The 211,379-nt window shown below is 37.4% G+C and overlaps 7 protein-coding genes and 1 long non-coding RNA gene across 9 annotated transcripts; 6 read left to right on the forward strand and 2 right to left on the reverse strand.

The window, feature by feature from the left end:
* Positions 1-15,301: 15,301 nt before the first annotated feature.
* On the forward strand, positions 15,302-16,253 carry nkx2.9 (NK2 transcription factor related, locus 9 (Drosophila)). Its single transcript, XM_067454580.1, has 2 exons — positions 15,302-15,467; positions 15,684-16,253. The coding sequence occupies exons 1-2, from the start codon at positions 15,317-15,319 to the stop codon at positions 16,205-16,207; spliced, it is 675 nt and encodes a 224-aa protein (XP_067310681.1). The 5' UTR covers positions 15,302-15,316; the 3' UTR covers positions 16,208-16,253.
* Positions 16,254-26,339: 10,086 nt separating this feature from the next.
* On the forward strand, positions 26,340-29,965 carry nkx2.1 (NK2 homeobox 1). Its single transcript, XM_067454581.1, has 2 exons — positions 26,340-27,077; positions 27,596-29,965. The coding sequence occupies exons 1-2, from the start codon at positions 26,711-26,713 to the stop codon at positions 28,267-28,269; spliced, it is 1,041 nt and encodes a 346-aa protein (XP_067310682.1). The 5' UTR covers positions 26,340-26,710; the 3' UTR covers positions 28,270-29,965.
* A 19,021-nt stretch (positions 29,966-48,986) lies between these two features.
* On the forward strand, positions 48,987-58,324 carry mbip (MAP3K12 binding inhibitory protein 1). 2 transcript variants are annotated; one of them, XM_067455410.1, is made up of 9 exons: positions 48,987-49,170; positions 49,504-49,614; positions 49,800-50,009; positions 51,986-52,082; positions 53,734-53,799; positions 54,146-54,298; positions 55,997-56,094; positions 57,850-57,888; positions 58,004-58,324. In XM_067455410.1, the coding sequence occupies exons 1-9, from the start codon at positions 49,021-49,023 to the stop codon at positions 58,109-58,111; spliced, it is 1,032 nt and encodes a 343-aa protein (XP_067311511.1). In that variant the 5' UTR covers positions 48,987-49,020; the 3' UTR covers positions 58,112-58,324. The 2 variants fall into 2 exon arrangements, with proteins under 2 accessions (XP_067311511.1, XP_067311512.1); XM_067455411.1 differs by having other exon boundaries at positions 56,000-56,094.
* A 6,982-nt stretch (positions 58,325-65,306) lies between these two features.
* Positions 65,307-92,711, reverse strand: LOC137090630 (uncharacterized). Its single transcript, XR_010907926.1, has 5 exons — positions 92,587-92,711; positions 92,113-92,265; positions 91,681-91,781; positions 65,680-65,718; positions 65,307-65,570 (listed from the first exon to the last, which is right to left on the reverse strand). It is a non-coding gene; the product is annotated as an uncharacterized lncRNA (long non-coding RNA).
* A 9,489-nt stretch (positions 92,712-102,200) lies between these two features.
* On the reverse strand, positions 102,201-143,261 carry rps6ka5 (ribosomal protein S6 kinase, polypeptide 5). Its single transcript, XM_067455412.1, has 17 exons — positions 142,976-143,261; positions 138,371-138,442; positions 138,066-138,284; positions 136,595-136,710; positions 135,887-135,988; positions 131,231-131,314; positions 130,928-131,031; positions 130,033-130,183; positions 129,716-129,877; positions 127,778-127,903; positions 125,508-125,641; positions 123,777-123,870; positions 116,052-116,222; positions 115,511-115,702; positions 110,046-110,205; positions 109,792-109,955; positions 102,201-109,438 (listed from the first exon to the last, which is right to left on the reverse strand). Exons 1-17 carry the CDS (start codon positions 143,043-143,045, stop codon positions 109,163-109,165), a joined length of 2,397 nt encoding a protein of 798 aa, XP_067311513.1. The 5' UTR covers positions 143,046-143,261; the 3' UTR covers positions 102,201-109,162.
* A 2,169-nt stretch (positions 143,262-145,430) lies between these two features.
* Positions 145,431-167,460, forward strand: cdan1 (codanin 1). The gene is made up of 28 exons (XM_067454582.1): positions 145,431-145,556; positions 146,664-147,334; positions 150,112-150,312; positions 150,393-150,583; positions 152,439-152,558; positions 153,115-153,193; positions 153,278-153,398; positions 153,473-153,582; positions 153,883-153,972; positions 154,140-154,215; positions 154,298-154,503; positions 155,771-155,903; positions 155,994-156,137; positions 162,485-162,651; positions 162,734-162,815; positions 163,412-163,501; positions 163,635-163,689; positions 163,765-163,898; positions 163,982-164,085; positions 164,200-164,349; positions 164,428-164,491; positions 164,701-164,779; positions 164,898-165,106; positions 165,823-165,930; positions 166,067-166,130; positions 166,232-166,392; positions 166,656-166,763; positions 166,880-167,460. Exons 1-28 carry the CDS (start codon positions 145,479-145,481, stop codon positions 166,973-166,975), a joined length of 3,891 nt encoding a protein of 1,296 aa, XP_067310683.1. The 5' UTR covers positions 145,431-145,478; the 3' UTR covers positions 166,976-167,460.
* An 824-nt stretch (positions 167,461-168,284) lies between these two features.
* Positions 168,285-200,410, forward strand: LOC137090838 (stAR-related lipid transfer protein 9-like). The gene is made up of 23 exons (XM_067454785.1): positions 168,285-168,534; positions 174,060-174,129; positions 177,975-178,103; positions 188,547-188,663; positions 188,744-188,776; positions 189,131-189,189; positions 189,307-189,419; positions 190,635-190,777; positions 191,691-191,758; positions 192,172-192,269; positions 192,344-192,544; positions 192,621-192,718; positions 192,810-192,887; positions 193,309-193,386; positions 194,343-194,522; positions 195,141-195,195; positions 195,676-195,801; positions 195,923-196,005; positions 196,482-196,543; positions 196,817-196,989; positions 197,367-197,838; positions 198,341-200,364; positions 200,400-200,410. The coding sequence occupies exons 1-23, from the start codon at positions 168,488-168,490 to the stop codon at positions 200,408-200,410; spliced, it is 4,518 nt and encodes a 1,505-aa protein (XP_067310886.1). The 5' UTR covers positions 168,285-168,487.
* Positions 200,323-210,793, forward strand: stard9 (StAR-related lipid transfer (START) domain containing 9). The gene is made up of 11 exons (XM_067455413.1): positions 200,323-205,525; positions 205,864-206,064; positions 206,153-206,336; positions 206,438-206,578; positions 206,662-206,755; positions 206,840-206,994; positions 207,077-207,141; positions 207,216-207,418; positions 208,775-208,854; positions 208,946-209,104; positions 210,269-210,793. Exons 1-11 carry the CDS (start codon positions 200,433-200,435, stop codon positions 210,368-210,370), a joined length of 6,477 nt encoding a protein of 2,158 aa, XP_067311514.1. The 5' UTR covers positions 200,323-200,432; the 3' UTR covers positions 210,371-210,793.
* The last annotated feature ends 586 nt before the right edge of the window (positions 210,794-211,379 follow it).

The following is a 211,379-nucleotide window of genomic DNA, read 5'->3' on the forward strand; positions in this document are numbered from 1 at the left end:
GTTGGGGGGGGGGGGGGGGGGTGTAAAGAAAATAAATAGCCTATAATTATATACATGTTTCGGTGTGTTTTTAGTAGATTTCGGTGACGTTAAATGTTGATTAAAACGATTTTAATTTTGGGTTAAATAATGGGTCGTTTATATTTCTCTGACACACCCCAAAATATCATAATTTCGTTTCAGACCACATTTTCGTGCTCGTTTTCGTTTGGAAATGTGCATGACATTACAAGTGCAGCTTACTATTTTCTTATAAATCGCAAGATAAATCCATCACCCTGTCATAATTGGAGAAACACATTTGTTTTATTATTGTTTTTTCAATTTATTTAATTAATATTCTAATTAAATGTTATTGTACATTGTACTATAGCCTAAACCGTAAATAAACTATTGCATATAAAAATCGCTTATAGACGACAGAAAACAGCTGTATAATTTCAAACACTTCAATATAATAATAATAATAATAATAATAATAATAATAATAATAATAATAATAATAATAATTATTATTATTATTATTATTATTATTATTATTATTATTATTATAAGACATTGTTTAGCTGGTGAGACTGAGGTTACACAAAAAAAGAAGTAAAGTCCAATACGCTTCATCTTAAGAGGGGTCGCACATGACACATGGCCCGAGAGGGTGGAAGTCAAACGTTTATTTTGATTCATTACACACATCTCAGCTTGCCATGCGCTCATTACTCTTGAAAGCATCTGACCCTCTGATAGTAATGACTTTGTACATTAAGAGTTGTTAATCACGATTTAAGAAGCACGCTCAAAGAATTTCAAGACTAGAAATTAGGAGAGTAGGCTGAATGTGTGAATGATTTCAATCATCCCTCTTCTGTGTTCTTTAGAGCCGATGCCATCAGTAAATATACAGCCGACTGTGGGGGGCCATGATCAGCAGATATTCCTTAAACGTTACGGATGAACACAAAAGAAAATAGGTCTACGACGAACATGCACAGTGGTGCTTAGTACTTGCATTAGCTGATAAAATGATAGCAAAGATCCATTGTTTTGAGCTTAGGCACGAGGGGCTACGACAGTGTTTTGCTACGGTCTTGGAAATTTATGCTTTGGCATGGGCCGAATTCATAAACATACGGAACGGAAAGTGTGTTTCGAATCAGTATCATCCACTCTTTAGATCAATGTAGCCTTGTTATCAAGATACCAATTGAGACTCAAAAGTGTTTTCCCACACCTCTAGAAACATTCACAGCGATCCTGAACAGGCTATCTTTATTTATACTCGTCTCGGTTGTGTCTGTCTGGAACATTAGTTTGGGTGTGTGATGGAAAATATATTTCAAATACAGTCCAGAAATATTATATAGCCTGCTATTTCACTAAGGGAAAATAGGACATGGTTTTGCATGGTCATTTGACAAAAGCAATTGTTATAGAGCTGCTTGGCCTTCTGAAGTCTGTGCTTGCATGTAGTTTCTATTAAACATTCGAATGTGAGAATGCACAAAAACAACCAAACATTGCTGAAATAATCAATGCGTTGCAATCTTCAAAACGATCAAAAAAGAAGGGAAAAAAAGAAAGAAACAATTTTAGAGCCAACAATAACGTATATAATTCACAAAAGTATGAATTATTATTCAAATCACACATATTTCTTACGTCATTGCGAGAATCATATTAAAACTACAATGCATTTTGTTGCAGTGTCTACGTGAGATCATGATTGGGCCGATAGATGAGTCTGTTCGGTTGACTCAATGGCAAGTGAAGAGATCCGTCAAGTATGAATTCCGCTAAGAATTTCCAAACGTCTTAATATTTCATGAAGGTAAAGAGTTAAAGAAAGAAAATATTGTATAAAGAAGCTCTGTCGCTTTAAACAATAGACGAATGAGATTTTGACACGACAATAGGCTACATTTTAATTAGGGCAAATTAAATTATTTGGGTATTTAGCCCATTCCAGTGTTTAGTCATTCCAGCTTAGCTCGTATGAATGTCATGCAATAACATAGCCTATTCCCCGAAAAATCAAATTGTCTGCTGTTAGAGAGAATGATTGCTATCTTCATAGCCTACGTTCCTGTTTATCATTATGAATAACATTTTAGTGACGCTGTACATCAATCAAATGTCATTCATAACTCATCTCAATAATTATATGGTAGCCTATAATTAGGCTATATGTAAATGTATAATGTTAACTGTTAATTCTGGTGTCAATCATTGTTATTGCTTACATCAAAATAAGCGGGGGGTCTACCACGAAAAAAAAAAAAAAAAAAAACGAATTATCGCAGGAGAAAAACAGAGTTCGAGTTATCTGTTAGGCCAACCGTGGTTGGACTTTCCAGATGAGTCTCAGTGAACACTGTGAAAACTGGGCCCAGTTTTTCTATGGTCACTTTCTGATCAGTGATAGCATGTCACGAGTACTATACCGCGATTTTTAATAAGCTTTTTAAAAAGTGCTAAATTACATTAGTCGCATGAATTAATATAATTATATATGCTAATAATAATAACAACAATAATAATAATTAAAAAAAAATTAAACCAATCAATTATCTAAGCGACCGATAGTGTATAAAATGTAGCCTCCAGGCTATAATAGCCTATAGTTTTATTATTAGCCTATGTCTGCCATAATGAATAGAGAACAGCTGATTACGTTGTCGTTGTTGCATAAATTATCCGTTTGACCATTTTTACAAATGTTTGGATTAGCCTACATTAGGCTACTCAATTAACAGTTCTCATTTAGCCTACCGTTTAAAAGGATCAACTGATAACCATAAATTTTATCAACCAAGTGGAAATGACACCATTAAACTGCTTTGCATGTTTACACCTCTGAAAGGTTGACTGCTCCTGTAACTTTACTAAATCTGCCAGTAATGAGGACTTTCGCAGGTGAACGGTTTGTGTTTTGGGGTCAATTCGGGATTTAGAGGGACACACCAACAATATTTACGATGGGTTTAAGCGTCTATCACATCGACAGCTTTTAGTTTGTTCACCTGTTTTTGATTAGCATTAACATTAGGCTACATCTCGGTCTAGTTCACATTTTCTTTATCCGAAACGAACACTAAAGTTTAAATTTCATATTCCAGAAGAATTTTTAGTAACCACAAATTGTACACGAGTATGGAAAACTGTTAAATTCAACTGCTAAAATTATGTAGCTTAAATTGAAACAGTCACAGTCAAAGTCAAATTTAAAATGCTTTACTTTTTTGTCTCTTCTTGTTTGTGGCATTGTAGAAAAAATACAGCCTATCAATTATGATTTTTTTCCCCTCAAAGGAATTATAGTGTAATTTTGTCATTCTTTAAAAAACCTTTAAAAAAAAAACTAGATGTCATGCATCAGATTCTACTCTATTCGACCTCTTTGTCGCATAGAAAACTTTCCAATGCAATCCTCATCCAGGGTGAGACAATGATGGGAAAGCAGCTCCACCTGCTGTTTACTTTCTGCTGGTGCATGGATGAGGAAAAGAGGATGCGCACACGGAGAGATACGTTTAACTTGTACCTCTACGTTGTTTACCATTGACTACAAAAATGTACATCCATCGTGTATTGAGATATTCATCAAATCCACATATAGAGGAAGTAATCTAAACTAAAATTGTGTTTATTTAAGTAGGTCTACAAAAGACTGTCAAAAAGACCACTTTTATAGGTCAGGGTTTTTCAATTTTTTAGATGCCATTGGACCCCAAATATGACATCCTTGTGTGACCCTTCCTGAAATTTAAAAGACCTCTGTCTTTTATAAACACCCAATTAATATTCACCTTTATATGGCCTATATATATATATATATATATATATATATATATATATATATATATATATATATATATATATATATATATATATATATATATATATATATATATATAATACTGTAATGTACTGTTAAATTTATAATTTATTTAAATCAAATTTCTATTAATCAAAGTTGTTTTCCTTAATTTTAATCCAATTTATTGATTTCAATTTTATTACTTAAAATTCATTTTAAAATTGTATGTTAAATTAAAATGTATCAATTTATTATATTATTATTATTATTAATAATAATAATAATAATAATAATAATAATAATAATAATAAGATTGTGGTTAGTTTATTTAAGCTAATTTATTTACTTTATTATTATTATTATTATTATTATTATTATTATTATTATTATTATTATTATTATTATTATATTCACATGAATGTAATAATAATAATAATAATAATAATAATAATAATAATAATAATAAAATAAGTAAGTAAATTAGCTTACGTAAACATACAAATGTTTGAGAAATACCACAATCTTATTATTATTATTATTATTATTATTATTATTATTATTATTATTATATTCACCTTTTTACAGTTTTGCTTTACAGTGTAAAAAAAATTCTGCCCCCAACTGAAAATTTTCTAGTGACTGATCACATCTAAATTTTTCAGTTGGCCGAATTGAATTTTCAAAATTAAATTGCATCAATTCACAGAAATTAAATTTGACCAACTGAAAAATTTAGATGTGATCAGTCACTAGAAAATTTTCAGTTGGAGACATGATTTTTTTTTTTTTTTTTTTACAGTGTAGGCTTTTCCACATATATTTATTTTAATCAAATGTTTTTATTTTTTATTCTATTTAAAAAAATTGTAAAATGGTAATTTAACATTCAATCATTTGTTTTTAATCTAATATATTTGTTTACTTAATTTTTTATTAGATTTTTTTTTCTCTAGTTCTCTAGACTTTTAAGCAAATATATAAATTATACATAATTACATTTATAATAAAGCAAATGTATTCTTTTTTTTTTTTTTTTACATGTTTTATATGTTAATTTAATAATTTATCTATTTATCTCAAATGCATATATCATGCTTATGGTTTTTCTCTAGAATTTTCCACTACCATCTCTATTTTGTGGCCCCCTGGGAGTACCTGGACCCCTGCACTAGGTTACTACTTTGGAGGCAGTAACCACAAGGTTAATACCACACAGTGGCACAATTTACCCAAATATCCCTTACACGTGGTCATTATTATAAAAATAATAATAATAAAAAATAAAAATAAAAACAGGTCTTAGCACAGGGTTAAGAACATCTCTGACCATCATATTTGTTTTGATCTACAGTAGTCCAGAAGATCAGAAGATCCCTTTACTTTCAGATACAATTTTTCCCAATCCTGATCCTGGAGCACCCCCAACAGGTGATTTGTGTTACAAAAAACTGTAAAAGTAGCCTACATGTTAAAAATGATAGGGTAACATTCCTGCTGGTGGTGCTCCAACAGGTACTTAAAGAACAATGTGCATTTACTTTTTAATTGTAACATATTTAGATATAGGTTAAGCATGTGCATGATGATGATGCATCAGACAATGTGTTATTAGTAAATTATTAGAAATATTTGCTAATTTAGCTCTCATCTTACCCTAAGTGTCTAATTTAATTTTCTACTTTAAAATTAAAACTGTAAATTTTACTCCACAAAAACATTTTAAAACATTAATGTGTCCACAAATATCTCATTAGTTTTTCACAGTGTGCTAATTTACTAGTTTTACGTGTTGGTAGGGTTTGGAAATGTAATAGGACTACAATTGACCCAAAATGTAATAAGTAGTGAGTGTAACTGTTTCAATTAGGCTACTTTATTAATGTAACTGATTACATTTGATTACTGTTTAATTACTTTTCTAATTTCCAGCGCTGAAACGCCTTTTTATCACTTTGTTTTATCAGACAAGTTGTAGCAAATAGAGCTCGTCCTCATATTAAGTGCATTTCCGGGGAAAATGAACGAAAGTTCTTAACTTCGGAAGAACTCACTTAAAAACTGAGATCGGCCAAAACATCCCAACTGGTGTAGACTGTGTAGCCTTGATGTGCTCTGAGTGTACATATCGGCTGGGTCATATTTTTATTGGTCCATGTAAATTTTAATAGTAAATTCTTCAACTGATATTTCTTGGATGTTTAACCATTTAGCCAGACAAAGGGGTTCGTAAATTATTTATAAAATTAGGCCTATTTGTTTTATACATTATTTGATCCTGTTTTATTGTGAAACGTTTTGGAAGACATAGCCTAGCCTATCCTATCCTATTACTTTTTTTATTTATTAAGTAACTCGGTTTTTGTCACAGACAGCCATAAACTATGATTTATTTGCCAGTTAAAGGTTAGTTAGTTCAACCAAAAATGTTGTCATTAATTACTCACCTTCATGCGGTCCAGACCCATAAGACCTCTGTGCATCTTCGGAACACAAATTAAGATATTTTTGTTAAAATCCAATTTCTCAGAAAGGCCTTCATTGGCCACAATGTCATTTCCTCTCTCAAGACCCATAAAAGGTAAAGACGTCACAAAGCTCATCTCACTACAGTGGTTCTACAGGAATTTTATGAAGCAACAAGAATAGTTTTTTTGAGCAAAAAAACAAAAACAACAACAACACAAACTAAATAAGGACTTTTAAGGTGATCGCTTCCTGAAGCGGCTTCAGGAGCCTCGGAGCTTAATGAATCAGCGTTTTGACTCATCAAGATTCGGATCGCCCAACCGCCAATCGGCTAAAATCACGTGACTTTGGCGAACCGAACCGCTGATTTGATACACTGTCAAGGGTTAAGGGTTCGAAGCTTCACAAAGCGTTGTTTTGAAATCCGCCTACATAAGTCGTTCACTAGGCCTACTTAAGTATTTTTGCTCGTCGATACATATAATTATTGTAGAACCACCACTGTAGTGAGATGAGCGTTGTCTTTTGACTTTAGTTTAGTAGCCTAACTTTTATGGGTCTTGAGAGAGGAAATGACATTGTGGCCAGTGGAGGCCTCTCTGAGCCAACGGTTTTCAACACAAATCTTTTCATTTGTGTTCTGAACAAAGTTCTTAGGTGTGTCGAACAACATGAGGGTAAGTAATTAATGACATGATTGTCATTTTTTGGGTGAACTAACGTTAACCCTTTAATGCCAAACTCAGACTACACGCACATGGACCGCTGCCCTCTGTCTGTTAACTGTCCACATCATGGTGCTCAGCTCTGAAGCAAGAGTAGCTAGTTGTTGCTGATCTGCTGTTGTTGAAACTTGATTAGCCTATTTAAAATATTCACAATAGGCCTAAGTCTTAGTAAAGCTGTTGAAGTAGGCCTGCGAGATGTAGCCTAGCCTATAACAATCAAATATTTAAAGCGAGTCTTGGGAATATCTGCTTGTAGATAGTTATCTGTGCCATTAAAATGTATTTACATATTAGAAACCTTAAATAACCTATTGTGCACCTCAGTTTAGTACTTTGAAAATCCACAATTATTAATCATGTAAATGTGAATCTAGTTGTAAAGCAGAGGGAATAAGGAGAGAAGAACAAGAAGTTGTAAGTGTACTGGACTTATAACATCAGTACATTGCAATCAACACTACAGAAGATGAATAGGATGCAACCGTGCATTCCATTAAACCTATGTGACTTGGTAGTGAACCAAAAGCTCAACATATCCACAAAAGATAATGTCTGAAAGAAAATTTTGAGGAAACTTGAATTCAGATTCTCGGTCAAAATCACAATTCATAATACCAGATCATTTACTTCAAGGGGTCTGCTTTAAAGTTCTGCGGGGAATAAGAGGCACAAGTCCACACTGCGCAGCCAATATCACAGAATGTCCTGCTATGTATTTTTTATTAAGTAATGTGGCTATTATATTGAAGACTATTGAGTGTATATAAATAAAAGGACTGCAAATTGAATTTGTCCCCTGTTCAATCAGCTTCTGATAAGATTCAATATAGTAGAACTTTATCTTAGTCATCTTATAGACTTGAAATATTGTTGCCAAAATGAAATATATGGCATTGATTGTTCATGTAAGGAAACCTGTGCAAATTAGAAAGGGTGACGTTAATAATACAATTTATCACTGTATAGCCTGTATAGATCTTTTATGTCAAATCACCACAAAAAATAAATAAAAATAAAGCCAAAAACGGTCACTGATAATTAGGAAGGTCCTTTAGGAGGAGGGACTCAATCTAGATAAGTATTTGATTGGACAAAAGTCTGTGTACTTCAGGATGAGTCCTCAACATTTTTGGTCTTTCTTCACTGAAGAGCAAGAAATATACCCAAGCCATAATTGCTTCCTCTGTATAATTCAGGAATGTTTAATAACTTTTAATCTATGCTCAGGTTGGGAGGACAAACTTCAGGAAATATCAAAGAAAGATTGCTTCTGACAGCTCCAGTAGCGATGGTCTTGATAACAAGCCTGCTGCTATTGTGTCTATATCCACATTAATTCTCGAACACACACAATGTAGAGCAGGGCTTGATGTTGTCCATCGGGAATTGATAGAATCATTGTGGTTTGTTATTGTCTCATGTGATTGTTGTCCCACCCTTGAACTAGTCTGTTGTGTTCATGAGTGAATTATATGTTTGACTCCTATTTTGAAAAGGAAGTCTGAACTGTTGGGTTCAGACATAATGTGCATGAGAACTAAATTGATGACTGAGTAAAGAAGTTAAATGAAGTCCGGCACTCCTGTATTGTATGCTTTTTTATTGCTGTTTAAAAACTCCTGATAGATCCCAATAATTGGTAACAAGGATTAGACTGGTCACGAAGATGGCTGTTGTTAATGTGCCTTTCCCAGATATGTTCCTGCCTTGCCCTGGTGAGCCTGCTATACTGTTCAGCACATGGTTTTGGATATTGGAAAATTATATATGATTTATTGATGCTACTGGGAATGCTTGGCCTGACAAAAGACTGTTCCATTTTGGTCGTATTCCATTTCTTACGGGATTGGCTTCAGCACCTGCAGCATTTCAGAAGATGATAACCTTCATCCTGACTGGCTTTGAAAATCACCTTGACAACATTATCATCCATGAACGTGACGTGTCTATGCATGACAAAACTGTTACAGCATCTAGCAGCTGCTGGCTTTTACAGCTCAATAAAGACAAGTGTTGCTTCCAGCAAACCAGCCTGATTTTCTTAGGTCATACTGTTTAAGCTGAGGGTCTTACTTCTGATGAATCGTGTACAGGAAATTCTCAATGCCCCTGCACTTTGGACTTATTTCGTGGTACAGTAAGTTTTTCCTTATTTTGCCATGGTTGTAGCACCAATGGCTACAAGATTCAAATGGATTCATCTGATCAAAAGAGGCTAAACATAAGCCATGTTTCCACCAGAGGAACTTTCCCCAGAAACTACATGGACTATTGTTGAGGGTATAATTTCGCTGAAAACGGGACTATAGTTTGACTAAAGTAAAATGACTGCTAGCAAACGGCCCTGTTTTGGCATTATTCATACAATTGTCTCCACAGATGCTTCTGACTGCACATATACTGTCTACTGCTGAGCATAAATATGCCACGGTGGAAAAGGAAGCACTAGCATGCATGTGGGCGGCCATTGAGATGTGATGTACATGCACTATATTGCCAAGTATTGGGAAAACCTTCAAAATCATTGAATTCAGGTGTTCCAATCACTTCTATGGCCACAGGTGTATAAAAGCATCAATTACCTGTATCAAGCACCTAGGCATGCAGACTGCTTGATTGGGTCTCTCTCAGGAGCTCAGTGAATTCAAGCCATCTGTGCAATAAGTCCACCATTCGTAAATGTCTTCACTACTAAGTTTTCCACGGTCAACTGTTAGTGGTATTGTAACGAAGTGGAAGCATTTGGGAACAACAGAAACTTGTAAAAAGTAGGCCATGTAAAATCACAGAGCGAGAAGTCACCAACTTTCTGCAGAGTCAATAGCTACAGACCTCCAAACTTTGTGTGGCTTTCAGATAAGCTCAAGAACTGTGTAGATATCTTCATGGAATGGGTTTCCATGGCAATTACATCGTAGCAGTGGAGATGTGTTCTCTGGAGTGACGAATCTTGCTTCTCTGTCTGGCAATCTGATAGACAAGTCTGGGTTTGGCGGTTGCCAGAAGAACGATACTTGCCTGACTGCATTGTGTCAGGTGTAAAGTTTAGTGGAGAGGGGTTATGGTGTGGGCTTTTTTTTCAGGGGTTGGGCTTGACCCTTAGTTCCAGTGAAAGAAACTCTTAAGCTTTAGCATACCAATACATTTTGGACATTTTCATGCTCCCAACTTTGTGGGAACAGTTTGTGGATTGTGCCTTCCTGTTCCAACATGACTGTGCACCAATGCACAAAGCAAGGTCGATAAAGACATGCATGAGTGTTTCACTTTACATACAGATCATCAGTCACTGACATCCATACCACTAAAGGTGTCGCCCATACTGGACTTTGTGTAGCAAGGTGGTCTGCATGTCTTATATCATTTTATTTTGATGTAGTACCGCCCAGTTTCTCAAAATGTTCCTGCTGATTATCTGTCTCTTTTGCCCATTACCTGCTTCTCCTGCTAATGCTGTTGACGCCTATAATCTTCATACATATATTTCTAATAGTTAGCCTCCTTCACCCAGGGACTGGGCGTTGAGTTGTTGCTGTACTAAAAACTGTGACTGGAACTGTCTGTCAACTTTGTCTTTTTGGGCTCACGGCTGATTGTACCTGCTTCTGTTCAATCTGTGCTGGTCTCTATAGTGCATGAAGGACATGAGGGAAAGGTAAAAACCAAACAATGCCATCTAGATTTCTATTGGTGGCCAGGGATGAATGCTTAGGTTCTTGATGCTGTCCGCCTGCTACGTGTGTCAGCTCAACGACAACTGTCAAGTCATGTCCTGCTCCTCTCCAACTGGTGTTGCTGCCAGATTGACCATGGCAGAAAGTGGCTGTTTATATAGTCAGGCCTGGGTTCTCCTTTACTCACACTGTCACTACAGATTCTGCGGTAAAGGTGTCTGTCATCAGTCTTTATCCGCCATGGAAATATATTGAGGATAGTTACTGATTATGGTGTTCCATTTACGTTTGCTGCTTTCACTGCTTTTCTGGAAGGAAGGAATATTTGTCACCATTGTTCCTCTCCTTACCCGGCAGCTAATGGGACTTCAGAAAGGTTCAACCATGTGCTCATGTAATGAACATAGGTAAGAGTAGGTAAGTAAGAGCTGTGTTTGTAAACCTTATACTTCCCTGGCTTCAAGCAACTGATGCTAGCGACTGCGGTCTTTAGTGTCCTTGTTAGCATGTCCATCACCCACGCTGGAGTCCCCATTTCAAATACCGATTGGAGCAGGTCTAGTACACTGTAAAAAAAAAAACACAACAACAAGCATGGAACATACTTTTACAGGTAATTGTCTGTATTTTTTACAGAATTTCCCGTTTTTTTTTTTTCATTATACAGTGAAATGTCAGTTGTTTTACAGATGACTAAGATATACTAACAGATATACTAAGCTTGTATTTCCTATAAGTAACTTGACATATGTGTTAATAATATGTACAATGACTAGTACTGTAAATGTGCAGATTCTGTGCTATATTTTGTAAATTCAACAAATGCTGTAATGTTTGCTATTTATGTATTTTAAGTAATTTAGAGGTTGTTTGTGGTTCTGTAAAAATAAAGATTAATACTGTAAATATGCAAACATTTGATTTTTAATTTATGCTTACTGCATTTTTATAAATAATATCTTAGTTATTGTACATGGAAAACCTGTATTTTAAAAGTAAATTACTGTAAATAGACAGAGCAGATTTATAAAAAATAACTCAGAAAAACCTTCAATTTGCCTCGATTAACCTAAAAATGAGGGGGTTTTTTGCGTAATTTGACTCTAAAATGTTCTATGTATTTTTATGGTTTATTGCACATAATTTTATGAATTTGTTGAGTCTGGATTTTAAAATAATTGTATGAGTCTGGAAACTTTGCTGCCAGAGATTTACCGTTTTTGTTTTTTTTTTGTTTGTTTTTTTGTTTGTTTTTTTACAGTGTACACTCAAACACGCTGTCCAAATGGTCATCCAGTAACTAGCCATGGAAACCTATGGTAACTGAATTATTGCGGGTGTACCATGCCACTCCACATGATGTAACTGGTACTTACTGTCTATTTTGCCATCTGCTCCTGTGCACTCCCCAACACGGCTGTTCTCTGAAGGGTTAGATGGCTGCCTGCAACATAAAATGGAAAAGTACTGATGCTAAAAAAAAAAAGTACACAGGGTACTCCCACTACTTGTTTCCAGGAGGGGGATAAAATGAGGGGAACCCCTTTGTTGACTTTTGTTGATTTTGAAAATGAAGTCTGAATTATTGAGGTGTTTTGTTCTGACATAATGTGTGTGTGAGTGATGATTCCAGGAGATGGATGAAATTGCTAAATAATCTATAAACATTACTGCTGTTTAATCATTTCTGACAAATACCACACCAACCATCATCAAAGAAGGGAAGTTATTTTGATTACAGATTGCAGATAAATCATGTATAACAAATATTGCAATATACCATATAAAAATAAGAATGACTATGTAAAAGTATAGGCTAATGACTATGAATGAGAAGGGAATACATTTTACAATTTAATTTTTATGTGATTTTAAAGTTCTTAATGTTTTATGTCTTTATAACTTTAAATATAATATTTTTTTTCTGTGGGTTTTTAATGTTTTTTTACCAGTGTTGAAAATGTTAGGTGGGTCTTTCTGGTTTCTGGCTCTTGAGTTTGTAGTACTATAGTTTTATATGCATCTGTAACTTTATATAATTTATGAAAGTGTTAGATTAATAGATATTCTGTGAGGTGACACTTGATCCATAGTTTTTTTTTTTTTTTTTATAAATCAAATATTTAATATTAATTTATTGAATATAGCTATTTTTATTTTTGTTCCGCTCCAAAGGGAATTTTGTGTGTGTGTGCTCTATATGAAGTCCGTTACAGTCATTGTCACAAGTTCTGTTTTGTCTTATGTAATGATGTTCATACATTTAAAAAAAAAAAAAAATCTTAAAGGGATAGTTCACCCCCCCCCCCCCCCAAAAAAAAAATCTGTAGTGATTTACATTTTCTTTTTACACATAAGACAAGTATCTGTTATAATCAAAGCAACCTGAGCAAACAAACAATTGAAAATATTAAGATATGCTGAAATTCAGCGCACAATCCCTGTTTGCTTAATAGTGTGTAAAGTGTTGCTGATGTTACCTACAGAGTTACAGAGTTTTAACTTGCAGAAAAAGATTATAAATAAGGTCTGATGAGAGTCTAATGTGTTTACCCCCAAGCTTTATTTAAATCCAATGAAACAATCTTTTATTATAATTATTATTGCACATTTAAATAATAATAATAAAATACCCATTGGTTGCTCTTCACGCGGAAATGTTTATTTCTGTAGATGATTCTTTCATTCCCGTTGCCTGACTCCTTGGGTTTGAGAAGTCAAACAAAAAGAGTAAATATTTGACTCTGAAGAGCTCTTGGGTGTTTGAGAGTGCACACTTTTCCTGAAGCATACTTCTATCTGTGGGTGTCTAATAGATTAAGGAGAAACGAGAGGTCATTAGAAACTAAACTGTGTGCCTACACGGGTCTTTATTGATTCTTTGAGAGCGTGCGCCTAAATGTAAAGAGCTTGGCAAACATTTTAATTTACGTTATACATCTAGGATGCAGCATTTCGCAGTTACTAACCGGCTAACACTGTTTAGAATTAAACATGATAATAAAAGTTGGCTAATCAATAGCGTAAAGCCTTTTTTTTTTACTGAAAGTGTTCGTCTCGTCCGTATTTTTCGACCATCGGAAGATTTAGGAGGAAAAAATATATACTTTTTTTTCAATTAATTGTTTTTTTTTTAAATACTTTGATTAATCAGCAGACTAGTTTAACGGAAACGTAAAGTCTTTTTTAATTCCGTTTGGAAACGCATAACTAATAATTCAGTATAGACATAAGCAGCTAGACGTGTAGCAGTAGATAGTTGCCCAGATCCCGTTCATCCCTATTCAAAACCATGACAACAAGAAACAAGCACGGATTTATTCGAGAAAGTTAAAGGACATTGTGCGGGGGCGTCAATCAAGCATTATTTCAGGACTGAACAAATGCAAAATCTTGACTGGAACAAATGCTTCCAACGGGTCTCGGACGCGGGGCTACATTTCCCTCTTTTGTTCCTGGTCGCTGGTTGGCATGTATTTGTGTTCCTTTTTTCGGCCGACCACCCAGGACGACTAGACGAGAACGGATACCCACTCTGTTTGGGAGGGTCTATGCAGTCATCCAGAGCGCGCTCTAAGACTAGGCAGTTTCAGGAATCATCCGAACCCAATGATATAGGCTATGCCTCGTGCACTTACTGGTGAGGTGCAGGAGTAAGCAATAGCCCATAACGATATATTGCTGTCTCCTTGATATCGGAATCTTTTCTAAAAAATAATAATAATTTAATTTAAAAAAATGTTTTACGGTCTTTATTCTATTTATCTCGGATTTTTATCGGAGGAAATACCTGAAGAAAATGGAACTTATATAAATTCATAAATAGGAATATTTTGTAACTTTGGATGTGATTTAGATACAAGTTTTAAACATAAAGTTTTAAATTCACATCTCAAAAATGTATTTGCTGGTTCTTTATCTTTTTTTTACAGTAGTATAGCTAAGAGCAGGGTACTTTTCCATGAGCCCACCTATATATATATATATATATATATATATATATATATATATATATATATATATATATATATATATATATATATATATATATATATATATATAGGCTATATTTCATGAATTGCCATGAAATATCACCCTACATTTAACCCGTTGTTTGTGTAATAACACCTGCAATAAACGGCATTACCCCAATAAACGAATTAGGAAAACCAACTCTGGGACGCTAATGGATCACTTTGTATGCAAATATCCGATATGTTATTTGAGAGGGGGGAAAGAAGGGAGGGCTCTTGTTGTCACTTGCCACCCAAGACGTGATTCAGCCTCAACAATTACCATTATCTGTTTCCCACTTTTCACGAATTCGGACGAATCAGTAATGATGAAGAGTGTTACCCTCCATCATTGTGAAAGTAACGGGCTATTCTTTGCCGAGTTCACACCTACCATTACAGGGATTTAAGTACACGAGTCATTGAGGTACTTAGAATCCATAAGGAGGAGAGGCCTCAAAGCAGCCACCAAGTGCTGTTTATATAAACACCGCGACATCAGTGTACACATTGTCACTTGGATGTGCATCTTGAAAACGCACACATCACTTCAGCACTACGCGACTGAGGATAGCTCTTCAAGACCGAGAACCACCAGTCCTGGAACTAACAGCACTCCAGATGGCTATTTCTAACAAGTTCAGTTTCACTGTGAGAAGTATTTTGGATTTGCCAGAAAATGACTCCGAAAGCATCGCGCACCATTCTCCAGTGGACACGTTTTCCGTCTCACCCTACTCGTCTTGGACTGAAAACGACAGAGGACATACATGTAAGTTCCTGAAAAAAAATTAAACAAATTTACAATTAATTTTAAGAAAATGTTTAAAATGCCCATCCTATGTATCATATCAGCATTAAAGTATATTTGTATTTTGATTACCATGTTACCATTTGGTAACTGTACAGTCCAGGCCTACACGTTTTTTCGTTTTGTTTTTTCAGATAGGCCTATACATCTAATCATAGCATCTCATTTTTTCTTTAGCGTCAGACGAGAGCAACCTTGAGGCTTCACCGGACTCCACCGGGCCAGATGAGCTCTCAGTGGATACAGAGCATGAAAAGAGGAAGAAGCGACGCGTGTTATTCTCCAAGGCTCAGACTTACGAACTGGAGAGACGCTTTCGTCAGCAGCGGTACCTGTCCGCTCCGGAACGAGAGCAGCTGGCGCACCTGCTACGTCTCACGCCCACGCAGATCAAGATCTGGTTCCAAAACCACAGATACAAAATGAAGAGAGCGCGGATAGAGTACGCCCAGGATCTCAATCAGCCACCGGTTTTGCGCAGGGTCGTGGTGCCCATTTTGGTCCGAGATGGTAAACCGTATCAGAACTGCACTCTCGATGCAGAAAAGGGAAGCTGCATCGTTCCCCCAACAGTCCCATCATCACCTTTCAGCGTTCAAGGTTTCCATTCTTTACAGCAGCAGACGCCTTTTGCGCTTTTCCCGACATATCAGCACTTTACCAACACAGCGGCCTCCCATCAGCACTTTTGTGTTTGGTGAGACTCGCTTGACCACACGAACTATTTCGAGACTTAGGCTACCCCAGGACAGCGCATGGATTCATCTTGATTCAATTTGTTTTTAATTACATAAAGTCTTAGGTATATTAAAGTCTTTCAGCGTTGATAAGATAAAAATAAATAAATAAATGCTGTTTGCACATATTATGTGGTCTATTTAGTTTTGTTTTTGGCTGTTGCGCTTTGCAAATTGTTTGTGTATTAATTAATTATGTGTATTATGGTCTAGATAGTGCATTTTTTCAAGTTTTTTTTCTCAAACAAAAGATTATATATAATTGAACAAAATAAATGTTTTATGCTTTATATAGTGAATAATGTAGTCATGATTTGGATGAAACTGCATCATCTTAAAATGTTAGCCTATGTTTTCGTTCTTTATTCTTCTATGTATTAGCCTACAAAAAATCTGAGAATAAAAAAAAATATTTTAGCAATGTATGTTTGAATTGACCATACATATTATGTTTATACATTATATTAAATATTTTTAAGCATGAAATCACTCATTTTAATAATAACATTTTTAAAAGACTTTATTCCTTCTTTGGTTTTAGTAATTTTTGTCATTTGATTAGTATAATTATTTCATCTTTCTGTTAATCCCCGCAATTGTTACATAGTGTTTGTATAAAAGATCTCAGATTGAACAGAAAAGAGTATGAGAATTAGCGCACAGCAAGAGGTGAGTGGCTTTTGTAATGTTAAGACGTCCACTTTCACCCAACAGAGCAAATAACCATCTTAAAGAAAGAACCCTTATTTAAGACTCAACAGTGAACACTGAGGAAGAAATGTTAGATGCACAATGGATGTTGATTCTTTCTTGTTTGATTCAGGAACTTCTGGCTTTTATGGTCTTTTTACTGTAGGCTTTACGAAATATGTAGGCCTATGGCGCGTTACAAGCGTTTCTGTTTGTTTAAAGCGTTTGATTTGAGAGGTGATTAAAGATTAGGTGACTAAATTAGAAAGACCTAAGTTGTTAATTGTTCTTAAACATGTTTTCCAACACACCAAAACAATTAGCCTTACAGCATCGGTTTGTGACAAACTGCACTGTGACTAGAAAGTTCATGCAACTCACGGCCTCCTCCATATTTTAAAAGAAGGTGATCATTGTAACATTGATGAAAGAGGCGTGTTTTCTCGTGCTTTCTCAATCCTGAGCTTGTCCCAATTAATTCAGCAAGCCATTTAGTATCATCCTTGTCACCTGGTCTTTTGTCCCCTCTCTCAGGCCACCTTGTACTACATATGGAGGGGACTGACCGTTGCGCTCTCCTCGCTACATCTTCCCCGAAACACTTTTTTGTGTCGTCCTCTGAATGGACCATTGTGTGGCTCCCAAAAGGACCTAGACAAAATCCGCAGTGTCTCAATTCTCGTGATGTTTAATCAGTCCCGGGTGACAAATTTATGGGCTTTAACAAGACAATGGAGTTTTAAAAGTCGTTGGGTTTGGGGAGTGACAAAGACAGGCTTTTAGTGGTCTCCCCTTGGTTTATGGCGAGAGTTGGCCACACCAACTTGGTAGTAACACAGTAAAACCCAACAATTGCGCTTATGAAGCTGGGTTTTCTCCTAAGTACTTGATCCTTGATTTAAAATAAATCGTGTGATTCGACGAAACATTTAGGCAACCTTTTGTAAAGTAAAATAAGTAAATTAAATAAATAAATAAAAATATATTATTAAAAAATATATAACAAAAATGGCTTATTTGAACACACCAGATGGCTGAAAATAAAGTTTTTGTTTTGTTTTGTTGATATTTTTAGTTATCACAAAGAATCGCAGAGACAATTTTGTACCTTAAATAATAAATAAATGTCATGTGCAACATGTGTCATTATAAATGCGTTTTTATACCTCCAGTTGGTCTGTCAGACATCAAGTTAACATTAAAGTGAAACAAGGGGGTGAAAAAATTACGTCCCCCGTTTTGGTTGCCTGGCTAAACGGTGTCACTCTGCCACCTTGAGGTTAACAGCGTATGGTGGGCCAGGGTGCGTTTCCCAAAAGCATCATTAGCCAAAGCGCAAGTTCCGTCATTTTCAGCATAGTTTAACGAAACCATAGTTCCAAAGAACATTAGCAGACAACAAAGTTGTGGGGTTGGATCTACATCTCTCGACCTTTGGTTACATTGTAAAACGTTCTCCAATTGAAAATGTTATAGTGACTGATCACATCTACATTTTTTTCAGTTGGCCGAATTGAATTTCAGTGAATTAAATTACATAAATTCACAAAATTTCAATTCGGCCAAATTAAAAAAAAAAAAATCAATTAACAGAATTTCAAATCGGGCAAATGAAAAATTTAGATGTGATCATTCACAAAAAAATTTAAAATTGGAGACGTGTTTTTTACATTTCCTGTTTGAAATGGAATAACGAGAACACATAAATCGTCTCGTTTATTCGTTTTTTTGTTTAGTTTAAAAACGAAAAATGAGATTTTGGCTCGATTTTTCATATTTCGTTTGCGGTTTATAAAACGGTTTATGGGTTTGATATTTCGTTTCCACACGTGGGCGGCGCCGAAACGCCTCTTTCATCTGATTGGTCAAACAGCTCCGCCTTCAGCGCGAGCTCTTCATTCTGTCAGGCAGAATACAAGTGCGGGACTGACAAATGCAATTTAATTAAAATACATGTCCGAAAACACCACACACTGCTAACTACACACAATATTTAAAGCAGAAATATGTTGCTATATGAAAGATGTTGTCACGTAATTCGTGCTGTTGCGATTTGCAAGCGACCTCCATTAATGTGAGCCATAGGCTATTATTTGAGGATGATAGCCTGTTTCTCATTGATAAATACGGTGCAAATAGTCCCGTCTCTTTGGATAAAAGGGAAATGGAAATAAAAATAAATAACAGGCTGAACTGTACATGATAATATGTCTGTGATATTTGCCACTCTCGTCTTTTATTTACATCAAAAGGCAGGTAGGCATGTGTGACATTTCAATAATCAAGAAAATTGAATAGAAATACAGTTTATATTTGTGAATGTGTCTATTCTGTTCACGTGAAAAGAAAGAGACAGAAAAGTGAGAAGTATCAGTAAACATACATTAATTGATACTGACAAAATTAGCAGTTTGGGTTTAATTAAAATCATGTCGGTTGAAGAGCACGACATAGGCCTACCTTTAAAATCGTATTATTTTTATTATAAAACAGATAATAAATAATGAATTGGGTGATGTTTCTCTGAGTTGTCTTTATTAAGTTTGCTTGAGAGCTCCAGCATATAGTCCTATTTAAATATTATTTATTATTAATATTATGAGAACTATAATGCTTCACCAAACTCAGCTCAGACCTTCAGACTGGTCTGACTCACTTATATCTTTTCTAACGGGTCAGACTTACTTTCCCAAAAAATCCCATTGACTTGCGTTATCTGAGCAATGATGGCCGTAATGATTAAAGCTGTCCACTAGAGGGGGCGACAGGATAAGTCTTTTCTACTCACTTTCCCTGTTTGCAACAGTTTAAATGACAAATTAATTTCATTCATAAATAGGCCATATCTGTCTATGAGAACAAGCTTTACACTTCAAGCTGTACAACTTATTAAAACTTGAACACTGCTTGAGAGTTTGCCACTCTTTAGTTTCTTTTAAGATATTCACACTTTTGCATTTAGGGCCTAATGTTTGTCCATCTGGAACTTGCATTTGTAATGAGCGTTATATTTTAAGCCCTACTTGCTGTTGATAAATTTTATTCATGTAAAGAGCTAATGTCAGGGCAAATGTCCTGCAAAGTTTAGCTCGACTATTTATATAGGCCAATGTACACTAAATGTCAGTAATGTACACTTGTAATTAAAAAATACTGTAAAGTATTACATTTAGCAAATCACTACATCACAAGTAATATAACAATATTTTTTTTAAAAAAAAATTTGATTGAGTAAACAAGATATTTGTATTTGTAAATATGTTTTTATATTTTGAATTTGTCACTAGGCTTAACTCAACATTGGCAGCCATTGATAAATTAGAGAATACGATTTCAAGGCCGTATTCATTCATTATAAAATAGTATCTAAGTATTTTTTGGTGATGATGATCTTGTTTTATATTATATATATATATTTAAGGAGGGATAAGTCAAAGTAATTTATGTGGTAACCTTTTTCTTTTTTTAAATTGTCACAGAGATGCTGAAAAAGCTGCCCTTCACTACCTTAGCAAATCGAGTAGCGGTTGGAGGCCTCTCAGGTTTTGGAGAATGTATCCAGACAGATTCAAGACATGGTTTCCAGTACATAGGGAGCAGCACAAAGGGCAAACCTAGCAAGTTCCAGATGGACAAACATTAGGCCCTAAATGCAAAAGTGTGAATATCTTAAAAGAAACTAAAGAGTGGCAAACTCTCAAGCAGTGTTCAAGTTTTAATAAGTTGTACAGCTTGAAGTGTAAAGCTTGTTCTCATAGACAGATATGGCCTATTTATGAATGAAATTAATTTGTCATTTAAACTGTTGCAAACAGGGAAAGTGAGTAGAAAAGACTTATCCTGTCGCCCCCTCTAGTGGACAGCTTTAATCATTACGGCCATCATTGCTCAGATAACGCAAGTCAATGGGATTTTTTGGGAAAGTAAGTCTGACCCGTTAGAAAAGATATAAGTGAGTCAGACCAGTCTGAAGGTCTGAGCTGAGTTTGGTGAAGCATTATAGTTCTCATAATATTAATAATAAATAATATTTAAATAGGACTATATGCTGGAGCTCTCAAGCAAACTTAATAAAGACAACTCAGAGAAACATCACCCAATTCATTATTTATTATCTGTTTTATAATAAAAATAATACGATTTTAAAGGTAGGCCTATGTCGTGCTCTTCAACCGACATGATTTTAATTAAACCCAAACTGCTAATTTTGTCAGTATCAATTAATGTATGTTTACTGATACTTCTCACTTTTCTGTCTCTTTCTTTTCCCGTGAACAGAATAGACACATTCACAAATATAAACTGTATTTCTATTCAATTTTCTTGATTATTGAAATGTCACACATGCCTACCTGCCTTTTGATGTAAATAAAAGACGAGAGTGGCAAATATCACAGACATATTATCATGTACAGTTCAGCCTGTTATTTATTTTTATTTCCATTTCCCTTTTATCCAAAGAGACGGGACTATTTGCACCGTATTTATCAATGAGAAACAGGCTATCATCCTCAAATAATAGCCTATGGCTCACATTAATGGAGGTCGCTTGCAAATCGCAACAGCACGAATTACGTGACAACATCTTTCATATAGCAACATATTTCTGCTTTAAATATTGTGTGTAGTTAGCAGTGTGTGGTGTTTTCGGACATGTATTTTAATTAAATTGCATTTGTCAGTCCCGCACTTGTATTCTGCCTGACAGAATGAAGAGCTCGCGCTGAAGGCGGAGCTGTTTGACCAATCAGATGAAAGAGGCGTTTCGGCGCCGCCCACGTGTGGAAACGAAATATCAAACCCATAAACCGTTTTATAAACCGCAAACGAAATATGAAAAATCGAGCCAAAATCTCATTTTTCGTTTTTAAACTAAACAAAAAAACGAATAAACGAGACGATTTATGTGTTCTCGTTATTCCATTTCAAACAGGAAATGAAATGATCAGATGATACACGGACCTTGTTTGCATGACACGTGGACTAAATCGTTATATTGAACAAAATAAGCAAGCTGACATTCAGAACAATAGCCTACTACAAGTGTCATTTCAGACTTTTAGTTTATCAAGAGATTTTTGAAGAGTGCGCATGTGCGGACGTGCTCTAGTAGGCCTAAGTAAGAACGAGCATATTGAATATGAAAATAAAGCTAAATAACTGAGAAATTAGGCCAATGCTGCCTTCACGTTCTCTTGAAATTCGCGCAGCCTATAAGAGTTTGATATAGGTGAAATTTGCACATAAACGCCATTTTTTTTTTTACGAAATTTGCCCATTTCGTAATCAAGACTTCAAAAGTGGGAATTATCACATTTCTGATATAGCACGTGAAGGCAGCAATAATTAGTCTAGCATTAAGGCTATGTCAAGATGATTCATTAATAAGTTATTAGCCTACTACACAATTAGCCGACGTGGTTGACGACAAATTTGTGACAATAGCCCATTAGGCTATAGCTAGATCAGGGATGGGCAACCTGAAAAGGTTTAAAAAAAAAAAAAAAAAAAAGATTTAAAAAAAGAAGAAGCAATTAGAGTCAACTCCAAAGAACCTTTTATGCTAAAAGGGTTCTATTATGACAAGAAAGAACCCTCTTGGCACTTAAAAAGGGTTCTAAATAGAAAATACAAATACGTAGCGCTGATGGAACATTTTCTTCTAAGAGTGTAGCCTAGTAGGCTATTGAAGAAATCAACTAGTCACAACTGTACTGTCGCAAATTTGTCGTTCAACCACGTTGGCTAATGGTTGTGGAATAGGCCTAATTCTTTTAGGCATAATGAATTCGTCTTAGATCGAATTAATTTAATTTAAATTAATTAGGCTAATTATTATTAAATAGGCCTGCTAGCCTATAAGGCTATTATTACATGATGGCATCTGATGACCATGCTGCTTTCACGTGCTAAATGATAATCCCCAGCCCCACTTCTGAAGTGATAAGAGCTCGTCATTTATGCTGCATTCACGTGCTATCAGAATTATCGTAAATATTTCTCTTAGATGAAAAGGTACTATATAGAACCTTAAAAGGTTATATCGGCGCTATTTGGAACACCTAAAAGGTTCTATATAAAACCCTTTTTAAGTGCCAAAAGGGTTCTTTCTTGTCATTATAGAACCTTTTTAGCATAAAAGGTTCTTTGAAGTTGACTCTAAATGCTTTTTGTAATTTTACTTTTTTTTTTTTTTTTTTTAGCTTAAAAGGTTCTTTGGAGTTGACTCTAAATGCTTTTTTTTTTTTTTAAACCTTTATGCTAAAAAGATTATATTATGACAAGAAAGAACTCTTTTGGCACTTAAAAATGGTTCTATATAGAAACTTTTAGGGGTTCTAAATGCGTAGCGCGGATAGAACCTTTTCTTCTAAGAGAGCACATGAATGGTCTTTGAAGTCACTCAATTCAATACAATGAGCTCGTAATTACGACTTTGGAAGTGGGAAATAGTAAATTGCCTTACTAAACTATTTTTTCTCTATAAACTGTTAAACTATAGGCTCGTTCTTACGTAGCCAACTAGCAGGGTACATGCGCAATCTTTAAAAAAAGGTGCTTTAAATCTCTAGACGTGAATTAGGCTACATCTGTATGAAATAAAAGGATATATAGATTTTAGGCTACTGGATGTCAGTTTTCTTATTGTGCTCAAGATAAGAATTTATTAAGTCTGCATGTCTACTTTGCGATGCAATGCCTTCGGGAAACGCACACCAGGCTCAGAAGGAAACTAATATCCCATCTCCCATGAGCACTCTCTATGCAAACTGCGTGGCTGTCACTCTCCACTAGATGTCACAATAGCATCGTGGATTCGAAGGGTGACTATAGCGTCTGCTGTCAATATTTACTGCACATCATGTGCGTCAATATCACTCTAGTCCAGTCCTACCGTAAACAAACGTAAATAAAACACATTAGATATAATATAATATAATATAATATAATATAATATAATATAATATAAAACTCTTTATAACTAAATGATGACATATTTTCAAAGGCTATAGATATATATGTATATTGAAAACGTAGGCTATAGCAGGAAGCGCTGAATAAAACTCCGGTTTGTCAATAGAAAAATAGGCTAGGCCTATATGAAAAACAACACAAATCGTAGGCCTACTGCTAATTGCCGTTAATTGACCATGATAGCCGTACTCCAGTAAAGAGGTGCGAGCCTGATTAAGATAATTAAGAGAGCCTTTTGTAAACTGGATCAAGTAGGCCGAACACCTTGAAAGCAACGTTGGACGCCGCATAGTTTTGACACTAATTGTTTTAATTGCACGCGCGATTATCATCACTGGTGCACAAACTACGACCACCTGTGCTATACCATAGAGAAATGCCGTTATCTGCAGGTTTCAGGAGGTTAACAAGCTGACTATCACGATCATTTTCACGAAGTTTGAGCACTGCCTAAAGATGTGAACGGTTGAAAAAATAAATTTTTTATCATAAAACTGTAAAAAGTTGCGAATGTGCTGTTGGCATTAAATAAAAAATAAAACCACCCGACTTTGCACACTGTTTGGACTTTATTGATCGAGCGTGTTTCGTCATTTGGAAATGTTCAGGCTGTGACCACCAGAAGACGCTGTATTCCCTCGTGTTAAAGATTTTTTGACTCAATAGTATATGGTTTGTTATTCTATATAAAATTTATATTTTGATCTCCTTTTGTATTATTGTGGCGTAAACGCAACTTGACAGTTCTATTAGATATATACCCTATTATTATACTATAGGCCTATGTAATGACACGTGTTTGTGTTCCTGTTGTTGCTCTTCAGGGCAGCTGGTTTTTCAGATTTGAAACACTTGGGAGTGTTCCACAAGACAGATAGCTACAAAGAAATGCACAGTGGAAAAAAAAATGCATTTTCGGGTAGAAAGCAAAAACGCAAAATTAAAAAGAAGAAGTATTTAGTCTACTGTTTTAACAAAGTGTTATTTATACTCGCAATTATTTCATAATCAGACTCCGACTGATTTTTTTGCATTTCTTGTGTTGAGCTGTTTTGGACTGCTTTAGACGGAGTACACGAAAGAGATTTCGAAAAGATTTCGGAGAGCACGAAATCTTTAGCACAAAGAGAGAGAGAGAAAAATAGGCATTTTAGCCATAACTCTAAGGGCCTATTTTAAAAAATAAAACTAGTCCTAAACCAAACAGCCTCTGTAATCCCTGATTGGTAAAAGCCAAGATCAATTGATTCCATCTAAATCTGCATACTTTTTTTTTTTAGAAGGTTCCAGCGCTTAGCGGCGAAGACTTTCGATGAACTTAGGTCTTGATTAAAACGAAAGTTTACACCAAACATTTAAGTCTACAATATGGGAATCTTTATCACTCACTTGTGATTTGTCTAGTTTATCCAAAAGACTCTTGGTGTCCCAAAAGGTTTGCTTGCTTCTCTATTTGGCTGTCTTATATATATATATATATATATATATATATATATATATATATATATATATATATATATATATATATATATACCACGATAAATTGTAAATTAGTTATAACCAAATATTTTTGCGATATTAGGATGACGAAAACAAAATGAAAATATGTAATGGTGTAGCTAAATTCAACTTTTATATTTTCAAAATAGAAATATGAGGGAATGGCTAATATAGCATAATAATAATAATAATAATAATAATAATAATAATAATAATAATAATAATATGACATTAAATTAAAATAGTCTGTTTTGTAAAAAATTATCTGGTCGATTTTGTTAAGTCTTCTGTCCAATCATACACATTTCTGTAAAAATGCTTTTCTGTCCAGCTGTAGGCTGAGGGAGACTTATAGGGCGTCGGGAAGCACTGGTAAGCTATGTATTGAACCTACACGGAGCTACTTATGGACTTTCTCGTGTAATTTTATCGTCGTTAACTTTACCTGAGAGCATCTCCTCCTCCCGCGTTCATTTTCCCCAGTAGCCTACCGCGTGTCTGAGCCGAGTGGATGGGAATCTGGACGACACGTTGCCTATGTCCAATAATATCAGACGGAAACGGGCTTAATCATTTACTTGGCCTCTTAACACGCGCATATGTATTTATTTATTTGTCAGTCAGTGTTCCTGAGTCGTCGAAAGGGCCCTTTGCGTGTTTGAGTACGATGGCGCATAATACAAACACGCCTGCAATCACCAGAAGCCTCTTGTGGCCATTAAAAGTCAGTAGTTCAACTCAAGCTTTTTTTTTTCTTTTTTTTTCAGAAACTGAGTGGTTCTCAAAGTCTGAAGTCCGCATATGCACTCACATCAAGGGGCCCTTATAAACATCACTCCAGCTGTCAATATTTCATCCTTTGCTGTGTTGCTTGCTGTTCTTGCAAACCTCACCACCGAGAAATAAACAGCCTCGCGCTCAAAATGAACTTCGGACGAATTAAATTTACGCGCAGGTGTTGTTACTCGCGTAAATGTTTTCGGGGTTGGGGGATGGCATGGGTAGCTGAAGACCGCGTAATAGAAATTGTGCGTGGGTGCACAGATGATAGCGCTGCTTTGTATTGTTGCCCTGGCTGCTGATGCCCCGCCTCTGATGGAAGCCTTAAACCTGGCACCAAGCTAAAACAAACGAAAGTCAGCTTCGAGCTCCCACTCAAACCAATTAAGGCGGACTCCAGTGCACACTCATACGTTTCCATCCTGCTGCAGCGACGGTGAAACAACAGGAACAGAGGAGCTGGCCAAAAAAAGAAGGAGAGATTGCCTTGCCTTCTAATTTCTCCCTTTCCAACACAGAACAATGTCGATGAGCCCTAAGCATACGACTCCTTTTTCTGTATCCGATATCTTAAGTCCTCTTGAAGAGAGCTACAAAAAAGTGAGTATGGAGGGGAACAACTCGGGGGCTCCACTTGCCTCGTACAGACAACCCCAAGTCACGCAAGCGGCGATGCAGCAGCACCACATGGGCCACAATGGAACAGTACCCGCTGCCTACCACATGACTGCAGCTGGAGTTTCCCAGCTGTCACATACAGCCATGGGGGGCTACTGTAACGGGAATTTGGGCAACATGAGCGACCTGCCGGCCTATCAAGACGGTATGAGAGGCAGCACGACGGCCACCAGCTGGTACGGAACGAATCCTGACCCACGCTTCTCTACAAGTACGTGAGATTTGTATTTCAAAGAACTGTTTGGGATTTTATCTATATATATATATATATATATATATATATATATGTATATATATATATATATATATATATATATATATATATATATATATATATATATATACACTTGATGTAGCCTATTAAACATGTCAGCTATAAATTGTACTATTTTAAATGATGTAGTCTGCAGTCTGTAGCCTTTTCGGCTTTTTTAGCTGTAAAACGGGGAAATATGTTAAGCCAACCACACGTTAAACATGGCAGATGCTTTATCTGAACCCAAACAAACTGTATCAATTAACAGACTCTTAACCGCCGTTCCAGTGTTTGTCCAAAGCAGGGAAAAGTCAAACAAGAGACGATTGCGTAATAGTGCACAATCGCAATATTCTCTCATTTTTTGACTGAGCTAAGGAGCGTTTGTATTTTTTGTGGTCATTATTAGTATTTAATAATTATACTGTATGCTTTTAAGTTGCAACGCTAATTTAGACGATTCTTTTTTGCAGTCTCTCGTTTCATGGGTTCCTCGTCTGGTATGAATATGGGCAGTATGAGCACTCTGAGTTCTTTGGCGGATGTTGGTAAAGGCATGGGTCCGCTGACGAGCACACCTCGCAGGAAGAGACGAGTACTCTTCTCCCAGGCGCAGGTGTACGAGCTTGAACGACGATTCAAGCAGCAGAAGTACCTCTCCGCGCCGGAAAGGGAACATCTGGCCAGCATGATTCACTTGACTCCGACTCAAGTTAAAATTTGGTTTCAAAACCACCGATATAAAATGAAAAGGCAGGCCAAGGACAAAGTGTCCCAGCAGCAAATGCAACAAGACAATGGCTCCTGTCAGCAGCAGCAACAGTCTCCACGGCGGGTGGCCGTGCCAGTGTTGGTGAAAGACGGAAAGCCATGCCAAGGCAGCAGCCATACACCCAACACTGGTGTTCAAAACCACCATCACCAGGGAGGAAACGTCATGATTATGTCCAATAACAGTTCTTCAATGGGCCAGCATCAAAGTCAGCAGGTAGGCAGCGCCGGTCAGTCCCCAGATCTGGGTCAACATGCTGCAAGCCCCCCATCTCTCCAAACCCAGGTACCCGGCCTGTCACACCTGAACTCTTCCGGTTCCGAGTATGGAGCTGCCTTGCCCTGCTCCGCTCTGCTTTATGGCAGGACATGGTGACCCCGGAACAGACAATAACACAATAACAAAATGACAGGTGGATGCAGATAATCTGTATACTCTGCTCAAAAAGACCATGCGAACAGTGGTTGCGCTCTGAAACCCTTGTCTCCTTTCTGGAGGGAGAAGTGACAAGGCTGCAAGCAACACAAGGATTGCCAAATGTTAAAAGGTATCAACTCTTTTATTGTGAGGATGAGCTCCAAAACACCATTAAGAAGATGGAATTATTTATATACACTAGATTTTAAATGGAGACTGATTGAAACACTAAAATCACAAATATTCTGTTGGATTTAAAAATGAAGACGCACCCCTCACAGTTAGACTTCTAAATACCTTTCATGATTTCTCATAGATTTCATTGTAAAACGTAGCTTGTATATTTCTGTAAAAGGTTTGGACTGATTACATAGTTTTTAGCGATAGGCTATGTATATTGTACAAAATTTTTATCGATATTAAGGGTCACATGTTTTTTTTTTTTCAGTTCCAATGTTATTTGTACGTTTAATTTTTCTGTAACTTATATAGATATTTGACTTAAGCGCAGTCATACAATCATATAAATAAATTATGACAATAACAACAATAGCCTAACAATACGTTTATTTTAGATTTGGTTGTAAGAATCTATCACTCGGCGATGCTAAAAAGTGGGACCAAGTGAAAAACATTTCTTCACGATTAATAAAATGGAAATAGTTTCAATGTCAACAAACTTTCACACAATTAGCCTTTACATTTGTAGGCCAAGCTTTCTAAATACTAAGGATTTTCTGCTGCAGTCGCACATTGTTTGCAAACGACAATTTCTACTGTTTGTAATGGATATTCCTTCAGAATTGTGGAGCTGGACAGGCCTAGTAAAGTGTTCATTCTGCAAATAGTTATGTAGTTTTCTGTGTGTCGCAACACTCATGAAGTCACATATGTCAGAAGTTAATTTGGCGTTTTAAATGCTAACTTTGTGCCGTGTTCAACCATTTTTATGCAGTCGAATACCCCCGAATCCATTTACGTGCAAAATGACGACGCACAGCAATTATTAAATATTTTAAAATGTTTAGCCAGACAACTTACACATTTTCCATACCAATTTGATTAATAATAAATCTCGATCCTAAGTTAATTGTATTTAGTGAATAGCAATGAGATGTAGCATAATATGCCTTTCCTAAGTAAACGAAGTTTTTGTAGATCTTTTTGGAACTCTTTGTCGTACCAAGAATGAGTCAGTGCAGGTGAGGTCTCCACTCCTTGAGAGAAACTCACATCAAACAAACGCTCCTAAAAGCTAACTTATCAATCACATCGCTGTACAAACAGCAGTATTCTCCTAAATAACCTTGCAAGACGAAATAAACACACTTATCAGAGCGCCGTCCATCAATAGCGTGTTTGTGAAGATCAGAGGTGAAATCAAATGCCCCCGTGTTTACGTATTGATAAAGACCGTAAACATCAGAGGGCTGAGGTAAGATTGACCGAGTTGCCAGCTAGAACATTTGAAAGTGCATGCCGTGTGTTTCTCTGTGAAAGATGTAGCCTAGTTCACACAAGGAAATAACGGAGTCAAATTTGATATTTCCACTTGACATATATTTGACATGCTTTGACCAAATTAAAATTAATTCATATAAATTGTCCACATAGGAATCGGTAGCCTACTGACATACAAAGGACGCTGGCCCACTCGCGAAATCAGATTTCTTTCTTTTTCTTTCTTTCTTTCTTTCTTTCTTTCTTTCTTTCTTTCTTTCTTTCTTTCTTGTTTTAATAATACCCGATTTATGGGTATTACCCTAATTATGTTTTTTTTTCAAATTACATTTTGGACTTCTGTGATTTATACTGTAGAAGTGTAAACTGTGTGATTTACTACATGATATGGAGATCTTAATTATAGCTATAAATCGATTATGCGGTGCAAAACATTTATATAACTTTTCAATTATATTTCAATTATACAATTCAATAGTTTCGACAATGTTATTGTTATTTCAAAGATGTTAATAACCCCTTGATTAAATGTGTTTCCCCACAATTACACTATTCTCTTGCCCTTATAATTGCAAAAAAAGTAGGCTAAGTGACTAAAACGACCAAAATCGACATATTCCCAGAAGAATATCCTTTTCGTTGTGGGGGAAATATTTTCTTAAATTATTTTAATATCTTTTTGCTTGACAAACCAGAGCTGAAGAACATCGATTGGTCTTTTAGTGTTTATAACCTTATGGAAATATAGTAATAAGCGGTTCGCCGATTGCCCTGATATTTGATGGGCTACCGCGCTCCAACAGCGATAGTAGCTTTAACTATTAATGCAAAGCAAAACTTCTACAATAGGCCATTAGGTAAAATGGTCGGTGCGGCCCTTGTTGCTGTTCACGTCTGGGTTTTATAGCTTTTATTCGCAAATAAAACCCTCTGCATGTAGTAAACCTTCAAGTGATGAAGGTATTTATAAGAAGCTCTCGCGCCAGTAAGCGGGCAATGGGGCGCGCGTTTTAATGACTCGCTGATTGTAATGGCGCTCTTCTTTTCTGTGAAGGGTCGTTAAATCAACAGATCATTTTGTCGATTATGTCCGAAATTATACTTTCGAAGGCCTACAGATGCTTCTTTTACTTGCACTGATACTCAATTATATGTAACCTCCACCTAAAACTCTAAGCAATATCTATATGTGTCTAAGAAGGCCAGAATAATGGGCTACTATTGTGAGTATGATTCTAAAATAAATAAAGAAAATACTCTCCAGTTATATTTATAGTTTATTTGAATTTACAATGAGTGAAATTATAAAATTAAAATGCCAGGCCTATATTATTACAGTATTATAACATACCTGTTTTGGACTACATCACTGCAATGTAATGAACTTGAGTATAGACAAATGTTTGAGGATGTCTGCTATCTTAACCATACTTCCCTCGTAAGACTGGATCAATTGATTAACCAAATACATGAAATAAACGTTCATTTTATAGGCAAGTGAGATTTTCTCTTTTATCCGTTGTGCAAATTTAATCATTTTCCACAGCAATCTACCAGCGCCGAAAGAGTCTATTAGGTTTTCGGGGATTCGTTTTGTTAGCGCTCCTCTGAAAGACTCCAGATTACATTAACATGTCTGAGGCTCGGTGTGTGGTCTTTGTGTGGAGCTTGTAGCTGTTGAAAATGACTTGTTGGAAGCGTGTATGCTCTCATCACTCTCACTCAACACACGTTGCACAACTGCGGACTGTCCTCGAGGCTTCGGGTGCAAAGGTCCCATGTCACCTCTCTGCAATTAGACCCCAATCTCAATGCAATCAAGGTTTCCGAGGTCCGTTCCCTGTTTTATTCTACACTGTAGCTCGGGGGGGAATGATTGACTTACAATCTGCATTTATAGCCTATTTGTGGTGAATTAAACGTTGTGCTCATCTCGACTAAAATTACATGTTTCCCATTAATCGTCAATCTAAGATTTTAGAGCGCAGAAAGAAACGTATAGCAACGTAGGCTATAGGATACAGCGCGACTATAAGCATAAGTTACACTTAATAACTAATCATGCCAGTTAATTTCACTAAAACGACCATCTTTTATTCACATGCACCACTGATGTTAAACATGTCCACACGAAACAAACTTGGTTTGGCCACACCTTCGAAAAGTAAGGTTATGTAATGACACATAGCGGTGTATTTTTAGTTTGCATTATGTCGTTTGATGTGGAGCTGTCCGGGGTGCTGAAATCTCGCTCGCCACCATTCCCATGTACACTATAGCTACTTAAACATAACGTAATCCTTGTTTTTTTTTAAAAAAAATACATCCTTGTTAAAGTAAAATTGCAAATAGGCTATAACAAACGTAGTTTCAAATGAAATGCTTAATTGGATCATTTACAGTCCGCAACAAATTCAAGCGAGAGAGGTCTATATACAAATGACAGAACATATACTATTTTATACATATACTATAGTATTTATCACCATGTTTCAATGAATGTATCACAATGACTCAAACTATTCTTGACACACAATAACCACAGCGCAGCATTTGCGCGGAATGAGAAACTACAAGTGAAGTAGGAAAACTGAGAAGAGAGGTTTAACAGACTTAAAACTGACATCAAATGGGACTGGATCGTTTACAGCTATGGAGCAAAAATGGCAAATCTGTCTTTGTCGGTACAGCTGCAATGAAGAGTTTTTAGAATGACGAGAAAATTTGAGAATTAGAATGATAGGTATACCTTTGATTAAAAAGAACAGAGATATTCTCTTCGAGAAAAGTCTAACTTTCCCACATAGGCCTTCAGTCGTACTACATCTTAAATGGAGACTTTAAAAAGCAAAGTAACAAAGAAATTACCAAGACTGGTCTTCGTCTACGGCTTCCAACACCTCTTTCTTAGACCAGCTTCAGTATGTAGCCATGGCAAATGGCACAATTACACATTGACTGCAATCACCCCATTTAGTAAATCTTATTGTCAACTAGTAGCAAAAATATATTTAATTGTGCAGTATTTATCTACTTCTTGAGGCCATTGTACTGCACACGCAGACGAGGGTCATTTGCAAGAAGAAATACTTAGCATGCAGCGCGGAACACAAGATGCGGTAATACTTGACCTTTCAGTGTAATTGTGGCACCGGTGAAATGCAGCGCATTCAGACTTATGTGAATGCAGCCTTTCCCATCCATTGAACAAAAACTGCATTTTCATACCTTCTCGTTTCTTTTTTTGCTTCTTTAATGTTTTTCTTTTCTTTTCTTTTCATTATTATTATTTTGCTTCTCATCTAAGAAAATTACTCTTTTAATGGCAGTGTCTTTTCTGACATTTAAATGGTCAAATTTACAATGAGGCAAATTATCATAAACCCCTGAAACGTTCCAAAAAGAAAATACCTAGTTTCTTCTTGGATGTAAAAAAAGATTAAATCGATTTTCAGGCATGTTTTCAAACGATGAATCACTCGGGTCATGGCCATTAGGTATATATTTCACGTGTAACAGATTCTTGAGAACAGCCCTATATTAAGTGACCTATATTCAGGCTTTTAACTATTTATATTAAATTAGCCGTATTTTAATTGAAGACGTGTCATAGGAACACTAATCAAATGTAATGAGTTTACTAAAGTCTGTTTTAATGAAAAGCAATGAGGTCTGAAATGTAGACGTATCACGCAACGTGTAGATTTATGAAATGACTGAATAATAAACCATTAATTATAATAAGTATCCGATAAAAAAATGGGCCAATTGGGGCCTTCTATGCCAATTCTGGGGGCATTATTACCCAGAGGTCTAATTTTGTCTTTTCCCTTCAAAATAAAAAAAAAAAAATAAAAAAAAAAAAAATTGTGTTTTGTTCCACAAATCTAAAAACATTAATGTGTCCACAATGTGTCTTACAACTAGCCACAACAACAAAAAACACACACACACAAAAGAAAACCTGATACAGTGTCTCAGATCAGATGGGGCCCCTGTACAATTTTGGTCCTTTTCAGTCTGTGGGAGTTTTGTGTGTCAAAGAAAGAGAACGCGTTTGAGTTTACAAGTTTGCCTAAACGATAAACGTCTGTGATGTGTGAATAAAGATTTTATTTTAATGTTCTGAAATGTCTCGTGCGGCAGCGCGCGGGTCATGACTCAATGATGAAATTCTGAGCAGACAAGAGGCGCTCTATCGCAGTCTTGTACTGTACCAGCGGGAGTCCTTTTGTGATCAGCGAACCATTACTAACCGTGTTAACACTTCCTCCCCCGCTAAATAACATGTAATCACCTCACCCCACTGCTGTTTTGATCAACTTTTTGTCATTTAAACACTATCTGATTACTTAAGCGTGGTACAACAAAAACTATTAAAACAGCATCAATATTAAACATAGCTGATCTAAACTGTAAGTTTGTAGTCACCGACAGCCATCATTTTTAGGGAATAGCCTATATGAATACCATAAGCTAATGCAGTTGAGTATCAAAACAAGACAAATGCAGACAAAGATGATGTTCGGGAAAAAAATCAAATGGACTGGTAACATAAAATAAGCTTTATTTCGACAATATCTTGAACTGATTTGACTAACTTCGAAAGGGAGACAGCATTTTCATTTTTGGGTGAACCATCTCTTTTAGGGTCAAGGTTTCCACTTTTTACAGTATTTGTGGTGTAGGACCTATTTAGCATGTAATTGCAATCTAATGTCAGAAAATAATATAAATAAGAAGCATTCTAAATATTATTATTTACTTTAAACACTATTCTAAGTGGAAAGCAACAACATACAGTGTCACTCACTATCGGCATATATACTTGGGATCGTGCCTAATAAATGAGTAGAACAATATACATTTTATTTAATGGACTGTTTCGCGTTTATTCCATTGCATCGTTTCAGTCGTATGAAATGAATCGAAGCCTAGGATTGCAATCTATTAACATTGCGTGTTCCAAGATATCAAATATGTCGTAAGCAATTATAGAGTGAAAAAAAGAACCATTGTTATATCTTAAACCAATACATTGACATGTTAGTCAGGCGACCTTGGAGTCTGCAGAACACAACACAATGAGCAGGCCTCACAACTGAAGAATTAGCCTAGGCTATACATGAGCGTTGTGTGGTAGCTATGGCTTAAACATTAAGACCTGTTGAGATTATGGCTTTTTTCTGTAGAACCGGAAGGAGGGATGCTATTTGCCCCTGTATAAAATATGTCATTAGGAAGAATTCATGTCACACAAAGGGACGGCAGTCAAAAATTGCCCCACCACTGTTCAGTAATTATATAGTTTGCCCAGGCTGCGGGCTGTCATGCGCCGAGGCAGGTGGCAAGTCCATCATGCAAATGGCTTGGCGGTGCCGCCATAATTAGCCAGCGCGAGTCGCCCAAATTAACAATTAGCTAACATGCAATTCTCTCTGTGAGCGCAGCGACTCGCCGTTGTGTGACCATTGTATTACGCAGCCATTTGCACGTATGGCGTATCATTTATCATTTCTATGCTCAATTTACAATTCTATGGCAAAGAAAATCAGGGTAAACGTCTGTGACGATTACAATTTCTGTGACTGGTTGCTCAGTTTCCGGGTAGCCTAAGCTATGCACAATACAAATCACATAGCTACATTTATACCTATTTAATCAGTCTGAAAGACGGACACCAACACATGCAGTCCAACTTTCAGAATCTTAGGGAATTTTTCCTGGCCACAGTTATTCATTTTTACTCAGTTCTCTATTAAAGGGTTAGTTCATCCAAAAATGAAAATGTTATTAATTACTCACCCTCATATTCTTCCAAACCTGTAAGACCTTCTTTCATCTTCCGAACACAAATCAAGATATTTTTTTATGAAATCCGAGAGCTCTCAGGCCCCTCCATAGACAGCTATTTAATAACACTTTTCCAGAAAGGTATAAGGCATCGTTAAAACCATCCATGTTATTACAGTGGTTCAACCTTAGTTTTATGAAGTGATGAGAATGTGTTTTGTGCTAAAAAAAAAAAGAAAAAAAAGAAAAGAAAACGACTTTATTCAAAAATGTCTTCTAACCTCAGTCAGACTTTTCAATTGTGCATCATGGTGCTAGTGAACAATGTTGGCCAATGGTAAGGCTTTCTGGAAGTGTTGCGCTATTTACACTGCAATAAAGTCTAACTCAGGATAAGAAAAAAAAAACGACTTTATTCAGCAATTTCTTCAGGTCAGTCTGTGTTGGCCAGTCTGCTGACCTACACAGTTTACGTTGTAAATACAGTGCAGCACACATAGGAGACTGACACAGGCTAGAACGAAATTGTTGAATAAAGTCGTTATTTTTATTTTTTTATTTTTTTTAAATTTGCGCACAAAAAGCATTTTCAATGCTTCATTAAATTAAAGTTGAACCACTAGAGTCACATGGATGATTTTAAGATGTTTTTACCTTTATGGGCCTTGAAAGTGTTAATTCAGTTGCTGTCTATGGATGGGTCAGAGTTCTCGGATTTCATCAAAAATATCTTAATTTGTGTTCCGAATATGGACGACGGTCTACGTGTGAGTAATTAATGAGAAGTTAAATTTTTGGGTGGACAAACTCTTTAAATTTAAATGATTATTTTGGATTTATTGTGTATTACTGTACCAGGGATGGGTTATAGCTATCTAAATGTACTGTTAGGCTATAGCAATTTCTCTGCCAATAGCCTACATAACTTTATATTCGTTGGAAGACTCGGGAAAATGCTGAATCAACACAACTGCAGCTATTACACCCTTAAAATATAGCCATGGTATGCCACAGCCTTTTTAGTGCGCGGCAACCTAAACATTTTTGGTGCGTATCAACCTAAAATGCCCACCTGATCACATAAAACATCATGCGATCGCTTCAGGTTGGTTAAAATGGATGACGGGCCCACGCTGTGCAGCAGTTAAAAGTAGGACCTAAGAGGTGCTGCTTTTTTAACCCCTCCAGTGATCTCCTTGCACCCGGCAGACTAAACGCCTCCCAGTAGATAGCCCCAAACACAGCCCACCCACTTGCTCATTATTCCGGGCTGCCCTCCGACATGACACGGGAACAAAGTAGGCGTTAAGCCACATTAGAGCCGGGATGGGAGTCATCAGTAACCCGTTATCAGTTAATGAAGGGAAACACATGCGGGGCGATACACAGAAGCCGATCAATAGCGCGCTCGGACAATGAGCGCCTGCTCACAAAAAAAGAGAAATGCAAATCAATTAGAAACCTTGTTTGCTTCTGGTTCGCTCAGTCTATTCCCAGCAATTACATCTTCATTAAAGCTAATTTAACCGGGATGCTGCCGCAGGGACAACAACAGTTGTTTGTTGCGCCATCGTTTTCAAAGGCAGAGAATGACAGCATAATGCGTTTTATCTTAATGGCGTTTGTCCACAGGGAGATTTCCCATTATGTGGCTCATAATTTTGGGAGATTTAAGCCGAACCCAAAAACATCAGGCTTTATTAAAGACATCAAATGCAAGCCAAAGATAGCCTATCAAGATGTCAAGTTATAAATAACAAATTTCTAGACGAAATCTCTGTTCACAAGCCTTTCACTACAAACGCAAAAATAGCTTGGTGGTTATCAGTCCCGAATTACCCCAGCACTTTCTCCGTTATTAAACTTGATTTGCCAGGTATTACAGGCTCCAATACCTGATTGTCAGATTAAGGAAGACATCCAAAGTGTGCCATGGTTGTGCCATAAACTTCTGCTCTATATATATAGCATCAACCATTATTGAGGATGACATTGCTTTGTTTTATTTTCTGCATCACTCTGCTGGCATGGTATCCACACATGGCACCAAACCACAGCTTAAATATGTATCCAAAACAGGGAATGGAAAGGGCTCCATGACTCGGCTAATGAAGTTCCTCTGCCCCTTAAGACAACAAACACTTCAGACACCTTCAGATACACCAGTTTGGCAGTGAACACGTGTAAGTTTGAATCAGCTCTTTCATATTATAAGGAGATCTTTGCCAAATCGACTGCCGATTGAGAGCCATTTTGAGTAAGCATACTTGACACGAGCTATGTATAGTGACACGCTGAAGTTTATCTGATGAATGGTAAATGAAAGGGGTTAAAGCTAAAATCATCCACATGATTGCACGGCTGTTCTTTCCAGGAAAAAAGTCTGCATGGGGTGGATTCATGGTGGCAACAAAATGCGTTTATGAATTAGAATGACTTCAATCAGTGTGAAATCGAAAAGAGCATTGATATCGTAGATGTGAATGCTTTTGTTCACAAGTATGTTTTATTATTTGATATATTTTCATTTATTTCAGACTATCCCCTTTTAGGATATTCAGTCACATTTTTCTCGGATAAGATGGACATTTGCAGCATATTTAATTTTTTTGATTGGTTATACAGTATTTCATAGCAGGCTTAAAGATTTTCAAAGAAATTATTGTACAATATTGTTTTAGAAAACATATACACTCACCTAAAGGATTATTAGGAACACCTGTTCAATTTCTCATTAATGCAATTATCTAATCAACCAATCACATGGCAGTTGCTTCAATGTATTTAGGGGTGTGGTCCTGGTCAAGATAATCTCCTGAACTCCAAACTGAATGTCAGAATGGGAGAGAAAGGGGATTTAAGCGATTTTGAGCATGGCGTGGTTATTGATGCCAGACAGGCTGGTCTAAGTATTTCACAATCTGCTCAGTTACTGGGATTTTTTACTGGGAAAGAATGGTGTGAAAAGGGAAAAACATCCAGTACGCGGCAGTCCTGTGGACGAAAATGCCTTGTTGATAGTAGAGATCAGAGGAGAATGGGCCAACTGATTCAAGCTCTTAGAAAAGCAACTTTGACTGAAATAACCACTCGTTACAACCGAGGTATGCAGCAAAGCATTTGTGAAGCCACAAAACACACAACCTTGAGGCGGATGGCCTACAACAGCAGAAGACTCCACCGGGTACCACTCATCTCCACTAGAAAAAGAGGCTAACATTTGCACACGCTCACCAAATTGGACAGTTGAAGACTGGAAAAATGTTGCCTGGTCTGATGAGTCTCGATTTCTGTTGAGACATTCAGATAGTAAAGTCAGAATTTGGTGTAAACAGAATGAGAACATCATGCCTTGTTACCACTGTGCAGGCTGCTGCTGGTGGTGTTTTTAGGCCTCTTAGTGCCAATTGGGCATTGTTTAAATGCCACAGCCTATGAGCATTATGAGCATTATGACCATGGTCCATGTCCATTCCTTTATGACCACCGTGTATCCATCCTCTGTTGGCTACTTCCAGCAGGATAATGCACCATGTCACAAAGCTCAAATCATTTCAAACTGGTTTCTTGAACATGACAATGAGTTCACTGTACTAAAATGGCCCCCACAGTCCCCAGATCTCAGCCCAATAGAGCATCTTTGGGATGTGGTGGAACGGGAGCTTCGTGCTCTGAATGTGCATCCCACAAATCTCCATCAACTGCAAGATGCTATCCTATCAATATGGGCCAACATTTCTAAAGAATAGACCCTTTTACTGTTTCTATACAATGATGACGTAGCAACGTATACGCCCGCATTTTGGCAACAAACTGTGGCGAGAATCAGCAGTATGTCAAGCTACGTGAGCGGATTAAACAACACAAACCGAGAAAGTTATTTTAAAAAGTTGACTTTATCAAATGGTATTCGGCTACCAGATCCGTGTACTATAGTGGAGTGGACAGAAGACGTTAGCAGATGGCCAGGTGGTCGGATATATGCGTATTTAGTTGAGAAACCGAGCGTGTACACCCGAGACAAGCATATAAATCACTGGGATGCTTATGCATATGCTGTCTGTGGGCATGTACAGGATGTCCAATACAATTTTCTACATTTATTCTTATTCTTCACACAGACATACATTTATCCTTTTACTTACATTTATGTTGTTATTGATTCGTATGTGTCGACACACTTCTGTTTAAAGTTTAATTTTGTAATGCTATAGTACTTTAATAGCTTGCATACATTTCTCAGATGGTTATTTTGCAATTAAACTATTAATAAAATCATTACAAATGAAATTGATATGTACTGTGATTATTGATATGATAATCTGGGGATGGGGGGGGGGTACATTATACACACCAGTGGCAGCCAATGTTGGGAGGTTTATTATAAATAATTAAGTTTCAAGTGCAGTAAATGTTTTGCAAATGTAATTTTTTTATGCGAGCATTTTTATTTCCTCGTTCCAATCAATGCATTTAATCGCCTGCAGCCACAGGTACCACCGGTTCTTCTGAAACGGCCGTGATCCTGTCGGAATCCTATAAAACTTAAGCCCATTGGTGGAATAGCGATTAGTGTAACCGAAAACGCAACAGCCAGACATTTTGATGCTGGGAAACCGTTTTGATAAACTTTCGGAGTTGCTCACACGTTAGAACCACTAGGGAACAACACCACTTCCGTTGCCAAAATGCGCGCGCAACTCTTTGATCACGTGGGCTGTAAAAGGGTCTATGCTTATACACCTTGTTAAATCAATGCCACGTATAATTAAGGTAGTTCTGAAGGTGAAAGGGGGTCAAACACATTATTAGTATGGTGTTTCTAATAATCCTTTAGGTGAGTGTATATATATATATATATATATATATATATATATATATATATATATATATATATATATATATATATATATATACACACACACACACACACTAAAAATGCTGGGTTAAAAACAACCCAAGTTGGGTTGAAAATGGACAAACCCAGAAATTGGGTAGTTTGAACCATTCAAACAACCCAAATTCTTGGTTTGTACATTTTTACCCCAACCTGGGTTGTTTTTAACCTAGCATTTTTTAGAGGGTATATATTGGACCCCAATGACTTAAACAAAACAAAAAGATAATTTGTGATTAACAGAAGAAAATATGTTGCACAGGTTTAGAAGGACATGAAGAATTGGCTGATCCCTTTAACTGAAAGTTTAATTAGAGTTATAGTAGGTTGCAATTTCATACACTCGCCAGGGTTCTTCTAAACGTTCTCTTAAAAGAGATGTGATCCATGAGAACAATATCAAGCATCAACGCGTTACGATGATCTGAATAGCTATGTAATGTGTGAGTCTAATAAAGCACATTATAATATCTAATAAAGCTCAACATGCTCCACTTGATTTTTTGCTACTTCATTTATATTGTTTCAGTGTTGCTTGAGGAGGAAGCCCATTCACTAAGGTTGGCATTGCTCTTTTTGTGCACAATGAATGGTCACCTGGGGAAACATGTAACTTAATATTTTAAGCTTCTCATTAACATCTCATTCACAGCCTCATGTTTGCCATCTTGCAATTTCATATACAGCATTACGGCGGTGGCGTGCAAAGACTTTTTGCCACGTGATCACGCAGACCCCTGCCCCCGTTTCAAGCTTGTGCCCCCCTCTTCCGATCCGAGTTAGCTTCCTAGTGCAGGACCGTGGCATGCTGTGTTTTGGCAGAAAATCAATAAAGGGGAAAATCTGCTCTAATCATCCGCACATTTACCATCACAATCAACAATCAAAGCCAAGACCTGAGTCTTTATTTGTAGGCCTGAGCTGCCCAATTTTCCCACTGTGAAAGGCAGGCTAAATTAGAACCCTTGGTTCCTGTTAGCAGCTCTTAATGGCTCTGATTTGTGAACTGCTAAATGAGGTTATGTAAATTGATCCTGAGTGCAGGCAGGGGCCCCCAGGTGACAGGTGCAGCTTCCTGTGAGCGGGGGCCAGAGGGGGAGTTATGAGACAAGGAGGGAGAAAACTTAGCAAGGCTGTAGGAGCAAATCCTCTCAATAAAAGGCAGAACAGTATTAGATGGATTTTCAATTAAACTCTTAAAAAGTACAGTTGACTTTCATTAGTGAAAAAAAATAATTGTAATGTTTGCTAATTGTTTGTGTCGTCTACAAGACAATGTCGCAAAGATGCTTCTGCAAAATTGACTCATCGCACAAGAAAGGAAAATGGCATTAAATCCTTTTTTGTTTTGTTTATCAAACAGTGTTTATCTAAACAACATACAGCATCCCTAGAGTTGTAAAATAGTATTAAAGATGTTTCTCATAATCAGGGCCGGATTTACCTCTAATTGTGACATAGTCAAATACATTTTTGCCCAACCCATCCCCCCCCATTCCTCCCATCTTCCTTCCTTCCTTCCTTCCTTCCTTCCTTCCTTCCTTCCTTCCTTCCTTCCTTCCTTCCTTCCTTCCTTCCTTCCTTCCTTCCTTCCTTCCTTCCTTCCTTCCTGTATCTTTTAAATAATTCAAACTAAGTTTATTTTGCGGCTTTATATAGGGTCTGACACATTTGAATGTGTCCTTATAGTATTAACATAAAAAAGGCTAAAATGGAGTTACAAGCTTTTGACCAGATACTTTTGGACATAGGCCTACATGTTTTGTCCATCATTAGAACTTTATGTTTTCATTAACTTCCTGGTGATGAAGTTTATTGTTGCTCTGTGGGCACTTTTCTATTATCTGGCCAAAATCTCATGCTATCAAAAGTTCGACGTATTGTTTAAGAGAATAGGCGATCACTCTTCTCCTTTTCTCAAATAAAATATTAGCTTGTTTGTGTGTGTGTGTGTGTGTGTGTGTGTGTGTGTGTATGTATATATATATATATATATATATATGAAGAGTTCAGATGTAAAAACCTCTAGAAGCCACTTCGGTGAAAAATGAGATAACAATACTGAATACAATTTCTTTAGTAAAGAAAATGCTTCAAAGAACAAGTCATTTATTTACCCTTGCAGAAAAGGTGGGGTGAAGTTGTTAGGTTTTACTGAGATTTTAGTCACAAGCTCTTTTAAATACTTTTCATTGGTTATATATTTGCAAAACATTGGTTATATATTTTATTTCATTGAATGTACCTAAAGCCAGGACTGAGATGTTCAAAAAAGCTTTCATGTTTGTTGCACCTTCAAATTGGAATGACCTACAGAAAATACTCAAACTACAGAGTCTAATTTCCTTAAATGACTTTAAAGGTTATGTTAAATCTATAGAACATGACTCAATCCACACATGCAAATGTTTTAATTAATGTCATTTTTATTTAATTGAAATGCACTTGACTTTTGTGTTTTTGTGATTGTATGCTTTAATTTGTACTGCTATCTTGGCCAGGTCTCTCTTGAAAAAGAGATTCTATATCTCAATGAGACTAACCTGGTTAAATAAAGGTTAAATAAAAAAATAAAAAAATAAATAAAAAACCCCAAAACAGTCGTAAAGAGTGACCAATAGTAATAATGGAAAACATAGGAAATGTACAATACAAACAGAATGTTCTGCACTTCACTCGAGGTCATAATGGGGTATTATTATTCATGTCAGTATCATTTCCATTATTTTAATAGAAAATATCAACACCTAGTCTGGAGGCATGTTGAAATTATGCAAAAACTGTTACATGCTTCAATACAGAAACAACATCAGAAATATGTTGCTAGTGCATCGATTCTTATGTTTAAACAGGAAGATGGTGTACCTAACATAGGTTGCTTTGAAGAAATGAAAACATGGCAGACAGGGCTACTTCCTTTCTACTAAATCTGATCACTATTTGTAGAGCAAATAGATGAAAGCAACTGAGGTCACTATTAGATATTAGGTGTGTCTTAGATATTTCTAAATTGAATGGTCCTCTTTCTCTTTCTTTCGGGTTCTTTCAGACTCCCAATCGACCTCCATATTTTTTTTTGTTGTTGTTTTTTTTTAGAGAGAAAGAAAGGATAAGACACAAAGGCAAATGCATTTTACTAAGAGATGCAGATAAACAGGAAATGAGTGAAACAATAATGTAGATCTGCCTTTGCATGTTCTGCTCACAGTTGCTTGGGGTAAACAGAATATAACTGGAATCTTGTACCTTCTACCGATCTGGTGACCAGCAACGTTTTATGTCACACAAATGTATGCAAATCACAATCCTGTTTGCATGGTTTCCTAAAGCTCCATAAACATCATATGCATATAATTGGTCTCTCAGCCTCAGAAACATTCCATGTTTTTTCAGCGTAAATGAGACTCCGCTTATCTCATTGAATAAACCAACACAATCATTTAGTGTATAAGAATTGTTTGTAGTATGTTTGTAAAGTACTTGGTGTTATTTGAATGTCAACAAGGGTGATATTTGAGTCCATTGTATATTAAGCAAATGTAGGCCAATAAAGTATTATTGAAAACAAAGGATATGGAAGTAAATAGCAATCGCCTGTTAATCAGTTGACAAACAACATGTCTGCTTGTTAAGATAGATGGACGGATGGACATATAGGCAGACAGGCAGACATGTTTTTTGGTTTCATATGTGTCAGAAATACGGAAGTAGTGAGCAAATGCATGATGCAGTATTACCAAAAAGGTAACACTTTCCAATAATGTTCATTAGTTAACTAGATTACTCATTTAAGCTTAAATTGACGAATGTGACACCTACACTTACGGTCTTGTGGACTTAATAGACACGCGTGCAAGCAAAGCCCATTGTAAGTCCACAAGACTGAAAATGTGCCATTTGGGACAGGGCCTCAGTAAATGAAAGGCCAAAACAGGAAACAGGTAAACATAATCAGTAACTAAGAAAACTAACTAGGGCACAATGAAAACTACACTAAAAGATTATACATGAAATCAAGGGGCTGTTTATACAGTTTCCCGCATTTTGGAGGCATAAAATCGCAAACTTTGAAATGGGTTCCAAAGTGCGTGTTTTTGATTTTAAACTACAAAAACTATATATATAATAATATTGTGATATATTATTACAATTTAAAATAATTGGTTTTCAATTTATTATACTTTAAATGACCATTTATTTCTGTGATGCAAAGCTGAATTTTCAGTATCATTACTCCAGTCTTCAGTGTCACATGATCCTTCAGAAATCATTCTAATACGATGATTTATTTTCAATGCTGGAAACAGTTCTGCTGCTTAATATTTTTTCATAACCTGTGATACTTTTTATAATACTATGATGAATAAAAAGTAAAAAATAAATTAAATAAATAAAAAAAAGAAGCAAATGTTTTAAAAATAGAAATCTTTTGTAGCAACAATATACACTAATGGTCAGTAATTTGGGGTCAGTCTTTTTTTATTGTTGAAATAAATCAATACTTTTATTCAGCAAGGATGTGTTAAATTGATAAAAATTGATAGCAAAGGAGATTCATATTATTTGAAAATATGTATTTATTTTGAATAAATGCAGTTCTTTTGAACCTTTATTCATCAAATATATTAGGCAGCAGAACTGTTTCCAACACTCATAATAAATCAGAATATTAGAATGATTTCTGAAGGATCATGTGATAAACTGGATGTCACGTGTCACACTGAAGACTAGAGTAACAATCCTGAATATTCAGCTTTGCATCACAGAAATAAATGATCATTTAAAGTATAATAAATTGAAAAACAAATATTTTAAATTGTAAAATATTGTTTTTTCTGTATTTTTGATCAAATAAATGCACATCATCCAGGTATTATTAGTATTATTAGGCTAGTAAGTGAGTGCAAGTATGTAATATGTAAAAAAATCAAATGAAAAATCATTTTTGTGAAATTATCTCACCTTGGCTGCATATATTTAGTCAAAAATATGGTCATGAAATATTGTGCAATACACTCAACTAGCATTTGTTTCATTCTTTGATGAACTATCTTGACTATGATTTTATATTAATTTAATGCACAAATAAAAAAAAATCCCCCAAAACCAAAGTATCTTACTGACCCCAAACGTTCAAATAGCCATATACTGACAATAAGCAGGAAACTAACCTTTGACGTGACTCTTGAAACCAGGATATGGTGTGAAGACTGCATCAGTTCTTGCACAGCTGTCTTCTATTGACCACACAAGAAAAAAAAATAGCTTGGTGTGTATATATATATATATATATATATATATATATATATATATATATATATATATATATATATATATATATATATATATATATATATATATATATATAATATAATATATGGCACTTCAAGAAAGGTAATCTTTTATACTGCAGCACTTTTATATTCTGGCATTATGCAGTTAATTGCTCTAGTCACATCTGCTGTCGTTGGTGCCTATGGGACTATGGACTATGACTTGTTCACTCAGGTATCAGAGAACCTGGACATCTTTCACAATCAGAAAGCCCTCTTTAAAAAAGGATAGTTCACCCCATGATTTACTCACCTTAAGCCATCCTAGGTGCAAGACTTTCTTCTTTAAGACAGATGCAATTGGATATATATTAAATAATGCTCTTCCAAGCTTTGTAATGGTAGTGAATAAAGGGTTTGATTTGAAGCCCAAAAAAATGCATCCATCCATCATTAACGGTATCCATACTCCAGGGGCTTAAAGGGACAGTTCACCCAAAAATTTAAATGATGTCATAATTTACTCACCCTCAAGTTGTTTCAAACCTGTAGTAGGGAAAAAAGTAATATGGTAGCCAATGGTTGCTCTATCTACTTGGTAACAAACATTCTTCAAAATATCTTCTTTTGTGTTCAGCAGAACAAAGAAACTCATACAGGTTTGGAACAACATGAGGGTGAGTAAATGATGACAGAATTTTAAGTTTTCGATTAACTATCCCTTTAATATAGGCCTTTTGAAGTGAAGCAATCAGTTTGTGTAAGAAAAATATCCATATTCAAAACTTTAAAAACTAAAATAACTAGATTCCAGCCGGCCGAACACATCAATTTATGGTGGAAAATTAAGAGATATCTTTAATGATGGATGGATGCACTTCTTCGGGCTTCAAAATCAAATTCTCTATTCAGTGCCATTATTAAGCTTGGAAGAGTCCGGACAATATTTAAAATCTCTCCAATTGTATTTGTCTGAAAGAAGAAAGTCATATACACAGGGTGTAAATTAGTCAATCATGGGTTAATTTTCATTTTTGGGTGAGGTATTACTTAGGAATGTAATATCCTTGGAGCTGTGACCTTGATTGTCTACTACACGCAAAAATATTTTTTTTCAAGCATTGGTCATTTTTGAGATTTTGAGCTGTTTGGCTTTTCATAAAGTGTTTCAAACTAGTGGAAAGATCTACATTTACTTCAGCAGAACTTGCATACACCAAATGTTTTATGCCCATATAAAGGTTTTTACAGATGAGTTTGCTCATATAAAATTCACCGGCTTGTATACATGTTATTACAATTTATTTTATTATATTTTCAGATTTGTGGAGTGATAAGAGAAATCCAAAATCTCCTCTGTAAAAACCTTGACTCTAATATGTCATCAAAATGAAACATTTTTTACTTTGCTTAATCCAGCGTTCATATTTATGTTCTGGAAATGTATGCAAATGATTGTATATTTAATTAGATAATGTTTGAAAATATTTGCAATTCTTAATGTAATCAATCAACTGGGGAAGTATGGTAATATCTATTAGTTAAATGTTACACTATTCACCTGGGGTGTCTCATCTTAAGGACTGTACCAAAGACGCAAATGCAATAATTGTTAAGCATTGAACGAGCACAAAGAACTTTGTTTAAGCTCTTTAAAAGATCTGTCTGTTCTAAAGATCTGTGAAATTTATTTTGACTTTACAAGATTAGCAGTATCCTGAAAAAAATGACTTTTTAGTAGATATATCAGCAAGATGTTTCTACTAAAAACCTGGTTTCGCTTAGTGGCCAAACCAAGTGTCTCTTCATGCGTCCTGCTGCGTGGGAATATGCTCAAACAGCACAGAGTGTAAGAGGATTTCAAGTGTTACAGTTCTCTTCCAACTGGAGGAATTAAAGAGCGCCACAGAAAGGACTGGAGCTGAAAGGTTTGTCTCCAAAACCCTTCCTAAAATGATTAACCCTTCCAGAAGACATTACAGGGTTCAGCACCGAGCACTTGTGCTTTGTCATTGATGGCAATTGTTCTTTTTCTCAGTTGTTGCGTTCATCAGTCTCCTCATTATATGGAAAAAAAGAAGAAAAAATGTATGAATAGACGAGGCAGATTTTCCCACACTTTCTCGGGACAGAAAAGAGCTCCATTGTAAGCAGCTTCCCATCCCTATTGCCCTTACACTATTGTTTGACAGTCAGTATTGCTATAAACGGGCAGCCTGCCTTTCAAAACCCTCCCTGGAAAAAAAAAAAACTTTGAGTGGTGAGCACAATCTGACAATATCCCCAAAGGAGTGAAACGTCTGACGTTGAATATGATGGATACTGAACCAATGTCAAAACCCTTCAATTTGTCTTAAAGGTCACATTTTTGGCTACAATATACAGATCTGATTGACAGGGGATGTGATTAACAAGAAGAGTGATGTCCTTAGGACTCAAAACAAACCAGACCTTGGTTACATTGACCAACATAGAAAAGGTAGGTCTATTTTAAATAATATTAACTAGCTGTCCATTGTTTTTACAGATATTTTGGTAAAATTGTACACGTGTGTTATATGGCAACAATATATGCGTGTGTGCAAACTACAAAAATGTGGATTACAGTATATGTTATATAATATTTGACGCTGTCTTTGCTACAGTCAATAGATTAAAAGACATTAAGTTTTTTTTCAGCAAGCATGCATTAAATTGCTCTTTGCTGTCATAGGAAGAAATTACATTTAAAATTTGACAGTTTTCACAACTGTACTGCATTTGATCCTATTTACACAAACTGAGTAGCCTTACTATCTACTCACATAATTTAAAGTACATAAAGTGTAACAAGGGCACTTAAAGTGTTACCAAATTATCTTATCATATATTAATAGCTTAAAATACCATATATATATATATATATATATATATATATATATATATATATATATATATATATATATATATATATATATATATATATATATATATATACACATATTATATATATATATATACATATATACATACATATTATATATATATATATACATATTATATATATATATATATATATATATATATATATATATATATATATATATATATATATATATATATATATATATATATATATATATATATATATATATACATATATATATATAGAGTGGCGTAATAAAACAAAAACAAAAGAATGATCAGAGAAACCACGATCAGAGTTTATATTGCTGCCGGAAGTGAGGTCATGTTATACAGTAGAGGGTTAGTCCAATCAGCCCTTTCGTCAGCAGCGGAAGTGTGATGGCGGCGGACGGAGAGAGACGCGATGCGCATGCAGAAAGTAAACAGGAGCATCGACGCAACCAGATTTCACATCAAGGTGGACACCGGGATATATTCAGAGACTGCATCGGCTCTATTGTCGAGTCACTCGCTGAACTTGGCGCAAAGGTTTGTGCAGATAGGACGCAAGCGCTTTAAAACAGGGTTGTGAAAACCCTGGGGTTGATATCCCACATAACAGTACCGTTGAAGTCGTATAAAAGCCGTAGTTTTTCCGAAGCAATTGAGGAATAACCATGAATGCATATGTTTACTCTAATATTACAGCATGTTATGTTTTTTTTGACGGTCTCATTTGGTCTAAACTGGCCGTTGCTGGTTTTAATCCATATCGTTTTAGTAATTGTTTAGCAAAGGCAGCATTTTAACAGGGATATCCATTAAAACCTTATTAACAAATCATATACAACAATAATAAATAACTTTCTATTTTTTTTCCAGTTAAAAGTGGGTGATAAAGTTTTGAGCACAAGTGCCAATGTCAACAATGTCTCTGAGCTTCAGCCATCTCACGTATACACCTGTTTACAACAGCACATCTCCAAATTACAGGTAAATAGAACACACAAATAGTGTTATCAGACCCATTATATAATTTAATTACACATAAATAGATATTTTAATTCTTTACAGCCTCATTTAAATAAAATTAAAAATACATGTTTTGCACCAGAGTAAATGTAAATATGTGCAGTTGTTATTAACTTCAATTATCATTAACTTTCTGATTATTACAGTCAGTCTCTGAAAATCTGAAGCAAATGTTGGAGACTGAAAGTCACTCCAATCCAGGCAGCAGTGACAGGAAAGAAAGAGCAGATACATCTGAGCAGATGTTGGTTGACTCAGAGCATGTTGCTCCTACAGCTGACCACGGCATTGTCCTTGAGGACCGTAACAAGACTCAAGTCGATGATAATGTGCAAATCAAGGCTGCTAAATCAGAGGTAAAACACACCTCAAACATAACACTACACCATATATATATATATATATATATATATATATATATATATATATATATATATATATATATATATATATATATATACACACACACACACACACATTGTAACTTTTCTCTATTATCTATTCTCACAAAGACTGAGCATAGTGGGGGGAAAATGCTGCCAGCATTATTTTGCATAATACTTTGTCCCATTTAGTTGAACAGGTTAAGCTTATTGGTTTTATTTGTATTTACCAATATTATTATTGGACCAAACATTCACATTTTGCATGTTTCCAAATCTCTTTTCCCGAATGCAATTAAAGATGATTGCTTGACAGTCACTATTTATTATTTGCATTTTTATACTCTACATGCTCCCCCTTGGCCGTCTCATCAACCGGCATGGGATTTCTTTTCACTGCTATGCTGATGACACTCAACTTTACTTTAGGACAAGTTCATCTCCCTCTGCTGACCTCACACCATCCACTTTGATCACTTGCCTGGATGAGATAAAGGCGTGGATGAAGCAAAACTTTCTGCAGCTAAACAGCTCCAAAACTGAAGCTATCCTAGTCGGCACTCCACTTCAGGTCCAGAAGTCCGTTATCACCAGCATTGCTTTCTCTGATCAGGTCATTCCTCTTTCCACTTCAGTCACGAATCTGGGGGTCAGAATGGAATCACAGCTTACTTTTGAAGCGCACATCAAACACCTGTGTAAGACCTCCTTCTTCCACCTCAGAAACATTGCCAAACTTCGTCCCATTCTATCGCTGGCTGATGCGGAGAAGCTTGTCCATGCCTTTATCTCCTCCAGGCTGGACTACTGCAATGCGCTCCTTATTGGCATCCCTAGCAAAAATCTCCAGAGGCTGCAGTGTATTCAGAACAGCGCTGCTAGGATCCTCATGAGGGTGCGCAAATACGACCATATCACCCCCATTCTAAAATCACTCCACTGGCTTCCTGTGTCGTTCAGGATCGAGTACAAGATCTCTCTCCTTACCCACCAGTGCATCCATGGTGATGCTCCCTCCTATCTCAAGGAACTCCTCACCACACAAACAGCCACTCGTAACCTCCGCTCTGTTTCGCTGTATCGCCTCAAAACTCCCACAGCCAATCTCCGTACTATGGGGGATCGGGCCTTCTGCTCTTCAGCCCCCAGTCTGTGGAATGCTCTCCCTGACCACCTGCGGACTCCACAGACTATAGATACTTTTAAGCGTGGTCTTAAAACCCACCTTTTTAGCAGAGCTTTTAATTGACTTTTAATTGACTTGCTACTTGTTTAATTTATTTTATTTTATTTTTCGGTTTTATTTATTTATTGTTGTTGATTGTTTTGTTTTTGTTTTTAAATTCTGTAGCACTTTGAGATTTTGTTTAATATAAAGTGCATTATAAATAAAATTTATTATTATTATTATTATTATTATATAATCTGCCTCAGATGGCCAGTCATAGGGAGTGTGAATTGCTATCTGTAAGCAGACAGTTGAGAGTGAATGGAAGGCTCTTTCGCTGCTTGCTTTCCTTCAGAGAGAAACAAATAGCCACCCACTTTGAGAGTCCTGTGAGAGGTCCTGGTCCTTGCAACATTATGAAGTGGATGTTCATTACATGCTGAAATTGCATGTGGGCGAAGAACAAGGAGGCCCTCATTTTTATTGCTTATTTATTTACAGTCACTGTAATAAAAAGGCCCAAGCAAATCACAACTATCTGAAATGGTTGCGTGTGAGGAATATTTTGATTTTTGGAATAATTGTCTACTGTGGTCACTTGTTAGTCATGCAGCCCATATGGCCTAGTGTTCCTCATTAAAACTAAACAGCAAAAAAGAAGACTGGATTGATTTTTTTTTCTTCAATAGCTCATCAGTCTGACCCTCATTGCTCTCTCTCTCTCTCTCTCTCTCTCTCTCTCTCTCTCTCTCTCTCTCTCTCTCGCTCGCTCTTTTCTCAGATTGAACGCAGGATATCTGCATTTATAGAACGAAAACAGCTGGAGATCAATGAAAACAATGTGAGGGAGTTTTGCAATGTGATCGACTGCAATCAGGGTGAGAATGGGAGGGCACTGGCAACATGGGGGGTGGTCAGAGGGATACTGCACAGCAATTGCCAATGTTTATAAGAGTGCTGATTTCCACAGGCGTGAGGTCAAAATACATGCTATGCTAAGACTCAATCCTCCAAATACAACCAGATCTTAAAAGCTCTTTATTTTTAGGCATCTATGGGTTTGTTTACTATCGCATGTAAAGTTGTACAATTAATCATTTCAAGTAGTGAAGTACTAATCAAGTAGTGAAGCAGACATTTTATTCTGGTTTTTAATGTACATGTATACAGTGAGGAAAATAAGTATTTGAACACCCAGCTATTTTGCAAGTTCTCCCACTTGGAAATCATGGAGGAGTCTGAAATTGTTATGGTAGTTGCATGTCCACTGTGAGGGACATAATCTAAAAATAAATAAATCCAGAAATCACAATATATTATTTTTTAAACTATTTATTTGTATAATACAGCTGCAAATAAGTATTTGAACACCTGTCTATCATCTAGAATTCTGACCCTCAAAGACCTGTTAGCCTTTAAAATGTCCACCTCCACTCCATTTATTATCCTAAATTAGATTTGAGGTCGTTAGCTGCATAAAGACACCTGTCCACCCCATACCAGTAGTAAGAATCCAACTACTAACATGGCCAAGACCAAAGAGTTGTCCAAAGACACTAGAGACACAATTTCTTTTTACACCTCTACAAGGCTGGAAAGACGTCATGGTTTGAAATCATGCGTGGCACGGAAGGTTCCCCAGCTTAAACCAGCACATGTCCAGGCCCGTCTTAAGTTTGCCATTTGGATGATCCAGAGGAGTCATGGGAGAAAGTCATGTGGTCAGATGTCATAATTCCACTAAACGTGTTTGGAGGAAGAAGAATGATGAGTACCATTCTTAGAACACCATCCATGTGGGTGGTAGCATCATGCTTTGGGGGTGTTTTTCTGCACTGTATTAAGGAGAGGATGACCGGGGCCATGTATTGCAAGATTTTGGGGAACAACCTCCTTCCCTCAGTTAGAGCATTGAAGATGGGTCGAGGCTGGGTCTTCCAACATGACAATGACCCGAAGCACACAGCCAGGATAACCAAGGAGTGGCTCTGTAAGAATCATATCAAGGTTCTGACATGGCCTAGCCAGTCTCCAGACCTAAACCCAATAGAGAATCTTTGGAGGGAGCTCAAACTCTGTGTTTCTCAGCGACAGGCCAGAAACCTGACTGATCTTAGGAAGATCTGTGTGGAGATGTGGGTCAAAATCCCTCCTGTAGTGTGCGCAAACCTGGTGAAAAACTACAGGAAACGTTTGACCTCTGTAATTGTAAACAAAGTCTACTGTACCAAATATTAACATTGATTTTCTCAGGTGTTCAAATACTTATTTGCAGCTGTATCATACAAATAAATAGTTTTTAAAAATCATACATAGTGATTTTCTGTTTTTTTTGTTTTTGTTTGTTTTTTTAGATTATGTCCCTCACAGTGGACATGCACCTATGATGACAATTTCAGACTCCTCCATGATTTCTAAGTGGGAGAACTTGCAAAATAGCAGGGTGTTCAAATACTTATTTCCAATATATATATATAATATAGACACGCACACACCAAGCTATTTTTTTTTTTCTTGTGTGGTCTATAGAAGACAGCTGTGCAAGAACTGATGCAGTCTTCACACCATATCCTGGTTTCAAGAGTCACGTCAAAGGTTAGTTTTTCTACTTATTGTCAGTATATGGCTATTTGAAAGTTTGGGGTCAGTAAGATATTATGGTTTTGGGGGAATTTTTTTTATTTGTGCATTAATTTAATATAAAATCATAGTCAAGATAGTTCATCAAAGAATGAAACAAATGCTGGTTGAGTGTATCGCACAATATTTCATGACTATATTTTTGACTAAATATATGCAGCCAAGGTGAGAGAATGTTTTCATTTTATTTTTTTTACATATTACATGTACTTGCACTCACTTACTAGCCTAATAATACTAATAATACCTGGATGATCGGTCGATTTGTGGAGCATTAATTTGTTTTTGGTTGCTATTGCAGTGACACGTGTTATAAATACTTATGGACCTCAAACCAGAGGGGCACATGTTGAGTTAGGAGACCAGCAGCAGGGGTCCTTCAGCAGAGACTGTGGAAACCCTGCCATTGAAGAGAGGCTCCATAACATGGAATCTCACCTGAAACTTCCATCAGGTAAGTGGGGTTAATAAAAGCACAATATTAAGTTGAATGTCTTAAAGGGGCTACATGGAAGGATTTTCATGTATTTATCACTTTTTTATTGGCAACGTGTGAACAGCTTCTAATGAAACTTAAAAAAAGTACTTCCTTGACTTCCTAGGTTGTCTGAAAGCCTGTACTTGTTTTATGAAGGACTAGGATGAAAATTAAAAGGATGTGACTATGCATTCCCAAGAAAGAGCCTCTCTTCCTGAAAGAGTTATTCTGTTCTGTAATGTCAATGTGTCATGCAAAGAATGGGGATTCATTCAAACTATAGTCTCAATTAGCCTGACCTGTATAGTTATACTTTCAAATATATTATTATATATAATATAAATCAAACTTTATATCATAACAGTGTAATCCGTTAAAATGATGCCGGTGAATTGCCAGTAGGGAATATATCCACATCGCTATGATCAGAATCTTCCTCAACTGCTGCTTTCTCACTTTCATTTTTGTTGTTTATTTTGTTAGTGAGAGGGACGCACACAGCACATATTTTTTTATATATTTATCTAATCTTCACTCTCAGCAGTGCGAATGGCATCTGGGGGTTCGTTACCAGTAAAATACGGCAAAGGTATTTCCAACTTTTTCGGACCTATCATACACCTCACTTAATACCCCACCAGGTGCGACTCAAGTGTTTTTGCTAGAATCAGCCAGATGCAGTTTTTTATTTTTTTTTACGTCCAGGACCACGTTGTTTAAATCGCAAATACACGCACGCACATCTGTTTGCCCATGGGTGTTGGTTCGCTGGTCTGAAAACGAGGTGTGTTCAGGTGCATTGCTGGCACTTTGCTATTTTAAGGGATCTGAATTAGAATGCACCATTGACCCACTAAAATCTGGTCTAAAGTCAATGGTGCAATATTTATCTCACCCCCATCTCATCCTAAGTGTTTGTGTCTTTCTTTGCGAGACTTAGGTGGAAGTACCGCCCCAAGCGACTGTGCGAAGACTAATGCAAACGGCCTTTACCGTCTCCAACTTCAAAATCATCCGACATACAGGGGTGGTACTTCTGCCTACATCTAGCGTGACCTTCCTGACGTGATTATGTAATCCGTGGTGCGCCCCAGAGCACTCTTTTTTTTACTAGATAAGACCTTATTCCTCGGCTAAGATCGTGCAGAGCCGCTGAAGTGCATTGATTTGGACCTTAGGTCTTGGAGTATCTATATTCCACCATGTAAATAGCAATCCACCATGGTTACACCAAAAACACACCCATTACTCATTAAGAGACTAGTTACAATCCTTTTAGATCCCATTGTTAAACTAGCGTTAAATAATTGGATTTCGGATACAACCTAAGTGCACTTGCACTGTAAGCTTTAGACCATGCGCTTAGATTGTTAAAATAGGCCCCTTTATGTCTAAGCTAAGAATGAAAAAGAACTTTGCCGTAAGTATAAATCATGCTCAGTCTTTTGTACTTGGTGTGCACAAGTGCAAGCACGAGCAATAAGTTGCTTGCTGCAGTTCACGTGACGGCCAGCAGTGTCACTAATAATACAGGTTTCTGATTTCTACAAATGGCCCCTTTAATGGATTAGATGACATATTTAATTAGGCTATTTTTTTCTTGTCCTAAGTGTGTGCTGACAGATGAATGCTAGTTTGTCATGTAACTCTACTATTACTGCATTGGTCTCTTAGCAGGTCCAGTTCCTCAAAGCATTTATCAGCGGCTAAAGAAGCTTGAAGATCGAATTCTGGAGCTCGAGGGTCTTTCGCCAGAGTACTTCCACTCCACAGTAAGTGGTGGGAAAAGAGAGAGAGAGAGAGTGTGTGTGTCCGTGTGTGTGTCCTTAGTTGTTGCAGGAGTGGATGATCAGATATTGAATTAGTTTGTTCATCTTAGTGGTATCTTTCTACAAGTTCCATGCTCTTTGAACATCCACAGTATCTTATGAACACGGAGAACTAGGCATTGTGTGATTTTGATAGGGCATTTTTCCTCTAAAATATTTAAAGGGAACAGAAAAATGCCACTGGAGTTCCTGCCTAAAATGACATTTGTACATTTTTATATTTAAGAATTAATTGAAAGATGAAAACTTTAACCTTCAAAGTGACATTCGTTCAAATCTATGTAGATGTTTTGAGATATTAGTACAAATAAACTGAATTCAATCAAATCTAATTCAAGGCAGCGCTTTCAAGGTAGTGTATGTAAATAAACAACGTGTACTCTCATTCTGTTACCTGGCAACTCGCATTTATTTTTTATATATTATATTATAGTCTTTCAAATAAATGCTGTTCTTTTGAACTTTCAGTTAACCAAAAAATGTATTGAATTTGAATGATTAAGAAAGATTTCTAAAGGATCATGTGATGCTGAAGATGATGTAATGATGCTGAAAAATCGGTTACCATCACAGGAATAAATTACATTTTAAAATATAATAAAATGGAAAGGAGTTTTTATTTGTTATACATTTTTAGAATTGTTGCCTATATTATATTAAATAAATGCAGCCTTGGTGAGCATAAGAGACAAAAACAAGTCTTTTGATTCCAAACTTTTGAAGTAGTGCAAGGTTAGGTCAGAGTTGAATGGGAAATGCTAAAAATGACCCTTTTTTTGTGCAGTTAGACTTGAGTTTGTCACTTTTTTTTCTCTGTTTGTTTTTATGCTGACTGTACCACACACATCCTTGTTACGCTGTAGACTTCTCACTTATGTGTTTCCTCCTGCGCTCACGACAGTCGGCCAGAGAGTTCTTCAAAACCATTAAAAGCTGATATGAGTGATATTTTTTCCCCTCACTTCAGAATTTGTTATCCCTGTCAGATTGTAGCCCATCAAAGTTAGCTGAGTAAGTGCTCTTGAGCCATTTCTACGCCTCCTCACACCAGCTTCACTTAGTTCAGTGCTGGGCTGAAAGCTAGCTGATTTCCATGTCCTTTACAATGTGTGTCTGTGTGTGTGCATATTGCCTGTAAAGTGGGACTTTGAGTGCCGTCAAATATGCTGATCTTCTTAGTTTGTAGCGCAGCTTTCAGGACGTTGAATTAATTAATTGAACTCTGCTGACCAGGGTGAGCAGATATCATGCATCCGCCAAGTGGGTCCATATGCACACTGTAAAGTGATTAAAATGAAGATAAATTATGGGTAATAGATAAAAAGAGATGGACAGAATAAATGAAAGGGCCAGTGGGTGACAGAAAGAATCCCAATGGCCCCCACTTAATACTATTAATCAGTGTAAGTCTATAGCAGCTCGGGTCTGATGGCGGTGATTGAGTGATGCTGAAGGACATCTGTTTCATACTCTAATCATGTGCCATTTCTGTCCACTTATGGGTGTCCTTGGTTCAATTTATTGTTTTGGTTGCCATTAAATTTCCACCCCTATTTAATTTTTTTTCCTGTGGAAAAACAGCCATGTAAGAGGCTGATATTGAGATAAATGCTTTGCCGTTTTGTTGAATAACAACTGATGTACATTGTTCATATAAATCAGCATTCATTTCATGCTTTTAATTCTTTTTCCCTACAGAATTACTCACACAAACGACCTAAAGCCTCAATGTCACAGGTACGTGCGAGAACTGATGCATTTGCGTATTCATGGAGAGAAAAATATATGAAGGCCTTGCTTTTCAGTGAGCTCATATTAGATGTACACCATATAAGAATTATTTTTTTCACAGAACTATAGTCTCGCTGAGCTGGATGGGAAGATAAGTGCTGTCAAAGCTGCCTTGATGAAGAAAACCAGTGAGTTCCAACCTACAGACCCAGGAGAGTTTCCATACTGACACGTGGACTTTGCATTAAATGTTTTTTACCATCTCTTAATTAGTTAGATCTTCCCTTTTGGTCTTGTATAGAGCTGTGATTGTCACAGATTTCAGAGAAGTGTTATGCCTCACTGAATATTTTATATCTGTAAAATGTACATGTTTTGCTTTGTCATACATGTTGTTTACATTTTGGACACCACTTATGTAAATAAATGTACATCTAATTCATGCTTTCGAATTCATGTGCTGTTTTATTTGTGCAAACACTGCAAAAATACAAAACATCTGGAAAATTAAAGAATTTAGTTTTAAGGATTAATTGCATACATACAGGTATATGGTAACTTTTAAAAAACACTATAATGTAAATTTTTTCTTGTTTTATTGTATAAATAATGCTTTCGTCATTGTATGTTTTTCTTGTGTAGGATATATGAACTGTATTAAAATATAAATATTTATATAAACACGAAACTAGGAAACCCAAAAAGACATAAATATGGATTATAGTGGTTTACAGATACTTGTAAACCCAAATTGATACAATTTTAATTTTGTGAAAAATGCTTAAAATAATGTTTCTATTTTAAATGTACAAGACAGTTGAAGAACAATCTTTGCACAGCTATGCCAGCAAAAGGCCCATCAATGTTAACGTTAAAACCAATCTATGACTATTACATGTGATTGAGGGTAGAGGTGACTGCTTAAAGAATATGTGAATGTGATTGCAAACGTAGGCAGTGTGAGGAGATGGCAGTGACTCAAAGTTTTCCTTTCTAGACACTCAACGCAGGTCTTGATGAGATTTTATCTTAGAATTCAAGTGTAATATATATTACAAGTGTATATAATATATTAAAATGATTTACCCTTTGTCGCTTCAAAACTATGAATTTTTATAACCAACAGTGGTGTAAAGTTTTTGAGTAAATGTAATTAGTTATGCTTAAAGGGATAGTTCTCTCCAAAATTAAAATTGCCCCATGATTACTCACCTTCAAGCCATCCTAGGTTTATGACATTCTACTTTCAGAGTTATATTAAAAAATGTGCTGCCTTATTCAAGCATAATAATGGCAGTGAATGGCAGCATATTGTGTGGGCGGAGTTAAAGAATGACGATACATATATGATTCAGCTAATACATATGATCAAGAATCAGATTCGGAGGCTGAAATAAATTGAACAGGAGAAACAGCAACAGCAGGACGTCCGTCTCTGTGGTATGTACTGTATTTAGTGGCCTGTCAACATTTGTGTGTCTTTACTTCGGTTTATGGACTATTGTATGCGACTAAACCTTAGCAGTAGCAAGCAAAACGGTTTTGCACATCAGACTAGTGTAACGTTATACATAGAACAACAATGGAGTAACCTTTTGAGCATTTAAATGACGAAGCACGCGATCCTGTCGTTTACTGATGTTTACTCACACGACGATAGCCAACAACAGCATAGACATTTGAAGCAGTTTTACTCACCGACCGTGAACCTTTATCGCTGGGACCGCTCCGTCAAAAACACTTCTTTGGTACACTCTAAAAAATGCTGGGTTAAAAACAACCCAAGTTGTGTTGAAAATGCACCAACCAAACAATTGGGTTGTTTTAACCCAGTGGTTGAGTTGTTTTAACCCAATGGTTGAGTTGTTTTAACCCAGTGGTTGGGTTAAATGTTGCTTAAGACAACCCAATTGCTGGGTAAGAACAACTCAACCATTGGGTTAAAACAACCCAATTGTTGGGTTGGTGCATTTTCAACCCTACTTGGGTTGTTTTTAACCCAGCATTTTTTAGAGTGTATGATTTGGTGAAGTCCTGTGACAGCAGTGACCGTGGAGATCCACTTTGCGACGCGACTGAAGCGATGTTGTGAAGCTTTCCGTCATTTCTGCGTTCAAATCGGTTCAAATGCAGCGCTGCCTTCCCGGAATGCTGAAGCGTTGAAGTCGCTTGGTCTCACCCATAGGAATAAAGTGGAGCGCGGCGCGGACTATAACGACATAAGTGTTCACGGACAACAGCTGAGAGTGTTTATGGGTGTGCATTTCCTCTCTCGCTCTAGTCACGCGCACCCTACCGGGAGAAGAGCCGTACGGCCCATACAAGGACCTTCCGCTCTATCGACGTCAAGCCGACCCATACTCGAAAAAAACTCAGAAACTTGTGAGAAACCGGAAGGAGTATTTTTGACACAGAAATACTCCATCAAACGTCCAACATTAGTTTTTGAAACTTGGTCTATGTTTAGGATGGGAATCCAAGTCTTTAACAGTGTAAAAAGCTCAGTATGCATGAAACAGCATTTCACCCCCCCTTTAATGCCTCTCGAAGGTGCTTACACTGCATCCAACATCATCGTTTTTCGAGTTATGCTTTTTTACGCTAAGTCTGATGTCATCGTCGGGCCAGTTGTAATTTTTCTGTAAGTTGAATAGGTAAGGACGTCTGACGTCTCAAATTTTATTTTATAACGTGTTAAATATGAATTTGTTTCTTACAAAAACCCATCGGTTTTGTTCAGAAGACCTTTATTCGGAGTGTGGATTACTTATATTATGGCTGGACACACTTTTTTGGGCTTCCATTCACTGCCATTCTAATGCTTGAATTAGCCAGGCCATGTTTTTTTTTATATAACTCCGATTGTTTTCGTCTGAAGGAAGAATACATAAATTATGGGATAATCTTAATATTTTGGTGAACTAACCCTTTAAGTATCTATTCAGCTTCTTTGACTTAATATAAAGGATATTAGCAACTTTTTCTTTACTTGACTACATTTTTGAATATGTATTCTTTACTCCAATACATTTGCAACGAGTAATGCAATTACACATTACATTTTGAATGGCACAACTTTTTATGCAGCAGTTTATTTCTGTTACAAAATAAGTAATCTACACTGAAGGTATATCTTGTTGGCAAGTTTGTGTAAGGGCAAAACGCAGAAGGCTACTTTACATGAATGTGAGTGCATTAGGTAGTTGCTGAATCACAGGTGTTTCTTATATGAGGTGAGGACATGCAGACATACTCAAGTGGTATTGAAATTGTTGACTTGTAATGGAGTAATTTTCACTGTAAGGTATCTGTATTTACTTAAGTGTGGTTTTCAGGTACTCTTTACACCTCAGTGGAGATTTTGTGTGCGTGTTCTGCAGAAGAAATGCATACAGGTTTGTAAATGATGACAATTTTAATTTTGGGGCATTTTTGCACTACAGCACTGGACATTTTAAAGTCGGCATTAAAATTGAAGTTGTGACAGTCTTATATCTGAGTGAAACAGCTTCTCGAACAAGAAAAACTATAGGACAAGACTTTTTGTCCATCGGGAATTGATTGGATTGATGTGGTTTGCTATTGGTCGATTTCATGTGATTGCCAGGTTGATCCCACCCACGCATCATCAGAGATGTTTCAAAGAGCAAGGGAAAGCTATTTTGATTAAAGATTACGAGCGTACAAGAATAAATAATAAATATGTGCACAAATAAATCATTAAATACTGCAATATTCCATACATTTTGTTGTCAATTTCGATTTCTAGGTGATTTTAAAACTGAAGACCTCATTAAGTATGAGAGTAGACAGATTATTTATTTATTTATATCAGATTTCTTTAAACTCCAAAAAAAAACTTTTTATGAAAATATCTAGTCCAACAGACATCTGCGCATATCACGAAAGACATCTCACTGTACTTTTATTCTATAAGCTGTACCTAGGGCTCCTGTTCCTCTCAGCTTGGACCCACATTTACAATCCCATCATGACAGGTAATTAAAACTGCCTGAGTGAAAGCTTGTCAAAACACGGGACTTGTTGGAATTCTCTGTGTGAGGGCTGCGATCGGTTGTAATGGTGAAGTGGGAAGCAAAAACTGACTCCTCCAGGTGTTCTACCAGACCTCTCTAATTTTTGCTCCAGCTTTCTGAGCCCCAAAAAGGCCCGCAATGCACCCTGGGAGGTGTGTACTTGAACAGTAACAAAGCAAACGGGGGGAGTTGTCCATTGTTACCCCTCAGCTTTTGTCTCAGGCTTGGACCCTTAGGTAGCTTAAGAGAACAAATTGGCCGGACAATAACAAATGGCTTATAAAAGTGAATTAAGGCCTTTGTTCTGAAGTATGGCTCAGCAGTGTCCGTTTGTCCCTCTGGTCATTAAGCTGAGAACGCAGGCAGGTGAAGTATAGTCTACATCAGTGACTGTCAGTCTCTGTCCTTTGTTGACTTGCTACAAATTGTTTTTTCTTCTTGTCTTTTTTTATTTATTTATTTTTTAAATGGAGAGTTGAGTAATCCACAGCACAGATGCATTTCTCCTCAATCAACATAAATCCATTTTTTCCCCCAGGAAGTCATACCAAATACACAGCATATTATACACCCAAAGAAGTCTTTAGAGCATTCAATGGCTATATTCTCATGATTTTATAAGGGTTGAGGGGGACGTTTTGAGGCCCGCCTGAGGATTAACTCCGTTCCCCACCCCCATCCACTCCACTTCACCCAGCCATTCTGTCTGTAGCAAAAGGTACTTCCGTCCTGATTCGTTCACTGGTTTCTCTCTGTCACACGCTTTCTCTCTCTTTCGCTACCTTTTACTATCTCCTCTGTTCGGCCTGTATGTGATTAAGACTTTTTGCAAAGCCAGTTAGGTTTTTCTCTCTTTCTTTGGTTCTCCTACATTGTGCAAGGGAGAGACATGGACTCATAACCATTCATAACTCCCAAACTCTTAATGGGCTTCAACCCTCCAAAAAGAAGGAAAGAACCCCCTCTCCCCCCCTCCCTGTCCTGTGACTAGTCAACGTCAGTCTTTCTTCCCCCCACGGCTCTGTGTCAAAAAAGACTGTTGCTCGTTTGTGCGGGGAACAATGGCGAACAAGGCTGAATCTCTAGCGCTGAACAAAGGGAAGAAAACAGGTTTTTCATTCTGTGGAACATTAGATTCTGACACATTTTAGCATGGCAGTTTTTTTCCATCCTGAGTGCAGTGGCTAGGCTCTTTAAAAAGGACCACCTGTTGGCTAGCAGGCTGCTCTTCATTACGCGAGCAACTATTATCACAGAGAGAGGAGCTCCACAGGGGAGTTCTGAAGTTAACCCTGCCGGTCTGAGCCCGCACGCTTCCTGCCATGCAGCAGGAAGTCACACGCTCATGCTGGTACAATGCATGTACTTCAAGAGGTGTCTGGATGTACTTTTTGATTTTCCAAGTTTTAATGGAATGTAGGTAAATCCTCAAGCATTAAAGGATACCTTGGTAAAGGGCATTTGTTTGACTTGAACACTGGGAAAATACTACAGGCAAGATGATTCTTGAATAGTTAAGATTTAAATTGATTCAAACCAGGCAAGCACAAAAATGTAATTTATTAGATTAACATTTATCAGTGAAAAATCGTTAGCTACGTTTATTTAAGGGATAGTTCACCCAAAAATTTACATTTTGTCATTATTTACTCGCCCTTAAGTTGTTCCAAACCTGTATGCATTTTTTTCAGCTGAACACGAAAAATATTTTACAGAATATGGGTAACAAGACAGTTGACACACAGCCATAGTATTACTTTTTTTCCTCTACAAATCAACTTCTCATTACCAACATTTAAAAAAAGATATTCTTTTGTGTTCAACAGAAGAAAGAAAAGGAAACAGTTTTGAAACAACTTGAGGGTGAGTAAATTATAGAATTTTCTTTTTTGGGTGAACTAACCCTTTTCTAACAGGAACAAATACTAAATTCATTATTTTAAAAATAAATAAAATCAAAAAGCAGGTATATAGAATAGAATAGAATAGAATAGAATAGAATAGAATAGAATAGAATAGAATAGAAAGCACACTGACAGTCACTGAGCCTCTTTACCTGTGGCAAAAAATATCAGATCTTTGGTGTCTTTTTATAAAAACCTTTTCAAATTGAAAATGTGCAACTTTACGGATACCTTCTGATAAAAAGTGTACAAGTCTGGCTATAAATCCTTTGCCATTATTACAAGTGTACACTTTTTACCAGAAGTTATCCGTAAATTTGACCAGAAAAATATACAAATTAAGTATATTTTAATACCTTTTGAATCATTATCTCAAAACACATTTGCTAGTTGAAAAGGTTTTATCCAAAGCAATTTGTGTATTCAAAGTATATATTTAATCAGAATACACTCTTAAAAATAAAGGTTCTTAAATGGTTCATAAGCAGGGTGTGTAATATCCAAAGAACCTTTCCATTGCACAAAGGTTCTATGTAGTGCAAAACAGGTTCTTTAGACTAGAACGTGGTTAGAAAAAAATGGTTCTTTAAAGAACCTTTCACAAAACGGTTCGTTGGGGAACCAAAAATGGTTCTTCTATGGCATCACTGTGAAAACCCATTTTTTGTTCTTTCTGGCACCTTTATTTTTAAGTGTGTGTGTATCCTGGAATTCAAACTAATTTCCTTTGCTGTTGCTTTCCTTTGCTCTACCAGCTACTGGAACAAAATAATTGAGGGGGATAAAAAAAAAAAAAAAAAATTAAACGAAAGGCAATATATTTGGAAACCACTGACCATATATGCACAGATGCTGCCCAAGTGGAGTCAAATATAACATCCTTCCAAACAGCCAAAGGGCTGTGTGGCAGTGTCTAGGCTCGCTGGGGTTAAAATGTGGCAGTTATATTGCCAGGATGGAGCAGCGGGAGCCGAATTCAGGCAATTACAATCAAGTCAGGGCGCAGTTAGAGCGTGGGCCTGGAACATGAGTAGGATGCTGATGAGACACTTAGCCACACAGCCTCAGCCATTGGCCCTCTCCGCTGACTGCCAACCCCCCCTGCTGGACGGCCTTAGATCCCTGCATCCCATACTTACACATACTCTCTCACATTCAGTCAGGAGTGCATCCGTGCCATTGAAAATCATAAATATGCAATGTAAGGGCATATCTGGTTCACTATGTGGGAGTGGACATTTGTATATTATCCTCTCAAATGCTCGGACTGGTTGTTTTCATGTCAAACATGAAACACTTGATGACTTATGTTATGATTTACCAATCATTTACAGTTTTCCCAGTAAGAAAATGTCTTAGTCATGTAGGAAACTAAATAATTGGCTCTCACGTTTTATTGTCACCTTGAGAAAACATGCTGCAAGTAGTCTTTCTACCTTACAAGAATCAAGCTTTTTAAAGTGCATATACATCTATTCGCGCTCCAACACAAATACACTCTTGAACATAGACGCATTAGGTTGCACACCTGAGGCCTGTGCCTGCCCTGTGTGAGCTCTAATCTAGGGTCCATTCATCAGAGTAGGCCCGTCTGACACACATAGGCGAGAGGTGGGGGTGTGTTTCCCATCCTGATTACTCCAACCCATCCCAGCTTCTCTCCGGCCTCCTGCAACGCCAGCATCTACACAAATCACTTCTGCCCTCCTTCTGGTGGCAGAGTCACTGTGCACTGAGAGGAAGACACCTGAAAGCAATTAGGGGATCAACTGTAGCTTGGAACTGGTGACTTTTCGAGAGCTTTTCAAACTTTTTCCCCCCACTGGTTGATGTTTTTGTCATGCGAAGACACAAACCTGATTCCGAAGCACTTGAGATGCTTTGGAGCCCAGCAGCTTCAAAACAAAACGGGATATTTTTAGTAATTGCACGAGGAAACTCATAAATTTGATGCAACATTCTCCTAGATTCCTGAAGCCTGTAGCTGCTAAAATGCAAAACAGCGCATTGCAAGGTTCTCCCATGGCATGGAAACCTCATCTTGCTGCATCTAAGCTGTAATCCACATAAAATATGTTTCCGCATGTCTCATGTCTCGACAGAGCTCTGTTTTGGGCTAGATTGCTAGTTAGTCACCTCAATTTACCCGTAGCTTTCTCTCACTTGATGTTTTGGAAGCCACTTCCCATCTGTATTGTCGACTTGGGGTTTCTGTTGTCCTGAAACACCTCTCGCCCAATTCCTCTCGTAATGGCTGTTTTTTAACAGCCCTTTATCTTCCCCCCTGGATCCCAGGCGCTGGGTTTGGCGACTCCATTCTTTCAAATTATTCCATCTTTGCACAGAGAGAGAAATTGGATTGTGTTGATCCCGTTTTTGCAGCGGGGAAGGTGGTCTTAGCATTATCCTCGGTTTACACTGGTGACGGAGAGGCAATCACACAGAGGCCTCGCTCTGACACAAACACTCCAGCCTCTGGACGAGGAAATTACACCACAATAAGCTTGGACTCTGTGTTTCGAGGTCAGAAACCGCCTCAAACACACACACACACACACACACACACACACACACACACACACACACACACACACACACACACACAGCCATAGTGTGATGTGATCACCTGCTGAAAGGCATTATCCATATCACTAGATGTCGCATTTATTTTCTCATTTTGTTCAGTCAAGTGTATTTTCTGTTGAGAGTCGATAAATTTTGTTGAGGGAAACTGGTAACATTTGGATGTTTTAACTCTATCAAGCTCTTTTAACCAACAAATGTTTACATTTTTTCAACAAAAAAGAAAAAGAAAACTTGCTAGAGTTTTGCTGGGTGGTTGCCATAGGGTGCTATGGGTGATTGTTTACTGGCCCAAATCAAAAGGGTCCAGTCTTGCACCCACATATTGAAATGACAACTAAAGCATTCTAAGAGTGCTAAGATGACGAAAATGAAGGTGTAAGAAAACAAAATAAGGTGTAACTTAACACTCTCCTCATATAGAGCAAAATACTCATCAAACTTTACAATAAAGAAAATGGAAATAATCAGGATAATTCCTGGAAGAGCTTGCGGTAGTCATTTTTGTTCTTCTTTTGTTTCAAATACTAGACATACGTGCATGAAGCAAGGCATCTTAAAGTTTCATCACAATACAGCTAACAAACAAAACATAATAATAATAATAATAATAATAATAATAATAATAATAATAATAATAATAATAATAATAATATATTTTATATTATAATATAATATATTTTTAAAAATCCTGGCTCTTCCAAGCTTTATAATGGGAGTGAATAGTATCTAGATTTTGAAGCCCAATAGATTTTGAAGCCCGAAAAAGCGCACCTATTCATTATTAAAGTACTCCACACAGCTACAGGGGGTTAACTTATTAAAAGCCTTCTGAAGGGAAGCGATGTGTTTTTGTAAGAAAAATATTTTTAACTTTATAAACTATAATCACTGACTTCTGGTAATGATAAAAGAGGGATCTCTGACCTGACGTATGACCTAGGATGTTAAGAGTTGTGTAAAATTTGGTGAAAGATTTTGTGAATTGTGGGGACATTCCATAGGCGTAATGGATTTTACACTGTACAAACTGTAGATTCTATCCCCCTACACTGCCCCTGCCCCTAAACCTACCCATCACAGGAAACATTCTGCATTTTGACATTAAAAAAAAAACTTTATTTTGGTATGTTTATGAATCCATTTATATGCAGGTGAAATTTCAGGTTTATATTACATTGTGGGGAAATTTGGTCCCCACAATGTAATATAAACAAGTGCACACACCCACACACATAAAATACATCATGGCGTTATCCCTGGATAACTTTTGATTCACTTTATTTGTGTTGTTTACATTATATGAACTTGCGTGCCAAGTGCCAACAAAACACTGATGCAGTGCCAACATTTGATGCAGTTTAGACTCTGGAAAAAAAAACTGCATCCACTCGTGCTCTAGCTCTGGTTGATGTGTGCACGCACTCATCCAGAAGAAATGCCCATACAAGCAATTCCAACACTTTATGATGTCATACAGGGCAATAGAAAACAAAACAAAAAAAAACTTTAAGAAACTTATTTGAATCCTGAAGGTGTATTTGGCACAGAAATACTTCGTCATACATCCAACTAATTTGATTTTGGCCATGTTTAGCATAAAAATCCAACTCTTTAACAGTGTAAATAAGTCAGAATGCGGGAAATAGCATTATACCCCCCCCCCCCCCCCCCCCCCAATGTGTTACTTATGACAACTGGCCTTAAGCGTGAACAACAGTTGTGTTCATCTCAATGATCTGTTGTAGAACTTAAGTCCAGACAAGAGCATCTGTCTCAAGATTAAGACCATATTTTCAGGAGATTTGGATTCGAATGATTTCGACTAGTCGTAGAAAATCTGGTTTTTGGACTCAGGTTTGAACTTGGACCTTGTCTTGTCCAGACTTGACATACTACGACACTTTCTACCACTAGTCATTTGTAGATATGCTGTATGGCCAAGTAAAACTATGGAGTATTTTGTAAAATAAAGAAATTATAGACTAGACAGCTCTGCCTTGTATAGAGCGTTGTATTCTGTGCAACACATTGCGCATTGAAAACGGTATGAGGAAATACCGCTGGAGCTATTACACAAACGAAGACCAACAGATGAACGTGTCCTGCTGCATAAAAAACAGTCTATTAACATTCATTGTGTCAACCACCGAGTTGAATCTGGGGATCAGGCGACGCTCTTTGTGCAAGAGCTCTGACCCCCTAGTATTTACACACAGAGAGACGGCCCAGCTGATACCACCCCAACAGCACTACCTTACACATACAGACCTGTCATTACCACCCCGCCTTCTCTCTCCACTCCGCACAGCCACCCATTTCCACAAGAGACCTTAATCTCTCCTCCAATAGGCAACTCCTGTTAAACTCCTTGACATGCCGAGCCGTGCAGGAGACACACAGGACCCATGAATAATCAATAGCATGCTATTTACGCCAAGGCCGAGACAAGCATGTGCCACAACAGGTCATTTCTCCTCGCGATTGCTTGCAGATTAAAGTTGAGATTAGAATTTCAGAGGCGGACGGGGCGGAGGGGGTCTCTGCGCAAGATGGAGGGAAAACCAAGGGCTGCAGAAGAGAAGAAATTAGAATGGAGACACAGAGACACATGTGGGCTTGTAGATAGTTAATTAGCTGGCTTTCATTTTCCTTGCTAAAGAAATGCTCCTGAGCAAAGGGGGAAAAAAAAACACATCACGCTTTCTTTTGTACGGTGAGTGCGCACGCGTCATACACACACATGCGAGCGCACACCTACGGATACGAGGACCGAACCCAATTTCATCTGCAAGGGGCAGAAATCAATCTCATATCTCTCTAGTTAATCCGCAATGGCTCTCCACAGATCCTGACACTAATAAGGTATTGAGCAGGTGAGGCCAAGGGATGCAGGGAAACAGGCAGCCTGGAGGAGGAGGGGGGCAAGTCTGGCTCTATTCCAGTTCAATTATGTGACTTGTGTACAGGAGAGTGGAGTGCAGGAGACAGAAGAGAATGAGAGAGAGAGAGGGAGAGAGGGTGGGTGGGGGGAAAGCATAGAGAAGAAGGGCCACGAGATGAGAGGCAGAGGAGGAGAGCTAGGTGAAAGACTTTAGAGAAGGGGGTTGAGAAAGCATATAAGGTTGGTGGAGAAAGAGAGAAAGAATGAGAGCGACCCAAAAAACAGGGGGGTTAAAATCGATCCCATCTGTGGTATGATGGTTAATTAAAGCAGCTCTCAAGTAGACTAAGGATGAGAGGTTTGGCTGGGATCCTGCAGGCAGGGCTCTGATTGCTCTGAGAATGGCTGCTTTCTCGGCTTTGAGAGCGGGAGGGCTGCCGCTGGCATCCGCAGACTCGGCCGCACTCTCCAACAGAAACGTGCAAATGCATGTTTGAACAAACACAGTCCTATAGACAGCAACAGACTGTTCACCTAAGGATGCCGTTTGAAAGATTTCATTATGCATGAGAAGTGCATTCTCAAGCAAATCATCGACCTCTGCCATGGCCGCGTTGATTTGTTCGATTCTTCTTTCATGGCTCGACATTTTTTTAATGGTGATTCACTGTAAAAAGCTCCTTACAAAATACAAGTAGACACACTACAGTTCTCAAGGACAATAGGCCTACTCAAAAGACAGGGTTGTTTGGTCACCTGGAAGTCTACCATTTTTAGTAGGGCTGGATAAAAATAAATTAAAAAAACTTTTACCAGCTTATATCGATTCTTAAATCCCAAGAATCAATGAGTCATACTGTTTTCAGATGAATGAACAGAACTTTGTAGCGTACCTCCTATCCAATAAATCACAATAATCTGTGTGTTTTGTTACTATTGATATGAAACAAAGTCTCAGATTTAAAATTCAGTCCATTTTATTCACATAAATACCAGCTCAGCTCAAAAGACGCTGCAACGCGGAGCTCACATCTTGATCACATCTGATCTTCTCTTCCCCTCTTAATACCAGTTACAGCGCAAAATCAACATGAATGAGCATCTGAAAGTGTGTTCAAAGAACTTGCCGAATCAACTTATCAGTTTCACATAACATAGAATCACCCAGTCAATTCATTAACATGAAGTATTTCAACCGTGGAAAGACGTCAATAAAACAGTGTGTAAACAACATCACATTTACCTCAGAAAAACCATATCCAGTGACCATAAACTCGTTAATCAGCTAGAAAAAGGAACTGTAGAGTGGAGCATTTTGCTAAATATATGCACATTACATATTCTGTATTAGCCTAGAACTTTTAATGTTATTCAATATTTAACGCATGAATAAATCAGTAAAGTTTATGACAGCCACCATTTCTGTTCTGCCGCTCCATGGATTTGGAATGCCCGACCATCTGAGGGCACCTCAAGCTCTTGAGACTAAAGAAAGGACTAAAAACATTTCTTTTTAGGAGAACTTATGATTTTTAATTATTAAAACTATTAGTATTTTATTTTTTAAATGATCTTAACTGTAGAACTTTGAGATTTGTTCCAAATGTAAAGTGCAAGACAAATAAAATGTATTATTATTAATAATTTAAATGTTTATATTTAAAAAAAATTAATTGGAAATTGTGATTGTAATATTATTTTTAAAATTATTTTTTTATCTTGAGCCTGCTGATATGTATAACTATATTTTCTTTCCAACCATGGATTCTGAATAATAACAAATAAATACATTTCCCCACTAACCTGCAGAAGTCCAGTACTTGTCTTCTTATTAAAATATAATGAATAAATGTGTTATGTGCCTTAAATAAATGTAACAATGTTAACTATTTAATTAATTTAAAACAGTAACACACACAGCATAGAGGAGAATGACAGTCAACTACTTTAAAATATAAATTAAACATTTTGGGTATAAACATGTAAATAACACACAGTAGCCTAAAATGACTGACAATAAAAAAGTGATTAAAATATTTTTAATATTTTACAAATAAATAAAGGTCATTGCCACTAATTTAGATAAGCACTGACACCCTGTGGTGAAATAATCACACATGTTTAACAGCCGTTAATTTCTCAGATCAGCTTGGTTAAATTTAAAGTTCCTGTTCCAAAGAGTTTTGAAAATTCTGTACAACGTAATAATCAGAATATCTCTTCTCCTGTCTCTAAAAATGTCCCGATTTGAGCCTTTGATATATAAAAGGTCATGGTAATATAAGAATATCCTGTACGTTTCAGAGCTGAAAACTTCCTTGCTACTCAAAGAAAAGGTTTTATAGACACCAGGCCCAGAAAATTAGGCTCTCAAATCAATAACATAATAGAAGAGGGAAACACCCTTCTTGTGTAAATGTATACACCTGCTTCTGTAGCCCCGCCCACCGACTCGTGGATGAGCAATAAACATGCCAAAGATAGCAAGATAATCGTTTGTAAACAAGACACAGGTTGATGCTGGATTTGAAGACATATTGAGATTAAAACACAATGCTGTGCCTTCTATATTGGATCCGACAGGAATGGTGCAACACACTTATGTGAGTAAAACACAATTATTTATCTCTCATCCACCCACGAATGATTGATTTTTTTTATTACTTGGCCTGTCCAAAAAGCGTGAACCACACACACACATGCACGCACTTTTCAAATATATACAATATACAAGAGAGTGAACAACGCAGATCAAGAAATGAATGTTATTTCACTAAAGATTCACCAACATGCTTACGTTTTGATAGCCCATCTGGAAAACACACAGCCCTGGGACTTTGGGCTTTGCGAGCCCTGGGAGTCTGATCCCGAATTGTAATGAACCAACAAATAAGCGATTCTCCAGCCTGTGAGCTAAGGTATGTTCTGTTAGAAACGTACACATAATCAATACAATCTGTAACAATGCAATACTATCACATATGAAAAAAACGTGTTTGTTTGATAAAAAACAATTTGAGAGCCCTGTCAGAGGATTATTCCGGTTGCCGCTTTCAAAACAATTCCTCATGTGAACTGACAGGGGAGATGAAGCTCACGAAATATCCAAATCTTATCCAATCCTAGCCGTAGGCATTTACTTCCAAGTCTCAAGTGTGGCACACCTACTCCTCAAAACCAGTGTAGAAAATATCCTACTACTTATTAGTTACAATGTTTTTGAATGTAAAAACCATGCAAACGTCATAAGTTGACCTCAGACAACAGTATCATTTTTTTTTTTGTAAGCCAGCTCATGACACATTTAAAATTTCTTACGGACACTAATTTTAGGGTGGCGTTCGGTCAACTCGATGACCAAAGTACACTGAAAATATAACCAGAAATAATATTTAGAAACTGAAATGAAGCTGAAGCTCAGCACAAGTAGTCCATTAGGTGTTTATTGACAAAGTGACACTGCCGACTACTGACCTGGCATGCATAATGCAGCCTTTTTAGTAATTGTCACAGATCGGTGTGAACAGGCATCGTTTTGACAACGTTGTCGTCGTTTTTTTCCCCCTTCATTTAAACATACCCTTTGAAAGTCAAAATATCTTGCTGTGTGACATATACATGAAAAGGGCCTTTGATAATATTTCATAATAGTAATTATATTAATTTATAGACTACATTAGATATTTGTGCTTTATGCAATATGCCATTTTGTTTCTGAACTGTAAAATGTATCATTTTGATGTTAATAGTCAGTCACTGCACTGACACTGTTGAGTGACAAATACAAAATAGTTATCCCTTTAATAGATATCCCTTTTAATTAATAGCAATTACCATAAGTGTACACATTTTGGCATTTGCCCATTATTTTTCACTTTTTTTCTGAATAGGAACTTCTACGTGTATTTCAGAGTGTTTTTTTTTTTTTTAGATGTATTTCCTTAACAAATCGGTGAGCTATGTAAGCTGGGCATACAGCACTGTTAATGTTATTTGAATGCACAAAAGCCTGACTGTCCATGAGGTGCCTACTACTATGACAAAAGACATGATTAGCATTATCATGTCTAGATTAGCTAACCAATATACATCCAATCCACACCAGCACAGACAAAAGCAAGATTAAGCGGTTCAGTGAGAGCATGTCTACTGCTTAATCTACTTATTCATTAACTTTATACTATTGAAGTGACAGGTGAGCTGGTGAACTGTAGCCTGTGTGCTACTACCATTTGTGTACCCAAAATTCTGCCATCATTTATTCACCCTCACCGCCCATATGGCATTCTTTCCCTAAAGAAGAAATTCAGATATTTTCCATGAAGATGCATGTGGATTGGAGCATTTTGGTCTTTTCCACGCACAAAGCTATTTCATGACTTTAGATGACCTGAATATCACAAACGAGTCATAGACTACTTAAAGGATTCAAAACTTTTAGAAACTTAAACACTTGATATCCTCCTTTAAAACTCCTCTCTATTCCACATTTGAGCACAAAAGCTAAAATACGTGTCCTACACAAATCAGGGAAGACTTAAAAAAAAAAGAGCCTACTGCCCAAATAAGTAAAAGATATCATCCAAAACTGCTAAGTGAATCCCAAAAAACGTGAAAAGAAGAGGACTATTTGCTTATGAAGTGACGGCAAACCACGCAGATTAATCTGTAATCATACTCTTCATGTTGCAGAAGTGTGGAAATAGAGCACATCCCTTCACAGGTGTATGAATTATGTATATGGAGATGATTTGATGGGTGTGAAAGAGAGCATGTCTGATTGAAATCCCGTATTTCGTGCATTACGGCGTCTCCGCGTGCAACGTCAGGGTCAGAGCCCCGCGCTAATTTGCGAAGGGCCAACTGCTTGTGAGGGAAATGAGAAAATTATACATTCCAGCAGGAATCAGCTGTGGTTCTTCACGAACCGTGCACTGTGCCGTCTGCAGCCGGCTTTATGTGGCAGACACCTGCCAGCTTCTCAATGGCAGGAATCTATGTGCCTGAAACTCATATACAAACACGCCCACACCTAGAAGTACATCAAGAGAAATTACCACATCAAAAGCCTGAGCTGAGAAGATTTGATGTATCTCAACACTTAAATGCAGAAGCATGTAACATAGAGGCTGTGGAATCATATGTTTTAAATTGAGAACACATGAGCTTAATGGTCTGGTTGAATATTTTATTCTCATTTCATCCATAACTATGCTTGCTTCATGTCTCTTGATTCAATATTTTATATTTTTTTGTAAGACAACATATTTTCAAAACTTACCAGTCAGTCGAAATAGCTTGATGACCAATCGTTCTTAAGGAAGCCCTGAATAATAAGGCAGGTTCAAACACGGAATGTTTGGCTATAGCAGTGGTGCTTTTAGCTTTAGAGTGCTTTGTGTCAGTCACGCTTGTGAACACACAAACACAGTTTTATTAAAATCATACATCATTAATAGCAGATAACTTCCCAGATTTAGTACCATTTCATTCATATCAGCAGTGAACTGTACCAGAATTCACAAGAGACCACCCTTGACCACGTTTCACAGGTGCCCACCCGAGTTCGGAAAACAGCGTTGACATCATCCAAACAATCCGAACTCTGATGTCAATCAAACACAGGTGTGCATAAATAGAGCTGGTGTGAAACCCTTAAGGTACGTTAACTCGACAATAAAGTACTTGAAACCTTTTTACTTTGCTTTTTTTGAAAAGTTTTACTAACAGTTTGAAAGGTTTTGCAGTGAGTAAAAACATTGCCAAATCGATCCCGGTTCGCAAAGCTCTGCATAAATGTCTTTAAAAGCTGTGTTACATGCCAGACTCAGAGCTGGCGAGGTCAGTATTAGTTGGTGTTGTTAGAAAATGGTGTATGTAAATAAAGCATCTCTGCTGTTCATAACAGTGGTGCAGTAAATCTACACTTTGCTGGAGAAGCGTTAATAAACTCAGTATCTTGAGCTGCAAAAAGTCCTGTAGTCTGCCATTATTGATTAGGAAGTACTTGCACATGCCTTTAGATTCAACATGTAATACGCATGCACATTATGTCAACATTTTCACAAATTCATATTTCTGTAGCTTACATGGAGACGATAATGGCACTGTTTTCAAAAACATGAAACCAGTTTTCAGAAGATTGCGTTTTCAGGTTTCACTGAATTAATAAAATACTGATGATATATTTCTTATTAAAACTACAAAAGTTATTCAGTCAAGATCAGTGAGTGATTTTCACTTTGTCTTTTGTTGTTTGATTAATATTAAGCACACAGAAGCAGGCTTATTATGCTTCTGTCACTTTAAAAGCTGCATGGCTATAATATATTGTTGCACTTTCTTTCTCCAACGGATTAGTCCACTTAAGACATAACTGGCTATTTATGTGAATACTTACACACATTTTGACATATGGCCATATAAGCTGCAGAAGATAACTGAATACAAGATAACATGCTATCCGAGAGGCAGCTTCCGATGCATGTGAGTACTTCGCTTATGGCATTATGGTCTCAGATCCAAATATCATTGTTTTGATTGAAAGAAAAGAGGCTACTTTTTAAATAGGCTATTAAATAAGACAAAACAAACCATGGAATCACATAAAAATAAAAATAAACATAACAGGCCTTACAACCACATGCATTAACATGTGAAATTAACAGTTTACATTTACATTAAATTATATTCCATTTACAAGATCCCATTCAAGGAAGCGACCATCTGGCAGAGGATTCTGCTTGGTCTTAAAGCCTTCCTCAAAGGGATATATTCTCAATGAATCAATGGGGAGAAAAAATGAAAAAAAGATGTAGAGTTTGATAAACCGTGGACTCTCTGGAAGACATAGGCCTTTGCAAAATACGGAACAAACTGTGTTCTGTAAACACTACTTTGAGGTCTTAAATACAAGACTACTCTGTATTACATTAAATGGTTGGCAGCCCTATGTACAGTCAGCTGGTCATAGCTAAATCACAGCATGCTAAAATGATCAGATGTTTATCATATCAATAGAAGAAAATATATGAAAAATATACACAAACTTCGCTAACTTTGTAGTCTTATGGGTAGGTTACTTTAATTAACTAATTTTGTTCTTAATTTTCTCAAAACGTCAATACATTGCACAGTTGCATATGCTCTTGAGCTAAATCGTGCCTAGAGTCCTAGTTGACAAGTCAACCATTGTGACCCATTCCTATTAACTAGCAATATAGGGCATTGCTATAGGGAATCCCCATTTTGCAGTAATGATCAGCATATCAGCTGGATGTAGGGTACCAAACATTGAAAGCTTTACCTTCAGTAAAAGGCTGAGTAAAAACATGTTTTTGACCAAAAGAAAGGTTTAGGTAAGAGGTCATCACAAGCTTTAACTCTGGCAACGATTAACTCTTTCTTATATGCTTGAGATAAGTTCCCTCTTGAGTTGCCGCTTCTGAGAACCAGCCATGTCTGTCTCCACTACAGTATGCGAGCGGAGAAAAGAACATGCAACGCCATTTCACCAAGTGGAAGAGTGGAGAGGTCTTCAGGGAGGATTTTAATAGGAGAAAAGTGCTAAGTCGAGCATGGGGTGAACGTTGAGCATGCTCGAAAGGGCATAGCACTCTATTTGTGCACTCACAATATTAATTGTCACTTCCATTGCTTTTAATTGCCGAGTTTTTCACCCTTGCATGCCATTCAACCCAGTGCACTGATCCCTCCTTTAGATACTTAGAGGTTGCTAAGACAACGAAGGATCGGAGAAACTCTCCGTTCTGGGTTTTCTTTAGCTCTCGTCCAGAAACAAATAAACACTTGTGTACAATTTGGCCCTTCATTTTTGTTTCATACAGTTCACTGTGATTTTTTTCATGGGGCTTCTCCATAATCAATAGCGCCTTACAAATATAAAACACAATTTTTAAAAACATATTGTTTAATCACATTCTAGCATTACCTCTTGGTGAACTAAAAAAAACTTGCCAATAATTCACCTAAAGGTGACATTCCTCCAGGCCACAGTCACACCCTACAAACATATATACAACAAAGCCTTGCCCCCTTTTTCTTTCTACCTCTGACTGGTTTTCTGGAGGGAGGCTGATAATCTTGAGCAAACATAATTAACTGTTTGCTCCTATCAGCCACAGAGAGTGTGGCAGTGACTCTATTGTGCTGCTATCAGGAGTTTAAAGAGGTTTCGTACCATAATGGGGTTGGCCAGCAGTGCCAGTCCTTTCAAGTGGCGATTCGCCCTGAACGCTGAACTCCCCTGCACATTGATCAGAAATTAGACTTAGCCTATATAAAGTCTGAGCTTCTAAACACTGTTAAGATTAGAAAGTATATCCGCAGACCACGGGAAGTCACAAAGATCAGTATCCTGTCCAGCTCCAGAGTAACAGGAATGAGGGTTGATTTGTTAAGAGAAGATGCACTCTGTGTTTGGCCTGAGCTAACACAGGTCAGAGGAGCCCACGGCCGAGATTAAAGGAGGTGATTTAAGAGAGATTCTCGCTTCCTGCACTATGCTTGATGGGGATGACATCAACACACACACACACATACACACTCACTCACTCAACACAAAAGAAAAGGGACTGCACTGCTTTAAACCCATTTAAATGTAAACAGAAATGTTGTAGATAATCCCCTACATTTGGCAAATACAGTAGCTTGGTTTCAAAACCTAGTAAGCTGCCTTAATAACTGCTTACATAAGCAAGCTGCCTTTTAAGTGAAATGGAACCTTAATAAGTGGCTGATTTTGAACACACTACTTAGTTATTCACCTGCTGTGTACAGGAACCTTGGCAGTTGATTACGATGGAGACTGATGTTAGCGTTTTGCTAAGCTAACAACATGTTAATCTAACAAGTAGACCTAAACATAAAAAAATCTGCAGGAATGTTCTACAGGTGCTGGTCATATAATTAGAATATCATCAAAAAGTTTATTTATTTCACTAATTCCATTCAAAAAGTTAAACTTTATTTTGTATATTATTGTATGTTATTATTTATTCATCAAACTGACTAGGCTGACATATTTCAAATGCTAATTTATTTTAATTTTGATGATTATAACTGACAACTAAGGAAAATCCCAAATGTAGTATCTCAGAAAATTAGAATATTACTTAAGACCAATTAAAAGAAAGGATTTTTAGAAATCTTGGCCAACTGAAAAGTATGAACATGAAAAGTATGAGCATGTACAACACTCAATACTTAGTTGGGCCTCCTTTTGCCTGAATTACCGCAGCAATGTGGCGTGGCATGGAGTCGATCAGTCTGTGGCACTGCTCAGGTGTTATGAGAGCCCAGGTCGCTCTGATAGTGGCTATAGGTTGCTCTTCAGCTCTTCTGGTCCTTAAAGGGTTAGTTCACCCAAAAATAAAAATGTAATGTTTATGTGCAACCAAGATGTAGGTGTATTTGTTTCTTCAGTAGAACACAATTTAAAGATTTTTAACTTCAACTGTTGCAGTCTGCCAGTCATAATGCATATGAATGGGTAAAGACCGAGTAAAAAAAATAACATGCTTAGACAACATGCACAAAAATCCTGCTGCTCCTGACGACACATTGAGGTCTTAAGACACGAACCGATCGGTTTCTGTGAGAAACCGAACAGTATTTATGTGTTTTTTTTACCTCGTATGCAGACGAATCTCATCTAGTGTTCCCATCCGCTATTACTTCCGTAAGGTCAAATTGTTGTAGTGGTTCTTAAAGCAATGACTCCAGCTGCAGACCACTCTTTAGCCGTGTTTCCACCGCAGGAACTTTACCCAGGAACCAGGAACTTTGGGGTGGTACTCGGTGTGTTTAGACCGCAGGAACCAGGGTCTAAATGAAGTTCTGGGTAAATATTTCCCCCTCCAAACAGCCCTGCTGCGTCCTTACATGACGTGACAGCGCACGCCGCGCTCATGTTGATAAGAGAGGAAAGTTCATTTTTCTGAGGGGTAAACTTTTTTATTTCGTAAGTTATTTAGATAATGTTGGAATAATGACACAGCGTATATTGCCCCAGGCAGTTTTTACTTCAACTCCGCCTGACAGAAGAATAATTTTTTTTCTGAGATGATTATTACACTTTAAAACAAATAAATAGCTTATATAACACTGTATTAGTCCTGGTGGCCGTTAAGAGTTGCTATGGCTACAGTTAACATATTCCAGCTGGTGGAGAAAACAGCGTTGACATTTTGGATGCGGCAGACATATGCCGTCATAGAGACAAACTGCATGTCACAAAATTATTGCGATTGAAAGTCATCACATGTAAACACCAGATCGGTTTAGATAATGTCTCATGTAAACAGTTCATTGCTTGTACACTTTTTTTCTACCACATCTTTTCCTTCCCTTCTCTGAACAGCCAGCCTCTTTTGCAATGAACGTTTGTGTCTTGCCCTCCTTGTGCAAAGTGTCAATGGTTGTCTTTTGGACAACAGTCAAGTCAGCAGTCTTCCCCATGATTGTGTAGCCTACAGAACTAGACTGAGAGACCATTAAAGGCCTTTGTAGGTGTTTTGAGTTAATTAGCTGATTAGATTGTGGCACCAGGTGTCTTCAATATTGAACCTTTTCACAATATAGACATTTTCTGAGATTTAGAAGAGAAAAGAAATAAACATTTAAATATATCAGTCTGTGTGTAATAAATGAATATAATATACACGTTTCACTTTTTGATAATATTCAAATTTTATTACCAGCACCTGTATATGGAAATATTAAGTGTTAAAAGGAGCTGATTATACATTCATTGGTAGTATTGTCATATTAGCCAAAATATGTAATAAACAAACACATAAGGATGTAGTTTAGGCCCATATAGCTTTGTGAATGACGGACGTTTATCCACCTTATTTTTAACCTAAGAGCGGACTCAGTCATTTGTAACTTGAATGCACAAGTCTTCCAGTGTCATCCGCTTCCAGTTATTTTATCTGTGCAAAAACATTGTGTTATGCTACAGGATACTGCAAACTGGTTTTTGTTTTAATTTATTAACATAATTATAAACACATTTGTTTGTAAAGCAAATAGTTTAGGATTGCATTTACTGCTTTTAATTTAGTTTAGATATGTATACTGTACTTATTATTCTAGTTATTTACCTATAGCAGCTAACGAATATCTCTATATGACAATAAAAAAAAATACTAAGTTAATGAATAAATAGATATAATCACTTTTGATTTGTCAATCATTTTCAAAGATCCAGCATAATGCCTACCGTTTTAAAAAGCATTTGTAGTGTGGCTCATTCACCTGCGACGCGTCAAAATACGTTTTAGGTTGGCACCTCTTTTGGTTTTGGAATAGAGTCAGTTTTATTGTAGCGTATACTTGCTTATATCTTTATGTTCGCAACAATTTTCTGCCTCTGTTCTGACCTCCATCAAAAAGGTCAAGGAGAAGTATCTGAAATGTCTGAAATCACAGACACCACAGCAAAGAGAAAAAGAACCAGTGACAGACAGAGAGAGTAGAGGAAGCGTAGGTCTGATCACAACCCCTACAGTGGTGAGTAAATACAGTCTAATGGCCACTGATTAATTCTTCATTGCTCTCATCGGCCCAGTAAAGAGAGATGTAATGACCTGTCTGTGTCTGTCGTTCTCTTCTTCTCCCTCTCCCTCCCAACTCCCTCTCCCGCTCAATTTTTGATTATAAATTAAAAGTGATTGTAAATGGTGTAATGCTGGTTTGAGGTTCCTGATTGCTGTATTTGATTAGAGAATGTCAGTGCACGCATTTTCCCCTCTCTCTTGCACTTCAATAGCTGCAACACTCAAATATGCACAAAGAACACAATGGACCAACTGCTTAACACTACCAACTAAACCATAACTAGCACTAGCTGCAATCAAACACATTCTTTCAGCCTCCCTTTTCTCTTTCGGCTCGTTTTCTCTCGGTGCGGCTCTTTGGTGACTTTTCGGAGTTTGTTTCAGGTGTGCAAAACACCAACAAGTGAAAATCACCAGCAATTAAAAAGCATTCACTCATGCAGGTATGAGGAATGTACGACCCTTTGTCTCTCTCCATTATGGCGGCGTGTTGTCTCTCCCAGCATACAATGTCAGGTGTTTTAAGATAATAGGTTTTCAGAAAGTATTCAGAAAGGAGGTTGATGATGACAGATGTAGTGACACACTAAATTATTGTTTAAAAAGTAAATGTTAGTACTTTTAAGCTTGAAATACAGTAACTCAGAGGAAAAGGAAATTTTTAAGGAAATTTTTAAAATCAGATTAAAAGTTATGTTCTTAGAATGAATATAAATTGGATTATATATAGGACATATTTACAAATACATACATTCAAGTCCATTAAAAAAGGTTTTCTTAAAAATAATTACTTTTCAGCAAGGATGCATTAAATTGATCAAATGTGTCAGTGAAGACACTTATAATGTAAAAAAAATATTTCAATTTTAAATAAATGTTGATCTTTTAAACTTTCTATTCATCAAAGAACAAAATATATCATGGCTTCCACAAACATATTAAAGATAGTTCACACACAAATGAAAATTCTGTCATTAATTACTTGTGTCGTTCCAAAACGATAAGACTTTCGTTCATCTTCAGAACACAAATTAAGAACTTTATAAAGAGAACTAATCCATTTGAATTGAGCGGTTTAGTCCAAATTTTCTAAAAGAGACACAATAATTTTTTTATGATGAACAGATTTAATGAAGACTTTTATTCACATTTAAACATTGATCAACGAACATAAGCAGAAGTGTAACACGAGAATGAACCTGATTTACTCACCCTCAAGTCGTCGTTTATATGACATTCTTCTTTCAGACAAATACAATCTGAGTTTTTTTTTTCAAAAAAATGTCCCGTCTTTTCCAAGCTTTAGAATGGCAGCCCAAAATTTGAAGCACAAAAAAAGTGTATCCATCCATTATAAAAGTAATCCACATGGCTTTAGGAGGTTAATAAAGGCCTTCTGAAGCGAAGTGATGGGTTTGAGTATGAAAAATATCCATATTTCCAGTAAAATATCTAGCTTCCAGTACCTGCTTCTGTAGAACGAAAAAAGCGTAACATGGTGCAACAATGCGCTGCGACAATTAGCACTGCAAGAAGCGCTACAATTTATCAACGTATAAGCATGATTTCTGAAGGATCATGTGACATTGAAGACTGGAGTAGCTCAACAAGGATGTTTGCTTGACGTGCGAGAACCAATCAAATTCATTATTATGTGTTCATTCACAAAAGGTTCATTCTCGTGTTACACAGCACATTTAAGCTTCCACAAGAACCAATGAGGTTCATTTTCTTGTGTTACGCATTACATTGGAGCATCTACAAGAACCATTGAGGCTCACTCGTGTGTTACACTTTTGCTTATGTTTGCTGATCAATGTTTAAATGTGAATAAAAGCCTAAATTATGTCTGTTCATCAAATAAAGCGATTGTGTCTCTTGAGAAAATTTGGACTAAATGTCCAATTCATATGGATTAGTTCTCTTTATAAACTTTTTACAGTGTCAAAGTGTTAGTTGTGTAGCTGTCAACAAAGGGACAGAACGCTCTCGGATTTCATCAAAAATAGCCCATCTTCATTTGTGTTCTGAAGATGAACAAAAGTCTTATGGTTTTGGAACGACACAAGAGTAATTAATGACATAATTTAGTTTAGAAAGAAGCTAGTTACCAAATGTACAAAGAATTTTTTAGGAAGTTTCATTCAAAATCCATTTGGCTCACAAATCCAATGGAGACACATTAAAATGAGCCTTTTTTGATGCTCAATCCCGCCTGTGAAAGTCCCCTCAGCCATGTTAGTACGCTCCGTACATGTACCCCTCTCTCTTTCTGTCTCCCTCTCCCCTCTGCCCTCAGTCTCATTCGTCCATTGGAGGATGGAAAAAGAATTTCTGTTCCTTTCTCTCTATTGCATTTATCCGAAGCCAGGGTCATTCCACTGTGTCGTATAGTGAGGTGGGGGAGAACACATTGGTAATGGGATCATCAGAACCAACCGAGACATGCACATATATGATCACTGCCTACCACAGGGTCAGATCAAGTGTGTACAAACGTAAATCAATTCTCCAGTCCAACCTGAAGAAAAAAAGACAAGCAAATAATATTTTTTTTTCCATCTGCAAGTAGGCACAAAGAACAGGTAAGGAAAGCCACAGGACAAGAAGTAGAAAGTCCTGATATTAAGCCATCGAACAAAAAAGAATCAAGGTGGCTCGATCAGAAGAGCTGATGATTGTAGGTAGGAAAGGAAGGCGCACGAGACTAGGCGCTTTCTCCCACCAGTGAGACTCAAGAAACCTCTCTACAACTTCACAGGATGAAAAAAAAGCTCTCGACGGAGCACAAGGTTACACGAGGATGGGGCTGAAGAGGATGGGAAAAGGGAAACTCAAGGTGAGGATGTGGGAGAAGGAGTGAGGGAGGGTGTTAATGAGAAAAAGGGGGTCCTGTTGTTGGGAGATGCTTTGTGTCAGGCCTCTTGCATTATGTTGTTGACTCTCTCTCTCTCGGAAGGGCTGGATAATGGACCTCAGGGTGCAGGGCAGGAAAAATGCCCTGTTGAAGAAAGTCAGGAGAGGGTGGAAGGTAAAAGGACGAGTTTAAGCAGCTCATTCTCTAAATACTCCTGTTATCCATGGCTGCATTTACGTACCAGTGTTTTCCTGAACACCCTTACTCTTTCTTCTCCATCTGTCCCTCTTAACCCTACGCCTCATCAAGCCTCTTACGTGTGTCAGTCATTCTGTGAGAGACAGCCAAGCTTTTAGCTGGAATGGAACAGATTCATGGCCCACAAAGTGTCGTAAAGTGTTGAATACAAAATGTTAAATAAAATACAAATGTATTCAGCAAGGATCCATTAAGTTGATCAAAAATGACTGTAAAGATATTTATACAAAAGATTCATATTCTGATTATTGTTCTTTTGAACTGTCTACTCATCTTTTAAACTTTCTATAAGAAAACAAACAAATGCATCACAAAAATATTAAGCAGCACAACTGTTTTCAACTGTGATAAGAAATGTTATGTGAGCACCAAATCAGCTTGTTAAAATTAATCATGAATCGTGTGACACATAATGGGCATAATGGCTACCGCTAAGCGCTAACATTGCAAATTCCAATTCACTTTTTGTTGCTTCCTGAAACATGTCAGATCACAATTCTATGGTCTGTCATGGTGGAGCAATGGTTAAAAAAAATCTTGTTCGCTATGTAATATCACTAAATTGACCTGTATATTATCTTCACAATATTTTAGCTTTCGCTAATAACACTGCAACAACACTGAAGTCCTCTGGGACGATTTTTTGTCTCAGTAGCGGAGATGCAAGATGGCATTGGTTGCGGTTGTATGAAATGGGAGAGGGGGCCGTGGTGATACAAGAGATATGAAAGTAGCACTAGAGTAAAGAACAAACACATTCACTTCACCAGGCAAATTTGTTAGCAGGGACTGCAATTTTGTAATGTAGCATTTATGCTATATAGTTTTTACACTGTGTTAGTATACCTGTAGTCTGCTATTGTACAATAGATGATCATTTTATGGGCAATTGTACTGTTTTGCATTTTATTTGCATGTCATTACCAAATGATCAAATTTAATACGAGATTTAATAATAGGCTAACAGACATTTAAGCTAGTATGTTGAGTGGTTAAAGAACAAAAAATATTTAATTTCCCGATATGTAACAAATCATTTTAGAATGAATTGGCATGCGCGCATATTGTGAATCGAATGAATAGTGTTTAGTAGTTTCTTATTAAAAGGCCTAATGGCTGACTCTTTTGTTCATGACACAGGTTTTTACAGTATACCCAGACATACAGCAGGAGTAATACGGTAAAACAGATGAAGGATATGACTGAGGTGGCCTTGATCAAAGAACCTAACCCTCAATCGTTCACCGGGCTATGCAATGAATGCCTGCACACTGCTCCGGTTATGTGTGTACAGGGTTTGTATTGTGTGTTCACTGCTCACTAACTTGTGTGCGCAAATTTGGATGCGTTAAATTCCGAGTATGGGTTGCCCTTCGCGCAGCTTCATTTCACTGCTAGATGACAGTGAATGGGAAATATCTGTCTGCTAAATGCAGCGATTGACCAATGAGAATCGAGTATCGAGAAAGCCATGTAATGAAATAACATATTCAATTGTTGATCTTGTTCCTTACACCAAGCATAATAAGTTAATGAGCGTGTTCAACATACATCTTCAGTTGTCAAGCATAACGATAAAACTCCCGCATACAAACACATCCCTTTCCAACCCCGCTGCACCCCATCCCTAAAAGTATAACCATAAACAAAATCAGAGGATACAGTAAGGTCTCTAATCAAGGCAATCAGTGCTGTTTTCAAACGTGCACCGTGCACGAACAGCGAGCTGGGCTCATCTTTGTCTGCGGTTTAATTACTTGTTTTTGCATTCTGATGGAGGGGGGTGATTGTGCCTTGTCACCTATTTCTGAAGATAAAGGACTAGCCAATTACTTTGTTTGGATGCTAATGATTGGGTTTCATTAGTGGCCGCTCTTAGCCCCCCTCACCCGGTAAATGAATGAATATGCTATGATTTCAATTATTGGAATTATGAAAATTGCTTTTAAAAAGACGACACGGGTATCATCAACTCTCCGCTGTGACATAATGTCATTTTAATTTCCATAATAGTTTTAATTGTCGGTGGCCCTGTTGCGCGTTAATCATTTAATTGTATTGTCTTTTTCCGTCGGCGACACCCACATCCATCCGCCCCTCAGCCACACCAAATCACAATCAGAATTAGATAAGGAGTTGGCAAAGGCCAGTTGAAGGAGCAATTTAAAAGTTTCAGAGATGGTTTTGACACCGTAGCCTGAGTCAATGACGGCACAAACTAAATTATAAAAAAGGAGAAGGTGAAGTGTCACCTCTGAACTCCAAGAATAATCGTCAAACAACTTTTGCATCACATTACATGACATCTGCTCTCCCATAAGCGCACATGCCATCTAGTGTGCCGACAATAAAAATGTAGATTCAGAGGGTTATTTGGTACTTGAATTCTCAAGCTTAGACCAAACTGTACATCCAGGTGCACTCAAAGAAGGAAACTTGTGTTCACCAGGCTCCTGAAGGAATGCAGACTTTTCTTTCTCCAACCATTCATGAAAAAGCACATGATTATGAACTTACAGTGTGAAAAGAAGAAAAATTACCAGCCACGGACCAGCACAATGAAGAAGAAAAAAATAGCCATGTAAACCATTCAATTCCTAAACGGTGTGGCTGGAGCACAATCAACTGTAAATTACCTCTGAATCCAGGTCTGTTGTCATCATTGCGAAGAAGACTGGTGGAAAAATAAAACCCTTTACCCAAACAAAGGACAAGGATACATAATGGTTATGTGGGTCAAGGCCCAGCGAGGCCTTTGACAAGTGACAAAAACGAATCCTTAAGAATTGCTCTCCAAGGCCGGTATTTCTATGGATTTCAATGAAAGATTTACTTTTTTGTGCCATGAAGGTTAAAGGGCCACATCAGGCAGAGACAGCATAATGTAAACAAAACATAGGATCCATTAGCGAGGAAGTATTTGCATGGTATATAGACTCAATTAAAGGGCAGATTTCAGGCAAGGCCAGGTAGGTTTATTTTTGTGCTCTGCAGAAACCCGAGTTTTTCCTTCATCTCCATGGAGATGTAGTCTGCCAGAACAAACGGCCACGATCAAAGGGCACCGCAGAGGACGAGACCTCATTCACAGCCGAGCCAAGAACAACGAGGATGGATTCGAGGGAAAACGAAACAACCGCCTAAATCTAAAAGTGCATGCCAAGGAAAATGGCTAAATATCTAAATGACAGACTGTGATGACGTTTTCACAGTTACTAACATCATAAAAAAACAGGACATTATACTTACATTACCACGTCATTCAATTACAAAAACTAGTTAACGCTGCTGCATGAATGTTTCCAATACAATGAAGAATATTCTTCCTCTTTTTTTCTTTTGCTAATGGAGCAAGTTGTATTGGCAAACGAGAATGCAAACATTATATTTATTGTAGTTTCCATTTACCACTTACACAACTATCCTGAAAATGTGAAAAGGTCCATTGTTTAGCATACAAAAATGAACATAGAATGTACATTTTATATAATTATAAGAAGTAGAAGAAAAACAGTTATTAATAATATTAATAATGACTGGAATAACACACAGGGGCACAGAATGTAGTCTATGCTGCATATTTTTTACCTAACATAATTCGTTTTTTTTAGCATGAGGATCTCAAGCTGCCTATCTTTCAGGTTTTTATCTTGTCAAAATTGAGCTTGTTTTGAAGTAAGGCTTGTGATGTCAACAACATAAGCTAAGGGAAGTATTTCCTCTCATTTTTAAAGATTGATCCTCCAACTTATTTTATTCACAGTTACATTTATTATTTTCTCTCAGCATGTTGCAGTCCATGACAATATCAGTACAGGTCTGCGCTTCATTTTTGGGTTGCATCCCACCACTGTTTTTTAAGGTCATGCGTTGAGCAGTTTAGGAAGCAGTTCGGTTGACTCCCAATAGGCTCCAATGTAGTCAGCGACTGTGTGACTGACAGCTTTAAGCAGCTCTCTAACCTCTCTCCTCCATCTCTCAGTGTGCCAGAAAGGGGCGGTCAAGTGAGCCCCTCAAAACTGGAAAAAAGGGACATTCAGATGCAACCATGCAGAACACCTCGGTGCCATTCCTCCTCAAGCAGAGACGTTTCTCTTGAGTGCAAGTCAGAATATGAGAGGACATGAATATGGGTTAGAGTGGGGGGGTGGGAGAGTAAAGAAAAGCTCTGAGAGCCTTTTCCCTAAAGTCTTTGAACCATCTTGAAGTCTAAAATGTCTCTGCAGCACAAACACAGTGCTGGAAATTACATTCAGGATTGTCAGTGTGTAAATCCTGCTTCTTCCATAGTTTAGAAACAGATGTGCTTATCTTCCCTTTGAACGCCACTTCAAGAGAGAGATGTACGATAACTGTACAACTTCTGGAGAGTAGACAGGTTGAAGATGAGGATACTTGTGGTTCCCGTGTAGGACTCAAAAAGAGTGGTAGAAAGGACACAGACACAGGGGGAGGGGCGCTTTGGCCTCTGTGCTTGTGCAAGTATGCCACCTGCTGGATTGTAAGCGAACAACACCTCGAGTGACTGCATAGAAACCTACTCCTGCATGGTTTCTTCAAATGAAAGAGTAGTCATGGAATCATACGTTTCATCTGTCTGTCTGTCTCTCTCTCTCGCTCTTGCGCTCTCTCTCTCTCTCGCGCACACGCGCGCACCCACACATACACACACCTTGCATTTGGTTTGCCTCAGGGAGACGGCCTCTATCAGGCTCCATTGTGTTTTGAGCACTGAGAGGCCCTTCTGGCAGGCTAAGGTAGAGAGAGAGGGTTAGAGGCCATACTAGAGAAGAGGGATGAGAGCGATTCAATCGCTCAACAAATGGACCAGGCTAATAGAGGCAGCCTCTGATCCTATCCGACGCACAGCTGGGGGCCTTCTAATAAGAAAGGGCTGAAGAGGAAAGACGAGAGAAAGCGAGAGAGAGAGAGAGATGGAAGACGAAAGGGTAAACAGGGACTGCTCTATTTGCCTAATTATGAAGCAGATATAATATTAAGGGTATAAGTTGATGTGCTATTTAGAAACTAACGCTTAGGATGGTTTTGCGTGGAGAAACTCTGTTCCATGCATGTTTCCTGGACCTAATCAATGGCTAAGAGAATTTGTTACATGGTAATTTATTTTCATTCATTGGACCACTGATATTAATGTTTTTGATGCTTTAATAAACTGTGGTAACTTGGTGACAGCCACTGTCATCGTAAAAAGGCATGTTTGGAATAGCATACAATGTAAAAATGTTTTACATTTTTACAGAAAAATACTAAGCATGTAGCCTAACATTGAATGGTTAACTTTAGGTTGCATTATCTTTACTTTTAAAAATCTGGATAGGATAATTTACTACGAAAAACAATAAAAGGACATTTCAAAAAATCTCTGCATGGGACATCCCATGATGATGTTTTATTTAAATTGTTTTATTATTGTAAGCAGTAACATACATTATGGTGTTGTGTGTTATTTTCTTAATGTTTATTGCATTATATATGTGTAACTTAAACAAAACGAGGGAACAAATTAATACAACTAAAATCACAATAACTAAAACAAGGAAATTAATTATTCAAATGTATCCACAACTTAAGGCGTGTTAATGTTTTTCCCCCCCGCATGACGTGGGTTCTGTACGTATGCTTTTCCCCCCAGCAAATTGTACTTGGATACAGTGAGCATGCAATATTAATGTATAGTAATATTTAAATGTAGTACTATGATTTTTTTTATTGTAGTCAAAATAAAGGTTACAAAAATATCCTGGCCTGTGTTCCCCTGTCTTGTTTAATTGACTCTTATTTAGTTTTTTACTTTTGTTCCCATTATTCCTGTGATCGTTCTTCCTGTGTTTAGTTCCAGGGCTGCGTTCAGCCAAGATAAAACGTTGCAAAACAGTTTTTTTAAATGGAAACGATGGTGCGTTAGACACTCTTCTGATGACGCAAGAGTTGCAACTACGTCTGCTGAGAAGGCTATTATTTGTGTTCATTTTGAAGAATTTTCTGAGCCTTATGAAATCGGTATAAATGCATGTTTAGCCTAATATTGCAAAATACACTCAATGTCACAGTCCTTGCCATCCAGAATAAAATAAAACTTCCCAATCAAGTGAAGGGATTTGTGGAAACTGTGGTTCCTAATTATTGTGATCCAACATTTGCCTTACATTTCAGGAGGAAAAGACAAAAATGTTTTCTAATATCTTCAATTGTTGCGTATACCGAGCTGCAGCGGACACATTTGTAAAATAATTTACTTCAACCCATTGTTCGAGCTGTCTCTTTAATACAGCATGGTTTATATATACATGTTGCTGCTAATTGGGCTGACATTTTTGACACACCCACCAAACGAGAAAACATATCGCAAACTCCGTTGCACACCGCTTCCAGGAAACATTTCGTTCAACCTGGAAACCGTACCAAAGCGTTGCACACTTGGTGTGCTCTTGGTTTCTTTTTTTCTGATTCCCTTGTGTGGATTATATTCATCTTCCAAGACTGGATTATCTGTGTGTGTGTGACTTTTTTTTTATAAACTGTGGTTGTATTTGGATTATCGCCTCTTCTGACTGCACGTAGATACATCTTTGTTAGAGAGGAAATACAAGCATAATTTTACCTTTTAAACTATCTGTAATCACTGCTTTACATTGCAACACTGTATTTTAATTAAATGAAATGTGTTTTGGGAAGACAAGAGATATTTGTATCATTTTTACATCCAGACTGATCAAACACATTGCATGGACAATAGCACAGAGTACCATAACACATTCTAATCTCTGACACATCTGCTGGAAAGTGATACAGCGCATCCTCTGTCACTTTCTCTTGTACAGTCACAGTGGCGCCTTGGTGTGTAGTGTGAGGGAGACGTGGATGGACGGAGGATATCCCTACTCTTAACACACACAAAGAGCTACTTAACATCCTCACAGCAGGAAAGCTTCAGGGAAAGAAGGGGAGGGGCTTATAACCCATCCAATGCTAGCATCATCATGATGTCAATATAACTTTGTTTATATATATATATATATGCTCATAATGCCAGCAATTAATCTCCCAGAGGCGAGCGCAACTGCAGTAATAATCAAATACACGGGCAGAGCATTAAATAATTCCTCCGAGACACACACACAGAAAGTCTGTCCCTCCCACTGTGTTTCCATTGTGTTGGCCATTGTAACAGTTTTGTCTGGACATATGGAGTGGTTTAGGCCGCTGGGACCCCCAACGGTTCTGGCTTTGTGCTGGGGTCACAAAGGTTGCTGGGATTGTGTTCCAAACTAATTCCCCCTTTCACTGACTCCAGATCAGAGTCTATAATGATCTGGGAGGTGCTGTACCGGGGTTAGATTATGGTTGTGACACCCACAGGGTGGGAAGAGAGAGAGCAAGAGAGAGACGGACCCCCACGAGGGCAGCAAGTCTTTAAAGGAAACATTCTTGTGTTTTGCACTTGGCATCTCCAGACTCTCTCTTTAACTTGTGGTATCAATGGCTGGGATACACACATTCACTCCCACTGTTATAACCACACACACACACACACACACACACACACATCATTTTCCACCTCATTTCCCAATTGCAGCCTGAGCAAACATTATAAAGAGGGAAGAGTGCAGGCACTGAAGAGAGCTAGTGTAATTGTAACAATAATGAAAGAGTTGTGAAGAGAGGCTCTTACTTCCTATGGCCTCTGCATACAAACACATCTTCACACACTCACGCAAGACCGAAGCTAGCATCCTGTCTCTTCACCACATTTGGAAATTTCTTCAGCTTCATCTGAGAAATTCAATATGATGCCAATATGAAACATTAAATCAGATTTGGGCCAATTTATTTTCTTAATACATTTCTGATCTCCCCTTATATCATTCTTAAGTGTGAATTGTCAAATAAAACTATGCGTATGATTAAATATTAATTGTATTCTTTCATCAAGAAGGAATAGCTTTTTTTGCCTCTGAAATTACTTTTCTTTTTTGCTGACATCACCAAGCCTACCAAAAAATAAGATTTCCCCTTTAAAATAATACAAGGAAAATAGGTTGCAAAAACATGTTTCATGTTTGATTTTTTCCATGTTAAACTATGTGTAAAAAGTTGTACTCACATGAGATGAAGTATTTGGTCATATCAGTTGTCCCGTCTTGCATAGGGGAAAACCCACCTCATGGTGGCGGCCATGTTGAGATCACATGACCGAAAACTCTACTTTTAAACACCGTATTATCAGACGTTTTTGGATCTTTTTTCACGAACATACCTGTAAATAGGACATAAGATTAGTAGCCTAATTTTAATAGCATCATTAACCAAAATCTTTGGCATAATACTAAATCTACACCTTATATAGGTTAGTATATAAGCCTTTGGCGTCATAAACACAGACGCATTTAATTATTTGCGTTTATAAAAGCAGACATGATTTTATTAATATTTAAAGGCTACTTTTATATTTTGGAGCAACTAACCCAACTCCTACCCTAAACCTACCCATATCTAAACAATAACAGGCAAATAAATGTACAGAACAGTCACAAGTATTTATTGCAAAAACGGACCAAAACAGTATAAAAGTATTAACTCATGTTGCATTCCAAGTCTTCTGAAGTCATACGATGTCTTCATGTCAAGAACACAGTTGATCTTGATATTTTAATCGCTGAAATGATGATCCCGTGAACGAACTATTCGTTCATAACTCATTCAAATAATTCAGAAGACTCCTGAGCATGACGCAATCGGTCACAAGACACACGAGAGCCAATGACATTTTACAATCAATGCTGACGTAATGACGCAATTGGTCACAAGACATACGAGAGCCAATGCAATTTCACTATGATATCTCACGTAACGGCGTCGGGCGGCAATATTTGAAATTTGCTTTTACTGTCTATGGAAATTTGATGTGTTACACTGTTCATGATCTTCGGCGGATGGAGATGCTGATCGCTTTTGGGGATTTTCTTCATACAAATCAATCGTTTGGCCTCGGAAAACTTGGATTATTTAACTTTTTGAATAACTCGTAGATGCAGACGTATGTTATATCCTGTGTTTTATATCATGTTCACACAAATGGGTAGGTTTAGGGATGGGATGGGGTTGGGTTACATGTTAAGCATGTCTAAATAGCGTAAATAAAATAAATGTAAATAAAATTATGCTTGCTGATTAAATTGAAAACACACTCCAACATGTCATAATGGCAAAATCATAAACTAATACAATTTCACCATGACGATAACATTCCCAAACCCAGTGCGTCTGTGTATGACGCCAAAGGTTTCTCACTGAAATGAATGGAACACCCAGCGCATCGAAACATGACGCCTTGGGGTACCTTTTGCGTCTTAATTGTGACGCGGAAGGCACTTGACCATGCTTCAGAGTTCTATAGAAGTCTATCGGACTACCCTGCGCGTCGAAAATTGACCAGAAATTTGTCAACGCCCAGTTCGTTGAAAAGTGACGACAAGGGGTCCGGGTCAAGCGTCCATATGTGACGAGTTGGGTGTGAGAATGTGTTGATTTTACATATTATTTTGGACCTATTCGCCAAGTGGCCTTGCAGCGTCAGTTGCGTCGCCTCTCTACTTGGGATAGTAAAGTGTCCACTGGATCCACACCAAAGACTTTAGATCATAGAGACTGTAAAAAAAAGATGGATGAAGCACTTTCTTTCATTGAAACCGCCAATGCACCAAGGTCGCGATGACATCTTGCGCAAATTAGGCCTACATCGTTCAGAGCCCGAGAAAGGGGCATGATCCTACTCAAACTCCTTTTTACATGTCCCCTGAAAGTAGCTGACTGATCCAAGTTTGATGTCTGCTGATTGTAAAACAACTGAAGGCTTGTTAAAATAAGGTAAATACAACTACTTATTATCACATAGTAATGAAACTGGAGCCTCCATCGGTGACTACTTCACTCAAAGAAGCTGTCACACACCCGTTTTACAGCATCAAATAACTAATCATTGAGATACCTGCCTTAAATGACAGAATCCATATTTGGACACATTTTATTTGAAGTGTAATTTGATTGTTCAGTTTGCCTCATGTCTTATTGCAGTGAGAGGGTGGGGTTTATGGCTTCCCTTTTGCAGGATGTGCGGCACACTTTATTATGAATAAGAGAAAGTGCAACACACAATATGCATATTGCACTTTTACTCCAGGAGTAAAAGTAAGGTCCTGCCATCTGAATAAGAGAGCCATTCAACAACTGGTAAAGTCACTGCAGCTGCTGTTAGAAAGTCCTAGAACAACATATGCCCATGCTGGTCCAGCCAGTTTTTTTAACACTATTTGAGTAGGCTATATAAAACAATACATGGGACAGTGTACCGGTATTTCAGATTTTAAATGTTATACTGTGGCAAGCAGTTTTTTATTTAATTTTTCTATTCAAGTAGACAGGACTTGGTATTGGATGCCCTATACACTCAACAGATATCCCTTGAAAGGGACTTTGATCCATATTTAGAAAGTCACCAGAAGTAGTAGCCTAACATCTGGGTAGGCTACTTTGTGCTTGCAGCTTTATGAATACTGTGAATTTGCATATTGCATATTGGAATGTAGCCTAAGACCACATTTAATGTGTTTCCTGCATTTTACAAACATATGACATAGCCTAACATTATGTAGCCTACTGTATTTTGCAATTCAAGAATGTTGTCTTCCTATTGTGACGATAATAGCCAATAAATCACCTTTTACAAACATATTGCAACATCAGCGAACAAAGAGTTAACAGATCACTAGATTTTCAGATCACAAATTTTGTTGAATATGAGTGGTTATGTAGTCTACCTAACACTGTGACTGGACATCCCTTAAAGCCAAAGAAAAAGCTTTAGCAAACACAACATAAAGCGCATTGGGCCATTAACGTTCAGCTGGAGTATTGTGACAGTCTCTAATTCTGATGAGCAGAAGTAAATCGCTTCTATATTTCCACCGCTGATATCACAAAGCCATTCTGACAGATATGCACATATGCGTCATATTCGCTACAATATCCACGAGTGTTCTCCACTCGGCGAGAGCTCGCGCAATCACTCACGGAGACACTTATAGCCTGCATGGGAGCGGGGCTGAGTGACTGAGAGAATGAGGGCTAAATTAAGAGCTCTCTCTATTTGCTATTGTTAAAACAGCATTCTGCTGATGAGCTCAACTTCACGCTTTTAAAAATCATATTTTTCGGTGTTTTGTTTTTCCGATATTATATATTCATACTGACATCTTTGCTTTTTTTACCACGCCGTTCTCTCTCTCGCTGACTGTCATTCAAATTCATGTTCTCAAGGACCCAGTGCACACAAGGCCTGGTGAATAATAGGCAAACCCATTTATCGGCAGCCTTTGTTTTTTTATTCCTCTTTCCCCCTTTGGGAAAATCTGAGAGGCCATGTTCCATGTAAGATGGCAGCTGTCTCCTGACCATTAGCATTGCAAATGAGGTCAGAAGAGAGAGACCCTCAGCCCAGCATTTAGGGGCCAGAGACTGGGTCTCAACAAGCCCCATAGACAGACGTTGAGCTCCGTCCAGTTTTGTCAAAGTGAAGGGTGACTGTTCAAGAGAGTAATTGGTCATTTGCACACACAAAAAAAGCACAGCATTTATTGCATGACTCAAAAGAGGTCTAAACAGAAATGAGCGACGAACAGGACTTCACTGGTGTTGTGTTTCATTTCTGCTGTTTTTTCTGATGTGAAGATTGTATGAAAGTGTTTGTGAAAAGTGCTGTGCTGTACAAAAAAGAATCTGATGGTGTAATTTGGTTTCTGTCTATAAAACAAAAAGGCATGCTCTAAAATTCAAATGATCGTTCAATTAGCTTGTTGCCGCTTTGGGAAAAAATACATATAGTATGGTGGCACAATTGTTCTCAAAGGCTGCACAAACCTCAGCGACCAGCACAGCGACTCACAGGTGATTGTTCTCCGAACCCTCAGCAAGCGCTATTGTCATGGTAACCGGAAAGTACTTCAGATCACAGAGGGCGCGCGCGCGCACACACACACACACACACACACACACACACACACACACAATAAACAACCTCCAGCTAAGTTTGGTGAGCCCCAAACCCTCTAAGTAATCAATGTTGATTAACTTTTCCTCTTAATTATACTTAAAGGAATAGTTTGACAAACAAAATTAAATTCTCTCTTTACTCACCCTCATGCTATTCCAAACCTGTATAACTTTCTTTCTTCTGTGAAACATAAAGAAAGATATTTTTAAGAATATTGGTAACCAAACAATTTTGGTTCCCATTGACTTCCATTGACGTTTTTTTTTTTTTTTTTTTTGCCCATAACAATTATTTGGTTACCAATATTCTTCAACATAGCCTATCTCATGTTTCACAGAAGAAATAAAGTCACATGGATTGGGAACCAAAACTGCTTGTCAAAATGTATTTGTGTTTTGCAGAAAAAGAAAGCCTTTCAGGTTTGAAATAGCATGAGAGTGAGCCAAATTTGTTGCATAAACGTAGTAATTTTCGCACAAGCCATCTTCTAATGCACACTGTAATAATCTATTATATTTTTAGATTTGGCTGTCATGTGCTACAGAGGGCCAGATACATTAATAAATAAAACAACACTCGAGCACACAAATGACTTTCATTCAAATGAATGGCATGGATCAGTGAAATTGTTGACCTTAAATTACACAGCTAATATATTCTAATTGGGTAGACAGACACTCAAATCCCCATGCACAGCGGCATAAAGAGAAGGTGAAGGAGCAAAAGATTTACACTGCTGTCCTCACTGATACTATAACACGCAATGTCGCAAACACATGCACACAAACATTAACAGGCTAAATTTGATAAAAAAGATTTCTTGATTTTTATCTACACTAAGTAAAAGGAAAGCAATGTCAGACAGTATTGATACTTTTAGACCTGTTGCTGTGTTTGTCTCCATGAGAGCAGGCTTTGTGCTGAAGTCCCAAGCACCGGGGGGTTGTGGTGACCAAGCCTGGGTCAGCTCTGTCTGTTTAGCTTTCCATTAATCACATGATGGATCTGTACGGTGGACAGAGGAGACACACTCAAAACATCTACAAACTTTCTTCATGAGCAGATCCACACTGTAAAAAAAATTGGAATTTTTTTTGAAAATTTTTTCAATAAGTTATGTTTTTACATAGTTTTAACTCATCAAAATAAGTTAAGAAATAATCAACTTTTTTATATAAGTTAAACAAGATGTAACATTTTTTAAAGTCAGTTTAACATAATCTTAGTTGAAATAACTTAAACATCCAAGTCGATTGTACTTAAAAATTTCAGGCTGTGACTTTTTTTTCTTTCTTTTTTTTACTGTGCATGTCGAACTACTGTGCAATACAATAGTACACTCTAAAAACAATTGGTGCTATTTGGCACTAATTGTGGTTCTTGGCTTGTAATCATAGGGGAACCACTTTTGGTGCCAAATAGCACTATATCTTTAAAGGTGCTCTATAGCACCTTTGTCATATGGTGCAATGTAGAACCCATAAGAGGTGCCATATCGCATTTTATTTCTTCCTCAATAATTATTTCTTTCTTCCTCAATAATGGTGCTAAATGGCACCAAAAGTAGTTATTTGGTGTGTAAAGAACCTTTAAAGGGGCTTGAAAGGTTCTTTGTACGGCAGTGGTGCTATATAGCACCTTTATCACCCCAAAGAACCGCTGAAGAACCATACAGGGTTCTGTATATGGTAACGGTGCTATATAGCACCTCAGTCATCCCATAGAACTGGTGAGGAACCGCTAAAGAACCACTGAATCACCAAGATTTGGTGCTATACAGCACTTAAAGTGGTTCCCCTATGATTACAAGCCAAAGAATCACTTTTAGTACTATATAGCACTCTTTTTTTAGAGTGTATAAGATATAAATATTCATATATTTTAAAAAGTAATTTATTGATGACAAAACTGAAGTCTTCAGTGTCCTGCAAATTTTTTTTATAAAATTCAGATTTGGTGCTCAAGAAAATATTATTATTATTATCAATGTTTAAAAAAAGTTGGAACGGTTTGGTTGAAACAATAGATAAATAGAAAGTTCAAATAACAGCATTTATTTGAAATGAAAATATTTTGTAAAATAATAAATGTTTTTATTGTCACTTTTTTTCAAAAAACTTTTGTTTTCATTTCATTTTTGTCCTTGCTGGAAAAAAAAGAATAATTTCTTTAACGTTTGTTACTTTAACATATAACTTATATTTGAATAAAAAAATAATTAACTAATAAATCATGTCCCTTTATTAATTTATTTTGAAAGTAGCCATATGTCAGTTGGTCATTTTCACAAAATATGGGGTTCAGGATCAATTATCCTTTATGTACTATGATACAGTATTTACATGGTTCTCCATTCTTTAAAGAATATCATGTTAACACTGTAAAAAGATTTTAAAAATAAGTTACCTGGTTGCCTTAAAATTTTGAGTTCATTGAAATTAAAAATTTGAGTTAATACAATGAACATTTTTAAGAGTCGACAACCTTTATTAAAATATATCTTAATTAAGATTTTGTAAGCATATTGGGTAATTGTGTGTGTTTTATCTGTAGTGATGAAGTGAAACATGCCAAATTTACTATTTTCATGATTTATTACATTTTTATGTTGCTCAGATACAATAATATTTTGAGTTTCTATTTATTGAACCAATTTCCTTCATTGTATCAACTAAACTTTTTAATTTCAGTAAAGTCAAAGTTTTAAGGAAATTAGGTTACTTACTTTTTAAGTTAAACCAACAATATTTTTTTACAGTGTAGGCCTCAGAATAAACAGAAAAATTTGATGCCATAAACATGTATAATGATCACAGAACTGTAGGATTTCCCTTCAGGGTCTGCGAGATTGAATCATTTTTAAGTTAGCTCCATTAGTTTCAAAATGCATTATTATTTTTTCTAAGTATCTGTATAAAAATTGGGATCATGTACAGTTAGATGGTAATTATCAAAAAACCTCCGCCAGAGTGGCCTCACAAATCTTTTCATATTCTCCATAGGTTAAAGGTACAGAAATGCATAGTCCTCAATTTGAGCTTAAACTCTTGCTGAGCGTCATTTCACCTCACTTCTCACCCTGCGACCCACGTTTGTGTGTGTGGGATTGCCATGGGGACAGCTGGGTGTGGGAAGCTAGAGCAAACATGGCAAGGCCTGGACGATGACTCCGACCGACTCACAAGGAGACAATAGAGGCTCCCATCGGAGCTAATGGGGACACATGTAACGGGATTACGGCTCTGGACACTGATGGTGATAAGGTTGGGGAGGGGGGGGAGACCACATTGGTAGCTACTACACTTCTACACACCTCCCCCTAGTCTGCCCCTCCTGCCGTACCCTGAGAACATCCCACTCAATCACATCCCACTGACACACTCAGCCACAGCAGGCCCATTCAGAGCCTCCAGGAGCACTCCAACCTGAACGGGCCTTTCCCACAGCCCGCTCCACCGAAAATCTCTGCTGAGTCTTTTCAAATTCCACTTGCCATATACAAGGCCGGTTAAAGGCAGCAGCTGTCTCATTTTTTTGTGTCGATAGTCAAAATCTGTACATGAAAAATCCAGTAAAGCAAGCATCACTATAGGGGTTTGATTTTGAACAACATAAAAAATACCATAAAAGGGTGTTTTGACATGTTCAATATAGAGCAGTAGATTAATCATGGAAATAGTTTAATTGTCTGGATCTACTACTTTATTAAAAAATACATTAACAAATGCAATTCATACATACAATGATTTGAATACAACTTTTCTATAATGAACATGTTTTAATTCCAGGGTTGGGTGCGCAAGGAAATCAAAAATGTCAGAGAAATACAACTGATATAAGTTCAAAAAGTTTGGGGTTGGGAGATTTTTTAAACATTTTTTTGAAAGTCTCACCAAGGCTGCCTTTATCAGAAATATGTGATATTGTGAAAAATGATTACAATTTAAAAAAATAATTCTATTTATCAGTATATTTTAAAATTGAATTTATCCCTGTGACACAAAGCGGAATTTTCAGCATAATTTATTCAATCTTCATGATCTAATTTGTTTCTCAAGTAAAATGTATCAAGGTCAGAAACAGTTACTTCACATTTTTGTGAAAAGTTTTTTCTGTCGCTAGTGCGTGCTGGCAGGAATTGAAGACAGGCAATTCAGTTCCCAAACAATACTCTAAAGACAGGCCGAAGGCAGACAGGCAACATCACAACGCATCTAAACATAATGCCGACCAGACAAGGAGTGCAGGGAAAGGAACAACTTAAGTAGCGACACTAACGAGCGTAATAGATGACACACAGCCGACACATATGAACTAATAATGATGGTAACTATGGGGACAGACGAGTGGCGGGACTCAGAACAAAGAAACGTGACAAATGAAAACGGAAAGTCCATGAACAAAACTAAACAAAATGGCGACAGTGTCAATAGTTTTAGATTAATTAAAACTCAAAAAACAGCATTTATATAGAAATCCTTTGCAACATTGTAAATTTCTCTTCTCACATTTGATCAGTTTACTGACCCAAAACTTTTTCACGACAGTATAGGTATCATAACATAATGAAGAATATAGTTTCAATAAAAGTATGAAATTCATGAAAAGAACTTTTTTGAGTAGTTTGCCATTGTTTTCATTATTACCGTGTGTGTGTGTGTGTGTGTGTGTGTGTGTGTGTGTGTGTATGATATATATATATATGAAAAACACTTTACAATAAGGTCTTAAATATTTATGAATATTTGTAGTTTTAAATAAAAATCTAGCTTATTTCAAAGTACATTAACTAACATTTGATTTTAATAATGTATTAGTAAAGGTTGAAAATTAAATCCCCCCCCCCCACACACACACAGTGAAGCAGTTTTGTTCAAATATTATGGCCATTTGAAAACAGATGTCAGCCAAATTTAAAGATTTTAAGTTGTTGCAATCAACAAAATAGAAACACTGGGAACCTATACACTTTTGTTGAAAATTGTGTACTCAGGTTTTTGTATCCATGGTTTCCATTTAAAAAGTAAAAAGACTCACTTTTGTCTTTCATTTATCTGATACCATTACTGTATCACAATACTGTCACAGTACTTTTTGGTAATGGAAACCCCCTTTCTAAGTGATTTTCCATAAAAAAAATATTTTGGGGGGTGGGGATAGATATAGAGACTTGCAAGCAACTTCTCAAAACTCCTTTCAAAACACCATTCTAGCAACAACTTAAGGTAAAAACACTTTATCAACACCCTAGCAACCATCCACAGCAATAGTATTGTGGCACTGACTTGTGCACTTCCTGGCAATGCTTCCCTTTTTTTCTCAGAAAATGTAAATATGTAGTTGACATTTATGATTGAGTAGGAGGTCCAGGCTAAGCTGTGGGGCAGCCCTTCCTCTCCTTTTTCTCCCGCAGCCAAATTCCTACACTTCTTCCAAGACACCCAGTCAATTAATAAGACATCGTCTCCTCCCCTTTGCAGCCCCCTGCACAAGAGGCCACCCAAGAGCGAGCAGCCCCATCTCTAAAGCAGCTTCTCTGGTGGCCCACTGGAATGCCGGGCGAGACAGGAGGGAAGGGCCTCGGGACTAAGGTGGAGAAGAAAAGAAAAAGTCCCATCACTGCTCGCCAGGGCAGCCTGGTCAAAATTTAAGGGAGACAATAGGAGATGTGGGTTCCATGCAGAAATCCCGTATTTCCCGCCATTGACTCCTCAACACCTCCCACTTTAGACCCGAAGCTCTTTCTGCTCTCTTTCCCATTCATTGTGTTTTGGAGCTCTTTACTAAGATACACCAACCTGTGCTCAAATCAACACACAGAATGATGGATATGTGCTTCAGTGGTTCGAATAGTAAACTGGGATACATCTCTTTGATGATATATGGCTCTTGACTTTTTTCAAGAGTTTCTTGTTGGATGAATCAGTATTAATGCCATGGTCGGATTCTTTAACGTGTGTGTGTGTGTGTGTGTGTGTGTGTGTGTGTGTGTGTGTGTGTGTGTGTGTGTGTGTGTACACTCATGTATCATAATTCTTCAGGGAGAAATGTCCCTAAAAAATCAGCATTTTAGACAAAAAAAAAAAAAAAAAAATTAAAACCCACATCAGAATAAACACACATATTACATGCTTTTTGTGAATTTAGAGGTTTTATTCCATTTGTGAAATTCTAAATTATATTACTCTTGTTAAATAAGATGTATTTCAAACTTTAAGCCCTTTTTTTAATAACCACCTCAAAACATATTTTGAATCACAAAACAAATGGGGAAACAGCTGCTAACAAGACCAGTTATAAAGGAGCAGACTTCTGACATCACACAGACAGTTGATTCAACTCATCTGTGACTAAACACTCATGCAAGACACTCCAACTCACATTTGTATCAACATAATGAACTAATATAACCACACAATCTTTGATAATATGACCTTTTCATGTATAGCGTGTCCTCTTATTACAAAAGAATATCATCTTAAACAAAGCACTGGACACATAAACAGGTTTTAGCCTACTGTGTGGTGAAATATATGGCTTAGCACTTACAAAACACATACACAGCATTACACCTCACTATAAATAGGGCTATTTTGGTGCTTTCAATCGTTATAGTTTAATAATTCAATTTAAATAAATGAATATGAGTCGAACTCTAGCCCAGCTAGATAGCTAAAATGCATTTATGATAAGCCATTTAGGTCTCATGTTCAAATATGTGTCTTCATGTAATGGCTAAACATTAAACATCTAGTGCACAGTGCACTTACAGAGTTTAAAGACATGAAAGCTCTTATATACATCCCATAATCAAAATGTTCTTTCCTCAGAAATGACCATCAATGCAAACAGTCTACCAAAAGCTGTGTAAACAGCGCCCCTTGGTGGCAGCGTTTGGTTGTACACTAGTAAGAAAACGGCCTGTGAAATTTCCCTTTAAATCTATTCACTCAAAACTCCCTTCGCAATTTAATGCAGCTTGTGCTGCAACAACTGAACATTAAAATGCAAAATAGCAAAAATACATATTTCAAAATTGATCATATTTGCAAAACATTACATTTTAGATCATCACGATCACAATATCTGAATTTGCTACGAAACCAAAAGTACTGCAAACTGGCAGTTATCAAACCCATAAAGAGCTGGACCGTATATATGATGTACATTTTGCATTATGATTTTTGGTGGCTTAAAAAAAGTGCAATGAAAGTGCCTGATCCATTTCTTCGTCAGGCGAAAAAAAGGCGTGAGGGATTGTGCAAGTAGGCTAATATGCTTCTTAATATGACTATAACAAACATAATTTATAAATGTATTTCACTCACAGCAGGAAATGCTGGAGGAAGGAAGCGCATAGACAAGAACCTAACCAAACCAACAGGGTTTTAAAGACTTTACTACAAAGAAAGTTAAAGCTCAGCTCAACAATTTTCACTGCTACAAATCATGACTTTGGTCTAAATAAAACGGATATGTAAATTATTCAACATTATAACCAATTTCAATAGATCCAGGAAGAGACAATTGCATTGACATGCACAGACGAGAATGAAAACATGGTAGCCTACAGGTAGCCTGCTCTGAGCTGGAAACACTAGCTGTGTTCATTTCACAATTCACATAATCCATTTTAAATTTTAAAGTGTTAAATGTTTTCCAATACCTTTGATTTAATGTAACTTTAATGGTTTTGAATAAAAGCTTTGAGTCAACACCAACAGTTTGCCTGGTCACAAATTAGCCAAAAACACAGACAATAAAGACTGAAGATAGAAGTTTGGGGTTAGTAATTTTTTTCCCATAGAAACAAGTATCTTATCCTCACCAAAGTTGCATTTGATCAAACATTTTATAAAAACTGTAATATTGTTGGTGGATTATTGCGATTTAAAATAACTATAAGGGGCTATAATAATTGGTTGTTTTTTTGCCTATGACAAATATGAATGACTGCTAGACAGTTTTTTTTTTTTTTAGTATAGAAAAAAAAAAAATCACAAAAATGTGATCTGCAGCCATTTTGTACCACCATGGCAATGTGGCATGCAAAGAAAATGAACTAATTCAAACAATCTCACAGTCATGTCTAAATAGTCTCTTTAGGCTTATTATAGGCCTAATCAAACTATCATAGCCTATTAAAGGTGTAAATTCAGTATTTGCCTCATCTGCTGACATGATGCCGAGCTAGTGCAAACATATTCGCATTGCTATGATAAGAAGCTTTCTTGAGCGCTGTCATTTTTGCATGTAACATTATGTGTTTTTTTTACTGAGAGGAAAGAGCACAGCACATATTTAGGTATTCATCTAACCGTCGTTCTCAGCAGCGTGGACGACGGGATGTTCATTAACAGTAGCTATCGCTACAAAGGTGTTTACTTTTTACTTTTACTTTACTACTTCTACTCAAAAAACGAAAAAGAACTTCGCCATGTGAGGCTCTCTCTCTCTCTCTCTCTCTCTCTCTCTCTCTCTCTCTCTCTCTCTCTCTCTCTCTCTCTCTCTCTCTCACTCACTCACTCACTCTCGCGCAAGCAAGTTGATGGCTTCAGTTCACTTAACGGCCACCGGTGTCACTAATAACACATATTTCTTAATTCTACAAAGAGCCCCTTTAAAATATTTTTAAATATAATAATGTTTTATCATCAATGTTGAAAATAGTTCTGCTGCTTAATATTTTTAAAGATGATTTCAAGATTTTTTGATGAACAAAATGTAACATCATAAATGCTTTACTTTCACTTTTGATAAATGTAATGTATAAGTGTTAATTTCTTTTTAAAAAAAAGGCCTAAATAATAGTAAAACAAAAAATCTTACTAACCCCAACTGGTAGTGTCAAAAAGAATGTTAATTTGTATTTGGGTGGCTAACATGATATTTTAAGACATTTTACAGCTTAAGCATAGCCACCTCTAAAACAAGGCAATTCTACTAAAGATAGTATAAAATGAAACTTCAAACTTTTCACTATGCATTAAATTTGAAAAAGTTTCCATGCAATTAAAAAATCCATTTACATTCCAGCATCAACTCAACTCTACAGCTTCAAATCCACAACTTCTTAAAAAACAAGGTGAAGTTTAGAAAGCAGAGCAGATGAACCGCCCAGAACTAGCCACTGTCTATCACAGATAAAAGCGCATGGGCCCCTTGGTTACATTTCACAACCAGACAACACAATTTACAATAACCCAAGAGCACTAAAATAGGACAAAAATAAAAGGAAGTGCACAGATCAAAGGAATTCAGTTTAAGGGCTGATGCTCACAACATGCTCACTCCACATTTATAAATGCTAAATGAAAACCCACGTCTGGCCTATAATCTCATAACAGCTAAAAACAAGCTAAAACAAAACACCCTAAAAACTTATCAGACAGTAAAGTAAGCTCCATGTTTGTGCAATTGGACGCGGGGAGCCGGTGGGACAAACAGCAGCACAGCAAATCATCTAATAAAGCTTAACTCCCAGAGGAGAGTTCTCTCTCTGCCTCCCATCATTCTTGTTCTATTAATACACCCAAACAAAAAGAGGCAGTAATGAAGGCGCTTCAGGGAGAACAGTGATGGGGAAGAGGCCAAATGTGGCAGCTTTCAGCCACATGAAAGTGAGCCGAGCTCCTGCTGTTCTTATTGCTCTTGTCCTTTGCCCCAGTTCGAGTGGGCAGGAGCACCAGTATGTGTGTGCTTGCATGCATGCGTGCCCACCGCTGGGTCCCGATCCAGCCCTCGCCATTTAAATGCTGAATAATGGGATGTCTCGTCTCGTCTCGTTTAGTGCACAAGAAGTGGAATGCATGATTTACTTAGAGACTAGAGCCTTACGACTGTCTCTAAAGACGGCAGTTATGTTCGTCCTGATGAGGCACTATTTATATTGATTATTTTCAAATGCATAAAGGTATTTCAGGATATGAATAGAGACAAAAATAAAAAAGGAAGAAAATAACATTTGCATAGCAATGTAGAGTTCAAGTGCCTTTCAAATAGTTTTGTAGTGCTTGCAAGATATGAATGAATAATATGGGACTTATGACTTATGAACCAAAAATAAAATCCAAACTGTAGAATACCACCACCAACTAGAAAATACTAACTACACACAGCGCATCACAGTGCGCCGAAGGCCGTCATAATTCGAAGGCTCCTTCGTATGTGGCAACGAAATGTGTCCTTCGTTTCACGAGCAATAAAGGGTACAACACATGGATCCTTCGTGGCCTAGCCTACCCCAGAATTCATTTTTTTTTTTTAGAGATTGCCAGATCACACTGTTAAACGCAAGTATTGGGTTTCAACCTGCTCAAATACAAATGTTAAAATAAATGTAAAAAACTAAAATTAAAAAGCGGTTCAAATGTTATATTATACTAAGATGCGATGTTATATCGTTTATATTATGCACAGAAATGGACCAAGGTGAACATATTTAGACAGGTTGTGAACCCTGTTTTGTTTTCAGACAGAAAGTAACTTTAAAAAAAACATCCAGAACAAACATCACTGCTGCTCGTCGACGGGAGCTGTCACAGTTGCTAGGCGACAAAAACAATCCTCCATAGGCTTGACTGTCCCATTTAACAACGCTCTGTCCGAACTTTGCGGCGTGACCGTTGAAGTCTACGTCCTTTGAAGGATGGAGTTTCTGAAAAGGGACACAGCTTTAAAAGTAAAGGTTCTTTATTGGCATTGACTTCAACATCCATGGAAAGTTTCCGTTGTTCAAAAGGTTCTTAATAGTGGAAAAATGTTCTTCATACTTAGAACAAAAATAGTTCTGATTAAGTTTCCCCTTTTCCACCTTGTCCATTCTTGAACCATTCTGCGCATTTCCACTGCAGAACAGGCCGTTCCAGACCAGAAAGATAGTTCTACTCCGGCCATTAAAACTTGCTGGAGAGCGGAGAAATGCTGTACACCACATTGCTCTTTATTTCTAAATAAAGAGAGACCCTGTGTGCGAGAGAGTGAGCGAATCAACGGTTTCAGTTTCAGTATCAATATATCTCCAAAAAGGACAGATTATAGTACCAGGAATTATGCGAGATGCCAATATACCAAAATCCCTCCCGTGTACTGTGAAAAGCAAAACAGAAGTGCCACACTGCCTGCCCCAACACTGGGATGCACACTGTTTGATTTTAGACTTAGGTCCGTTAAACAACACATAGCAGCATTATGTCACCATTCGTTCCTCAAGTCTGTCAAGCCACGCAGCTAGTTCATGACAGGCTCTAGTTCACCTGGCCGAGAACAGGATCTGGCTCAGAGAACGCAAACTATTCTGGTGAAAAAAAGAGCTATAAAAGGTTCTTTAGGGAACCCAAAATGGTTCTTCTATGGCATCGCTGTGAAAACTCCCTTTTGGAACTTTTATTTCTTAGAGTCAAAACTGGTCTCAAGTCCAAGACCAAATTTTCAACGACTAGTCCAGAACAGCTCATTCGAGTCCGAGTCCAGGCTGAGCTCAAATGCTCCTGAAAATATCTGTCCAGATCTTGTCCAGACTTGAGTAATACAAGATTGCAGCTCAATGTCACAAAACCTCCAAGGTTTGTGAAATAGATGATGCAAAGATAAAAAAACTGCAAGAGCATCTTTTTTTAACACCACAGGCTGTACCACAGCCCGTCTTGAAGAATCAGTAAACTAACACAGCCACACAAAAAAAACACAAAGTGTCACCATCAAGCAGGAAGCCACATATGTCTTCTGGCATATCACTTCATTTCAGGCTAAAATGTGGCCTGCAGTCATGGTTATCTCTTCTAAGATAAGCATGCCATTAGACTTTGCAGGCGCATAGTTTATAGTCTACATGAACTGCAACCCATTCTATTTTCTCTAATATGTTGCATTGTTTTGCAATAAGTACATAAGTTTATCTACCTGGTTAAATTTTGATTAAAGACTACAAAACTTTTATTTTCTTTGTAATAACACCAATGAATAGTTAGAACCAGATGTATTAATAATTTAAAATGGGTCTATTTTAAATTCATGTTGACTTAAACATCTGTCTGCAGATTCATGCTCAGCCTAAACTTATACTCAGGTATAAAACCTTTAGTAATGGAATCCAACTTCCAAGACAACATCTCCAGCGTTTTCTCTTTTAAGGCATGGTCACATTAGCAACATTTTAGCCAAAAAGTTACAAATGTTCCATTGTCTACTGTCATCTACTGTCATCTACTGTTATCTATGAACGAAGAAATACTCATAGAAGTCACTTTCAAACCAAGCAGTTTCTTCTTGGTCAATGTGGAAATCTTCTAAAAGCTTGAACCAAATACAAAACTGGATTTCAGACACACATTTTTCACAGAGCAAGGGTAGATGTGACCACACCTTCAGCCAGTGGCATTGTCTTCAACTCTTTAAAAATTAGCTCAAGTTCATAAACACAAATAAATAACCTGAGGAAAGTATCTCAACAGAAAATTCAAATAACATGTAACTGTGAAACAAGCGGTCTCTTTTACCTTGCCAAGGGTTAACTACATAAACAACAGTTCTACACAGAACACGGAAACTATTACACCTAATTGTTGCTACTTCAGTAAAATCTTTTGGAAGAAGTTAAATATGTGAATCAACAGCATAAAGCTCCCAGCACAAAAGTAGCTGTTATATTTGGTATATACCAGTTTGTCAAATATTCCAAATATCTATGATATACCAAATTTAAGAGAAGTCTGTATAAACAATAAATTTTCTTTTAAATAAATTCTTTGTATATTTTTTAAAAATACATATTCCTTATCTCTCTTCTTTTTTTTTTGCCTGAAGCAAAGCACCTGGTCTGTCAGAACGCTGCAAAAGCAGGCTTTTCTTCTTTCTCCATCATTGGAAGGTCTTGATGCTCCTCAAAGTGAACTTCTCTCTTGTGTTTGAGACACTGGACTGGATGCAGTGATATTTAGCCATGCAGGACTTGAGCCAGATGTTCGCTCCAGCTCGATCTTCAGCGCTCATGGTGTGCATCTATTGCTAATGATGGATTTGAGTTGGTCCCCACATGCAAAATCTGGAGTTGTACGCCCTTGCCAGAGTGTGAGGAGAAAGAAAGAGACAGTTTGAAAGTGTCCGATCACTCTGTAAAATGGAGTTCACCCTGAGAGGGCTCTTCATCAGGGCCCAGAGTGAGAGGAGGACTCTCGGAGGCCTGGGGAATGATGGGCATCTCTCCGCCCAGTGGCATCTTATCCTGAGACTGGGAGGAAGAGGAAGAGGAGTGCGTGCTCTCGCTAGAGCTACTGCGGGTCTCTGTGCTGGTGCTGGTCTTCTTCATCTTCCTGCGTTTGGCCAAAGGAGCCTTGTCAACCGTCTGAAGTCGGAATCCCTCACGCTTACACTTATTAAAGGCCTGGGGAAGACATAACCGATCCAAAATTACACTTATAATATACAAAGCTTACTAAATTGTATTATTATTATTTTATTAATATCATTATTATTGTATTTTTTTCTCTCTAATTAAAACAGGAATTGTATTTAACAGTTACAAAAATAACCTATAAAAGTTAAACACTTATCCAAATTTCCTACCCTGCATTTTGAATGTAATTTGCTCTACAATTTGCATGTAAAATTTAAACGAAATGGCCAAAATATCTTTTATGTTGTATGCCATGACAATTTATCCTAAACAATTATCCACACCGCTCCCCGCGTTACTCTTTTACTCTTTATTTTCTAGTCTCCTTCCATTTTTCTTACATTGAAGGTGGCTTTGAAACAAGAGTGCACTGATATGGTAGAAGATCCCAGGATGTCAGGGGTCATAAGAGGGTTGGAGGAGAGCTGACTGTCGTCCTGTAGCCAGGCATTATAGCGTAGGCCGCACATCTTTATCCGCTTGTCAGGGTCCACCGTCAGCAGCTCTGTACAATGAGAATGCAACACATTAACATTGAAGTTTTAACAAATGCAATCCTATGTACACTACAAAATGGTCTCCAGCTGTCTCTCACCTTGTATCAGATCCTTAGCCTGGTTGGACACATTCCTCCAGGCTTCACCTTCAAAAGAGAAGTCTCCTTGTTTGATTTTCCTCATGATCTCCTCTGCACTGGTGTGCATTAGACTCTTTCCCTGACACTGAAATGGGACCTGGCCAGATAGCATTGTGTACTGCAACAAAAATAATATAAATGCACCTTAATACAGAGTACCTCAAGGTTCTATCTAAGGACCATTTAAAATATTCTTCATATATGCTTCCTTTTGGCTTCATTATTTTGTTTTACATTTTATCTTCACTGTTATGTTGATGATACAGAGCTGTATATAACTTTAAAAGTAAACATGAAATAAAAAATTACCTAAATTATTTTTGAAATACCAACTGTTGCTATGGAGGGGAATGGTCCTCCACAATTGACCGTAAACACTTCGCTTTATCCAACCAATTACTGAAGTCCTTTTACATTTATAGGACATGTGTAAATTATGGCAGTAAAAGGGATTGTGTATGACTTTACAGCTATTGATGGTTACCCTTTTAAACCTTTTTTTTAAATTACAAGGAAGTTGTTTAAATGTAGAATGGTTAAAACCTATAAACATACCACTGGTTTAGAGAGAAAAAGAAGAAGAAGAAGAAGAAGAAGAAGAAGAAAAAAGAGAACAAGACAGTGTTTACATTATAAATGACCATACAGACTTTGTCATTTATTTATTTAGCAGGGGCCACACACATAGCATTACTGTAAATGTGCCCGAATAAGCCAAAGGCCATCTTTCGTTTCGTTTGTAGTTCCTGAAAAGAACACATTATCATTATCTACATAACCAAAATGTTTTGTTTGCTTAAGCCCTTAAATTTTACAAGCATATTAAAGCTGTTTTGAAGAGTTGCTTCTTCCGGCTTAGAGCTATTGGCAATCTGAAATCACTACAGGTCCTTTAAATGTGCCAACCAGCTGCTTCTCACTCACTGGTGGCACTTAATGTTTAAAGGTAATTGGACCTTCTGTGTTGGTGCCCTGAGGTCATAAAATAGCCTCATCAACACCTTTAAAATGTGTCTTAAAGATGCATTTTTTCGCTGCTAGGGGGTCGCTAACCTCTTAAACAATAACAGAGGCGTAGACTGATGATAAATTGGAATGAGTGAGGAATCATGAAACTTGTTGCCATACCGATGGATCTAATAATGTTTATGGAGAAATAATGTTTATGGATAAGTGAATGCATTCATGTTTTTTAACATGACAGTGGAAGAAAGCAGGGAGCGATAACTAATAAGAGACAGATATACTAATATTTCATCATGCGGATATTACGCCATTGACGGGCGACTCCCTCACACGCCCTGGTTCCTTGGTTAAATTTTTTGCAATTTTCTCATGATTTACAAACAGTTACAATATAGGATATTTTAAGTACTCAAATGAACAAACTATATATAACACTGACCTAGTGGTTTTTGGACATTTTACTGCAAAAATCTTACATATTACACCTTTAAAGGATTAGTTCACTTCAAAATAAAAATGCCCTGATATTTTACTCACCATTTACCCATCTCATTCAAGGTGTCTGTCTTTCTTTCTTCAGTCAAAAAGAAATTAGGTTTTTGGAGGAAAACATTGGAGGCAACCAAAATGTGAAAGATCCAATTCAATGTTCAAAGTTTCAAAGGGCTTCAATGGGCTATAGAGGCTCTACGGGGAATAGGGTCTTATCTAGTTATAGGGTCTTATCTTATCTAATAAAAATTATATACTTTTTAACCTAAGTTTCTCATCTTGTGCTGCTCTGTGGCTTGCCATGGATTGCGTAATCACGTTGGAAAGGTCATGCCAGATGTGATATGTGAAGATATGTATATGTACACTCACCTAAAGGATTATCAGGAACACCATACTAATACTATGTTTGACCCCCTTTCACCTTCAGAACTGCCTTAATTCTACGAGCCATTGATTTAACAAGGTGCTGAAAGCATTCTTTAGAAATGTTGGCCCATATTGATAGGATAGCATCTCGCAGTTGATGGAGATTTGTGGGATGCACATCCAGGGCACGAAGCTCCCGTTCCACCACATCCCAAAGATGCTCTATTGGGTTGAGATCTGGTGACTGTGGGGGCCATTTTAGTACAGTGAACTCACTGTCATGTTCAAGAAAGCAATTTGAAATGATTTGAGCTTTGTGACATGGTGCATTATCCTGCTGGAAGTAGCTGTCAGAGGATGGATACATGGTGGTCATAAAGGGATTGACATGGTCAGAAACAATGTTCAGGTAGGCCATGGCATTTAAACAATGCCCAATTGGCACTAAGGGGCCTAAAGTGTGCCAAGAAAACATCCCCCACACCATTACACCACCACCACCAGCCTGCACAGTGGTAACAAGGCATGATGGATCCATGTTCTCATTCTGTTTACGCCAAATTCTGACTCAACCATCTGAATGTCTCAAAAGGAATCGAGACTCATCAGACAAGGCAACATTTACCCAGTCTTCAACTGTCCAATTTTGGTGAGCTTGTGCGAATTGTAGCCTCTTTTTCCTATTTGTAGTGGAGATGAGTTGTACCAGTTGGGTCTTCTGCTGTTGTAGCCCCTCCGTCCGCCTCAAGGTTGTGCACAAATGCTTTGCTGCATACCTCGGTTCTAACGAGTGGTTATTTCACTCAAAGCTGCTCTTCTATCAGCTTGAATCAGTCGGCCCATTCTCCTCTGACCTCTAGCAACAACAAGGCATTTTCGCCGCATACTGGATGTTTGTACCTTTTTACACCATTCTTTCTAAACCCTAGAAATGGTTGTGTGTGAAAATCCCAGTAACTGAGCAGATTGTGAAATACTCAGACGGCCCGTCTGGCACCAAAAACCATGCCACGCTCAAAATGGCTTAAATCGCCTATCTTTCCCATTCTGACATTCAGTTTGGAGTCCAGGAGATTGTCTTGACCAGGACCACACCCCTAAATGCATTGAAGCAACCGCCATGTGATTGGTTGATTAGAAATTAAACAGGTGTTCCTAATAATCCTTTAGATGTGTTTATGTAATGGGCCTATTTACACTTGGTTATTTGTGCGTTTTTACTGATCAGAGCGATCCATTTTGTTACAAATGTTAACTGTAAACTGTTCCATTAACAACAGGCGACATAGCTGGGTCTCCACAAAACTGTAATGTAAACCTAATCTTCAATTCCTGTGCTATATGCAAATTCATGGAGTTTATATCAATGAAAGCATTAATGGTTTGATAGAACTGCACTTTCATTGACTTGAGTAGTTTAATTCTCACACTTTAATAGTATAATTAACTCTTAATTTAATAAAACAAGTTGTGTTACTATGTGGAATGATTACCTCAAAATGTAGATCTGTATTCAGATGGGAGGTACTTTATCTGAATGAAATACATACAGCTCTCTCGCTTTTGCCCACATTCCAGAAATTACCCATGCCATAGGTTGCCGCCCCCTTGTGCTAGACATTGCAAAAGTCATTGTGTCGTGGACAGATAAGTAATGTGCGTTCGCCATTGTCTCTATTTTTGTACAGCACAGCACTTTCAAAAACAACAGAAGTTGATCAGTGTGCGCTATAAATATATTGGAGATAAAGATTTTACTGTTATGAAAGTGAAAGAACAAAGAATAGAGAACATGTAGACAGCAAAATAAGCTCTCATCTCTCTCAGTGCTATGATCTCTCTCCGTGCTGTGCAGAGCTGCAGGGTCTCTCAGCTCACAGCCTGTCAGAAATCATCTCGTCAAACTCTGCTACACTACTGTTCTCCCCCCAGTCAAATCCTGCTCCCCTATACAGAGGGAGGCAGAAATGGACCCACAAAAATAACACGGCTAAGGACATCTTCCCCAGGCTCATCTCGCTATCTCCTCTCATCTTTCTCTCAATGAAGTTCTGGCTGAAATCCTCCGCTTAAGGGTAGATGTGATGACTCTGATCAGCAATGCTAAGCTGTTTGGGAAAGGGCTAGATACTTTGTTTATTTTGGCTGGTGTTCAACTGAATGAGTGTCAGAAACAGCAAGACATGGATTCATATTCAAAAGGAGTAAGTCATTTGCATAAAGCAGGATAAAAGCTTGTGAATACAGAAATGGAAGAAAGTACTCATATATTTTTTATTTTCATTAAAAAGAATGAACAATGAGAAACTTCCAAGTGACCAGAGTGGTGTGGGTCACATTTATTACTTGCCCCAGGGATAACTTTCCCTTGCTGCAGGGATGACATATTTTTTTAAGACCAAAACCAAAATACATTTTGGTCCAAAAATAACACAAACTATGACTTTATTCAGCATTGTCTTCTCTTCCGTGTTCATCAAACAAAGAATCAAAACGGTCATGAATCAGTGTATTGAATTCAAATATTCAATATGCTGATTCATGACCGTTTGATTCTTTATTTGAGCAACATGGAAGAGAAGACAATGCTGAATAAAGTCATAGATTGTGTTATTTTTGGACAAAAATGTATTTTCGATGCTTCAAAAGAGTCTAACTAACCAACTGATGTCACATATGGACAACTTTGATGATGTTTTCATTACCTTTCTGGACATAGACAGCAAAGTGTGCATACACTTACATTCAAAGGACAGAAAGCCCTCGGACTAAATCTTAAATATCTTAAACTGTGTTCCGAGGGTAAACAAGGTCTTACGGGTGTGGAACAACATTGGGGTGAGTCATTAATGAAAGAAATTTCATTTTTGGGTGAACTTACCCTTTAAGAAAATATCTGAAAAAGGTACATTTTTAACACAACCGTCTGTAACATAAAATATACCAAGAATACTGCCTTGTGTTTTTTTTTTACTTGTTTTGAAAAAGCCAGATGCTAACAAGTGACGTAAAGGGAACTTGAGAACAGGTAAACTCATCTACTCACTAGTCCACTTTTACAGACATGTTCCGTTTATAATTGCGTGCTTGCAAACTATTCTAACTCAGTCTTTCAGGGATTTTTTTTATTTTTATTTTTTTATTAAAAGAGTTGTTGGAAGCAAGATGGTGAAAGTCATGCAACCGTGGTGTAGTTTGCTTATAGCCTACTTTTTACTTTTTATTTGGATTGTATTTAGGATTCAAAATGTAAAAAAGTTGTGTTCATTAGTGAAAATTATCATGATGAACTAAATGTGTAAGAATCTTTTGTTGGTCACATAACTATTTTTTTTTTTTACATTAATCCAAAATGGAAATGAAAATGGAACAATTGAAAAAAATTGAAAAAATCCTACAGGATTTTTGATAAGGGAACTAATGGGTAATGCAAACTTCTGGGTTGGCCAAAAAAAATACATAATCACAGCAGCACTCATAGTGAACATGACCGTTTCAAATCCTCCTTGCTGTCAACTGTCTACATATCTGTTCCTAGTAACCACACATTGCATAATATACCAGCATGACAAGTACAATGTGAATACTGGCCTTACCAAAATGACTCCTAAACTCCAGAGGTCACAGGACTCATCATAACCATCGTATTTCAGGATTTCTGGTGCGGCATACTGAAGAGTGAAGCAGGGAGTCTTCAGGAGCTGATTGTCGGGGGGTTTGAGCCGTGCAAATCCATAGTCAATAACTTTTATCTCTGAATTCTCAGTGTCGTCAGTAAAGAGCAAATTCTACGAAGAGAAAATACAGATAGACTGAAGAAAATCTCTATTACACAGTCAGATAAATAAAGCCTAAAGCAGTACAATCTCATTATTAGTTTACCAATATAAACATTTACTAATTCACTGTTTATCAAACTAAAAACAGAAGCAATACTGAGAAGCATAAACTTAACAATGCAGATGTTTCTTGAATCCATATCCTTTTAATTAAGCAAGACTTGTCAATTATGATGCCTAACTACTATGTAAAATTCTGCCCAACCTGCACTTTTGGGCACCTCAGCCTAGAGTGCGCTGTGACACGTGGATTGTATATCTACGGCAATGACAGTAGATGTGTTGTGGCATGCTGTACCTCTGGTTTGAGGTCCCTGTGCACCACCCCAACATCATGCATGTGGCTGACGGCAGACACCAGTCTGCGCATAATACGGCTAGCCTCCGTCTCGCTGAAGTGCTGCTTCCTTCTGATCCTCTCCAGAAGCTCTCCACCTCGCAAGAGCTCCAGAACAAGATATGTGTGTAGCTATACAAACACACAAACATAAATTCACCATATTAGAGAGCTCAAGTAATTCAGAGCCACTAAGCACTACATTCAGATATGCTCACATTGCTTCAAACATTTAATTTACAATTTTTTTTTTTGCAGTGTTAAGCATTATAACCAATTACACATATTTCTGTTTAGCATATGAATACAATGGCCAATCAGAATCTAACGAAATTCACTGAAAAGGAATTCTGCAGTCTCTTAGATTCTCTAATCATGAAAAGTGCAGATACAATGTAAATGTGATTTATTCGCAGTGTAGACAGCTTTAGTGATAAAGGAGTTTTTGTGAGAGTATATAACTTTCGCTAGACTAATATAAAGCAAATATTGCCCCTTAATATAACCTCGCTGACCTTGCTTTCTACTATCCTTCTGCCTAATAAAAGAGGCAAGAGTCCAAATATACAATTAGTAAGCACAAGGAACCACACCATTTGCAGGAATAACCACATGGAATGGTATATGGTTCGCAATTACATAAAATTGACCGATAGATATTATGAAGTCCTTCTATCTTGGCACAGACGTACATTTAATGACAGACAGTCAGAGGGAATGATGCCTTTGAAAGACGGGAACAAATCATTTGGCAAAGGTTCAGATTTAAGATGATTTTTTAAATGGGCTTCAGTCTCATTATATGTTGAATGAGTGTGAATAAGTGAACGGCAGAACAAGTGTTTGGGTGCCGTATGGGGGGGTGGGATGAGATAGAACCTGTGTGCAAGTGTGTGTGCACAGAAGAAAAAAGAGAGGCAAATGGAAAAGAGCAAGCTAATATCTCTCATTATCTCTGGTATAGAGGAACAAAGACCTTGACCGGGCAGGGCGGCTCTGCTTTTCATCTGGGGCAAGGCACTGGGTACAGAGCGTGGGGGTTGATAACCTTCAATTGGCAAGTGGGCACGCACACACATACACACTTTCACGGATCTGAAGAGGAGCCCAACTGACTCTAGCTTATCATACTAATGAATAGAATGATGGATCAGGATGTCTGCCACACACACATACACACACACACACACACACACACACACACACACACACACACACACACACACACACACACACACACACACACACACACACACACACAAGCTAAACACATAAAGGCCTAATAAACCCCCAGCAACAGTGATGATGAATAATACAGTCAAATTAAGTTCAGTTTAGTTTATTTATAGAGCACATTTAAAAACGACCACTGACAGACCAAAGTGCTGTATACATGGAAAAAACAGAGCAGATAATTAATACTTTTTTTCAGCAATGATACATTAAATTGATCAAAAGTGATAGTAAAGATTATATTACAAAATATTTCCAATTCAAAAGATTGAAGAACTGTATCACACTTTTCACAAAATATTAAAGGGGTTTTTCAGCGCTGGGATGATGAACCTGTATTTAAACTGGGTCATCAATGTAGTAGAAATGTGAAATTCTTTTTGAATTTGGTGCCTTCTAGACTGAGAAAAGACAGGAAATGTATTTTTGTCTCATGGGGATGAAAGACTACAATTCCCAGAATGCTTCGCTGCCCTGTGAGGCCATTCCCAAAGCCACCAACTTGATTACTGTGACTGAGTTGGAGAAGACACTACAACTAAAAACTGAACGTGTGTGTTCAATATAATGAGTGAGTCACAGCACTGAGCACTAACTGCAGGAGAGAGATAAATGAGCTGATGAGCTCCCGTGATGAGAGCTGAGGTAATCTCGACTACACTCGCGGCATACATTTACAACGCGAGTTCAGTCTGGTGCGTTTCAGTTCATGCCTTTGCAAGCTTTACTTTCATAGAAATTAATTTGAGAAGTCCCTCCTTTAGAACTACGTAATGAGTTCTGATTGGGCCAGTGCTTCCCGTGTTGTGATTGGACAGCAGCTTAGCGCACTTTGCTCGGAAAGGTCCCGCCTCTTACCATAACAGGGAGATACAAGCGCTGAATGCGTGCTCTTCTCCACGTGGGAGAGCAACAAGACTGGGCGGAGGGTTAGTCAACAAACGGTTCTAGTGACGTCATTCCTGCAAGTAAGTGCAGGGGTGTAGTCCAAACCGGCCGTTCGCTGTAGGCTTAGAAAGGGAACTTCTGTTAAATAAAATATCTTGCTTGGCATTGAACTTTGAGCTTTATAATTTTACAGGTATAATTTATGCTCTAACAGCAACATTACACACTAACTAAAGTTTGAAAGATGGAATCGCGAAGATCGGGACCTTTAAATGAGTGCCTGTAGCTGCGAGGTGAGCTCGTAGTGTGATCTCCCATCCTCCATGCGCAGATTCAAAACATGCGGAAATGTCTCCCTCTGCTGGCTGTAGTCTTTAGCCTTTGGCCAAACATTCCTCCTCCTATGATGCAAATATCGTCAATTTGCATCATAGGAAATATTTTTCCAGAAATAAAATGCATAAATCTCTTGTCTCAGGGGGATATGAGGGGGGAAGCACAATCATTTGCATATCCAGGGTTTCTACTGATACAAAGCCATATGCTAATTTGCTGAAGTAAGCGTTTAAGCAGCATAACTGTTTACAACATTAATAAGAAATGTTTATTGAGCACCAAATCAGCATGAGAAAGCTTTCTGAAGGATAACTTTTAAAACTTTTTTAAATTGTTATATATACACACACATATATGTATATATATATATACATATATACAGATATATACACACATATATATATACACACATATATATATATAATTGTATATATATACACATACACACACACACACCAATCAGGCATAACATTATGACCACCTTACTAATATTGTGTTGGTCACCCTTTTGCTGTTAAAACAGCCCTGACCCGAGGCATAGACTCCACTAGACCCGTGAAGGTGTGCTGTGGTATCTGGCAGCAAGATGTTAGCAACAGATCTTTTAAGTCCTGTAGGCTGTCAGGTAGGGGCCTCCATGGAGCAGACTTTTTTGTTCCACAGATGCTCAAGTGGATTGAGATTTTTAGAGACCAAGTCAACACCTCAAACTCGTTGTGATGCTCCTCAAACCACTCCTGAACTATTATTGCTTTGTGGCAGCAGGGCATTTAATCCTGCTGAAACAGGCCACCAGAGAATACCGTTTCCATGAAAGGGTGTACATGGTCTGTTATGTCCAGAGCTGTAAGGTTCTTTTGTTCGGCCAAGCTATGCTTTTGTTGTTTCTCTCCCTGTCTCTCTCTTCCCGCAGAACCAGTATCACCACCTGATGTTACTAATTAGAACTTTGCTGTGGATGATGGGAGAGAAGAGAGCATATTTAAAATGCAGCTAACACCCTCGCTTACAGATAAAGTTTTTATGGAATGGCAAGGTAAAGGAATTGGCAGTATGAGAGATTTGTATGTAAATGACGCATTTTCCTCCTTTTCTCTACTCAGAGAGAGATTTGACCTTCCCGTTTCTCACTTTTTCAGAAATCTTCAAGTCAGGAACTATGTTCGTATAAATATTACACATTTTGAAAGGTTGCCTTCAGAATGTAAAATATTTGATTTATTTTCCAACTCTCCTTACACTAAAGGCCTTATATCCTTATTTGTAAATGCTTTTAAAGATAATGCAGACTTTTCTTCCCTTCATTTAAAAAATGCTTGGTAAGAAGACTTAGGGATTCAGGTTTCTGAGACTGATTAGGACAAATGTCTTTTATCTGTTTACTCTTGTTCTATAAATTCAAGACATCAACTTATTCAGTACAAGGTATTACATAGACTTCACTATTCTAAAACAAAGCTTAGCAAATTCTATTCTTCGGTCTCCCCTATGTGATAAGTGTAAGGCTGCCGAGGGTACCCAGTTTTTGGCTATAAATTTTCCAGTTTTTTGCTATGGTCTATAACTGTGTTTTGCTTCCTGACCGAATGATAGCAATTCTTGGTTGGTCAGACTCATTAGAGTCTCTCAGTTCAAAGGTACGGTTACCTGTTCAATATGGTATGATTATAGCTAAGAAAGTTATCTTGCTTTTCTGCAAGAAAAACACTAGGCCTCTCATTTCCGACTGGCTAACCAGACTAACATTACATTTCAACATTACATCTTGAAAGAATTAGATACTCAATTTCCGGGAAAGCTGCAAAATTTGAAAATTTTAAGATCTGTACACTGTAAAAAATTATTTAGAAAAAAAGTTACCTGGTTGCCTTAAAATTTTGAGTTAATACAATGAACATTTTTTGAGATTCGACAACCTTTATTAAAATATTATTTAAATATTTTGTAAGCATATTGGGTAATTGTGTGTGTTTTATTTCTGATGATGCAGTGAAACATGCCAAATAGTGCTATTTTCATGATTTACCAAATGTTTTATGTGGTTCAGATACAAAAACATTTTGAGTTTCTATTTATTAAACAAATTTCCTTCATTGTATCAACTTAAAGTTTTAATTTCAATAAACTCACAATTTTAAGGCAACCGGGTTACTGACTTTTTTAAGTTAAACCAACAAAAACCAACCACATTTTTTTACAGTGTAATAATAACTTTCTGCAATTGATTTATACTTGTAGCACAGGTTTGCTATGTATATTGTCTACTTTTTTTTTTCTTTGTCATATTGCACAGATTTGTGTTGAATGAAGGGTCTTGTTGTCTGTTATTGTCTGTTTTTGCTGTCTGAAAACCACAATAAAAATATTTTTTTATTTTTGACGATGTGCAATGGCTGAGTTCTCATCTTCATCCCCAGACTGGTGGTTCTCAAGCTTTTAGTTTGAGTACTGGTGAATCTGTATCTCAAATGTGATGAGATTACTGAAGTAGAACTTGTGTCTCATTATTTACATGAATAGTCCTATTTGGATGGTAATTGTTTCTCATGGGGTCATAAGTATTTTTCTCCCACCACCCGTGTAAAAAAACCCAGCCGAATAACCTACTGTTTTTTGACAAACACCAAGGTCCTGTGGTGATTTAATTGCTGTCTGAATCCACATCTCTGATATTTTCAAGAAAATATCACTTCAGAATTAACTGTTTTTCCACCACAGCCTTTTTGACTACAGCGGAGCACCGTATTGTTGTGTTTCCCTTTAATTTGGATGCATTTTAAAGATCTAGCCTACACTTTTATTACTGAAATGCTGCAAAGTATTTACAAGAATAAGCTTTCATCACTGCTCAAAAGAGCAAGATAAGAAAAACATTTTTTACAGCAGTCATTAACATTATAAAGGTTAAATTTGCAGTATTGTATTAACTTATTTCCGCTCATTCCAACACTTTTTAAATGACATCTTCCTTTTTTAAACATAATTAAATAATTAATAATTTCCTATTATTAAATTAAATATGATTTTATCCTTATTATTCCAAGCATATGACATTTTTACAGCAGACAAACAATCATTTGACTGACCACATGAGCTACACGTTCCCAGGTGCGCATGACCACAAAACTCGCTCCTCCACTGGGAATAAATCACCATCCGAATGCACAAGTTTTATCATTGAGGTGGCATGCAAATTTATTTTACGGACGTCCACATAAGAAACAATTACCGTCCGAATGCTTATGACTAAGACTTCAAAGAAAGTAGTGATTGTTAACTTAAAGTGTCAGGTTAAATACTGATTAAGCTATGTTTTTATTTTAGGTTAGTAGGAAGGTGGGTGTCATTTTGTTCTGCATTACCTCTTTTCTCCTGGTTATGTTAGATAGGGAGTTAGCTTAGCCTGTTGTACTTTGTTTTCTTTCTTTTTTAACATAGTTAGTTGATGGAGTTACCTTTGTTATGTTTGTTCTTTGGCCTTGCCCCTTTCTGAAGTTGATGCCCCTTTTATTATTTTCTTTTGTTAAATTGTTAATCAACTACTCTCTTTTGCTACAATTGACTGGTTGTTGGTTATGTAGCCATTCTGGGCCTGGAGTCAGTTTTCCCCTGCCGTTGCAAATTCATTTATCAACAACCATATATTTCTGTTGCGTTCCTCCCCTAGATCAACTGGGTCCATTACAGTCTAAAAAAATGCTTAGGTAGGTATGTGTCAAAGTAACATATACATGGATGGAGGAACCAAAGTTTCCCAGCAGAACATTGCCCAAAGCATCACACTGCCTTCACCAGCTTGCCTTCTTCCCAGAGTTCATCCTGGTGCCATGTATTCCCCAGGTAGACACACATGCACACGGCCATCTACGTGATGTAAAAGATAACATGATTCATCACACCAGGCCACCTACTTACATTGCTCCGTGGTCCAGTACTGATGCTCATGTGCCCACTACTGGGCACTGAACAGGGTTTAGCATGGGCACCCTGACTGGTCTGCGGCTATGCAGCCCCATACGCAACAAACTGCGATGCACTGTATTCTGACACCTTTCTATCAGAACCAGCATTAACTTTTTGAGCAATCTGACCTACAATAGCTTTTCTGTTGGATTGGACTACATGGGCCAGCCTTTGCTCCCCTTGGCACCAGTGTATTATAAACAGACAGATATTTAAAGGTGCTGTATGTAAGCTTTAAGTGACTTTGTGCACACACTTAGGATCTGTCAGTCAGCAAGAGTAAGATCTTTTCTTTACATAAGCATAATTTTGAAAATCACATTTCATTGGTTCAGACTCATGCCATCGAGAATTCGCTATGAATTTACATAAAGTTGAGAAAAATCGCATTTTTCATGGGCAATGGAAATGTTGTCTCAGAAAACATACAATAAAGGATACTTTTAGATGTTTAATTGCTATTTGGAGCATTTGTGTTGCTACACGAGGGCTTAATGAACACATTTTTATGAAAACGTCAAATTCAATCAAAATTGACATTTTTTTACTTCTTTTGCCTCTAGCTCGTAATCAGCCAGTGCACATTCTGACTAAGTTTTGCCAGCACGGGTCATATATATATACATTACTCACAATGTAGTCATAACATTTGCATAATGAATTCTGATTTGTCTTCTTTCTTGCTTAGATTAGCATAGTGTATTGTAATCTGTCTTTTTTCTTCCATTTGTTTAATCTATATCAAACACAGCTGTCACAACAATGAAAAACCAAACCTAATGGACTTCCATTGTCCTGCTGCCTTGCGAGGACTTGTACTTCCATCAGTTAATGTAAATCTGTTTTTTTTTCTTTAGGAAAAGAGTGCGCACATATTAAACCAGTAAATACGGTATTGAAACCCAACCATGGTGTTATTTTTCCAGAGCTGTGTTTCTCAAAAGCATTGTGAGCGAAGATGATTGTAGAGACCATTGGTGCTCGATGGTTCTACAATCTACATAGGCTTTCGATGCTTTTAAGAAATGCAACCCAGTTAGTTTTAACCTTCTTTGGTGCTGCATCTGATAAAGAATGGATGTAATTAAGTAATTAAGAAGTACAGTGAAAACGAAGAGGACAGTTTATGAACAGGAGAGAATTAAATCTGCGGCAGGTGTGAGGACAAAGAGGGTTCAAACTTATTCAAACAAGCCCAGTTCTTTGAATGAATGAGCCTTTGATGTGCACAGGAGCTCTAGGTTTCAGTCTCAAACGCTGTCATACCTGGTCATGGTAGATTTCATGTAGTTTGACTATGTTGGGGTGTCCGTCACACAGTTTGAGAGCAGCAATCTCTTTTTGTGTCTGTGCCTCCATTCTGCAAAACAATAAATGAGCAGTATAAATAACTTCCATGACTATTACAGGTCCTTCTCATAAAATTAGCATATTGTGATAAAGTTCATTATTTTCCATAATGTAATGATAAAAATTAAACTTTCATATATTTTAGATTCATTCCACACCAACTGAAATATTTCAGGTCTTTTATTGTTTTAATAATGATGATTTTGGCATACAGCTCATGAAAACCCAAAATTAGCATATCATGAAAAGGTTCTCTAAATGAGCTATTAACCTAATCATCTGAATCAACTAATTAACTCTAAACACCTGCAAAAGATTCCTGAGGCTTTTAAAAACTCCCAGCCTGGTTCATTACTCAAAACCGCAATCATGGGTAAGACTGCCGACCTGACTGCTGTCCAGAAGGCCATCATTGACACCCTCAAGCGAGAGGGTAAGACACAGACAGAAATTTCTGAACGAATAGGCTGTTCCCAGAGTGCTGTATCAAGGCACCTCAGTGGGAAGTCTGTGGGAAGGAAAAAGTGTGGCAAAAAACGCTGCACAACGAGAAGAGGTGACCAGACCCTGAGGAAGATTGTGGAGAAGGACCGATTCCAGACCTTGGGGGACCTGCGGAAGCAGTGGACTGAGTCTGGAGTAGAAACATCCAGAGCCACCGTGCACAGGCGTGTGCAGGAAATGGGCTACTGGTGCTGCATTCCCCAGGTCAAGCCACTTTTGGGCTACAGAGAAGCAGCACTGGACTGTTGCTCAGTGGTCCAATGTACTTTTTTCGGATGAAAGCAAATTTTGCATGTCATTCGGAAATCAAGGTGCCAGAGTCTGGAGGAAGACTGGGAAGAAGGAAATGCCGAAATGCTTGAAGTCCAGTGTCAAGTACCCACAGTCAGTGATGGTCTGGGGTGCCATGTCAGCTGCTGGTGTTGGTCCACTGTGTTTTATCAAGGGCAGGGTCAATGCAGCTAGCTATCAGGAGATTTTGGAGAACTTCCTGCTTCCATCTGCTGAAAAGCTTTATGGAGATGAAGATTTCGTTTTTCAGCACGAACTGGCACCTGCTCACAGTGCCAAAACCACTGGTAAATGGTTTACTGACCATGGTATTACTGTGCTCAATTGGCCTGCCAACTCTCCTGACCTGAACCCCATAGAGAATCTGTGGGATATTGTGAAGAGAAAGTTGAGAGACGCAAGACCCAACACTCTGGATGAGCTTAAGGCCGCTATCGAAGCATCCTGGGCCTCCTTAACACCTCAGCAGTGCCACAGGCTGATTGCCTCCATGCCACGCCGCATTGAAGCAGTAATTTCTGCAAAAGGATTCCCGACCAAGTATTGAGTGCATAACTGAACATAATTATTTGAAGGTTGACTTTTTTTTGTATAAAACTCTTCTTTTATTGGTCGGATGAAATATGCGAAATAGGAAAATTGAAAAAAATAAAATAAAAAATAAAAGACCTTAATTATTTCTGTTGGTGTGCAATGAATCTAAAATATATGAAAGTTTAAATTTTATCATTACATTATGGAAAATACTGAACTTTATCACAATATGCTCATTTTTTGAGAAGGACCTGTATATAATACAACTGAAATTTAAATAGATCAAAATACTCTATTGTAAGGTTGCATAGTTGGTACCTTTTACTGACGATTTTTACAGCATATTTTTGTCCAGTCTTCTTGTGAGTACATTGTCTGCAGATGGAGAAGCTTCCCTCTCCCAGAGCATTCTCCCTCAGGTCCATCTCATAGTTCATGTAGAATGGGGAGTCCTATGGTCAATTTGTCAGAAGTTAGAGGTCAATGGAAACGATGGCATTAATTTACTTAAAATGACCATATTCTAATCCACATGTGTCAAACTCTGCTTCTGGAGTTCAATTACTTTATTATGTAGCACAATGAAATTACTGACAATCCCAAAGGTGCATTCGAAAATTCACTATCCATTTAAAATAAAACAACACAAGTAGTTAACAATACATATGCTAAAATATAACAGTTAAAGGAGACAACGACATATTTATCCTGTGTCGGCCACTGTAGCTTCTCTATGTGCTTTCCAAAGGGAGGGGTAATAAATGAAATTGTTAATACATATGAATAATTAAGCATAAATATACAATAAATAAATGCAATGTAAAAGCTAAAGACATTAAATCATCATATAAAATATATAAAGTTGCACAAAGTATTAGCAAAATGCCATATAGAGTGCAAGACTAACTAGTAATTATTTTTTGTACAAGTGTGTAGTAGCATGGATTATTATTGCACTTGCATTACTATTGCATATATAGATACTGGACTTTTTCAACTTACAGAAAAAGTGTAACTGGCGTGGCGATGACGTTGGATGTAGCCTAAGCATTTTGAACTGCGAGAGGTGTTACTGTGTGTTCACACCAGACACAACAAATAAATCACGTTATTTGTGTGTAGTTGGAGGCTTGAACATTTTGTGTTTACTCATTTCATGTTATTTTTTACAAGTTACCAGATTGTATGACCTTGATTAATTTTCGCCCAAGCAAGAACCTTTTTATTCCTGCTTCTATGAAGTACTGCCAAAGGTCAGATTTTTCAACGCCCGAAACACCGTCATCGGTGCTGCCTCATTCGCGTGAACTGCGCCTCAGAATGTCTTTTCAATCTTTGGATCGACTTGACATATAAATCACTCACGCTTAACGCTTCATTCACATCTGATGTGAATACGGAAAGCAGTTCGCAGAAAGCTAGATATTGTATAGCATGTTAAATATTGATTTTTTTTATATTTATTTTTTAACAAAAACCCATTGATTCAGAAGGCCTTTATTAACCCCCTGGAGCCGTGTGGATTACTTTTATAATGGATGGATGCACTTTTTTGGTCTTCAAATTTTGGGCTGCCATTTACTGCCATTATAAACTTGGATTAGCCAGACATTTTTTTATATAACGCTGATTATATGGTTTGAGAGTGATTAAATTATGGGATAATTTTTATAATTTACATTTGGGTGAACTATCCCTTTAATGCACATTTCTGCTAAATACCAACTCACTCCATCTAGCTCCATATGACCTAAAATTTACAACCAGTGTTAATTATTCAATGTTGTGTTTCTTCTTTTTGAGATAATAAAATATATAAATGCAACCAAATAAAATATTAAAGGGTTACTTCAGCGATTAGCATATGGCTTTCTATCAGTAGAAACCCTGGAGTATATTCGAATGATCATGCAAATATTGTCAATTTGCATCATCGGAGCAATTTTTGGCCAGAGGCTAAAGACTACAGCCAGCAGACGGAGCCATTTCTGCATGTTTTCAACCCGCCCATGGGGGGTGGGAGATCGCACTCACAGCTCAGCTCGCAGCTGCAGGCATTAATGTAAGCGGAGCTATGCGGAGCAATGTAAGTGTTTTAACTTCTCAAATTAATTTCTATGAGAGTTAAGCTTTCAAAGCATTCGTGGCTCGACTGGTCAAGATTTTTTTCCAAGATGGCGCTTGTCTGTAAACGCGTAATGTACTGTCTTTATTAAGTATATTCTTATTAAACTGTTTGTACACTTACAAAGTTCTCAATGCTTCGGGTTTGCATGTAGGGACTCTCATTATTCTTCTGTGTTAATGTGAGGCTATTTTGAGTCTTGTTAGTGGTATTAACTTGCGATTTAATTGTACTTATTCCATGCCCCATATACAAACGTTATATCTGTTTTTAGAGATAAAACTCTTTACATTCTACTTTCATGAAAATGCATCCCAGAGAACAATCTACTCGGTAACCATGTGGTAATTACCCCTAGGGTTATTTTTCACTATTTGAGTTGTCCTTTAAAATGAAAAATAAAAGACACACGTCTGCTTCAAATGTTGTAATGATTTTACAACACAGCAATATGGAGACTGACCTTCATCATAGCGCTACGGGCAACAGCAGCAGAGCCCGGCCTCTCTGACCCACCGCACAGCTGAGCCGGGTCATCCATCACCGCATTCCTCTTAAAGAGGATGGAGGGAGCCATGAAGGAATAGCCCTGCAGATACAAACATCTATAAACACACTCACTAAAAGAAGAGGGAACTAATGCAGAGGAAGTTTCAGGGTCACTGAAGGAACTACATGGCCTTTGCATTTCTGCAAATCCTACATGCTGAGGGACTCCAGTCACATTGTCTGCGAAGACTGCATCATGTGCGCCCATCTAAATAAAGCCTCCGCCAGCCCATGTCCCACTTACGCGGCCAGACTGCAGCTGTGTGCTACATGGGCGGAGGAGTGGACGGAAGGATGAAGAGATGAATGGTTGAAATGCTTTTAATTGCTAAGCCAAGGTATTTGATTGCCCTGCTTTTCAAATTATCACAGTCCTCTAATGCAGCTTAATTTCAGTTTGTGAGGAGTTTGAGGGGGTGGCTGGGTTTATATGCGGCTATGCATGTGTGTGCGTGGTGGAGCGCTTCGAAAGTTATCATTGCAGACGTCGCTGCAATTGTACCGCCCGAGAATTATGAAGGATCAAAATTCCAGCGTACATGAAAGGCGAACGCTCAGAAAAGCCAAGATGAAGTTGGTAATCAAAGGTTGAAGGAGTAATTGAGCCAGACATGGTTGTTCTCGCAGACGCCGACCTTTTATTCCATGACAGAGCCGTTTAATGGCGGCATTGATCCGCCAGACTGAAGGATTCAGAAGGCAATCATAGACACCATCTCTTTCGCAGCCTCCCATTTCAGCTGGCATCATGCTATAGGCAACGTTATGGATCAAGCCGCATCAAAAATAGTTATTCACATCTGATGCTTGAAACCATCTCCATATCACCATAATTACATCTCCAAACAGCTCTCTAATTCATCTGAAAACCAACACAGACAGCCGGGCTCACGTTGCATAAGTGATCATTATAAAGGCTGACTTGCCCATTTCCACTTCAGTACATCCTGCTTACTAATAATGAAGGGTTAACTGAACAATTATATCCTAACGTAGCATCAAATGTCCACTCCTTTGCAGAAGTTCATTCTCAGTGTCGTAAATAAATGCTCAATGTGAATCAACACTGGTTTAGGTAGATCACACATTAGTCAACATTAATGATAGACTGGTATATTGTCTTGGCAAAGGAATCAGCTGATATTGAGTTATTTTGGAATTACTATGAACGCTGAAATATTTTGGAGTTTAAGTGCAAATGTTTGAGCTCAGTAAGATTTTAATTAACATGTTTATGTAACCATGCATTACATTGATCACAAGTGACAAATTAAAAATTCTGTCTCAAATAAATGCTGAATCTTTCTATTCGTCAAAGAATCCACAAACACACACACAAAAAGATCATGTTCTCCACAAAAACCTGAACTGCTTTCAACATTGATGATAATACAAAATCTTTTATGAGCAGCAAATCAGCATCTTAGGGTGATTTCTAAAGGATCATGTGACACTAAAGATTGGAATAATGATGCTGAATATTCAGCTTGGTCAACGAATACATTATATTTTAAAATACATTTGAAAAAAAGATTTGTTATTTTAAGGTGAGCCTTGGTAAGCAAAGAGAAAAAAACATTAAAATAATTGTATAGACACCAAACTTTTAAACAGTAGTGCATGTTCATAAAATTTCAGCAATAATATTTGATTTTATCATTTGCACTTTTATTCACATTGATGTTATAAATGAGAATTATTATATTTATTGTTGCTGAATATTGGAATATTGTGCAAAAGTAATACATTTCTATCTTAAATTCCTTACTTTTATGCATCATGTTATGACAGCGGCACGATCCACAATGACCAAAAACATCTGTCATTACAGAATAGTTATTAATTCCGCTACCTGGAAGATGCGGTCACAGTTGTTTGGAAGTGCTGCTGGAGAATAGGTCGGGTCCATCTCCGTAAACTCCTCCGCAAAGTTGCTCACATCCAGCTCATCACGAATTACAGGTTTAAAAGGGGCTGGAACCTTCTTAGCAGCTAGATCCTCCCAATTCATTTTCTAAAGCAACAAGAGTCAAACATTTTTGATGTTGGTCCCTCAAAGCCTGAATGGATTTAAACAAGCCAACAAAATGACAAGGGAAATAGTTCTGTTTTTTTAATTATTATTAGTTTTTGTGGGGGTAAAAATTAAATGATACATTTTTGTCTTGCCTGGTAAAATGGATGGCTTTTCACATTCTGGGCCCCTGAGGGGCCAGAGCCTAGCCTCTTCTTTGGGTCTTTAATTAGCAGTCGCTGGATAATGTCTTTGGATAGTGGGCCCATGTCTTTGGGGAATGGGGGATCCTTTTTCATAATTCTCCTATTGGGCAAAGAAAGAGGATTATTTAAACCATCCCGTTCCTGCAGATTTGTATTTGAATTGAACAAGTGCAGCTTTAAGTAGATAATCTGATGCTATTTTGTACTCATGCTGATGCAACCAAATATTCAACTCATGATTTCAAAACAAGATGGACTTCTAGATAATGAAAAGGAAACTGGTGTTTAACCACATAAAGGCGTACAGAGAACTAGGGTATGGAACCAAGAAGCAGTTCTTATTCAGAGCAAGTTCCAATTTAAACATTTTAATTTTCAGATCCGTTTATTGTCTATCACGTTCAGATCCAAGTCTGATTCTTGAATAAATTACTTCTCAGTCATAAAATTTCACTGTACACATCATGTATTTTGATGCAATTTAAATAATTGTTAGTTGAACCAGAGATGCTAAGAAGAATCATAATCATAACCAAAACGGTAAAATGGATACCCAAAATCATCATTTACTCACCCTTAAGTTCAAACAGTTGATGGGCCCGATTGACTTCCATAGTATGGAGAAAAACAATACTAATGGAAGTCAGTGGGGTCCATCAACTATTTTGTCACTTCAAAATATCTTCTTTTGTGTTCACCAGAAGAAAGAATTTTATAGAGGTTTGACACAACTTGAGGGTAAGTAAATGATGACAGAATTTTAATTTCTGGGTGAACTATCCCTTTTAAATTCCTTTCAATTCTCATCCCATTATGTATGGGTGCATGTATGTGCTGGTCTTACTCTGCAATATCAGAATGAGAGTTCTCGTTGCCATCAACAGTGAAAGGAGAGCCTCCAGTCAACAGCTCATACATCAGAACTCCCATGCTCCACCAGTCCACCGCCTGCAGGAGAACATTGGTACATCGCACTGGTTATATTCCCAACAGCACATTCAAATGTATGCTGGATCATAAAAAAAATGAATGAATGAATCACTGTTTAATAAAAGTCAAACATAAAGCTACTGTGCATAATTTAAGAAAATGACACGTTATTAAACAGCACTTAAAATGTGGTGAATGGATGAGCGGTTCACTATACCTTGTCATGACCTGACTCTCCTCCTGCTACAATCTCGGGTGCCATGTACTCAATAGTGCCGCAGATGGAATAAGCCCTCTCTACCTACAAAACAATTTTTTTTGTAAAAATAAATTTAAAAAACTGTACAGTGTCTTCTAGTTTTCACAGTTGCCTTTGTCATTTCCAGATTTGTTTTTGGTTTTTATGGAAGTGTAGATATAAATGAATGTGCTGTTTAGGGCTGAGTATACATCATGACACGTTACATATCAAATACAAGTCATGGCAATACATCATGAATGTGAAGGAATTTACACAAGTCAAAATTTTCAATCTACAATATGCCATAGTGGAAGTGTCAACAGAGAATGTTCCATAACTATGGACCAATCAGTTTTCAACTTGATTTTTCAAAACTGGTATACCTAGTATGTACTAACATTTAAATGAATCATTTGATACAATGCACTTATTTAGTACATACTTGTTTTTCATCCTACTTATATTTAAAGAATACCTGCTAAAATTACATGTTATTAATTTCTGTAATTACATCTATAATTACACTGTTGACATTTCCCTTACAACTTAACCCACCCTTAAACCTACCAATACTACCAAACCTGTATCTAACTGTACCTGTATCTCACCTCAATAATACAACATGGACACAATAAGTAAATTGTACATATTTTTGATGCAAGTACATCAGAAACATTTTGTTACTTTATAAATGTCTTTACTGGCACATTTGATCAATTAAAAAATGTGTCCTTAATTTCTTACAAAAAGAAAACCTTACTGACCCAAATCTTTTGTGTGTATCAGTTCAAGTTAGTATTAAAGTCTGTGTCCTATACAATTGCAACCTAGTCTTTCAAAAGTTAAAAATACAATTGAATGCAAGCCTATACATCGAAACAAGATTCTTCAGTCTTGATTAATTACTGCACTTAGTTGCTGTTGTGGCTAAGACTAAATGCACCATCTGTGATTTCTAAATTGGGCAAAACTGCTTTCTGAATTATGCGGTATATTAAGGAAAGAAATACATGAAAACATCTGGAACAATCTTCTTTAATAACCTATGAGCATTTAACATTCTTGCCATGTTTGAATACCAATACAAGCACATGGCTGTTATAATTAAAGTTCCTGTGTACATTTATTAATTCCTTTTATTTTTATGAATCTCATAATCAGCATATTTCTGCCGGATGAATTTACTCATTTTATGTGAGCTGGTTTATATGTACGCTATAAAGTCTTAAAAGTCACAGCCGTGTTTTTAAACCACCCTCATAAAACAAATTCTGGCTGAAACGGGTTGTTAGCTGGTACAACAAAGGTCAAACTGAGAAAAACAAAAAGTTCATATAATATTATAGAACAAAGAGCACGATCAAAACATGCTTGATATGCATTGAGTAAACAGCCTTGTGCTGTAATTGCATCCATGGGATGGAGGGAGGTTTATTTGTGAACTACTGAAACTTCAAAAAGAACATCTCTGACAGGGCAAGACATGCCAGGACCTGCATGTGCAGGATATTGGGTGGTCACCGTGAATAAACAATCATTTGTTAGCTAGAAAAAGATACTCTTCTCATGGATGAATGACTAAACCCCAGACAACAATGCAATCAAGAATTCTCTCAATACAGATCTTTCAACATTTTTTTCATACACTAGAACGCAAAATTAGAAAAGTGGAAGTCTGGGGTTTTTTAATAAGGCGCACTTTAAATGGACATTTTAAAGGTACTCTAAGTAACTTTTATGTTCAAAATTAACAAAATTTAAATAATAAATCAATACATCATCAATCCTTTTTTTGTCTTACCCTGATTCACTATGGTAAGCCTATTATAAGTGTTTATATTTTAGACCTAGCAGAATGGTTTTCGCAAGAAATTGGGTAAATCACTCGCCACGCATATCTCGTCATATCCATAAATAGATAAAAGTCGCTCCGGCTGCCTTGATGTTTACACAATGAAAGGTTGGCATGAATCAGCTAAACCTCTAACCTCTGGAGAATCACCCATTTAAAAAAAAACAAAAAAAAAACAGAGGAGAGTCTGCTGTCAAAAAGAGAATGTGAGAAAACATCATCACATTCTCTTTTTTCTCTTTTTATATGTACGCTATAAAGTCTTAAAAGTCACATCTGACTATGTAGCTATGTAGCTCTCTAACATAGTTCATTGTAAAGCATTATCCATTGTGAAGGGTCATTTCACGTTGGTTGTTGTAGAGCTGTGCCTGAAAAAAGGAAGTACCATGTCTATTAATGGGTATTGCTACATCTTCAGCTAGTCAGCTTGAGATCCTTTCCATCTAAACTGGTTAAATCTCTTAAGCATAGTATTGAATGTTTCATTAACAGTAGGATTACTTATTTTTATTAGACTTGAGAAAGGACCATCCGCACAGTTTCTTAACCGCTATTAAGGCCAAAAGTTACACAGTGTACCGTTAATGTTTTAATATAAAACCACTATTTTTTAAGCATACATAAAAGCCATGCAAATTTGAGTACTGAGATGTTCCAAATATCATGACAACAGCTGTGAAATATTGAACACTTGTTGGCCTGTCTAATCAAATAACAGTAGTTTTCAAACTGGCATGTCACTCTAACTCAATGTTCCTCTAAAAAAATAATAATATTTTTTTTTGGACAAACACAGGTGGTCAACCATCTGAACAGAATCACCCCATGTAACATGTTCAAGGGGTCATTCTTAAAGCTGCAGTCTGCAAGTTTTGCCGCTTTGTCACCACCTCGGTTTGAAACCTGCAAAAGTCTTTTTATGGGTTGTGCATTGGAATGAATCTCATGTTTTGAGGAGTATGTGTGGCTGGCTGTCAGTCATTGCACCGGTGTGGATACTGTACGCCGGGGTGTCCAAAGTCGGTCCTGGAGGGCAAATGTCCTGCAGAGTTTAGCTCATACATGCCTCTTGCCTATTACTTGAACTCTTCCTTTATGTATACACGTGACGTAATGATGCAAAGACATGCTTGCGGACACTTCCAATCAAATTATAATACACAAGTTATTACAAGTTTTCTGGCAAGAGGTCACATATTTAAAACAAAGGCATATATTGATGATGCCAAGTTTGAGCTTTATCATATTAGATACATTTAAATGTGTTAAATGATGTTATGGTGTGACTCTTTTCTCACACTTTACAAATATTTGGAAAAATTTGGGATATTGTAAGAACTCAACTGAACAAAATATAAAGCATATTTTACTGCAAAAATCCTACATAGAGCACCTTTAAATAGCAGATATATTTAACAATATTACTGTTTTTACCATATTTTTATCAAATAAATGCAGGTTTCATGAGAGACTTCTTAAAAAAAAAAAAAAAAAATATATATATATATATATATATATATATATATATATATATATATATATATATATATATATATATATATATATATATATATATATATATATATATATATATATATATATATATATATATATATATATATATATATATACACACAATATTTAGGCTAAGTCAGGATTGTACTTCATGAGCCAGTGGGCAAAATCACTGCCCGTCTTTTTTTTCTGTGGCTGTCCACTAAAGATATCATTTCAAGTATGCGATGCACTTCCTATTACTGCAATATTCCCTTTAAATGTAACATTTATGAAACAGGACATTGGATGGCTATTTTATTTAAGATTCTATAAACCTTATTCAGCATTTTTGTCCTTGGCTGAGCAGCAACTTATCGGATGTCTCCCACATATGTTGGTTTGCACAGGGTGAGCACATGGTTTTTGTGGCAGATCCACCTAACAAGCAGTTTTGCAAACCATATGGAACTTATTTGTATCTGTAACATTTCACCTTGAGCATGCTTTTCAATAACCAGAATTATAAATTATTTGATCCAGAATTGTATGAAAAATAATCCTAATCCAGTTACTATGAACTATGCAGTCCTTTCCTCGATAGTTAATCAGCATTATTTCTATATTATTTCTGCACATTATTTCTCCCAGTTTCACAAAATCAGTGGATATGCAGACAGACGGAAAAAAAAAATAATCCCACACAAGTTTTTAAATCCCCCTTCTATGCAGTAACAACATCACAAATGAAGTTTGGTTAGCACTGTACTATAGTAATGCACAATATATTGTTACCATATCGTCATCTGATATTTAATTACTGGTTTATTTTTGATATATAATTTTAGACACTGTATATTTAATTGTGCATGCTCATTTCTCCTATTTTTATATTTTGCTAACCTTAGCCATCATCTAATGCTCATTTATAGTTAATATTTAAGAACGCTAATCATTTATTTAAATATCACTATTAAATGTAATTTTAACAAATCAGTACACTGTAATGTTGATGTGCATAAATTCACTTGTAGCATTAACAATATTGACTTGTTTTTAGTAGTGTTTTATTAAGTCAAAATGGCATTGATTTATAATATTTACCATTTATTGGTCATTGGTCATAACGTGAAAATAATCATCAGTAGCAAAACTACATTCTTAATGTTTTTGAACAAACACAGCGATTTTGATCATTTACGTTTTTGAATAAAACTTTTGCAAAATAAGCAAAATAAGCTTCTGAAAGGAGAAAAAAAATATATATATAAAGACAGACTCACCTCGTGAAATTCCTTACTAAGTCCAAAATCTGTCAACACAATGTGACCGCTTGAATCAAGAAGTATATTCTCAAGTTTTAGATCTCTGTAGACGATTCCTAGCTGAAAAACAAATAGAACCTAATAAGGTCTTATGTTTAGAAGTGAGACCAAATACTTAAATTTCATGTCATTATTCATCTTTTTTTTGGTTCTGACAATTATTTGTTCCACTACTGAGTTTACAACCTCAACTTGTCTGGGGTCATAAAATGCAGCCATTCACCTGGAAAATGTGCCACTACTTTAATAAATAATAAATGGCAACATAACAGACAATGACAAAAAATGAGACTAAACCAAAACAATGTTAATCTCACTGTCAAGGTCCTTTCTACAAACCCTGCAATGGCCCTCGGGCAACTCTCTTCTCTCTGAATAATGGCTGCTGTCCACAGAACAAGCATGCTTTTTTTTTAAAAAAAAACAACACAGACAAAAAAACCTTCTCTTCCTCTTTCTGTAAACACAGCATTCGAGAAATTTTAAGCACTGCAGATATATGCAGTCTGGCCTGGTTAGCTGAGTGAGGAATTGATCTGAGTAGGCAGGAGAGAGAAGTACCTCCTGAGTAAAGGAAGGAACTACTTTCACTACTCTCTTGAAATGAGGCAACGTTCAATCAGGTTGCAAAGGAAATGAAGAGTGAAAATAAGTGTGCAATTTTACCTTATGCAAGTGCTCCAGTGCTAGTACAATCTCCCCGCTGTACAAGGTAACCTCTTGCTCTTTAAAGTGAACCCTTTGAACCAAGTGTGTGAAGAGCTCACCTCCATTCACATAGTCTGTGATTTAAGATATAGAAAACAAAATTGCAAATGGTTAATGATAGTTTTATATTTCAAATGCACCTGGTATTGTGCAGTTACTGCAAAATCCTTCTTTTATGCTGACACTGACTCAATTGGTTCCAAGCAATACCACAAAAGCCACGAGTTCCTGTAGTGGTATACAGGCATCAGCATTTCATTATAATAGCAAATAAAATGTTTCAATTCACAGGGTCCCTGCAGTGTTCACTGCTATCTACACACTCAGGAGAGGGTGTGTAGAAGTTCAGTTTATTTGGATTGCCCTGCAGCTCATCAAACAACACTTCAGTGTGATGACATGACCTAATATCAATTATTTATATTCACTCATATAATCGATTTAAATAATGAATTTAAATAAATGTAAATAAATTATGAAGTACAGTTAAAAAAAGTTTTTTTTTTAAATTAATCATTTTATTCAACAAGAATGCGTTAAATTAATCAAAAAATGACTGTACATTGTTACAAAAAAATCTGATAGACTGATAATAATTTGATATATTTTTGAGCATCAAATCAGCATATTAGAATGATTTCTGAAAGATCATGTGACACTGAAACCTGAAGTAATGATGCTGTAAACTCATCTTTGCCATCACATGAATAAATTATTTTTTAAAATATATTCAAATTTTAATGGAAATAAGTTATTTCAAATTGTAATACCATTTTACAATATTATTTTTTTGTTTTTAACTGTATTTTTGATCAAACAAATGCACTTCTTTCAAAAACGTAAAAGAAATTATATTACAATTTTTGTAAAGTAGTATGTGTTTATATGAATGAATGAATGAATGAATACATATAAAATAAATATATATTTATTAAAAAAATGGAAAACATTTTGTAATTTGTAACTGTTACAATGTTAATAACACTAATAAATAATATTAATACTGTTATAACAGATGGAAATAGTAATAATGGTTTTCTAAGGGTCGCATATCTGATGCTCTTTTTACACTCCCTCAGTAAATCGATTCTGAGGTTAATTAAGCTGAATAAAAAGGCCTGAGGTTGTGCACAAAGACTAATGGGTAAATTTCCCTGCCCACTTCCTGTGAAGTGAGATATCTAAGCTATTTGCAGTCAAACTGACTAAATGCTCTATATGACTGAATCACACTCGATGGCCAAATACCCTATAAAGTCCACTTTGTAAAGCACAATTAGATAATGAAACATACCCATAGTTTACTTTAACAATACTTGTGACTTGTGAGCAATGCAGAGCAAATGGTCTGCTGCACAGATTGCACTTATTTAAATGCAAAAGTAAAATGGAAGCAATCCACACGGAAGAGAGGAGTGTGTCAGCGTACCTAGAATGAGATGCAGTTTGGTGTCTGTCTGGAAGGCATAATGGAGTGTAACCAGGAAAGGAGACTGTCTGATATGCTCGAGGACCTGTCTCTCAGTGCGTGTGTGTTCTGCCGTCTTCGCCTTCTGCACAATAGTGGCTTTTTTCAGCACCTTCATGGCATACAGTTTACTCGAATCATGGCCGCTCACCTTGCGAACCAAGAACACCTTGCCGTAGGCTGCCCAGAGGAGAACGATTTGTTAGTGGAGTAGGAGCAAAGATAAGGAGAGAACACAGGGTTCACATACTTCAACTACAACTGACCTCCTGTTCCCAGCACTCTCAGCAGCTCAAAGTTCTCAATGCCCACACGCTCCACGTGACCCGTCAGATTGGCTGGGGAAACATTTAAACACATCCATCTGGTCACGCAGCCAAGAAATCATGTTCTTCACTTGGATATCATACAAGAAACCCCCCGTAAACCTTCACAGCTTCAGTTACTTGAAGCCACTTTCTCACAACAGTCAGAATGGAAAATATGTTCAAAATGGCGAACTCTTAGAGACGAGCCTGCAGCTGTTTGTAAATAGTGTATGTTGCTTATAAACAGGTCCAGATGGACTCTACAGACTTTATTATGCCTTTTCTGCACTGATTTTAAATATTTAAACATGGTAAAATTTGATGTGGCAGCTGAAAACATTATGAAATTTGGCAAACATACACTGAAAAAAAAAAGGCTACAGTTGAAAATTTTCTAGTGACTGATCACATCAAAAATTTTCAGTTGGCCGAATTTTCAATTGGAGACCTGATTTTTTTTTTTTACATTGTAATGTTATATACTACCATTCAACTGTTTGGACTCATTTTACTTTTCTTCTGCAAGAATCCATTAAATGTATTAAAATTGGATATGTGTGTATATTCTTCCTATTCATCAAAGAATTCTGAAAAAAATGCATCATGCATCAAAAAAATATTAAGCAGCTACACTGCCCGGCCAAAAAAAAAAAGGTTTAATATGGGGATAGTTCCCCCAAAAATGAAAATTCAGTCATAATTTGGTCACGCTCAAGTTGCCATTGACTACCATGGTATTTTTTATCCCACTATGGTAGTCAATGACTTCCGAGATCTGCTTGGTTACAAACATTCTTCCAAATATCTTCCTTTGTGTTCAGCAGAACAAAGAAATGTATACAGGTTTGGAACACCTTGAGCATGACTAAATGATGGCAGAATTTAAATTTAAACTATCCCTTTAAGAGTCTATTATTAGATCATTATTGCAGTGATACTTGATCCTAGCATGTTATCTGTTTGGCAACAGTCCTTCTAACCCTAAATGATGGGAGTGTGTAGCTTTTCATTTCTTAAACAACCATGTAGAAACATCGTGGCCATATTCCAGGATGACAAAGCCAAGAATCCTCAGGCTCAGACAGTGAAAAAATGGTTGGGAGTGAGCATGAAATATCTTTTACACACATGAATTGGCACACATGAGTCCAGAGTCCAGACCTTAAATTCATTCAAAGTCTTTGTGATTTTCTGAAGGAGACTTTACAGAGCGATCGATTCTTGCATTGTCATTACAAGATCTGGACCAAAAATCTATGCACCTCTTGATGGAAGTAAATGTTGTGATGTTATTTTCATCATTTCACATTCTTTTGAACTTTTTAGGGTTAGAAGAACTGTTGCCAAACATATAACTTGGTAGAAACATAATAATCACTGCCATAATGATCCAATCATTGACTCTTAGGCATTTGCCTAATTAAATCCAAACAGTTACTTTTTTAATCAACATTGATAATAATAAAAAATGTTTCTTAAGCAGTGAATCAGCATATTATGATTTCTGAAGGATTGTGCCATTGAAGATGCTGAAAATTGCATCACAGGAATAAATCACATTTTAAAATATAACACATTTATTTTAAATTGTAATATTTCGCAATATTACTGTATTTTTTTTAATCAAATAAACGCAACTTTAGTCAGCATTAGAAATCGCCCTCCATTTTTTTAATGGTAATGTAAATAAACAAGACCCATAACTATGAATTAAAGGCACTTGAATTCTGCAGAAATCTGAGTTTTGCAGGCACTGATTCCATGTGGACCTGCTCATAAATAACAAAGAGCTTGATGATTCAGAGTAAACAAAACAGCCTTCATGAATGAGATATGAGACATGGAAGAACGCGAGCATGTGCGTGGTATATGTTTACACGTTAGCTGGGGCTGATGTGAAGTCGCTTGTTTTATGCAGTAGATTGCCCAGCGAGGTGAACTCATTCCTGCTGTTATCCTCACTCACAGCAGCACTGCGTCTCACGCGAAACCATGATCTTTCTCAGTCTTTGCAAATTATCTGATTTTAGCTGGAAAAAAAGCATAAACTGTTACCACATCCTCTGACTGGATTTCAAGCAGCATGTTTAAGGTGTGTGTAGCCCACTTTGTAACCAACCATAGAGGCCCATGGGAACTACAATGTTTATTAATAAGCTTCCAGACCCTGACTTTCTCCACTCAGGATCCCATGGCATTGAGAATTTGGTCCCCATTGGGCTTTCTTAGATGAGTTTTATCAGATGACCACCTTCGTGTCTTTAGCCCTTCGTTCTAATGTTACACAGTTTGTTAACCATAACAAGCCAGAAACAATTACGTGCCTGTAAAGGGATCATCCCCATTGACCTGCATTATACAGTATTCAGATACAGTACTTATACAGTAATGCACTATAGAGTCTATAATCTGGATCTTGACTGGTGGATTAAAATACTGTTAATCTGCACAGTTATGGCCCAGTGACAATCTGGAAATACTGACTCTACTAATGATACAATACAGAAGTCAAACGAGACCTTCAGACATTTCTGATGACTTCCATGGGTAGGGTACATAATTGGGCCTGAATTTCTTGCAAAAAACGGGCAGTCAAAAAAATTAAGGTTAAGATACATTTCTGTCAGGCTGTAGTAAGAATCAAAACCTTATGGGTAGCCTTTCACTTTAGAATAAGGTTCCATCAGTTAACATTAGTTAATGTATTAGCCATCGGCGTCGGAAGCAAATGAAAAGTGGGTGGGTCAGTAGCGGCTAAGACAAAATATGCTAGGTGGGAAAATTGTTTTGCGGGGGGTCTGGGGTCTGGGGTCTGGGGTCTGGGGCCCACCCCCCCAAAAAAATGATCAGATGTGATTTCCTGCATTATGGTGCGTTTTAGGCCATATCCCTTTCCTATACCAAAAAAGACCTCAAACCAGTCAATACCAATAGTCTAATAAAAAGGCTATATTCATTTAACTGCCATAGAAATCAACAGTTTCACAGATAATGATAATGAACAAGTTGCATGTTTTTTATGCTCCATATCCAGACAGAAAAAGTACCGTTTACTAAACGATTGATTGATTGATGACAGAAATCACTGAATTAATCACCTTTGCTATAGAGTAGGGGTAAGACGCATGACATTAAGTTTTGACGCATATCGCGAGCATAGGTTCGAATCCGTCTTTTGCCACACTCGCTCTACTCCCTTTACGCATCACAGATCGGAAAGGTATTTATTTAAAATAAAAAAATAGAAAATATTAGAAAAGGGGAAACAAAGCGTTTAACATGTGTTTAATAATAAGTTTCTTAATAAGATTCTCGGTTAAGGGGTAATCAATGTAAGCAGACATGCTGAATTAGAGACGATAAAAGTGAGTGGGTCCAATATCATTGGTCTTAAAAAGTGGCTGGGTCTTGTCCCACCCACACACAATGGTTCTGACGCCCATGGTATTAGCTAATATGAACTAACCACGAGCAGTACATTTGTTACTGTATCTGTTCATCTTTGTTAATGTTAGTTGATAAAAATACAGCTGTTCATGGTTTGTTCATGTTGGTTCACAGAAATTAACTAATGTTAACAAGATTTTAATAAAGTATTAGTAAATGTTGAAATTAACATTAACAAAGATTAATAAACGTAAAAATAAATAAAGTGCAGCTCATTAGTAGTTCAGGTTAACTAATGTAGTTAACTCATGTTAACTAATGAACTTTATTGTAAAGTTTTACCAAATTATGTTTTGTGTTTTTCCATAGGGGTAGATTTTCAGAAATGTTATATTGTCTGTTATACAGGGCTGTGCTGAAGATGTGAACCAATGATTTTTGTCATTAAAATCAGTCAATAATTAACAAAAAAAGATTGTACAACACTTAATGTTGAATCAGTTGAATCGTTTAGGTTAATAAATGCAGTTATAATTTTGTCTCAAATTACAGTGCCTGTAAAAATTAATGCAACAACAATATACTGCAATATACTGTACCATACTGATATAATGTGCCTACTAAGCATTTATACCAAGTTTTTTTTCTTACTAAGACAGGCAAGTGAGGACACACCTGGTCACTTCATTTACTATACAAAGACATCACCAAGGCCCTAGCGATTAAATTAGCTCCAGTAATTGGGTTGCTTTGGACTCAAGGCCATGTCATGGCTGATAAACTAACTCAAGCGCTGACACATAATAAACGCAATTAATTCCATTCAATAAAATACTTTCCTTCAAATGTCAATCTAATTTTTGACGAATGTTTCTCATCTTCAAACAAGACATGCACTGAAATGCAAGTGGACTTAAGTGCAACTGCGGTTATGAATGTGAAATATGTAATTGCACATGCAGAACATCCTCCAACCTCAAAGCACCACATTTTTCATGATACAGAAATCAATATCCTAATATAGACTGCTAATAGCACTTAATGCATTTAACGTTACACTAGCCGACCAGCTAATAGTAAAGCTGTCCATTATATAACGAAAACACTATCAGTCCAAGATATAAGCGCTGTTTCTTAAAAAATAAGGGAAGGACGGACTGCCCGGCGTTCATTTACCGTTTCTGAGCTCGTGTTTGACGGTAAACAGGTCACCTTCCTCCGACGAGCCCTCCATCGTAGACGGCATTACTCGCTCGCGTGAACGGAGCGCACACTCTTTCCTCGGGTCGCTGTACGACACTAATGCAAAATACTACAGCAGAGGCAATCACGGCAGGATCACATAAACGGAGTTGTTGCTATAAAGCAACCTTAGGGAAAATAATGTAAATGACAATAACTGCATTCTCATGGGAAGGACAGTGGGGCTGTAAATACTACAGCTGCACTAACAGAGATACACACGCCGAGCCCCATTAGACACGCCCACTGGAGTTGCTGGGAGAAATACTTCTGCCCTATTGGACCGCCTGACTGTAACTCAACCGCACATTGTACAGTTCTACATCAATATTACATGTAACAGATGAAACACGTTTTGTTAAATCACACACACACGCACACACACACACACACACACACACACACACACACACACACACACACACACACACACACACACACACACACACACACACACACACACACACACACACACACACACACACACACATACACACACACACACACACTCACACACACACAAACACACACACATTTATATATCTATATATATATATATATATATATATATATATATATATATATATACTATTGATAAATACATTAAAACAAATGTTAAATAAATAAATAATAATAATATTAATAATAATAATAACTAATAGCCTATATGAATGATTAAAGATACATATATCTCTTTCAGTATAAGTTACTAGAAGAACTGTTCGCAAAGTTCTTGCAGGGAATTAAGGAAATGTATCTTAGGCCTACTAGTTCATTTTGAAAGCTTATGTTCTCCAGAGATTTTGAGGACCCCCAAATGGTGCAAGTAGACTATATTTTCACTTTTACAATAGCCTATATTATAAAATAATCGTTTTTTTAAATAAACAAGTTTAGACAGTTTAGTTGTGTATTAGTTAATTACAGAATGCTGTGATATACTGAGTGCACTTGAATCACTATTTCCACTCGGTTGTGTTTAATTTATTTATTTATTTATTTATTTATTTTTTTGTGCATGATTGTTACAGGACGCCTGAGGCTCGGGCTGTACTGACAGAGAAGTGCAGGTTTACAATTTCTCAAGGGGGAGGGGAAGCCTGTGTCCTCATTTGGACAAGCAAAGGCCTGTTACTGCTCTATTGTGACCTTTAAGTTCATTCATTTCTAGTGAGATCCTTGGAAACACCCAGTATATACTTCCAATATTTGTTGAAAACTGTCCACACACACAGTTATAGATCGTTTACGATGTAAATATTTCCTAAATATATTGATTTAGATGTTTACACAATGTATGGATAAGTAACCAAACAGACGCACACAGAGGTACACCTGCATGCAGTGCAAACATGCAGGGCTTGTGTATTCTTTTGACTATTCTTAATCTTTGTCCATGGTCTACATCAGGGATTATGGGTATGTAAAGACTGATGGGTTTCCAGTTTTTCATAGAGACTGTGGCAATAAATGTCTTTTGTTTTGTTTACTACACAAGTTGTTCCTTTTGCATGGTTTGCGTCTCCATAATAGACAGCTATGGACCAATAACAACATTGTTATGTGGTATTTATGGCAGCATATAGAATTGTTGTTTCTAGTCATAAAACTCTGAAGAGAATGACCACTTTTAAGTCATGATCGAGTTAAATTTAACTCCAAGATAAAAAACACCATTGTGTTCACTACTGCAGCAGTTTTTGACTTATAAGTGAGATAAATTTAACATGAAGAAAAGACTAAAATTACTTGAAGAGCCTGTCAGATCTTCTACAATGCAAAGTAATCTGTGTTTTCCAAAAGTGTTAATTGATTACAACTTATTACAGTTTATTTTAGATCATTTAGAATGTTAAACTGTAATGTTAACCTCAGACCTGAATTTGTCTTTGTTCGGCACCTCAGTTGTTCTAAATACATTGATTTCACGGATGTTTCAGGATAAATATATATATATTTTTTTTGCAAATGAAAAGGGCCAGACCTGGGCTAGACATAGGCTACAGGTTGTTCAACAGGTTGTTAGAACATCCATTGTAATAACTAATGATAGACATCCAGGTACAAAACAGCTGTGAAACAGCTGGAAAAATTAAATATGACCCCGAAGGTCTGTGAAAAACATAAAACCTTTTAAAAGAGGTACAAAAAAGGGAGAAAAAAAAAAGCTGCATCTTAAAGTGAAATGTTTCTCTATATTGGTTTAGAAAACAATTGATTTGTACATAAAAAAACAACAACATTTAAATTAAATAAAGCTAACTTTTTTAAAGATTATCTCTGTAAAAAAACCATAGTAGTAAAAAAAAGTGCTCTAAACTTTTATTTTGAAATACTGGCAATGTCGTCAGTGTTGTTGAGGTTTGCGCGCGTTGTACTGCTTAGCCAATCCCGCCCCTGATAGGAGGCACGTCACTCTCATGATACCCCGAGAAGAATGGCGGCTCTTTTGGAATCGTTACTGCACAGTAAAGTGGAGTTAAGTGAGACAGTGCTCTGGCTCAAAGGACAACACGTAAGAATTTACACCGCGCTCTTTCTAGTGCTCTGCTGTTTCATTGTCACTGCACAGTGGAGTGGAAGGGTGATTGTTTTCCTGAAATTCAGTCAGCTAATCTATAGCTACGTTAGCAAACAACCATTAAAATAGTCGCTTAATTTTATATGTCGGTATTAACAGTTTTAAGCTAAAGCTTACAAGTTTTACATTTAGATGGTAACATAACGCCACAGAACGTCCTTCGAGCAATAAGCGGGAACGGTTGTCATTAAGTTTCTTTTTTTAATTACAAAATTACACATGCCTTTCACGATGTTTTGTTTTTTTGTGATACTTTGAAAATGCAACATTTTCAATTTTTTGATTATAATTTTTCTTATCATAAGAGCACTTTTGTGTTTTATTGTTAAAAACTAAGTCTTATTTACGTGCTATGATAGTTATTATTTACTAGGTAAAATTAGGAGGTATACTGTTATTTTAGTATTATTTAAGTACAATTGTCATATTTAATCATTGTAATTATTTGTATTATTATTTTTTAATTGGTTTAGTAATTTTATGTTTTGTCATTTTTATTATTGTTTTTCACATTTTACTTTTTGTTTACGTTCACATCTTTACATTTCTGTTTAGTGTTTAGCATAATTATTTTCAGTTTGTCATTTTAGTCATTTTAGACTTATTTATTTAATTTAGCCTAGTTGCCAGGGTGACATTTTTATTATTCAGCTTTATTTAAATGACTTGATAAATAATAACCGTTTCAGTTAATAACAACAATAATAATATAATGTTAAAAAGTTGAGTGGGTTATATTTCAAAAATAAAAAGCAAAATAAAACTTTTTTTTCTGTGAAAAGAGAAGTAACCTTAGGCAGTATAATATTTCATACATAAAGTTTCATAACTAACTTGCATGATGTTTTATTTTTTGCAATATTTTGAGATTGATTTAGTTAAGAATTTCACACACATTATATTCTTATGGTTTTTAATTATGAGTATTTCTTTTGCTGAGAAATTACTTGTTTTGCCAGATAATTTTATGTAAAATAATAATAATTTTAAAGTTTAAAAGTATTTTCATGACTCAATTAGATGTTTCACTTTGTTTGGCAGGTTTATGAATCCCAAGACTTTCTGTTCAAGGTCAGCAAAGAAGAGTTTGTGCCTTTTCTTTTGAATTTTTTGCGAGAACAGAGCAGTCAAACTTTGACCCATGGCCCGACTACACCTGCCAAGACCCCCAGCAGCTCCAAATCTATCAGGACTCATCATTCTTCTGAGCGGAGAGGCAACAAATCCACGCCAGTTCAAGGTCTGCGCGGTGCCAGTCGAGTCCAGCTTTTCTCTTCTGCCCCATCTACGTCCCCGGTGGGTGGGAGGAATGACCTGGAGACATCATTTACTGGCTCTCATTGTTTGAGTGGCGTCAGCGCCTTCAGCAGCCCATCCTTCAGCTCGGTGTGGAGCCCTACTCCCCGCAACACCCCCTCTGAGCGCCGCTCCGCCCAGCGTGCCAGTCTTGGCGACTTCATGACGTCACCTCCAGAGATCCAGCCCAGCCCCTCTGCACAGCAGCACAAAGGTCGCAGAAGGAGTGGGGGGTTTGGGGGGTGCACGTCTGGCCGACAGACTGGAGCTCGCGTTGCTGTGTTGGAGGAAGGAGGTGCCAGGAGGGGTAGAGGTGTGGTGAGGATTGAACCAGTGTCACCTCCAACACAGGTGGAGCTGAACTTCAATAATTTGGAAGACTTTCCTCCAATGGGTGCCGTCCAGTCTTCACCAGTGTAAGTGATGAATCATAACACTTTTCCAAAAACATTATTCCAACTCCAGCCATAAAAACTGTTGATAAATGCTGCCACTGTCTCGTTGAGCAATATAATAACTTTGTACTGTATTTCTCTTTATTTCTAAATATAAAACTATGCGCGAGAGAGAGAGGCTATGCGTGCAAGAGAGCGAGTGAATCAACCGTTTCAGTTTCAATTTATCTCCAAATAGGACAGATTACATTACAGTCGGTTTATACAAGCTACCGATAGGCTAAAAATTACTCCTTTTACTGAGAACAGCAATTGTGCAGAAAAATGGGATTCTCAATGTTATTTTAGACTGTTATTATCAGGTAAACACAGCAACATTACGTCACCATTTGTTCCTCAAGTCTGTGGAAACACGCATCCGATTCATGGCAGACACTGGCTCCAGAACCTGAACCATTCTGGCGGAAAATAGGGCATTGTGATTAATATAAGAAACAAAATTGCGTCCACACATAAAAAATAAAAAAAAAGTTTACATGTTCTTAGAATTTAATTAGTTAGGTACAAATTGGTTTCAAAAACTTTATACAATTTAAGCTCACTTTGACAGTAGGGCTGGGCGATATGGCCCAAAAAAATTATCACAATATAATTTTCTATATCAGTCGATATCAATAAATATCGCAATAAATGTAAAATCTTTATTTCTTTAAAGTTTAAAGACATATTTTTGCTCCTGAGTGAAAGATGTGGAAAACAGACAGTTAACTGTGGTTTTAAACTATACTTTATTGTCGAAACATGACAAACACTTCCCAACAGGTGAACAATTTATTAAAACTGAGGTAGATTTATTTATTAAAATCTTGTGGCCAGCATTTTTTTACTCTACACTATATATCAATATATCATTATATATACACTTAATTATGTAAGTAGTAAAACACTAAAAACGCAAACGGGCAAAAAAATGCGTTTTAAGTTGAGAAACATTTTGAGAAACACCGTGCATCTCTATCTCTATCTCTATCTCCTCTATCTCTCTCTCTCTCGATCTCAATCTCGATCGAAGAAGAAGAACTTTGAAGAATCACGAAAATTAAATTCCGCGTGGTGAACCTATGATAACCAGTCCATGCACGTCGTTCTGTGCACGTCGATGTCGGATGGGATCGGCAAAAATCTCAAACCACTGAAGTTGAGCGAACTAACTTGTCAACGATATCTGTGTCCTCCGAGCTATATATATATATATATATATATATATATATATATATATATATATATATATATATATATATATATATATATATATATATATATATATATATATAAAAACTAGTTTGGTTCTAGAATAGGTCAAATTATCTGACTCTTTTAGGACTCTTTAGAGTCATCATTTGTCATTTAAAAAAAAAAAAAATGTCTTTCTTCAGTGTAATATCAGGACAGTTGTATCACCCTGACATTTTCATATTATGCCCCCAAGCAATATATATATAAAAACAGTTTTTTTGAGTAGAGGTGTTAGTCATGTATGAATTGACCATGAAATTAAAAAGCCATATCGTCATAAACCTTTATCTCTGCTGTGTGCATCAAGCTGGACAATAATCTCCAGCAATCTGTCACTGCATTTAGCAAACATCAACGATCCAGTCAATTCTCAGCGGATAAAATCAAGTCGCACCCTATATTTGTTTGCAGGGCTCCAGACAAAAATATCAATTAAGGAGCCATTGGCTCCTAGCCTGGTCTTACCAGACTCTCGTACCTTTCATTTGTACAGAGAGTCTGGCCATTCTCCATTGACAAGCGTTTACTTCCGTGAAGGCGGGTACTCTATTGAAGTTTAAAACTATAAGATTTGCCATAACCAATCGCTGACGTTTGGTCCTGACATTTGTCCTTTGGTCATGCGCCCTTCGCGTGTTTTATACATGGAAATCCGTCAAAATAAATGTGCAGGCCACCTCAGTGATAACCTTAAATTCGTGCATTCGGATTGTGATTTATTCACACCACGATGGACGGGAGAGTTTTGTGATCGGGACTTTTCCGCCATTTGTTTGTTACTTTTTTGTACACGTTGTTATATTAATTATAATTCCAATTCTGTTTTATTGGCCACAATATTATCGATGATTGTTGAGCGGGGCACATTTGATTAATTTTCAAAAAGAGGCTCGAACCCACAAAGCCTCCCCTCTGCACTTCCCTGTTGTGTGTAACGTTATGTGTCCTGTCACAAAATGCGGCGAAATATCCGACACGACCTTAATAATTAGATTAAGGTGTGTCCATGTCTGTAATGCTCCCCGATAATGGGACTAAAATAGGCATACTCCCCATGTCTTAATCCGATTTATGTTTAGTAAGATTATGACTTTAATCAGATTAAGATAATTAGAAATCGCAGTCTACATGGTAGCCTCTTAATTAGAGTATTGTCTTAATCAGATTAATATCGGAGTATTGTTGTCCATGTAAACGTAGTCATTGTAACACACACACAGTGACTTTCGCAGTTTTCTCCACTCCAGGCTTATAGGCTTTATTAATTTATTGTCGTATACATAGTGCTTGACAGCCGTTACACATCACAAAGGATACCCGACATGATTCGTCCTGTTAAACGACTTAATTAAAACGCTCCCACATTTTACTTGACTTTAATTCCTTATGTTTTTAATTTGGGAGTAATTTGTTTTTAATTCCACAAAAGTGTATATTCATTGAAATTTCACGATAAATAAAATATGAAAGATAAAATTAAACCTTTCTGTATCTTTTTCCAGCGCAACCAAACCTTCACGGAGAATTAACCCAACTCCTGTAAGTGCAGAGCGGCCTAACTCTAAACCTAAGAGCTGCTTCACGTCCACCCCGCTCAGTCTGCCTGCCAGCCCCCCTACCATACCAGAGAGCGTTGGGGTCAAACTGACAAGTGGCAGTCCTCTCAGTCTGCAGGAAGAGAGAGAGTTGCTCAGGAAAGAAAGGTATGTTAGGTTTTAATTGTAAAATTCACTTTGAATCATATCTGTGGTTCTGTCATCATTTGCCATCTCCTCTTCTCTAGGTCTAAACTTGCCCAGCAGGCTGGCTCTCCACTGAAAACCACGCCTGCCATTTGTACCCCAACCAAATCAGTGCAAAGACTGGGGTCAAAAGTGACCCCTGACCCCCAGTCACCTTGCCCTGACCCTGCCAAAGTTACACAGAAATCAGAGTTGGATCTCTTAGCAGAGCTGTATTGTACCTGCATTTCAGGTAAGTGGCCTGCAGAGGGTGCTGTATACTGAAAAGAAAGTGACAGTAGAAGCAACAGTAAAGACACATTTTTTTACATTTACAAAATAATCTGATTTTGAACTTGCTGTTCCGTACCAGGAATAAATTACATTTTAAAGTATATTTTAAAATGTCTACAACGCACAACAGCATGAGCTTATATGCCTGAGCTTGCATTTTGGGTAAAGCTGCTTCCCGTTGACATTGTGGAAAAGAGAGTAATAGTAGGGCTATGACGGTGGCAGTTTTGTACCACCATGGTGAACGTGAACAGAACCACTGCGGTGGCTGAGTAGCACCATTCCCCTTTTTTTTTTTTTTTTATGTGAATGCTGTTTTACGTGGATATTATGACATGAGTGAAAGCACTACACCTTGTATAAATGCCAAAATAAATAATAGGTCCACAATTAAATGTTACCTCGCAGCCATGGAAACATAAGATTCATGAACGAGAGAGGTAGCCATTGTGAGGTTAGCCAAATTTAAGCAGGTTGCTTGAATGGTGGGTTCATTAGCTTATAATTATTAAGGAAAAGCAAGGCAGTTTTATTTGTATAGCACATTTCATACACAATGGCAACTCAAAGTGCTTTACATAGAAATTAATTATAATAGTGATAACATGCTTAAGAAATAAGAATAGCATGTGTAAGAATTAAAAACAAGGACAATTAAAATTGTTGTAAAGAGATTTTTATATATATATATATATATATATATATATATATATATATATATATATATATATATATATATATATATACATACATACATACACAGAACTTTTTTTTATATATACAGAACTGCACGTGTCTTACAGAAAAACATTGCAGCCGAAGCTACTTCTTTCTGTTTATGTCTATGGCGGATCACGCAGGGACGGTGCTCCTCCGCAGCAGTACCTACCAGTCTGGCCTGAAATAGTCCCAATATAAATACTTATTATAACAAGTGTAGCATAATGATTCAGGGTAAGACAAAAACACGGTTTGGAAAATGGATTCATGTTGTACATTCTTATTATATAATTTTTGTAAATCTTGAACACAAAAAAGTTACAGACAGCAGCTTTAAATGAGAAGCACAACAACAAAACAGTACAATGACAAACTCACTTAAATAGGCACTTTACATTTTGCATTGAAACGAAATCTTCCACTCATCTTGTCATTCAGCTCCTCACTCTCATTATGAATGAAATATGACTCCTTCTGCTGGTCTGTGCTGCGTCATTTTCTCTGCGTGAACTAAATTATTTTATTAATATTAAAAAAAATCCAAACAATGGTGGGGGAAGGTTCTGTGGTGGACAAGTGATGCAACCGGTGTTATACCTGAAACTATTACTGTAAAATGTATAGGAGCTTGAATATGTTCAGCCCCTTCCCTCTGAAGCTCAAAAAATGATATTCGGACTACCACGAAAAATATATAACTTCTGTACGTCAGTTGTGTTTTTTCCATAAGTTCAATACTGAAGGCGGTCTGCGGGAATACTTTAATTTATAGCGTGGTGAATATGGATATTTTTCTTACAAAATCCCATCGCTTTGCTTGAAGGCTTTATTAACCCTCTTGGAGCCGTGTGGATTACTTTTATAATGGATGGATACTATTTTTTTGTGCTTCAAATTTTGTGCTGCCATTCACTGCCATTGTAATGCTTGGAAGATTACACCTGCTTACACTTAGGATGGCTTGAGTGATTTTCATTTTTTGGTAAACTATCCCTTTAAGACTCTTGCCAGCCATAAACCTTTGAAAACATGAATATACACATAAACATAAATTTGCTACGTCTGTTTTAAGTTTTAATGCATTTTGCTTGTAGAGAATCTGGTTCCGTGTGTTTTTCTGGAGCTGTTCTTCGTGCTGCAGCTTCTGACATCTCGTGGTGTGTCTGTCTCTGAATCTGCAGAGGAAGGAATCAGTGTGTGTGAAGACAGTCCAGGTATGTCAGTATTTAAAAGCTTATTTAATGCTTTTGATGACACTTGCATGTTATATCATGCTGAAGAGATATCATGAAGATGAATCGTTTCATAATCCTTTCAGCATAAAGCCAGTAGTGCATTATTCTGCACTGAAAATTAGCAAAAACATTTATATTGACTTTTTGCTTTTCTTGCCTTTTTAATTTTACTGTAATATACAATTCTTAAATATTTAATTTAATTTATTTTACAGTTAATAATGTAATAATGTTTGACTTTTGTTTAAATTAATAAAATAAATATTTTTTTATTAGTTATAGTAATATAAAATAAATAATTATATATTATAATATTGTTGTATTGGTTGTTTTCATATTGAATGGCCTCCATAGTGGAATAGAACAAAACAATTGCTATATGATTTTTATCCAGGGCCATTCTGTTTTTGTTTTTAGCTGAACACATCCTCAAAACCAGAATAAATATATAAGGGGCATGAATAAATCTCAAAATTGATTTGTGATTTAATTTGGTCATGTCCTGATTGTGTCTTTTTCATTTATGTTCTTGAAGATGTTTTGGAGAAAGCTTATCTTGGAAATGTCCACAACTGTGTGTATTTTTCTGTGAAAGTGTTGGAGAATCAGTTTGAGTAAGTCTGATTTATAGTTTCTTTACAGCTTACTACTTCAGAACGGTTCAGTGTGCCTGACTTTCTGTCTAATCTGTTTGTCAGGTTGGTGTCACACCTGGACAAATGTACTCTTCGGCTTCTGTCTGAGAATGAGAGGGTGGGGACTTTCTCCTCTTCCCTCAGAGACCGCCTGGCACAAGCTCAGGACAACTGCACTGCTAAAGTAAGCATTCGTTTAAAAGCAACCAATAAATAACCTTTGAAAGCTCATGCTGAATAATGTCCTCACTTCCTCAGGTGCTCCCCAGTCCACCCTTGTTTGTTCATTCAGTACCGTTCCAGGCCGCCACAGATAACCGCTCCAATTTTAGCAGCGACAGGGCCTTCCACACATTTAAAAAGCAGAGGTACCCTGTATAAATATTTTTAAAATATGTGATGTTTCAGGTCATTTATTGGTTTTGTTTCTTTTATATATATATATATATATATATATATATATATATATATATATATATATATATAATATGTATGTGTGTGTGTATATTTATGTATGTATGCATGTATGTGTGTGTATATATATATATATATATATATATATATATATATATATATATGTATGTATGTATGTATGTATGTATGTATGTATGTATGTATGTGTATATGTATATATATGGTTCATGTTATTTATTCTACTTCTGTTGTAGGGATGTGTTTTACGGGCTGATCAGAGAATGGGAGGACTCTCATAAGGAGCCTGGCTGGGATTTTGAGGCAGCATTAGGCAATAGAGTCAGGTGTGTTTTTTTATTTATTTATTTGTTTGTTTGTTTATTTAAAAGGAACATATTATAGTAAAAACGAATAAAATATTCTTTGCTCTTTGTATGAATGATATACATATCCTCCTACAATCATTTTGATTGTGATTCCAAATGTAAAATGTTATTATTTATATCCACAGGATGATGGCCAGTCAGCTTACAGCAGCAGGAAGCCATTCTCACTTTTCCAGACTTTTCCAGAAGCAACTAATCCAGGTGAGCCAAATGTCTGATTTTCTTCACATTTCCCCTTATTCTCTATCTGTCCACTTTTTATATTCTCTGTCTCTTTTTCTAGATGTGTAAGAGCCCTTGTGTGCTTGGCTCCTCCAGTGACGCCCCTGATGCTGATCTGCTGGGCATGCTGGGGGCAGACAGCCTGGGTCGTCTGAAACGCCTCCAACAGCGCCTGGTCCAGCCTCAGGGGCTCATTGGTCCCTGCCCTCCACCTTCCTTTCCTGGCCATCAGGAGTTCTTCAAGAGCTTCCTTCAGACAGCCAGCTGGTAAATGTTGTAGCCACAGGCCTCCCTGGTCTGTTAGATTTAAAATGGGTGCTTTCATGATGTCACAATTTAAGCTTTGCAAGTCCTGCTACAGCTGTATGAATTCGTTTGTGTGCTGTTTACCCTCCTGTGTAGACATTTTCGGTTGAAACAAGTGCGCAGGACTCATCCAAGTGTTTTTTCCTTCGTTTAAAAAGATAGATACTTAGATGTATAGATATTTATTTGCATTATGCTTTCAAAATCCAAGACTTCACCAAGGCTGCATATATTAATCAAATGCAGTAACATGACTTTTGTGAAATATAAATAAAATGTAATTGTTTTCTATTTGAATATATTTCAAATAGTACTGTCAAATAGATTAATCAAATCCAAACTAAAGGCTTGTTTTAAACACGTTAGACACAAGAGATCACTTCCGCCACTTGTATCCTGTTGAGATACACCGTATCTTGACCTCACTTTCCGGAAGTCATGGTGCGGTCGTGGATTTTATGCATAATGTTGTATTTAAGGTAAAAAATTATATAAATACTGTTTGGTTTCTCACACAAAGAAACCGTGAGACATCTTAAAACATCAATGTATTGTTGCGAGTCGCTGTGTTTAATATAGATTCGTATGTCTAACGTTGTGCGCATGGATCCAAAATATTGTTCCTGTTACACATTCTTCCAGAACTGTTTATGTCTGTGTTTATGTTAATAGTCACCAAGATGGGCTTTGTGACATTTGAGTGCATTTGACCATTAATAACCTGGGAAAAGGAGCTCATTTTTGCACTTGTATGTGACTGTCATAAGTGGCTTTGTTAATTTATGTGTGTGAGCGAAATCTGAGAGAATGAGTAGAATAATGTGCCGCTGCAATCCCGCGTGAAATTCAGACCAGTCATACCAACACTATTTAACCGGAGTGAATGAGCCTCAGGTGCGTGTAAACTTGCTGTCGTTCAAAGAGGAGAGCAAGAAAGGGCAGTTGGTATCGATACTTTAGAAAGGTGTGTTATAGTATAGGTGTGGTATAGTTTCAGATATTTCAGTATCGATACATATCAATATTTTTGACAACACTAATCTTTAACTGTCACTTTTTGTCAGCTGTCAGGACTACAGTAGCTTATGGATGGTTTCAAAGCTGATATTGATATTATAAATAAAAAAAGTCACAACTCACATTTTGATTTCATTGATTCTTTAAGGTTTCACTCAATGTGTTCAATGTGTGTGATGCTTCGCTCTAATTCCTGTCATCTTTGTTCTAGCTGTCAGCTGAACCAGCACCTGAAAGATGGTCTGTGTCAGCAGCTGCTGAAGTTAGACGAAGTGTCCATCCTCGGTCCAGACGCCAGCCCTGCCCGGGGAGACGAGACCGGTGATGGAGACATGGAGCAACAGGTTAGACCAGAAAGCAAAATATTCAAGCACTACAAAGTGATTTGAGTTGTTGAAGGGGTTTAAGACACATTTGTGGGCTCTTTGTTTCAGGATGAGAAGCAGCGTTTCTCCTCTGTGCTTCTCACGGCACGACTTCTGGCCAAGTTTTTGGGCTTCATCTCTTTTCTGCCTTACCAGACCTCTGAGCTGCCATCAAGAGACATACAGGACACTGCAATCACTCTGCGGAGCAAGGTACACATTGTATGAAGGCCAGGGGCCGTATTCACAAAACATCTTAAGGCTAAAATTAGAAACTCTTAAAAATATTGGGCGTGTCAGTAGAATTGTTTTTTTTTAAACTACTACATTTTTGCTCTACAAGTATTTCACAAAGCATTTTAGCACTAAAACTAGCTCCTAAATTCATGAAACGCTAGGAGTAGTCAAGAGGACTCCGAAGTCACTAAGACCAAATCACTAAACAATCCTAATGGCTGCCGCAATCCACCCAAAGACACTATTAAATATTGAGGCAAAAGTGATGATAAATGTATCTTTAATAAATAAAAAATAATGTCAGATTTCCTGTGGAGTTCATACTTAGAAATGATTGAATAAAGTAAAACAATATAAGCGTATTTGACTAGAGCTGCAACTAACGATTATTTTTTCTGTCGACTAATCTAACGATTATTTTTTCGATTAGTCGACTAATCTAACGATTAATTTTTTCCCCTTTGAAAATTTTCACAATTCTGTGGCACCCCCTCGCATAAGTTACGCTAGAGGTGTAACAGTACAGACTGCTCACAGTTTGCTTTGTATCACGGTTTTAGGTTCACGTTTCAGTACAGTTCGGTATTTGCTATGTTCAGGGGAAAAAGGACTACTGTCAAATGAAAATAAAGAAAATAAGAACAGATAACTTAAATAGAAGCAGCAGCACAAATAAATACTATTGAGCAAAGATGAGAACAAAATAAACAATGCTTTTCAGGTAGGTCTAACATTAGTTTTTAGGTAGAGAAATGGAATGAAGTAATCAAAGTAAAATAACCACACATTTAACTGTATAAAATTAAAAAAATAATCCTTATTAAACTTACAAAAGCTATTCAGTCAGGAGCAGTGAGTGATGTCTTTATCTTTTGTTTGACATTAAACAGACAGCAGTGAATGCTACTGCCCCTTTAAGACCCACGGATCGTCGTATTTTCTGTAAGTTCACTTAAGGCATAGAGTAAGTTGGGCTATGACATTTTGACATACTTTTTGTGAGTTTGTCCGTTTAAGCACAGGATTTGAAAGATAACTCAATATTTGCGCGCTTTGGGACGAGTGCACAGAGACAGATCTTCTCATTCGAGTCTCCTGGCTACACGGGGGTGATGACGGTGAAAATGACTGCTCATATTCGGACGTACTGCAGCTCTCGCATGCGTTTTATAAAATTTACAAAGAGAGATCGTTTTGCCCACGTTTTTCTTTTATTATCGCTGTTGTTGTAGTGTTTACCTGAGGAGTCAGCACGTGTATCCAACGACAGAAACATCCATACAGCATTATTTTCAAGTTACAACCCATATTAAAGATGCGTCATCAGGTGTGAGATGAACCGAAGTGTAAGCGCGTCCCCGCAACTTTTGCTCGGGATCCCGGTTGGAAAACACTGGTCTGTATTGATTGACACCGCGCTGGTTTGTTTAGAATTATACGAGCGCCGTGACCGCGCGCTGCCGCGTGATGAATGCGTGTCGCAACTCTGTTATTCAACTGCTCAGGTTTTAAAAGCTATGTCTAAATGCGCCAAAATGCAATAAAACTTGTTTTACGGTCGAATGCAACGCGTGTGTGTGTGAGTGAGTAAGAGACGCGCAAAAGGGCGGAGAGAGCTAAACGAATATGCGTGCGTCTTTTAAATAGCGTAAAAATGAATGAATGACGAATGTGGCGGCCGTTATTGATTATGTGGCAGTCCGCCACAAATTAGTCTATGTGTGGGAAACACTGTTTGGCCTCTGTTTAAAGTATTCCCATACTTTTGATATTCGCGGTCTAGGTTTTTGTGATAGAACCAGGAGCAGAAGCCAACATTACGCGAGATGAACGCCTGACACGACGCGTCGACGCATTTCACGAACGTCGACGTATTTCCGTAGTCGACGTCATCGATGACGTCGACGCGTCGTTGCAGCACTATATTTGACTTTCTGTCCGACGCGTTTAAGGGCTTCGAGCTCGAAATTTATTCCAAACCCAGAGTTCTGGTGAGGGATGCAGAAAACTGTGCAGCTAACTAATGTTAGGTGAGACTGCTCTCGGCTGCGTATGTACCTCCTCTCGCGCTGATTAGACAGACCATTTGAACGTGCTCCTCACAAACTTCATTTATAAAGCCAGGGTATCCGCGGGGTCTTGAAAAGTATTAAAAGGTGATAAATCAATTTTGAGAAAATTAAGACCCTTATAAAGTATTAAAAAGTCTTATCACGGCTTTATAAAGTCTTAAATTTTGAAAGTATTTTGTTCAAGCTTTGTAAAAAGAGTTTGACTCCAAAAAGTATTTATGAATATATTTATTTTCATCCCCATAAGTATTAAAAAACAACGGGGTGCTCAGTCTGAGATCGGCTCGGATCGCGCGCGGCAGGGATGGAAATTAGCGCCGCCACCAGCCAAATGCGGCTGATTTTGAGTTGTGGCGGGTAAACTCGCTTCACCTACCAAGCTGTTTCTCCTCTTTGTAAACTTTGTTCAATGCATGCGAGTGCTGCCGTATGTGCGCATATAACCAGTCGTTTTCTCCGTTATCACTCGCGTGAAGACGCGCTGTGAGACTCGCGCACGCTGAGAGAAGATCTGACGCTGCGCACAGCGCGCAAATATTGAGTTCTCTTTCAAGTCTTGCGTTTCAACGGACAAACTCACACAAGAACTATGTCAACATGTCCATCTTGATGAGTATCCTAGCAGACATAGTCTGAATATGCCTTAAGTGAACTGTATAGTAAGCACAATCGAGAAAGACGAGCATATCCCTGCATCAGGTCTTAAAGGCGAAGTAGCCTTTACTGCTGCCTGAGTGATGTCCTTATATTTAGTTTGACATTAAACAATGCTCTTGATTGAATAGCTTTTGTAAGTTTAATAAGGATTAATCTTTCATTTAAACAGTTAAATATGCAGTTATTTTACATTTGATTACTTTATTTAATTTCTGTACCTTTCTGCAGGCCAGTAGGCATGTGCATTATTATTTAATGTACACATGAGTGAGGTCGAGTTAAACATTCTAGTTTGAACTTTAAATTTTATTTTTCGGTTTTCGGCTTTGGTTTCTTCTTTTTTTGTTTCGGCCAAGAATTTTGATTTCGGTGCATCCCTACTGACAATGCTCTGCTCAGTATGTCGTCAACACGCTTCAAAGATGCCAAAATGAATAGTTTCATTCTTGTGACTAAAAACCATAAAACTGAAAGCCATAAAAGACCACAAATCATCGTGAAAATGTCAGTATTTCATTGCGACTTGAGATTAAATAAACTGCTTAAGTATTGTAGAGCTTGTAGTATTAATTTGTTAAAAACAAAAAAGTGGCTGGTAAAAACATTGAGTGGTAGACTTTGAAAAAAGTTAATTTCCATCCCTGGCGAGCGCTGTCTACGGGTGACGTCACGTATTTTGCGAAATGCGCAGTTAGGTAATGTTGTCGCCCTCCATACGTTGTAAAACAGAAATGCAAGATTAACAATACAAAATTGGCCTACGATAGAGATTTTAAGTCTACATTCGACTACAAACGGTTTATTAAAGGTGTAGAAGCTAAATCTAATACAAGCTACTGAGGTGTTTTGGTCCCGGAGAAACTAGGTTGACTCACTTGACGTTACGTTGTTTCTAGTTCATCCATAAACACAAGAAAAGCCATTCTTTCTTTGCATCCGATCACCGCTTTATTGTGGCTCGCCAACTCCAAACACCGTCAACAAATCTCATTGTGTACAGTTCATTTAATACAAAAGAGTGTCCTTAAATGTTCCCCGCTATTGCGGTCAAAACCTTTTTGCCCTTCCGGGTCAAAACACCTGGCTTCCATCACAAAGGAAGCACACATATATACAGCAATAGTGTACCAACAGCGCCACTCTGTGGTCAACACAAGAACATCTTATTTTGGCTCCTACAAAAGGTTTGTTGCCGATTAGAACTTGAAGTGCGATGAGGTCTTAAAATATTTTGAGAAGGTCTTAAAAAAGTCTTAAAGGTATTGAAATTAACTTCAGGATTCCTGCATATACCCTGAAAGCATCATTTTCACTTGAATTCTGCAATCTCTTGAGATGCAGACGTATTAGAGTCTGACAATTAGCTGAACATACTAAGCCCCGTTTCCACCAAAATTACACGGAACAATTTGTACCAGGAACTTTTTTTACAGGAACTTTTTTTCCCCGAGACCTGCTACTGTCTGTGTTTCATCTGCGGTTTAATGTACCATGAAGATTAGGCAAATTTTAGTCTGGTGACGTAGGACTGCGCGCGACTGCTCCTCCCAGTCAGCGACGGACAGTTATCATTTTTGCGCGACACTAACCACATTTACATGCACGCTTTTTTTGTCATTCCGATTGAAAGGTTTAGTGGACTGTTTACATGAGACGTTATCTAAACCGATCTGGTATTTACATGTGATGACTTTCAATCGCAATAATTTTTTTTACATGCAGTTTGTCTGCCGCATCAAAAATGTCAACGCTGCCCTCTCCACCAGCTGGAATGTGTTAACTGTAGCCATATCAACTCTTAATGGATATGGAAGAGATTCAAGCTGTGCTGCTTTTGCTGGTTATGTATTGGTTTACTAAAGAGGTAATTAACAAAATGGCGGAAAAGAGCACTAGCGTATTCTGAACGCAGAACGAACCTCGCAAAAAAGACTTAAAAATGCTGGTTGAAATGAAATAAAAGGCTGCGTGAGCTAAATCAATGAGCATGTTCAGCGCCCAAGTCCTGCCCTCAAAAGTTCCTGACCTTTGAAAAAGTACTACCTTGCGAGCAAGGCCATTTGGAGGGGTAAATATTTACCCGGAACTTCATTTAGACCCTGGTTCCTGTGGTCGAAACACACCGAGTATCACACCAAAGTTCCTAGTTCCTGGGTAAAGTTCCTGTGGTGGAAACGAGGCTCTAGTCTAATAAGTGACTAGGGCTGCATGTTTTCAAGTTTTCCATTAACCGTTAACCAAGGCCCTTAGCGGTTAATACTCGGTTAACCATAGTGTGCGTCAGGGTTATTTTTAGTTTATTAATTTGACGACCGCCATCTCCGTAGTGAAGGCGCCTATATAGAGAAATGCACATCATGGATTACATAATCAGAGAGTAGCCTATTTCTTTTCGTTTTAAATTGTTAAAAGACATTTCAAGCTTTCTTAAGATATATTTCATGTCTGTGAGACGTACGCTGAATTTCGTTAAATTAGGATGAGATGCGCTCCAGTTCACGAGCAATGCGAGTGGCTGCGAGGCGAGGGCGTCTGCATGATTAGGGCATGTAGTAAAATATGCAGCCGAGAACGATTCACACAGCGTTTGACTCGCGCGGCTGAGCCTCTCCCGGCAGAGAGTTCAAGCATCTGTGGACTCGTTCCTTCAGCTCTGGCCGTCTTGCTTTCAGTCCGCGATTAGCTTTTTTGTTTTCTTCATTACAGTTAAAGTAACCTCTGCTTTTCTCTAGTCCCTCACAAGTTTCTCACTTCAAACTTTCTTTCTTCTGATTCGTTATGCACAGTGCGCGCGGCTCCCGCTCTGCTTCTGCCCTAATGCGACTTTTAGTCCAGTGCGACTTATAGCCTGTTATAGCCTGAAAAATGCGGTAAGCACTGCATTGCAATACTTGCATTTTGCCCCGTCACTCTCATTTTTAAAGTGCTCCCACGCTTTCTTTGCCCGCTTCATTGCCCGCTTAGAAAGCTGGTCATGACTTATTCTTGTGGATATTACAAATGTCTGGGAGCGCTCTGGCGGTCTCTAGGGGTGCAAAAATATATTACAACTAAATTCAAAGCACGTCATTGACGCCACTTAACCGAGCAAAATGTTTCACTCGGTTACGCAATTTTTAACGGTTAATCGGTTAACCATGGACACCCCTATAAGTGACAGTTTTTAAAATCTTAATTTGAATACGGCAATATTTTTAAGTCTTTCAAATATGGCAACATTCTTATTTTAAACATTTTATATCATCATGAATCCTCATTCAACAAAATATTTCTATAATTAAATCACTAACAGAGACCCTCTCCCATCAGCCAATCACTGTGGTCGTGGTTAGTGTAATGACATCATCCATAGCAACGAGGTCAACCCCGCCCCTTCTCTTAAGCTCTAAGTAAAAAGAAGAAAAAAGAAGTAAAAATTTCTCTCAGCAGCTTTGTGGATAGGTTTTAAGAGAAAACTCGTAACTAAGAACTTTTACTGCCATTTGGGAGAACTCTTAGTGGTAAGGTGAAATGTTTTGTGAATACGGACCCTGATTTTAGTTTTTTGCTGGCAAGCTATGTATTATTCAGGACCTAATCTTTTTTTCCTGTCAGAGTTCTCCAGTACTGGATGTGTGTGCTGTGTTGAGAAACTCAGTGTATCGGAGACGTACCATTCTGACAGTGCCCTGGATGGTGGAGTTTCTGTCCATGCTGGATTATATTGGTCCATTTCTGCCTTGTTACAGGACTGCTCTGTGCCTTTTGCTCCAGATCTACAAGTGAGTTTATCACATTTATCGCACGTCAAGGATGATCTTTTTGTGTGATTGTGCTGTTAATTATTTCGTATGTGTGTTTCAGGAGAATGGTTTTGGGTCGAGGAGGGGAGCTGTGTTACATGAATCAGCTGCTTATGGTTGCTGTTTTGGGATGGCTCTTTCAGGTGAGATTTCTTATTTTTAGTGGGGGTGAAAATTACACAACAGGCAGAATACTATTGTTCTCTGTAAAAACTGTTGCAGATGGGCACCTCCAATGTGACCTGCTTTGTTTGCATTTGGACAATTGTACTTCTGACATAATTTATTATATTTCATAATGAAGTTGCATTATTTAAAATGATTCCACATTGTTATATTATAATATAAATATACAAATTAAAGTAAATGTAATCAGATTGAAGCCAAATAGTGATATGGATCTATTTTTTTGGTCAAAGCCAGTGTAAATGTAAAGAGATTGCAGGGTTTGGTAAGGAACCGCAGAACATGGGCTAAACGGGTACTTAATTATGAGATACAAGATAGTTTCTTGTAGAGATTTGATAGTTTGTTTTTGCATACAATGAAGATAAGAGCAGTTTCATATATACATATTTCATATATATATATATATATATATATATATATATATATATATATATATATATATATATATATATATATATTATTTTTTATGTATCATTGCAATTGATCAAATAGTGCAGTCTGGACAAAGAGATGTAAGCCTGTCAAATCTTTGTTACTGTCCCTCCTTTAGATCCCAATCTTCCCAGAAGATCTCTTCTTCAGCACAGATCTAAAGGAAGAAATCAAGGAACTGGAGAATAACACAAGCTTTCAGGGACTGGTTAGTGGATCACTGATCTTCTGCTCTGGATACATTTAGCTGTTTTTTTTTTCAAGGAGGGAAATAAATGTTTATTTATCTTTTCTTTTTTCTTAGTTCACAATGTGTATAATACTGTATATTTTCTTTTCAGGACACCCTCCCATTAGTGGACCAACAGCTTCTCTTAACTTGCTGTCCATATTTAGGTGAGAGCATACTGTTTGGGAAAAAAAAATATTTTACCAGTTTAGGATTTACCTTTACGGCATTCTTTTTTTCAGGGGAGTTTCGTAAACTTCTTGCTGCTTTTGTGGCTGGTAGCTCTTCCAAGAGCGGAGGCTTGATTCGCAAGATCACCCCCACATCTGCAGAACTGAGGGGACCCTCCATCACCCGTTCACAACAGAAGCTTCAGGTACACTGCAAGCAAATGTCTTCCATCTGTTGAAGAATTGAGATCATGTGCGGCCATCCATGTTTTTCCATGTGTTTTAATAGGTCGATTTGGAGCAGGCCTTTTTTCACAACCAGCCCCCATCTCTCAGACGTACTGTAGAGTTTGTTGCTGAGAGAGTCGGTTCCAACTGTGTTAAACACATTAAGTCAGTCTCCCACCATTTCGTCACTCTTTTTGGCTTTTTCTGCATGTTGGTCCATGTAAATCAATTTGAATTCGGTTTGATGATTTAATATTTTCCTTACTCTGTGTGTGGCAGGGCTACACTTGTGTTGGAGCTTGTGAAGGGTGGAGAGAGAGCTCTCAGAGATAGTTTGTGTTTGGAGGGTGTCAACACTGCCAAACTAAACGATTCTATCTGTGCTCAGCTGTGTGACGCAGGCATGCAGACTCTGGAGAGAGCCACCAGGTCAGCACCTCTCTTCTCTCATACATATACATCATGTTGTTGGACATGTTTTGGACTAGTCACATCTCTATATGATAGGTTCTGCAGTGAGAATGCCCCTGGAGCAGTCAGAGTTCTTCTTCCGTTGGAGACCTCTTCTTCTGTGAGTTAAACAGTAATCTTTATTAATTCAAGGCACTTAATGCTCTTTTTGAAAAATAGAGATGATCAAAAACAAGTTTATTTTGGTTGGAAATTTGCTATACAGTAATGCTTTTGTTTGTCATCTCATTTCATGGTTAATTTTAGAAAAAAGACTTCAAGAACGTCATTAATTTACTTGGAGATGATCATTTTTGTGGTGTGGTTTAGGTCCTGACCACAGCTGAGAGCATTACCACTCGTTTGGCTACAGAAAAAGCTTGCAGCTGGCTGTCCTCCAACATCACAAGTAGTGAAAGGACCTATTTTATTGACATTTCAAAATGACAAATTCTCCATTTAGACTTATTACATGTCTTTTTTAAATGTAATGATCTGAAATATTCCTGTTTGAATATCTTCCTTAGCACTGCTAAAGAGAGAGTGGAAGAGTGCATTTGAGAGGGTGATGAAGAGTGTGCCCTCAACCTTTAGTTTGGATGCTGACGAGGGGGAGGGATCAAGCAAGAGTCAGCAGGTCCAGAGGAGTGCCTCAGAGCTCAGTGCTGGGTCCTTGTGTGTTTCAGACTGCACCCATAAGGTTCCATTGGGATCAGAAGTTATGATTGAAGTTAAGGTGATTATTGGTAATTGGTCAAGTCATAAAAAAAGTGTTGATTCATTGAGAAGGGTGTTTGGTAATAAAATGTAATAGTGAGAAATGAGACACCCACAATGTTGCGGAAATCAAACAATTCACACAATTACTCAAACTTGCTAAATAACATTTTTTCATTTTTCGTCAAGGCCTATAGGAGTGCTGCAATTGTTCTTTACAATGAAAGCTATTAAAAATGGCACTTTCATTAATTGTAATGAAGTTAATATATAAATGACAAACTTAAGTTTGGAAATGGCAACTAAGAACTAAGTTTGTTGAAGTACTGAAGTGACTAAAAGTGATAAAAAAAAAAAAAAGCTAGAAATATAAAAATAAATAAAAAAACGAATAAAAATGAAAAATGCACATAACAAAATAAAAAGTACAGTTAAATTAAATTGAAACTGAAAATAAATAAATAAAAGGTAATTTGAAAATAAAATGTATTATAGTACATAAATAACACTGTTTACTACTGTTTTAACTCATTGCACTGGCTATCAGTAGATTTTGGATTTAATCATTAGGAATTCATTGGAATTAATGATCAGCAGCATCTCAAATTATCAAAGTATAAAAAATTTGGCCAATTAATCAGCCTAGGCTAGATGGTAATAAACCACCCTAAGGTAATTTACAGTAATTTTTATATATAAGTGGGTCAGATCTTAAATGCTTTTCTCATGTTTCAGGAGGTTTTGAGTGTGTCTATAGGACCCAGGTCTGATGAGGAGGTTTTCACTTTTCATCAGATTGAGTCTTTGCTGGACAGAGTGGGACAAACACTTGGATGCCGAAAAGTAATCAGATCAAACCAATACCACTTCATTGTGCTAACTTGACTCAAAACCTACATCATTCAATGTTTTTAATCCTTTATTTTAGAATGGTTTACCTTTCTTACGCATTATCTCCTTTGTCCTGGTCTTTTTCTAGCTCCTCTCTCCTGTGGTCGAGCAGATGCTGTTGCGTTGTACTGTTCAGCTGGCCTGTAAACTTGGTGAGAGAACAATTCATGGAAAACCGAGAACGGTACATGAAGTAAATACTGAAAATGATTAATACCCTATTGTGTCTGTTTGGGTTTGTTCCCATGTGCAGTATCCGGGGAGCTTCCTCTGGTGTTTTCAGCCGAGGGGAACAAGAGACCTGCTCTTCTGGAAAAGTTTTTAGTTCTGTGGGCTCGGACTCCCTCTCCACCTCTGCACCTTCTTTTCAGTGAACTCACTCTGACTGCCATTTTTAGTGCCACAGATAGTGAGGTAAAAAAGGCAGATCAAACCTTTGTGTTCTTGATGCATTTTGGCTGAGCTGTTTATTTTTAAAACTTACAATTTTAAACTTAATTATAGTTTTAAAACTTTATTTATTTTTCAGTCAGTTTCCAAGATGTGTAAATTGAAATTGTATTTAGTATTTATACTGCTTTTTATTTTAGCTTTATTTTAATCACTGCTTTTTTATGTTTAGTTTTAGTTGATGACAAAATGTTGGTCAAACAGTGGTTTATCCTTTAATTTTACAGAGGACTGACTACCTGTTCCTGATAAGACGGCTAATAGAGAGTGGTCTTTTAGGAGAAGAGGATGTGGGCACCAACTGGCCAAAGTTGTCAGCGTTATCTTGGCCAGAGGTAATTACTTCTTACATATGCTGTTAATTAATTATAAACTGCAAAACATGACATTCTGAAGCTGAAATTCTCACAAATTCTTGCTGTCTGATGGCTTTTATCGTTTGCTCTCGTAGGAGTCAGTAGAGAGGTTTCAGCAGCTTTCCCTAACCACCCAGTCCCCAGTGCCTTCACTGTCAAACCACAGGGACATACTGCAGGTCTCTCAATGACCAGTAGGTGGATATGTGTCTACATTACCAACTTCACACATGAATTCCAGACAAACACTATTGTATAAATAGGCAATGAGTGATGCATATTTGAACAAAAGAATGTTTAAATCTACAATATATATGATTTTTAAAAGTATTTTAAAGTCTGATTCATTGTTAGTTGCAAGGAGAATATTTGCTGCTCCCAAAAAAAAAAATCATTGATAGTTTATAAATCTGTAATTCGGGGCTTTTCCAGTTTTCACTCTTACTGCCTCACAGTAGAACATGATAAAGACCATTCACTGTGCTTCCTTGTCATGAAATTATATTTATTTGTTTTAAATGTTTGTAAATGTTTTTCTGCTTGTTGGTGAGTGTTGGTGACTTGTTTGTATGCATTTCTTATAGTCTATATTTGCGATAAATTTGCACCTTGTTCATGTTGGACAATATTATCATGTTTATTTCTAAACCTAATGTAATAAAATGCGATTTTTGTATGTGTGAGTACCTTTCATGCGTTTACGTTTCTCATACGGTTTATGCAAGGCTGCACCTCTTACAAAATTCATGACCATTGTAAACTTTAAAAGGGTAAGTCATAGAAATGAATGAATAATACATTAAGTCAAAGAGAAGTCTGGTAAATTTGTTTAGTGGAGAGCACTGATCTGTAGCCATGCTTCTAGTTAAGCTCAGCTCTAAAATGTGTCATCAGGTAGATATTGCTCTATGTGAGTGCAATATCTGTCACATGAAAACTGAAATCATGGGAAATTTAGTCAAATGAAGCATTATCTCAGGAATCATTTTAATATACTAATTTTGTGCTCAAGAAACATTTAATATTTTTAAAATTAATTTTACAAACAGTTGTGTCGATTGATTGTGGAAACTGCTAACAGCTTTTATTTAAAAAGGATATAAATATCTTTTGTCACTTTTTAGTTCAAATTAATGCGTGCTTGCTGAATAAAAAATAAAAATTATTTCAAGACTATTTTCAAGTCCTAATAATGACTACACGAGGTTTTAATAAAACGGGCATTTAATGTGTGCCTTCAGGCGAGCCCTTCGCCTTTGTTTCTCCTGCCCTAGTTTCCTACTATGGCGATGGCATAGCTCATTAATGTTAAAGACTGCGACCAGTAACAAACCATAATGAATATTTAGCAGCCACGCCTTATGCAAAGTAAGCTCACTCGTTCAGCAAATCAGAAAATACTATTGGACTAACGTCACGTTACGCTGTTAATATTCATGAGCCAAGCCATCTCAATAGTACGATTCGTAATCTCCCCTCCTGGAGAAACGGCAGGAAGTTTTATCGCAGTTCAACCGCGGCTTGTCATAATGTGCTCTGTGATTGTCTACTCTAGACGATAACAATAACATGACCCGAAAAACGTGTTTTCGGTTTCCTCACTTTGCTCGGGATAATTCAGTGCCGTGGAGGCATTTAATAAATGGACTTTAATGGGCAGCTGAACTTCAATTCATCGTTTCCCTCCGCCCGGTGTCAAGCGAATGGCAAACGTGAAAGTCGCGATTCGAGTCCGTCCGCTCAGCTCCAGGTACGGTCAGCTTTCATGGATCTTAAATGAAATTGATTGTAAACGTGAACGATAAACTACTGAATTATGTCCTATGAATTACAGCAACAGCATTGAGTTGTTGGTGCTGTTGCTATGTCTGGGAATAGACCTGCGCTGACAGCCAATAAACTGAAACAAATAACTGCCATTCAAAAAAAAAAAAACAGTTGCTTGATCTCTGTATACAGTTACATCACATTATACTGCATATGTATATAATGTAATATATATATAACTAGTTTTAACGCATCGAATTTAGAGATAAAAACTAAATCATAGGCTATTCCAAAACCTGCATAAGCACGCATTAAAAGACTCCATCAATGGATATAATGTACATGCAGTGCATGTTTAGTTGTATATAGAGAGTTGTATTTTGTGTATGACAAATCTAATCGGCTTCAATCCCCTTAACCCCTCCCCCAAAAGTTTATCTGGTACTTTATAATTAATATCTTGTTTTTATCATGTCCACAAAATTGCATTACAATGTTATGCAAGCTGTGTTAAATCATATGTTTTGCTTTAACTTTTTAAAAAGGGGGGTATTGAAGCACAGAGTTTGACCCAAGCCTGCAGTCTCCCTCTCATTTACTGAAGCTTTCGCGCCTCGATCGCCCCCCGGTGACCGGTCCCAGTATAGCCGCCCCTCTGTGTTTTCTAATGGACGCGAGGCAAACTAAATAATAAAATTACACTTCAAAAAATGTTCCCCAAAGTTAGTGTATGTCACTGAAGGCAGTTATCATCACGATGATTTCATTTCAGGTGTTCGTTTTAAAAATAAGTTTACTTTGAGTTAGTTAATTGATGCTATAAAAACGGGGGTGTGACGTCATGATTGACAGCTGAGACTGACGGCTTCTCTGAGTGAAGTTGTCACTGAGGCACTAACGGACTTTTTTCGAAATTTTTGGGAGCAGATTAGATCTTTAGCTTTAATTTCTACATTTCCATAACTGTTTATTTCACACCAACATAATTAATTGTTCTGCATCTGCGAGAGTGTGGGCGGGCTTTTGAAATCGCGGCTGTACTTCCTGCCCTACTTCCTGCGCTCTACTGCGCAACTCCGGTCCCGAAATCGCTACTGCGCAGACTCGGTCCCAAGATGTCCGCGCCGTGCAAGGGCGCCTGAAAGCTTCAAATCTGACAAGCGGAAACGGATGATGTCGAGTCGTCCATATTTTTTTACGGTCTATGGTTTGACCCATGAGAGCCCGCTGCTCCACCCTCCAGCATTAGCCAAATTACTACAGTATGTGGGTGCTGGACAGGGGGGTAAAGAAACTCCTCCTAGATTTACACACAAAGATGTGTGCGTGTTTTTGGCTGTATCTGCAGGCCTTGACATTTTAAGAGTCTCCCCTGAAGCGTGCATTACAAAGGACGACTTCATGGCTTTCCGTCACTATTGTGCAAATGAAGATGGCCTTAATAGGCAGCTGTTGGGTTTTATGAGCATGCGCATAGTAAATATTTGACTCTGCACTTTTTGCTTTTGTCAAATTCTTGAAATACAACTTCTTTTTAGCTATACAGCTGGAAAGAATACTAAAACTCCTTGTTGGAGATGGCAGGAGTTGTGTGGGAATGGCACAGAAATCCAAGTTTGTAAACATGCTCTCCTCATAACGATGAGGTTATTTTTTTCTTTCCACCGTTATAAAAATGCACAATTTCTAGGCAAAAGTTGGGCGCGCACACTGACAGTCGAGGTAGGTTGTTGTGGTCGTGGGTACTAGGCAGGGCCTCCATTCATGGCAGAGTGAAACAGACCTACATAACAAACTCCCAGCGTTCGATGAATAAGGGGTGTAATATCTGACACAATTAGAAAAATAGCTTGATTTTGTACATTTTCTGTTAAAAATGTACAAATGTTCTAATTGCTAATGAGTTTCTGTGTAGTTGCTGAGGTGTTCTGAGTTGTTTTTAGTGTCCTTTATTCAGTTGCTTGGTTGTTTTGGCTAGGCCATTGCCAGTTGATTTTAAATGGAATATAGTATAATAAGGATGTCTTTCTTGACTTCTTTCCCCCACAATTTTTATTTTGGGCAATGAGCAACCACCAAGAATACCTTAAAGGGTTACTTCAGTGATTTAGCATTAAGCTTTGTATTTAAACTGGGTCATTAATGTAGCATACATGTGACATTATTTTTGAATTTGGTGCTTTCTAGACTGAGAGAAGACAGAAAATGTATTTTTGTCTCATGGTGATGAAAGACAACAACTCCCAGAATGCACTTTCTTCACTGCCCTACGAGGCCACTCCCAAAGCCACCACTACTGGATTACTGGATCACTTTGCCACCGTGTTCATTTTCATAAAATCATTTCAGTTAGGGAACAGGCACTACAATTAAAAACTGAACGTGTCTGTTCAATAATGTGTGAGTGAGCCGAACGAGAGTCACGGCACAAATGCAGCAGGAGACAGATTACATTCATCACTAGAGCTGAGGTAAGCGCGACCGCAGCAGTCGTTCACAGCACGTGTTCAGTCTGGGGTGTTTTCTGTTCATGTCTTTGGAAGCTTAACTTTCATAGGAATTAATTAGAAAAGTTGAAGCACTTACTTTGCTCTTCTGCTCCGTTTACATGAATCCCCACAGCTGCCTGAGCTGAGTGCTGTAAGTGCTATCCCACCCCCCATGGACGGGTTGATAACATGAAATAGCTCCATCTACTGGCTGTAGTCTTAAGTCTCTGGCCAAAAATCAGTCTGACTGATAAAGGATTTTTTCCAGAAATAAAATACATAAATCTCTCGTCTCAGGGGTATATGAGGGGGAAGCACGATCATTTGAATATACTCCCAGGTTTCTACTGATACAAAGCCTCCATAGTAGAAAAGAAATTGCTATGGAAGTCAATGGCTACCGTTAAATAAATTCTTATCATTAAATGTAAATATTATCATTACATTTGTTATGTAGTTAAGACATAGCTTATCACATTCACAGTACACATTTTATTTCAGTTCCCTGGGAATCAAACCTATAATGCTAGCCATGGTCTTTCTAGCGCCATGCTGTTTGAGCTATTATTAATTATTTTAAGTTTTGAATGTCTTGTTTCTCTTTAATGTTTGATCTCGAATATATACAGCCTTTTTCATTTTCTTGTAGTTCCATAAAATCAACAACAAACAGGTAGTTTCACCCCAAACTCACACCAAACTGAGCCAGATATTGACGTTCTTGACAGTGTTTGAAGTGCCACAGTGTGAAAGTCCACATAAAAGTGACTTTCTTATAGTTGTGCTTGTGTGCACATTGAGGTGGATAGGAAAACATTTTTTTGATTAAGCTTCAAGATGCAGTGGCAAGGCCTACCCCAGCCTGTTCACTTGTGTCAGACATCAGGGTTTGTACACAGCCATGCTACACAGGATTTCATTCTCTTGCATCAGTTTATCTGGAACCCGATACTGGAGAGATTGCACAGCTGTCCTCGCTGCTCTCTCACACACTGACACACATATCCTGCACGCTCACACACACACACCTGCTTCAGCTCAGCTGTGCGGCTCTTGGAGTAGTTTTCAGCGCTCTGTTTTCATTTGAATCTGATCTTCTTCTCAGGCAGCGCCACAAAGCTGAGCAGACGAATCCTCCAGACCCCCGGCCTTTCACTCCACTGCCCTGTCTGAATATGGGTCTGGATATGATCACAGCCAAGTAAACATGGCAAATTTAACAAAAAAAAAAAGCTCAGTGTTAACCCGCAGTATTTTAAACCATTTAATATATATAATTGATTTTTCCACTTGGCATGAGACATTTTTCCAGGATTGTTTGATGAATTGAAAGTTTAAAAGAACAGCATTTATTTGAAATAAAAATATTTAAAAGTGTTTACTGTCACTTGATCAATTAATCACTGCTTGCTAAACAAAAGTGTCATACAAACTAAGGAATGATAGCGTAATAAACAGAAGAATTCTATGTGGGCATTTGTTCTTGCATATTTCAAAATATGGGTCATTTTTGATATTTTCAATTAGCTTTGGTTAATGTCTGACCTGGGTAGCTTGCTGTTCTAAACATAACATTCTACACTTTTTCATCATGTCCTAACCAGACGGTGTGCGGCACTGAGACATGATCAGTAGTGGCCTTTGCTGTTTTTACCTAAAACAGGCCTCATAACAGAAGGGCCCAATGCTTGCACTCAAAAAAGAGCGCAATCCCCCGTCATGACGGGAATGAACAGGGCTTAGAGAGAAAATGACACCAAAATGAATACAAATTCCCGTAAAATTCAAGATATATATGTTGAAAATGTCCTTGTAGGATTCATAATAAAAAAAAATTGTACCAAAAAAGTTGTGATGTTGATTACTCTATGATTCAATTTTTAGAAACAGTTTTTATTTTTCTACGATGTTGCATCTAGGACAACACAAAGTAAGATAATGATAATCGCAGGTACCGTTTATGTGCTTTATTTCATGTTAAGAGTCTAATTTTAGTATGAATATTAGTTTGGATGCTCTTTATAGCCTTACTGAAAGCAGCAATGGATAATTTCGCCTCAGATCTTGAAAATAAATAAAAGAAAAAAGAACAGTCAGCTATGACAGATTTTTTTCAGTAACTAAGTATATATTTTTAATAATGTTAAAAAGGTGTAATAGCAGCTGCATCCAAGTGCAATGCAAAGCATCGGATGCAGTGGTGTAAAGCAGTTCTCTGGAGTGCTGAATCACGCTTCTCTATTTGGCATTCCGATGGACAAGTCTGGGTTTGGCAGTTTCCAGAAGAACAGTACTTGCCAGACTGCATTGTGCCAAGTGTAAAGTTTGGTGGAGGGAGGTTTATGGTGTGGGGTATGCTGCAGCATTCCAAGGCATTTTGGACATTTTCATGCTCCTAACTTTGTGGGAACAGTTTTTGGAAGGCCTCTTCCTGTTCCAACATGACTGTACAACACTGTACAAGACAAGTAACATAAAGATATGGATGAATGAGTTTGGTGTGGAGGAACTTGACTGGCCTGTACAAAGTCCTGACCTCAACACGATAGAACACCGTGGGATGAATTCGAGTGGAGACTGTGAGCCAGGCCTTCTCATCCAACAGCATTGCCACTTCACAAATGCGATTTTAGAATGGGAAAAATATCCCATAAACACACTCCTAAATCTTGTGGAAACCTTCCCCAGAAGAATTGAAGCTGTTATAGCTGCAAACTGTGGGCCAACTCCATATTAAACCCTACAGATTAAGAATGGGATGTCATTAAAGTTCATGTGCATGTAAAGACAGCTGTATGTCAGTGCAAGTTGTTTTCAGTTAAAACAGATCAATCATGCATTTTAGTCTGGAGTAGGCTTAAGCCTTGTCTGTGAAACCGGGGGATGGTGTCACACATGTTGTCCTGAATGATCTTTTAGTATGCGATCATCTATTAAGAAGAATAATGAATATGGTTTTATTGTAAATGTTTACTTAGCAGTGCTCTGTCTTGAATATCAGTCTGTTTTTGTTCTGCAGGGAGAGTCTGGATGGAGGACGGTTAGCTGTCCAAGTGGAGGACAAAGTGGTGAGGGTCCGAAATGTGAAGGTAAATTCCTGTTTTTTTAATACAAAATTATTGAGCCTTATTTATGAAAGATTTAGAGAAATCTGTTAGTTTAAAATGTGATTGTGTCTGAGAGTACATGCTATTATGAAACACAAAAACACCACAGTTGTTGACATTCATTTCCTTATTCATTTAGCAGATACTTTTTTCCAAAGTGACTTGCATGAATTATACATGAAGTACAAATAGAAGATATGCAATGTTGAGGCATTAATGTTGACGACACGTTAAATGTTCCAAGATGGTGGGCACACCAACGTGTCTGAATGTGGCACCAACGTACTGCATACATATCTATGATAAGAAGCGCTAGTAATATAAAGTTTAAGCAGTCATTTAGAATAGTACAAGCTTGAACATGGAGGGATTAAGGAAAAGTGACAGCACAGACGTAGAATTTGTTGTAAGAGTTCAAAGAGGAGGCAGTGTCAGGATTAGACAGCTACAGTATTTGCAGTATCTCAGTGACAGGAAGTTTATGGTGAAATTATTCTCTTCCTGCAAGATTACTCTCTAGTTGTTTATTTATGCCATGTGAACGGAATAAACATACTGTAGTAGAATAGCAGAACCATGCCATTATCGCTTTCCTCTTGAAAACCCCAAATGCCTAAACAAGCAGCACACTTGCCTTACACTTTCTAAATGTCATTCCACACCTCATTCTTCACTAAAGAGCTTCAAAACCTGATCGGTGGGATGACTTTTAAAATGTGCTGCTTCTGTACCAAATAGGATGGGTAATAATACTATAGTCACTACAGTCACCTTTTTTTTTTTAAACAAACACTTTTATTCAGCAGGGGTGTATTACAATTAAATAATGCATATCATTAGAATTTTTTTTATTGATCAAAGAATCCTGGTGGTTTCCACAAAATATTAAGCATCACAATTGTTTTCAGCATTGATGATAATAATAAGAAATGTTTCCTGAGCAGCAAATCTGTATAGAATGATTTCTGAAGGCCCCTGAAGACTCGAGTAATGATGCCGAAATTTCAGCTTTGACATCATGGGTATTTTCAAATAAAATATTTCACAATAGTATTTTTGATCAAATAAATGCTGCTTTGCTGAGAATAAGATACTTATTTAAAAAAAAAAAAATCTTACTGCCCACAAACTTCTGAATGACAGTGTATATAATAAGACAAATATTTCAAGCTCTTTTCATTTACAAACAGTATGTGTGTCTGTAAGACTAATGCATAGACTACATTCTTGCTTCTGAAGCAGGAAATACTCCCTTGCATTCAGCACATGATTAATGGATTAATAAAATGGCAGGAGCCACATCTGGTCACCTGCTGTGAGCACGAGAGCAAGATAAAGACCTGCTTTCCACTAGTTATTTAAAGAAAGTAGGACAGTTTTCAAGGAAAAAGATGGGCTGACATAAACTAACAAAAGACAGACGTTTACAGCAAGACTTCATATAGAAATAAAAACAGCTTAAGAGTAACACTGTATTATTTGTTCATGCTGCACACTTTTAGATGCTGAGTGGTCTATGACCAGGTCATTGTTACTTTTGATACTACAGTCCCGGGGCAGAGGGCAGTCACATTAACTGATGAATACATTGAGCCCAATGTGTGTCAGTCGACAGAAGCTCATTTAAATTGTTAACATGTAAATGAGAATTCAGAGGTCAGAGAAAATATAAAAGATGCATTATTATCTTCATCTTTTGTTCAATCTGTTCATGATATAAAGTGATCGTGTGTCTTCAGAAAATTTGGACTGAACTGCTCAAGGCATATGGATTAGTTTAATGGTCTCTATGAAGTTTTTTAGGTGTCAGTTGTGTAGCTGTCAACGGAGGGACAGAAATGTCTCGGATTAAAAAGATTGAAAATCTTGTGGGTTTGCAATAACATGAGGGTAAGTAACTAGATTGTTTAACTGGGAAATGAACACCTGATCTAATGTTCTTAGGAACATTTATCAACTCATATTTATAATCTTGCAAATGACAGTAGTATAAAACAAATAAGGTGAATTACATGTTTTAATGTCTTCATGATGAGTCTCCCTGCTGGACACATGTAGGTAACAATACTTTCGGGACATGAAGAGTTAATGAAGTGCTTACGAAGAACTTATGTTTCATATTGTTTAAGGATATCAGGCCTTTTGGAGCATGGCCACATAATCATATCTGATTTTGTGTATTATTTTTTAACCTAAATATAATGGTGCTGAGTGCAATGTTAGGGCTCATTAGTGAAGCTGCGAGCCATATTGTGAGGTCATTAAGTCAGCTGTGGGATTGCCATTTTATGAATAATTACACACCAAACCGTCAAAAGTAACGTTGTCGGGGTGATAGGCTGGCGATGCCCGGGCATGTTTCTGCATGCTTATCCAAATCTGTTAGGGCGAATAAATAGCTGATGCATATGTGATCTCTGTTTGCTGAGATCTGGGACATAACTTGATGCTGACAGTCAGGTCATGCTCAGATGCTTAAGCCATTTGTCCCCCAGCTTAACTACTTCCTAATTGCTGTCTTTGAGTGCACTAAAGAGTATCCCAGGCGTAAGCTACAGACGCACAGCCTTGCTTCTTGGCATGAGTGTGCTGTAATATTATTAGTGGAAAAACTGAACACATAAAGGGCTGGTCTCCCAGTACCTGATTAAACGGACTAAATAGACTTTCAATGGAAAAATCACTTTTCTCAATAGGGTGTAATGTAGTTTGTGACAGCACTTAATCAGAAGCAATCATAATGAAAGGTTATCAGCTGTTAATAGTGTTGCTGTATAAGAAAACGGTATAATAAAAAACTTGGCTGGCATGATAATGAACAGTATGTGAAACCTCTTCAATCATTTTAACAGAAAACATGATATCACTGGCGCCAGTGACTATATATGATGTAATATGATTTGTGTTTTAGAGAAGTTGTTAAATATCACTACTGCTCAAGTGCACATACTTTGGATTTTTAACAAACCACTAACCCTGAGTATTAAACTTTAGCATGTACCTTAAATTGTGTGGCTTGTTGAGGAGAGTTAGCAATTGCATAACAATGAAATAAAAAAACACACTGAAACTGCATAGCAACTCCCTAGCAACCGCCCAGGGGTGCGTTTCCCAAAAGAATCGTTAGCCAGCTATATTCGCAAGTTCCACTGATTTAGAAATATTGTTTCATGAAAACAATAGTTCCAACAAATATTCACAAACAGCATCGCAAAGTTGTGTTCTGAGCTACAGCTCTCGGCCTGTGGTTAGAAGCATAATTTTATTTCTTAAATATATAATTGAGCAAAATGAGTAAGCGAGCATACAGTACAATCATGACAATCAACATCTTTCATCCCATCATGTATATACTGTGCGTCTTTTAAAAAATGAAAGTGCCATTTTCTTCTTACGTGTATGCATGTGAAAATGTGTTGTAGTTCTCTGGGGGAACCCTGGAATATAACTTTAGAGGGAACCCACAAATGAATCGAACAGTAAAAAAAAGCCAAACAACAGAAACCAGAAAGAGCGAAATAGTCATTCATTACAGCAATATTCTGACATGAATTCAATCTCTAACTGCATTATCAGCAGTTTTAAAGTTTTCTAAGTTTTTGCTCAAGTTTTTGCTCAACATGCTTTGAGCGTTGGATGTGTGACAAAATGATCGTTACTAGCTAGTTAATTTCTAATGATGCATCACAATATGTTAGTTAAACAGCAAGGTACATCGGTGTTCAGGAAACCCACCCCAGAACGGCACGCTCTTGAGAAAATGTACAAATCCAGTTTATTCTGCTAACCACCTCCCAATTATCACTCTTTTTTCCCCTTTTATGTAGTCGGAGGGGCGTTTGGACGGGCGATCGGAGGGACTTGCCGACTCCAGGGAGAAGTTAATGGAGTTTGGGTTTGATTACTGCTACTGGTCCGTGGATCCAGCAGCTTCCAACTATGCGTCACAAGAGGAGGTGGGTTTCCACTCTCACGACTGTTTACTGCATCTGTGCTGATGTTGATGCCACACTGATGAGATTGCGTATCTTCTGTGTCCTGGGTGGGGGCTAGTTCATGATAACCAGAGGACTAATCATAAGCGTAATCAAAACCTTTGACCCACCAGGAAAAGACCTGAGGAGATATTATCATACTGCAGAATCAAAACACTGCTTAGAGTAGAAGATATTACATCATCTCTGTGAAGGGAGTCTTCGCCTCCCTACTTAATCTCAGATGTAGTTCATTTGAACTTTTATGTGTTTGTGCTGCTGGCTAGACAATTAAGGCCAGAAACATACTCTATACAAGTACACAACTATTAGCCTCCAAACACAATGGACAATATTGTTCTGTTTATTACAAGCGCAGTTATGTCGTCAGCCACTTTAAATACTCAAGCTCTGTAAAGCCGGGTGGATTCTGATTGGCTCCATGTCAATGTTTTTATCGGCTGGAAAATGATCACTCTAAAAGTGATTTCAGCACTAATCATTCCTCGTAATCATTACAGTTGTGGTGTGGACTTCCCTATTCTCATAGAAAATCGAACGATTATTACAACTTAATAGTGATAGTTATCGTTCTTTGTGTAAACAGGCCTTAAAGGTACACTATGTAGTATTTTTGCAGTAAAATATCCATAAACCACCAGGCCAGTTATAATTTGTTCAGTTTACTACTTACAAAATCCCAAATGTTTCCAACTATTTGTAAATTGTGAGAAAATTGCTAATTTAACCAAGGAGCCGGGACGTCTGAGCATAGCGTCTGAGGCAGTCGCCTGTCAATTGCGTCATTTCTGCGTTACCCTCGGTTTGCAGTTTTATTTGGCAGAAGCGCTTTACTCTTAGCAGTGTGAACAAGTTTCACAGCAGCCGCTGAGTGAACGCACAGATTAACGTCATAATATCATTTTAAACACACTCAAGTGTATCTAATATGATAAACAGAGCTGCGTTAACTCATTCTCATGACCAGAAAAGAGGAAATAGCGCCAGCGCCCGACGTCTGTGTCCCCGGAATAATAAAACTCCTGCTGCTCATGAGGCGTGTGTTGTTCATCTCATTAACAATTGCTCCAGCAGCCTTGCTCAGCTCCACAACACTCGGTCCTGCCTGCTTCATACTACATTTAAGTTAATAACCGCATCCATGAACAGGATTTCTGCCCGAGTCCTATTTTCCACTGGCTGTGAGGTGAAGACCTCATGTCCCAAGAGGCTGTGCTCAAACTTGGCGTCATCAAACTACGCCTTTGCATAGTGCACCTTTAACTCAAGAAACGGTTTATTTCATTCACAAGTGGAAGTGACAAACTGACAGCCTATCAGAAGACATTTGATATTTAATAGCTGTCTGGAGTGGGATATTGAAACAATGGAGTCTCATTGATGCAACAAAAATGTAACTGTTGGACTACTGCAAAAACCACAAGTTCCTCCAAACTTCAGACCAACAACAAGTATGGATCTCATACACGCAGTACTCACAGTTAACCAAGTTAACTGTTAAACAAGTGAATTGTATCTTTCCTTTGTCCTTTTGAGAGATAGACTGAGAGAAGCAGTGATTATTCTCCTCAGTCACACCCTGGTGTTCCCTTCAGAGCGTCTTTGTCCGCACTATATGAAAGACTGGGTTGTGATGGCCCACGCGCAGAGGATGACCTCGTCTGCACAACACTTTTCTTTCTCTTCACTCGCTTCCTCTCTTTCAATTTTGCCCAGTCAGAGTTTTATGGCAGAGGCCTGGAGCTTGCATTCCTTAAGTGGCCTGCAGCAGGGTCTGGTCAGGAAGAGAGAAACTGACCTCTTTTTGGAGTCTCCTGGGAGGGTGCCCATCTGAAGCATCTGCACACTAAATGTGTCAAAGCAAACATTCTAAATCTTTTTGTACCGTTGTCAAAATTAGTGCAAGCGTGTGGAGTATTTCAGAAATGGAAAAGGGTATTAATTTACTGTAGGTGTCTCATTGCACAGCATTCAGTGTAGATAGTATGTAGGCCAATTATAATGGGTTCATTTGATTTTGTACAGATTTTCACACTGCTGGTGTCTAGTCAAACAAACAATAATTGTTGAATTGTTTGTTGACTTTAAGGCCAAAGTATACTCTGGTTTTTTCTGAGTACTTATCGTTATGTGCATAGTAAGTGTGATGTAAATTTCATCATCAGCATAGATTTTTCTAATTATGCATATGCTGTAGACTCAGCTGGCATATACGTTTTTTTTTTAAATAATCAGTTTGTCGACAAAGTGGCAACACTGGCCCAGGTCATTGTCACATTGTCAGTCAAAAAATAAACTGACAGAACACGTATACATACACGTAACTAGTTTAAATTAGTACAAAGACATTTTTATAGCTTAACTTCTAGAAAGACACACACTGGACAATAATGAAAACTTTCTAGTGCGCATGTTTTGAGCGCATGTGTTCACATGCTAGGAAATAAAGTATATTTCGAAATAAATTTACTTTGGACTTTAAAGCACATTACTAGCCTTGTGGGGAAAAATGTATCCATGTAAGATTTTTATTTTTTTCCCCTGTAATCTTTCATCAAATATGCCTTCCCTCTGGAATGTTGTTTCTTCTCTGGTGACGTCACTTTGACTGCTCTGACCAACATCCTTACACCATTCTCCTCCAACCACCAGTTTACAATAAGCAAAAGTCCATCAACTTTTATATTATGCAGACTTTAATTTCCTAATCACATTAATAGCTTATGCCCAGTTTTACTATACTAACAATAACTGAAGTAACTGGGGGATTTTGAATGAAAATTTGGTTAACATGTAAATCTTTCCGAGGGTAAGGCTGACCACATCACAGACGGGATAAGTGCACTTCTCTGTTCAATTACTGTTTTTTTTAACAACATTCATTTAATAAAGTCAGTAGTCGTCTAATTTAGTTTAATTGGTTTTTAGTAAAAAGAGTCTCATGAAGTCTCACATGTTACTCTTTAATTGGATCTTCCTGTGAAGTGCTGTTCTCCGATGCTGCACACAACAGAATGAGACTGGAGTCTCTCCTTCCTGTGGGGTCTCCAGAGACGCCTCAGTGGAGGGGAAACCAGCCCCATTCCTTCTCTCCGACTTCTTCCCTATTTCTTCCCTTAAGGATCCAGCTGCCCCTCCCTGCTCCCTTCTATCTGTGCATGTGGAAAGATACTATTCGTTTGTTTTAGTGGCTAACAAAATTGGTGGTTGTTTCTGTATGAGTATGTTTATCTGTATATTTCCATATCTGAAGAGAAAATTGAGCACAGAGGGCTGCCAGAAGGACAGAGAGGTGGATCAATGTCTTGGAACAGAATAGATAAGGATGAGAAATGGAAGCCAGCTGTTGTAAGGGCAAGGTCGCATCACATCATGAATTCATTACTGAGTGCTGGATTAAATTAGCCTAGAAATCTAGACGCATCCTAGCGGCAGCAAATCTAATCTGCCCGTGAGTGTCGTCTAGCAACTCTCAATACACTTCTGAGCTTTAAACGGCAAACTCTGGTCGGGCCAATCACATCGTGTATAGAGTCGGTGGGCGGGGCTTAACATAACGGGCCGAGTTGTGCTTGCATGCTTCTAGTAAACACAGGAACTGGCTAACGGCGGTCTTTCGAATCAGCTTTGACCGTGACTCTGGAAGACTTGGAGTTCAGCTTTTCTCTGAGAAAAGAACAAAGAACGGCACTGAAGTCATTCTTAAAAAGGAAAGATGTGTTCTGAGTTTTGCTGACCGGATACGGCGACCGTTAAATCTGTCAACTAGATCTGCTTCACCTTCGTTGCTCTGGTTGGTTGTAGCTCTATCCTATCGCGTGCAGAGGGAGTTTAAAAGACAACCGTTTATCCCGCCCCTCGGTTTGAGCCCTCTCAATGCAATGGTGAGATTCCAGACCAAACATCTTGATGTGGGTCTGGCTTGTCAGGCTAGGATTAAATGGCATCTTAACCGTATTTAAAGCTTTGGAGTTAAACACATACTTTTGTAACATCATACACATAACCATGTGTGAGTAAATCATTCTTTTGAGTTAGTTCTTTTTAATGAGTCAGTTGAACAGATTTACAAATCAGAATGAATGATTCATTAATGATTTACTTAAAAAATCCAGTAATTGCAAATGGGCGTTGGAACCATTGTATGTGGGTGGGACAAGACCCACCCACTTTTTAAGACTAATAATATTGGACCCACTTTTATCGTCTCTAATTCATTAGCACATGTCTGTTTACACTAAATGATAAACACTGATCAAACATGTTAGATGCCTTATTTTCAATTTTCAAATATTTTCTTAATTTATCTTGAAAATAAAAGCCTTTCCGATCTTTTTTGTGATGGAAAAGGGAGTAGAGCGAGTTCGGCAAAAGGCGGATTCAACCTCGGGTCGATTTGCTTCAAAACTTAATGCCATGCATCTTACCATTACACTGTTATTGTAAATTAATCTTTTTTTCTCCACAATTTTGTCTGGTCAAGCCAGACATTTAGTAATAAAGGTGATATATTTGTAGGCAACTTAATGTAACTGGCATCTACTCCAATTAGATTTTTCTGGGAGAGGACCCACCCACATTTTACTTTTTTTTTTGCTTCTGATGCCCATGGATGAAAGGGAAGTAATGGCAGAACCTCTCTTTCGTTTTGTAATGTACATTCGAGTGATTATTGGGAGAAAATGTAGGGGATTTAGTTCAGTTGGGTTGTTGATTGGATGGTGGCAGATCTAAATCCAAGTTTGCAGTCGTTTGCAGAAATGCATGGATACTAAGATCAAACATTTCTGATTCATGAAAATAAAGATTTCTGTTTCATGCTGACTTCAATGATGTCCTATTCCTATTCCATTTCGGTTTCAATTTATTTGATTTGCTCAAGTTAATTTTACAGTTATAATTAATGATTTTATTGGACAGAATTGAGATGACATAGAAATGAACAAATGATGAGATTGTAACTTTGATGAAGGGCACTCGAGTCACTTTTAGCTGCAGCCCCTCTCTTGCCAACAGCACAGCTGCTTTAGTAAATGATTTTTTCACAGACAGATTGCACTAGGAGGACGTCATTGGTCCAGAGCTGGAGCACAATGCTGGTTTTCTTTTCCAAGTGAAGTCAGCTTTGTTTGTTTTTTTCCCTCTCCCTCTTTATCACTCTTTCTCTCCCCTCCCTCTTTTCTTTTTCGATACAGTGCACGACTTTATTATGCTCTTGGAATTTCTGGGTTTCTGTGTCATTGGCGTGAAGAAAATCTGCACAAAACATCTTTACACTTACCATGTATGTCTTACCATCTCATTTTTTCAGTGACGCACAGATAAACCGCTGTCCTTTACAAAGAAATTCTTTCGATTTTTCGATTATTTTTATTCAGCAAGGATGCATTCAATTGATTTAAAAGTGACAAATGCTTTCACAATGTTACAAAAGATTTATATTTAAAATAAATTATGTTCTTTTGAACTTGATGTTCATTAAAGAATCCTTTGTTTTTTTTTTGTTTTTTTTTTTTTTGAATATAGTAAGCAGCACAATGTTTGTTAAACAGTAATAATACTAAATGTTTCTTAAGCACCAAGTATATTAGATTGTTTTCCGAAGGATCGTGTGACACTGAAGACTGCAGTATTGATGCTAAAAATTCAGCTTTTCCCTGACAGGAATAAATTACTTTTTAAAATGTATTCAAATAGATTTTTTTTTTTTTAAATTGTGATAATATTTGACAATATTACTGTTTTTACTGCATTTTTCATCAAATAAATAGTGAGCATAAGAGACTTCTTTCAAAAACCTAAAACCTCATAAGAGCTGCTGCAATGGGGAGAACTTTTAATTGAATATGAGTAGAAAAATTGGTTTTGTGTCTTTTCCTTTAATCCTTTAGTTTAGTTTTTCCTCCATCGGCTAATTGCTGCAACAGTTGGTGTCTTGGCATTCCTGTTGAAACTCCAGTTCAATCTCTCTCGCTCTCATATTTTAGCTCTTTCTGTAGGCCGTCTCTGTGTCCCTGACCTCCTTCCCTCCCCTTGCAAATTTGACCCACATAATGTCTGTGAAAGTATGACAATCGTGTAGCGAGTTGAACCCCTGCCAATCCTCCCCCCCCCCCTCTCTCTCTCTCTCTCTGTCTCTCTCTCTCTCTCTCTCTCTCTCTCTCTCTCTCTCTCTCTCTCTCTCTCTCTCTCTCGCGCTCTCTCGCAGTCATCACCACCACCCCTTTAACCCAGCTTTCCCTACAGTCGCATGCTGCTATAAACAGGATCTCAGAGTCATAATATGAAAATATTTCAGTGAGAACAAGTTTAGTTGTTGTTATTCCTAGGTTTGTAAATATAACATTTGGCTTTTCTATATCGGCAACAAGAAAATAAGTGACACAAATGAGTTTCTCTTTTGCATGGACCACAAAAGAAGATATTAAGTGCAATGTCTTGGGTTATTTTTCTGTAAAATAACAGTCAATCATTTAAAGTTGTGCTTAATGTCCTCTTTCATTTTGCACTGAATATATATTACATACAAACCTTTAGTACGAAAAGTTTTTAAAAGAAGTTTCTTATGCTCATCAAAGCTGCATTTGTTTAATCAAAAATACAATAAAACCGTAATATTTTACATGCATTTAATACTGTATATTTGTTTTCCTTTGCTTATTTACATTTCCTTGAAATGTAAACCATGTGTTTCAGTATTTTTGTCCCTCTGCTCTGTATGAAAGAAGGACTGACGTATTGGTCTGTGGTCTGGGATGGCCCTTGCCTTGGATGGGCTTCAGTTGGCACTCCCCATGAGATCTCACAAGAAACAAGGAGTTTTTCAGAGTTGGCTATTAAGAAAGCCACATTAAAGAGCCTTTCCCCACTCTAGTGCTCCACACTCTGATTATAGGCCTTAGTATTTTAAAGTGGGTGTATTACGCACTAACAGCTTCTTAATGGAGTTTCCCTTCAACATTTCGTATCCATGCTTATTTTCTGTGTGCATTATTCGTCCTAAAGCCTCCTCTTTTAGTGTCTTTGACTAAGGCCTTTAAACTCTTTCACTGAGAAGCCAAGGCTGAACCCATGATGGTGTTGTTTGTTATTGAAAGATTTCATCTCTCATTAATTTAGACCGCCTGACCCTTCCTCTCACTGCCCCACTTTTGGATTTGCCCCTCCCAGACTAGGCATCTCCTCAAAGGGGTCTTTGGGATCACATGTTGCCTAAAACACTGACCTTCTGGACAACTTCCTGTCCAAAATCAACCCTATATTCAGCTTTCCTCTTGCATTGTGAGCTGAAGTACACATGTTTTTGTTTGTGGTATGAGGAAAAAGGAGGAAAGCAAACATCAGATGCTTTTGTACAAGGTTTCCTATGACTGTACATGCGGAAATTCATAATTGCATGCACACACATAATCTTAGATGGGGATTTAAATTGGATTCCATTTTATTATTATTTATTATTATTATTATTTATTATTATTATTATTATTATTATTATTATTATTATTATTATTATTATTATCAAACAATGCCACTGTGGACTGAGATAACTGAGGTGTAGAGACATTTTTTGATCTCTGCTTTTCTTGCTTTCATTTAGAGACTGAACATTGTGTTTTTGTGTTATTAATGTTTACACAGTGAAACCGGTTAACATGAGCTGCCTTTTTTGCAGTCTATCAAATGAACAGAAAATATTCAGTTTGGTTTGTCAAAGTAAACTTCTTTGTCATGACTCGCATTATGTTCCTGAATTCTGTCATAAGTGATCATCACCTTTTTCTCATAGTTGTGCATGTTATTGTGGCACCATCTCAAAAGAAACTGCACTTAAATTGTGTAATGTTTTTAAATTAGGAGCATGTTTTGCTTTTAGTGTAATCAAATCACATAGCTGTGTTCGAAATCGCCCCCATACCCTTAAATAGGGCACCAGGGGGACAGCCATTTGAGGGGACAGCCATTTGTAGTGGTGCCCAAAGCCATAGTGGATGCTATCAAGTATCAAGTGTATTTATTTAATCGCAAAATACACTGCAATAATGAGTGTACAACCAATGTACACTCAATGGCTAGAGAATAACCATAATGTTCTGTGAGGGTCTCGTAAAATGAAATCCCGCATCTCGCCAGAAAATGACGCCCACAGCTGCATCATTCATCCATCCAAACCGCTGGTCCAATGTATGTACAGTGTAATATCATACAGGTATACATTTCTTTTGAATTCAATTGTTTAATTAAGGTTTATACATGCTATTTTCCATCACAGGGTGCAAAATAAATCTTTTCATTACTACTGGAGCTGCCAGCTTTCAAAGTTTCAAATGTGAATAAATAATTATTAAAAAGCAAGCACAAACGATGCAAAAGCGGCAGCCTTTTCGGTGCACTCAGTGTCCGAATTCACTTACATCTTCATATGGACTATATTAGTAGACTAAGCCATAAACATTAATATATTGCTGTTTAAGAACTTGTCAGAGACTTGAGAGTGCTTTGGCTAAAGCCCAGTAGTAATAGGGAGAGCAAATTAAAAAGAGAGTGCTGTGACAGTGAAAAGCAACTAACATGAGCTGAGTTCAGTGGAGAGTGAGTTAAGATGGACTCCTCTAACAAGCTCCCTCACTGACTCTTTCAAGCTGAAGAATCAAACTCAGGCTAATTAGAGCGAGTCAGACAGAAGCGGCTGCTAGATGCTGATCCGCTCTCCCTGCAGACAGCATCCCAATTAGCCTTCATTCACACCCTACACAGAGGCCGTCCTGGCCCCAGGACTCTTCTCATCTCTGCCAAATACATACCTGGGTTACAATACCCTGAGAGATTCTCTTGTTTTGCTGACTCACTGGGTTTTCAATGGATGTGAAGGTCAAATTACTTTCTCTCTCTCTCTCCCACACCTGTAGTACACAAAGAAAGATGTCTTTTGTGTGTTTCGTTTTTGTAATTCTTACGAAAGTTCATGAAGTTAGACGAAGGTGTATGAAACACAAATGTGTGGTAGTTAGGCATTATCCTTGTTGTTTGCAATTAATACCTCCTTTATTAGTTGGCTGTTTGAACACATTAAAGTGCCATATCAATAGCATGGCCAATCAAATTGCTTCAGATGTTTTTTTGTTTCTCATGTGTTAGTTGATAAACATTTTATACAGTGTGTCAGTGCTTTCGCTTTGAGACCTACACTGTAAAACAAAATGTAAATTTAACTGCACATGACTGTAAAAATGCGACAGTATATTGAATTATTATAAATGGGAAGATGTGTAAGGTTAGATATATTACAGTTTATGTCATTTTAAAATAAAACATTTTTAATGTACCATTTTTTAAGAAGAGCAAATTAACTTATTTACAATGAAAACTCATAAAACCTGTTAACAGTAAGTTCCCTTATTATATATGGGAGAAACTGTAATCGATCTAACCTTACATTTCATGTAATTTTACAGTAAAAACTGTTAAATGTACAATTTTAAAGATAAGAAAAAAAAGCAAATCAACTTATTTAGTGAAAACCTGTATTTCAGTAAACCTGTAACTCATATTCCATGTAACATTTCAGATTTGTGATGTTTATTGCATTATCTTGTCATTTGTGTTGCCATGATGGTGTTTAATATTTGTGTATGACACTGTGTGCTATTACGGTGGATGTCAGTATATATATATTAAAGGTACAAAACACATTTTAGTAGCAGAAAAAGGGCTGAATTAAAAAAGGGATATTTTACAGGTAGTTATGTAAATATATTTTACTGTATTTTTACAGATCTATTCTAGCAACCACAGCTGCCAGTTTTTTAAATGTAAAAATTACAGTTTTACAGTGTACAATGCCTTATTTCTCATCTACAAAGTTACTTTACTTCAATGAGGGTTGCTGATATGGCATGAGTTTTTTAAACACGTCCAGGGTGTCAAACTGGCATGTGTCAGTGTTGTAGTCAAGATGAAGTGTAACATAAACACAGGGTAAATGCCAGTGTAGCGCTGAGATGGACAACATGCTGCCAAGAAGATTTCGTTTAGACACAGGAGTTCAATGAATTCCGAAGAAAAACAAACTGAAGGAAGAGAAAGAAGAAAATAAAACCCAAGTGGGGCTGGTGAGAGATGTAGGTCTCTGTGTTTTCATTTCTCCTCTCCTTACAGTTAAAGAGGCAAAAGCTTGATCTCCGTAAACTCTGAGGGTATCAGATGCAGCACATTCTAAACACACACAAACATACACGGATAACCTTCAAAGACCAGGCTGGCTCTCTCTCTCAAACAAACATGGATCAACATTCACACACGCTCAACAAACTCATTCAAAGAACACAGAATGTTCAAAGGATTTCAGCACCTTGATATCCAGGCAGGTTTTGAAAAATTAGTCTAAAAAAATTGTGTCTCCTCTAGGTTTTTCAGGACCTGGGTGTGTGTGTCCTGTCTGGGGCTTCAGAGGGGTATAACGTGTGTCTGTTTGCGTATGGACAGACAGGCTCAGGGAAAACATACACCATGATGGGTACTCCGGTGAGTAACAGTATTAGCATGAGAATGTTATCAAAGCTTTATTTCAACCTAAATATTATGCGTCTTCTTCATCTTTACAGGACTCCATTGGACTGACACCAAGGATCTGCCAAGTAAGTCATTGGCATTAAAGGGATAGTTCACACAAAAATTTGAATTCAGTCAGCGCTTACTCACCCTCATGTCATTCCAAACTCATAATTCCCTTCATCTTCAGAACACAATTTCTGTCCCTCTATTAAAAGTCCGTGCCAACTTACTTCAAAAAGTTTATTATGACATTTTAAAAGTAATCCATATTAATCAAGCTTTTAATCAATGCCTTCTAAAAAAATTGACATAGAAAATTGAAGATCAAACGTACCTTTTAATTATGACATATTTTGGCCAGCATTGCCACTTTTTACATTACCCATGGGGTTTTCTTTGAATGGTTTACAAAACAACCCTTTTTATCGTTTATTAAGGGTCTTTTTAGGTCTGAAGTGGAATCTGCAGATGGACAGAGCTGTAGAGTTGAAATAAGGTAAGAGGGAAACCCTCAGACACTTTCGCAACAGTACCAACAAACATATCCTGAGAATAAAGCAAGAAATATGCCTGTAAGCGAAATTAAATCACAACCTCTTGTTTTCCCTCTCAGTTTTTTAGAGATCTATAATGAGCGTGTCCGCGATCTGCTGAGAGGTGCGGAGCAGAAGAAGCCAGCACCCCTGAGGGTTCGAGAACACCCAGAGAAGGGGCCCTACGTGCAGGGTGAGTGCTCACATACAGCAAACTAAAAACTAAAAATGGCCTTTGAGCTGATTTGTTGTTGAAAGAACAAAAAAGTTAAGTCTGGTGAATCCCCTTCTGCTCAAACAAAGTCAAAATACCTCTTGTAACCCATACTTATGAAAACATGAGGAAAGTGTTCACTGTGTTATAACGATTAATGAATTGTCGTGTATTTGTATTAAAGAAAGGATTTTATACGTAAGTTATTCGTTCCTGACTTTTTGCATTTGTAACTCAGGGTTTGGTTTGATTAACTCGGTTCATTTAAATAAGTCTGAATGCTTTCCTGATGCACACCAAACAACCGAGACAAGATGGGTTTAGGTCCGCTTCCAAACAAACTTGACGGTTCAACCAAAATATGAATGCAGCATGGACCAAAAACATCAACGAGCCAAAAACATGACGTAATGTCAAGATGTGGCCCTTAAAAAGGACAGAATACTGATCTTTAGGTTTGGTCTTAAAAATGACAAAACGCCAAGAGAAAACCAAAAGAACCAAGAGAACTGGACTACAAGTGTGAACAAACCCTCAATTCCACCTACAGCTTGTGTTGAGAATAGTCAGCTTGTAGGACTGTTTCTGCTCCTCCTCTTTCTTTTGCTCTCTCTCTTTCTTCCTTCTTGTCCAGCATCCAGTTATTGTGTGTATTAGAAGAAAGCCCAGTGCAGCAAAGGAAGTGACCTCACTTCCATGTGGCTGCTATGAGCTGAGTAGAAAGTCATTGTGTACTGACCAGATGTCTTTCTCACACGTGTAAACACAATAACTCTAAAAAGTACTTGGATGTAATGGAAATTTGAAATGGTTGAATTCTCCTAGCATTAAATAGCAAAATATAAACTTTACTCATAACTATATTCACCTTTTTCTATTATGTTTACTGTTTTGCTAATTCCTGACAGATTAACCACCAGTTGGACAACCAGAAAGCGTCTAAATACTAAAATATATAAAATATAAATTTAAAATATAAAACCTAACGAATGCAAAAGCTAAACTCTGGCCCAATTACACTTTAAAACACTGTACATGTTTTAGATCCACAGTCCACTTTATATTGAGAGGTTTTAGCACCATCTCTTCCTGATTTTCTTTTACAGTAATCTGAGTGTCATTCTCAGGCAGGAAGAGAATATCTGTGACTCAAATTGTGGAAAGGATGGTGATGCTATTATGTGTTTATCATAGGTCTTTCTCAGCATGTGGTGACCGACTACAAACAAGCAGTGGATCTGCTTGAGGAGGGCATCGCTAACCGCATCACAGCTGCTACACATGTTCATGACGCTAGCAGTCGATCTCATGCCATCTTTACTATTCAGTACACACAGGTTTGAATCTCTGATCATGTCCATAGCATTTTAATATCTTCTGTTTGTATTAAAAAAAAATACAAACTGCATTAAACTAGTGTAGTTGTATGACTGGTTAAAGTACCTTCTTGCTTCACTATCCAAGTGGCAAATAATATTACATACTACATTACCATTCAAATTTTAGGGACAGTGAGTTTTTTTTTTTCTTTAAAGAAGCTGATACTTTTATAAAGCAAGGACGCATTACATTGATCAAAGGATTTCTATTTCTAATAGAAAGTAAACATAGACTTTAATAGAATTGAACTTTATATTCATCAAAGAATCCTGAAAAAATGTATCAACAAAAGATTATTAAGCAGTAAAACTGTTTTCAACATTGATAATATTAAGAAATGTTTCTTGAGCACCAAATCAGTATATTAGAATGATTTCTGAAGGATCATGTGACACTGACGACTAATGATGCTGAACATTAAGCTTTATCATCATCACAAATAAATAACATTTTAAAATGTATTCAAATTGAAAATAGTTATTTTAAATTGTAATAATATTTCAAAATATTTCTGTTTTCATGTAGTTTGATTAAACTACAAACTACAGCCTTGCTAAAGACGAGACTACTTTCAAAAACATAAAAAAAAAATCGAACAGAACCCCAATTTTGGAATGGCACAGGCCATTAATAAATCAAAAATTACAGGAGTATGTTTTACTATAAAATACTATTTCTGTTTTTCTACTTAAATGTCATGTTTATTTCAATGTATTATTTGCAGTTTATTTCTAATTATGTGTGTCTGTTACAGCTATTCTAAATAAAACTGCAGTTATAGTTATAGCAATTTCCTAGTGAAAATGGTTTCTACACCCATTTTTTTCAGTGTAGTGTATATTATAGTGAGAACATGTTTTCTTTTTATAGGCTATTCTAGAAAATAACCTTCCTTCAGAAATAGTGAGCAAGATCAACTTGGTGGACCTGGCTGGCAGGTTAGTGTCTTTGTTTGAACTTATCAATCATTTCTTTCAGGTGGTATAGATCCTGTAAAGTCACCATTTCTAATTTAGATCAGGGGTGTCCAAACTCGGTCCTGGAGGGGCACTGTCCTGCAAAGCTAAGCTCCAACTCGCCTCAAAACACCTGCCTGAAAGTTTCGAGTTTGCCTAGTAAAACCTTGATTAGCTGGTTCAGGTGATTTCAATTGGGGCTGGAGGAGCCGGGCTCTGCAGGACAGTGGCGCTCCAGGTGGAGCAGCATTGGACACTGTAGAATATAGCTTTTTACTGAACATAATAGAGAACCATGATATAGGACCAAGTTGCCCCCTAGTGGAGGATCTCTGGAAGGCAAGCATAATGTGTAGAGTAAAGTTCTTAAACTGACCCTTTTTGTGCCATGTCAGTGAACGAGCAGACCCTCAGTACTGCAGAGACAGAATAACAGAAGGAGCCAACATCAACAAATCTCTTGTCACCCTTGGCATTGTCATCTCAGCTCTTGGTAGGCACTGGCCTTCTTTACTTTTTCCATCCTTTTTTATCTTCCTTGTCATCACATTTCACTTGTTTCTCTAGCCCAAAACTCTCAGATGTTCAGCAGCAGTCAGAGCATTAACAGCGTGCTCAGTGAGGGTGAAGGGAGCACCGTGGGCAGCCAGTCCAGCTCTATGTCGGGTGGCGGGCGCAGACACTGTTTCATTCCCTACAGGGACTCTGTCCTCACCTGGCTTCTCAAAGACAGTCTGGGCGGCAACTCCAAAACCATCATGATTGCAAGTAAGTCGTTCAGAGTGAAAAACTGGTGTTTGTTGCAGTGGCGGAAGAATTGATTCTGAGATTAATTTTCCGCCAGCTGTCTCGCCATCCAGCAGCAGCTACAATGAGACTCTGAGCACCCTCCGCTATGCAGCTCATGCCAGGAACATCGTCAACAAGCCAAGGGTCAATGAGGTGTGTCCAAATGCATCCACATATCTGCAGAACATGTTTTTCTTGTGAGTTGAAGTTAAGAAAACTAAAAAAAACACTTGTTTTACCTCAGGACGCCAACGTGAGGTTGATCAGAGAACTGCGAGAGGAAATTGATCGTCTGAAGAGCATGCTGCTCAGCTTTGAAATGGTATCAGAAAGCGTCAGTGTTCTAGCAGGACACTTGGCATGCTTTTTTTATTGTATTTTTTCTCTATCACATATTTTAGTATTCATCTTTTGAAAGCGTAAACACTCAAAATTCATCCTGGGAAAACTATGAAAATTGGGCATTGCATTTCCATGGAACTTTTTTGCAGTTTAGAGTTCAAATTATCATGTAGTGTCTTCTTTAAAAAACAGACCAACTTGTCAAGCCATATAGAACATATTTTAGATTTACTAATGAGCTATATGGAGTGAGAATTTGAACAAATGAGATTTCACTGTCCAAATTTCACATCAACAATAAAAGAAACTTCTTGCCCTGTGCTCTTTGCAGTGATGTTAGCCAAATTTCTATATTCATATGACAGAAGTTGCTGACTGATAATTGTCTTTTCCGTCCACAGCAGAGGAACCCCAGTCCATCTCTCAGTGATGAGAGAGAAGGCAGCTTGTCTGATATAGTCCTGCAGAATGAACTGAAGGTTAGTTCACCTCCTTAAAACACTGGAGTCTGATATTAATTCTGAGCTCTTCCTATAGGAGCTATACTGTTTCTTATATAAGTATCTTACTATACTATAAGCCATAGCTTATCACGGGGCGATAAGATTAAAATGTTTTTGAAAGTTTCTTATGCTCACCAAGGCTATTGTGTATATCAAATTGAGACTTTATACTCTCTTGCATAATTTTGATTATTTCTCATAATTTCTGTAATATCAGTGTCACTTTAAAGTTTGTAATTTCGACCATTTCATGAAAATGCAACTTTATATCTCGCAGTGTACCTTTACATCTCTTTATTGCGATGATTTCTCTTAATTGTGTGTATATCTCCCAAGTCTTTTATATAAATATATATTAAAATGTCCCATATTTTGTTCCTGAGATGGCACAGTTGAATTTTCAGCAGCCAGTACTTTATCTTAAACTATCTTCAATGTCACATGATCCTTCAGAAATCATTTTAATATGCTGCTCATGATGTTGAAAACAGTTGTGCTGCTAATTCTTCTGTGGAAACTGAAACTGTTTTTTAAGATTAAATTATTTATTTGAAAGAAAAATATTTTGTACAATTATAAATGTCTTTACTGTAATTTTGATCCATTTAATGCATTATAAAGGTATTTATTTTTAAACAATTTTTTTTTTAAATCTGACTTTGAAACAGTAGTGTACTTTTATAAGCCATTCTGTGACATCTTTGTCTCCCTAGGAAGATTCACTTTTGTTTCCTATAGAATTCAGTTTATCATTAGCATTCTTGTGTGTGTGTGTGTGTGTGTGTGTGTGTGTGTGTATGTACACATCTCCCCACAAAGATGGCAATATCCAAAAGTCCCCATAAAACATGGAATCGTGTGTGTGTGTGTGTGTGTTATCCAGTTGTCTTTTCACTTGCTTATTTTCATAGTCTCTAATGTTTGCTCTGCAGGTGGAGCAGCTGACTAAAGACTGGTCGGACAGTTGGCATGATAAGCGAGCCCTGTTGGAGCGCTACCGTGTGGACATTAACCAGGACAGGGCAGGAGTTCTCATCCACTCGCTTCTGCCCCACCTCATTGCTATAGAGCCAGACGTCCTCAGCACAGGCGTCACCATCTACCACCTTCGGGTAGAATTATGCAGCTTGTTATACGTTGCATTTTCATGTCACATCCATAAAGCCTTCAGCCTTTTCTCTACAAAATTCTTCACTCTTTTGGGTCATTAACCAATGATTCTTTCTCTTTTCCCTCCAATAGATTCTCCCTTCATCTTTATTTCTCTTCTGTCTTTTCTTCTCTTGTTCTATGTGCAAAAATCTTGAGATTCTTCTCACAGGAAGGTAAAACAGCCCAAAGCTTTTGCCATGTGGTCCAGATATTCACCCTCTTCTTTTCACTTTCCTTCTTTCGTACTTTAGTGTGATTTGTGCTGGAACATTTTAGTGAGCTCAGTGGTGGATGTAAATCTGTGCTAAGAGGTTATTCCTGATAGCCTGTAAAAGACTCAAGACTGCAATTTCAGCAGTTTCCTTGCTGTAAAAGCTAAATCCACCTGGGAATGATTGTGCACCCTTGAATCCAGGCTTATATAAGCTGGTATTTTATCCTTCATAAACAGTAGACATATTCCTTGCTAGGCTTTGAGGTGTGAAAGAAACAAAATTTAAGAAATGGAAGAAGAAAGTGCCATGCACTAAATGCTCACATTGACTACTTTTAATGTTTGTTTAATTTTGGTGCTATAGGAAGGAGTGACAAGAATTGGGCCTAGGGGCGACAGTCTGGAAGAGCCTCACATAGGTATATCATATTCATCTCAAAATATTTGAGTACTACAGTCTGTTTACAATGTTGTCTATAAGCCTACGTTTAGCTTTTTACCTGTGGCGACTGTATTAAGGCTTCGAAATTGATTTGTGAAGATTATTATGATGAAGAACTTCATAGAATTATATACTTTGTTGGTCAATAAACTAAAGTGCAATAAATCAAAGGCCAATGGAAAAATGCTTTTTTTTTGTTGATGAGGGAGCCAGAGTGATGCAAACTTCTGGGTTGGCCTACAAAAATATGTCATCACTGAATTGCTTTATATAGGTGTAAATAGGATCCAATGTGTCTTGTGGGCCGATCACTCAAACCACTTTCGAAAGTGGTCAAGAATGCATATTTAGCCCCATCACAATTGTAGCATAATGTGTTCTGATTTTACATGTTTGACGTGCAAATATAATTGTTTGAAGTGGACAGCAGTGATTAATGTGCACCTCAAACCCTTAGTTTTGCCTGAAGGTTCCTCCTGTGAGATCGAAAATAAAAGTGGGGTGGTGACCCTGAAGCCAGTCTCAAGGAATATCTGCATAGTCAATGAAAGAGAAATCACAGAGCCCTGCAGACTTGCACAAGGTAAATACAATTTGCGGAAAGCAACCCTTCATAGATATCTCATGTACAAAAAAAAGAATGTATTTACAATACTTACTGTGAGTATCCTGATGTATTATTGTGCATCTCTCTTTCCCCTTAGGTGCAATAATTACCTTAGGAGGACGCCATAAGTTTAGGTTCAACCATCCTGCAGAGGCAGCTGTTCTGAGGGAGAGGAGACGGGTACAGTCCATGCTTTGTAATGCATATATCCACTAAAAATGACCTTGAGATAAGAGGGATAAAAGTACATGCAGTGCTTGACTTTTGACATACAGGAACCACTGAAGTTTGTTCTTGCGTGTGGCTCAAGCACATTTGAGTTTCCACAAGAACTAGTGGGGTTTGTTGTTGCAAGTTGTATGCTCGACATGAATAAAAGGTTAAAATAAATATGTTCATTACATAAAGTGATCATGTCTCCAGAAGACTTGGATTAAACTGCTCTATTCAAATTCAAAAGATATTTTATGGTGTCTTTTGTACTTTTAGATGTGAAAAATTATGTTAAAAAAATTAGATGAAATAAAAAATATTTTAATTTAAGCACTGTTCTAATAAATAATAAACTAATAATAAAGTCTAAAAGTCTAATTAATTAATTAATTAACTAATACTAAATTTAGTCCTGACATTTGCTTGAATATTCATCTTTGCAGACCAGTGAAGGAGGTTTGGTCTACAGCTCTACAGAGCTTAACCTACCCAGTTCTGACATCAGGTAAATATTTTTTGTTCATTCAAAAGCAATACATTTTATTGTACTAGTTCAGGATGTTTCTAAGTGTTCAAATGGTAATGAGCCCTCTGGAGAAAATATTGTTTATAGAGTTGACATGGTGTTGCCTGGTTACTACAGGGAGTATGTAGACAACAAAAGAAATGAGAAGGAAAAAATGGAAGTAAATTAGTCTTAGGTTAAAAGGGTTTCAGCTCCGTCCTTTTCTGGTTGACTTGTGCATCATCCCTAGAGTTTGCGTTTTTGTGTGCTCAGGGTTGCAGGAGCGAGTTGTCATGAAAATGACAATGGGACAGCACCCAGACAGCGACTAGAGGAGCAGCAGTGGTACATAGAGTGTCTACGAGAGGAGATTCAGATGGAACAGAAAAGAGCGGAAAGAGATCTGGAAAGAGAGCAGGCACGTCTCCGACAGCAGCACACTGAGAGTGAGTACGGAAAACATTGTGCTTGAATGCTGGATTCAATGCTGAATTGCACTTTTATTATAAGAAACTTTACTGCTATTTTTTATAGCTTTCAGAATTGAACTGTCGAACTGAAATATGTTCTTCAGTACAGAACTTTATTTCACTTTAAACCTAGGTGTTTAAGTAATGGATCAAGACATTTTACAAACTTTGTGTTGAGAAATAAATTGTAAATTGATTTTGACACCATATAAACAATTCACACAGCCCTAGTCAAATATTAAAGCAAATTAACTTTGAATGCCTGACAGAAACTAAGAAATTGTCCTTTTAAATTGTTATTTCTATTATAAACCTTGAACTTCTCTTAATTCTGGTTTCTTTTGCACCTAAAGTCAAGCAGTGGATCTTGAAAGAAAAGCAACGGCTTGCAGCCCACAGGGAACAGGGAACACTGGAGTCAGGGGTTCAGACAGATCTCATACTTCCAATTAGTTTATCAAGTCAGGAGACTGAGAAGAAAGACAGTGCTGAAACAGTGCCGCCATCACTCCTAATTGGTGACAGGAAAAAGGTGGTACAGGAGGAACTGCTGAAACACCATGCGCTGCGCAGAGCTGAGAACCGTGTTCGACGCAAAAGGTTACGTTACCAACTGGAGAAGATTGCCCGAAAGCGCCATCTGTTGGAGGCTAAGCGAGAGCTGCAGAGGATGGAAAATGAACTTCTACAAAGAGGTGATGAAGCCTTGTCTCCAGAACTGGGGTTACCCTCAAAATTCAGGGGACGTCCAATGACTTTACGAAGGCATTCCTTTTCTGCTGATCTGCTGTCCCGATTGTATCCCCAACACACTCCCATTTTTAGGTAGGTGTAAACCATGTAAATAACTAACATTGGGTCTCATTCACTAAACGTGCATACACACATACATTTGTGTATGAAATCTGCATACAAACATTAAGGAAAATATACCTCTAAGGAAAGCTTGTGTTGAAAGACCTTATATGGAGATGGTTGAGCATGTTTTATGCAAATTACTAACCTTGTGCACGTAGTTGCTCATTTATAATGCTTCACTTATTTAATAAACGTTTAAATATTAGAACAAGGTTAAGAACAAATTCAAAGGCATGCTGTGAATAAGACAAAAAATCTGTTCCATTTTTTGTGAATGAGACCCCCGTGCACCATTTTTTTAAATTTTTTTTTAGTTTAACTGGTTTAAAGAAGGAAGTAGTACATTTTAACGAACAAGGTTTTATTCATGTAAAGATAACATTTCATTTAAAATAATCACTATCATTACACCAAGAACAGTATATTTTGTTTTTACTTCAAAAATTTCTTTTTCTTTTTCTCCTAACAGCCAGTTCCTTAAAAGGAATAGATCTTCTGAGTCTACAGCATCTATAACTGGCTTTGCTTTTCCCACTAAATGGGAATCTGATGAATGTCTCCAAGATCAAAAGATCAGAAGGCGTTCAAACACAATGCCTTCAAGATATGACCAAGTATCCTCAAGTTGGGCTAGTTTCTCAGACAGCTTCAAAAGCCCTTTAAAAGATGCAAATTTAACGGAAGTGAAAAATACAAAAACTGATTCTTCTAGGTTGTTCAAGAAAAGCACAAGTGACCAAGACAAGCATTTTCTGGATTCAAACACCAAAGGCAATAGAAAAGTATTACCTATAATAAAACAGAACACTACTGTTAAGGGAACTAAAAGTCTATCTCAAGGTGGAAATAAAGGTTTAGAGACCATCCGTAAGGTTTTTTCACACTCCGTTGGTTCTGGGTTCAGAACTGCCTTGGCAAAAGTTTTCCGCAAGCCACCATCAGGCTTAAGGGGAAATAAAAGTGTGAAATCTGTGAACAAAGCGATGTGTCAATTTAATGACAAGTCAAACAAAAATAAGTCTGTGAAAGACTTTGAGAAAAAACAGGAACAGTGTCCTATCAAATCAACAATGTCTTATGAAAGTTTGGAGCAGCTTAGCTCACTAAAATATAAGCCATCGAGGCACTGGCATAGTGCAGAAGTTCTGACGAGTACCAAGCAATGTGTTGCAGTGCAAAAAGAAGCAGCTGGGTGGGTGGAACAAGGTGGTGAAGAGGATCCTAATGGTTCTTCAGATTGTGATAGTATTTTCTCATTGGATTCGCTGTCATCAGCTTATGCTACTGCTTTGTCTGAGCAGCTTCAGCAAGAGGAATACGATTCCAGTGAAGCTGACAGTGAAGACAGTCAGATGTCTCGAGATTCTCTTGTTATGGAGAAAAGCGGAAAGCATGTAACTGCCAGACCAGTGCTCAAGTTTAAAAAAGGTCCAAGTCACTTTACCTCCCATCTATTACTGTCACCGTGCAGCTCTCAGTCAATTGGCAATAAAGAGGAGATGGAAATATCCAAAGATGTACCTGCAGAGGTTTTCTGGAGCCTAAATGGTAGTCAAAAGTTGAAAACGAAGAATGGTCAAGGCTGTCTAGCATCTGTATCTAGACCCTGTAGCGGTGCAAGTATCAGAGAAACAGAGAATTCACTTGCTCTTACTGATGCTTGGTCATCCACTGATGCAGCAGACAGTCCCAGAATCACCAGGGCTTCAGGACACTTGCTCAGACAGGATCCACACACACAGAACATCATATGCCAAAGTTCTACTAGTCTGGATCTGTCAGACAACACGAATATCTCAGAAACCCAGAGCTCACCTCGCTCTGACTCCACTCAGGATGAAAATGCGACATTTGAAGAACAAAATGACACGTCCTTTGAGAATACCTTGTTGTTTGATAGCCAGAAGAGTAATCCTTGTTTTATAGCTTTAGGGCAGGAGATGAATTTTAAGGAGCTGATTACTAATGCAGAGCCATGTACAACTCAAACAGTCTGTGACTCTATAGATATCAATCCAGATGGGGTAGCATACACAATTATACCAGCCACTGAATATGAACCACTGAATCCCATTGTGACTGAAGTATTGCTGACCAATTCTTCTTCCAAAGATGGTGACATCTCAACAGATGCTAGAATTTTAAAGGTCTTCCCAGTTAACTTGAGTAGGAAAGATTCACATATTGCTGAGGAGAACCCATCATCATACCCAATGTACCCTGAGGATTCTTCTCTGAAGTCAAACGTAGACCTAACAACTGGTTATCAGGTTTCAACATACACCAATGCTGGAGATCCAGAAGTAAATAACTCAAAAGCAGCACAGATTCTAAATGAACCACACATCAATGTAAGCAATGACCATGGCGAAACCACTGGACAGTACGATAAAGAAATTAATTGTTTCTACACAAAACAGTGCACTGAAATGGCTTACATAAAAGATGCTTTGACAATCGAACAATCAGAAAAGCATGATGAAGAAGTTAATAGTCTTGGCATAAATGGTGAACATTTCTGTGCGCAGTTGGGGAATGAGTCGGTCACTGAAACATGCAAAATGAAAGACTCTCAAAAAGGCTGTGTGGGAAATATGAAGGTATCAAAGAAAAAATATGATAATTCAGATACTGAGACAGCACTCTCAAATACTGACCAGGAACAATTTGTTTGTTCAACTATCAACAGAGAATCAGTAAACAAATTGTCTGTTTTGGAAAATTTGCTCAGTAAGATGGAAAACTCTGATCAAGAGCTTAAGGAAATGGAAAGTGCATCACCAACCAGCGATGGTCACAAGGTTTTAATCAGCAAAGATCACATCAATAAATTTAAAGATGACTGCAGTACATACAATAGTGATTTGACACAAACCAACTGTACTAGCCTGAAATCCTCTAGGAGTCCTGAGATTAAAAACATCAATGACAACAGCAAAGAGGATACAAAAGATGCAATTCAGATTATCGAGAGAAGGACATTTAATAACAGATATTTTCAAATGAGCAACTCAGCAATTAATGATAAAATATCAGAGGTGGTGAAAGAGCACTTTAATATGTCTCTGAGAGAATGCTATGGTGAAGATCATGAGTTGGACACAAAGAAAGAAAACCCTTTTGCTAAACTGGACGATTTCAAGTCCAAGTCAAACAACCATGAATTTGATTACAAAAGTACTCATGATGGACATGGTGAAAATAGTCATTCCCAGCCTTTCTCATGTATGGATAAATCAGAGAATCCTACAGACAACACTACTGTGCACATGGAGAATGGAACCGAATCAAGACATTATTTGACTAGGAGTAGAAACTCTAATGGCACAGAAGAGTTTGTTTGCAAGACGGAGAGGAAAGTTGAACAAGAAAGTCCAAAATGTGTATATATTAACGATAACATGGAGTCAGTACCATACTGCACTATAGAGGCACAGAGCACAGATAGAGTAAATTCAACTGAATCAATGTTGCCTTGTGTTAAAGAAACAATTATTGGGATGAATACATCAAGGGAGAACATTATTGTATGCACCCAACTAAGAAAGGATTATATTGATGCTTCAAAACCTGTTCAAAAGAAACATTGCACCAGTCAAGAGATTATGAAGGATGGCAGAGTCACAGTATTAAAAACAACCTGGATGAATGCACAAGCTACTCCATCTCTTATGCTGGCAAATGGGATAGAAGTCCAGAAAGTTAATCAGTGCACATACCAGAATGCACAGATTGTTAACAATGAAACAAAACCAAATGAAAGTGGTCCGACCTCAATGGAAATACGCAAATTTGATAATAAACCACTACCAGATGGACATTCAAGACTTTTGAATGAAACCAAATGTTCGCCAAGTGAAAAATGTTTTATGAAGATCTCAACTCCTGTTATGTCCAGTCAATGCAACATTCCTCAGATGTCATTGCCTACCGAAGAAACAGTACAACATACAGTCTCAGGTTTACACTCTGGCGATATGGTTGATGCATGTCAGCAAACCACTGAAGACAGTACTACAATGTCACCTAATTCAGAGGTACAAAACAAAACTTGTTCACATAATTCTACAACATCAAGTGTGGAACATTACCACTCGGCAGTGGATGACGATTACACTGCTCCTGAAGACCGACCTTTAAGCAAGCTAGCATTTTATGAATTTGTTCCAGGAAACCTTGGAAAATATCATGGTTGTGTAAGCCAAGAAAAAAATTGTTCTAAACATTCCTTGGAAAACATTACCACTCCTATCAGGAATAGTAGTGATAAAGACAGAGTCAAATCTGAGGAGCACATACCTAACAGTTACTCTGAAGATTTAAGAAAAGATGGTCCAATTTCAGATTTACGCCATCAGGCATCACAAAGACCAAAAATGCACAATGTGCTTAAAACCTGTAATACTGAAAAAGCTGACAAGGATCTACAATCAGTGAATCAGTCCATCTGCACAAGTAATGATTTGAAATTTGTGATTAAATCTCGCTATAATGATAGTTACAACAAAGGAACTCAAAGTTTGGATAACCAACCAATGACAAATCAAGACCCATATATGTCTAAAAATCCCCAATCATGTGACCAGTCAACTTCTATACAAAGAAGGGAGTCTGATAAGTCTGTGACCAACCCCTCATCAATTGTTGAGGTATGTCACAGCACAAAACAAACTCTTTGCAGTCAAAACACAAAGGAATGTTATACCATATGTAAATCTACAGACCGAGATAGAGGAGAAAATTGCACAGCAGCAGATGCTACAAAACATTTTGTTGGCAATGGTAATGATGATAGACGGAAAGGAAAGCAAAAGCGATGCAGAAGGGCCCACTTTATGGCACCTCCAAGTTCATCTACTGATTCAACACCTGATTTATCCTCAGATGAGAGTATCACATCTAAAAGTCATGTTTTTCATACCAAACCTTCTTCATGGACAAACCTGCTTGCTAACAGACAAAATGTCCTTGGCAAACCCGAAAAGCCTCCATTTGACGAAAGCATTCATTTACCGTCAGCAATTAGTTCAAGTTTGTTAGAAGCACAACCAAAAAAGAGAGAGACCCAGCAGCATATCACAGGTATTACACCCTCTGTGTTTGGAATTGCCATACGTGGGGAAATGGAGATTGAGACAACTGCATGTCAACAAGAGCATTGTTCCGCTGAAGAAATGCAAAAGACAGAGATGATTAAATCAAAGGGTGATAGAGACATTACTTTAAAAAATATTGCTCCTTCAGAAGATATTTTGGAGGTTTGTATAAAAGACCATGCACATCCATTTGACGAGACTCAAACACATACAAGAGATTCTGCCATGCATTTTGCTTCAAGTGATATTAACCCATTTATTCACACAAGAACGACTATAGGGGTGAACACAGCAGTCCAAAAAAAGCAGGTCTTTGGAAGTGCTGCAAATATATCCTGCAAACACTCTCCACTCGGTAGTTCCAACAAGAATATGACCAGGTGCTGTAGTGTAGACAATGGCCTAAATATTCAGGACTCACCTTTTAGTTCCCATTTGAGCTCTTATGTAAATCATAAAGGGCTTTCTAGCACACTGAGTGGTAATGGATGTTCTAGAGATCAGATTTCTTCTGAGCCTCTGCTGAAGGGCGATTCTTATTCCTCTGGTTTAAATAAGCAGACCCTAACTGTTTTGAAATGTGACTCTTACAGTGGTGCCTCAGAGGAGTTACACGACAGTTCAGGTCAAGTTGATGAAATAGTACTGGCCTACTCCTCTGAGCATGAATCTCAGGAACAGCCGAGTCCAAGCAGGTGTGATCATGGCACACAGACCATTGAGGTTAATAAGGACCTTAAAAGAAAGAGCCGTCACAGAAGAAGCAGCACCCAGACGCCAGTGTCCAAACCGGGGAACGGTGCCCCAACCACATGGGCCAGTCTACAGAACATGTCTGAACATCTCTCTGACCTGATACACAACACCTCTGATCTTCTGGGGAACATACAGTGTATGCGAACAGGGGAAAGGCCACCAAAATATGACCATCCTAAACACTGTTTCAAGGATTCTACTGTGCATTCTGGCAGTAACCACAAGATGAACAGTTGTACACAAACTTCATTGGATATTGGGGTCCAGACAGAGAATGCTCCAGTGTCAAAGACTGCTACGGCCCATGAAGTAAATGTTATTGTCAAAGTGATTGGCTCAGATATTTGTAATGTGCCCCAGTTAGATGGTGATGCCAAGATCTTGAAAAATAATTGTGAAAGTGAACAAGCCTTTGAAAGGATTAAAAGCCTGCCCGATTTACGCCCCAAAGGCTCGAAAGTAACTGACAGTCAAATTTTTCAGATCCCTCCCCAAAATGTTCTTTCATTAGAGTCTATTGTGCCGAAACAGGATTTCTCCACGTTTGAAGCATTCGAAGGCAACACTGTAGACCATTCCTGTAAGAAGAAATGCTCACATATGAAGCAAAACGAGTACCTGACTTATCACAGAAATGTAGACCAGAGGAATTGCTTTAATAAACAAATTATGCTCATGGATCGTGCATGCTCTCCTATCCTTACAGTCAAGGCTGCCAGGTACACCCAGAATAGACTAATAAAAACCACCCATGGCTTAACAAACCATAAGACAACCGAGGCACAGCATATCACAGAGAAACAATGTTCAAATGTATACAACATGCAATTTAAAGGTCAGAAAATGTCTAACGATGAGAATACAGTACTAGCTCAGGAGAACCTTCACAGTAAACATGCAAAAACAATATCTACATCAGTATCATCTTTGACCTTTGAAAACCTGAGTGACCTTAGTTGTTCAAATCTGGATGGATCTGATGACTACTCAAATAGAGTCGATCCACACAGCAAATATAGGAAAAATGAGAGAAATGAATACTCTCATGAAGTTGACGCCAGGGTAATAAGCCAACCCACTATTAACTGTTCTCCATCTCACATACAAAGAATCACCCTCTCCCCTCCAAGTACCATTGATGTCCAACTTGCATCTTCCTCAGTCCAAGTTAGACCGTCCAAAATGGAGACTTCAGAAAGCCCTTATTTGTCAACCGTGAACAGCCAGTTGAGTCACAGATCTTCTGAGTATATAATAAAGAATTGGGATAATTCGAATCAAAGTACTATGCAACAGCAGGAAGATGATGTGATGTCTTTGGTGCCAAGCGATTGCAACACAGATGTTTTAGTCAGCATCAATCCTCTGGCAGAGACCAGCATGCTCAAAGAATATCAATGGATCCCTGATGGTCTCCCCATGCACAACAAATTTAGTAACTGGTCTGGCATTAACCATCAGCCACCATCAATGCTTAGTAAAATAAACAGACCAACTGGACGTCACTTCACAAGGCTTAGTCACCGGAAGCCAATGGAGTCACAAAGCCCTAGTTCTATCTATAGACCAGAGCCATCAGAGAAAGCGGACAGAAGAACACAAGAAATTGAGAAGCTCAGGAAAGAACGTGAACGGGTTTTAGCATCTGTACATCTGGATCTGAGTCCTCATCAGCTGACTGTTGAACTCAATGAGGCCAGGCTGCACTATGGCCAAGGGGAAACAGACACTCTGCTTAAAATGCTCAAGTCTGGTTCAAAAGAAGTCGCTTCATCCTGTAACAAACAGGAGCTCCTTAACAGGTATATATAATCTGTAATGTAGTTAAATATTGCATAGTTCTGCATGTTCTTTAGATTTATTCTAATCTTTGAGAGTTGACATTTAGGGTGCTTTCACACTAGCACTTTTGCCAAGTACCTGAGTTTGTTTTCCGTCTCCTAATTGTCCGTTGTGTTGCATAGTCATGAATTAACACAGTAAAACAAAACAAAAATACAGTGTGAACACATTCCAGTGGGGGCAGAGGGAAAGTGGAACAATCAAGCTCTGGTTTGGACCAACTAAGCAATTGAACCAAGTGTGAAAGCACCCTTAGTTTACAGAGCTGGTTATTCATGGAATTCTATTCTGTCATTAGGCATAGGAAGAGCATTGAAAGTTTGAGAAAAGAGAGAGAAGCCCGTCTCCAGATCTGTCGTCGTGCTCGGAGTCTCAGTCCCAGTAAGCATCAGATCCCTATAAATCATGAGATGGAGCAATCACAAAGAATTTCAGACCTTCCTAGCCGACGCCGGGAATATCTGCAGCAGCTCAGACAAGAGATTGTCGAAACCAGCAGGTGAATTGGAAATGCATTAAACAATTACAATTAAACTTTGTGGTAATATTCTATAGTTCAATATACTAAACCAGTTGTTCTCCCTCAGAGTCCCTGAACGACCTAGACGGGAGGGTCATTGTCCATCTGACATTGAGCTTCTTTTGCGTGACTATAGCCGAGCCCGCGAGGAGGCAAGAGCAGAGATTGCTCGTGCACGAGATCGACTCCGTGAGAGGGCCGAACAAGAGAAGAGACGACTACAGCAACAAGCTCTCTCGCTGGCAGTCAAGGTCGGTGACACTTGGTCATTCTTAATTCTTATAAAGTATCCCTTTGCTAATTTTAAAATCGTTTCATATTTTCTTTCCTTCTCTCTCTATGTCTTCCGTAGGATGACCTGCTGTTTCGCACACGCATCAGCAACAGTACTTTATGTAGTGGTTCAAACCTGAGTCTTTCCTCAGGGCCCACTTCAGGGTATAACAGTAGCAATGCGGCCATACTGAAAGACATTACCTCACCATTAATACAGGTAAGGCACCACACTAAAAAGTGTGATGCCATGTTAGTTTCATTTAGAAAGCTATTTTTCAAGCTAATCACCTCATTCCTCAGGTAAATGGAGCCTCAGAATTCAAAGCAAGGACTCGACCTCCTATGATTCCGTTGCAGACATCAAAAGCTCAGCGTAGATGGCTGTCAGTCCAGGGTGAGCAATAACCCATAAACAATTGGAAACCCAAGGGCTATGCGTCAAATTCACTTCATTAATCATATCCACTATTCTCTGCAGATGTCAGCCTGGAGACTGGATATGAGCCTGAGTCTTCCTCCACTCCATCATCTCCCTGTGCTCGACAACGCACTCTCTCCTTTGGCTCTCCCTCGTCTATATCAACTTCGTATCAGGATATTGCAGACTGCACTCTTGCCAGTGCTATTTCAGAAGTATGCTACTTCAACTTGCGTTTCAAAATATGCAAGAGCATGTCAATGTGAAATACTTCATGGACTTGCTTGTCTATTTTAGGTATATTTGGCATCTGGAGGTAATGCAAGCAATCTGCTGGCGGGAAAAGCAGCTTCTGGCTGGAGGTAAAATAATATGCATATTGTGCACGGATAACCCTTTTAGATGGATTCCATCCTCATGTTCTATTTCTCACCAGGCATCAAGGCGTGGAGAGAGGTGTTCAAGTCTTTCACAAGGCTACTTCCAGACCTTCAGCTCATGGGTTTCTTGGAGCAGTAGAGCTTGAGAGACCTTTGACTAGTCTGTGGTGTTTAGTTCGAGATCACTCAAAGACTCACCTCTACCACGAGTCTATTAAATCTGCCTGGACACGACCACTAGACGAATGCACACAACTAGGTAAATCCCAGTGTACACGGTCCGATTTTGCCAACTTAGACACATTTCTGGGATCTTTGCAGTGGTATTCAAATGGCGGACTGCGGTCCAGTTTGGACCTCAGCTTGGTTCCATCTGGACGCATCTAGACGCATCCTGGCGGCAGCAAATCTAATCTGCCCGCGAGTGTCGTCTAGCAACTCTCAATACCCATCTGAGCTGTATTCGCCTAACTCTTGCCGGACCAATCACATCGTGTATAGAGTCGGTGGGCGGAGCCATAATGATGACGCCCTTCAAGCCCTTTCCGGTCCATGTACATTGCTTCTCTCTTCCGCTAGAGACGTAAAGCACCATATTAAGAGCTGCAGATGATGCGGTTATTTTAATAACAGTAGCAGAAACAGTGAACTTTTAATCAGCATATTAAGAGCATTTCACAATAATGTTATCATTTAGAAAATGATTTAGAGAAAAAGGCAAGACAACATTTTGTGAATTTACTAGTCAACTCTTTTGCGCTCATGATGAAAGTTTTATTATTAGATTAAATACATTGTTTTTTTTGTGTAGTTTTTTACTTTGAGCAAAATATACAACTGGCCCATACTTTTCTTAAGAGATAAACCCTGCACCGTGTATATTTTCAGTATGTTTTCTCATGTTTTCTCAGGCCTTCTATGTGCTGATATCACTGCTTTAGCTCTCGGGCCCCAAGATTCTCATCTTTGATGAATATTTTAAGTGTCAAGTATTTTGTCTTTTACAAAGTACTACTGCTGCCCCGATAGAAACGCATAACTGTTCCAAAAACGTTCCGGACCTCCACTGGGAAGAAAATATTGAGACCGGACCATAACCAATGGGGGATTATTTGTATGGGGAATTGGATGTATAGGGAATTAGTGATGAATCTTAGACTGACACAGTTCTAGCAAGAAAATTTGAATCACACTCCCAACAACGTGACTGCTCTTACAGCTCATGTGCACTGAGGAACCGTTAAGACTGATGAATTTTTAACACATTGTTTTGTTTGGATTGCAATGTTTTCTGAGTGTGGACACCAAGCCACTTTGTTCAAATAAAATTTTGCCTGTACGTGATTAGATTCACTGTTTTGAATTATCACCTTCAGCTTGAGAACACAAGTACAGAACGACTCGTCCTGTCTACGATACCTGTGACTTCTGAATCTGTCTTGTCTCTTTGAGATCACATCATAAAGTCTGTCTTTACATTATCTTAAAGAATTAAAAAATATCATACAGTGAACAGCAGGCTAAATAGGTAAGAGAGGTAATGACTATAATTTACCTTAGCTAAATGTACCTGTACTGATTATATTGCTTTGTCTCTATCTTTCTCTTCAAACAGTCTATTTGTTAACGGACATATCCAACTGCCAGCTTAAACAGCCGCGGGACTTCTGCTGCCTCAGTACAGAATCTAAACAGGTGTTCTATGTACTCTTTTCTGTGATTGGCTTTATCCAAAAGTACCATACCTTAATCACTCATTCATTTTGATCTATGTTCTTTCCCTTAGGATGATATGTGGGTGCTGGCCATGCAGTCTGTATTTGAGGAAACAATGCCACGTCCCAGTGTGGATACTATCCGTGGCGAGATGCTACCCAGCGCGTGGATCCTTCAACCCAGCCAGCGTAATGGTCGAGAGGTTGTCACGGTCATCTACTTGTTACAAGTAAGCTCGTTTACCCTTCTGTCCTTTCCCGCATCATTGTGAATGCTTAACGGGAAAGTTCACCAAAAGATCAAAATTCTTAGCCTGACGTGGTCATACTCAGTTCTAGTCAGAATATGAGTCTGAAACCGCTCCATTGGGCTGTGATTATGAGGTGTGTTTCAACCGAACCAGGAAAGACATCAATTGGATAGACCTTTGTAGGTCTATCCAATTGATGTCTTTCCTGGTTCGGTTGAAACATGCCTCATAATCACAGCCTAATGGAGCAAACCAATCAGAGCAACGAAGCGACGCATTGTCAAATGTCAACAGACAGAGCTCAACTGCACTGTGTTGCCAAGTCCGCATTTTTTTCCGGGGTTGTTTTCAATGTCCAAGGGTTGAAGCGACTATTATGTGATATATAGACCCATGAGTGCGAATTTTAGCAGGCAACCTTGCCAAAATAACACACATTTTACCCCCCAAACACCATTTTTCCCCCGGAGAAGCCCCAGCTATTGTTTAGGGCTAGTAGTTGGCGGATTTTGTTGTAAAATCTTGGCAACCCTGTCTGCACACGCGCTGGAATAAACGATCTTTGCCGTGTTGTAAAAAAATAAAATGATTTATTGATACACAGAGTACTTACCCAACATGATCATCACCTTTGAGAGAAATTATGAAGTTGAATGCATATACAAACAAGCTCTCCGTTTAGGATTCGAGTAAATATAATCCAAGCTCCTTTGATGACGTGCATGATTACGTTACTGTTTATCATCTGTCCGTCATCGTCTAAAGCCCGCCCTGATGATTTCATTGGTCCGAACAGTTTCTATTCAGAGATAATTACTCCTCTATGGAGCAATGCCAGACCGAACTGCCTGACCTAAAAATGTTGTGGGCGGGGCTAAGTTCGGCTGGCATCCAGGCTACAAAATTCTGCCATTTACTCACCCTCAATTTTTTTCTCTTTTTGCTAATCACAAAAGAATATATTTTGAAGAATAACCAAACAGTTGATGGGCCCCATTGATTTCCCATTGATATTCTTCAAAATATCTTCCAGCTTAATAAGTGAGTAAATGATGACAGAATATTCATTTTTGGTTGAACTATCCCTTTTACGCTGACATTATCTGAGATGGTAAATAATGACTTGTTAATCATTCTCTATAGGTAGATTTGGGAAGCCCATCCTTGGATCCTAGACTGCTGAATACAGTATCTAGGAAGCAAGCAGCTGTCATAGCAGACCTCGATTCTTTCTTTTCTTTGTGACACGTAACAACAAGCACTTACTCTAAAACCCTGAAGGATTTTGCTAAGATTTGCACCTCATGTTTGTGCTCTTTACTTGATTCTTTTCCACGTAGCACTGATGGTATGATTTATATTGTGTAACAAATTTATCTTGCCACTTTATTTTTTTGTTATTAGGAATCTCTTTGGGGTGCCCCCATGTGCCAAAGTATCGTTTATTGTAAAACAGGTTGTAATACTTTGATTGATCAAAGTAAAGACCCAAAGCTATTTTTTATTTGATGTATATATTTATCACTTAATTATAATTTTATATTGATTACACTATGCATAGCTCTACTTATTGTAAGAAGGGATATTCATATCAAAACAATCCACTGTATTAAAGCATTCCTTAAAGAGATGGTTCACCCAAAAATGAAAATTCTGTCATCATTTACTCACACTCAACTTGTATGAGTTTCTTTGTTCTGCTGATCACAAAAGAAGATATTTTGAAGAATGTTTGTAAAAAAGAAGATAGAGCAAGCATTGACTACCATAGTATTTTTTTTCCCTACTGTGGTAGTCAATGGTTCTATCTGCTTGGTTACAAACATTCTTCAAAATATCTTCTTTTGTGTTCAGCAGATAGAAAAGAAAGAAAGAAAGAAAGAAAGAAAGAAAGAAAGAAAGAAAGAAAGAGAAAGAAAGAAAGAAAGAAAGAAAGAAAGAAAGAAAGAAAGAAAGAAAGAAAGAAAGAAAGAAAGAAAGAAAGAAAGAGACTCATACAGGTTTGGTACAACATGAGTGTGAGCAAATTATGACCGAATTTACATTTTTGGGTGAACTATCCCTTTAAGCAACTTTCAGAAATAACTAGTGTAAAACTTGAAGTTGACATCAGCTGTAAAGAAACTTTTTTTCAATATGCAACAGTGCCTTCCATACACGTCGTTTTTGTGAAGTATTTGCTGATAGCACCATTTTGTTTGTACTGAAGTTCTATAAAAGTTCTATATTGACTGAGATGGGATAGATTGCCTGC

The sequence above is a fragment of the Pseudorasbora parva genome, chromosome 10, assembly GCF_024679245.1.
Source record: "Pseudorasbora parva isolate DD20220531a chromosome 10, ASM2467924v1, whole genome shotgun sequence".
Classification (NCBI taxonomy): domain Eukaryota; kingdom Metazoa; phylum Chordata; class Actinopteri; order Cypriniformes; family Gobionidae; genus Pseudorasbora; species Pseudorasbora parva.

Excerpts from the sequence above, each read along its gene's own strand:
- nkx2.9 (XM_067454580.1), top strand. The coding sequence starts at position 15,317 with ATGGCTATTTCTAACAAGTTCAGTTTCACTGTGAGAAGTATTTTGGAT. Across the intron at positions 15,468-15,683 it reads AAACGACAGAGGACATACAT|CGTCAGACGAGAGCAACCTT; the intron begins GTAAGTTCCTGA and ends TTTTTTCTTTAG.
- nkx2.1 (XM_067454581.1), top strand. The coding sequence starts at position 26,711 with ATGTCGATGAGCCCTAAGCATACGACTCCTTTTTCTGTATCCGATATC. Across the intron at positions 27,078-27,595 it reads TGACCCACGCTTCTCTACAA|TCTCTCGTTTCATGGGTTCC; the intron begins GTACGTGAGATT and ends TCTTTTTTGCAG.
- mbip (XM_067455410.1), top strand. The coding sequence starts at position 49,021 with ATGGCGGCGGACGGAGAGAGACGCGATGCGCATGCAGAAAGTAAACAG. Across the intron at positions 49,171-49,503 it reads TCGCTGAACTTGGCGCAAAG|TTAAAAGTGGGTGATAAAGT; the intron begins GTTTGTGCAGAT and ends TTTTTTTTCCAG. Across the intron at positions 50,010-51,985 it reads TCAAGGCTGCTAAATCAGAG|ATTGAACGCAGGATATCTGC; the intron begins GTAAAACACACC and ends CTCTTTTCTCAG.
- rps6ka5 (XM_067455412.1), bottom strand. The coding sequence starts at position 143,045 with ATGCCGTCTACGATGGAGGGCTCGTCGGAGGAAGGTGACCTGTTTACC. Across the intron at positions 131,315-135,886 it reads TTAGTAAGGAATTTCACGAG|GTAGAGAGGGCTTATTCCAT; the intron begins GTGAGTCTGTCT and ends ATTGTTTTGTAG. Across the intron at positions 129,878-130,032 it reads AAAGCCATCCATTTTACCAG|AAAATGAATTGGGAGGATCT; the intron begins GCAAGACAAAAA and ends TTGTTGCTTTAG.
- cdan1 (XM_067454582.1), top strand. The coding sequence starts at position 145,479 with ATGGCGGCTCTTTTGGAATCGTTACTGCACAGTAAAGTGGAGTTAAGT. Across the intron at positions 153,194-153,277 it reads GTGTTGGAGAATCAGTTTGA|GTTGGTGTCACACCTGGACA; the intron begins GTAAGTCTGATT and ends TCTGTTTGTCAG. Across the intron at positions 164,780-164,897 it reads GCTGTCCTCCAACATCACAA|CACTGCTAAAGAGAGAGTGG; the intron begins GTAGTGAAAGGA and ends TATCTTCCTTAG.
- LOC137090838 (XM_067454785.1), top strand. The coding sequence starts at position 168,488 with ATGGCAAACGTGAAAGTCGCGATTCGAGTCCGTCCGCTCAGCTCCAG. Across the intron at positions 178,104-188,546 it reads ACTATGCGTCACAAGAGGAG|GTTTTTCAGGACCTGGGTGT; the intron begins GTGGGTTTCCAC and ends TGTCTCCTCTAG. Across the intron at positions 196,544-196,816 it reads CTACCCAGTTCTGACATCAG|GGTTGCAGGAGCGAGTTGTC; the intron begins GTAAATATTTTT and ends TTGTGTGCTCAG.
- stard9 (XM_067455413.1), top strand. The coding sequence starts at position 200,433 with ATGAAAGACTCTCAAAAAGGCTGTGTGGGAAATATGAAGGTATCAAAG. Across the intron at positions 206,579-206,661 it reads TTACCTCACCATTAATACAG|GTAAATGGAGCCTCAGAATT; the intron begins GTAAGGCACCAC and ends CTCATTCCTCAG. Across the intron at positions 207,142-207,215 it reads AAAGCAGCTTCTGGCTGGAG|GCATCAAGGCGTGGAGAGAG; the intron begins GTAAAATAATAT and ends ATTTCTCACCAG.